The 223,767-nt window shown below is 43.5% G+C and overlaps 1 long non-coding RNA gene across 1 annotated transcript; it reads left to right on the forward strand.

The window, feature by feature from the left end:
- Nucleotides 1-72,199: 72,199 nt before the first annotated feature.
- LOC120917860 lies at nucleotides 72,200-204,476 on the forward strand. The gene is made up of 3 exons (XR_005744244.1): nucleotides 72,200-72,394; nucleotides 178,677-178,731; nucleotides 204,405-204,476. It is a non-coding gene; the product is annotated as an uncharacterized LOC120917860 (long non-coding RNA).
- The last annotated feature ends 19,291 nt before the right edge of the window (nucleotides 204,477-223,767 follow it).

Below are 223,767 nucleotides of genomic sequence, written 5' to 3' on the forward strand. Positions count from 1 at the left end.
GTAAATAAACAGAACTGAGTAGGGTTGCCACCTCATCCCTTTAAAACAGAACACATATTAATTACACAGGTTCTGAGGCTAATTTAAAGCGGTAGTTCACCCTCTCGTACTTCATTTTACCATCGAGACAGGCATTGTAGCGCGAGCTACAGCATGCCTGTCCCGATTTTTTTAACCCCGTACTCACCTCGTAGTCGTCCATCGTAGATTCCGGCTCCCGCGGGGAATGGGCGTGCCTATGGAGAGGGAGGATGATTGACGGCCGGCCCTGGCACGTCACTCTCCCCGAAGACAGCCGGAGTAGGTCTCGGCTCTTCACGGCGCGTGCGCACAGGCTATGCGCACGCGTCGTGAAGACCAAGCCTATTTCGGCTATTTCCGGAGAAGCGTGACGCGCCAGAGCCGGCCGTCAATCATCCTCCGTCTCCAGAGGCACGCCCATTCCCCGGTATCTTCGATGGACGACTACAAGGTGAGTATGGGGGGAAAAAATTCGGGACAGGCATACTGTAGCTCGCGCTACAATGCCTGATTTAAAGGTAAAAGAAAAAAAAATATTTTTTTTCCCGTCGATAGGGTGAACCCCCGCTTTAATGCAGGTAAGGCACCAAATGAGTCTAATTACCACCTTAATTAGCCACAGAACCTGTGTAATTCATATGTGTTCTGTTTTAAAGGGATGAGGTGGCAACCCTAGAACTGAGGTACATTTGACCAGCACTGAGGTAAATAACCAGAACTGAGGTACATTTGCCCAGCACTGGGGTTAATAACTAGAACTGAGGTACATTTGCTCAGCACTGGGGTAAATAACCAGAACTGAGGTACATTTGACCAGCACTTGGGTAAATAAACAGAACTGAGGTACATTTGCCCAGCACTGGGGTTAATAACTAGAACTGAGGTACATTTGCCCAGCACTGGGGTAAATAACCAGAACTGAGGTACATTTGCCCAGCACAGGGGTAAATAACCAGAACTGAGGTACATTTGCCCAGCACTCGGGTAAATAAACAGAACTGAGGTACATTTGCCCAGCACTGAGGTAAATAACCAGAACTGAGGTACATTTGCCCAGCACTTGGGTAAATAACCAGAACTGAGGTAAAAGTGTCTATCAATGAGGTAAATGACCAGACTGGAGGGAAAAGTGACCAGCAATGCAATAAATTACCAGAACTGAGGACAAATGGTCAATCCATCAGATAAATAATTAGAACTGAGGTAAAATTGTAAATAAATCAGGTAAAATATTAAAGAAATTATGTAAAATTGTCTTTAAATTGGGTAAATATTCAGAATTAAGGCTAAATTTGTAGACCAATGGAGAAAATCACAAGAATGGAGGAAAAAAAGGAACCAGCAATTGGTTAAATCGCCAGAAAATTGTCAGTCGATTGGGTAATTAACCAGAATGAGGAAAAAATTGCCAGCAATGGGTTAAATAACCATAATTGTGGTAGGATTGTCCAGCAGTGGCGCAAATAACCAGAACTGTTAAATTACATAATTGGATAAATACATTACCAGGATTGAGGGAGAAGTGGCCAGCAATGGGGTAAATAACCAGAACTGAGATAAAGTCACTCAGAACCTGGGGAAATAACATGAACTGAAGTGAAATTGTCCAGCAGCAGGGTAAATAACTAGAATGGAGGGAAAACGTAAACAGCAATGCAATAAATAGCCAAAACTGAGGAAAAATGGTCAATCAATTCAGATAAGTAATCATAACTGAGGAAGTATTGTCAATAAATCAGGTAAATAATCAGAATTGAGGTAGAATTGTATTTAAATGAGGTAAATAACCAGAATTGAGGTTAGATTTTTTCACCAATGAAGAAAATAACAAGAATGGAGAAAAAGGTAACCAGCAACTACTTAAATAGCTCGAAAATTGTCAATCCATTGGATAAATAAACAGAATTAAGGGGAAAATGACCAGCAATAGGTCAAATAACCAGAATTGAAGTAGGATTGTCCAGCAGTGGATCAAATAACCATAACTGAGGTAAAATTGTCCAGCACAAGGTTAAATAATCAGAACTGAGGTAAAATTGAGAAAAAAAATTATCAGAAAGGGTGAAAAATTTCCAGAATTGAGGTAAAATTGACCGACAGTGGGATAAATAGTCAGAATTTAGGTACATTTCTCCAGAACTGGGGTATATAACCAGTATTGAGAAAAAAGCAGCCAGCACTGAGGTAACATTGCTCAGCACTGGGGCAAATAACATGAACTGAAGTTACATTGTCCAGAAACAGGGTAAATAACTAGAATGGAGGAAAAAGTGACCAGCAATGCATTAAATAGTTGAGAATAAAAATTGTCAATCAATATGAATAAGTAACCATAATTGAGAAAAAATTTACAATAAATTGTGTAAATAATCAGAACTGAGGTAAAATTGTCTATAAATGGGGTAATAAACCAGATATGAGGTAAAACTGGTCACCAATGGAGTAAATAACAAGAACGGAGGAAAATTTAACCAGTAATTGGTTAAAAAAAATAGTCAGCACTGAGGTTAAATTGTCAATCGATTAGTTAAATAACCAGAATGAAGGAACAAAATTACCAGCAATGGGTTACGTAACCAGAATTGAGGTAGGATTGTCCAACAGTGGACTAAATAACCAGTATTGAGGTAAAATTGTCAACCAGTCGGATAATGAGAAGAGGTGTAAACGTGTTCAGAAATGGAGTAGATTTCCTGAACTGAGGGAAAACTGACCAGTAGTGGAGTAGATAGTCAGAATGTAGGTACATTTCTCCAGCACTGGAGAATTACCAGAATTGAGGAAAAAGTGGCCAGTAAATAACCAGAACTGAGGTGAAATTTTTTAGCACTTAGGTAAATAATATGAATTGAAGTAAAATTGTCCAGCAGCAGATTAAATTACTAGAATGGAGGAAAACTGACCAGCAATACATTAAACAGCCAGAACTGAGGAAAAATTCTCAACAAATTGAATAAATATAATTGAGGTAAATTTGTCATAATATCAGGAAAATAATCAGAACTGAGGTAAAGTTGTCTATAAAAGGGGGACAAATCCTAATGGACATGACTAGCAATGTTGAAGAGGTATGTTGAAACTAGCAATGTTGAAGAAGGTAAGAAGGCTAAAGAGTCAGAACTGGGGTCAAATTGTCAATAAATGAGGCAAATAGCCAGATTTGAAGTAAAATTATCAAGCAATGGCGTATATAACATGAACTGAGGCGAAACTGGCCAGAAATAGGGTAAATAATCAGAATGGAGAAAAAAGTGACCAGCAATGGGTGAAATAGCCAGAATTGAGGAAAAAATGTCCTTCAGTTGAGTAAATAACCAGCATTCACTTAAAATTGTCTATCAATGGGATATATAGTGAGAATTAAGGTAAATTTGTCCAACACACACTGGGATAAATAACATGAACTGGAGTATTATCCAGCAATGGGGTAGATACCCCAAATTGTGGAAAAAGTAAAGTAAAGTATGAAGTAAAATTGTAAATAAACTTGATAAATAGTCGGCATTGGAGTCAATTATCCAGCAATCTGGATAAATGGTGAAAAAATTGGTTATACAAAAACCTTCAACCAGCGTACTCTGGATATACAAAGGAAATAAATATGTGAAAAATACAGAAAAATTAAAAAACAAAATAACAGCCTGTAGTAAGACTCAATAGTCTAAAATATAAAAAGGAAAAAAAGAGAAAACAATGAATTTCCATACTGTGCTCCTATTATAAACAAACAAAACATGTGCAAACCAACATATGTCAAAATATTAAATGCTAATAATAATAAATGTTGTATATAAAATGTCCATACACGGCACCAGATTTCTCCAATCAAGTGAGAGTGAAGTTATAACTAGTCTTAAAGGTTCATGTGTAGAAAAAACAAATGTGCCTTCTTTCACCAGCCCCTAGGCAAACATCTACTCACCAGACATATATGACACCCGTCACAGGTAGTCATAATAAGCAGTGTGACAAAGATGTATCCTCCAGTGAAACAGCCCAGAAAAATTTATGCAGGCCGGGCGAGGGTATGGTCAATCACATATATCAAAAGGAAAAAAAAAGGCTCTTCATAGTGCAGTAGGTAACTATTTTATTCTACTGCAATAAAATTATCACTTACAGTGTAGTAGATCTTTAAAAGTCCATAAAAAAACAAGCAGGCACTCCGATCGCGTTCTACTTGCTTTCTAAAGAGATGGCAGAAGTGACGTGTCATGCACTAACTGAACCACTGCGTTTCGTCAGCAGCGTCTGACATTATCAGAGGTCATGTGATCGGACCTGTCACTTCCTCCTAGTAAAATACAATCGTCAAAACTTGGATATCCAATCCACTTCAATCCTCGCTAGCGGCTCATTAGCCAATGAAAAAAAATGATCATGCCAAAATACAATACATTTTTACCTACTGTAATGTTAATTTATAAATTAAAATTAATTATATAAAAATATATAATTAATATTTATACCCAATCTAACCCTTATAGTTAAAAAAAAAAAAAAACTAAACCCAATGGATGCTACACCCTCTAGTGCAGTGGTCATCAACACTGTCCCCATGGCCCACTAACAGGCCAGATTTTATGTATTACCTTGGGGAGATGCAGACTAGAATACTGCAATCACTGAGCAGCAAATGATATTACCTGTAATGTATTTCAGTTATTTTGCAAACCTGGCCTGTTAGTAGGCCCTGAGGACAGGGTTGATAATCACTGCTCTACTGGAATCATGGTAAACTAACACAGTGGATGCCACTATGTAACTAAAGGCACCATTAAGTTGCGCCATCTTGTGGATAGAAATAAAAATACATCCAAAGGCTAGATTAAAAATCTTATCGGACGTAACTTATTGGCCAAAAAAAATTGGAATTGAAGCATGATTGAAACACCATAACAATCAATAATTAGAAATCAAAGAAATGTTATCAATATCCACATTGATACCTACAGGATAAAGAGTATTTAATTAAAAAATCCATTCCGTCTCGTTTTTAGATACTTTCTATCTCATGTTATCCTGTCAATGTGGCTCAACACTATCAATTCCATAAAAACAGACCAAACTAGGGTCTCTATTGTGGTGGGTTCTAAAGTGATTTCATAGATGATATTTAGGAAACCCTTTCTTTATATTATTCAGATGTTCATATATTCCTTTATTTATTATCCCTAATTTCCTGGTCGTATGTCCCACATATCGGAGCCCGCAAGGACAGGAAACCAGGTATGTTACATGAGTGGAGTCACAGGAAATACATTTATCAATTTTAAATTGTTTACTAGTACTATGGGATTTGAAAGTTTCTATTTTCCTATTTTAACATTTTGTTCAATAGGCCAAGGGTTTTTACCATTGTAAAAGGTGCAAAGCTTGTAGGACAACAACATTTTAAAATAGGAAAATAGAAACTTTCAAATCCCATAGTACTAGTAAACAATTTAAAATTGATAAATTTCCTGTGACCCCACTCATGTAACATACCTGCTCTCCTGTCCCTAGCGGGCTCCAATATGTGGGACACACGACCAGGAAGTTGGATACAAATAAATGAACATCTGAATAATATAAAGAAAGGGTTTCCTAAACATAGTCTATCTAATCATTTTAGAACTCACCACAATAGAGACCCTAGTTTGGTCTGTTTTTCTGGAATTGATAGGGTTGAGTCACATTGATTGGGGGGGGGGGGGGTAACATGAGACAGAAAGTTTCTTAAAACGAGACGGAATGGACTTTTAAATTAAATACTCTTTATCCTGTAGGTATCAATGTGGATATTGATTTAAAGTGTTATATTTCTAATTATTGATTGTTATGATGTTCCAATCATGCTTCAATTCCACAGTTTTGTGGGCAATAAGGTACGTCCGATAAGATTTTTAATCTAGCCTTTGGATGTATTAATATTTATATCCACAAGATGGCGCATAGTTACATAGTGGTATCCACTGTGTTAGTTTACCATGATTCGAGTGTAGTATCCATTGGGTTTAGTTTAGTTTTTTTAACCTCTAAGGGGTAGATTGGGTATAATATTAATTATATATTTTTATATCATTTTAATTTATAATTTAACATTAAAGTAGGTGATAAGGTATTATATTTTGGCATGATTGTTTTTATATTGGTTAATGAGCCAACTTAATGGCGCCTGTAGTTACATGGCAATTGTACTTAACTAGGAGGAAGTGACCGGTCCGATCACATGACCCCTGATGTTGTCAGACGCTGCTGGTGAAACGCATTGGGTCGATTAGTGCGTGACACGTCACTTCCACCATCTCTTTGGAACGCGATTGGCGTGCCTGCTTGTTTTTATGGGCTTTTAATGATCTACTACACTGTAAGTGATACTTTTTTTGAAGTAAAATAAAATATTTTACCTACTGCATGAGGAGCTTTTTCCCCCCTTGATATTTATGATTGACCATATCCTCGCCTGTCGTACGTACATCTTTCTAATCCATTTCACTGGAGGATACATCTTTGTCACAATGCTTATTATGACTACCTGTGATGGGTGTCGTATATGTCTGGTGAGTAGGATGTTTGCCTAGGGGCTGGTGAAAGAAGGCACTTTTGTTTTTTTCATACACATGAACTTTTAAGAAAATATTACTTCACTCTCACTTGAGTGGAGACATCTGGTGGTGATGTATGGACATTTTATATACAACATTTATTATTATTAGCATTTATTATTTTTACATATGTTGGTTTGCACATGGTTTGTTTATGATAGGAGCGTGGTATGGAAATTCATTTTTTTCTCTTTTTTATTTTTATATTTTAGACTATTGAGTCTTACTACGGGCTGCTATTTTGTTAAATTTTGTATGTATTTCTCACATATTTATTTCCTTTGTATAGCCAGAGTACGCTGGTTGAAGGTTTTTTTCTTTTTATAATCTGGATAAATGACAAGAACCAATGAAAAATTGTCCAATTATTGTGTAAATAACCAAAACTGAGTTAAATGTTTCCATCAATGAGGTATACAATAAGAACTGAGATAAATTCAGCCAACATTTGGGTAAATACTCAGAGTTGAAGTAAAATTATTCAGCATTGGGGTAAATAACATGAACTGAGTTAAAATCATCAAGTAATAGGGTAAATAACTAAAATGGGGGGGAAAAGTGACAAACGGTGGGTTAAATAGACAAATTGACTTCAAACCATCAATCTTTAAATAATTTTTATTAAATTTATACAAATATAAAACATTACATACTTTTGCAAAAACAAATTTACAAGTCATTCAAAAAATACACATAAAACCGTCAATCAATCATGTAAATATTCAGAACTAATATAAAACTTTCCAGCAACTGGGGAAAAAACAAGAACTGAGGTCAAATTGACCAGCAAAGGAGTAAATAACCAGAATGAAGATAAAATTGACCAGCAATGTAAATAAACAGAACTGAGGTAACATCACTCACAAATAATTAGATTCAAGGTAAAATTGTCAAGCAATTGGGTAAATAACCTGAACTGATGTCAAATTGTCCAGCATTGAGGTAAATAAGCAGAATTCAGGTAAAATGGTAAAATTATCCAGTAACAGGGTTAACATTCCTAAGACTGAATTAAAATTGTCAAAAAGTTGCAAAAAAATTGAGTTAAATTGTCCAGCACCGGGGTCAATTCCTGCAAAATAGGGTAAATAACTAGTTAACATAATCCAAATATGGTATAAAATTACCTAAAACTGAGGTGAAATTGTCTAGCACTAGGGGAAATTACCCACAGCTGAGGTAAAGTTTTTAAAATAATGGGGTAAATTGCCCAGAAATATATATTAAAATCACTGGGGTAAATGGCCCATGAAAACATTGTCCAGCAATGGTGCAAATTGCTGGACAATTCCAGAGGGAAATTCAGGCAACTTGTATAAAAATAGGGTAAACTTGTCCATCAGAACTGGGGTTAAAAACGATTAACTGGGGTAAATTATCCACATCTGAAGTAAAATAGCACAGCACTGCCCTAAACTGGGGTAAAAGTTTGGCCATACTTTATTTTGGCTGCCTACCCTTCCAGGTCACTACAGGGATGTCATTGAGGGGTGCTGTTCAGTTGGAAGATGGAAGTTACGTATGTGTACATTGTATGGGAGTTAGAAAAGTCTGACGGTGATTTTTATGACCTTTTTTTTAAATTCAGAACCTGGCACTGACTTCTCTTTAAAGTGGACCTGTCATCTTATTTTTATTTTCATGTCAAATGCAGCATGTCAAGTAATGTGTCAGTGCACTACTTCCAGGTATTTATTACCTCTCACCAAGATCACAGGACTCCCTCTGCTAATGCCTTCACTTGGTTTTCTCTCCAGAACACCATCTTTGTTGAGGCATCTTCCAAGAATCACTATTTACTTCCTGGTTCTGAGATGGTGGCTCAGAGATGACCTAGTCATGTAAATCCTGGTTGTTGTTTACAATTGTCTGACACAGTCAACCCTTGCTGCAGCCTCTCACCTTGTTATAAAACTACAATGTGCAGTCTGATCACTGGGGGAGATCTCAGCCTAGACATAGTCACTGACTGAGACTTAAGAATGGTTACTTATTGATAAAAGGTGGAACTGTAATCAGATGTAGCACCTTTAAGATTATTTACCCTGCCTTGGCTGACTGGCACCGGCCACTTGACAGTACAGTTTATACAAATTGCAACAGGCTTCCAGAATGTTCAGAGAAAAAAAACAGCAATGTAAGGGTAGAACAAGAACCCATGGCAGCTCATGGCCTAGATAGGGGCCCAGGTTCCAGTTGGGGTTTCCCAGTGGGCTGATGTCTTGCTGTTCCACCCTGCCATGCACAGGAACCCCTGAAAAGTCTATGGGCTAGATAGAGGGCTTGGGTTCACCAGAGGGTTGATGTCCTGGTGTTCCATAGTGAAAGGCACATGAACCTTAGGCAGCCTATTAGCTAGATCGAGGGTCCAGGTTCTGGTTAGGGTGGCCCCGAGGGATGATGTCCTGGTGTTCCACCCTAACAGAAACAGGAACCTGTGGGCTATATAGAGGGCCCTGGTCCTGGTCAGTGTGTCCCAGGGGGGGGGGGGGCAATGTCCCTGTGTTCCACCCTGCCAGGCACAAGAACCCTGAGCAGCTCATGGGCTTGATAGAGCATCCAGGTTCCAGTTAACGTGTCCAAGGTGGTTGATGATCTGGTGTCCCACCTTGCCAAGCATAAGAACCCTGGGCAACTCTTGAGCTATACAGTATACAGTAGATGGTCAAGGTTCTGGCTAAAGTGTCCAAGAGAGATGATGTCCTTGTGTTTTACCCTGCCAAGCACAGGACCCCTGTGCAGCCTATGGGCTAGTTAAGAAGGCTCGGGTTCTGGTTAGTGTGTCTCAGAGGGGGTGATGTCCTGATATTCCATCCTGCCAGGCAAAGGAACCCCTGGGCAGCCGATGGGCTAGATTTAGCTCCCAGGCTCAGGTTAGGGTATTTCAGAGGGGTGATGTCCTTGTGTTCCACCCTGCCAGGCACAGGGACCCCTGGGTAACCTGTGGGCTAGATAAGAAGGCCTTGGTTCTGGTTAGTGTGTCTCAGAGGGGGTGATGTCCCGGTAGTCCACCCTGCAGGCACAGGGCAGCCCATGAGGTAAACAGAGGGCTCCTAATTTGTACCTCTCCTGTACTGTATGCCTGTTGATAAATAAAGAATTAGAAAAAAAAGGGCCTGGGTTTCAGTGAGTGCCGGTTCACACTACAGCAACTTGGGATCCGTCTTGTCAGACCTCAAGTTGCCCCAAGTCGCTGGACATAATAAATTCCATTGAAGTGAATGAGGCCCATCTTAATGTTCACTACTGAAGTTGCTCGGACTTCAGAAAAGGTTTTTGTACTACTTCAAGGTGACTTCTAGGCAACTTGTACCCATAGATTTCAATGGAAGTTGCCTCAAAGTCGGATTCTCCTTCTTAACTGAAGCAACTTTACAGGAAAGGAAAATAGTTTACCCAGGCAAACCCCTCCCTCCCACAGAGCTGATTATTATGTGATTGGCCACAGCCAAAGTCGCCTATCCTGGAGGCAACTTTAAGTCGCATTCTAAGTTGCTCAAAGTCGCGCTGAAGTCGCTTCCAAATCGCCTTGCAAAGTCGCGCTGTAAGTCGGGTTGCCACTGTGTGAACCGGCACTTAGTGTGTCCCAGAGGGGTGATGTCCCAGTGTCCCACCCTCTCGGACCCGGGAACCCTAGGTAGCCGATGGACAAAATAAAGCGCCCAGGTTTCAGTTAGGGGGTCCTAGAGGGGTGATGTCCTAATGTTCCGCACACAGCGACCCTAGGCAACCTAATTACCCTGGAACACCTGAGGGCCAGCAGAATCATCCAATCTGACCAGGAAAGGGTCACTGCTGCACTATATTATGTCCTGCAGCACAACAGAACTTCACTGGAAAAGGATACTGTTGCTGTTTATTGTCGTAGCAGGATTTTTTTTTTTTCGTGCAGACTTGTAAAGTTACTGACAGGTCCACTTTAAGGGGGGGAACTCATCTTCTAATAACCAAAAAGCAGACAAAACATAATTACTGGAATAAAAGAATTGTTGATCATAACAATTAGACACTTGCTCTCAGCATTAATTTGGCCCTCAAATAATAACAGCTGGAATCTGGTTGCCGCCAGCAACATAAACACTTTTTACACATCTCTATTGTCCCCCTCTAAAACGTTCAGCATCGGCTTCTCATTATTACTCGCTTTTGGTTGGGTAATTCGTCTATTGTTAAATTGCTAGGAAGTAACTACCGAACCCCCAACCCCCTTATGGCATTCTTAAACCACTTTATTTAGGCTCCCATAAGCGTGCTCTAGCCGCATCCATATGCCCCATTAGATCAAAATGACATTTTATTACGGAAACAAAACAGCTATCGCAGAAAATATAAAAAGAGCACAAAAAAATAAATAAAAAACTTTTGTCCCGCAGCTTGTAAAATTGCAACGTTTATAGAGCCAATCCATAATGACAAATATTGTGTTTTGCTGCAGTGAACAATTGTTTTTAGCAGCGCTTTATATGTTTCTTAATATTCATCGTGATGGCTGATCAAAGGAAGACGATGCTTTAAACTAAAACAAACATCTTGTTTAGCATGCTGAGCATGAAACCGTCTATGGGAAGTGAATTGTCTTGAAGCAAGCGTATAATTGACAGAAGTTCTCGTTTTTCAAAACCGCCATGTATCTGCATCCTGTCAGAAGCAGAGGGCTTGTCACTTTAACTGCCTTGTTGTATCTTTCGGGGGACCGCGGGGCAGAAAATGTGCTCCTTTTGGGCATGATTAAGCTGGAAAGGCCACATCTTCAATAATTTAATTCCTCTCAGTCATCTAGATTTAGACAAATTGATATTGGCCTAGGACGGTTGCAATATAAATAAACAGTTCTTGTAGTGTGACAGGCAAAGCCTGCACATAACAAGACACAGTCAACTGTGTAGCTGTTTATTAAGTTCTTCTTTCAATCTGTTCGTCCAAAAGATTTATTTCTGATTGAGTTTATAGTAAATTATTTGGAACGTTTTTTTCCCCCCATAACTTGTACCCTGTAAGAGTATTTTTTGAGTTGTATATTTTAAAGCTGAATTCCAATCACAAAGACTTTCATTTAAGGCCGAGTTCAAATATGTGTGGCTGCCGTTCCCAGCATGGGGTCCTATGCATCCCTTTTTTTTAAAGGTAAAATTTTATTGATTTTTAGTACAAAACACACAACAGACAACAAACACATAACTGGAGCGAACATCGATCATTCCATTACAGAGATCTGGTAGCTGGTAAACATCAAGTAGATACATAGAAACCCAATAATCACATGTGAATTTGCCCAATCACGACTGTTTAAGGGGTAGGAGCTTTATTCAGATTTCAATGAGCAGGTGGTATGGTACTCTCAGAGCTAACCCAGGAGCCCTAACCTTTAAGAATTTTTTCGGGCACCCTCTGGCTTCATATGTCAGCTTATATAGCGCTATAGCATGATTAATGGTAGTAAGCCAAAAGGCTATGGTAGGCAAGGATTGAGACTTCCAGTGGAAGGTTATCGATTTCTATGCACAAAAGTTTGCACACTCTTAGATATACCGTCATCATCATTATAGCCCAGTAAACACCTCAAGGGATTACATATATTGGGTATCTGTTTTAGGGAGCTAATAAAGGCCGTGACCGTCAGTTCAGGGATGTCAGCTCTCCAGCTATTGGCCGTACTGCCGAGCCTATGAGTTGTAGAGTGTAAAAGGGACTCATAGTATGTGGAGACTAGTTTGGCGTGAGAGGAGTCAGTCAGTAAGCGTTCCAGCAGGGAAAGTTTAACAACTATATTGCGGAGGCTGAACTGTATTGCGGCAGTGTGGCGGATCTGCAAATAAAAGAAGTAGGCCGTGCGGGGTAGCTTGTAGTCTCTATGAAACTCAAATGGACGAAACATGTTGTCCGAGAATAAATGCATAATCGTTTTCACCCCCCGTTTATACCAGTATCCCCCATCAGATCTGCGAAAGAATTCTGACGGATTCGGATGAGTGTTTGGTGAGTATGTGAGTATGTATTACTGTCAGTGGAGGACTGTAGTTTAGTGAGTCTAAAAATCCGCAGTGTCATTGCCAGGATAGTTGTACCCTCCCGCCCTCTAAGGGACATGCAGTGAATCAGGTTTTGCAGGGACTTATAGTAGATAAGTATAGCTGCCTCCAATGCAGTGGCCGCATTGTTGGCTTCAGAATAGAACCACCAATGTGCATGAGCCAACTGCGAGGCAATATAGTAAGTATGGAGGCAAGGTAAGGCCAGCCCGCCCTCTAGAACCGGCAATTGCAAGGTATTTTTGGCAATCCTAACTGCTCCCGCCCTCCTGAGAAAAGAAGTAAGAATGGAGTCTATTTCCTTAAATTTGACTTTTGTGACATTTACTGGAGAATTTTCCAGGATGTACAAAAATTGTGGTAAGAAAATCATTTTAAGAATGTTTATCATACCTAATAACGTAAGCGGGAGAGTCTCCCACGTTTTCAATGTGGTTTTCATTCTTTGGATAAGAGAGTCCAGATTAATTTTAATGTAGGAGGATAATGGGTGTTGCACCATGACTCCCTCCGGTGCATCCCTGTTAGTATTTCAGGTGCAAATCAGGTCAGAATTTTTGCCTGAATTTGCACCTGAACCAGACCCAAAGACACACAGAACCCTTTTGGAATGCAGACCGTGGCCGCCCCAGAACTGTGAACCGGTTCCATTGCGAGCCGGGCACACTCGACTGTTATACGAATTGGATGCGGAGGAAACCGCATCCAATTCACACATATGTGAACCCAGCTAAAAGTTGAACTATGGGTAGAAGTTTTATTACATATGTATAAAGGTGCATTTTAGAAATTCAACCACTTGAAGACCAGGCCTTTTTCACAAAAGATATACATGTCCAAATTACCAGGCGGCCGTTCGAAAACCAGAAAGCGGGCCGCAATTGGCCTGCGGGCCGGACTTTGGACATGTCTGACCTATAAGATTTAAACATTCACCAGGGAACACTATCATCTCTGTCCTCAATTGAGAACAGGCTACAGGAGAGCAGATGAGTGTCCGACCCCTCTCTACTGCTCCTTCACACATAAATGCAGAACAATAAACAACAAGTACAACCTTTAGCAAAGAGAACTATATTGCGATTCAACCTGCTCTTTCAGAGAGTTATTGGTGAATTATAGCTCTATGAGCTTCAGTAAAACAAATCCCTAAAGTGGGGAGGGAGGTAAATGTAGTCCTGTGTTGCTGTGTGGCAATTCGGTTAATCTTCAGCCAACTCTTTGATGTGCAGTTACATGCAAGGAGACTTTGGATGGTATAGCAAAGTAACTGAACTCAATTGGTTGTGAATAAACAGCAAACAATCTTCTTGTGTAAATTAAACTGTAACTGGATTCACAGTGATTACTGACTTAAAGATGTTACTTTCTGTGGAACTACAAGCAACAGCAGAACAATGGAGAGCAAAGATGTCTGTATATAGTGTCTATGGTGTTTTAGATCCTTGAAACTAAAGATGATAAGGGTGCAGGAGACAATGATGTCTGTATATAGGGCCAAATCCACAGCCAGCGGCGCAAAATAAGTTTTTTCTAACTTATGTCATTTAAGTTACGGCGCCCTAAGTTGGTGTCGTAATTGCCGTATCCACAGCGCATTTGCGCCCAAAAGTGCGCCTGCCGTAACGTAAATTCGGAGGCGTAAGGCGGGGTTATGGCAAGTGGGAAGGAAGTGGGCGTGCTTCATTGTAATGAGCCGTGACCCCATGCAAATGAAGGTCCGGCCGTACTGCGCATGCGCGCACGAATCTGCTGCTCACTGCGCATGTGCAGAACTTTGCTTGGCGCAATCAGTGAGATAGGTAAAAGGCCAAGTGTACTTAGTTTGAGGATCGCACTGTGCTTAACTAGCTCCAGTCAAACACACTTCATTTGCAAAAGTATTTCCCTGTGTTCCCTTCCATGAGCAATTTGCTTCTGCTCTTAGTTTGTCAGTGTTTGTTGGTAAGTTGTGTTTGATAGAGAAGTGTTGGAGGAGTAGTAGATAGTAGTTGTTGTTTGTTTGTGATAAGTGTAATTTTTGTTTGATTGTTTCTGCTAATTTTTTTGTTTGTTTTTTTTCTGCTTGGATTTTGTGTTTGGTTTTTGTGTGTTTGTATTTGACTTTGTAGTTGCTGTCTGTGTGTATTTTTGTGTATTTGTTTTGTGTGTATTTTTGTGTGTTTGTATTTGACTTTGTAGTAGCTGTCTGCTTGTGTGTGTATTTTTGTGTGTTTGTCCTGTTTGGCTTCTTGTTGCTGGGTGGTGTCTGTGATGGCCCCCAAACGCAGGAAGCTGAATTTTTCACATGTTGAAAAGCAAATCCTAGCCAGGTATGTCATACAATATGGAAGATATCTACATGGGCCTGATAGCCGGAACACCTCCCCGGCCCAAAGGAAGAGGATCTATGCCAAAATAACAGATCACATAAATGCGGCGGGGGGAGGGGAGACGAGGACCCCCGCTGGCATTAAGAAAAAGATCAATGATCTGAGGAGCGTGGTCCGCAATAAGGTGGCCAAGCTCACTGCGCATAGGAGGGGCACTGGAGGAGGGGGACCATGCCCCATCCGGCTGACTGAGGAGGAATGAGCAGTGGCCCGGTGTTTCGAGCCAGAGCAGGTGGTGGGCCTGCCTGGTTATCAGTCTGATGTTCCTGTGAGGCCAGGTAAGGTTTTTGTTTTTTTTTATTTGGTGATTAGCATGTGTGGGTGGGGGAAGGGAACATGTGCCAAGTGTGTGGATCCTCAAACCTGTGATTGTTTGGTGTCTTCCACAGATGACCAGGAGATTGCTGGGCCATCAGGCCAGGCTGCTGCACCACCCCAAAGACAGGAGGCTGCTGAGGAGTCCCCAGGGGAGGGGAGTGGCCAAACCTCCCCTCATGAGGAGGCTGAGGGGGAGGAGGATGAGGGGGAGGAGGATGAGGGGGAGGAGGAAGAAGATCTCCAGATTGGCCGGGAAATCATTATTGCCACAGATCTGATGACCTTTGATGATACCCTTGAGGCTACCCCAGAGGCTCCCCTTGAGGCTACCCCAGAGGCTCCTCTTGAGGCTACCCCAGAGGCTCCCCTTGAGGCTACCCCAGAGGATCCCCCAGAGGCTGGCACCAGTCAGGCCACCATCAGGGGTAGCCCCTCCCACTCCTCCCACAACATGCCGCAACCCACAAGGGTCACTCTATCCCCTCCTACCTGGCCACAAGCCTCAGGGGCAGGCAGGATGGCGACCCAGGACACCAGGGTGGGGTCTGAGCATATGCCGGCCAGTCTGCTGAGGGACAATGCCAAGCAGACCCGCAGTCTGCGTGACATCAAAAAAACTATGGCCAAGATGGAGCACAGCCTGGATGTAATGAGGGAGTCACTCAGTGATGTGGCCACCAATTCATTGGGTGTCATCACCTGTTTGTGGTCCCTGCATACCGCCACAACAGGCGTGGGCCAGGAGGTGACTGCCCTCACCCGGGCTGTGCAGGACAACACCCGGGCTGTGCAGGAGAACACACGGGCTGGCCAGGCCAATACGGCTGCCATCACTGCCTGCCTGACCAGGATAGCAGTGGCCTTGGAGGGCAGGCCAGCCGGAGGTCAGACACCAGGGGAGGCTCCTCCCTCCCCTGCTCCCCCCCCCAATGAAGATACTCCCTCCCCTGCTCCCCCCCCCCAATGAAGATACTCCCTCCCTTGCTCCCCCCCCGTGAAGATCCTCCAGGTGGCCGTGCCCGTGGCCGTGCCCGTGCCCCTGCCCGTGGGCAGCCTAGACGGAGCACTCGCCGCCGGACTTAAATACCAGGGGTACTTATTTTTTTTTTTTTTTTGCTTTAAAAATTTTGGTTATTATACTGTACTTATGATTTGGTTTATGTGTGTGAATGATGTGTGAATGTGGGGGGGTGGCATTCCTGACAAAATAAGGGTGTCACCCTCAGTTTTGGTGGAGAAGGGATCCCCAGGACCAGGGAAAAGTCATCCTAGGTTCCTGAATGGTGTATGAATGCACAGTGACATAATTGGAGCCGTGGTGGGGCGTTACTGCTCCCAAGTACCAAAGGGGGGGGGGTACTTGGATCTAATCCAATTCGATGTGCATGTGATGTGTTTGTGCTAGGGACCACAGTGGTGTGCATTCATGCATTCTCATTGTGACATAAATCATGTGCGTTTCCAGAGACAAAAACATTCTCAATGTGTCATTAAACATGTGCGTTTACTGTGCAAAGCAACATTCTCATTGTCACATAATTCATGTGCGTTTGCAGTGAAAACAAATAATAACATTGTCACATAATTCATGTGCGTTTGCATTGAAAAGAAATAATAACATTGTGACATGATTTCTGGCCATTTACTGAGAAAAGATGCCTTCTGCCAGGCGTCTCCTGGCTACTGTGCCCTCAGTAGACCGGGTAGAGTGGGCTAGGGGGGGATTGCCTGGGTGGGGGGTCAGGTCAGCACGTAAGTTAATCTCCAGTCCCCTTCTCGTTGCAAAGTTATGAAGAATGCAACAAGCCCCTATTATTTGGCACACAAAGTCTGGGGAATACAGCAGTGTACCCCCAGTCTTGTCCAGGCATCTGAAGCGGGACTTCAGCAGGCCAAAAGTACGCTCCACTACTGCCCGGGTGCGAATATGAGCCTCGTTGTAGCGTTGCTCTCCTGGGGTTTGGGGGTTCCTGAATGGGGTCATCATGTGAGGGCCCAGGGCATATCCAGAGTCACCTGGAAGGGAAAAGACAGGAGGATATTAGTCATGCATGTGCCCCATGTGATGTCTGCATCATGGGGGGGGACAGTCATACCTGACACACATGTCACTCACCAACCAGCCAGCTGTCTCCATACACGTTCTGCTCCAATTCACGTGCTATGTTGGTCTGCCTAAAGATGTAGCTGTCATGGCACGAACCTGGAAATTTGGCACACACATGCCAGATGAGGCCATGGGCATCCACGATTACCTGGACATTGATGGAATGCCAGTTTTTGCGATTCCTGAACAGGTGCTCTGTATCATGGGGGGGCTGTAGTGCCACATGGGTACAGTCAATGGCCCCGATGGTCCGTGGGAATCGTGCAATCTGATAGAAATCAGCCATGCTCTTCATTCGCTGGTCCTCCTGGGTGGGCTTTTCAAATTGACTGCCCATGCGTCTCAGTATTGCAGGGACAACCTGGTGCACACACCTGCTCATCGAGGACTGTACCATCCCAGCCAGACCTCCACATGTTCTCTGAAAAGACCCAGTGGCCAGAAAATGCAGGGTGGCCATAACTTTAATGTGAGCTGGCAGGGCATGGGATCGTTGGGTTGGGGTGTTCAGATCATCCTGCAGGATCCTGGTTAAGTCCAGGATGGCTTCCTGGTTTAATCTGAAGTGGCCAATGACCTCAGACGCAGTCATGCCAAAGAGATCTTGGCGTGGGCGGTATATCCTCTCCTGTGCCCTCCTCCTCCTCCTCTGTGCCCTCCTCCTTCTCTGCGCCTGTAAAGTGGCGAGTGCCGTTATAATCATTGATGGCCCAGGCATTTTGGCAGTCACAATGAAGTCAAGCAAAGAAGTGTTGGCAGCTCTTCCTAAATGGTGTTGCTTCAGCAGACCTTTACAGGGCTGGTGTAAAATTAGGGCTGCTTTTATAAAGTCTAATTTTGCTCCAGAAAACTAACAGGTGCGCACAGGGCGTTATCTACGGCGCACAGGGCGTAATCTACGGCGCACACACTTAATTTTGAGGATCGCCCTATCTCCCTCATTTGCATCTTTGCCTATCAAATAAAGCGGCGTGACTAGCGTAATTTGCGTCAGAGGATGCGCCAGAGTAATTATTTTAAGTAGGACGGAAAAACCGGATTTTTCGTTTTGAGGATCGGGCGCAAAGATACGCGCGGAGTAAAATTAGAAATCTCGAGTTAAGTCGGCGGATCTGCTTTGTGGATTTGCCCCATAGTGTCTATAAGACTGGCCTATTGCCCAGTCACCACACTGGAACAGGAGATAATGATGCTTATGATGATGATGAGAATGATGGTTATGATGATAGTGGTAGTGATGATCTCTCAGGAACGTGGCTCAAGGGATGACATCCGGCCTCCACCGCACCGCACCACGGCTCACCCAAATCTGAAATTTCTCCAGAATGGATGGGATAAGAGCAACCTCCAGATTGGCGCCGGACAGCTAAAGGGAGCTGTCTGCATGTGTTCCTCCAGATATCCGCTGGATAATTCTGCCAGAGCAGGCTGTGACTCAACTGCAGCTCACACGCTCACACTCACATTTTCGCTGCATACAGATCCACGCAGTTCCCAAGAGAGCACGCTAGGCCTCAATCCATCCCTCTTATAGTCTCTCCCAGCGGTCTGCTCTTCTCCATCAGCCAGCTGGTAGTTGTAGTCCCATATCAATCAGCCAGGGGGTGAATCCCATCCGTTTGCACTACATGTCCAAGATGCTTTGTTCTGTCTTGTCTCTGATTAAAAAGGTAACAAGTCAGCATCACACTCAACACTAGAGGGAAACAGCTCCCCCTAAACAAAGCCACACAGTGTCTCCTGATTGCAGGAATAGGTAAATATCCAGCTCCTGGCTATATATCCCCCACTTAAAATCTTTGGTCCCCAAAGAGGCAGGAATATTGCAACTATTGCTAGAAAGAAAAGAGTAAGTCATCTCTAATTTGTTGAATTCCAATTCAACAAATATTGACATACATCTGGATTCTACTGAAACCACTTGTACACATTTCCAGTTAACTTACAATCAGTTTTTTGACAGGCCAGGGCAATAGCTGTGTTCCACCCAGTGGTTTCAGGGGTCACAGCAAGGCCACCTTATACCCAATTAATGGTAGCAGAATTGAGCGTGGGGTCTGGCCTTTGAATAGTAGGAATCAACTTATCACAGTTCTCTCCCAGCATATCATAAGTGAGTCTTCTAGGAGGGTGTATATTTCTCCTCAGTCTGACAGGAAAATTAGCTTCTGATAGGAGTAGAATTCCTCTCAGGACTTTTCATAGGAGTAGAGTTCCTCTCAGGACTTTTCATAGGAGTAAGGTCACGAGTCACCAACAATAAGTCTTGGCATGGAGTAGAGGGACCCAATTTAAGACGGGTAAGGTCTGCCTCATCAACAGCATTGACATTTAGGACTTTTCAAATCCAGCATACTAAACCACTTAGCTCTTGCAAGACACTGGAGAGCATCTTCAATACGAGAAGTTGTACATTGATCAGGAACAGTCCGACGATTTAGTGTTCGGTAGTCTATGCACATGCGCAGGGTTCCATTCTCCTTCCGTACCACCACAATGGGTGAAGCGTAGGGACTTCTGGATTCTTGGATTACTCCTGACTTCTTCAACTCAGCCAATTGCTCACTTAGATCTTCCAGGTCACTGAGGGGTATCCTCTGAGCTCTCTCCCAGAAGAGTTTGTCTTCCTGTATCCGGATTCCATGTTGGGAACTTTTAGTGAGCTGCTAAGGCCTGAGCCCGCCACTCCCACCCCTCCACAGCCCAGTGCTCCAGTGAGTGTGGGGGTGGGGGGGGGGCAGAGCAGAGAGCAGGTGATACAGTCACAGCTCTCTGCCCATGAAGCTCTGAGAACCGAGCGATCAGTGGTGTTTGATTGCTCGGTTCTAAGCCTTAGAGCCGCGGGGGACAAATGCAGCATCCACCTAGGTTAGTATGATTCAAAAATAAAAAAAATTCCCACACTTCTCTTTTAAATACCATAATAAATATTAAATCCACTCAGGTAATCTTACCTTTTAAAATATCATTCCACAGTTGCTCAGATTGGTACCCTAGGATCTATTCTGTAAATATAAACATTTTTGTGTTGCATTCGGTTTGGCTTTTAGATGTTTTTCTCCTATTAAATGTATATTAGGCAACATCTCAAAAATATGTTTCATATCAAGGAAGTTTGAGAAGAGTTATTTTTTTATTAACACATTGTGAAAACTTTGTGTATTGCTCCAGGCGGGGGTCATTAAATTGTGCTGAGGGCTAGAGGAAAGACTTTTCTTTCATGGTCTGTCAGCCACGAGCTTCCCTAGATCTAGGACTGACAGCTGAACAAAACAGTTCTGATCTGTGGAGCCGAGCTATGTTCTAGGTAACTGGTGTTCATAAACTGATATCAAGCTGTTGTGCTGCTTGAAGCCCAATTCTACCTTTGTAGAAAATCTAATCTAAATCGGTTCATCAGAATAATCCATATAGAATATAGAATATAGATGCAGGTGAGTTAAACGACCAACTGACATAATTCCCAGAAGCTCCAGAAGGAAGAATGCAACATCTGAGCAGGCAAGGACATGGATTAGTCATTTTGAATAGTAGATTATGTTTTTGACAAAATTATCTTTCTATAGGACACTTTCACGTTGATGCAGTGCAGTTTTCCTGCATCGCAGTGTACCTGATGTTTTTGTGTGGTTTACCTGCACTTTGCCATATGCTTCTATTAGATCAGGTGGTTTTGGTGCGTTTTCTCAAAGCATACCAAAATTCCTGCATGCAAGGCTTTTGGTTTGCTTTCAGAAAATGCAACAGAACCGCCCAATCTAATTGAACTCTATGGTAAAGCCCAGGTAACACACACAAAAAGAACTTGTAGCACCCTGATGTTTAGTAGCCAGACGATAGTTGCCTTGGCCAATCGTTAGGAGATCAATTGATTCCGCTCTAAATCTAGACTTGTTGCACCCTTTCTCTTCTGTCACTAGGTGGCGCTATGCTAGTGACATTAGATAAGACAGGGGCTATGCATACTCAGACATGAATGGATAGGGTGTCTCAGCCAATGGGCAGGGATGTTCTTTTGTCCCTTGGCCTGCTGGGAGAGCGTATTTATTTGGGTGGAGTCAGGTGATCAGGGTTCTGTGCCACCTGGACGGCTGTCAGGGTGGGCGTGTGTTGTACTGCCCTCGGCTGCTAGGCCTGCAGGCTTGCAGTCCAACCAGAAGTTGTGGTTTAGCCGGACAGGGAACCAGCTGTGGTTGGAGGTAGAAGAGGGAAGCTGTCGCCACTAAGGGACCAACCACCTTGTTACCGGAGACCACTGTGAGTAAGCTGAACAGTCTTCTCGCCAGTGGGAAAACTTTAGTGAGTGCCAAGCCAGGGACCCAACGGGACAGCAGAGGTGACACATGAGGAGCCTCAGTGAGTGCCAAGCTATGGCCTGGGAGTTTCTCACTTCTGCCTAATCTTGTCCCATTAGGGGGGGGCACCAAACTGATTCTTTGCCCCGGGTAAAATAATGTCTAGCTTCTCCACTGGTACTGCCTGTAAGAGTACCAGCCGTTCTACTCTAATAAAGTAGAAGGGATAGTGAAGGGGAAGAGGAGGTTTGGGTGGCCGGGGGGGGGGGGCTGGAGTTGTCCGGTCACCATGGGAGAGACCTGTCAAATTAGGCCAGTCTAGATGAAGTCCAGTGCCAAATTTTTGTCCCAGTCCAGCCCTGGATGAGACTCAGCCTGTCCTTCAGAAAGGATGTGTAGGGGCATAATAATTTTAGCCAATGCACACTCTCCCTTCCAAGCAGTATCTAGCTTAGTTCGGATTTTCATATCCCCACATATCCAGTAAATGTCTCCCAATGATCGGGTCTGATTGGCTATAATTGTTTTTCTATATTCGAAGCAGAACCCTGAAGGAAAAGACTTAAGGTCTCTGCCCCTCATTGTGTTACTCACATAGCAGGTATAATTTCCTGGATATATGGCGATTCCATCCCCTGGATTAGAATTCTTTGATAATGATGGGGTACTCTCGTTTCCACATTTCACATTTACTATGATTTACAACTGTGTGTGTGAACAGGCTCAAAAAGCATTTTTCCTGGTCCACTGGTATGTGTATGGCCGCGGTTCACTTGAAAGGCAAGAACGCTGTGACGTCATCGCGTACGATAAGCATGCGCTTGTCACATTCAATGCCGTCGCCGCCATCTTGCTGCACCCTACCTATGCCTAGGAAGCTACGAGTCATTTCGAGCATGCGCGGGTTTCCACGGCGACAGGTACGTATACACACTCTCGGGTTTCTCGGCAGGAAAACTGCAGAGAATCTCACAACGAGAAAAATAGAGAACATTTTCTCTATTTTTCTCGTCTAGATTCTGGGCAGTTTTCTTGTCGAGAAACCAGAAAGCCTTGTACACACGCTCGGTTCTTGCCGAGTAAACCGAGCGTGTGTACGAGGCCTGTTGTCATTAAAGTTCATGTGCGTGTAAAGCAAGGTGTCACAATACTTTTGGTACTATAGTGTATCTGGTACAGTCGATCCTGATAGTAACACACTTTCCCCACGGGGTGGTGTTCTGTAGTCCACAGAAATACCTCAGGAAGGGCTTGTTTGAGAGTTCAGTACAGAATTGTCAGCTTGCCGTAGGAAGTTAGGAAATCCATAGCGTCTTAGGCCCCGTACACACCATAGAATCCATCCGCTGAAAAATCTCAGCGGATCGGTTTCAGCGGATAGATTCTATGGTGTGTACAATCCAGCGGATCTGTTTCCGCGGATTTTTATCCCCTGGGATGGATTTCAAGCGGATATAAATTTGAAGACATGCTTTCAAATCTATCCGCTTGAATCCATCCCAACGGATTGATCCGCTGGTCTGTACAGACTCACCGGATCAATCCGTCCGAAGGGATCCCCCGCATGCGTCGTAATGATTCGACGCATGCGTGGAATTCCTTATATGACAGCGTCGCGCTCGTCATCATCGCGGCGACGGCGACGGCGCGACACGTCATCGTGAGGGGATTTCGGCGCGGATTTCGATCCTATGGTGAGTACACTCCATCGGATCCAAATCCGCTGAAATCCGTATCCGCGGATAAATCCTCTCGTGTGTACTAGGCCTTAGCAGGATCAACAAGCACATAATGGTCTGTTCTGACCGGGTGAAAATACAACCGTAGCAACTCCCCTGGACAAGACATGAATGAGACTTTCTTTACTTCCTCCTTCCTGGTTTGCTATTCTAGACCACAGGGGCAGGAAGTGATGTACATATTATTATACATATGATTGTGATACTAGCAGCTAACAGTAGATGGCAGTAGAAGCCTACGCAGGAATAAAAGATAAATCTTCCAATAGGGACACTTGTTCCAGTGACAAGAATCCAATCATTCCTCATTACTCTGGAGAGATTTCCTCTTACTTCCTGTTGTGTGTATAGAAGAGGAAGTGAAATGGAAATCTCTCCAGTGGGACACCTTTCCCTACTCTATCCAAAATGGGGGGGAAAAAAACTTGGCTTTAGATATACACATCACATATGGTAATATAATAAGAAAATAAAACTTTGTAGGAGTTTATAAACTTTCAGAAACAATTTAAAATTAAATGAGCTAAAAAACACAATAGCTTCCCTGAACTGACACCATCAGTCCATGTAACTATGTACTTATGTATCTATGCACACTTTATTGTGAATCCCCACACCAGAGGTCACTAGTAATTTTTTATGTTCCCTTTGAGGCATAAATGTACTTCTCTGCAAAAAAAAGAAGAAAAAAGTCAGTATAATGTTGCAATGATTATGCAAATAATTAATCAGAATGCATTGACAAATGTGTCATTTAAAAAAAAAAAAAGTAAAAAAAGAGCATTAATGAGATTTTCCTAATTACAAATCCCCTGTAGCTGTATAGGCCGCTTCTTACTGAAATGCGTAAATATGCCTGCAAGGCAGACTCTAAATCTGTCTACGCTGCTTTTATTGCCTGTTGTCAAAACAGGGCCGCAGATTGCGAGGTGTCCTTACCTAGACCCAGCATCTCTTTGCTAGCAATGGAAATTGTGCACTAGCAGCTATCATACCTCCGCAGTTGATTTTATGCTTGATAAATTTTATTATACCAGATTAAATCACATTTATGATGTGACATGACTACCGTGGACTTAACATTTAGTTTATTGAGTTTCCTGAGCAACCTGGCTCCCCTTCAATGTTTCTACACCAAACCGGCATTCGTTTGTAAACTCTAGAACAAAGGAAATGGGGGGTATCGCCCCGAACAACCTGTCAACTTATATGTATCTTTCTATCAGAGAAAAAGTAAAGGTAACATTTTTTCCCCCTAAATAGCTTCCTTTACCTTAGTGCAGTCCTCCTTCACTTACCTCATCCTTCCATTTTGCTTTTAAATGTCCTTATTTCTTTTGAGAAATCCTCACTGTTCTTCTGTCTAACTCCACACAGTAATGTGAGGCTTTCTCCCTGGTGTGGAGAAAGCCTCTGGAGGGGGCAAGCAGGAGTGTCAGGACACTCTCTACTTTGCAGATAGAGAAAGGAGCTGGGTGTTTGTGGGCGTCCTGATACTCCTGCTCGCCCCCTCTCAGAAGAAATAAGGACATTTAAAAGCAAAATTGAAGGATGAGGTAAGTGAAGGAGGACTGCACTAAGGTAAAGAAAGCTATTTTTTTTTTTTTTTACCTTTACAACCCCTTTAAAGCTGATATATAAAAGCATAGCAACAACCACACCTTTGTGCCTAGGTTTGGAAGGAGCGAGGAAAGGGGTAGAACCTCTGCCAGGTTTTATTGCTCAAGGTGTGTAGAAAATGAGAGTGGAAAAATATAGCTAATAGTCCAGATAAAGTTAAAGTGATTGTAAAGGGAAAAAAGTTATAAAAAAATTCAAATAACAAACATGTTATCCTTACCTGCTCTGTGCAGTGGTTTTGCACAGAGCAGCCCTTATCCTCCTCTTCTTGGGTCTGCCGCTGGCGCTCTGGGCCCCTCCCCGTTCAAATGCCCCCATAGCAAGATAGCATGCTTACTCCGAGCCAGGCCCGGACTGGGACAAAAAATGCACCTCTGGATCCCGTTACATTACACAGCACCCTGCACCTCTGGACCCTTTTACATTACACAGCACCCTGCACCTCTGGACCCCTTTACATTACATAGCACCGCACCTCTGGACCCCTTTACATTACATAGCACCGCACCTCTGGACCCCTTTACATTACACAGCCCCCCACACTTTGTTACACAGACACCCCCTAACAGTTCTGAACCCCCTGCATGTTACACTGGTGGGAGATGTGACACACAGGCTGCCAGGGGCCGTCGCGGGCCACCGGCGGCCCACCGAGCATGTGCCCGGTATGCCCTATGGCCAGTCCGGGCCTGCTCTGAGCTGACTTTCTGCATCCATAAGACACAGAAAGCACGGCTATTTGCAAATAGGTTTTCTTCTAAGATTGTCCTGTATTTGGCTCCATCCATCTTTCCATCAACTCTGATCAGCTTCCCTGTCCCTGCTGAAGAAAAGCATCCCCACAACATTATGCTGCTACCACCAAGTTTCACGGTGGGCATGGTGTGTTCAGGGTGATGTGCAGTGTTAGTTTTCTGCCACACATAGCGTTTTGCTTTTAGGCCAAAAAGGTACATTTTGGTCTCATCTCCAACAATGACTTTCTTCTTGTCACTCTTCCACAAAGGCCAGATTTGTGGAGTGCATGACTAATAGTTGTCCTGTGGACAGATTCTCCCACCTGAGCTGTGGATCTCTGCAGCTCCTGCAGAGTTACCATGGGGCTCTTGCATAGTTGCCAACATTCTCCCAATTTTTTTTATAGGGACACTTTTTTTGTCTATAGGTGGTCTCTTAATATAATTATGAGGGCGGGACATTCAGTTGCAGACTTGATGTAGCCCGGGGGGTGATAGGCGAGGTCTAAATGAAATATTGGGTGTGGCTTAACTTAGGTGTGGTTAGAGTCTGAGATGAAAGAGGGATGGGGGAGAAGGAAGAGAGGGATGGAGAGAGAAAGAAAGAAAGAAAGAAAGAGAAAGATAGGGAAGGAAGAAGGAGAGAGACGGAAGGAAAGAAAGAAGGTAGCTTAAGCAGATAAAGAAACTCCAAACACCTGGTGTTAGCGCTTCAATCGTCACGGCACCATGGTTGTTATGGTGTTAGGATGATTGAAGGGCAATATTTCTTATATTGCATTTTAATATAAAAAAATAAAAAAAGTTAAACTCACCATAATGCCGAATCAGTGGGTTCCCTGTGGGAGTGTCAGTTGCCTGCTACCAGATGCAGCTTGGCTCACTTGTCACCACAGATGCAGCTTGTCACTTGTCACCACAGATACAGCGTGTCACTTGTCACCACAGATGCAGCTTGTCACCACAGATGTAGCTCGTCACCACAGATACAGCTTGTCACTTGTCACTACAGATACAGCTTGTCACCACAGATACAGCTTGTCACCACAGATATAGCCCACTTGTCACCACAGATACAGCTTGTCGCGTGTCATCACAGATACAGTGTGTCACTTGTCACCACAGATGCAGCTTGTCACTACAGATACAGCTTGTCACCACAGATACAGCTTGCCACTTGTCACCACAGATCTGCAGCACACTTGTCACCACAGATGCAGATTGTCACCACGGATGCAACGCACTTCTCACCACAGCTACAGCTTGTCACCAAGATACAGCACACTTTGTCACCACAGATGCAGCTAGTCTATGCTGCTCTATATCCGTGATTCGGTCTCTGCACCATTTACAGAAGACCTGCTCTTGTGGAGGCCGAAAGAAAGATAAAGGCAGAGCCTTTTGTTTCTTCCTCATGAGAGCTGGTTTTCTGTAAAATGGCGGTGGAGGAAATTCACTAGTGCCAATTTCCTTGTGAAATTTTCCAGGACACCGTAAGACCGAGACAAGGGTCTAAATACTGGGAATGTCCCAGGAAATTTGGGACTGTTGGAAACTATGCTCTTGGCTGCTTCTCTGATTAATGCTCTCCTTGCCCAGCCTTTCAGTTTAGGTGGACGGCCATGTCTTGGTAGGTTTGCAGTTGTGCCATACTCTTTCCGTTTTAGGATGATGGATTGAACAGTGCTCCGTGAGATGTTCAAAGCTTGGGAGATTTCTTTTTATATCCTAACCCTGCTTTATCCTTCTCCACAACTTTATCCCTGGCCTGTCTGGTGTGTTTCTTGGCCTTCATAATGCTGTTTGTTCACCAAGGTTCTCTAACAAACCTCTGGGAGCTTCATAGAACAGCTGTATTTATACTGGGATTAAATTACACACAGGTGGAATCTATTTACTAATTAGGTGACTTCTGAAGACAGTTGGTTCCACTAGATTTTAGTTAGGGGTATCAGAGTAAAGAGGGCTGAATACAAATCATACAAATCGCATACTAGCTCATTATGAAATAATTACATCAGAAGGATGCCCAGAATTGGCGCCAGCACTCCGAGCACACGGTGGATATATTCCACCAGAGTTACTTCCGGGTTCGCGGCTCCGGCTCTGTGATTGGCCAGAGCCACGATGACGTCACTCGCCGCCTTTCAGGCTACAAGTTCTAAAGAACCGGCACCAGCGGCCTGTTTCTTCAGTGGTAAGCCTTGTTATAGGCTTACCTGTAGGTAGAAGTGGTGTAACAGAGTTTACAACCACTTGGAAACATTATGGCCCGGATTCACATACATTGGCGCATATTTATGCCGGCGTAGCATATCTTTTTTGGCTACGCCGGCGTAGCGCAGAGCGGCAATCACAGTATTCACAAAGCACTCGCCCACACTCGCTGTTAAAGATACGCTGGGTTTCCTCGGCGTAAGCCAGCGTAGGAGGTAGTGGGCGTGAGCCATGCTAATGAGGCGTGACCCCATGATAATGATGTGCCGAGTGACAGACAAGTGCTTAAAATGAACGGCGCATGCACCGTCCCGTGGACGCAACCCAGTGCGCATGCTCAGAATCACGTCGAAACTACTCCCTAAGATACGTCGAATCACTGCCTACGACAAGAACGTAACCTAAGCCCAGCCCTATTCCTGTACTACTACGTAAAATACGACGGCTGTTCCCTGGTCCATACCTTTGCATGAGCTGCGCCTCATAGATGAGGAATTACTTTACGCAGGATGTAAGCCTTACGCAAACCGTGTATATTATGCCCCGGGCGCAACTACGTTCGTGAATCGACGTATCTCCCTCATTTACATATTTGCAATGAGGCGGCCAGCGTAAATATGCGCCCATGATACACCGGCGTAGGAAAGTTACGTTGGTTGGATGAAGCCTATTTCCAGGCGTATCTAGTTCTGTGGGCACGGCGCATAGATACGACAGCGCACATTTACACTTACGCGGCGTATCTCAAGATACGTCGGCGTAAGTGCTTTGTGAATCCGGGCCATTATGTCCATTGCTAAACTGTGAAAATGACTAAACTGACCTTTTACCCGGTTCTACCCGGTGCCCCGGTTCACACTTATGCCAATTCTATGCGTATCAGATGTGATCCGAAAAGCATAGATTCATATGTCATGTAAAAAAAAATGCATTATTTCCAATGAAGGCTGTTGTAAAGCATTACACAAACTGTTGGTGCTATATATAATCCTGTATAATAATAATAATAACATGCAACCTGATTTTCTGATTCATTTAGAGACAGTTAAAACAGTTCCTGGATAGAAGGATCTTTGATGTAAATTGGTGTGGACAGCACATAATAACATGAGTTGGTGTTTTGCAGGCATAATAGTGAAGGCACCAACAATACAAGCCAGAAACAGACCTGGGGGATTCAGCATTCAGGTTTCTGCAAATCACAGAATCAAAATGAATGACTCCTGAGGCACATCTACCAGGTAATAAAAAAAAAAAAAGAAAATCTGATTGTATCGAAAAGAACACCAGAGGGCAGCATTTTACAAAAATTGACAGGCCGAGCATGACTTCATTGAAAAAATAGATGTTTTTCTTTATGTTGAAACTTGGCATTTAGGCAAATATGCATCTGGTTTTCTGCGCTTGTGAAAAAATAAAATAAAAAAATAAAGAAAAGTTCCCTACTTTTGATGTACCCAAAGCAAATGAAGCCACACCACAATTGTTTCATTTATTGTAAAATGTTCTCACATGCAGTAATGGCATTTTTTAAGCAGTGGTTCTTTATTAATAATTTACTGTTTGGGGAGATTTATTAATTTTTCCACACAGCAGAGCAGCGGTGCAAAGTAGGCGCAATAACAAAATGTATACGAAATCCACTGCGCAATTGTTGACATCTGCTTGCGCAATTCCTTTATTTAGGCTCAGTAGAAATTAACTTTGTTAAAGTGGAAGGCAGGTCAAAACCTAACTAAGCCTAAATCTACCCCCATTCTAAGCCTATTCTAGCTATCCTGTAAAAGAAAAGATGGCTATACTCGCCTATTCTGAAATCGCTCTGGTCCGGTCACATGATTTCTCTCGGATGCCAGCTTAAGTGTAGAGTAGAGATTATCGACAATGGCTGCAGAACCTGGCTTGTGACATCACCCATAGGCTTACTGCATCCATGTCCACTGTCCCTCCTCAACGCTGAGGCTGGTACTGGGACCCAATCATGTGACTGGAGTTGAGCGGCCTCAAAATAGTTAAGTATAGGCATCCTTTCTTTTACAGGGTAGATAGAATAGGTTTAGAATGGGGGTGGGAGTAGATTTAAGCTTAGTTAGGGTTTAACTTGCCTTCCACTTTAAAGTGGACATAAAATATGAACAAAGCATATCCCTCTATAGTGTGTATTTGTCTCAATTAAGAGCACCAAGTGTAATTTCTGTCTGATACTTCATTCCTCTTCTATCAGCATGAGTCACTTCTGACAAGTTTTCCTGACACCAAAAGATGAAGGGTTACAAGGGAAAGAGCTCCAGCTAATTGACAGCCTCAGCTCTGTTCCTGTGTGCTGTGTGAAGGCGGTGTGTCCCTTCCCTCCAATCAGCTGTCAGAGCTCTCCGTACTGAACTCTTAGGCTCTCCGCCCCCTGTTTTCTGGAAGCTCAGACGAGCTGTATAAATTCTGGACTTTGAACAGCTGTATAGAAGAGAGGGCGGCAGATCAACAGGTAGAACTTATGCAGGAGGATTTGTTTCATCAGTCACTTCACTGGGTATATGTGAGGGTTTTCAAACACTTTTAAGTCTTTTGAGCCCAGAGCTCAGTGAAGCCACGACAACAAAGCCAAATTTAGAATTCAGAATTTAATTTGGTACATTATACAGGCTTGGTAAACTTGGTTTAGGTTTACTAGTGCACAAAAATGTAAAAAAATAAAATATATCTAGAAATGTTGATATACTGTGTGTGTGTGTATATATATATATATATATATATATATATATATATATATATATATATATATATATATATATATATATATATGTATATATAAAACATTTTTAAACAAATTTATTTTTAATACTATAATTGTAAAACACATTTGCAGTATTGATCAGAGATAAACTGCCCTCTATAGGCTGATTCTTCCTCTTCACCTCTTCTCAAGTTTTGGTTGGTCCTTTAAGTGAAGTTCCATAAAAAAGTATAACTTTCGCTTATCCGTATCCCTCCCCCCCCTTCGAGGGCCACATTGATTTGGTAACTTTTAGAGGGGAGGGGAGAACGGGTACTGAGTTCAGCCTCCTCTTCCTTCCTCTGATGCCAGACCAATTAGAAAGCACAGCGCGATTCGCACATGCGCAGTAGGGAACCAGCTATGAAGCCGGAATGGTGGAGGCTGGGTGCCAACATGGGGTGCCTGGACAGGTGCCCTAACATTAACATTTGTAGCTGCTAACTTAAAATTTTTTGTGGGGGGGGGGGGGTTTGGACCTCCTCTTTAAGGATGCAGAAAACATCACTAATGCAATGGAATAACTGCTTCTCTGCATCATTGTACTGTGAGTGCAGAATGCTTCAGTGACACATTCCAGGACGCAGGCCCCTGACATCCTGCACTCCGGTGTTGTGGGTTAAATGATGCTGGGCTCCATTAAAATTAAGAGCCTAGTGGCATTTATTAGTGGAAAGCAAATACTGCAGGGATCATCTTTGGAGAGGAGGTGAGCATAGCAGCCAGAGATATTTTTATATACAGTGATACCTCAGTTTGCGAGTAATGCGGTATACGAGCAACTTGCAAGAAGAACTATATTTGAAAAAAAAATCTGACTTAATATGTGAGTGCTGTCTTGCAAGACGAGCAGGATGCAAGCTGCTGGTGTATATATTACTGTATGTGGCCAGAGGTCCGGGTGGCGCTGATGGCTCCCAGCGCTTCCTGGAGAACTCAGAGACGCTCAGAGACACTCCCAGCTGGATAGGGTGGGTATAACATGCCCCGGAGCACCCAAAAGTGTCAACAGTGTCTCTGAGTTTCTCCAAATTCTCCAGGAAGCCACCAGCGCCACCAGCGCCCCCGCACTTCTGGCTACATACAGTAATGCATACACCAGCGCCCCTGCACCTCTGGCCACATACAGTACTGCATACACCAGCGCCCCTGCACCTCTGGCTACATACAGTACTGCATACACCAGCGCCCCTGCACCTCTGGCCACATACAGTAATGCATACACCAGCAGTGGTTGTGGAACGAATCATCTGAGTTCCCATTATTTCTTATGAGGAAACTCGCTTTGATATACGAGTGCTTTGGATTACAAGCATGCTTCTGGAACTAATTATGCTCGTAATCCAAGGTATTACTGTATTTATGATAATTCTTGCTGGCCATCTCAGAGAAATCTCTTGCATATTACGTGACTATGTTTTGCACTTAATAATGCAGAAAGTTGCAGTTTTAATAAACCTCTTCCATCAAGCCGATGGGAAGCAGCAGGATGTGTGTGAGAGCAAAATCTCTCTGGTACCGATTGCTAATAGCAGCCACGTTGGCGTGACTGGGGGGGCCTTGTTGGATTCCTGCAGAGACTGCTTCAGAGACTCAACCTATTATCACAAGCTCGCAATTCTTTTCCCGACTCTATCAAACACCCTTGAAACTTTAGTTTAAAATTCTGTAACATCTGCCTCCTGCACGTTGAACCGGTATATTCTCCCACAAGATGTGTGGATGTTTGCAGGGCTCTGAGCCATTGTTTTGTGGTTTAGAACCTCGTATTACCTTAAAGACACACTTTATCTGCACATTCTGTCCTCAGCAGTATCTCAGTACTGAGCACTCACGTATTCCTCTCTCTGTTAAATGTATTGTTTCAAGGTTCTAGTCCTAACTGTTTTGTAGGGAAAATATAATGGCTCTTCTTGATTAACATAGCTGCTCTGGAATTGGGCAGTGACGTCATCAAGTATTTGCCTGACTTTCTGAGATGAGAAAGAGTGGCACCTTTATAGATATAGGTACACAGGCAGCTTTGCCATGGTGGGTAAGGCCACAGGTAAAATCTCCACATCAGAGTCTTACACTGCCAACTACAAACATCTGCATATATGCACAGGACTGCATCACTGTACCATTATTGCACTAAAAATACATGCCATAGGCACAAAAAAAGTGCATTGTCAGGCGACAGTGCTATTCAGGGAGGGAAAATTGGCAAGAGGGACACAGACAGCAATAAAAAGCATATAAATTATAGATACAAACAAAAGTGGATACTACACATACTGTTTGAATTACTCACCACTTAAGTACTGACTTCCCTTATAAAGACGTAATATATTTCATAAATTATTGGGACTTTTTTTTTTTTTTACCACAGCACTAAAGCTACAAATCATCTCATAAAAATTGTAGAAGTTTTATAATAACATAAATTTGTTAAAATATATATTGACAAACATCCATATTCAATTAAATGATTATCTTGGTACATTTAATGTGTATTATATAATCACTGACTACATCAACAAGCATACTGGATTGCTTTTAAAGCTGAACTCCAGGAGTTGCTTGCATTGCATATTTACATCGGCCCAGCTTGGCACAATGTAAGAATGCATTACTTACAGTGCCTTGCAAAAGTATTCACCCCCTTGGCTTGTTTTACCTATTTCGTTACATTACAGCCTTTAGTTAAATGTTTTTTGAATTATATGTGATGGATCAGAACACAATAAGTTGGTGAAGTAAAATTAGAAAAATATGTACATAAAACTATTTTTCAGAAATAAAAAACTGATAATTGGCATGTGCGTATGTATTTACCCCCCTTTGTTATGAAGCCCATAAAAAGCTCAGGTGTAACCAATTACTTTCAGAAGTTACATAATTAGTGGAATGATGTCCACCTGTGTGCAATCTAAGGCCCCATACACACGACCGAACATGTCCGCTGAAACTGGTCCGACGGACCAGTTTCAGCAGACATCCTCGATCGTGTGTACGGCCGACCGGACAATTGTCCGGCGGATCGGACAGTTTCCAGCGGACAAATGTTTCTTAGCATGCTAAGAAACATGTCCGCTGGAAGCCTGTCCGTCGGACATGTTCGGTCGTCTGTACAGACTCACCGGACATGTCCGATCGGCCGAAAGCCCTCGCATGCGTCGAAGTGATTCGACGCATGCGTGAAAGCATTGACCTTCCAGGGCCGCGCACGTCGCAGCGTCATCGTCACTGCGACGGCGCAGCCACGTCACCGGGTATCGTGTCCACGTGGATTTCGGTCTGATGGTGTGTACAACCATCAGACAGAAATCCAGCAGCGGACATGTCCGCTAAAAACGGTCCGGCGGACCGTTTTCAGCGGACAGATCCGCTGGTGTGTACGAGGCCTAAGTGTCACATGACCTGTCATTACATATACACACCTTTTTAAAAAGCCCCAGAGGCTGCAACACCTAAGCAAGAAGCACCACTAACCAAACACTGCCATCAAGACTAAGGAACTCTTCAAACAAGTAAGGGACAATGTTGTTGAGAAGTACAAGTCAGGGTTAGGCTATAAAAAAAATATCCAAATCTTTGATGATCCCTAGGAGCACCATCAAATGTATCATAACCAAATGGAAAGAACATTGCACAACAGCAAACCTGCCAAGAGACGGGCGCACACCAAAACTCACGGACCGGGCAAGGACGGCATTAATCAGAGAGGCGGCACAGAGACCTAAGGTAACCCTGGAGGAGCTGCAGAGTTCCACAGCAGAGACTGGAGTATCTGTACATAGATCGACAATAAGCCATATGCTCCATAGAGTGGCCAGAAGAAAGCCATTTCTTTCAGCAAAAAACAAAATGTCACGTTTTGAGTTTGCGAAAAAGGCATGTGGGCGCCCCCCAAAATGTATGAAGGAAGGTGCTCTGGTCTGTTGAGACTAACGTTTCACTTTTTGGCCATCAAAGAAAATGCTATGTCTGGTGCAAACACAACACATCGCATCACCCAAAGAACACCATCCCCACAGTGAAACATGGTGGTGGCAGCATCATGCTGTGGGGATGTTTTTCAGCAGTCGGGACTTGGAAACTGGTCAGAGTTGAGGGAAAGATGGATGGTGCTAAATACAGGGATATTCTTGAGCAAAACCTGTACCACTCTATGCTTGATTTGAGGCTAGGATGGAGGTTCACCTTTCAGCAGGACAATGACTCCAAACACTCTGCTAAAGCATGTGTTGAAATGGCCTAGTCAAAGCCCAGACCTCAATAGAATAGAAAATCTGTGGTCAGACTTAAAGATTGCTGTTCACAAGCGCAAACCATCCAACTTGAAATAGCTGGAGCAGTTTTGCAAGGAGGAATGGGCAAAAATCCCACTGGTAAGATGTGGCAAGCTCATAGAGACTTATCCAAAGCGACTTGGAGTTGTGATAGCCGCAAAAGGTGGCTCTACAAAGTTTTAACTTTAGGGGGGTGAATAGTTATGCACATTCTAACTTTTTTCTGTTATTTTGTCCTATTTGTTATATTGTCCTATTTGTTTGTTTGCTTCACAATTAAAAAAAATCTACAAAGTTGCGGGCATGTTCTGTAAATTAAATGATGCACATCCTCAAACAATCCATGTTAATTCCAGGTTGTGAGGCAACAAAACACGAAAAATGCCAAGGGGGGTGAATACTTTTGCACGACACTGAAAAGGCCCTCAGAGGGTAAAGTATATAGCCTCTTCTTTAACAGGCTGGGTTTATTTATAAGTAGCACTATGGTGACAGGGTCACTTTGAAACCCAACTTCATATTTTTTTTGCAGATTGCTACAAGCATTGTAGCGCAGCTGTAATGCCCTTGTGTGAACAGGCCTTTGGGCCCACTGCTGTAAAATGGGGCACTTAATGTGACTCTTTGATGTCTTGCTTAAAGCTACCTGATTTCTAGGCAAATAACCCCAGTAGCGCACAGAATCCCTAAATGTGACCATACACTACGCAAAGGATTCTCAATAGGGTTCCATGGAACCCTAGTGTTGCTCCAGAGGTTGCTAGGGGTTCCTTGAGCAATGAGCAAAAATCAGATAGGTTCCCGCTGACACCAATAATCTCTTTAGCTATCTGTAAGGTGGTAACTCTTCCCAATGACCACAAGTATAGGTATTCTCCCTACTGACCACCACACTAATGTATCATGAGTTGTAGATATAGTAATTTTTAGCAGGGGTTCCCTGAGATCTGAAAGTTATTTCAAGGGTTCCTCAGTGTTGAAAAGGATGAGAAAGTCTGTACTATGCAATCTTCTTTGGATCATCCATCAGCTATGTAGTACAAGAGAGAAGCCGATAAACACCACATGAAACAGCCACATAGGGACTTCAATCTTCAATCCTATGATCTGAAGCAGAATATATTATCCATTAGCCCACATACAGTAGTTCACTGGGGTCCATGGTGCAATGAATTACATATCTGACTAAGTCTCAGGAGATTGTAGGTTCAACTCCTAGCTGACTCATTGACTGTGCCGTGATTGTAAAGTGGTTCGTATTCTGCGTTGTGGCTGCAGCAGCCCTGGTTTGAATCCGTGTCATTGCATTATATAATAAAAAGGGTATGTCTGATATGAAGCTAATTAAAAATGAGGTCCACCCTAAAAAAAAAAAAAAAATCACCAAAATAAAAAAAAAAAATGTTTTACTTACCAGAAATTGCGATTGCTATGCAGATCTTCCTAATCTGCCTCTTCCTAGTCCGCGGCTGGTCTTCATCCTTGCGTTGTCTTCTGGGGAATGTTGTGCGCTGACTTCTGCGAACTGTGTGTATCCCAGAGAGCAGCCGCCCATTCATACAGCCCCGCGAAACTCGCGCATGCGCAGTAGGAAACGAGCAGTGAAGCCGCAAGGCTCCACTACCTGTTTCCCTTAGTGAGCATGGCGGCACTTTCAATTTGTATGCAATCAGACAGGCCCTTGCACTACATGGTTATAAGGTAAATCTAAGGGAAATTGAATAAGAAAATTGTAGAATGCATAGCCAGTTTAAAGCGGAGCTCCACCCTAAAGTGCAACTTCCGCTCATCGGGACTCTTCCCCCTCCGGTGTCACATTTGACACCTTTCAGGGGGAGGGGGGTGCAGATACCTGTCTAAAGACAGGTATTTGCACCCACTTCCGGCCACACAGTCTGCGGGTAGACTACGGGCAGGACGTCAGATCCCGTCCCCCCTGTGTTCTGGGAAATCGTCCTCTGCTGCTGACAGCGCTGGACTCCAGGACAGGTAAGTGTGCTAATATTAAAAGTCAGCAGCTGCAGTATTTGTAGCTGCTGGGTTTTAATATTTTTTTTTTCGGCGGACATCCGCTTTAAGGTTTGTCCTCATATTACATAGTCTTGGTAAATCAGATTGCATAGTGTATGGTCAGCTTTAGTTTTTTTCCCACCTAGTATTGCAAAATTAAAATAAACTCTACCTGTGCCTGACTGTTTTGATGACACAAGTCTGTTTTACTTGTATTAGGCCTCGTACACACGATAGGTTAACCAGAGGACAACGCTCTGAAGGACCGTTGTCTTAGGTTAACCGATGAAGCTAACTGATGGTCCGTCACGCCTACACACCATAGGTTAAATAACCGATTGTGTCAGAATGCGGTGGCGTAAAACACAACGACGTGCTGAAAAAAACGAAGTTCAATGCTTCCAAGCATGCGTCGACTTGATTCTGAGCATGCGCGGGTTTTTAACCGATGGTTTTGCATACTAACGATCGGTTTTGACCTATCGGTTAGCAATCCATCGGTTAAATTTTAAAGCAAGTTTGCTTTTTTTTAACCGAAGGTTAAATAACCTATGGGGCCCACACACGATCGGTTTTGACCGATGAAAACGGTCCGTCAGACCGTTGTCCTCTGGTTAACCTATCGTGTGTACGAGGCCTTACTCTATCTGGGCCAACACATCCCTGGAAAAACACACAGTGTTGGGGTAGACGCAGATTACTTTACTGTTTATTACATTTGCATTAATTTATGAAGAAGAATTTATCAAAATCATGCACCTCAGCACTGCCACAGAATCCTGTTTGTGGACATTGCTGTAACAAAAGCAGAGGATTGGTATTGTTTGTCATGGGTCATCTCAACCCTGAGGGATGTGCTTTTGATGGAAACCAAACTATCGCAGGGCCCTGAGGCACACAGAATCAATGCAAACAAATTTTCCTGCAAGGTTTTTTTTTTTTTTTTTTAATACATTGGCAGAGTTCTTTTGTTGTTAAAGTCTTTGTGAACGGATTGTGCCTGAAGCCAGCCGATACCTTCTGTGTGTTTGTACTGTGGCCATCATTGCCTGCATTGTTTACTGTCTACTGAGAGGATGACTACCTGGGATAGAAAATGTTTGTGAGGCATTACCATAGCGGGGATGGAACAATCAGATGTAATTAGCTTTTCATGTGAAAGGAATATATAGTCTTTTCCAAAGTGTTTTTTTTTTTTTAGAAGTGGATATGTTTTAATATGTAATGATCCAGAAAAGTTTCATACTGCATGGGGCCGTGGGGCCCTGGGTGCGTGTTCTATTCCTATTCCCAATATCTCCAACTTTAGATCACCTCTGCATTCTAAGACCAGAAGTCTTTACCTCTCTTACACCAATCCTATAACCATATTCCTGTCCTGGAAATTTTATAGATAGGCAACTTCTATCCCTTGAGGTAGGCAACCTTTAAGAGGTGGAGATCTACCTGAACAACATGTAAGAAGTCAAAGCTCACCCGGCCCAGTGTCGCCTCCTCACACCTGATTTAAACCTCTAATTGCTGTACTACCGTATCACAATTGCGTGCATTGCATGGCAATCATAGGTTTAAATCAGGTGGTGATAAGGCAACATATTCCCTCCTCGCCACATGTCGAACACACTCAAATCGCTTTTCAGAGGAGCAGCAGTGCCTGCTGCACTTGTGAATGAGCCCTTAGTTGCATTTGTCAGAAGCTCCCTTAGAGCTCATTCACACGTAAAGTTGGGGGGGGGGGTAAAACCATGTGGCTGAGTTGTGGTTTTACCGCCCCCGCTCCCTACCCCCTTTAGCTGCTGAGGCAGCAGCCAAAGGTGTACATATGCTGCAACAATGGTGATAAAAATACGTCTTAACTATTAACTTTTATCACCCCCCAAACTGCAAATGTAAATGAACCCTTACTGTTCTATAAGGCTGCTTTCACACTGACGCGCTGAAGTTTACCTGCACTGCCTGCACAGTTTACCTGCACCTCCAGAGAGATATCTGCAGCAGGAAAGAAGAGATCTTCAAGTCAATGAAGCAATACACTGGGCATAATAGTATGAGGCTGCTTCCTTACTAATGTGCTGTGGTTTACCCACACAGTGGGTGCAGTGCAGTTTACCTGCAGCTTTCCTGCAGGTTAGCCATAGACTTCTATTATATCCTACAGGTGTGGTGCACTTTCTGAAAGCACACCAAAACTCAGTCCTTTTTTGCTAAACTTGACCAAGCGGTTGGTTCGTTCATCTGGCAGGCATCGGTCCCAAAGGTAGGTAGGCCTATACTACAGCTTCCCTTGTCAGAAGGCGGTTTGCCCCTCCCCAACTTCAGGAAGTATTATTGGGCGGCAGTTTTAGTGTCCGTAAGGTGGTGGTTCACGCAAGATCATAATAATCCGGCGATCAACCTTGAGGCAGCTATTCTAGGGTCGTATGCCGAATTGAGCAATCTAGTATATCGGGGTGCTAGGGCTAATGCTCTGGCTACTACGGTCATGAAGACCACGGTGACGGTGTGGAGACAGGTTTCGAGGCTTCTGGCTGAGCCCGGAACGTTCTCCCCCCACGTCCCCTTGTGGGGAAATCCATCTCTGCCCCATCTGAGAACTGTGCTGGACCCACAATTGTGGGCGCGTTATGAGATTAAAACGCTACGTGACATCATCCCGGAGGGACGGTTGCTTACTTTTGGTGTGTTGAAGAGTAAATTTGGGCTACCCCCATGGATGTTCTTTCGATTCCTCCAGCTCCGGCATGCGCTCCGAGCTCAGTTCCCGGATCCCATTCGGGTGGAACCCCACTCGGTGGAGCGGCTCCTCACCTTGTGTTTGATAGATAGGACACTCTCCCCTATCTACCTTAGGTTAACGTGTGCGACCGGGTCTGGTGCGTCGCGAGCATTCTCGGCCTGACAGCGTGATCTACCGGCCCTTACATCGGAGGATTGGTCGGAGGGATTGCAGCAGTGCATCCCCCTCATGATCTCGGCGAAGGAGCGTTTTGTTCAGTTGAAATTCATTCATAGGGTCTACTACACTCCACAGAGGTTAGCGGCGATCTACCGCACCGCTGAGGATAAATGTCCTAGATGCAGACTGGCAGTTGGGAATTTCATACACATGGTTTGGCTTTGCCTGCAGATTCAGGAGTTTTGGCAGAAAGTCGTGACTGATATAACCTCAATTAGTGGCGTGGCTGTTGGGTTGAACCCTTTGGTCCTATTGCTGGGCATCACGGACAATTTGCCCACCTCCACTCACAAAAAGTTGTTTGTCTTTTATTCTGCATTCTATGCTAGGAAAGCAATCCTGCTTCAGTGGAAAGCTACTGAGCCATCTGGGTTGTCCGCCTGGCGAAAGCTGGTGAACGATACTTTGCCCTTGAATAAACTGACGTACATGGGACGAAACTGCCCTAAAAAGTTAGAAAAAATCTGGGCGGCTTGGGTGGCGGCTAGACAGCTGACGATATAGTGTGGTCTGATTATTTTTTTCTTTTCTTTCCAAATTTTTTTATTTATTTTTTTCCTTTGATGTCCAGTGTATTATGGGATATGTTTAGCATTACATTATGCAGAATAAGATGTGTGAACTCCCTCCCTTCCCTCTCCCCCTCCTATACCCTTCAGATGAGATACTTGGAAGTTTTTTTTTCTGTATATGATTCTCCATATCAATGTGATCATTGTTGAATGCCATGATGCTCTGATCTGTATCACTTGTAATGTGTAAGCCTGTACTCGTTTGATTATTTCAATAAATAAATATTCCTTCTGTTAAAAAAAAATAATGTGAATGGTCCCAAAAAAAAATAATGTGAATGGTCCCAAAAATGTATCAAAAGTGTCTGATATGTCCGCCACAATGTCACGGTCACAATAAAAATCGCAGATCGCTACCATTTCTAGTAAAAAAATGAAAATAAATAAAAATGCCATAATTCTATTCCCTATTTTGTAGACGCTAGAACTTTTGCGCAAACCGCAATTTTTTTTACCAAAAATATGTAGAACAATACGTATCGGTCTAAACTAAGGGGAAAAAAAATATGATATTTATTAAATCAAAAAGCAAAAGATATTGTTTTTTTTTCAAAATTGTCGCTCTTTTGTTTATAGCGCAAAAAATTAAAACGGCAGAAGTGATCAAATACCACCAAAAGAAAGCTCTATTTGTGGAGAAAAAAGGGCGTCAATTTTGTTTAGGAGCCACGTCGCACGGCCGCGCAATTGTCATTCAAAGTGCGACAGCGCTGAAAACTAAAAATTGGTCTGGGCAGGAAGAGGGGGGAAAATGCCCTGTATGGAAGTGGTTAAGGGGTAAAAAAAAGTACACTTTTTCCTGAAAATGCCTTCCCGATCAAGGAAGTCTGAAAACTCAAATGTAAGTAAAGGGCTTGCCTCAGCCAGCTGATTATCAGAAATTCCTTTATCATCTTAAACTTGTAGTTTCAGATTCTCAGGGCCACATGTAAATCCCCTCCTGACTGGCTCGCCAACTGTTCTGGAAATTTGATATATAGGCAAAGCTTAACGAAATGGAATACAGTTTTCTACAGTATTTACAATTTCTTTCACAATCTCCTCCTATTTGATAAATAAGTTACATTTTGCTCAGTAACCATATCTGCTGTCACCTTTTAACCTGGAACCTCCCTACTTTTAGGCAGAGCTAGTCCCGGCCTAAGAGGCAAACTCCACTGGGGAGAATTTACTATTTCTTTCACATTTCTTCCTGTGTGATAAAAAGTGCCAGGTCATTGTCTTCTAGGAACATAGGAAATTTAAATCAAAAGTCAGCCTTTTCACCTGCCATCCACCTACTCCCACTTCCCAAAGCACACCCCTCAGGTTTTTTTAACCTTATACACCTTATTTGTTTAAATCTTCCAGCCAGCTTGGTGAAGTTAAAGGAGGTTCCTCTTAATCTGGCAGGAGCAGCACAGGGCTAGCATTCTTCTTGTAGACCACAGGAGGAAGTGCAAAATTGGAAGCTTATTATGGATCATGAGGGTGAAAAGAGGAGGCAAAATTACATAAATTAAGTTTAGGTAAATTGTGAAGGTCTGCCTGAAGTTCCTTTTTGATGAGAACTGGTCAAAATAAGCAATTGTAATGATCGGAATCTCCATTCTTATATTAATGCAACACTACCTCTCATGATTAGTGTCTTGTTATATAGTTGTATTCTTGTCCTTTCAGAGAATGAGTGTCAGATCAATGCAGGTTGTTTTAGCTCCTGTCTTAGGTCAGTGCTGTAACAGATATTCATAAAACTGTCAAGTAACATAGGTGCTGTCAGGGTTACATAAAAGAAAACTAAAGGTTTTGATAGTGGGCAGTTTAACTCTCCTCCAACAAGTCCAACTCCGAGCTGAGACTTGAGAATGGAGAGCCCCTTGTGGGAACCTTACAGCCTGACACTGAGCAGACATGTCTGTTCTGAGAGAGAGAGAATCTTGGTAAGTTACAGAACAAACAGCCATCCCAGGAAGGTAAGCAGGGCTTTTTTTCTCAGCAGGAATACAGGGGGAACGCAGTTCCGCCACCTCCAGCACTGAATGTATGTAATGGCAATGGGTGCTGGGGGGTGCTGCTTGATACTGGCTACTAGGGGATTTATTGTCATTGGAGGGGATCTTTTTTTTGCAGGGGAGTCTATTGTTGCTGGGGAGGTTCTTATGTTGCTGGCCGGTCAGTTTTTGCTAGGAGTGATCTACTCTTGAGGGAGGGATCCATTGTTTCTGGCTGATGGAAGGTCTGTTCATGCTGGCTGCAGGGGGGTTTGTCATTGCTGCCAGTGGTCTTTTTTCGCTGGGGGGGTATATTATTGGAAGCGGTCCATTGTTGCTTGGGGGATCTGTTGTTGATGAGGGAGGCTACTGCTGCTGGCTGCAGGGGATCTGTTTTACTGCTTTTCTTGTTATCAATACAAATTACTTAGCACCACAAGTGCTACTTGGTTCTGTATTCTCTAAAAGGGACAGTACTGGGAGGTGGGTATGGGTTGAAACCAAGGGACGGTGCTCGAAGGTGGTTAGGCGGTGGAGACAAGAGGTGACTCTGAAAGGGGGAGTTCCTATTGTCGGATAAAAAAAACCTAGAGGTAAGCATTGTTATAAATAAAGCTGTGCTCTTCATAACTGGTTCTTAAAGGCTAAATCTTTTCTGGTTATGAATTAACGGTTGGCAGGTACTTAAACTGGTTTCTATGTAAATTTTTAGGCTTATCCAATTTCCTCTTGAAACTCTTTAAAATGTAAAGATGTTAGATCCTGCAAGATTAGAGTTTCACTCGGTCACTCTCCAGAAATTAACCCCTCGGGGTTCACAGTATTTTTAACATTTAACTGCTACTTAAAGTGAAACTTGTACAAGGAAATTGTATGATGCGTGGCCAGCCTTAAGCCTTGTACACACTATTGGATTTCCGGCAGGGAATTGTGTGATGACAGACTGTTGGCCTAAAATCAGACAATTGTTGTCCAACTTTCCACCAACAAATGTTGGATGGCAGGCTAGTAAATTTTCGGTGGTCAACGGTCTGTTGTCAGATTTTTGTATCGTCTGTACACAAGTCCGTCACACAAAAGTCCAATGTTTGTTGGGCGACAATTGTGTACTGTTTGTATGCAAGACAAGTTCCTGGCACACGCCCTTCGGACAAGTCTGATGCTCTGTTGGCCAACAATCGGATCGTGTGTACTAGGCCTAAGTCAGATGATTTTTTTTATTTTTTTGCAAATAAAATGAATGTCTAAAGTGTCAAATGTCAAAAGTGTGGCGTGCATTTGTATTCAGCCCCCCTGAGTCAATACTTTCTTTTGCTGCAATTACAGCGGCAAGCCTTTTTGGGGATGTCTCTACCAGCTTTGCAGATCTAGAGAGTGACATTGTGCCCATTTTTCTTTGCTCAAGCTCTGTCAGATTGGATGGAGAGCGTCTGTGAACAGATTCTCAATTGGATTTAGGTCTGGGTTTTGACTGGGCCTCTAACACATGAAAATTATTTTATCTAAACCATTCCATTGTAGCTCTGGCTGTATGTTTAGGGTCATTGTCTTGCTGCAAGGTGAACCTCTGCCCCAGTGTCAAGTCTTTTGCAGACCCTGGTCTGATGGACTGATGGTCTGATGGTCTGATGTGCCTACACACCATCAGTTCAAAATCCGATCGAGTCCAACGCGGTAACGTAAAACACAACGACGTGGTAAAAAAAATGAAGTTCAATGCTTCCAAGCATGCGTCGACTTGATTCTGAGCATGCGCGGGTTTTGAACCAATGCTTTTACGTACTAACCATCGGTTTTGACCGATCGGTCATCAGTCCATCAGTCCGATTTTAAAGCAAGTTTTAAAACTTTGGTCTGAAGGACAAAAGTCTGATGGGCCATACACACGGTAGGTCAGTCCGTTTTCATCAGTTTGGACTGATCGTGTGTACAGGGCCTCACAGTTTATCTTCTAAGATTGCCCTGTATTTGGCTCCATCCATTTTCCCATCAACTCTGACCAGCTTCCCTATCCCTGCTGAAGAAAAGCATCCCCACTATATGATGATGAGACCACCATGTTTCATGGTGGGGTTGGTGTGTTCAGGGAGATGTGCAGTGTTACTTTTACGCCACACATAGCGTTTTGCTTTTAGGCCAAAATGTACTATTTTAAGAAACAAATAAGGTGATTTTGTAAATGATGGCAGCAACAAGTCTAAAAAAAGTTGGGACGGTGAAACAAAAAGCTGGCAAAGTAAGTGGTACTAATATGGAAGAGCTGGAAGAACATTTTGCAACTAATTAGTTTAATTGGCAACAGGTTAGTAACATGATTGTGTGTAAAAAGAGCATCTTAGAGAGTCGGAGTGTCTCAAAAGTAAGGAAAGGCAGAGGTTTACCGATCTGTGAAAAGATGCATCTAAAAATAGTCAGACAATTTCAGAATAAGGTTTCTCAAGGTAACATTAAAAATATGTTAAATATGTCATCATCTACAATACATAAAATCATCAAAAGATTCTGAGAATCTTAAGAAATCTCTGTGCAAGGGACAAGGCCGAAACATAATATTGGATGTCATGATCTTCAGGGCCCACAGACAGCATGAAAAGCAGGCATGCTTCTGTGATGAACATAACTGCATGGGCTCAGCAATAATTAAAAAAATGTCTGTCTGTAAACACAGTGCTATTTAAAAATGCAAGTTAAAGCTCTATCATGCAAAGAAGAAGCCATATCTGAACATTATCCAGGTATACTACTGTCTTCTCTGGGCCAAAGCTCATTTGAAATGGTCTGTTGCCTTTTTTTTGTGAACTATTTGAATACAAAATATTGAAAAAGAAATGGTCTGTTGCAAAGTGGAATACTGTTTTGTCAGCCAAATTGAAATTTGACAGTTCTTTTTGGCAACCATGGGCAGGCTAAATAGGAGAGAGACCTTACAGCTTATTATCAGTGCTCAGTTCAAAAGCCAGGATCTCTGATGGTATGGGGGTGCATTAATGTGTATGAGATGAGCAGCTTGCACATCTGGAAAGGCACCATCAATGCTGGAAGATATATGCAGATTTTGAAGCCGCATATGCTCCCATCTAGGTGACATCTTTTTCAGGGGAAGGCCTTGCATATTTTAGCAGGACAATGCTAAAACCGCATACTGCATCTCTGACAACAGCATGGCTAGTAGAAGAGTCCAGGTGCTTAACTGGCCTGCTTTCAGTCCAGACCTTTCAGCGATTAAAAATATTTAGTGCATCTTGAAACTAAAAATACGACAAAGAAGACCCAGGACTGTTGAACATTTAGAATCCTACATCAGGCAAGACTGCGACAACATTCCTCTCCCAAAACTTCAGCAGCTGGTCTCCTCAGTTCCCGGACATTTGTTGTTAAAAGAAGAGGGGATCCTACACTGTGCTACACTGTGGTAAAAATGGTCTTGTCCCAGCTTTTTTGAGCCGTGTTATGGCCATCAATTTCCATCAATTTCAAAATGTCCTGATTTTTTTTAACATTTGATATGTTTTCTATTTTCTATTGTTAATAAAATATGGGTTTATGAGATTTACAAATCGTTGTATTCTGTTTTTATGTAGATTTTACAAACTGTCCCAGCTTTTTTAGAATTGGGTTTGTAGTTGGTAAGATAGTCTAGAATTTGTATTGTGTCAAATTCTGAGGATCCATGGGTTGATGCATGTAAAAGATCAATGTAAGTCATATAAAAATAAACAAATAAGTAAATATCATACGATGCCTATAGGTAATGTACAACCAATGGAACTTTTGGAAATTGTCAAATGTTTTGTAGTTTAATAGGATGGTTTATAAACCACAGAGCAAAGAAAAGTGATGTTTCCAGATGTCATTGTTCTAATGTTAATTAGAAAATGAAAGATATCATCTAACTGGGGGCGATGGAAACACCCTTTTTAGTTTCTCTATTACTTCAATTTGTTTAAATTTGGCCAAAAGACAAGAGGCAGGTTAGAGCATACTACAGCTGTTAAACAGCAAGTCACTGAACTTCTAATATTTTCCAGAAAACATTTGCCAACGTCTAGAATTCCAGTTTATTTACCTTACAGCTAAACTTCAGTCAGCCTTAAAATATTTTTTATAATATGTAAGCTAAATCACAGCATACCCCACACAAGCTTTTTCCTGTTACGCGTGTCACTCTGAAAAGGCCTAATCATAGAGACTAGGGCCCGGATTCACAGACAGCGGCACACATTTATGCCTCCGTAGTCTATCTCCTTTACGCTACGCCGACGCAGCGCAGAGAGGCAAGCATGGAATTCACAAAGCACTTCCTCCCAAAACTGCGCTGGGTCTCCTAGGCGTAAGCCGGTGTAAGTGGAAGTGGGCGTGAGCCATGCTAATGAGGCGTGGCCCCATGCAAATGATGGGCCGAGCGCCAGACAGATACATATCACCAAATGCGCATGCGCCGGGACGTGGGCGCATCATTCTGCGCATGCTCAGAATCATGTCGTAACAACTGCCTAAGATACGCCAGATCACTGCCTACGGCGTGAACGTAACCTATGCCCAGCCATATATTTTACGTCCGTAAACTACATAAAATATGCCGGCTTGTGTTCCCTGGTGCAGCCCTTTGCATGGATGCTGCTGAGTTACACCTCCTTTATGGGGCATAACTTTACGCCGTACGTACAACTTACGTGCACCAGTCGTAGCCTGCGTCGGGCGCAAGTACGATCGTGAATCGGCATATCTCCCTCATATACATATTTGAATAGAAAATCAATGGGAGCGCCACATGCGTCCAGCGTAAATATGCGCCCACTCTACACCGGCGTAGGCAAGTTACGTCGGTGGGATGAAGCTTGTTTTTAGGTGTATCTTAGTATGTGGGTCTGGCACACAGATACGACGCCGCATATTTGCACTTACGCGGCGTATCTGAAAATACGTCGACGCAAGTGCTTTGTGAATCCGGGCCTAGATCTACATAATTCTTGTGTCTGAGGGCTTTTGAAATTTCGTAAAAAAAATTCTAGACAACTCAGTAATGGTAAGGCAGTTCTAAAGCCCCAATTTTATTTTTTCCTAAATAATAAACCTGTTATAAGAGGTGTGTCTAAAAAATTTGGTGAATGGTATCAGAAAATAAACAAAACAGAACATACAAAAATAATCGCCATCGTTCACAACACACTTTTGGCAACGTTCATAAAGCTCCTGGACACTGTCAGCAAAGTCCTCTTAAGGAATCGATCCCAGAACTGCTGTCGCATATTGATGCCATCGTTGTCGAAGAAGGCAACTCTTTATGGGTCAAGGGGAAGACAGTGAACGTCATTCCATCGATAGCCGCTTGAATTCCAGGTCGAACTGGTAGCACCAGATCTCATCCCATGTGACAATGGTTGGCAGAAAGGATGGCTCCTGGTCACACATGGTGATGAAATCCCCAGAGGTTTCCATCCGTTTTCCTATCTGTTCGTCTGTCAGCTTGTGTGGAACAAACCGGAAAAAGATCTTTTGCTTACCCAAATCTTCACATACAATGGTTCGCACCATGTCCTTGCTAATGCCCAATTCCTCCTCGATCAATGCTAGAGTCAGTTGCCGATCTTGTGCCAGCATTTGTCACACTCGCTCAATTGCATCTGGGGTTCTGTTTGTCAACAGTCAACCTGAATGTGGCTCATCTTCCGTCGTTTTCTAAAAGCCTTTGAACCAGTCGTAAAACACATTTTCTGCTCACGGCTTCCGTCCTCTACACTTGCACCTACATTTCATGTGTCTCCATCGCCGTTTTCCCCAACTTGTAGTAGAACTTGATGTTCACTTGTTGCTCTATTGCACTGTAACCCTACCTCTCACACTGACTACATTTGATTTATCCTGGTGGTCACGTGTACTCCACGCTAGTTGGTGCTTCTCGACGTGTCTCTGGATAGCCATGTGCATGCTTGTGCTCCTGGCCGGTGTTGTCGTTGAGATATCGGACCATTCATCAAACTTTTTAGACACACCTCGTACTTACATGCTCTGTAGAATACCATCTCCTACTACTCTTCTGGGCTCCCCTGCCAGTGTTCTCCACTCCTCTATTTCTGCGAATGCCCCCATAGCAAGCTGTCTGCTATGGGGGCACTCATGCAGGATTGCACCTGAGCTGTGGCTCAGCCCTGCTCTCTCCTCACAGTATTTGACAGAAGCAGGAGCCAATGGCTCCTGCTGCAGCTTTTTGTGTCCTGTGAGAACAGGGAGATAGGAGAGCAATGCTGCGGATCAGCTAAGCATCAGATCAAGAAAGGACTTGCATAATTTTTATTTATTTTTTATAATTGGAGGGGTTGGGGGGGGCAATACAATTACTGGGACATTTTTTACCTTAATGCAGTGAATGCATTAAGGTAAAAAATGTCTTGCCTTTAGAACCACTTTAATGATGCAGCCATGAAACTACAAAAAACATTGAAGATATTAGGTTTCATATCTACAGCAGGACAACCCTTTTCAAATTATAGCCCAACTAAAGCAAAAAAGGTTCTTTAACCACTAAAGGACCAGCCGCCCCAGTTGTACTGCGGCAGGTTGGCTCTCCTCCGAGGCGAATTGGCGTCATTGTACGTTGGCCGCTTTAAGACCTCTGCGGCGCGATGCTGGAGCCGATACGCGAGCCGATACGATGCAATGTCCGCCGGTCGCTCGCGATCGCTCCTGAGAGAGACAAAACGGGTTTCTCTGGTACCCTGGGCAAGGATGCAGAGTGGCATTGCTCTCCCCTGCAGCTAATTAGTTCCATAGAATAAGTGTACTGCCCTGTGGTCATTCTCTGCCCCCTGCTCCAGCTGCCCATGATTGGCATGGAGTGTGCACTGCACATGCGCAACCAATTCCTTGCTTTATGGTTGCCTGTACAGAGGAGGGGCAGCAGCCCCCTTCATACGGGACTCCGCTCTCCGGCCTAAGACCCTGAGCACATGAGCCCTAGACATATATACAGTCACTCAGCATGCCTTGAGGCACCTGCCAATGGCCAGGGCTGTAACTATGCCTATGCTCCCATTTGTCAGGTTTCTCCCACTGTCCTATAGGTCTTGTCCAGTTTGAAATAGGCAGACAACATGAGCTGTATCTGAGCACAATGAGCAGACCCTATCAATAGATCACTGCTCCCTGCTAGGCAGAGAACACCTAAATGTATCTAACAGCCTCCCTGGTAGACAGGGAAACCCAAAACGATACTTTCCCTCTAGCACCTACCTGAGAGAGTGCTACATATCAAAACCAATTTCTACTTCTATCGGTCCATCGCTATGACGCACACATCAGGTTTTTAAAGAAAGGAGAGCACTTCTAGTCAATGCTGACATCACTATTTATCCCAGGAGGAAACAACAGCAATCTAACCAGTCTAGACTCATACACACGTGATAGAAATCGTCCAGATCCTGCAGCTGTCATCTGATTTCTGTATTTGCCTTTAGGCAGAACTTTTACTTTTAAAAGTATTAAAATGGCCGTCAGGCTTACTTTTTTTATTTTTTATATCAGTTCACAAAATGGCTGCTATTGTATACAGATAAAAGAGCTACTTTAAAATAAAATAAAAATCTGGCTTGTCTATATGCTTTTAAGATGCAAACAAGAGACCAATCCCTACATGTCTGAATAGGCTTCAAACGCTTCTCAGACGAACCCTAGTCTTCACAGGCCCTTGCAGCATCCCGAGGATTATATAAACCCACCACAAAACAAAAATATAATTTAGCTTCAGCAGAGATCAAAAAGTTGCTCTGGGTTTGTGGAGGGGGGGAGACAGCTCCACAAATGACTCTGTTGTTTGCATATTTTTGCTTGAACCCCTAACCTCTCCTAAGGACAGATAGATGTCTGAGTACAAAGCCTTGGGGCATAGCGCTGGGATCTGTATTAATCCTCTGAATGCTTTCTTGCAATTCTCAGCGTGTGTGAAGAATGTGTGAGTAGCCCAAGGGAAAACTGGCATCTAAGTCAGAGCAAGAATATATATTTTTTTGTTCCAAATAACCCTTTATAAATGTGTTTTGCTCTAAGGATCTCTGGTGCATTTCCCTTATTTGTGTCTTGACACTTAAAATAAATAAATATATATGGTTACAGGCTTTGATTTTGTCTTAGGCAATTAAGAAATAATTTGGCGGCATCTTTAATCAATAATACAGTCAGACCGTTTCATATGCTATGAGGCAGTATGCATTCCTGGACTTTACCACACGATTTTCTTTTCATCTTTTGAATACTACGTTATTTTTTTTTTCTTCTGTTCTGAAAGTTGCCGCCTCTAACTTCCCCAGTGGCACTGTCAAGGTTGAGTCAGGTGTTGACCTAATTTTTATATCTTGTCTTGTGTGATCATTTTCACAGTTAACTTTTTTATTTAATTATTTAATGCAGAACTCCAGCCTTCCCTTCAGTCTTGCTCCACTCCTGTACTCTAATCAACAATCTTGCGGTCCATGTATATTAAGAAATGTTTATCTCAGAAACACCGGCACTCTAATATCGGAATGCTAGATACATAAAGATAAATAAAAAATAGGTGCTCTGTCCCTCTCCATGGGCCGCTGATAGAAATCATGGGGGCCCCCGTACAGCCTACCTGACGGGGCCCCCTTCAGCTCCACCCCTGGTCCCGCCCCTAGTCCCTCCTTCAGCCCAACCCCTGGCCCCTCCCCAGATGCCATATTGTGCTGCAGACAGTGCCACCCATGCCGCCAATGCCATATTGTGCTACAGACAGTGCCACCCATGCCGCCAATGGCATAAAGCGAGCGGACAGACGATGTTCGGTCACGGTGGCTGGAGGATTTATTTTTGACATTATTTAGTTCTCTGTTCAGGTTGGCCGGGCTCCCCTGCTGGCCGGGCCTGGTACAACAGGGCCAGTTGTACTGGCCTATCAGCGGCCCTGCCCTCTCCTGTACTGAAAGGGCTTATGCCGCGTACACACAACCGGTTTTTCATGACGTGAAAAATGAGCATTACAAATTTCCGCCTCATTTTTCACGTGGTAAAAAATGGTCGTGTGTAGGCTTTAACGACGTGCAAAAACCGCGCATGCTCAGAAGCAAGTTATGAGACGGGAGCGCTCGTTCTGGTAAAACTATCGTTCGTAATGGAGATAGCACATTCGTCACGCTGTAAAAGACTGAAAAGCACGAATCGTCTCTCACCAAACTTTTACTAACACGAAATCAGCAAAAGCAGCCCCAAGGGTGGCGCCATCCGAATGGAACTTCCCCTTTATAGTGCCGTCATACGTGTTGTACGTCACCGCGCTTTGCTCGAGCATTTTGTTTTTCACGATCGTGTGTAGGCAACGCAGGCTTGACAAGAATCGGGTTGAAAAAAATATAGTTTTTTCTAGACCATTAAAAATGGTCGTGTGTACGCGGCATTACTCTGATTTCACTGCACACTTTGAACTTCTCACATTATGAATTAGAAGCTGCAGCAAGTCAGACAAAGCCCCCCCGTGTGACCTGGCTGGCGGACTTTTAGCATCATTAACCACAAACCGGGCACTTTTACCCTCTTCCTGCCCAGGCCAATTTTCAGCTTTCGGTGCTGTCGCACTTTGAATGACAATTATATGACCATGCAACACTGTACCCAAATTAAATTTATATAATTTTTTGAACAGATATAGCTTTCTTTTGGTGTTTTTTTTAATTTGTTTTGCTAAACAAATGAAAAAAAAAAGACCCCAAATTTTGAAAAAAAACCCCACCTTTCCTAGTTTTTGTTATAAGATTTTGCAAATAATTAGTTTTTTCTATTTCACTGATATGCACTAATAAGGTTGCACTAATGGGCAATGATGAGGATGCAGTGATGAGGCTGCGCTGATGGGCACTAGTGAGGCTGCACTGATGGGCACTAGTGAGGCTGCACTGGTGAGGCTGCACTGATGTGCACTGATTAGACTGTACTTATAGGTACTGATGAGATGGCACTGATAAGCTGCACTGATGAGAAGGCACTGATGAGGCTGCACTGATGGACACTAATGGGCACTGATAGGCAGCAACGATGGGCACTGATAAGCTGCAATGATGGGCACTGATGGGGCTGCACTGATAGTGTCCTGATTATCAGTGTAAATGTGCGCTGTCAGCCTTGTCGGTTATCAGCTCTCCTTTCCTCAGCGCGTTAGGAAATGAAGACCGATAAGGGACAAGTTTGTTTACATATGATCAGCTGTTATTGGACACAGCTGATCACATGGTAAAGGGCTGCTAAGAACGGCAATTAACTCAGATGTGTGATCAGTTGTGTCCAAAGGGCAGGCAGGTTCAGAATTAGAGAGCTGCGTTGTAGTCTTCTTTCAGAGCGGTGTCCGTCATTAAAGTGGTTAAAGTGTACATGAACCTTAAGGCTTAATGCACACTGGACATTTAGCCCCAATGCATGGGACTGTGGTGTTTAGGTGCAGGTGGAAGGCACAGGAACAGTATCCTGCCCCGCTGCCAGCTGCCTGTAAAATTTGATGGCAGGGTGAAATCTACTGTGGCTGGACAGGGTTGAATGGTGCACAGAGTTCTACTAACATTAGGGAAGTATGAACCCCAAGACAAATGAATGGAAAGCAGCTTGTTGCATTCCATTTGTCCATGGGCGCATGCCCTAAACGCTAGTGCACCGCCCACCTTGTTATGTCTAGTACACACAATCGGAATTTCCAACTAAATTCCGTTTAAGCTGTCTTGCATACACACCAGATTCCGACCGTCAAGAACGTGGTAACGTACAACACTACGACAATGAAGTTCAATGCTTCTGAGCATGCGTTGACTTGATTCTGAGCATGAGTGTTTTTTTCTCCATCGGAGTTCGATACAGACGAACGTAATTTCCGAAAAAACATGTTCTCTTTCTAAGTCCGTCGGAATTTCCGAAGGAAAAACTCTGATGGGGCACACACACGGTCAGAATATACAATGAAAATATTCCGTCTGACTTTTTTAATCGGAAATTCCGATCATGTGTACGCGGCATAAGGGTGCTTGTGATTGGCAACAAAGGGTACAAGTCCCTGCCCCACTTCTCCCATGATAGGACAACAACCCACCTGTTGATAGCCCCTATCTCCACCATCTTGTGCCCATCTCTTTGCCAGAGGCCTTCCCACGACACCCCCGGCCATTAGCCTTTATATTAAAAAAGGAATGTCCACATACTGTACATGATATAGTTTCAATCACTTTACTGCTATTCTTCAGAAGATGGCATTGACACATTAAACCACATAAACATACTTTGCCAATATGGTTGACATACTGTAGTAGTCATTATATGGAAGCAGCACTTTACACATCACTCTCAAACCATCTTCCCTTTAACATAGTCTCTCTCCCCACAGGTTCATCAGTACTTACTCAGAGTGCTCTAACTTGCCATTGGCTCTATGCATCCAGCTCATGACTCCCCGCATGTCGTTTAAGAGACAGGCATGCTGCAGAGGCTCCTCTAGCTCATTACACTTCTCCCAGGGCCTCCGGGGGAATAGCATTCACGAAAGGCCTTTCGCTACCTGCTTTTAACCTCCACCAGCCACAAAGACAGGAAGACTGCAGCCGGCTCTTCTGGATGCAGAATTATTTCATCCTGACCTCCAGCAATGTCCAGGGTCCTTGCGAAGCTGACTACATCTGCATGCTGGTGGGGTATCCAACTCCCATGCCCCAAATATACTAGGCTCCTCCCAACCTGGCATACACATGGGCACTAACTCCACTCATGAGATCACTAAAGGAGGGCTCTAGCTAAAAGAATCCTAACACCCGATAACACAATTTCTTGTTACCACACACCATTTTGGGACAGAGCAAGCTATTGGCAAAATAGTTACCTGCACCTGCTTACTGTTGGAAAAGCAAAAGTTATATAAACTGAACTACGGTATATATATGCATTATACCCATCTATACCAGTAGGTGGCACTGCAGTATTATAGTGTGCATTCTCTGTGGTAATGTAATCACAGGATGTACTTTCTGTATCTAAGCATGCTTGTATCCTCATTGTTCCAGTTTCATGCTGTAAGACATTAATTGCTAATCCTCCATGTAATGTAAATAATTTCCTCTGCACACAACAAGCTTCCAAGCACATGATTTAACAATCTGCTAATAGGTTATGGGTCCCAGGCACCCAGGCATTGGAAAGGATATCCCAGGCACCCAGCAGCACCCAGAGGCACTGGAAAGAATATTCAGTGAGTACAGCAAGACAGTGAATACTGTATACAAGCTACTGAAAGATGGCAAGTGGTTTAGATGTGAAGTTTGAAATTTCAAAGCCAATGCAAATGAACAATGCCAATTATCAGCTGTGGGAGTTTAAACTGGTAGTGTTTTTCACCAAGGATGACTTGTGGCAAGTTCTGAATACAAACAGACCCACAAACAGAAAGACGGAGGAATGGGATAGAAAGGACAGACAGGCAAAAGCAGTTATAAGCTTACTTATGGAAGATGACCAGCTTATCCACATAAGAACAGAGAAAAAAACGCCAAAGGTATATAGACTTCATTACAGAAACTGCATGAGCGTTCAAGTCAAAACAGCAAACGTTTTTGCTACGAAAGCTGTATAAGATGAGACTAGTAGAAGGCCAGCAAATGTGTGGCCACGTGAAAGCTATGCTAGAAATCAAAGAGTAGCTATGTGCCATCAGAGAGGACATCGAAGATAACCATATTGTTGCCCTGCTCCTCTGCAGCCTTCCAGGGACATATACTGCTCTTATTAAAGCTTTAGAAACCAGACCCAAGCAGGAGCCGACACTGGAATATGTCAAAGGTAAATTAATCAATAAATATGACAGAAGGAAAGAAAATACCCACCATGATGACAAAGCTCTTAAGTTATACAAAGGCATAAAACACAGCAAAGAAAGCAGAGCCTGTTTTCCCTGTAAGAAGACTGGTGACTTAAAAAAGGACTGCTCTGGAAAGCCGAGCAGCGAAAGCTAGAGCTATTCACAACAGAAAGAGTCAAAGCAATTGTAAAGGAAACTGTAGACACCTCATGGAGTGGTACTTGTAGGGTTGAAAATGTGTTTATTGGCAATTTTACAAGTATTACAAAGCACAACATTAAAAATTCAAGGAGTGGCACTTTTAACCACTTCCCATCCTGGCCAATTTTGGCAGTTCGCTTCTACGGGGAAAAAACATCCTTTTTATTCTAGAAAATTACTCAGAACCCCCAAACATTATATCTGTTTTTTTTAGCAGAGACCCTAGGCAATAAAATGGTGGTTGTTGCAACTTTTATGTCACACGATATTTGCACAGTGATTTTTCAATGCAGTTTAAACATATTTATCCAAGATTTACACAATTTTCATCCACCATTCAAACATTTTTAAATTGGATTTATTTGGAAAAATGTGTGAAAGTTGTGTAAATCTTGGGTGAAATCAATCATAAATAGGTCTCTAAATTACAATTAATTATTTTTTCCCCCCATATGCTTATTGGTGCCTTATCTGTCTGCAGATCAGCTTGGACTCATAGCTAACCATAGATGTGCTTTGAACTGATAGATACCATGGATGTGCATTAGCACACCTATTACATTAAGATGCATTATTGACACATTTAGCATGCTTCTTTGATGCTTTTACATCACGTTAAATAACACTTTCCAGGCGTCTCTCTGTGTTTATTTTCTATTGTATGATTTTCTTTTGTACCATCATCTCACGCACTGCAAATGCCATAGAGGCATTTGTTGAAGTTTTGAAACTTAGAGGCATTTGTGGTTTGTTTGATTACATTGACATGAATTGAGGCGTTTGGGGAGAGGTAAAACCAACCGAATGCTTCAATGTCAGATCAATTCTGTTGCAATGCAAATGTGACCATGTGAGCAACACTGTCCACTGCCATACACATAACTGATTCAGACAGGCGTCCATGAGGCTTCAAAAACGCAGATGAAATGCCAGTGTTGTGTCGCCTACTCACAACTTGCTTTCACCCCTTGAACCCTGCACCAGTGCACAGCAACCGCATGCATTGTAGATCAGCCCCATTCACCTGAAAGCAACAGAGGGTATAATTCCTGCAGCATTTGTACATGCGCACACCCCCAACTATTGCCTCTGCAGATAACGTGGTAGCGGTTTGGGGGGCTATAAAATCGCAGCTCAACCGTGGGGTTGCACACCCCCCAACTGCTAGAGTGAACAAGCCCTGATGTATTCAATGAATTGAACACGTGCTGTTTATTGTAGTTTTCTGATACACAGAGATGAATGGAATTTGCTGCCAAGGCCACTGGATGGCACCTTAGCGTCATCTAACTATATACAGTTACAAGTTCACACCAAGCGTGTGGTTGACAAGGGGAGTGTAATGTTCAACATGAAGACTTATCACTTGGATATAATTGTTCACAGACTGGGGACAGAACGGATTTGAAAACAAATACTCAGACTTACCCATGTCATTTAAAGTAGATGTAAACCTCAATCATTAACATCTCATATAAGCTTTAACATGGTGATGTCATTTCTTACTTTTTTTAAGTGTAGAGCCTGGGTACTTTCGTACAGGTGCTATATTTAAATTTAGTGGGGGAGTGAGACAGTTTTGTTGCGCTCATTCTTTGATTTGTCAAATTTGGCTGTCGCCAAATCTGGATTGTCCTGTGGGTCAGTCTGTGCTCCAGAGATGCAGTCTCATCTCTGGGCGGCAGGTGGCGCCAGAGGGGGTCCAGGCGGAGCCGCTTCTTCCCAGCAGCCAATTGGAGGAGTTTTTCCCTCGCGGGGCATGCTGGGGAGGGGTACTTCTGTGGCGGAGGCCGATGTTCGGGGTTCTTCGCGGGTTCCTGGCTCCAGGTGCGGCACCCACCTTTAGGGTGTGCGCACATCACGGGCCCCACCACTATGGCCTACCAGGCCGGGGTCGCGTGCTACGCGGAGTTCCTGACTCTGGGCTCTCATAGCCCGGAGCAACCCATGCTACAAAGGGGCCCCAGTGGCTTACTGGGTCCCCACTTCTATTGAGAAGATCCCAAGCTGGGTGCTGTTCGGTGGGGGATCGGTCTGATGAGAACCCGGAACTTGCCCTGAGAAATCCCATGCAGCCGTTGATAAAGTGCATGTAGCCAGGAAGTGTCAGAAAGAGGCCACAGGAAATTAACAGCACTGAGATGCAAGAAAGAGTGAATGAAAGGTGAAAACAATGATTTTGAAGAAACATAGTAACTGTTTAAAATACACAGCACACAGAGCAAACTAAGGCTGGGTTCACACTTTTGCAAATTGGATGTGAGTTACCCCACATCCAATTCGCATGACAGGAGAGTGTGACTGGCTCTCAGTGGAGCCGGTTCACACATCTCCGGGGCGGCCAAGGAGCGCACTGCAGAAGGGCCCTGTGCGTCTTTGGCTCAGTTTCAGGTCTGAATTCAGGCAAAAATTCAGAGCTGATTTTCCCCTAAAATAGAGAACAGGGACACACCAGACCCCCTGCTGCAAGCCGCTCTGCAAATAGTATACTTTAACAGCTAAAAAATTAACAGCTGATTATGAATATGTATCTTTTCTTGATTGCTTTGACTTTCCTTTTAGAGAAATGAGAAGTGTCGTGTTACACGAGGGGGTTTATTTACTAAAGGCAAATCCACTTTGCACTATAAGTGCACTTGGAAGTGCAGTCACTGTAGAACTGAGGGGGACATGCAAGGAAAATAAAAAACAGCATTTTTGCTTGCACTATTGGATGATAAAATCAGCAGAGCTTCCCCTCAGATCTACAGCGAATGCATGTACAAGTGCACTTTCAAGTGCTCTCTCGGTTTTGTTGTCCCTGTCACTTATGGTTCGGGAGCAGTGCCATGTCAAGCTGACCAAGATTTCCCATAGATGTTAATGTTAAAAACCAGGAGCAGTGCCGGTGGCTGTGGACACTGCAAGGACCAATGCTGTATCCTGGCCCAGGCCTAGGGCAGCACTTTGCAGGGGGGCAGCACGGAAAGAGTCCCCGCCGCCTTGCGCTACACTGTTAGTGTAACGCAAGCTGCTTCTAAATTTGATTGTCCTATCATCCTGGACCACAAATCTTCCTCACTGTGCTTTACGTTTTCTGCTACACCATTGGCATGGTTATATCTTCTTAATTTTGGATAGAGTAAGGGAGGGTTATAGCCCCTGTCAGTTTATTTTTTACCATCCCTGTCCCATTGCAGAAATTTCCCTTCACTTCCTACCCCATAGCCAAACAGGAAGTGAGGAAAGCTATGCAAATTAGGGAATCCATTGCCCCCCCCCCCAGCCCCTAAGAACTAGTGTCCCCACTCGAAAATTAAACAGAAAAGGGTCTGGCCTTGACAGGAAGGGGTGGGTCATATTTAAATTAAGGGGTACACGAGTTTAGTCTGGCCTAGGGCAGCACAAAACCTAAATACAGTGTCCGTGTACGAACACCTTGCCGATCCCTTCTGATGACTCCCCCTGACTTCAGCTTTTATAGACTGGGGACTTTACAGTTTGCCTTAACAGTTTCCTTAATGAAACCCTGTTCACACCCCAGGCCTTATAGCAACCAGACGATTATAATTATGCCACTGATCAAAATGATAGTTTAATGGCCAAAAAGTAGGTAGTTTGACTTTTTCACTTTTACTGACATTCCCCTTTAAATGCCAACTGTAGTGGAACATATCTGATGTAAAGTGGGGGTGACTCTGAGGATCCTGATATAAGTAAGAGGGCTCAGGGAACTCTGATGTATGGTGGGGTGATTTTGAGCTTCCTGATGTAAGAAAGGGGGCTCTGGGGCCCTGATGTAAGGGGGTAACTCTGGGGACCCTGCTGTAAGGGGTGCTGTGTGGACCCTGATGTTAGGGGGAGGAACCCTGGGTACCCTCATATAAGAAGGGTGACACCAGTAAATTTGCAGCTACTAATGCACATTGAGAGAAGCTTGCAGTGTGCAGTGAAATCATAATAAGCTATTTCTGTCCAGGAGAGGAGCCGGTACAACTGTGCAAGGCTGACAGGAAGGCTGAAGTGCAGCTTTAGCAATTAACTTGTATAGTAGCTCAGAATATCCTGCTTTATTTATCCCTTTTCTCTTGGTACACACACCAGAAATGCCCTGGAGAATTATTGATGGCTGTAGCAGTGCTCCGTCCCTACCGATTTATTAGAAAACAATTCACTTGTTTTGACTGCATTGTGTTCTTTTCTTGGGACACTTGAAATTATTCTGCTGTGACCACTGTTGGAATCTAACAATTTGCTGAGATGGAATTTGTAACTTTCAATGTATAAAGTCCCTGCAAGGTCTCCAGACAGAGCCAAGTGCACCAATTTTTGTTAAAAAATTAAAGTCTCCCACAGACGTATTGTTAAAATCATCGAGTGCTGGTCCTCTTCTGGACTGAATGATACCCAATGCCATTTAACCCACCTTCTGTTGTGGGTGTCATGGACCTCACCATGGCGCCTTGCACTCATTGTACAATGACACAGACATTGGAGCTGATATTATGCCAGAGGTACGAGGGTTCTTCAAAATGCTATTAAATATAAAAAAGTGTGTAAACTTTTTGAAAAACCCTCATACTCTCTGCAATCTTGAGGACCACCCAGCACTGGAGCACCAGGTAGCGACCTACCCACAGCCCACAATCAAGGAACAGCCCTGAGCACTGCCTGCTAGATATCCATCACATCAGTGAATTCCCATGGTATGTCAAATATAACATGTACCACCTGCCTAGATCTTCCGACGGTCAGGCAAAGTAAACCTGAAAGAAGGAGATGATAACAAAAAAAAAATTTGAATAATCACCCAAAAAGTAAGGCTTTTTCAAATTCAATTGTTTTATTGTGGATGGGGAAAGGGAGCTAAGAGTCGAAAGCGTGCAGGATCCTGGAGTTCAGCTTTAAAGCAGAACTAAGCTTTCTCAGTCAACATTAGCTATTTTAATTCTCATGCTGCTAGCATTAATAAATAGATAAGAAGGTATATTTTATTGTTGCATCTTTTCAGTTGCTTTCTGTTTTCTGGCCTAGGCCAAAATTATGCCATACATCTCAGGAGTCTTCATGGGCAATTTTATCTTTTCATCTGGTGGATGGAAGGCGTAGCTTTCTCAGCCCCTCCCCTCCTCTGCTAAGGGCAGATGGATTCCATGAAGTAAATGCTACAAGAACCATCTGCCCTTAGGCAAGATGGCCGTGGCTAGAAATGCTAGGAGGGTGTTTTTCTTTTACAATGGATTTATTGAAGTTTTCTAAAAGTTTTAAAGTGTGCAGCTCAATGTTACAATTGAATAGCATTTAACAGGACAGGAGAACAGATGACAACTCTTCAAAACAATCAATGAAGTATGCGTCAATCAAATACGTGTGCCTGATGTATGTGCACAAAGTAAAGGTCACTGTACGCAAGACCTGCTCCTCGTCGTTGAAGGTAATATGATTCCTAAGAGAGTGTAAAAGCGAATAGAGAAGGTAAAGGAAAGAAGAAAAGGGGAAGGGGGGAGGAGAAGAGATCCTGCAAGGTCCAAGCCAAAGCCCAGGGTAAGAGGGCGTCAGAGGCCCAGTCAGGTTGTAGGATATCCTCAGGTCCCAGACCCTCAGGAATTTGACATGGGTGTCATCCAGAATTGAGTCCCCAGTGAGTTGTCGTTTGACTTTCTTAAAGGTGATGAATGGCTGGTGCCATGCTTTAACCAACCTCTGACAAGCGGTAAGAAAAAAATAACCCACCAGTTGCCTCTGACCCCTGGAAAGTGTTGGCAATGGGATGGGCCTGCACAGTAGAGCCTCCCACAGATTGCGTACTAAGGAGATTTTCAAAATGGTCCTAGTCATCGTGTAGACCTCCATCCAAAAGCTAATCCTCCTAGGACAGGTACACCACATGTGGAGCAAGGTGCCACATTCTGGATAGCCCTGGAAGCACATAGGATAAATAAAGCATGGAGACATGGATGGATGGATGGAGAGATTGCATTGATTATTACAGATTAATTAAATAGCGTTTTCAGTTTGTGGTGCTCAGATACAGTTAAAACGGCAATAAAGTCCAACCACAAAGAAAACAAATTGGGCCACTGAGCAGTTTAAGTCAGAATGTGCTATTATGCAGTGCATACTAGCACATTATGAGAGACTTACAGTGGAACCTCGGATTGCGAGTAACGTGGTTAACGAGTGTTTCGCAAAATACGTATTTTTAAAAATCGTAACTTGGTTTGCGAGTGTTGTCTCACAACATGAACACAATTCAGGCCAAAGCGGTGTGCAGTACTGCGTTTGGCCTGAGGTGGGGGGGGGCGCCGGAGTCAAGGGGAGCCAAAGTCTTTTCGAGGTTCACTGATGTCAGCCGAGGCGTCCTCGCGCCCTTCTGGCCATTTCCGAGGCTCTCCGGTGCCCCCCACTTCTGGCCGCATGTGGTATTGCATGCCAGTGAACTCAATGCAGAACAAATTATTTTCATTTTCATTTTCATTGACTTCAATGGGGAAACTCACTTTGATATGCGAGTACTTTGGTTTATGAGCATTCTCCTGGAACGGATTATGCTCGTAATCTGAGGTTCCACTGTACCTTGAAACTAATCGCTCCATTGGCGTACTGTCAACGATGTCGGAACTTCCGTCTTCACCTAGTCTTCCAATAGGCCTTTGCTGACAGTGTCCAGAAGCTTTATGAACATTGCCAAAAGTGTGCTGTGAAGGATGGCAAATATTTTGAAGGCCATTAAAGGTAATTTGTTTGTATCTTCTGTTTTGATCAGTGTGCATGCTCACACCAACAGGTCACATTGAGGAGTGTTAGAAGTTTATGGTGTTCTACATTTTTTCATTCAAGGCAGTCATATAGGGTCCTTCACAACCAGGGACGTCTTAATAGCATCATGGGCCCCTGGGCAAAGTAATGCTCTGGGGTCCCTACAATGATGACAGTGCAGGTAAACAGACATTAAGAAGGTAGGAGACAGACTTCCTCCCCTTTGCATCCATCACTCTCAGTGCCATCATGGGGCCCCCAATTTCAGGGGATCATGGGCTCAAGGACCAGCTGCTTTGGGGAAAGTGCAGGGGCCCCCCATGCAGCTGGGGCCCTTGGGCAGTGCCCAGGTGTGCCCTCTCATTAAGACAGCCCTGTTCACAACCACGGGCCATACAAACAGAAATGCATCTTGTGTAAATATATTCTAAAGAATGATTCCAAGGTTACCTAGCAAGGAAAGGTGTCTGCTCAGTTCTGTCTGTGTATGCTGATATATTTCTATGCGATAATCCAGGTATGTTTCTTTGGTTATTCTGAAGTAGAAGGATTGTAAGGCCATGCACAAGATGTAGGTAAAGAGTGATAATGTTATAGGTCATCTGTCTCGCAGCACAGAGGTCCCCAGGCCTATTCTCCTTCTCCATTCATTTATTTGACCTGACAATTTTTTTTGCCTGAGATTGAGGTGGCTTGTGAGGATTTGGCTGAGTATTGACACCAAACTTTGCAGTTCAAATGTAGTGTTTTAGCTGCCAACATGTTTCAGTCTCAAAATTTACCAGACAATTCTAATTTCTTATATGTAAATCTGCCAAAAAAAGAAGTGTAGGGGCCCATTCACAAATATGGGCTGAAGTAAATTGCCTTGCCACAGTGCCAGTTAACACATTAACTGCCATGAATTGCAGTGCCATTAAAGTGACACTGAACAATATCCTTATTTTTCAAAAATAATCCATACACGCCCACTACTTATTGGCTTTGTAATCTATTTTTTTAGAACGGAAAAGTTTACAGTGCCTTGAAAAAGTATTCATATTTTGTCATGTTACAATCAAAAATGTAAATGTATTTTATTGGGATTTTATGTGATAGACCAACACAAAGTGGCACATGATTGTGAAGTGGAAGGAAAATGATAAATGTTTTTTTATTTTTTTTTTACAAATAAATACAGTATGTGAAAAGTGTGGGAAACATTTGTATAGCGCCCCCCTGAGTCAGTACTTTGTAGCACCACTTTTCACTGCAATTACAGCTGAAAGTCTTTTTGGGGATGTCTCTACCAGCTTTCCACATCTAGAGAGGGACATTTTTGCCCATTCTTCTTTGGCTCTGTCAGGTTGTATGAAGTGAGTGAGTGAGAAACTTATATAGCGCAACACATGCGAACTGAATCGCCTCTGGGCGCTTAGTATCCATTCCCTGAGTAAACTTTTTGCCCTCAGAAGAGATGGGTTTTGAGCTTTCTTCTGAAGGCCAAGTGGTTCACCTCCAATCGGATGCTGGTTGGAAGAGCGTTCCATAGTCTAGGTCCTTGGACTGCAAATCTTCGTTCTCCTTCGGACTTGTATCTGGCTTTGGGTATCTGGAGTAGATTTTGGTTGGTGGATCGCAGAACGCGATTGGGATTGTGAGCTTTTAATTTTTCGCATTGATATTGGGGGGATATTGAAGAGCGTCTGAACAGCAATTTTCAAGTCTGGTGAATTTGAAAGTTGTAATTTTTTGTCACAACTTTTAGGAAAATTAAACAATTTAAAGCGGAGGTTCACCCAAAAATCCACTTTTTGACATTAGCTCCAGCATACTGCTAACATCTGCAGTATGCTGTTTTTTTTTGTTGTACTTATCATTATATGAGCCCTTGTTATCCGGCTCCGAGCGGGGAATCCTGCGGGGAATGGGCGTTTCTAAGCGAAGAGGAGTTGATTGACGGCTGCTAAGGCACGTCACGCCTTCCGAAAATACACAAAGTCACACTCGGGCGTTAACGGCGCCTGCGCCTGCCGTGTAGAGCTGACTGCGCAGGCGCCGTAAACACCCGAGTGTGACTTTGGGTATTTTCGGAAGGCGTGACGCGCTTTTGCAGCCCGTCAATCAACTCCTCTTTGCTTAGGAACGCCTATACCCGGAAGTAATCCCCCGCTCGGAGCCGGTTAACAAGAGCTCGTATAATGATAAGTACAAAAAAAAACAAAAAAAACAGCATACTGCAGATGTTAGCAGTATGCTGGAGGGATGTAGCTAATGTAAAAAAGTTTATTTTTGGGTGAACCCCCGCTTTAAAGAAAAAAGTTTTAAAATGTTCTTTTTTTTACATACTGTCACCAATGCAGTACAGCGTTATTATATAACTGGTGTGGCAGTGATCGGAGACACTGACTGGTGAGAGTATGTAAAAAAATAAAAATATAATAATAATATAACTAATTTCTTTCTAATTTTTTTTCTTTTTTATTCCTTTTTTTTTTTTTTATGTTTTTTTTTATCACACTATGACTAGAGCAATATAGTGTTACCATAGTGATCAGGATTTTTAGTGTCAGCCTTGTGACGTCCCTGGAATGGGAGTGGGAGAAGCAGCACAAGGAGTCCAATTCATGTTCTGACAATAGGAGGAAACAGCAGAGTGACAGAGAGATGAGCTTATTAATGTGCAGCTTCTCCTTTCACTGTCCCGTCACAGACTGGAGGGTGGATCAAGGAAAACCTGGGTTCAGAAGAACTGGGTGAATGCTGACAACTAGGCTGGGGGCATCTAGTGGTAGAAAAAAAAAAGTATAGCAGAGAAAATCTCTATATTGACTGTGAAGAGTTTTGCAAAAGCTGTTTTATCTATTAGTTTTTTTCTTGTTATCTGGAGTTCTGCTTTATACATGCATGTATTACTGCAACACTCCAGTGTAAATGGGCCCTTTTGAAACATGCAAACAAGTGCTTAAGGCATGCTAAAATGCCAAATGATACTTGTTGACCAAGGGGTCCACTTTGGCATGGATTTAAATGAATGTAAAATAATTAATCTGTGTGCTGTAATTTTTGTAAAGTTTGGTGCCACTGGATGGCAGTATACATTAGGTTTCTTTTAAACCAACTAGCTCAGTAGCAGGTAATATGGTATCTTACTACATTTATAATACAATCTCTTCCATGTATCCAGGAGAGTTTGACAGAGTTCTTGCAGGCTATTTAAATCAAAGGGAATTTATCTGGACCTATCAAGACAGGATATTCACTATTAGATCGTGATTAATGAGCAGGAACAAAAATGCAGATTATGTCTCTGTACCTTGATACCCCAGGAGAACGTGAAACTTCTTTTGCTGGTCTTGTGAGAACTTTCCCTTTTAAAGTAGATGTAAACACAGTCACTAAAATAAAATGTAACATGTTTATATCATTTCAAAAGTAATTTTAAATGTGCATTTTTCATTAAAATCATCACTTGTAGTCCTGCCATTGAGAACCCTGGGCCATATTCTCAAATAATTTACGCAGGCGTATCAGCAGATACGCCAACGTAAGTCCGATCCTATGTTTAAGTGTATTCTCAAACTGAGATACACTTAAACATGCCTAAGATACGACGGCCTGCGCCGTTGTATCTTAGGCTGCAATATTTACGCTGACCGCTAGGTGGCGGTCAGCGTAGAATATGCAAATGACTAGTCACGCCGATTCTCTAACGTACGCTTGCCCGCCGTAGTGTTTTAACGTCGTTTCCGTAAGCGATACGCGGCGTAAAGATAAAGATGCCCCCTAGGTGGCGTACTCAATGTTAAGTATGGCCGTCGATCCCGCGTCGAAATTTGAAAATTTAACGTCGTTTGCGTAAGTCGGCCGTGAATGGCGCTGGACGCCATTTACGTTACAGTCAAAACAAATGACGTCCGTGAGACGTCATTTAGCGCAATGCACGTCGGGTAATTTACCCGACGGAGCATGCGCATTACGATCGGCGCGGAAGCGCGCCAAATTTTAATGATCCACGCCCCCTACCAGGATCATTTGAATTAGGAGGGCTTGCGCGGGTGGACTTTACGCGACGCCGCCGCAAGTTTACAGGTAAGTGGTTTGGGAATCAGGCACTTGCCACATAAACTTGCGGCGGCGTAACGTAAAGGACATACGTTCCGCCGCCTCAGATCTATAAGAATATGCCCCCTTGTTCAGGTACTATATAGGGTGTAGCCGGGTGCCCACCGGCTGTGTGACGCTCCCGATCCCCTCCAATGCTATGTAAACAGTGATAGAGCGGGTGGCTTTCTGTGCCCACTCTCCTCCTTAAGTCCAGTGTTAATTTTGACTTCAGTCCAATTTAGTTTTAGTTATAGTCGTTTGACTAAAATGCCATTTTAGTTTTAGTCGTATTTTAATCTTTTGACTAAAATTACATTTTAGTTTTAGTCATATTTTAGTCATCTGAATTGTTTTAGTTTTAGTCTACTAAAATCTCCAGTATATTTTAGTCGACCAATATCTAATGGGTTTAGTTAAATTGTGATACATTATTTAACCACTTCAGATCCGTAGGACGTCCTGGGACATCCTGGACTTTGAGTGGTGATATCTGAATGATGCCTGCAGCTGCAGGCATCATTCAGATATCTCTGTCTTCAGCCGGCGATTCTGTGCACCAGAAGAACGATCAAAGCGGCGGTTCCGCCGCTCGATCGTTCTTCTAGGCAGCGGGAGGGGACGTCCCCCCCCTCCCGCCGCCATCCGGTGCTTCTCCGGGCTCTCCCGTGCCATCAGGGGCCCGGAGAGCGAATCGGCCGGCGCGCGTTGCTGAACCATAGAGATGACTGGTGACCAGACGGTCACAGTCATCTCTATGACCGTCGGAGGGCCCGGTACCCGGAAGTAAACAAAGCCGCAATCGCGGCTGTCGGCATGTAATCGGTGAAATGTTTTTCACCGATTTCATGCTTGTAAGCCTGTAGGAGAGATGTGGGGTCTTATTGACCCCACATCTCTCCATAAAGAGGACCTGTCACAGTGATTCCTATTACAAGGGATGTGTACATTCCTTGTAATAGGAATAAAAGTGATCAAAAAAAAAAAAATGTCAAAAAAAGTGTAAAAATAAAAAAATGAAGTAAAAAAAAAAAATAATAAAAAAAAAATTTTAAAACGCCCCTGTCCCGGTCGCTCGCGTGCAGAAGCAAACACGCATGCAAGTCCCGCCCACATATGTAAACACCGTTCAAACCCCACATGTGAAGTATCGTTGCGTGCGTTAGAGCGTGTGCAACAATTCTATCACTAGAGCTACTCTGTAACTCAAAAATAGTAACCTGTAAAAAATTTTAAAGCGTCGCCTATGGAGATTTTTAAGTACCGAAGTTTGGCGCCATTCCATGAGTGTGCGCAATTTTAAAGCGTGACATGTTAGGTATCTATTTACTCGGCGTAACATCGTCTTTCACATTATACAAAAAAATTGGGCTAACTTTACTGTTTTGTTATTTTTTAATTCATGAAACTGTTTTTTTCCCTAAAAAAAGGCGTTTGAAAAATTATTGCGCAAATACCGTGCGAGAAAAAAAGTTGCAATGACCGCCATTTTATTCCCTAGGGTGTCTGCTAAAAAAAATATATAATGTTTGGGGGTTCTGATTAATTTTCTAGCAAAAAAATTGTGATTTTTACATAAAGGAGAACAGTGCCAAAATAGGCCCGGTAATGAAGTGGTTAAACATTTCTCTAGAATTTCCAAACTCATTGGGGTAGATCCACAGAGCGAGTACGCCGGTCTATCTACTGATACGCCGGCGTACTTTGAATCCTCAAAACAAGATACGACGGCATCTGGGTTAGATCCGACAGGTGTACGTCTTCGTACGCCTTCGGATCTAAGATGCAATTCTTCGGCGTCCGCTGGGTGACGTTCACGTCGTTTTCCGCGTCGAGTATGCAAATTAGCTATTTCCGACGATCCACGAACGTACGAGCGGCCGTCGCATTTTTTTATGGCGTCTCTAGTCGGCTTTTTCCGGCGTATAGTTAAAGCTGGTATTTTGTCGCGTATAGTTAGACCTGCCATGTTAAGTATGGCTGTCGGTCCCGCGTTTATTTTGATTATTTTTTTTTTTCCGTAAGTCGTCCGTGAATCGGGATGGACGTAATTCACGTCTATGTTAAAAAAAAATGACGTCCTTGCGACATTATTTAGCGCAATGTACGGCGGGAAATTTAGTGATGGCGCATGCGCAGTTCATTTGGCGTGGGGACGTGCTTCATTTAAATGAAACACGCCCCTAATCGCCGATTTGAATTACGCGCTGTTACGCCGCCAGAGATAGACTACGCTGCCGTAACTTACGGCGCAAAATCTTTAAGGATTCGAACTAAAGCCAGGTAAGGTACGGCGGCGTAGCGTATCTCTAATACGCTGCGCGGGTGCAGATCTCTGTGGATCTGCCCCATTATATCTAATAACATGTTATTATTTCTGGTATTAACGCGGGGGACCCCCCCAATTTTTTTTTTAAAAACCCAGCAGCTACAAATACTACAGCTGCTGACTTTTAAAAAAAATAAACACTTACCTGTCAAGCGCGCGCAAAGTCGGCAGACGAGGACGAGCAATCTCTTGGTCCTCGGATGCTGCCGCCGCCACGCTCGTTGAGGGAATCAGGAAGTGAAGCCTCGCGGCTTCACTGCCCGGTTCCCTACTGCGCATGCGCGAGTGCGCGGCGCACCGTCACTGGTCCCCGCTCTCTCCTGGGAACACTGTGTTTCCCAGAAGACAGCGGGGGGGGGGGGGTGGGTTTGACGCGAAGGGTCAATACATGGGGGTTCCAAAAAGCGGAAGTTACACTTTTGGGTGGAACTCCACTTTAAGGTTTGAACATGCACTTCAAACACAGATTTTGCCGTTGTGATAAATAACGTCTTTATAAATAAATCCAAGTTTCATAAACAAACAAAAATATTGTATTTTGACAAACAGAAGTGCAACTTTAAAATAAAAAAATAAAAAAAAAACTGTAAACTCTACTGGCTGTAATGCCATTGCACATATTACCTGAATATATTACCAACATTAAACATTAAGATAAAATATAAGAAATTACTTTTTCTTAATTCTTTCTCTTTGAGCAGCTTTTGTCCCTTACTTATCCTCATGCGGTAGTGCAATACATGTTTAAACTTTAATATGCTATTATTATAGGCTTTGGATGGAATTGTGTTGCGGATTTAGAAATGGCCAGCTGAGTATTATTAATTTTTATATAAATTTTCAAATTTAGTTTTAGTCATAGTCTTATGTCTAGTCTTTTGACTAAAATGCCATTTTAGTTTTAGTTGTATTTTAGTCATCTGAATTTTTTTTAGTTTTAGTCGTATTTTAGTCTACTAAAATAGTGTTTTTTAGTCAATAAAAATATTATAGCTACTAACACTGCTTTAGTCCTCTGCTGCTGTGTAGTAGTAGATTAGAGGAGTGGCGTAGCTATTGGCTGTCTGTGACCAGAGATGGACTGGCCATTGGGACTACAGGGAGTTTCCCGGTGGGCCGATGGCTCAGTGGGCCGGCTTCAGTGACAGCTGGAAACCTGTCCGCTAGGCCGGGAATCCGGTCCGGTCGGCCGTACAGACGACCGAACATGTCCGCGGAAACTGGTCCGCGGACCAGTTTCAGCAAACATGTTCGGTCGTGTGTACGAGGCCTTAGACTGTTGTCACCAATACAAGTGTCCCTGTTGGAAGATTTCCTCTATTCCTTTTTCAGTGACAACTTAGAATTTTGGATTTTTTTTCTAGCTTTCAGTCCTGGTGTAAGTCATTGCCTGGACAAACAGAGAAAGTGACAAACACAGACAGAAATAAAAATCAGAAAAATCTTCGAAATTATTTTTCCCTCCTTCTAAACCAATAAAAAAGAGGGGGGGGGGGTTGTTTTACGGCGTAGTGTGAATGGGCCGGCATAAGCGCGCCTAATTCAAATGAGGATGAGGGGGGCGTGTTTTATGTAAATTACTTGTGACCCGACGTGATTGACGTTTTTCACGAATGGCGCATGCGCCGTCCGTGAACATATCCCAGTGTGCATTGCTCCAAAGTACGCCACAAGGACGTATTGGTTTCGACGTGAATGTAAATTACGTCCAGCCCCATTCACGGACGACTTACGCAAACAACGTAAAATTTTCACATTTCGACGCGGGAACGGCGGCCATACTTAACATTGGCTAGGCCAGCTATTTGTTCGACTAACTTTACGCCGGAAAAAGCCGTACGTAAACGACGTAAAAAAATGCGCCGGGCGCACGTACGTTTCTGAATCGGCGTATCTAGTCATTTACATATTCTAAGCCGAACTCAACGGAAGCGCCATCTAGCGGCCAGCGTAAATATGCACCCTAAGATTCGACGGCGTATCTTAGCTTAATTTAAGCGTATCTGGTTTCCAGAATACGCTTAAATTTAGGACGGCGTAGATTCAGAGTTACGACGGCGTATCTACTGATACTTGGCGTAAAGCTATCTGAATCTAGCTATATGTGTACAACGGAAATGTCAATAAGACCCTTTTCACACTGAGGAGTTTATCAGTCTCTTTCGGGCTAAAAATAGCGCCTGTAAAGCACTGGCAGGATGTTAAAAAAACTCCTGCAAGCAGCATCTTTGGAGCGGTTAAGAAGTATACACCCCTCCTGCCCTTTGAAAAGAATGGGCAGTGCCACCGAACCAGCACTTTGCTGGGGGGTTGTAACCCATTTTCGCCCTCTAGCGGGGGTTAAAAGCGCCCCGCTAGTGGCCAAAAACCTCTGCAAAAACGACGGTAAAGCGCTGCTAAAAATAGCGGCGCTTTACTGCCGACGCCCCAGTGGGAAAATCAGCCTTAGCCTAGGTTTACATTGGAGCGATTTGTCATGCGATTTGTCATGCGATTTGAGAGATCAAATCGCATGACAAGTGGCAGCCTATTGACAGCAGTGGCACTGTTCCAATCGGTGCGACACCGATTTTGCGGCGCCGCACCGTTTTGCAAAAGTAGATTCTGCACTACTTTTGCCGATTTTCAGGTGCGATTTCAATAGACATCTGTGTATGAAGCCACACAGATGTCTATCAAGTAGCACCTGAAATCGCGCTGACCTTGCTACTTTGAAATCGTGCTACTTTAAGGCCCCTTTCACACTGGGGCGTTATTCGAGCGTTATTCGAGCGAAGCCTCATCAGCAATCCCAATGTGCTGTTATAGCACCGCTAAGACCCTAACGTTTAAGGGCATTTTTGCAGTGTCTCAGTGTGAAAGGGTAAGGCGTTTTTACAGCGCTTTCAGCAATTCATTTCAATGGAGAGGGGCGTTTTTGGAGCGTTTTTTTCAGCGCCCAAAAGCTGCTCCAAAGATGCTGCTTGCAGGACTTTTCTCAACGCCCTGCCAGTGCAACGCCTCAGTGTGAAAGGGTAAGGCGTTTTTACAGCGCTTTCAATTTATTTAAATGGGGAGGGGCGTTTTTGGAGCGTTTTTTTAGCGCCCAAAAGCTGCTCCAAAGATGCTGCTTGCAGGACTCAGTGTAAAAGGGTCCATTGGGATGCATGGAAAGCATTTTATGAGCGTTTTAATATCGCTATTTTTAACGCTAAACCGCTGTAAAAACGCTTCAGTGTGAAAGGGGTCTAAGTGAAGTTGCGCGATTTCAAAGTAGCTAAGTGATATCTCAGTGAACCAGGGCTAAAAATAGATTTAAATGGAAGAAAAATGCAGAAAAAAAATTACAAAAGGATGAGGATACAAGTAGTGTATAATTATGCAAAAAACTCATGCGCAAGCACATCTGAAACCCATGCTGAAACCCATGCCATTCTAGGCTCAGAAATGTTACTACACATATTTATTTTCTAGTGAATTGTTTTGTTTTTTGTTTATTTTTATTTTTTAATGGAATCTCCCACCTTAATGTGAGACTGCGAGAGCACCTGATAGTCACAATCCTACACACCTGTGTTCCATTGCTCAGATCCAGGAGGACTGCAATCTGCATTTTCTCTGACAAAGCTCCTCAAAAGGTAAGATATGCTTTATACTGATTTACAAAAATATAAAATACAATTCTTGGTGGCAGCTTCCCATTTTTAGACCAGAGAAGAATATACAGTATGCTCTGATTCCAGCCTTAATATACCCACAAATCTGCATGTAGCTTTTCTCGCTGAACCAATAACTGGAATACCAAGACATTCTCAAACTCTCATATTCTACATCTACATAGCAGTGAAAATATGAAAACTATTGAAAATATCAATCGCTAGATCCTAGGAATTGCCAATAAAGAATATAGTACGAGCTAAACACAAACCTTTATCTATTATAAAATGGCAAGTATTGTGTATGACTTTTTTAGAGTTTAAGAAAATCTGGCACCCTTGGATTTAAAATCTCCATAGCTGCATATAGCCTCCTGCAGCCATTCATGTCTATGGGTGGATGTTTAAAACACCAGGAGCTTCCCGGGCACCGAGAATGCGCCCATCTGCGTCCTCACCCTGTATTATTATAATATAGATATTGTAAAGTGAACCCTGTAACTTTTTCTTTTAGCATATGGAAAGAGCAAATATAAATGTGATTCACAAAATGTAGAGTTGTTTTTTATTTATTTTTTAATACTTTGTTTGCAAGTTACTGCCCGTTGAAGCTATGATTCTTCCTTGTTCTGTAAGCGCCCTTTCACACTGAGGAGTTTTTCAAGTGCTTTCATGTTACAAAAGCACCTGAAAAGCTCAAGAAAAATGCTTCCCTTTAAAATCAATAAATGTTTACACACTGGGGTGGTGCACTTTCGTTGCTGTGAAAAAAATCCCACTTGTAGCATGTTTGGGGAGGTAAAAAAAAAACCACTCCTCTCTATTGAAATGAATGGGAACCACCTCAAAAATGCCCCCCGACTTAGCATATTTGGTGCAGATTTTGAGTCATTTTGATGTCCTTCTAAAAACCGTATCAGAAGTGCTTCATTAACTCATAGGCTTTTTACTGGCAGTTTTGAAGCGAACCAGTGTGAATATGGTATATAGTAACCTATCGTATAGTAATGGTGACTCTCAACACTGTGTCATGCATTTCTTTATAGCATCAAACCTTTTTAAGTATCACTTAAAGCAAGGATCCTCAAACTACGGCCCTCCAGCTGTTGCGGAACTACACATCCCATGAGGCATTGTAACACACTGACATTCACAGACATGACTAGGTATGATGGGAATTGTAGTTCCAGAACAACTGGAGGGCCATAGTTTGAGGACCCATGACTTAAAGCGTTGGTTACCCCAACACTTCATATTCCTGATATGTGCCTGCTGTACCATGTACTTGTATGAGAGAGTCTCCTGTTCTCTTTGTATTACTTCCTGTATTTAAAATCCCTGGTGTTCCTGCCAGTCCCTCTGCTTTTAAAAACTGACCACACCAAGCAGTAGAACACAACGTGGTCAGTTTTCTGGCTATGTTGGGAACTCAGTGTACTCTCCTCCAATGATCAGACTTGTCCTGACATGCCCCCACTGCACATCCATTCACTGGGAAGATCAGTGTGCTGTAGGAGACCTTCAGCAGAACTCACAACATAAAAGGAGATTTTTCCAGCAAACTTATATTGGGTTGTCAAATATATCTAGCTGTAGCGCCTGTGTACTTTATGGTACTGGTGCTAGTTAAATTTAAGGGTAGATCAGAGTGTAGTTAAACTCTGATCCAAAATTGTTAGTTGTAAAACAGGGTCTCTGTCTCAGCTTGGCTGTGCTGTAGGCTTATTCTGTTGTACTGGGGTGTTCTTCCAGCCCCGGTGCTGCAGGTAGCAGCAGTGGAGTCAAGGTTTGGGTGCTCTTTCTCAGCAGCCAATCAGGAGGGGTTGTCCTCACTGTACATGCTGGGGAGGGGTATTTATGAGGCAAAGGCAATTGGTTCTGGGTCTTCTTCATCCAGTGTGGCACCCACCTTTAGGGTGGCCACACCACGGCGCCCGGCGTTTTGGCCTATCTGGCCGGGGCATGCGTGCTGCTCGGTGTTCCTGGTTTCCAGAGCCATGCTGGCCCGGAGCATCTTAACAGCGACGGGGACCCAGTGAGTGACTGGGTTCCCACCTTTGAAGATCCCAAGCTGTACTGCTGTTTGGTGGGGAGTCAGTCTGAGGAGCGCCATTGAGAGGCTGGCGTTCCAAAGGGGCCTCAACAAACCACCGGGGATCGAGGTAGTCGGACACTGAGGGATTGATCACCTGTCAGTCGGTACCTGGGCGACAAGTTGAAGGAGATCCAGACGTAACTCATCCAAGGAGGGATACCTCAGAGGATACAATCCAGAAGGAGGCTCGTGGCAGAAGTACCTTTCTGAGGCTCACCGAGGAGGGTCTGTGGCAGAGACTTTATCCTGAAATTGTCCGAGCGATACTCCGGCTGCCAGGTCAGTGAGAGAGGCCTGTTCTGTCCGGGTACGGGAAGCCCACTCCGGCAGGAGTGGCGCAGAGGAGTGTTACGTTTGGGAACAGGACTGTTTCCTTATCATAAAGCCTGAATCTACAAATTTCTCTCTTCTTCAACTTTACTTTTCTCACCACAAGTTATTGTTTTTACCCGGCTGGGTAATAAAGAGCACAGCAAAGTGCACCTGTCATGGACATTCCTTTACTTCCACTATATGCAATACGCATCATTCACCCCTAGGAATTCGGAGGGGCCAAGAGGTAATACGCCGCCCAAAAATCCAGCAGCTCCTCCGGGGGTAGTGCTACATAGCGTTTTCATTTTTTTTTACAATGCTGATGATATAAAATGTATGCTGTGATAATAGATCTCCTTTAAAGCGGTTCTTCAACTTAGAAACTAAAAAATGAAAGTCAGCAACTACAAATAATGTAGCTGCTAACTTCTAATAATAGGACACTTACCTGTCCAAGGATCCAGCAAGCTGGCTCTTCGCCATTCTTCGGCTCTTGGCGCTGGCATGTTTACTTTGGGAAGGCAGCTGTGACTGTTTGCAGCTTCAGAGCTGGCATCCCACTGCCCATGTGAGAGCCATACTGCACTTTGTGAATGGTCCTGCAGTGTTCTGGGACCTGTAACCCTGCGGGTGAAAGGGGAGGGTGAAATTCCACTCTGATCGCTGCGGCCATCTGACCTGAAGTGGGAGTGGGTACCTGTCAAAATTAGGTACCCGCTTCCCCAATAAAAAATAAAGTGCCAAAATTTAAAGAGAGGGAGGCAAACAAGTGAAGCTTCCCCTTTCGTGAAAACATATATCGGATGCTCGGGTTGCTTTGAAGCCAAACATTTATTTTTACACTTGAAGTTAGACTCAAAGTCATCTTTAGATGATCAGATTGTGTCTCCCAGGTCTGGCAGTCCTTTGTTGTCAATGGGGAAACTCAGGATTCCCATACACTGTGGTTCTTTCTAGGCAACAGGCTTCCCATTTGCATCAGATTTGGTAATTCACTGTGATGGCCAAATTTGTCAGATGAAAGATACTTGGAAGGTGCTGACTGGGAGCCAACTGAACCTGACTACCTACAAGCACCAGTGTGACCCTCTTAATTTACATCAGCTATTCCACCTTATAGACATTTAAATTGCCCGAAAGCATATACATATAATTAACAAAGGTAACCAATTAGTGCAATAGCTGACCATTCATGTCGTTTCACAATATCACAACATTTCCCTCTACCTCTCGCTGAAATAGGTGCGAATTGCGCAGACAGAGAGGTGCTGATGTGATTTTATTGTACATTATCATGACTTCCTTCAAGCAATTTTTAGATCTTGATGTCTTTTGCCGCCTCCCTTTTTCGCCATCAATTAATCAACTTCTTTCTCAGCTTGTGAACATTTTACAAAGGAGAGATGAATCAGTTTCTCCAAAAGCAAACCCAAGACATTGAGTTGCGTGACAGCGCCGTCTCTTTGTCTTTTTTAAAAAGCCCCTCTACTCTATTCAATCTGCTTGTGAAAATTTAATGAAACAAAGTAAAAACAAAAAAAAAACATTGGAAATTATGTATTGCACCTTTTGTTGGCTAATTTACTTCCGTTTTTTCACTGGCTAATAAACTGTTTTAATCAACTAGTTTCCTGAAGTGCCTTAAGATAAAATCATTGCAGTGCCCCCTACTGGTGAGTGGCAGCTCGGTGCCGCCGTAGTGGCATTGATTGACTGAGACAAACCAATAGCTGACATAAAGCCAAGGGTGATGCTGAAGACTGCCAGTTCAAGTTACATCACATCATTAAATAAACAGAAGTAAATATCAATAGGAAAATAGCGCTCACCTCTCCCGCTTTATTTTTTCGACACATGACGGTTTGTTGCTGTTGGATTTGGCTGGGATAATGTGATAGCCGCATGGGAAAGAAAAAAAATATATGAATACACACACGCACACACACACATATGCATATATATATATATATATATATATATATATACTGTGTGTGTGTATATTTTATTTATTTATATATAATACTTTTTTTTTTTTTTTTATAAATTCGATCACTATTTATATTTTAAATATAAATAGTTTAATTGGAGTTTGCTTTCTTAATACTAAGCTGACATTAAAGCGGAGGTCCGGCGTTAAAAAAAAAAAAAAAAAATTAAAAGTCAGCAGCTACAAACACTGTAGCTGCTGACTTTTAATAAGGACACTTGTCTGTCCAGGGTGCCCGAGATGTCGGCAGCCGAAGCTGAGTAACCGCTCGGGTCTCAGCTGCCCCACACACAAGGTCCCAAAAGACACCGCTCCCCATTTTCCAGGAGGCAGCGCGAGGAGGAGAAGAAAGAAGACCATCGCGGAAGAGGAAGTGGCAGATTAGGATGATCTGCCTAGTAACAGCCATTTCCATTTTTTTGTAGCCTTTTTGGCAATGTTTTTTTTTTCTTTTTAGGGGGGACCTCCGCTTTAAGATTGAATTTTGGAATATCCTTTGTCCATTGCTACTTTGTGTGATACATTATTTAGGTTAATGGATCTGGACTCCAATTTTTTTTTTTTTTTTATGCAAGATCCACTAGCACAATTTTGAATGGGTAAAAAAAATTTAGGAGTCGGTTCACACCAAAATGCAGTGCAAGAATGCGCACAAAAGCACATGTTTTCCTAACCTGCATGGGAATGCGCTGCCAGCTATAGACATGTGCTGGTACCAATAATTCTGAATGGCACCCTCGCTCATCTTGCAAACACGAATGCGTTTGCGGCCACCAAAACACATCATATTGCTATACCGTGTGGTTTGGTGTGGCTAGCGCTGCGCTCTGCACAGGATATACAGCACAATGATGATGTCACTACTACTTTTACAAGATAAACTCGCTTTGATATACAAGTGCTTTGGATTACAAGCATTCTTCTGGAAAAAATTATGCTCGTAATACAAGGTATTACACGAGTCCCCAAAGGTACTGATATTGGATGAGAAGACCTTGCTCACAATTGGTCTTCCAATTCTTTCCAAGGGAGTTCAGTAGGGTTGAGGTCAGGGCTCTGTACAGGACACTAGAGTTCCTCCACACTAAACTGGTCACGCCATGTCTTTATGGAGCTGGCTTTGTACACAGGGACACAGTCATGGTGGAACAGAAAAGGGTCTTCACTAAACTTATCAGTACCCTTTACCGTAAACGAATGAACTTCAGGAGGGGAGTTCATATATGTTTGGCCATATAGTGTAACATTCTGGCCCGCAAGGAGTTCATATAATTGGAATGCACTAGCTTCTCAACCACCACCTGCTTACAATGGACAGTTTTAAGTAGAACTCTTCTTTATTTTATTAATTTATACAGAAGATGCATTTATGTACAATTCTCAGAACAGTTTATTTCATATATAAGACTTGTTTTTCCTAACGGATGTTCTAATAACAGTGTTGCTCTATTGCTGCATCCTTGTGAAGATTATATTAATAATGTCATTCTCCACAAGTCAATCACTGTGTATCTGCTTAGCACTGCAGTTTGTGATCTCTAATGAGTCACGATAATCGTGTGTGTGATTTCTTTTTCTCCTTCTTTCCTGCATCTGTGAAAAGAAAATACAGCGAGACTCTACTGCATGTTGATTATGGATGTGCAGATTTAATTATTATGCAGATATAATATATATTATGTATTTTATAGTGTCTACTTATGCAGCGCTTTACATACTGTACAATCGCACAGGGGCGTTTTATTAACTCAGTGGGCCTGTGTGCAAGAAGTTGTGCCACATTGCAAAAAAAATAAATTAAAATGTGGTGTGCTTGGTGTATCATAGTGAAGAGTGGGCATGGTTTTCCTTGTGACAGGGGTGTTGATAGGATTGTAAAAGACCTGGGGCACTGATGGACATGCCAAGCAGAAGGCGTGGCCAAATTGTGTTAACAGTAGGAGGGGCTTAAAGGGGTGGTTCCACCTAAAACTCATTTCTAGCAATATATTCGTAAGACCCGTTAAGCCAGCCTACCCGCAGTGTCTTTTTTTTTTTCCCCGTACATACCGAGATCTCGGGGGTCTCGTCCCTAGGCGGCTTCTTTTTGATTGACGTTCCTCGGACGGGCGCATACGTGACGTCACGACTTTCCGAAAGAAGCCGAACGTCGCCGCGCAGGTGCCGTATAGAGCCGACTCTATACGGCGCCTGCGCGGCGACGTTCGGCTTCTTTCGGAAAGTCGTGACGTCACGTATGCGCCCGTCCGAGGAACGTCAATCAAATAGGAACGCCCACCGCCTAGGGACGAGACCCCCGAGATCTCGGTATGTACGGGGAAAAAAAAAAAGAAGCCAGCCTACCCGCAGTGTAACGGGTCTTACGAATATATTGCTAGAAATGAGTTTTAGGTGGAACCACCCCTTTAAGGAGTGTGGTTAAAGCATACAGGAGATCAGTCTTTCACCCAGTACCATCCCCCAAGGTCAGTGTCCCCAGTGTAATCCTTTCTTCCCCCGGTCCATCTGTCCCCAGTATACCCCTCCTTAGATCAATCTTTCCCCCAGTATGCCTCCTCCCAGATCAATCTGTCCCCCAGTATAACCCCCCCCCCAGGTCAGTCAAACTGTCCTAGGGGGATTGAACCAGGTTTAGGTGGTTATACCAGTGTAGCGCTTCCCCCGGAGGAGCCGCTGGTTAGATTTGGGATCGGCGTACTTAAATTACCTCTATAATGTGTCTAGGGATGATGACGGCAATGAGAGCAGTAATAGAATGTCCAGGCTGTTGGTTGACGTTTTCAATGCTTTATTTTTCCGGTCAACTCGACCAACATGTCAACTTGAGGAAGACAGGACAGGTTGGTGAAAGAAGAATGAACTTCGCAGAATCAGGCTATGGAAATGTAAAAACAGTCCTGCTTTTACAGCAACTCTTTCCTCGTCGCCACTTCTGCCGAAGTGGGTAAAGTACCCCTGGACAGGTCCCTCTCATGAACCTGGCAGCCAGAGCGCCACTTAGAACTTCTGGGAAGGAACAAGTCTCTGCCACAGACTTGGCTCTAATAAAATTTTGGGGTTAAAGATGAGACCTCTGCCACAGGCCTAGTACTTGAAAGTTTGAACGGTAGAGCGAATCCTCCCAATGTATCTTTTTGGGGTCACAGACTGACAGTCTGAATACAACCTGTCAGTGTCCGGTCACCCAGATCCCCGATGGTTCGTTCAAGCCCTATTGGATCACCTGCCTCCGGGTTCTCCTCAGACCGATCCCCCACCGAACAGCACCCAACTTGGGATCTTCTTAATAAAGATGGGGGATCCAGTAAGTCACTGGGCCCCCCTTTGTAGCATCAGTTGCTTCGGACCTTAGGAGCCCAGCGTCAGGAACTCCGCGTAGTACGTGCACCCTGGCCTGGTAGGCCATAACGCCGGGGCCTGTGATGTGCGCACACCCTAAAGGTGGGTGCCGCAACTGGAACCCGCGAAGAACCCAAACCAACGGCCTCTGCCACAGAAATACCCCTCCCCAGCATGCACAGCGAGGTCCAACTCCTCTCATTGGCTGCTGGGAAGAAGTGGCTCCGCCTGTACCCTTCTGGCGCCATCTGCCGTCCAGAGATGAAACTGTCTCCCTGGACGCACAGACTGACCCACAGGACAATCCAGGATTGGCGACAGCCAAATTTAACAAATCATTGAATGAGAGCAAGTAACTCTCTCATTCCATACTAAATTTAGTATAGCACCTGTACTGAAAAGTACACAGGCGCTACACCAGGATGATACCTGCAGCTACAAACGTCATCCCGGTATCAGAATTTTCTGAGGTGGGTTGTATCTTGTAGAAGTGATTTGAGTGGCTGTACAGCCACTCGATCACTTTTACAGGTGGTGGAAGGTTCACGAAAGATGTTCATAACTTAAGATGGCAATGAAGTTGATTTAAAATTAAAATAAAGGGACAGTGTTAAAAAAAAAAAAAAAAAGTTTTAAATAAAATACATTTAAAAGAAAATTTTAAATTTGGTCCCAGGGTGGGTTTTGATGCTCAGCTGAAGTGTACCAGGTAATGCTTGCTTTTTTATCTGCATGTGAGTATCTATTTGTCTTGGTGGATTTAATAAAATTGCTTATGGTAATGCATAAGGTGTTTGCGCCCTCCTGTGTGTTTTTTGCAAGGATTCATTAGACTTCATATTTAGAATCCAATACTTAAACGTACCCCATGTGAGGGCTGTATTTTGCCTGCACTGGATGCACAGGTGTTCCATGCATCCATGTGCAGGCAGTCCTATATGTCAATTAGGACAAAGTGGCTGCCTGGACACAGGCCATGCTAGCAATTTGACATCTGTGTGGGAACGTGATGGTTCATGGGGCCGTGCATGTCCCTGACACACACTATCTGCTGTGCCTGTGCAACATCTGGGTCCCAATTAACATAAATAAAACTGCCTGTACGCGGATACAAGGAAAACCTGTGAAACCCGTGCATGCAAAACATGGCCCTCCCAGTGGTGTACACTCAAGCATGTAGTTCCCTTAGGAGTGCGGCCCAAGGGAAGCAAATGGGGCTACGGCCCCAACCACAGAAGCATAGAGGAGAAGGAGGACTGAGGACTTTTCCCAGACAATTCACTGAAGTTCTGGGGGAAGCAGTGTGAGGCAAAGGAGCACAAGGACCTGCTACAGTGCTCTGTGCCCACACCCAGGGAGTACCGAGCATGGCGTGTGCTGAAGGACTAAACCGCTGGCAGTATAAAGTCTGTGCTGGGGACCGGAGTTGCCCGCTCTCTTCTGGGTTACTTGAGGCATCTGGCTAGAGGGACCGCTGCTGCTGTGTCGCTGGGCCTTGTGGCCATAACCTGTATGCTACTAGAGAGACTGGCCAATTAGGAGCTGACTACACAGCTGCCTAGTAGTCTGATTCTCTGCCTGTAGGTTGGACTGGGATTGTACTGTATGTGTACCAACAGTAAAACTGGGCCACAACGCTAGCTGGCTGAAGAGTAAGGATTAGGGACTGCCCCTTTTACAGCTGCTCCACAGATACCTTTTACCTATTGCTTATACTAAGAGGTACCTCTCAGGGAACATATCCTAGCCATTGTCCTAGAGTGTACTCTAAACTAGTTATAGTAATATTTACATTGCAGTTCATACTTATATGCACAGTTTATTGCGGATTTTGCTGATTTATGAGTTAATTCCAGTTTAGTGGTACAGAACTATGTTTTAATTTACTTTGGCATAGTGATTATACTGTCTAGCAGACTGTCTGATTCTACCCCCTGTATGCTCATTAATGCTCATACTATCATTTACTCTAACCCCAACCAAGTTTACCACTAAACGCTCTTGTCTATTTCCTTGTGATAATTCACAACCAAGTTAAAGGTATCTATAACTTGTGTTCTTATAAATGCTTGCAGTAACTTTTTTTCAACCAGGTGTGCCAGAGGGGTGAGTTTTTTTTCTACAAAAAGGTGCAGAACAGAGAATCCAAATTACCAAGTGGCTGCTTGGGGTGAGGGTTTAGTGCTACAGATCCAAAATATGTGTTTTGGGAATCAGGGCTCTCAAGGGCCCTGAAGCTGAGAATTGTTTGGGCTCTGGAGCTGTCTCCTAGGCTGATAAATCTGCTCTGGTGTGGGTCGTTCCCGCTCAGTGGCTTGCTATGTGGCTGATGGATCACACCTTGAATGTTCCACCAGGATTTGAGCGGCTTAGGACCAATCCACAGTCTTCCACATACCACTTAACTTTGCACCAGTCAACCTTAGGCCCAAGCCCCCTGATATCACCTAGATTGTCCATTGCCTCTTCACACAACGAAGTCTAACACTGGGTGTCACACTGCACCTGCTAAAGAAAAACAGATATTTGCCCAAGCACATAAGCCAGAATTTATACAGATTAAAATGGAATATTTATAGTTGAACAAAAGACAATGCACCGATGAAATGAATAAAACATTGCCTGGGTGTAACCATATATTTCACACACCCGAGGTGTGGGATGTTTCATAAAGCCCTTAAGCTTTCCTCACAGCGTTTCATTATCCAAAAAAAAAAAAAAACTCGGGTGGGGATCGATTTTATGCGAGCAGCTTCTTCCACCCTTAAATTATGCATAATTGCACCTGTAATTCCAGCTTCCACTGCGTAATTGCTACGAACGCACGCAGCCTGTGTTATTGTTGATATTGTCAGTTCCTGTATTTATCTGTTTGATTTGCATCATGCAGTCTATAGTTGGCACTGTCTGTACATTTTTCTATCCGCTGTCAGTTAAAACATCTTGTGAAAAGTGAAGGTGATACTTCTCAGCCAATGCGGTAGATGTTCTTTTGCTACAACTACTTACAATGATGTTCTACTATGTTTGAGTTTTCCCAACATAGCTACTGTGCATACTGTGTGCAGCGCTGCCAAGGAGTACCCTGAGCCCAGGCTGGTGTGATAATATTGACAAAAAACACAAACTCCTGCGCACAAGCCACCCCCCTTACAGTCTGGAGTGTGGTTTGAGGGGTATTTCAATTATCGTTTGACAAGCCTTTTATCATTCCTTGTTTGTGAGTAGTTTTCATTATTTTATTATTCCATTAAAATTTGCCAAACGGTAGTACACGAGGCTGGTGCACCTTTCTTTCTCCCTTTTTGGTGTGATAATATGTCCATGATGCTGGGCTTCATTCAATCTGAAAAATTATAAGCGAAAGGAGGACGAAGCAGTGCCTGTGGGACAGCTCCAGAGTTTAGGAGAGTATTACACCAGGAACTGCTTTTTTTTTCTCACTGGTCAATAGCTGTCATTTGTGCCTGGGCACACCCTAATCCCCTAGTGTGCATTAGCATTATCACTCTGTGTGGCAGCTGGGAGATGAATGTACCAGGGCCATATATATGCAGACACACACGCACGCATGTGTTTTTGAGCTTTGGGGTGCACACCATAATACAATAGGCTGCGCAGACATCTATACCTGCTCCTAAAAGTGTGCAAAAGCTCTCAACTCTTCCTTATTTGGAACCAATTCCCCCTCTTCCTCTCTCCTGTTTTATTGAGTCTCCTGGTTCTGTTCAACTACCTAAAGTGTTATACTACACCAGGCTTTGACAACCCCTAGCATTAATGCCTGGGTCAGAACTCAATGCTGTTTGCGCTGACACCAGCTGCCATTGGCAGTACATGGGCACTCACTAGGCTGTCAGTTATCGAACCTGGCCAACCCACCTCCCTGTTGTCAGTGACAACCCACTGGCAGCTGAAGACAATAGCATACTGAAGAAGAAGCCCTACAGCAATACCCTGTATTTCTAAATCCCACTTATTATGCATACCCTGTAGAAAATCTCTTTACGTACCTATTTTTAGTCCGATTATGTGATCCTCAGCTCCAACTCCATGAGCTGCTGCTGCTCCAAGGGGGAGAAGAGAGCACTGACAATAGCTGGGCCAGGTAAGCCTTTAGGTGACGTCACGGCTTCCAGAATTTCCAATCGTTATTGAGTGTTCCCTCATGTAGAGCTACCCCCGCAAGGGCTGCTAGTTTTGTGTTCCAGGTTCTCTTCTCGCTAGTGCAATTGCAGCCAGGCAACAGCAACTTGCACAACTTCTAGCACAAAGAACAGTCCAGTTCTCTTTGGTGCGGTTGCCATGGGATACTCCATGACACTAACAGGAACAAAGAGGGCACTCTCCCTTGTAGCAGCTTCTTCTTCCCTTTAATAGTAGGACATGAAGTGGACAGCACTGGGGCACCTGTAGCAATGTCCAAGGTCAGGCAAGCCTTATACTCTGCGCAGCAGTGGTTTACAAGTGCAACAGTCACTGAGATACTTTTCCCTTGGGTCTGTACTCTAGTGTTCCTCAAAGCTTGGAATGTCTGCTCCAGTCTCCAACAAACAGGCTCCTCAGTGAAACTCCAAGACAAATCCTCAGTGGCACCCCTCTTTAGTTCTTAAAGGTCTTGTGGCTGCATAGGAGCCCCCAGCTGAGCACAATTGGGACCTTAATGAAAAGGCTGGACCCTCAGCAAGACGGCCAGAAAAAGAAAAGCAGCCCTTCTAGCTGGAAACCTCCCGGGAAATAAACCCCTCTCTATGTGGTTCCAAACTATTTAGGCATCCAGCATCTGAGCAACCCTTACCCAGGAATTGGTTTGAGCTGCATAAATATTCAGGCTGCCTATTTTGACCCTTCCATCCACTATATTTTGCAAATCCCCCAGAAAACAGGGGGGAGAAATCAGTCCTACAGCCTGTAGAACCCAAAGAATCCCAAAGCAATCATGCATGGCTTAGCAGCAGGGGAAGGCTGGCAGGGGGGGCAGGGTGGAAATCTCCCCCCGGGCTGGTGACACTATGCACAGCCACCGTCGGCCACTACCAAATGCTGTTTTTGCAGAGCAGGAATATGCCTGCTGGAGCTCTGTTAACACAGGTCACGGCCGCTGCTCACCTCCCACTCTGCATCCGTGCCTGTGTCAGCTCCGAGGTAGATGGCTGCAGAGCTGAGCTATGTCTCGTCTCACACATAGCTCAGCCTCAGCACACACCAGCACTGACATCACCTTCTCTCTCTGCACAGAGACGAGGACTCTGATGTAAGGGGAGGCTCTGTGCGGACTCTGTAAGGGGAGGCTCTGTGCGGACTCTGATGTAAGGGGAGGCTCTGTGCGGACTCTGATGTAAGGGGAGGCTCTGTGCGGACTCTGATGTTAGGGGGGCCTCTGTGCGGTCTCTGATGTAAGGGGGGCCTCTGTGCGCACCCTGATGTAAGGGTGGCCTCTTTGCGTACTCTTGTAATCATGAAAAATCTTAGACCGTTTTCCTCGTTTTCCTCGATCCATCACTTTTCCACGCTCTATGAGCCACTTGACTGAACTTGCCCCCCAGGCCTAAGGCTGCCAGCCCTCCCCTGCTTAGCAGATTACAGGAGGGCCAAAGAACTAAACGTGACTTACCAGACCTAACAGTCTTACTAGGAGGGGGCTACACTTACATGGGAGCCAGAGATGCTGATCACGTGACCGGGCCAGGTTTAAGAAAAAGTAAGTGTACAGAGTATGTAGGAGAAAGAGAGATTTAAGTTTTACTACTACTTTTATTTATTGTATAATAATCAATGAGTTCACATTGGCATTAGCAGTACAATTATGAGTTAAAAAAACTGAAAACAAACCATGACTACAACTTAATATTGTTCACTGGCACACCATTTGTCTACATGACACTTAAGGGTTATACATCACCAACCTTTTTGTCCAACCTATAAATTATTGTAATTGTTATTTTGAAAAATCAGTAATAAAGGAGAAGTAGTGGTGAAACCAATCATATTAGTTCTCCATGGTCTGCAGGACTAGGGTGTGTCCTTTGCAAACATACAGTATGTTGTGCTAAATTGTGTGCCACTTTCTTATGACATAAAGTTGGTAGGTCTGTGTTTGCTGTGTAACTTCCTTTCTTTTGCTTTGTACTTGTATCACCAATCAGGGCCTGTGTTGGGGGGGCTTTAGAATTGTGTTGTTGGCGTTGGTTACATTGCCACGGACTTGCACGGGAATGCAAAACCCAACTGAAATGAACAAAAGCCCCATTGACACAGACCTTTCATCCCATTAGTTCAGAGATTTACGCCACTAACTGCCTTTCGATGTCCCAAGTCTAAAGTCCAGCTTCATTCAACCCACTTCCCTTAAACCCAGGTCAGCCTGGACCCGCCCCAGCCTGTCACTAGACAGTGAAAGGAAAAGGAGCACAGTGGTGAGTTCAACTCTGTCACTCTGCTGTCACTCTGCTCTCTCCTCCTCCTATCGTCATGCTTCTTTTTAGCACATGAACTCATAGGTTGCTTGTGCTGCTACTTCCTCTCACATTCCAGTCCAGGGACTGCATGAGGTTGATACCAGGTTACATTAAGGTACCTACACTGCTTGCTTACGTTTAATGATGTATATTAATGAATGAAGAGCTGCAATACTTTGTCTTTTATACCTGTCCAGAGTATATGCCTTTTTAATAAGTCAGGATGTCTTTTGGAGTTTAACTGGTTTGCTGCCATGGATAGGTGTTGATAGGACTTGGAGGACACGGGGGCGAGGTTGTTGGTATTTTTATCTAGGATCTTTTCGATCTTAACCTCCTACTGTATTTTCCCAACACGAAATTATCTTTGTGGATTATGTTAAGAGCAATCCATGAGAATTTTCAATGACCACATACTGCCTAGAGCACATTGCGTCTGAGCCTACGGGCAACAGTTGCTAAGAGACGGCTCCTGTCTCTATCGTGTATATAATTCTTGCCTGTCAAAAAAACATTAACAGGGGAAAAAAATGGATTTGTGAACCTAACCTTAAACTGTGTTGATTCCTAATTTTTTTTCCAATAAAAAAAAAATAGTGCCATAATTAACAATGTAAAAGTTATACATACAGTATAAACCTGTCCATTTTACCTGTTCTCATACTCCTAGTGGAAATGTAAATAAAGCCACCTCATACATCTTTCCAGCCTTCATGATCCAAAGGCTGGCCAATGCAACACCCAGTCTGAACATCTTGTGGTTGGCATGCCCTCACTTTAATATTTAAAATCTTTATTAAAAATTTTATTCAATTTAAGAAAAAGTTACAGAACAAAAAACATAAAAAAGGCCAATGCAGTATTCTTCCAATAGACTAACATCTCCAACACAACATAAATACACTGGCAGACATTTATAAAAAGTGAACCTCTGAGGACCCTATCATAAAAGAAAGATGTGTTGCGATTCTTCTCTATAGAGGAGTCCAGAGACCGTGCAAGAGGTGAGGACACCACACATCCGGAAGCAAAAACTCCAACTGGTCTTCCCCCACCAAGAGAAATCTGGAAGTTCCAATCTTCCTGGAAGGGTGGTGATGTCGTAGGCAGGGGCAGTTTTTTTTTCTACTTCGCTCAACCACAGAGGTTTTGCAGCTGTAGAGGAAGTCAGGAAGAACCCTGTTCCTCTATGGTTTACTGGGGAAGCGATCCAATTGGATGCTGTTGCCCCATATAACTGGCAGCCATCCTGGGTCAGGCAGAGCCTATTTAGGGCTCTCGCCTCCCAGATTTTGACCCACATTATTAGGTTCAGGGAAACGTACCCCATCTGTTAGGGACAGTACTAGTGATAGGAAAAGATTCCTGATAAGAAGGGAAAGCGTAGGGTTCCATCTCTTCTGGACATCTTTCTGATTGGGCACGAGATGGCCAGGCCGCATTCTGCCCCTCTCTACAGATGCTGTCACTTTGGCTGAAACCCGCTCTGTTTGCATTGCTGTAACCATGAGTGCAGTCTTCCCACTGGGGCATTGGTTCAATACACGTTTATTACTGCACCTAACTGTGTGAATTATTGTTGCCGCAGAGCAGAGCTCCACCCAAAAGGATAAGCTCTGCTTGTCTGTACCCCCCCCCCCCCCCCACGCCACATTTGGCAAGTGAGACGGAAGTTTGGTCATCCTCACCCCCCCCCAACCACCCCCATTCAGAAACCGCTGGGGAATTCACGTATGCGCAGTAGAAATCCAGCTGTGAAGCTCCAAGGCTTCACTGATGGTTTCCCTTAGCCAAGATGGCAGCGCCAGCACCCGAGAGCCGATCCGGGGAGTACTCCTCTGGAAGCCTGGACAGGTAAGTGCTCTAATAGTAAAAGTCCAGCAGCTACAGTATTTGGCAGAACTCCTCTTTTAAGACAACAAGGGGACCTATCCCTCCAAAAGATGTGAGCTAAGCTTTAACCCCTCATGACTATTTATATCACTCTAACAGTCACTCTCCTATCTATGGCGTCATGGATCTAACATTTTCCTTTATACTGTATTTTTATCTCTGTAAGTGTTTTTTTTTTTTTAAAGCTGCATAATTAACATGTAGCTGGGTCAGCCCTGGAGTCTTGACATTGCACCTCCTTATTTTATAACATCCCCTCTCCAACACTTGTATCATGTTTTCCTTTCTATGCTGTTTTTTTTTTAACTTGCAGTAGATGAGGGTCCTTTTCCATCTGCTTGCCTGGTTTTTTTTTTCTTCCTTACTCGCTCTCCACTATTTTTTCCCCCCCTCTTCCATCCTAAGCAGATCATCTTCAGGCAAGAACGCTCCAGGCAAACTCATCTAAAAAAGGAAAAAGGAGGATAAGCAGATCCAGATCATTACAATTGACATATCAAGGCTTCTCGCCGATTAATGTTTTATACTCCGCTCCTTGCATATCATTAATAGAAAATCTAGCTAAAAACTTTTTAGGATGTATTTGTTGCTCTTTACGTTTTGATCTTAATGTTGGCAAACTAATACATTAATATATAGCGGCTAGCCTGGCGGGAAAGTATTTGCATATGTAACGCTTTCATTTCATTTCAGGTAGCTCTGCTGTCTCTGAGGCTGTTGATGTCAACTCAAGTTTTTTTTTTATTTTGAAATAGGGGAAAAGGAATGCATGCGTAATTTGCTGCTAATGGGAAAAATCTCTAAACAGAAACACTAATCAGTTAGAGCTGTTTATATATTGAATTTTTTTGGTACTTTAATATGATGGGTAAAATTCACCTCGATGGGTGAATGTCATATAGAGTACAGTTACACTTAAAGGAACACCCCAATTTTAATGTGACTTTCTGTAATTTCCACCGATCATATATAGGGATGGGCCAAGCCTGAGAGGTTTTTATACTCGCAACATTTCAGTAATAATTGGGAGATTTTGGTGAAATTTCAGCATTTTGGAGCATAGCGTACATTAACCTCCCTGGCGGTTTTCCCGAGTGTGGCTCAGGGGTTAAATTTCAGTACCATTATCTGTAACCCCGAGCCACACTCTGGATTGCATTGCAGGATCCTGGTGCAGGTTACTTACCTTGTCCCCAGAATCCTGCGATGTCCCCCCCCCTACTGTGTCTGCGGGCTGTGTCCTCCGCACTGATGGCCTCTGTGTGCTGGGCTCTGTTCCCTGACAGCGTCGTGACGCAGGGGGCGGAGCCTGGCAGCAAATTCAAAAAGTACTAAATTCATAACACATACAGTACACTGTAATCTTACAAATCACATTACTGTATGAAATCGTTTCACCTCCCTTTTTGTCCCTAGTGTTTTTTCCAGTGCCCTGCATGCACTTTTATATTATATATATATATACTGTTCTTCCTGACCGGAAACTTGAGATTGTCCATGGCATCCAAAAAGTGTCCCTTTACGTCCAAAGTGGTTTTAGAACAGCTAGAAAACAGCGATAGTAAATTAGAACACTTGCAGAATAGAGTGATAGTGAATCGTGGGGAAATACATTTTATTATTATCAATTATTTATAGTTATTTATTTTATTATAATTTATGATTTTGCATTTCAAAATGTATCATACTCGGGATATCTACTAGACTCTTGTTTGGACAAATTTAAGTGAGTTATTACTCAGGCCTCGTACACACGACCGGACATGTCCGCTAAAACTGGTCCGCGGACCAGTTTCAGAGGACAGATCCGATCGTGTGTACAGGCTAGCGGACAGATATCCAGCGGACAAACGTTTCTTAGCATGCTAAGAAACTTGTCCGCTGGAGAGCTGTCCGTCGGACATGTCCGCTGGTTAGTACGTCTAACCAGCGGACCGAAATCCCGCGCATGCGTGGAAGCATTGAACTCGCGCAATAGAGAACGTTGGTGTCGCCTACATCACCGCGTTCTCTGTCCGCGGGGATTTCGGTTTGATGGTGTGTACAGCCATCAGACCGAAATCTCACAATCAAGTCGACGCATGCTTGGAAGCATTGAACTTTGTTTTTTTCAGCACATCGTTGTGTTTTACGTCACTGCGTTCTGACACGATCGTTTTTTTAACTGATGGTGTGTACGCACGACGGACCATCAGTCCGCTTCATAGGTTAACCTAAGACAACGGTCCTTCAGACCGTTGTCCTCTGGCTATCCTATTGTGTGTACGAGGCCTTAGAGCAGTGTTTCTCAACTCCAGTCCTCGGGGCGCACCAACAGGTCATGTTTTCAGGATTTCCCTCAGATCAAACTGCTGTGGTAATTACTAAGGCAGTGAAACTGATAAAATCACCTGTGCACAATAATGGAAAGCCTGAAAACAAGACCTGTTGGTGCGCCCCGAGGACTGGAGTTGAGAAACACTGCCTTAGAGTCACAAAAATCTGACATAACACCTGTAGCCACCCTGGCGGTACGATTTTTTTTTTGACAGAAGGGGAAGGGTTGAAACTCATGGGATAACTTTATTTATTTTGTACTTTTATTATGATGGATAAAATTCACCTTGATGGATGAATGCCACGTAGAGTACAGTTACACTTTAGCTACTTGACTACCAGGCCAATTCTGACATTCCTCTCGTATATGTAAAAATCATCTTTTGTGTAAAGGCATAGTAACTTCATAGTGCCAGCAGGAGATCGACGAGTGTAGCACATGCTCAAGCATGGGTTATCCTTAATTTTTCCTTGAACTTTTTACAATAATTTAGTGCCTTTCGTAGCATTACTTCTACACCCTTCAGCGCGTTTACAGTGATCATATGATTGTGTGATGTGTATTTGTAGAGGCCTTTAGGCAAGGGTGCATTCATACAGCTTGGCCTTAGGCTCCAAAACATGCCCTACCACTGAGGCTGTCCACCCACTAGTTCCTAATCTTTTTAATGTTGCGACACACCTTTCTCATAATTCATGTGTTTGTGGCACACCTTAATGCTTTATAAAACTGAAGTAAAAAAAAAATGTGTTGCTAAAATGGATCTTTGATTAGTAGAATTTATTAAGCTACAGTTCATACCTATTCTCATAGCTCTTACTTGCATCTCTTATGCACCCAAATCCTCTGCCCCCCCCCCCCCCTACAATTGTCCCTCTAAGATATATATTGTAGCTTTGTATAAAAAAAATTATACTAAAGTCTTGTTTTTTTTGTTAAAAATAACAAACATGTCTATACTTACCTGCTCTGTGAAGTGGTTTTGCACAAAGCAGCCCCAATCCACCTCTTCGGCTCTCCTGGCCCCTCCTCCTGTTGAGAGCCCCCACAGCAAGTAGCATTCCATTCAGACACTGCCCCTTCTCTCTCCTCATTGACTCGCTGACTTTGATTGACAGCAACGGGAACCAATGGCGCTGCTCTGCTTTCTTAGCCAATGAGGCAGCAGAGTCCCAGGCAGCCGTGACACATCTGCAACTTCCCTGGATCTAGATGGGCTCAGGTAAGTATTAGGGGGGCTGAGGGGGGGGGGGCTGTTGCACACAGAAGGCTTTTTATCTTGATGCATAGAAAAAAAACATGGAGTCCAAGCCAACACTAGAGGGAGACAGTTCCACATTACCAGCACTGCATACTGTCCCTGAATTGCAGGCACAATAGTCGGCTCCTGGCTACATATATATTTTAGTTTTTTGTTTTTGTTATCCTGTACTTCTCCTTTTAAAGTAGAACAATAGCCAGGCTATGGACAATTTAAATAGTGGCATATTTCTAACAAATGGTAGGCTTTAAAACAAGCTCCCACTGATCTTTTGTAGATCCAGATGTAGAGAAATTCATTCTGTAAGTTCACAAGAGATGCAATGAAGTTGTTCAGGTATCAGCCCTCTTCCTGTGCACCTGCTTTGTTTACATTGGAGATTAGAAGGCTGACAGGCTGCCAAATCGCTACAGGTATGGGAATAATTATGACCACAGCAATAGTAATAATGCTTTATTTGGACATCAAACACAATATTGTCATTTATTAGCAAAAGTAAAACTCAAGTTTAAAACCTCATAATAAATAGTCGTATCAGTTTTAATGTATAAACATTCTCATTACATAAGAAAATATAATATATAAGTACATTGAAGAAGCCATACTTATTAAATATTACGTGTGGGTTAAAAACGCAGAGGTGATCAAATACCACTAAAATAAAGCTCTGTGGGAAACAAAAGATAAAAATGTCATTTAGGTACAGTGTTGTATGACCGCACAATTGTCGTTCAAAGAGTGACAGCTCTGAAAGCTGAAAAATGGTCTGGGCAGGAGGGGGGTTTAAGTGCCCGGTAAGCAAGTGGTTAACAAAATGTCCCTTCTCGCATAAAACAACGCAAACGTAAGACATAACTTAGTGTACCTATCTCCTAAAATAGCCTCCATATTGCTTAATAATAAAAAAAAAGAGGGTCCATGTAACAATACGCCAAATTAGTTTCAGTTTCAAATTAGTTTTTAGTTTTATGGATCGCAACTGCGTAGACTTCTCCGGTTCGAACCCAGGTTTCACTCTTAACTCAGTTAAGAGTTTGGGTTCTATCATCACAGCCTCGGTAAAGTAAATAGTGCTTATTCCAGCATAAGCAACATTAAAGTAAATCTTGGTATTAATGGTATAAGGATAAGTATAGCTGCAGTACTGGGACTGCACACTAGGGGTTAGTAATGAACATTAACATGAGAGCTGGTATCTGTAGCAGTGAACATTAACATGAGAGCTGGTATCTGTAGCAGTGAACATTAACATGAGAGCTGGTATCTGTAGCAGTGAACATTAACATGAGAGCTGGTACAGGCTTCAGGGAAACTCCATAGCAATTGATAGCAATAGTAGTGAACATAACTTGGAAGCAAGCGACAAGTATGGAGATCAGCGTTTAGCAATTGGTTTCTATAGCAGAGTACTTGCGGTTGCAGATAGCTGGGCATGGATGAGCGTCCTGGGAGCCTAGAGCTGGTTGCTGTGAGCTGTAGCGAACAAGGAGTCCTGGTGGTCCAGTTCAGGAAGCTGGAGCTTAGATCAGGTGAGTCTGGAAGCCCAGCTGACAGTGGCGTTCTGTCAGCAATAGAGGAACCCCTTCCTGTCAGTGCTGCGAGTTTAAATAGGCCGCAGGAAGTGAGAGGGTATTCGGAAAGAAGGAAGAAACTAAGAGAGTTGACTGGGAAAGAAGCAACTATAGTTGTACCCAGTGGAAGCCACTGGTGTGACGTTACAGTCCAGGGGTACGACTGTTTCACATACTGTACGTCACTCAGCCTGTCAAACACCGACTCCCAATATGAGCTTAGATTAGAGCAAGGTCACACCATATGCAAAAATTAACTGAATTCAGTCGAGCACCTAGTGCTCACAGGATCCCTCTGTGGGTAAATAGTGGGTAATCTTTGAGGAGTAAAATACGCCCTGTGAAGACATTTTACCTGTAGGTACCTGCCCCTGGCTGAGATCATGGAGAGGACATAGGAAGAAACACTGTCATCCCACTCATCCTCACTAAAGCCCTGTACACACGATCAGTTTAGATGAAAACAGACCGATGGACTGTTTTCATCGGACCAACCGATCGTGTGTGGGCCCCTTTGGTTTGTTTTCCATTGGTGAAAAAAATAGAACATGTTTTACTTTTTTTCTATGGATAAAAAACGAATAGAAAAAACGATCGTCTGTGTGAAAGTCCAAAAATCCACGCATGCTCAGAATCAAGTCGACGCATGCTCGGAAGCATTGAACTTCATTTTTCTCAGCACGTTGTAGTGTTTTACATCACCGCGTTTTGTCACGGTCTGATTTTTGACTGATGTTGTGTAGGCAAGACTAATGAAAGTCAGCTTCATCGGATATCCGACTAAAAAATCCATCGGATTAGATTCCATCAGATAACCGATCGTGTGTATGAGGCTTAAGGGTAGGAATGTATTAAAGATCCTATCGATTTGATATTTTAGTGGTGGACAGGGAGCAGAATCTTTACGCGTTTCATAGCTGTTGAGTATGGCAGCGTCACCCCAGGCCAGCCACACCGGATACAAGGACACACCCAGCACTCACACTGTAAAATAGGGCAGCTTGGGACATCTCAAAGAGCCCAATTCCATGGAACCTTATGACGCACTGTGTTCAACAATAACATATAGGTGTTTGGGAGTTGCCTTTTATGTACTCCAAATTCCAGTTCCCAACCTTTAGTAAGCTGCCCATAGGTTATTATATGGTTTCAGATAACAAACACTGCAACCTTCATAGCAGGGAAAACCAATTTAAAGTGGTGATTAAGCCACTAACTGATCGTCCTTTATACTTTAAAGAAGTGCACTAACTGTTGGCGCTATATGAATCTTGTATAGTAATAATAATACCATATGTGATACATTGAATTTTAAATTGTTGCACTTCTGTATGCCCAATCGCATGTTGAATAATCACATGATCATATAAAAATAATCTATATGTTTAAAAATATAAATATTTTTGTAAAAATCAATTATTGATTGCCACCGAAGATTAGTTCACAATTTGAAACTGTAATTAATGTCGATGCTTTAAAAAAAAAAAAAAAAAGTGGCATTTTTTGATCTATGCGATGTTGAATTACACCCCCAAATGTACACCGTTCATCTTCAGATAAAAAGTCAGCGCTGAGGAAGGTTTCTTGAAGCTTGCGATAAGCCAGCCGCCCCCCGCAGCTATGGAGAAATTCACTGTCAGGTTCAGGTAGCTCAAATCTGTGACTCTTTCCACCTATAAATTATACTCAAAATTCTTGTAGATCAGAAATGATAATAACATCTCGCTCAGATATGTCTGGGGAGGAAAGAAGTAAAAAACAAGCGACAGGAGTTGTGGCTGGCGGGATGGCCAATTTTTCCAGAATCTTATGTTTATTTTTTTTCCTTGTTTCTTGACATGAATGGGCTTTTGTTCTACTCACTAAATTTACCCTTTAGTTAAAGTAGAACTCTGGGTTTTGCTTTTTTTTAAAGCAGAACTACACCTTTTGGAATCAACATTAAAGTGATTGTAAAGTCTCGTTTTTGTTTCCTATAAAAATAACAAATGTGTTCTACTTACCGGTACCAGTGGATTTGCACAAAGCAGACCAAACCCTCCTGTTCTCTGGTCCCTCTTCAGTGCTCCTGGCCCCTCTCTTATGTTCAGTGCCCCCACAGCAAGCAGCTTGCTATGGGGGCACCCGAACCGAATCACAGCTCCCTGTGTCCATTCAGACACGAAATCCCGACCTGGCCCCACCCCATCTCTCCCCTGATTGGCTAACGGACTTCGATTGACAGTAGCAGCAGCCAATGGCAGAGAGACAATCTTGAATGGCTAAGACACTCGTGGACATCGCTGGACAGAGAGGGGGCTCAGGTAACTATTAGGGGGGGGGGGGGCTGCTGCACACAGAAGGCTTTTTATCTTAATGCATAGAATGCATTAAGGTAAAAAAAGAACTTCTGCTTTTACAACCACTTTAACTGTTTTAAAGCTGCATTCACACCTGAGTGTGAACACGCAGCGTTTTTTACCACAATTTTTTACAGGTCTAGGGTCACCAATTTAAAACGCCCAAACGCCCAAATTCGAGCGACAAAAAAGGGTCCAGAACTTGTTTGGGCTTCAGGCGTTCGGCGTCAGGCGTTTTGTAGTGGAGATGTGAACCATCTCCATAGAGAATAATGTATTTTTTTCCCCTCAAGCGTTTTGGGGCGTCGCGCTTCAGGCGACAAAACGCTCAGGTGTGAATGCAGCTTTAATCCGTATGCTGGTAGATTTAGGAAATAGTTTGGAAGATTTATAATATTTACTTGTTTCAAACCTTTTTTTTTTCCCCTGGTTTCTGGCCTAGGCCAAAATGATGTCATACAGTTTTTATGCCTTTTTTTCCTACAAAATGGGGGACAGTTTTATGGCATTTTTATTATAATTTTTTTTTATTAGTAATGGCGGCGATCAGTGATTATTATCGTGACGGTTACATTATGGCAGACACATCGGACACTTTTGATGCTATTTTGGGACCATTATCATTTATACAGCGATCGGTGCTATAAAAATGCACGGATTACTGTGTAAATGACACTGGCAGGGAAGGAGTTAAACACTAGGGGGCCATAACGGGATTAAGTGTGTCCTAGTAGGGGATTCTAACTGTGTGGGGGATGGGCTACAAGTGAAACGACAGTGATCACAGCTCCCCATGACTGGGAGCAGTAGATCACTGTCCTGTCACTAGGCAGAACATGGAAATGCCTTGTTTACATAGGCATCTCCCCATTGTGCCGCTCCGTGACATGATCGCGGGACACCGGTGGGCATTGAGTCCGCGGGTACCGCGGTCACCGAGCTCACGGCAGGCGCGCCCGCATGGAGGGATTTTTAAAGCAACTTACAGGTAGGTTGCTTTGCCCAGCCGAGACATTCTACCAACGTATATGTTCATTAGATGGTCGGCAAGTGGTTAAGCAAATAAACGTCAGCAGCTACAAATACTATATCTATTGAATTTTAAAAACAAAGCATATACCAGTCCAGGAGTCCAGTGCTGTCTTTACCGGTCTTCACATTACCGGTGCCGTCATCTTTGATGTGGAAAGTCGGCGGTTACTTCCTGCTGTTTCACAACCAGCTCCCCACTGTGTATACATAAGACGCACTGCACTTTCAGACTGGTCCTGCAGCCTCCTGGGTCATGTGAAGTGTCCCATCAAGTTGCGGGTGGGGAGCGAACATCCTCAATTCTTGCCTAGGTGAGAAATACGGAAGTGGAAGCCGGTAGCTGTCAGAAAAAAGTGCCCACTCCCAGAAACAAAAACTTCCAAAAATGGTAGGAGGAGGAAGAGAATAAGCAAAACATTTACTTTGAAGTGACGTTCCACTTTAATGATGGCTTTTTAAAAATAAATCTGAGCTTTTTTTGAAAAGTGACACTGTTGCTGTATATTATAACATGTCAGGCATACAAAATAGTCAACTGTATAAACAGTTCACACACATACAAACAGATACACACACACACTACATACTGTATATGTATTCCAACTGTGTGCTTAACCTCTTAGCGGGTGTTTCATATAAATATTTCTAATTATTGTTTATGATAAAAAATCTGTCACACAGGTTTAAAAATTTGTTATAAACTGTAATTTTGAATGTAAGATTGTTTTAGCTACCCCCCCCCCCCCTTCGTGTCATTTCAGCGAACCCGGTTACTGACATACAGGCATCTGCGGCTGTTTGCCAGAGTTTCTATTGACACATTTTCCAATGTTTTTGCATTTTCAGTCGCAATCAAAAATGATGATGGAGACCCGTCAGAAGGTTGTGTACACACTAACCGGCATTGCAATGTCAATTAAAGCGCAATCTGCCGTCGTCAAATACTAATTACTCAGCGGAAAATTTGTGTATGATTGAAGATTCGAAATGTTTAGACAGAAGTTCACATCAAATCTGATTACCCATATTTTCGCTGTGAATACATTTATTTATGAATAAATATGTTCGATCAATTAACAACATAACATCTGGGGCATTAAAGTGAAAATTAGCATCATTAGGTTTTCCAGTTCTTAATTACTGTACTACTTAACTTTTCAGATCTATTAAAAACGTGAATGCGGCGAATGTATTGTAATTCTATGATGTTTACTCATTCTGCTTTGGAAACATAATTTTATTATTAGGCTACTGAGAATTCTGATTCTGAATTGATGAGGTTGAAGAACAGCTAGTATCAATATCCAGGCTGTCATTGGATGATGTACAGTGGATGATGTCTTTCTCAACTTTAAAGTCCAAAAAAAACAAACAAACATATAATTCTTACCTGCTCTGTACAGTGTTTTTGCACAAAGCAGCCCCGATCCTCCTTCTCTCGGGTCCCCTGCCGGCGTTCCTCCCCCTTCCTCCTGCAGAGTGCCCCCACAGCTTGCAATCTGCGTGTCCATTCACACACTCAGTACTCTTTACTGGGAAATAAGGGGGGGGCGGTCTCTTCTCTGCCCTTGAAAGCATCTGATCACACCAAGATTGGTGTGATCGGATGCTTTCTCAAGCCCAAATTGTCAGTGACCATAGGCATGCGCACAGGATGTGCTTGGGCACACCCTAATCGCCCCATGTGGTGCATATTTCCCCTGTTTAGACCCTCAATATTAAACCAAAATACAAGAAAATTCGCCTTTTTATTTTTCTTATTAAAAAAAAAATCATAATAAAATAAATACATTTGTAAAAAATAATAAAAATAAAAACGACTGAAACCGTCCAGTGCCCTACTGACACCAATCTCTGCCCTTTTTAACACCATCCACTGCTCTACTGACACCGTCAGTATATATACACATGCACACACATGCATACAGTGTGTGTTTGAGCTTTGGGGTGTACACCCTAACGAAATAGACAGTGCACACCTATGGAAGTGACCAAATACTCCTCAGTCTGGTTTCTAATACCAGAGATGATTAGGCACGTTTTCCCCGTTCAGCTGTTATGCCAGCTTCAGTTCTGTGCTCTGCGGTGGGATGGGAGAGCCTAGGAAGGCACCCCTCCCGCCACTTGTAAAAGCAATCCAGAGACTGATTAGCCTCTAGGATTTCTTTATATTACAGCAGCCTTTTTTTACCAGGATGCCCAGGCACCCTTGGGTGCCTTGAGGTCTCTTCAGGGGTGCTTTGGCAAAATGCCTAACAATTGCCCAAAAACTGTACACAAGCCAGAAAGTGGATGAAGCCTTATAGCTACACAAAGCCACAGGTTTTGATTGTACACCATTATGACCTTCTAGCCGCTGGCATCCTCACAGCCAATTGCATCATCCATTGATGAGGATGATGTCGGCCAACTCTGTCAGCATTGGGATCACATTAGCTGCCGGTATCTCCACTCAAGGTCCAAGACCTCATATGATGTCCTACGGGTGGGAAGTGGTTAAATATGCATGGAATAAACATAGGACTATACTCAAGAAGGTTAAATAAATAAGTTACAATTAAAAACCCAAGTGTTAAAAAAATATGGCAGACTCTATGGACCTCCTGGCCTTTATCTGTCATCAGTCTTCAATGTTTGTAATGGTTCACATTGGAAACACAAGGGGGAAATCCCTGGTGTAAACAAACAAAAAATAAATTAAAGCTGACATATTAGCTATGTGTGACTCCTGTCAAGGTGAGTCACGTGTTGACAAATTCAGTATCTTGGGAACTCCATTAGTGCGTTATCCACTTCAGAATTTTCCCAGCTTATTATGCAGCCCAACTGTGACTTTATAAAAGCCCAGAGGGGTCCATTTATTAAGCAGGTGGGCTGGTATACATTGAAGACACTACATCCCATCTTTTTTTTTTTTTTTTTTTTACTTGCTCCCCAAAATTATTCTTGGCATGGGGGTTGAGGTCACATATTTTATGTACTTTTAACTCATGATTTTGAGGAGAAAGTGAAAATATTTAAGAAGTATACCAGCCTACATGCTTATTAAATCCTGACACAAGTGGTTGGTGGACAAGGTTGTACTCTGTTGGCTTTACACGTTTCGATACACAAACTGTGGCCATCTACCCTGCTCTGACATGTTCATATTGAGAAGAGCACTCAATTAGGGGTTTTTCCCCCCTGACTACCATAATGGTGGGATCACTTGATTGGGAATCATGGAAATTTCATGGAAAGTTTTCTGGCCCCTAGATTAGTCATTTAAATTTGGGGGTTGGGATTGTTTTAAACAAGGATTAAAGAGGAGCTATAGTTTTTACTTTTTTTGTACATATATTTCATAATTTTACTGTATATATAAACAAACAAAAAAAACTGATTAACCTGATTAACATTGAACCCTAAGGAAAATTTGCCCCGGTTCACAACCAATTTGGTTCGCAATCAGAGTCATTTCACGAGTTAAGCTCGTGGACAGAGGTATCACTGTAATTATTAGGAGAAAACACCTTGTCTATCATAATATGGGACATATAAAACCTCTATGTCTGTACTTGCCATTAATACTGATGAAGGTGCTTTATCTGATTGTATTCCTAATAACTTGGACATTTTAGATCCTGACATATCATAGGGGTAGATTTACTAAACTGGAGAGTGCAAACTCTGGTGCAGCTTTGCATAGAAACCAAAAGATGACCCAAAAGGTCAAAAAATAAATACACAAAAAAAATTGCCAAATTAGGTATTTTTTGTCCTTTTGGATCATCTAAGTCCACTATTTAATATATTCAATTTATTTATTATATCCAATACATTTAATATGTCTATTATTTCACACAACACCAGAGTTCTAGACTCTTCCACATCAATCATTCCATATCTATTTTACTTTGTTGATCTTTTATGTAATATTCTATGGGACCTTTGCAGCCATATACAGCATTTTTAGCATTAATTATCTTATTACTTTTTGACAGTAATTCGATTCACATCCATTTAAGAAGCTACATGACATATCCAGCTTTTCTGCGTTATATTTATAACAAGTTTATTTTAGTTCGCTCCATGTGCCTTATAGCCCATTCACACTGGGGCGGCACGACTTTGGGGGCGACTCGGCAAGGCGACCTGAAGACGACTTCAGAGGCGACTTGCTAAATGGCTTCTGAATATAAGTCAATGCAAGTCGCCTTGTGTCGCCCCCAAAGTCGTACAAGAACCTTTTTCTAAGTCGGAGCCACTTGCGTTGCTCCTATTAGAACAGTTCTATTGAACAAAGCAGGACGCGACTTGTCAGGCGGCTGTCACCCCTGACCAGTCGCCCCTGTGTGAATGGGCTCTTAGAATTTTATTTACATGTTTTCAAAACCTCTTTTCTTTGTAAATAGTAGCAGCTGACTTCTGGCAACGCTACACCTATGAATGTTTAAAGACAATTGGTCCATTCACCTGGTTGTCATGAAGTTTATCAGCTGCCTCCTATAAATTCCCGGAGGTTTCCTCAATCAAACAGGCTGATGAGGGAAGCGTGGCTTGCTTCCAAAATGCGTTCCCATTGCCTCTCACAGCGGACAGACTGACGGGTCCTCTCTACACTCCTGCTGGAGATGCACACTTTGGATGGACATCTGAACACCGGACAGACCATCACAGCCACACAGGGCAGCACGAAGCCCCTTCCCTCTGAACAGATTCCAGGCTGATCTCGCTCCCACTATACGGCTTGCCTTCTCCCTTACGGATAGAGACCATAGCTCCAGGTTCATACTTGGACTTCCCATCCACTGCATACTTTCATTCCCCACCACACCCGCTTGTGAGTGCCATTGCTGTTTATATCGATTTTTATCTTTTAATAAATTGTGCTACATGATGCCTGCTTGGTACTTTTTTCCCTTCCCTATTACCTTTTTGTATCTCTTGACCTTCCCTCTTAGATTGTAAGCTCTAACGAGCAGGGCTCTCTGATTCCAACTGTATTAAAGTGTACTGTAGTTGTATTGTCTACTCTCAAGTTGTAAAGCGCTGCGTAAACAGTTGGCGCTATATAAATCCTGTATAATAATAATAATATATCCAATCAAATCCCTCCTTTAATTATTCTCTCCTTTACTACCTCTTCATGGATGGGGTCTATTTTTTCTAAATCGCATAACGAAGTCTCACTCTTGGACCCACAGATGTTACTAGTGTAAGGGAATGAAAAGCAGACAATATGCCTAATGATTGTTATGTCATGAATATGCTAATTTTAAAACACATCTAATCAGCCCCTAGCTATACCACTTAGATGCTAATGAGATACATAGTCTGCCACAAGCTACATTGCCTAGAAGAGGAAAGTATACATAGGGCTGTGTCTAATAACCTTGTGCAAGGATTAGTGACGTGCTGTCGGTGGGATCCTAAAAGATTGGGGTACATGTGAATTCACTACTGCAGTAATCTTAAAGGGTTTCTAAACCCTTGTGTTTTTTCACCTTAATGCATCCTATGCATTAGGGTGAAAAAACACCTGGAAGTCACTGGCCCCCCAGTTTTACTTACTTGAGCCCCAAATTTCCCTTGGTGGGGACATGCTGTCCCTCTCTCTCCACGGGGTCCCGGTTCTTGATTGTATAGATAGCAGCGCAGCCATTGGCTCCCGCTGCTGTCAATCAAATCCAATGACGTGGGGGGCGGGGCAGAGTCCGGCATTCGTGTCTATGGACGCAAATGCTGGACTCTAGTCCTGGACGTACTACTCTAAGCTCTCTTAAAGTGCAAAGAAAAGTCTCTAGAATCCAAAAGGCAGGCACTCACTGTGCTTTGAATACTGTGTTGCCACTTGCAGTATCAGTCAGCATCTATACTCTTTGCCTATGTCCTGGATCCTCAGATGAGCTTTTTGCATGCTTTCAGGAGCTGGGACCCTAAAAAGGTTCTTTTAATGTTGCAGGTGGTCTCCAAGTGATGCCTCCAGGCTGGATCGTGCTGCCCCAGGAACAAGATGTTTCAGGCCCCAGCTTACTTATACCCCTATCAGCCACACATAAAGCAAGGACCCTCTTCTGCAGCATTTGGCAGTGGAGAGGCTTTCCTTCTCATTGAGCCATTGCTGATCACCCTGCTGCATGCAACACTAATAACACAAAAACCTCCATGCAACACTAAACCAGTGGCAGTGGCTTTTGTACACCATGAAATTCATTGTATAGTTACATAGTTAGTCAGGCTGAAAAAAGATACAAGTCCATCTAGTTCAACCATAAAAAAAATCATACAATCCCATATACCCGAACCTTATATCCACAGTTGATCCAGAGGAAGGCGAAAAACCACAGCAAAGCATGATCCAATTTGCTACATAAGGGGAAAAAATTCCTTCCTGATCCCAGAGAGGCAATTAGATTTTTCCTGGATCAACTTTACCTATGTAGCGGGGTCATCCTGCCAGTCCAGTGGCAGATTTTTTCCCCCGCTGGAACTTTACCTACGCCTGTAAATATGTTGGATACCTTTACACAAGTTATGCATCGCGGGACTACAAGTAGCAGGAGATATGGACTCCACTGACTCGTAGGAGAAATAGACTACATTTCCCGCAATGCTTTGCCCTTCAGGAGGATGTGACGTTTAGCTCGGACCGTTGAGGGAGGTTACTTAAGGAAGGGGAGTGGCGCCTTTTCGGGCGCTCGGGACCAGCCTTCTCTCCTGTGCGGAGCTGCGAACGGAGACGGGTGCACGTTTAGGCCAGAAGCCTGGGCCTAGATTTGCTGAGAGACCAGCCATCCAGATGGAAGCAAGATCCCAGCACCACACCAGCGTTCCCGGAGTTGAAGAGGCTGACAACTGTAGCAGTGGGACGCTCTAGTACGGGATTCCATGTGTCTCGGAGCAGCATCTCATCAGCTCACTCTAATTCCTGAGGAAAGATCGGGCAGCTCGGCCCGCCGGGTGAGAGAGCACCTGCTCAGCTTCTAATTCCCTGACTACCATAGGCCTCCTGTTGTGTGATTCTTCTCTTAACTGTTCCCTGTAGATGAATCAAGCAGAGGTTGCTCCTTTACCTGTTAAGCACTTGGGTAAGGTGTGCAGAGTCTGGGCTATCTCTTCCTATTTATACCATGTACTTTGGGTCTGATGAACATTTCCCCAGCCTGCACACCCACTAGTCAGCAGCATTCAATTTATCGAAACTTGTTAGCCTTAGCGTGGGCCACTAAGCATTTATCCTGTTAAAGCCATGGCTTTAGTTCTGCTTTAAAGAGTACCTCCACGTTTGTTGGGAAAAACAACATTCCCCTCTAGGTGTTCAATGTACATTACAAGGATATTAACAAGTTTTGTTGCAGAATCCTACCTTTTGTTATGCTGAAGAAATCCCTGTGTGTTTGTCTGCGTCCATGTGTGAATCTAATAAGAGGGTTTTTCTTAATTATCAATCAGCTGCTTCACTTGCAGGGCTATAATGAGGAAATTGGCAGGGTCTGCATTCCTTTTAATGCGATTTCCTATTGGGAGTATCTCACCAAAAATGATATCTTTGTTGCAAGGGATGCCTGAAATCTGACTTGTCTCTTAGTACAGACTTCTGGGAAAATCAGTGAGCCAATCGCACAAGCAGGAAATTGTTTCTGGGGGGGGCGTTCTGTACAAATTCTGTGTACAAAATACCTCCAGGTTGCCATATTCCATTGCATTTTGCATAAAATTACAGCGATGCAGATAGCAAAAGAAAGGTCATTTTTTATAACATTCAATTACAATATTATATAAAATTGTATATGCTATATTGTTTTTTATTTGCTATATTTTTTTCCACTAAAGTGGAGTTACCCTTTTATTGTTTACCAGTATTGATAAGAACTGACACAGGTCCCCATGACCTGAAAGAGGAGGAAATGTTCTTTTCCCTTTTTAAATGTTGTAGAAATGTGAAATTAAAAATCTGGCTGCTTTTGGCATAAGTTCACATGTAACCTCCTTTGCACCCTATTTGTTACATGGCCTTGAGCATTTTGATACCTGTCACCACTTGCATCCTTATGTGTACTTCAGAGTTTTGGAAGAAGGCTGTGATAAGGGTCGAAGTTCTTTCATTAATACAGTGGTGTGGAATAAATTTTGACGACCAATAAAAAGTCTTTTAGCTGCTTAACCCCATTCCCGCCCACGTTATAGCCAAAAAGACGGGCTACAGCAGCGCGCTCTGTGATCGCCGAGTCTTTTGGACTTGGGTGTTCACAGAACGGGGTAAAGGGCAATCACAGTGGCCCTTTACCACCTGATCATCTGTCAGCCAATGACAGCTGATCACATGATTTAAACAGAAGCCAGTTGGCTTTTTTTCCGCCTCATGCTGACAGCGTAAAGAAAAAAGCCAATAACTGGCTTCTGTTAAAGGGACATCGGTCCCAACATTGCCGACCAATGCTGCTGGTTAGTGCCACCTATTAGTGTAGCCTCATCAATGCCTCCTGATCAGTGTCCACTAGTGCCGCCTCATCAGTGCCCCCTCAGTGCCACCCATTAGTGCAGCCTCATCAATGCCTCCTGAACAGTGTCCACTAGTGCCGCCTCATCAGTGCCCCTCATTGCCACCCATTAGTGCTGCCTCATCAATGCCTCCTAAACAGTGTCCACTAGTGCCGTCTCATCAGGGCCACCTATCAGTACAGCCTCATCAATGCCTCCTGAACAGTGTCCACTAGTGCCGCCTCATCAGTGCAGCCTCATCAATGCCCATGAGTGCGGCCTCATCAGCGCCCATCAGTGCAGCCTCATCAGTGCACATCAGTGAAGGAGAAAAATTACCTGTTTGCAAAATTTTATAACAGAATATGAATTTCCTTCTTTTTTTTTTTAAACATTTTCAGTCTTTTTTTATTTGTTTAGCAAAAAATGTAAAACCCAGTGGTGATTAAATACCACCAAAATAAAGCTCTATTTGTGTGGAAAAAAAATAATAAAAATGTCATTAGTACAGTGTTACATGACTGCGTAATTGTCATTCAAAGTGTGACAGCGCTGAAAGCAAAATAATGGCCTGGGCAGGAAGGGGGTAAGAGTGCCCAGTAGGAAAGTGGTTAATAAGGACACCCATGTAAATTCTAATTGGTTACTACTACCTCTTACAATTTAAAATCATCCACTACCTCTTTAGTGGTCACCCATTTTTGCAGACCGGTCTTCATGCCAATGCAGTGTAATATTTCCCATGGAATTAGTGGTGCCGCCACGTCACTAGGTCTTGGTAAACTCCAAGACTGCATACCAGATTAAAACACAAAACCACTGCTGTCTGTCTGCAGGTGATGGTTTTATTTCGATGTCTTTATACAGCTTGTAAATGAATATATAAGGATACTTTTTAATACCTCAGCCGCTGTATTTGTTCTCACGTTGGCCTCCAATTCATCTCCCCCTTCTTTTGTACTTTGCATGGGTCACTCCAGGCTATTCTTTGCCGTGCTTTATAAAATAAATAAAATTTATGTACCGGGATGTTTAGCATTTTTTTTCACCCTCCACCAAGGTTTTCTGTTAGGAAGGTCATCCCTTACAAAGTAGAATAGGAGTGCCCCCCTTCAAAAAAAAATTAAAAAAATAAAAATAAAGCAGTTGCTGCTACATCCTCATTTACTGTCCTCGCTGATACAGCGCTGATTTATTTTATTTTTTTTCCCATCCTGAAATTCCTTTTGTTCTCTCTTGCACTAGGGGCAGCAACTTCTGTCACTTAAGGAAAAAGAAAAGCAGCTTTGGTGCTGATTGCTGCTGTCCCGGGGCAGTCTTCGGTTTCCTAGTGCATGTATAGCTCCTTTGCCTTGGCACAGACCCATCGTGTAGCAATGTATAATTCATAACAGATCCAGCAATGTATATTTTCTCCATCTGAATGATCAGTGTGGAGCGCGAGCCTTTGATTAGAGCAACGGAGCGCTTGATAAATTATTTCATCTGCTCGAGTCGCCACAGAAGTAGACAGTTGCTGCCGCAATTTGTGTAGTGAAGATAAAACACGCAAACTGGTTTAATCCATTCTGCCTGTGTACATTCCATTAAACGGCTGCATCTCCCTTGCAGGACTGTCCACAACTTTATCTAATTAGAGAATGAGGTATTGCACTTGAGAAAATGGTTTTGAACTTTCCAATTTTTTCTTGTTTTATTTTTTTAAAGCAAAAAAACCTGCAATATTACCACTTATAATGTAAATTGCCTGATCGGTTAAAAAGCCGCTTAGTTTTTTTTTGTAAAGGATTTTTGCTTCTTTTATTTTTTATTGTGTTGTGTTAGAAAAAGGCCACGCTATTGCCTGGGGCCTTCCCTTTTTGTGTCTGCTACCAAAGGATGCACAAATATTAGAAGTTGTGATGCTGCAATGGGGCTCCGATGGATCTCGTATTCATAGCCCAGAGACAGTTGGCCCACCCTTTTATGCAGGGGCACTTATGAAAAATGCATGCTTCAGGGCTACCTTTTTATAGCTTATCTTATAGGTTCCATGTTGGGAGAAAATTACATATTTTCTTTATTGCCTTACATATCAGACGATGGAAAAATCTCAGTACCAGCGCAGCTAGGCCAGGATTGTTGGTAAAGGCATTTTAAATCCACATTATTATTTTTTTTTTCATTTTCTTTTGCTTAGTGAAAACTGCATGAGTTTGGTGAAGATTCATTGGAGGTCTGGATCCTACTAGCTTTGAGTGGTATATAACAGAGCTCTAAAATAGGGCTCTATGGTTTCTAAAAGGTCAAGTGGAGGATATTCAAAAGACGGACTGGGTGGTAGATGTTAGTTTTTATTTAGAATAAAATAGAGTGAGGAACATAGGAAGTCCAATATATTTGTCCACACACAGGAGACCGGAAATAGACAAACCCAAGAATTTAGAAGGAAACAGGCAAACCCAAGAATATTTTCAAATATACAGGTGTAGCACCCTCTAGTGTGTGCTACTAGAAGTCTAGTTTAGGTAAAAGCATTTGGCTGGCTCTAGAATTAAAACCTGAGTCACTGAATCTGGGTCAGGGTTACTAGAGGCCATGGCTGGATGACTCATCCTGACAGCTCTCTGGTGCCTCCCCCTGGTATCTGGAATATTGGAGAGTGTTCTAGAACCAGAGGGCGGAGGGGAGGAGTAGCTGGATCCCACCGCAAGAGGCAACTGGAGGGATTCATGCAGGAAAAGTGACATCCGTCACTGTGAAATCATCAATCAGTGTCCAAGTTGAATGTCACAAAAATCGGTGTGAAGAAATAATAAATAACTTCAAATGATCTATATAAGCAGAAGTGGTGTCCTGTTAGGAAACATCACCAGGGAGTGCCTTCACCTTAGGGCTGGGGGGAGAAATAAATACTCTTACCCTCCAGTGTGGACCCAACTCACCCTACAGTGGTGGATCGCTTGCGCTTATGTCCAAATCAAGGACACGAGGGAACCGGATCGGCACCTCCTCCAGGATTGATAACTCCAAAGCAGGGACCCGATATGGCGAAGTGAAGTATCCAGACCAAAAAAACTTTCACAGATGTCAAATACATGAAAAAGATAGGGAAATCCTCCACATGGTGTAAATCCAAAAAACTGAATTTATGAAAATCTTAAAAAGCTCCACAACTTAAAATATTGTAAAAAATACAAACAAACAATCCAAAGGCGTGGTATGACCCGACACGTTTCGTCTGAAAAAGACATCAACTGGGGTACATCGTTACATAGGTCAGGTTGAAAAAAGACACAAGTTTATCCAGTTCAACCATAAAAAATGTAATAATAATAATTAGGTAAATTATGTCACCAGCATCCCCGTACCTTTTGATATGCGCAGCTGCAGGCTGGTGAATTCCACCACCACAGCTCATTGGTATGGCGGCCTATTGAGCCTCATCCTGTCTGCATACTCCTGCTCCAGCATGGACTGCACATCTTTGCTTCATTATGGTGATGACAGCAAAACTTGCTTTTGGAGCGTGTAGTCCCCACCAGGGGCACTTGTGGCAGAGTGAAAACGTAGAAGCACAATTTGGAGACCGTCCCCATTCTTTAATAAAAATGTTAGTGTTTTAGTTTATATCTACATTAACCAGAACTTTACATTTACAACTTTACATTTTCCATACCTGGATGTGGACTGTGTTTAGTTTGGCACATGGTCTTTGTACTGATTAGAGAACCTTGTAGGACCCCTTCATGCCAGTATCGGGTCACTTGCTACTCTGACTGCCATCCTATGAGTGCACTTAGACAGTGATCTGGCAGGAACATGCTGTATGCCCCCTGCGAACAAGAGATTAATTTTTCTAAACATTGGTAGGCAAAAATGTGTTTAACCAAAAAATTCTCTCATTTTTTCCCTAGCAAGTATGAATCAAATGGTTTCTTCTGTTTTCACACATTGCCCCTGGTGGCAATTCTATCTATGCTAAAAAAGAAAAGAAAAAACTAAAAAAAAGCATTAAAATGAATGAGTTTCTCAGCTGAGTAGAAGTCTGCAGTTTCCCAGCTGGGCTCTTACGAGGCAATCTAATTGTTGTACATTCATTTTAGGAACTTTCCAGAGCCTGTAAATACATGGTCTAAATGGCAGATTAACACTAAGCTCTAGGCGAAAGTTCGTCTTTTTTGTTGGCATTCCCATTGCACATACCTGGCCTTTTTGTAATATTTTATCATCTTTGCCTCTAGTATTGTGCCTGGTGTCTCAGCAGACAATGGTTATTGATGAGGATTACTACCAAGATTCACTCTTCCAGAGATCTACCTAATGGGACCTTGTAATATTTTTTGATGGGCAGATTGTAAAGTGGATCTGTTGGCATTGAAGTGAGCTGGTCCTTTGGACATATAGTCAGCTAGTGGATGGGCCAGTCAATGTTTCCATAATATATAGAGGCTGTGTAGGACATGGGTTTTGCAATAGCTATTGCTATTAGAAATGTGTTTAAGTTAAATAAAAGTCCACTAAATAAATAAAAAAACAAATAAAAAACATTTATCCATTTACATGAAGGTCAGGTTAAAATAACTCAGCCAGCACAGAGTTCCCCCAAACATCAAAGTCTACAGGATTCCCCCTTACAGTGCAAGTATGTATGTATGTAAAGGGGAACGCTGCAGATCATGATCTAAGGCAGTGGTTCTCAACCTGGGGGTCGCATGACGATTTGCCAGGGGACACAGAATCCTGGGCTGTTCCTGAAGCCCGCACCGCTCTCCCAGCCTTTTCACGGCTACCTAGCAGGGCTGTCTCTGGAGCCTGCGGCTGCCTACTCGGCCTCTTCACAAGCCGCCTATTCAGTTCACGGCATAGCTGGGGGTCAGCTGACTGGTGAGGAATGTGAAGTGGGAGGGGCTGGAGGAGACCCTATCTCCTGATTTCGGCACAGGTGTCACTGCTGCGAGACACCACAGAGCTGGAGACACAGTGAGTAACACTATCTGTGATTAGAGTTGCTATTAAAAGTCCCCACTATAGTTCTCAGACCAGCAGATGACCTTGATCAAGAGCACCTAAGTTGGCTGATCAGAACTCCCCCCAGCATTGTCACTCATCCCAACTCCCCGCCAGCACTGTCACTCATCCCATTCCCCCCACCAAGGGTAAGAGAAGAAATACAATGAGAGAATACATGGAAGGTAGAGGAAAAGAGGGGGAGGAACAAAAAAAAGGGAAGAGAAAGAATAAGAGAACAAGAAAGACGACTAGAGAGTGGTGGGGGGAAAAAAAGGAAATTAGGATAGAGAAAGATAAAAGGGAAAGAAAGGAGAACAAAGAAAGAGTGGTACATCCTAAAATGTACCATAAGGGGTTTTAATACTGTTCATGTGGAAGGGACTCAGGGAGCACTAAATATCCGTGGTTTAGGGGCTCAAATTGCTTGTCTTACTTTTAGTGCTGACAACCCACGCTACGCAAATTTTACTGTTGGGGTCCCCACAACCTGGGAAATTTTATCAAGGCGTCACAGCACTAGAAAGGTTGAGAACCACTGATCTAAGGGGAAACTCTGATGTGGGGGGAGGGGGGTCTGGTTACCAGAGACCACCTTATCTCAGAGTTCGCTGCATTACCCTTTACATCAGATTTCACACTTGCATCAGGGTCTACAGAGTTCCCACTTGCACTGTAAGGGGGAATCCTGATGACTCTGCTGTAATGTGGAACACTGGGAACTCTGATGTGGGGGGTACTCTGGTGACCAGAGACCACCTTCCGTAGAGTGAATACACAAAGGTGGGGGGGGAGGTTACTGTTATTAGAAGGAACCTTTATATCAGTGCCCCCTTACATTTTTAGATTCACTTTAGTGACACCCCTCAGACTGGCCTGGCGGTGCTATCACTGACCTCCTCTTAGGTGCACCATGCAGGACTCAGTCAGACGGTCCATCTTGGCGACTGTGGATATATTTTATAGTCTCATTTCCACAGTCCACAAATTTCTTCCTCATTTCGTGATCCCCATCCCGGCCACGCTTTCCCTCTTGATTCCTCTTCAGGCTCCCCCTGAGAGACTGCAGACATGATACAAGAGATGGTTAGAGATTGTGGACATGATACAAGGAGATAGTCAGAGTTTGCAGACAGAATACACAAAATGATGTAGGGCTGCAGACATAACTCAGGATGTGTGGTTAGAGGCTGCAGACATGACACAGGAGGTAGAGGCTGCGGTTATGATACAGTAAGGGGTTAGAGGCTGCGAACAGTATACAGGAGGAGGTGGTTAGAGGTTGAAGGCCATCATATAGATATAGCAGTCATGGATGGATGGATTAATGTATGTTGCAGGAGTCCGGTCTCTAGGAGCTTAGTGTGGCTCTGCTCACAGTGGCGTGGTGGGAGTCTCTCTCAATCAGCCACAGTGGGTTTTCAGCCTAAAATGAAAACGGACACGGTTTTTGTTTTATCCAGCTGTATTTACTCAGTGCAACCTATAACATCCATGTGAAAGATATAACCCAACATGTCAGAAAAGAATAATATCAAAAACAGAATCACTTAGTTGGAGAAGGGATCATCCTCTTGTGTCAGGATTTTGTTGAACCACCTTTTGCTTCAATTACAGCTTTTAGTCTGTTGGGATTTGTCTCTACTAACTTTGCACATCTAGACTTTGCAATATTGCCCACTCTTCTTTGCAGAACTGCTCAAGTTCAGTTAAATTTGATGGTGACCGTTTGTAGACTGCATTCTTCAAGTCAATCCACAGATTATCAATGGGGTTTAAGTATGGGCTCTGACTAGGCCATGCAAGGACATTCACCTTTTTTCTCCTTCAACCACTGTGTCCTCATTGTTGTTGGGTGCTTTGGGTCATTGTCATGTTGGAAGGTAAACCTTCTTCCCATTGACAACTTTCTGGCAGAGAGCAGCAGATTTTCCTCAAGAATTTCACAGTGTTAATTTTTCCTTCTATTCTGACAAGTGCTCCAGTCCCTGCTTCAGAGAAACGCCCACATAACAGGATATTACCATCTCCATGCTTTGGTGTTATTTGGATGGTGAGCTGTATTGGATTTCCGACAGACATATCGTTTGGTGTTGAGGCCTAATAATAACATTTTTAGTCTCATCTGACCTTTACACCTTTTTCCATGTGACCTCAGAATCTTCAAGGTGTGTTTTGGCAAAGCTCAGTGGTGACTGTATGTGGCCATTTTACTTTTACTTCACAATTATGTGCCACTTTGTGTTGGTCTATCACATGAAATCCCAATAAAATAATTTTTTACATTTTGTGGTTGTAACATGACAAAATGTGGAAAATTTCAAGGGGTCTGAATACTTTTTCAAGGTATATGTGACATTGAGGCCAGTGGACAGAACTACTGAGCACTTCTTTGAACATGAGAGGTCAACACTTCTGGAAGAATAAGTTTGTGCACTCACAGAAGATTTCTCTGCAACAGAAAGGAGTTTGGCAGTAGTGGCAACAGTGGAAAAGGTGAACATTTACCTTCTTTACAGGTAGTAGCTTTATTTAGACATTTATTAAAAGGATATTTATAGGCACTATGGGCCAGATTCAGGTAGAATCGCCGCATCTCTGTGGCGGCGTAACGTATCTCATTTACGTTACGCCGCCGCAAGTTTTACGGGCAAGTGCTTGATTCACAAAGCACTTGCCTGTAAAAGTTGCGGCGGCGTAGCGTAAATCCTCCGGCGCAAGCCCACCTAATTCAAATGATCCGGGTAGGGGGCGTGGATCATTTAAATTAGGCGCGTTTCCGCGCTGATCGTACTGCGCATGCGCCGTCCCTAAAAATTTCCCGACGTGCATTGCGCTAAATGACGTCGCAAGGACGTCATTGGTTTTGACGTTAACGTAAATGGCGTCCAGTGCCATTCACAGACGACTTACGCAAACAACGTTAAATTTTCAAATTTTGACGCGGGAACGACGGCCATACTTAACAATGGCTACGCCACCTAGGGGGCAGCTTTATCTTTACGCCGCGTATCTCTTACGGAAACAAAGTAAATTTACTGCGACTGGCAAGCGTACATTCGTGAATCGGCGTAACGACTCATTTGCATATTCTACGCCGACCGCAATGGAATCGCCACCTAGAGGCCGGCCTAGAATTGCAGCCTAAGATTCGACGGTGTAAGTCACTTACACCTGTCAGATCTTAGGGAGATCTATGCGTAACCTGATCCTATGAATCAGGAGCATAGATACGACCGGCCGGACTCAGAGATACGACGGCGTATCAGGAGATACGCCGTTGTATCTTCTTTATGAATCCGGCCCTATATATCCACAAAAGCATGCTATGAGCAAGTCCAGTTTTTGTTATTTTTTAAGGTACAGTAGCCTAAGAGGCATTGCTTTGACACAGTTGGCCAGTTTGAACATGTATTGAAAGATATACAAATGCAGAATCCCTGGTTTTATGCAAAATGTACCTAGAAATATTTAAGGGTTCATAGTAGTGTGTAAAACGTTAATTCAGAATCTTCAATGACATCGGTCTGCTAAAATGGGCACTTGTAGATTCCATCGGAAGCCCATGGGACATGGTGACAGCACATGAGCCCAGTTAGTAAGAGAGAAGAGAGCGTTGTCACAATCTAGCAGAAAGTGCCTTCATGGCAGGATCACCAAGGATTATTTTTAATGAAGGATGGAGATCTAAAAATTTTGGAAATTACTTTTGAGAATTTGATTGGGATAGAAATACTCGTATTCTGAGTTTCTCAATCCAGCCATTCGTTCCATCTTGTAAAAATCATATTTGAATCACTGATTTTCAATTCAATGGCCTGCACTTCTTGGTTGCCTTGGACCCAGGCCTGGCTTTCAACTGACTTCCACCACTATCCTGGATAAACCCACCTTTGTAGTACACAATGGCATAATTTGCTTTACTGTCAGAATTTGGCCCGATTCTTCTGTAAATCGGCCAAATGTTTCCGACAGATATATCCTTTATTTCTACATTTCCATTTCTCTGCGGCCAAAGTTATGGATTAACATGTCAATGTGAATAAAGCCTAAGACATTGGGACAAGAGAAAAGCATATCTATTTCATGCCAAGGATTAGATGTTTTTTGATATCGTCGGAATGTGTCAGACAAGTCAATAGGCTGTATAAAGGTGTCAAAAAATACAAACTAGAAAATCAGGTGCTAATTGTATTCAGGTACACAGAAAGCTCAAGTTGAGAGCTGTTGACAGAAGAAATAGTGCTAATTCTGTTTACACCACACGTACCTGCTTGTTCAACATATTGCAGTGCGATTATCTCTGTTCTAGGTAGAGGTTAAAGTGAAACTCCAATTTTGTTGTTTGTGAAAAAACAGTCAACACCAGTTCAGAGCTATACATTGCAAGAATTTTACCAAATTTCATTGCAGAGCCTTAATGTGGTTCTAATGGTATTTTTTTTTCCCTAACATAAAAGAAGATACTATGCTCACCTGCTCTTTACAATCGTATTGCACAGAGCAGCTCCTTACCTGCTCATCTGAGGTCCTACGCTCGTGCTCTTCAAATCTCTGAGTGCCTCCTCAGCAAGCCATGTGCTAAGGGAGTACCCATGCGGGTCTGTTACTTTCAACTTATACAGTGCCTTGATAAAGTATTCATACCCCTTAGAATTTTCCACATTTTGTCATGTTACTCATCCACCTTACCAATCACTCTGTGTCCACTACTTCTCTTTGTCAATCCCTCCACTGGCTTCCGCTAACCCAACAAATTACATTCAAAATACTAACAACTACTTACAAAGCCATCCACAATTTAGCCCCTAGCTACATCACTAGCCTATTCTCTAAATACCAACCTACTTGTTCTCTTTGTTCCTCTCAAAACCCCCTGCTCTCTAGCTCCCTCGTCAGCTCCTCCCATGCTAGCCTCCAGGACTTTTCCAGAGCCTCTCCAATCCTATGGAATGCCTTACCCCAATCTGTCCGCTTATCTCCTACTCTATTGGCTTTTAGACGATCCCTGAAAACCCTTCTCCTCAGAGAAGCATACTCTACCCACACCTAACAAGTGTATTTTCATTTTCTCCATCAGCTCACCCCCCACAGTTATTACTGAAGCGCTACCTCCGCAGGAGCCGCTGGATAGATTTGGGATCTACTCTCATTAATTGATTCACCCCCTTTAAATGGCTCGAACCCTCCCTTGGCACACCAGATGAATGCAATAGTATTGTGTCCCCTACTTAGCTAGGGCCACAATAACACATATAAAACATGCAATGGCGATATAATAATACCGTTACCTTCTTCAACTTGCGGCTCCCAAAAGTAAAACGCACCTCACACAGTTAATATAGTAAAAACCAGAAGGGTAGCTTTACTTGCATATAATAAAAAGGGTAAAGGGGAGTTGAACAACAGGTTAAACATACATGAGTATTGGTATAAGAATGACTCTGCAAGCGTCACTGCAGTAGTCAGTAAAACAAACCTGGAAACTAATACACATGAGTCTATAATTGACTGTAAGTAATCTATGCTTGAGAGCTCCCCCTAGTGGGCAGCTCCATAAAACACGTGTGCAGAAAAACCCTGGCCAGGCCTGGCTCAACTAGCTTCAGAATGTACTTTAAAGATGGAGTCTATGTTGCAAACGTTGGTGCACTTTATTTGTAATCCAAAGAAAGGGAATTAAACTCAGTCTAAGGGACAATCAACAAGTACAGTGAATCGATCCTCCAGACAGCACTCAGTCAACAGGCACAGCGTGACCTTCAGATGCTCTTTAAGCCGATCAATAACAGTATGCCCTTCTGAGATGTGAGGTACCGTAAGTCATAAGGCTAAAGAGGGTATGGAAACTTGGGCAAGTGCCCTCTCACCCGAAAAGAGGCCTAGTCCGCCTGAGCTCCTCACAAAAGAGGAGCTGCTCTGCAGCCACGCTACAACACTGGGTCTCCGATGTCCTGCTTTCCACGGCTCCGGTCAGCAGTTGGTCAGCCTGTCCGATCTCCTGGAACACAAGCTGGACACACTTGAGCTTGCTTCCCTCCGGATGGTTGGTCTTCCGGTGGATCAGGCTTCAGGCCTAACAGCTCGGCTGTAGTGCTTTCCACAGCTCCGCAGAGGAAGAAGTGCAGGTCCCAAGAGAGAGAATTCAGCTCCTCCTCACCTTTAAGTAACCTCCCCCATAAGGCTGTGCGGGGGGTGTCATGTGCTCCAAGAAGGCAGGGCATTGTGGGAAGTGTAGTCTATTCCTACTAAGTGTCAATGGAGTCCATCTCTCCTGGTACTTCTAGTCCCACAATGCGTTGCTTTTAAAGAAATATAAACACGTATGTACAAATGTAACTAGAACTCCAGCGGGGATTCAAGTCTTCATCACTATCAATAGTCCATGATAGTATGACCCCGCTACATTACCTTTTGTTCCACTTGACTCTCCCTTCTAGATTGTAAGCTCTAACGAGCCCGGCCCTCTGATCCCTCCTGTATTGATTTGTATTGTAAGTGTACTGTCTGCCCTCGTGTTGTAAAGCACTCCGCAAACTGCTGGCGCTATATAAATCCTGTATAATGTTACAACCAAAAAACGTAAATGTATTTTCTCTTATCGTCCATGGACGGACACAGCTCCTTAAATCTTGACAAGTGGGTTATGTTCCCTGTTTACAGGAGAGGACTAGGCAGAAACATGTTAAATAGTTAAATACATGTTACATTAACAGAGTTGAACAGCCCCGCCCAGGGGGCGGTCCCTCCAGACATAACCCTCCTCACTGCAGCTTGCAGCCTCAGTTTCGTTCTGCCTAGCAAAGGAGAAGGACGTATGGCTCCCTTTGGGCCCAGCGCCCTGAGGAGAAATTTTATTTTATTTTACTTTACTTTTTCTTGAAGAATCTTCTTTCAACTGTTGGCTGAGAGACAGGCTGGATAATATAGATCCTTGTAGTCTACTCAGTCCGACCAGCAAGCGTGGGCACACCTTTGCAAAGAGGCTTGGTCTGCCACGCCATACCTCATGACTCCTGAGGTGGCCGGTGAGCTTTGCTCCGAGGTCCACATATGACTGAGCTGTGGTGTTGTCTCAATCACAGTGGACCGGGCCGACAGCTACCTCCATTGCGGTTGTAGGTCTGTCAGGAATGCATCAGCGAGTCCTCGCTCGGACGGGTAAGTACAGTCCCTCCTGCTTCGGTGGGTTGGTACAGCTGGGCATTCCTGGGGTTCGGGGGTCCCTTCCCCTTACTTCCCTGCTCCTTTCCCTTGCTGCATTGCTAACATTGCCGCTGTCAGGGGGGAGGGGGCCTTCCTGAGGGGACTGTTATCTGGCCTGTGTTTTTTCTTTTTTGTATTGGGCTTTCCTGTGAGGTAAAAAGCCCTGTGATGAGCACAGATGTTTATGATTATACTTCAGCAGACGCTGACTGATTGGTGACACCTGTAATGGTTTTGCTTTTTATGCTGTATCTGTGACTTGTCCTTAAATAAAACAGCCCTAGGAGGCTTTTCCTGTTTAAACACAGGTCCCTGCAAAAGTTACCTCACGGTTCTTTTCCTCACAGGCAGCGCTGTGCAGTCTCCTCCTGAGGGAGTCCCCTGGTTACCCCTGGTCAGCGCAGCAAGTGGGTGAGAGGCCCTGAATAGGGCTCTAGGAGCTTTTGTCTATTTGTATGGACAGGTGTGCATATTATAATACACACTATGTAAATATTGGAGTCAGTATCTGGGTCCTTCCCCACATGCTGGTGGTGGCAGCAGGTGTTAGCACCTGGGATTCCCACAGAGTTTTTATTGTTAGTCCTGGACACAGTTTGTGCCAGGGTGGGGGTGGACTGCGGGCGGGCGGTAAAAGAGTGCCCCCTTCCCCCGTTATCCCCTGGGGAATGCTCTGTTATGGAGCCATGGACTAGGTACCTAGTTAAAAAAAAAAAAAAAAAAAAAAAGAAGGCAGAATAAGGCATTTATGGGTGCGCTTTTTACTGCTGCAAGGGACTCTCCTAAGCTGCATAGTGCAGCTGGGTTTCCGCTGAGGGCTCGGTCTTTTTTGGATCACACAAATCAGACCGCTGTGTAGGTTTTTTCCTTCTGTGCCCTTCTTTGATAATTTCTGAGATGCGGAATGAGAAAAGCCACTGAGGGCTTTTGTAGTCCCTCACCGCCGGGCGGGAACCCCTACTTGTATGGATCTGACTGATAGAAGATCCGAAGTACTGACCCGTTCCATGTTTACCATGCTGGGGTCTGGCTTGCGGCCTATTGTGGCCACTACACTGGGGTCTCAGTGGTCGCTGGCGCTATTTTTTTTGGGAGATTTTTCAATTACATTGAAAACTCCCATTGGCGCCCATTTTGTCGTGGCCACGCTATGGCGCAGCTTACATTGTGCTGGCCTTTTTCCTGTAGCCGCGTTCTGAACGCTCGGCGGCCATCTTGGAGTAGTCCTGACCCCTAGTGCTGTATACAACTCACAGAGTGAGCATTTTGCACCAGACAGTGGAGGAGCACCGACTCTCTCCTGAGGTTATTAGCCTAGCGGACCAGCTGGTCCAGGGCCTCATATAGGTCTGTGATGCTTCATTGAATGCTGCGCCCTTGTTATCCAGGGCGTCTGTTTCAGAATGGTTTTATGCACACGGTGGTGTAGTGCTTAACTCCATTACTTGGCAGCAAAAGAGTCATTGGTTCGAATCTGCACACTGACGCCAATCTGCACACTGACGCCAATCTGCCTGGAGCTTGCATTGTCGCTCCCTGTGTCTGTGTGGGTTTCCTCCGGGTACTCCGGTTTCCTCCAAAGACATGTGTGCATACACCTACATAATATACATACACACTATGTGTGTGTATTATTTAGGGGCAACCCTCCCAGGCCGTCAAAGGCCCAGCTGGGGGACTAATCTGTCCCTGGGTGCATAAGCCGATCACGCCGGCACCCAAATCCTGCCAATGTATATAGCCTTCCCTCCCTGTCTCTAGGTGGGAGGGGCGGCTTGCAGGTTCACAATTCAGTGAAACCTCCCTGCTCTCCGACTAGTGGGTCTGCGAGGTGGTCTCTTCGGAGTACTAGATAGGGTTTCCTCCTATCCACAGAACAAAGTTCTGTCCTTGTGTCTTCCCCTCCCGGCACGTCGGTCTGCCTTGGGCAGTGTGGGATTTGCTAAGCTGCAAGGTAGTTTTACCTTTCCTGCAGGACAAGAGTTTTGGGGTTTTCTATGGGCCTCAGGCCCTAAATACCTTTGTGAACGTCGGGTAGTTCCGCATGGAATCCATTTGTTCGGTGGTAGCTGCGCTTCATCCGGGGGATGTCCTGACGTCCTCGGACATCAGGGACGCATACATGCATATCCCGTTTTGCACATGTCACAGTGTTTTTTTCTGTGCTTCGTGATGAGAGAAGGGTCTCTGTCAGCCTGTGGCCCTCCCTTTTGATCTGGCGTCAGCACCATGGGTTTTCAGCTAGGAGCTCGCACTTATTTGAATTTTGTTGGGACAGCGAGGCTTTGCCTCATTGGCTACTTTGACGACTTTCTTCTGAGAGCAGCTTCTGTCTCCGACCTAGTGGATGGGTTATTCCCATTCAGACCCTCCGAAGATTCGGGTGGATGTTAAACGTTTAGGCCAGAAAGTGTAGCTCAGTGGCAGCAAGCCTGCCCTACATGTGTGCGACCCAGGGTTCAAATTATGGGCATGCTAGGTTTCCGACTCAGCGTTGGAGTATCTAGTGTTGATCCAGACTCCTCCAGTGGCAAAGGTCCTTCTTCCCCTGGAGAAATTGCAGACTCTTCAGTCTGCGGAGAAGGTATTGGCATCACGCAATCGGTCTTCTCTCCGGGCGCCTGCTGGTTCAGGGTCTGTGGGTAGCCTCCTTCAAGGTGGTACTGTATGCCCAGTTCCACACCCTGGTTTTCCAGTGGAACTACTGTCCAGGTGGTAAAAATCTCTTGTCTCTGAAATCATTAGATTCCTGTGCGCCACCTAGTCAGAGTCTCTCTGAGTTGGTGACAGAGATTCCCGACTCTTCGGTCCGGGAAGTTGTTCCTTCCTTCCAGTGGTCGGTGTTTACGACGAATGCCAGCCCACGGGTTGTGAACCTGGAGGTTCACAAAACTGGGGGGTCCAGTCGGCCCTGAGTCGCTGGACTTGCGTGGACCTATGACCACACCTCCTTGAATGTGTCTGGTCTCGGTAGCTACCCAGGGTCGGGCCTGGCTAGTGCCTGGTGGAAGACCGCCTGGGAATACCAGGTGCTGTCTACTGTTCATTGTCCTACTATTTTAGGCGATCAGGCTATGCTTCTCCTTGTGGTCGACCAATCTGGTTTCAGCCGGACAACGCCACGGCCGTGGCTTCAGTCTACCATCAGGTATGCCGGCAGGCAGACTACTGGAGTCGCCAGATGCTGGACCAGGGCGACTGGTCTTTGTGCTTGGGGTGTTTCGGCTCCCTTGCAGGAGGTGAGCCTCGCATGGCATGGATCTCCTGGCAGCTTGTCTCCGCCGCAAGGGTGTCAGTTAGTGGCCAGGTCTAGTGATCTTGTACAGACGCGTCAGTCGCGCTGGTGGCCCTGTGTTGTCTGTATCGGTCATTTTTTGCCATTCCTCCATGGTAGTTGCTTCCTCGGCCGCTCCACAGAGTGGATGCTGAGGAGATCCCGATGATTCTAATCGCTCCAGATTAATCTCGGCGTCCTTGGTACGCTGATATCGGGCGCCTGGTAGCGGAGGCACCCTGGCGATTGCCAGGGCAGGAGGTTCCTGTCTCAAGGTCCCATACTTCCTCCTGTTGTACAGTCACTGACTTGCTTAACATGGTTATTGGAAGCCAGACTTTAGGTGACCAGGGTCTGTCTGACTCGGTCATCTCAACAGGGCACCGTAGTCTTCTTCCGGAGGATCTACCGTCGCACCTCTCTTGGTGCGAAGGGATGGAGTGACGTCCACGGGCGTACTTTCAATGTCCAGGGTCCTGCTGTTTTTAAAGCTTGGATTGGATCTAAAAATTGCTTAAAGCACCGTTTGGGGGCAGATTTCAGCCTTGGCTGTGTTCTTTTAGTGGCCTTTTTGCGGCCCGTTCCCTGGTGGGTCCCCTTTTTTTGTGTGCAAGGGGTTTGTCATATACTTTCCCCTCTTGGCCCATCTCTTCCCCCATGAGTTTTGACTCTGGTGCTCTCGGTTCTTCAGGAACCTTCCTTTTGGAAACATCAGAGAGATTTTCTCTTGACACTATCTCAGAAGGTGGCCCCTTTAGTGGCCTTTACCTCTGTTAGAGGGGTTTCTGAGTTGGCGGTCTTGTCTTGCAAGCCGCCATGCTTGATCCCCCATAAGGATTAGGTGATGGTGCGCCCGCGACCTTCCCTTCTTCCGAAGGAGGTTTCGGCCTTTCATACTTTAGGCGTGGTACGCGCTTTGCGGGTATACCAGCCTACTACGGCTCCATTTCGGAGCTTCTGACTCTCTTTTGTGTCGGTGTCTGGTCCACAAAAGGGCCTGGCGGTCTCGTCGACCACCATTTCTCGGTGGATCGGGCAGGCCGTCATACAGGCCTATGCTCCTAAGGGCGGGCCCCCCTTTCCGGTCACGGCACTTTCGACCAGGGCAATTGGTGCTTCCTGGGTTTTTTTTTTTTTTTTCCCCGACATCATGCGTCGGTCTCACAGGTGTGCGAGGCGGCGATTTGCTCGTCCGTTCACGCTTTTTCCAGAATTTACATGGTTGCTGTGAGTGCATCTTATGATGTTTTTTTCAGCCGCTAGTTTTTGCCGGCGGCTGTTTAAAGTTGCACCTCCTCCGTTGAGGAGCTCTGCTTGTTTTGGGGTGAAGTTAAAATAGTTTTTACTGATATATTTCCCACCCCTCGTTTTTTGACACTGCTTGGGGACGTCCCACTTGTCAAGATTTAAGGAGCTGTGTCCGTCCATGGACGATAAGAGAAAATAGGATTTTTTGTACTCACCGTAAAATCCTTTTCTCTGAAGTCCATGGACGGACACAGCTCCCACCCCTCCTTTTTAGGTTTGTACTGCTTGTTACGAACTGAGGCTGCAAGCTGCAGTGAGGAGGGTTATGTCTGGAGGGACCGCCCCCTGGGCGGGGCTGTTCAACTCTGTTAATGTAACATGTATTTAACTATTTAACATGTTTCTGCCTAGTCCTCTCCTGTAAACAGGGAACATAACCCACTTGTCAAGATTTAAGGAGCTGTGTCCGTCCATGGACTTCAGAGAAAAGGATTTTACGGTGAGTACAAAAAATCCTATTTTATTGGGATTTTATCTGATAGGTTAACACAAAGTGGCACATAATTGTGAAGTGGAAGGTAAATGATAAATAGTTTTTTTTTTTTTTTTTACAAATAAATATGTGAAAAGTGTGGGGGGTCAATATTTTGTAGAACCACCTTTCGCTGCAATTACAGCTGCAAGTCTTTTTGGGGATGTCTTTTCCAGATTTGCACATCTAGAGAGGGACATTTATATCTGCCACTCCTTCGAGGTGAATGGAGGGCCCGATCGGGTCAAACTGACCATGTGAAAGAGGCCTAAGGCTGCTTTCACACTGATGCACAGTTGTTTACCTGCACCGCGGTTCACCTGTGGCTTTCCTACAGGTTAGCTGCACTTTACCATAGACTTCTATGTAGGTGTGGTGCACTTTCAGAAACCACACCAAACTTGCAGGTAATAGAAGTCTATGGCTCAGTGCAAGTAACCCGCAGTTGCACTGCTCAGTTGAAAGCAGCCCAGTAACCACTGCAGAACACATATGCCCATATATACACTGTGATTTTAGTAATCAACGTACCTTTAATAACAATATTCTATTCTATTCCATGCCAGAGCAGGAGGTCATGGGCCACATCAGAGGGTTTTGCGGGCCATATGTGGCCCCCGGGCCACTGGTTGGGCACCCCTGATCTAAACCATTATATTGTAGCTCTGGCTGTATGTTTAGGGTCATTGTCCTTCTGGAAAGTGAACCAAGTCTTTTGCAGACTCTAACAGGTTTTCTTCTGTTGTTGTCCTCACCCAAGCCTATTCTTCACATCCGGTTTTCCACTGTGCATGTGCAAAGTGCACTTTGTGAAGGGTCCCACGGTCTTCCAGGACCTGTGATGTGTCCCAGAAGGCTGCACAGAAAGGAGGAGGGGGGCGAATTTCGTTGTGGCGATCTGACCAGAAGTGGGAGCGGGTACCTGTCAAAACCAGGAGGCACAGGAGGAGTGGAGGATAAATAAGCGAAACTTACTCTTTTGGGTTATTACTAAAACCAGTAATCGAATGCAGAGGCAATTATTTAGTATGATAAAGAGTAGATTGTCACAAACTATGGTGAACGTGAGTGAAAAACAACTGCAGTTAGCAAAATATTTCAATTCACTTCTCTATGTTGTGTGAGATTTCAGTATTGGACCCCAGGCATCACTCCAATCAGAACACAGGAGTTTGGGTGTTCTCTACATCATCTCTCTCACACAAAGGAATGTGTTGAGCTACTAAGGGAGGACGTATTGCCTAGGCCCTGACTAGGGTTGATTGTGCTATGTGATGATAGTTTCTGTATGCTGTTTCACAATGTTTACCTGTATACCCGAGTATTGTATTGCACTTTGACTGAAGCGATGTTCGCTAGGATAATACACCTGTGTAGTGTTTGTTTATTTTTCTTATAAACAATAAAAAAAAAAGTTAACCTTTAAAAAAAAAAAGGGAGGACGTATTACAACATGCGTCCAATCCTGACCGTTAAAAGACTATAATGCACATAAAGATTCCAATGCACTTCTATATGCAAGTGATCATCAGTACCGGACCCCAGGCATCACTTCAATCAAAGAACAGGAGTTTGGGGGTTATCTACATCATATCACTTTAGCATAAAGAAATGCATTAGGCCACTAAGGATGCAGGTATGAAATACCATCATTCCTTAGCATAGAAAATTTAAGGTGAACATGTTCAGTAACTTATGGCGTTGTCCCATAAACAAGTAATAACTTATGTCAAGCACGTAGTAAATATGAATAATGTGGGCAACTGATAGTTGCATAAGAGAGGCAAATATAGCTCAGCTAAATATAAGTATATGTTCCTTTTTAAGATACTTCACAGCAAGCAACTGAGAACACAGCAGACAATCCCAAGTAGTATGTTAGTTTTTAGTAAGCCAGAGTTAATTCCAGCAATTGATTAGAAGTTATATATGTAGTAAGTAATACTAGGCACTATAAGTGAAACAATTGCTACTTATCCGTTTTGCAGGGCTTGAGTCTTGCTGTATGTTAGCAGCCGCCGAATTCCGTAGTGTAGGGTGGCAGGAAGGAAGATATCTTTAAAGCGGTAGTTCACCCTCTCGTAGTTGATTTTACCATCGAGACAGGCATTGTAGCGCGAGCTACAGTATGCCTGTCCCGATTTTTTTAACCCCGTACTCACCTCGTAGTCGTCCATCGTAGATTCCGGCTCCCGCGGGGAATGGGCGTGCCTATGGAGAGGGAGGATGATTGACGGCCGGCCCTGGCACGTCACTCTCCCCGAAGACAGCCGGAGTAGGTCTCGGCTCTTCACGGCGCGTGCGCACAGGCTATGCGCACGCGTCGTGAAGACCAAGCCTATTTCGGCTATTTCCGGAGAAGCGTGACGCGCCAGAGCCGGCCGTCAATCATCCTCCGTCTCCAGAGGCACGCCCATTCCCCGGTATCTTCGATGGACGACTACAAGGTGAGTATGGGGGGAAAAAATTCGGGACAGGCATACTGTAGCTCGCGCTACAATGCCTGATTTAAAGGTAAAAGAAAAAAAAATATTTTTTTTCCCGTCGATAGGGTGAACCCCCGCTTTAAGGTGTCCCTAGTAGTGGCAGCATGAATGCAGTGAAGGCATTAGCCAAAACGGCCATAGAGTCCAGTAAGGCAGTTATGTAGCATCGGGATCGATGGTGCCAGTAGTTGTAGCGTGGCCAGCAATAATAGAACGGCGTGTGTAATACACGCCGTTCTGTTTATACCTGAGAGGCATGTGTGCCGAATACAGCGCTGATTGTGCTCAGCCAAGCTGGAACGCACGCGGCGCCGGGCGATGATGTCATTGCACAGTCGCCGTATGCGTTCCAGAGTGGAACGCAATACAGCAACAGCGCCGTTTACATACATACATTTATATAGTCTTATAGATACAACTGGCCGTTTTGAGGGCTTTATGGAATGCTGATATGACCCGCAATGAACTTGAGTTTACACAGCTGCTCTATAGTGTATACTCGCCTCTATCCAAAGCATCAAGTGTGATTTATGTCTCCTCTCTCCTTCCTCTATCTGCATAAGTCACTTCTGAAAGGTTAACTTGACACCACAGAATCTTAGGAGATGGGCTGGACCCTCAGCACACAGAAGGTGACTGACAGCCTCGGCTGTCTGTTTCTCTGGGACTGTGTAGAGGGGTGTGTGTCCTTTCTCTCCTCTCATGTCTCGGATTACACTCAGCTCCCTGCTCTATGCTGTGCAGTGCACCACTCAGGGCCCCACCCCCTGCCTGCTGGAGCTTAGAAATAGCCTTTGATCTGTGTGAATTAAAGGGCTGTAGAGGTGAGAAGGCCACAGATAAACAGGTACAACTTACGTAAGAGTATTTGTTTCACCCATGTGTATCACCTGAGGGTTGTCGCTTCAGTGGGCACATGTAAGGCCTTACAAATACTTTTAAAGTGGTTGTAAACTCTGTACCCTATAACAAGGCTTACCTCTAGGTACTGAAAATATCTCCTAAACCTGTACGGTTTAGGAGCGATTCGCCGTATGGAGCATGCGCACTATAGAAAGGGCACGATCATGCCGTTTCTATAGGACCGTGCCGTGACTCCGGCCAGTAACAGAGCTGGAGTCCACGGCCCTGAAAGGAAAAGGGGTTGAAGATGGACGCGGTCACACAGTGGGGACAGCGGTGACATCGCAGGCTTCTTCTGCAGATGAGTGCCACATAATGGGCTAGTATGCGATGCATACTAGCCCATTATGCTTTTACTTTGCAGTCGCTGAGAGCTTGAGCCAGCCACTCACAGCCCAGCGCTCGGGTGAGTGAGGAGGGGGCAGAGCAGAGATTGACAGTCAGCGGCTCTCTGCTCAGGGAGCTGTGAGAACACAGCGATCGGGGGTGTTAGGTTGCTCAGTTCTCTTAGTGGTGCCGTGGGACAGATGGTCCGATGCTGCATCCAGCTAGGTAAGTATAATCTTGGGGAAAAAAAACATAACCCCATACTTCTCTTTTAAGACTAGGGGCGGGGGGGAATGTCACAGTTACATAATATCCGTTCAGATCACAGCTGTCATTTCTCTAGTGCAGGATGGAAAATGTACACCAACAGCTAAAACAAGAGAACGCAGTAATATCCTTCTGTGTAATTTCATCCAGGAAATAACACATAGCGAGTGGGTGATACAGAGGAGTCGGTGTTGCTGCTGTCACACATCTGGAACGGTGCGATATGATGGGATCATTGTTTCTAGCCTTTACAATCCCTGTATTTAACCTTCAATGGCATCAAGAAAACAAATCAACATGTAAATTATGCAAGTGTAATTATGGTTATATTTGCAACAGTTGTGACAAAGGCAATGTCAAGAGTACAAGTGGAACAATACAGTACAGAACACAAAAACAATTAATTATTTTGCTCTTGCTGCTGTACTTAGTATAATGTATGTAGCGCCCTGCTCCTGTTGAACAGGCACTGCTTTAAATTTAGTGGGGGTCTGACGAGTGATTAAGGGCAATTTAGCCTCTGTTCCAGCCATGGCTGTGCTGAGATTATCCACCATTGCTCGCCTGGGGGTGTCATTACCACCCCAGGCCAAGGGTGGCAGCAGCAAGGTCAAGGTGTATTGAGTGTCTCCTTCGGCAGTTAATCCGTGGGAGTGGTTGCCCCGCTGTGCATGCTGGGAGGGGTACTTAAGGGGCAGACGCCATTGGTGTGGGGTCTGTCGTCCATCCGCGCCTTGTGGCCCGCCTGGCCTGAGGTGCACGTTCTGAATCCTAGTTCTGCGACCACGTTAGCCCGGGGCTGCGGCTTCGCCTGTGGGCCCAGTTGTCTGGCTGGGGCCTGTACTGCAAAGGTGATCCTGTGCTGTCCGTCCTGCGGGAGGAGGCCACTTGATAAAGGAAGCCAGGGGAGGACCTATCCTGGAGAGGGCAATGCAAGAGGCTGGTACCTTGGGAGAAGGCCTGGAAACTTCATCGAAGGATGCACCGTACACCAAGAGGCTTGACAGACTGTTGGATTGGACAGAGGTGGCTTCAGAAAAGATATGCACAGAGCATTCCTTACAGGGCTAGATAGGTTAGTCTTAGATTGTGGATGCAAGTAGATTTAGATATTTTAGTTTTAGGGTGAACTTTTACTTTAACCCTGGCAGTGTGGGAGGAAGTTCAGATTTGCAATGTCAGATTGCTGATATAAATGAAATCAGAATCTCCATAAAGCTGGTCAGCAGAAGGAAGCATGAAGTGCTCTTGAATTTCCTGCTAGAGGGCTGTGCTGACTTTAGCCTTGATAAAACACAGTGGACCAACACCAGCAGATGACATGGCTCCCCAAATCATCAGTGACTGTGATTTTACATTTCATTTGGAAATCAAGGTTCCAGATTCTGGAGGAAGAGTGGAGAGGCCCAGAATCCAAGTTGTATGAGGTCCAGTGTGAAGTTTCCACTGTCGGTGATGATTTGGGAAGTCATGTCATCTGCTCTGGTTGGTCCACTATGTTTTATCAAGTCCAAAGTCAGCGCAGCCTTCTAGCTGGAAATTCTAGAAAACTTCATGCTTCCTTCTGCTGACTGGCTTTATGGAGATGCTGATTTCATTTTCCAGCTGGAATGGGCACCTGCCCACACTGCCAAAAGTACCAATATCTGGTTTCATGAGCATGGTATCACTTTGCTTGATTGGCCAGCAAACACATATGACCAAAACCCCATAGAGAATCAATCTGTGGAGTATTGTCAAGAGGAAGATGAGAGACACCAGGCCCAACAATGCAGAAGTGCTGAAGGCCACTATCAAAGAAACCTGGGCTTCCATAACACCTCAGCGGTTCCACAGGCTGATCTCCTCCATGCCATGACGCATTGATGCAAAAGGAGCCCTATCCAAGTATTAATTACATACTAGATGGTACATGGATATACTTTTTAGTAAGCCAACATTTCTGAATTAAAAATCCTTTTTTTTATTGGTCTTATGTATTATTCTAATTTTCTGATATACTAAATTTTGGGGTTTCATTAACTGTAAGCCATAATCATTAAAATTAAAAGGAAGAAATGCTTGAAATATATCACTCTGTGTGTAATGCATCTATATAAAATATGAGTTTCACTTTTTGAATTGAATTACTTTTTGATGACATTCTAATGTTATGAGATGCACCTGTATGTTTGTGCTTGGGTTTAGATACACTTGAACATCTACTGCTGCCCTTTATCCATGTGTGGTTCCTGGGAAAAAGAGGGTGCTGATTGTTCCAAATTAATGGCGCTCATCCTGGCCCGTCTGAGCCGCTCATTATTAACATTGTGGAACATATGCTTCCAATTCTTGTTGGCTGAGCTTGATAGTAATTACCTTCTGCTGTTGGGTTTCAGCAAAATATAGTCTGGTGGTGGTGGGCTTGCTGGGATAGTAAGTGTTCCTGACAGGTTGTCTGCCACTTGCGTCCAGCGTGCACATGGCAAATGAGAGTACCCATGCTTGCAAGCGCTTTAAGAGGAGAAACACTTGATATGCGCTGTTATGCTCTTTGCATTCATGTACACTAACAAATATTTTACTCCTGAACCTGGCACAGCACAGGGTTTATCTATATATTGTTATGAACAGAGACAGCACTTTCTACTGATTGTGTGTAAGTTGTAATACCTGATGTTAAGATGTCTTGGGCCCATTCACACTTTGCGACATAAGGTGCTTTGGGGTGGAGGGCGCAGTGCCCCCCCCTGCCCCAATGCATGAACCCCCCCATGTTGAGGGCATGTGGCCTGGTATGGTGTAGGAGGGGGGGTGCTCTCTCGTCCCCCTTTCTGGGCTGCGTGCTCGGATAAGGGTCTGATATGGATCCTGGGGGAACCCCCACGCCCTCTCTCGTCACCCTTTCTGGCCTGCCGGGCTGCGTGCTCGGATAAGAGTCTGGTATGGATCCTAGGGGAACCCCCACGCCATTTTTTTGGTGTAGGGGATTCCCCTTAAGATCCATACCAGACCGAAGGGTTTGGTATCATCCTGGGGGGGAACCTCATGCAATTTATTTTTTAATTTTCACAGGGTTCCCCTTCAAGATTCTCTGCACACGAGTCACCCCGCAAGTCGGATCATCTTGATTCGACTTCTGGTGCGACCTCTATTCATATCAATGGGCTCCCATAGGGAACCATTGATTTTGAATAGAGAAAGAAAAACTCGGCTGAAAGCTAGCGTGGCGAAACGTGCATTGATATCAATGCAAAATGCGGAAAAAATCGCGTTAAAAACGCGTCTTTTTTTCCTGGCGTCTCTACTACCTTTACAGCCCGTTTTTGTAAACGTCAGTGGGCATGAGGCCTAAAGCAATAATAAAAAAACAAATGGAAAATACCGAGCCATTTGGCTGTCTGGTCAGCACTGCTGTTCAGGCGTTGACCTCTATCCTCCTGACCCTCCAACTGTGTCCCTGTTTGGTACCCACTCTAGACTGTACCTCTGGTGACACTCTCTCTTACATCTTCCTGGCTGCTACAGCCCACTGGCTTGGGCCCTCTGTCTACTCTGTCACACCGTCCTGTGCCAACAGGCACGCCTGGACTCCATGGGAGGGTGGAGCCCAGAACCCTGGTCCTGGCTCTGCTATAAGCCCAGGACCCACCTGCACAATCAACAAGCCTGACTCCTGGCTGTTCCCAAAACACGGTCCCAGGATTGTAGATTCCATCCCTCTGAGATCGCTATGAAATCTTCAGGCTCCAGGTCCACAACGATTTTACCAACCACAGAGGAAACTGATAAAACAAACAGTTTCCTTCAAATTAAATAATCCTCCTGGAGTCTCAGTCTTAACCTGCCTATTTGAGAATCCTGGGCGACAACCACTAGGACAGGGAATTGTACTGTCACATATATATATATATATATATATATTCCCCATTCCCCAATCGTAAAGGTATTGGGGCTTACACATATATATATATATATATATATATATATATATAATTTTATTCTGTACACTGGACGTTCTGCCACTTTTATTTTTTTTTGGATGAATTAAATTAGCTACAAACTTCACAGACACAACAGAAGTCAGAGAAACTAAAATAAATATTATTACATTTAGCTGGAGGCTCTGCGAAAAAAAAAAAAAAAAGCCCAAATACCTTTGTGATTGGGGAATGGCGTACTATTCCGTATATACACGGCTCTAAAAGCATTTTTGGAACAGGCAAGCTTACACCGCAAGAGCTGTTCCCGTCCTGATAATACCGCATTGTGTAACAGGTAAAAAAAAATACATTAAAACCTACAGACCTAACAATGACATGACAGACTATAGAGGGATATTTGATATTCCTATTATAGGAGAGTGTAACTGCAGAGCAGTAGAAGCTGCGGCTAATTACGCCTTTTACAATGGAGCATTGTGCTTTAGCCCTAATAGGTTCTGAATTATTATGATTAGTGTGTTTTTTTTTTTAATTCTAGAGCCACCAAGCATTACATTATCAGTGTATGTATTTATCGCTCCTACTACACACATGCAAAATATTCCAATGGCGTTACGTCGCTTTTTTTCCCCTCTAGTTCCCGAAATAAGAGCGCCCACCGCAGTGCCTTTTTCTGTTGACCAAAAATCCTCACACCGGCTCCGCGCACGTTAGTTTTCATTGGCTTGTCATGTTCGCTAATTAGGAATCGGCTGCACGGTTCACCTTGTTAATTAAAGGGGCTTGCACACACAAAAAGGCCTTAGGGCACAGCGATGGAACAAGCCTTGCTGTAGTGCCCTGAGATAACTGCAGCCTGTGATGTAAGGGTCTCTCTCATCTACCTTCCATTTTTTTTATTTGAAATGAATAAATCATTGAGATATTTTTTTTTTTTTTCCTGGCGGAGTGAGAATGCAAGATTTCACATCTTTTGTAAGATGCAAATTATATGTGATCAATAGAAATGGGATGATTCTCCCGCATTGTGCTTAGCAGACTCCTTAATTTACTGCTTGTCACTTAGCTATATAAAAGAAAACACTGAAGCATGGCTTGATATTTTTCATCCCCCCAATCTGGCACTTTTTTTTATATATTTTTTTTATTTCATAGCCTTGATCTTTCCCAGAAAAGCAGTATTTGTATCAGTGTTTAAACTTGTGTTTTAAACAGCAGAGCTAAAGACTTTTTAAATTTTTAACTAGGCTTGTAGGATAGATGCAGGCTGAGCTTAAGAACACAGAGAGAAGGTTTAGATAATTTTATTTATTTATAAAAGGCCATGAAAGATTATTGCAGCACAGAAATCCTCTCTTTTTTCTGTCCCACTTTTGTTCAAGTACCATTAAGCCTTAAAAACAACACAGTTTACATGTAGTAGCTGTTGATGGCATTCATATGCATGCTAAGTGTTTCCATATCTGCAGAATGACATATTTATCATTCCGTATTAAAGGGCCAGTCCAAACCAAAAAGTGATATTTTTGTCATAGGTGGAGCCTGGTGGGCTGAGTGAGACCCTACTTTTTTTTATATATCTTGGATAAGCCAACAACAAAAGCTCTCTGTGCCATAGTTCCCTGCTCTGTTCCTGCACACCTGAGAGTTTTGGGTGTTCCTACACACCTTTCTGTGTCCTGACTCCTCCTGTTACTTTCGCCATAGTTTAACCACTTACAGACTGTAAGATTTTCCCCCTTAATGACCAGGCCATTTTTTGCGATACGGCACTGCGTCGCTTTAACTGACAATTGCGCGGTTGTGCGACACTGTACCAAAACAAAATTGTCATTTTTTGGTGGTATTTGATCACCTCTGTGGTTTTTATTTTGTGCGCTATAAACAAAAAAAAGAACTACAATTTAAAAAAAAAAAAAAAAATATATATATATATATATATATATATATATATATATATATGTGTGTGTATATATATATATAAATGTATAAATATCCACCAAAAAATAAAAAAAATAAAAATTTCTTCATTAGTTTAAGCCAATATGTATTATTCAACATATTTTTGGTAAAAAAAATCGCAATAAGTGTATATTGATTGGTTTGTGTAAAAGTTATAACGTCTACAAAATAAGGAATTTTTGGGAGATTTGGGAATTTTTATGGCATTTTTATTATTATTTTTTTTACTAGTATTGGCGGCGATCTGCAATTCTTAGCGAGACTGCGACATTGTAGCAACAGATCAGACACTTTTTTGGCACCATTGACATTTATACAGTAATCAGTGCTATAAAAATGCACTGATTACTGTGTCACTGGCAATAAAGGGGTTGACACGCAGCTGGTGGGCAAGTGGTTAAAGTGGAATTTCAGCTTACACCTAACTAGCCCTAAAACGAACCCTCCTAACACCTATGCTTACTAACCCACGTAGGGAGTGGGTATAGAAAAGAATCGCCCCCCTTTAAAATATTCACATTTTGTTGCTCTGCTTCCTGGAATGAAGACAGACACAGTTTTTGTTTTATCCAACTGTATTTACTTAGTGCAACTTATTACATCCAAGTGAAAGATAGAACAACAATATGTCAGAAAAAAAAATCAAAAGCAGAATCACTGAGTTGGAAAAAGCATCATCCCCTTGTGTCAGTATTTTGTTGGACCACCTTTTGCTTTAATTCCAGCCTTTAGTCTGTTGGGATATGTCTCTACTAACTTTGCACATCTAGACTTTGCAATATTTGCCCACTCTTGTTTGCAGAACTGCTCAGGTTTAGTGAAATTTGATGGTGACCGTTAAGTCTGGGCTCTGACTTGGCCATGCAAGGACATTGACCGCCTTCTCCTTCAGTAACGTCACTCAAAAGTTACACACACACACAGTCTCACACTATTATTATTATTATACATTTATATAGCCCTGACATAAACCGATGTGTTGTGCTTCCCCTAGAGCAGCTTACACTGAATTTGGAGTTCTTCTTTAATCTGAGTTTTGTTGAATCCACTAATACAAGATTTCACAGAGAACATCACATGTGAAATCACTGTGCCATCCCTATGGATCTTTTTTTATATTTCTAAAGAGTTTCGAAACTTCAAGGCAAGTTTGGTTGTAAGAAACTGCTTAGTTCTGCTGTTTTGCTAGCTGTAAGCCATGCCTGAGGCTTGAAGCATATCTAAACACAAGAACAAAAATGTCATATATATTGCAGCATACCAGTCATTAGGACAGTAAAAGGTCTCTGTACGTCACTTTAAGACAGATCTATGCAACCTTTCAGAGGTTTAGATCTACCTGGACAACTGAGAGGAAATTAAAGATCCCAGAATGCCCTTAAAAAAACAAAACTATCAAGCCCTTAATAAAAATGCAGCATAGTGTCCTGTGCACCCCCACCCACAGTATTGTCCTCTGCTCCCCATCACATCTCCACCACAGTAGTGTCCTCAGCCCCTTTACGCCCCCCCCTCTATAAGTAGTGTTTCCCCCCGCATACCAGTGTCCTGCTGCCATTCACATACTCCCCCCCCCCCCCCCACTGTAGTGTCCTCTGCTCCCCCCTCTCATAGCAGTGTCTTTTGCCCCCTTCACATCACCCCCACCATTGTAGTGTCCTCTGCCCCCAATATCAGTGTCCTCTTCCCCCTATGTAACGTCACCCCCAAAGCAATGTCCTGTGCCCCCCTTTACATAACCGCACCATAGTGTCCTCTGTCCCCTTTACAAACCCCTACAGTAGTTTCCTCAGCCCCCCATAACTGTGCTCCTCCAGGCAGTGTTCTGTGCCCCCTTCACATCAACCCCCCCATAGTGTCCTCTTCCCCCTTTAACCCCCCCATGTAGTGTCTCTCCCCATAGCAGGCAGCGTCCTGTGCCCTCCCTTCCCCATAGTGTCCTCTGCCCCCTCATACCAGTGTCTTCTGCCCCCCTCACATCTCCCACCCACTGTAGTATCCTCTAGCATTCCCCCTATAACAGTGTCCTGTCCTCCCCAATGCACCCTATTAGCTCCTCAACTGTAATGTCCTCTCCCCCCCCCCTCACCGCTCATAGTGTGCTCTGTTGCCTTCACATCACCCCCCCCCCCCCCCAATTCCACTTACATTTACTGATGGTATGCAGATTGAAACGCAAGTCTGAGTGTAAGTACAAATGGTAAACTGGTAATGAACAAGAGCCATCTGAGGATTCTTATAATGCTAGCCATAGTAGCACGACTAGTTTACTTTATCTCCACACATATATGACACATGGTGGCCAAAGAAGAAACAAAATATAACTAAAAGAGAAAAGCATACTGTTACACATCACATAAATATACAGAGTATAGATCTATTGCCCCAATATGAGGCAAGAAGTGACTACGGCAACTTAAAGTGGATGTAAACCCTCACATATACCCAGTGAAGTTAACAGCCTCAGATGATACACATAGGTGAAACAAATCTCCCTACATACGTTTTACATGTATATCTGTTGTCTTCATCTTTATATATTCTTTAGAAAGTTCAGATCCTGTTAGATTTTCTCTTCCTAGTCAGCACTGCAGTGAAGCCTGGGCATACAGCCAAGACAGCTGATTAGAGGAAAGGCACACACCCCCTATTTTCATAGGTAGAGACTTTCAGAACTGTTTGTTGAATCGTTCAGCTCTCTAATAATCTATTTATAGCATCCTCCCCAATACAAAACTGTGTCTGCTTTTATCTCAGTTGATGGAGAAACCTTTCAGAGGTTCTCAGGCTGATAACAGAAGAACGAAGGAGGAGACAGCTATGGGACACAGGGCTTTGAAGAGAGATAAGAAAACACTATAGATATATGTGCCCAGCTCAGATTTCATGAATCGGGTTTACATCCACTTTAAGATATATACAGTATCTCACAAAAGTAAGTACACCCCTCACATTTTCGTAAATATTTTATTATACCTTTTCATGTGACAACACTGAAGAAATGGCACTTGGAACCTGTCCTGTTAAACCACTGTATGGTCTTGGCCACCTTGCTGCAGCTCAGTTTCAGGGTCTTGGCAATCTTCTTATAGCCTAGGCCATCTTTATGTAGAGCAACAATTCTTTTTTTAAGATCCTCAGAGAGTTTTTTGCTATGAGGTGTCACTTCCAGTGACCAGTATGAGAGAGTGAGAGCGATAACACCAAATTTAACACACCTGCTCCCCATTCACACCTGAAACCTTGTAACACTAACGAGTCACATGACATCGGGGAGTGAAAATGGCTAATTGGGCCCAATTTGGACATTTTCACTTAGGGGTGTACTCACTTTTGTTACCAGCGGTTTAGACATTAATGGTTTTGTGAGATACTGTAACACCTTTCCAAGGGTAAAGATGTTACATCAATTGTAAACCTTCAGTGTATCGTATTTAAGTCCGACCAGTTAAACCTGCATGTAGTGCAGCACAAAAAGAGTAGCAAACTGTAGCAAAGAAGAGGGGGGGGGAGAAAGACATAGAGAGAGTAATAAAGAAATTGGATCCACTCAACCCGACCAGCACAGCTTCCGAGATGTCCCGTCGAGGATGGGTGACTGTAGATATCTGATCTGGGGGTTACAGGCTTTTTCAAACTTTGGCTGCTTGTCTCGTAAGATGCTAGGCAATTTTTCATGAAGCATAATCCAGTATATTTTATTTTTGGTAGCTACATAATTGATAGTTGGAGTGTTCCAGGCCCAGCTATAGTTATTTTTGCCGCTAGGAGGATACAAATAAGGGCCCAAAAGCGTTTTGGGGGTTTCATCTGGAAGGTCATTAAAAGTGGCATCTTGGCATTAATGAGAATGTTCGCACCAGTCAAGGTAAAAATTTGAATCCAAAAACATTGGACCTTTTTGGCAGGACCACCAAACATGATTCTTCCTTTCTGCATCCTCTTTAACATAGAGGGCGAGGCCTCAGGATAGATATCAACAAGAAAGTACTTTGTACTTTTCATTAACAAGCTTGGTATTCAAGATCCCCTTGTGCAACAAGGCTGACCATTGGGCCCAGTCTACCTCCTCTATCACTTCCCTCCAGGTCCACTTTCCAAGCTATCTGGTATGAAAATTTGCCCTTGGGACTAGAGAAAGAAGAATATATTTCGGAGATGCTCTCCTTCATTCCAGGATATCCTAAACATCTGTTTTCAAACAGGGTTCTCGTATTTATGTCTTCCATCTCATATTTGAGAGTATGTAAAAAGTATGTTATTTGGTGAAGATGGAATTGGTGAAGATGGAACATTTATGATGAAGGTACCTGCATAGTTCTAAGAAAATGTAGCACTACCTCTGCAAGGGTTGCAGATGACTGGGTTTCCCACTCCTGCCCAGCCAGGCAATAAGCATCTTCCACTTTCATCCAGACACAAGGAACAGTCTTGGAGCTTGGTTTTTATGTTTTATCAGGGGTAATAAGTTGGAAAGGAAATAGGAATTATGGGATGCCCAACTTGATAGCAACAACATCGGGGACAACGTCCTCCCTATGTACACACTCCAGAGCTGTCCTCTTCCTGACCACTGACAGTTCCTAAAAGAAAATTAGAAAGAAGCACAAAATGTAGGCTGCATTCCAGAGTATCTCCAACTCCCCTGTAGACACCGATCCCATCTCTAGCAACTGCAGAAAATACCAGCCCACCCGGCTGATTCTTCAACAACCCACCCGGCCGCTGCTCCGATGATCTCCCAGGGCAAGGGAAAGAATGCTTATGCACAATGCTGTCTTCCAGAAAGGCTTTCTACATGTGTTAGTCATTCCCCCTGTAAGTCCCTGACCATGCTGATGTACTCACACTGTCCTCCTTGCTCCCGCTGCTTCTTAGGTAAGATTCCTTTTAAACCGTTATGCTTTCAGGATCCTCCTAAGGCAGCCCGAAGTAGAAGCACTCCATCTTCCACCCAACTGACCTGCTAGCATGACTCATCCATATTTAAGGGCTGGCTCAGCCACCATGCCAGGCCTGATGATTGGCTAATTTTCCCTAAGTATGCAAATCAACCCTCCTGGCTTCCGCCCTCCAGCTTCTAGAAATTTCTTCAAAATTACAGAAGTGGGAGGCACCAGAGACCTGCCTGTATGAGTCATCCAACCTGACCTGCCATAACCCATGACCCAATTAAGCCTCACAAGTTAACTATGAGGCTTACACTCACACTAGTAGCACACTAGGGGATGCCATACTCTCCTCCCTAAAAATATACACAAATGGCTCCTGCCAGATGTGTAGAGCCTGCTTTACCTAAACTCACTCTAAAAACATACAAGGTGGTGCTACAATTTTTTTTCAAAGGTTTGATTCCTCTGTGATCTACAGCCAGAGGAATTTTTAAGGGGATGCGTGAATATGTGCAAAAACGCATGTACAATACGGCCAATCCTTGAGGTTTTTTGCAGAAACATTCGTCCAGGAATCTATATTTAACCACTTACCACCTGCCCTGACATCCCTTCAAACAGTTTGGAATACCCATGGGGGCAGAGCAGCAGGAAGGGTTAGTGATTATGTGATCAGTGGTCACATGATTGGGAGCTGGTGATGCCGGCTACCGATTTTTAGTTCAGATCAGCTCAGTCTTTGTGCTGGGAGCACACAGTAAGCGTGATCTCAGCATATAAACATCGACATACATATGTGTTGGGTGTCCATAAAGGGGTTAAGGATTGTAAACCAATCTTTCTGTTTATTGATTGAAAGCTTTTTCTCTCTTCAGCAACAATTGCACTAGCTGCCCGCTCCGTCCCTCCTTGGTCAGATATATCATGGTACCGGCCCGGGGCTGTATTGCGGCTTCCAGTTAGTTGTCTCAGGTTCTCAGACTGTGTTAGTCTAGTTAGAGCCGTGTTCACGGTCTTCAGAAATAAGAGGCATTTGTTTATTTTTGCTGAATTCCCAGCATTACTCTTGGCTCCGCAGCGTTGCGTTGTCAGGTTATGTGTTATTACCATAGTGAAACAAATGTTCAGGGGAGAAGAGAATGGGGAGTTAAGATTTTCTAAATTCCAGCTATCATCTGTCAACAAAAAAATGCTCTATTTCCAATATGTTTAGATTTGGTAGTCTCGGTGTGTACATGTGTTTTACATTTTATAAAAAAACCTTCTGATAACCTCAATAGACGGGTTAGAGGTGCCAGTGAAGGACATATAGCCAGACAGCAGTGTGGCAAAAAGCATGCTTAAAAAATAGTCATTGTGTCTTATTTTTAAATCGGAAGTTTAATGTTCTTATGTTTTGCTTCCCTGGTTCCTCCCTTTCCCCTCGTCAATGCTGAGAGTTCAGGTAGGAGGAGATTTCCACTATATCCTGTATACACACCCAAATGTGTGATGTCAATATCATGTGACCTGGCTATGTGTTCTCTCCAGCATAAAATCACAGACATTGTGAGTGATCAGCAGTGTGTGCTTGAGCTTTGGGGTGCACACCCTAATGCTATAGGCTGGGCACACCTAGGTTTCAGTGGCCCATCCATTGTCTGCACTTCTTCTGCTCCCTGAACCCTCACTGGTTGATACAGGGGAGATCATGTGGCTGGAACACAGTGACCTAAAAATGAACAAGTACAGTTGTGCTCATAAGTTTACATACCCATGGCCATTTTTTAGAGAATATGAATGATAACTCAAAAACGTTTCTCATGGTTAGTGTTTGGTTGAAGCCATTTATTATCAATCAGCTGTGTTTACTCTTTTTAAATCATAATGACAACAGAAACTACCCAAATGACCCTGATCAAAAGTTTACATACCCTGGTGATTTTGGCCTGATAACATGCACACAAGTTGACACAAAGGGGTTTGAATGGCTATTAAAGGTAACCATCCTCACCTGTGATCTGTTTGCTTGTAATTAGTGTGTGTGTGTATAAAAGGTCAATGAGTTTTTGGACTCCTGACAGACCCTTGCATCTTTTATCCAGTGCTGCACTGATGTCTCTGGATTCTGAGTCATGAGGAAAGCAAAAGAATTGACAAAGGATCTGCGGGAATAGGTAGTTGAACTCTATAAAACAGGAAAAGGATATAAAAAGATATCCAAGGAATTGAGAATGCCAATCAGCAGTGTTCAAACGCTAATCAAGAAGTGGAAAATGAGGGGTTCTGTTGAAACCAAACCACGATCAGGTAGACCAACTAAAATTTCAGCCACAATGAAATTCATCCATCATAAGCTTGTTATGGGGCCACTTGGCAGGGGGGAGGGGCCAGGAGAGGCAGCGGGAGACCCCAGAAGAGGAGGATCGGGGCTGCTCTGTGAAAAACCTGACACCGAGCAGGTAAGCATAACATGTTTGTTATTTAAAAAAATAAAAATCTAAGGTTTACAGGGATTTTAAGTTGTTGGCAATCATGGCTAACTATAGACTAAAATGCAAAGGTCATTTTAAAATGGCTTGTGTAGCAATTCTGTATGTTTTATCAATTTTTAATGAAACTGAACTTTTTCCTTTTCTTACAAAAACAGCAGCAACATCATCACATCCAGATTGATGAGTTATACTAGGTTATATATTGCAGGTTAGCATGTTTCCTTTTACAAAGCTTTCAAAAATGATTGCTACACATTTCTGGGTGAGAGATGTCGTCCACGGATAGTTATTATGACAATGCAATCGAAGAAGATGGCTTTTGACAAGAAGGGTTCAGAGCAGTAGTTTGTTAGAGATGAAAGTCATTTCTACAGGCTGAGAATGGTTGCAAGCTTATCGGAGGCACTTGGGTGACTTGAGTGTGTTGGGATAGAAAGTATTTGTATTGTACTATATTGTACTGTATTTGTATTGTACTGTTTGGAATCCGGCCCAACAGTTCCTTATTTCGAGTTTTTTATTCTTGCTACATTATTTTATAAAAGTAAAATTGCTGAGAGTTCAGGTAGGAGGAGATTTCCACTACATCCTGTAAACACGCCCACATGTGTGATGCCAATATCATGTGACCTGGCTATGTGTTCTCTCCAGCATAAAAGACACAACTGAGCATGTGCAGGTCGGCTACCCTGCCTGTATTAGCTGGACTTCCCCAGATAGACAGTGCAGGAGGGGGAGGATCTATGCATACAGGATAAAATACCCTTTTTACACAATGCAGAGGATTAAACCCTTAAGTTCCACAGTGAGTATAACAAGCATGCTATGCTGCATATACAGACTGATTTTACTGTTGTGGGTTTAGTAACACTTTGAAGTAATTTTTTTTAGATTCAAATGTTAACCCCTTCGCGCCAAGCGTACACATATATGCAGCCTTGGCTTTAGGGGGTTATACCGGGATGATGCCCACAGCTACAGGCATCATCCCGTTACTGTTTTGTAGAGCGAGCGGTCGGCTTTCTATGGATAACAACCGATGCGGCTAAAAGCTGCTCGGTTATCCCGGAGGAGCGGGAGGGGACATCCCCCCTCCCGCCGAATTCCACCGCTCTTACCTGGCCTCCCGTCCGCCCGGGAGACCCGATTCGCAATCCACCTCTTTCGGCATCTAGACACAGACTGGCACGAAGCCCGAAACTGCTTTGTTACAGTCTCCTGTATGTAAACACTGAAGCGACGTCACAACGTCACTTCCATTTTACTCGGCTGCCAATGGCGCCGGTTTTTAAAAAATTTACAATATTCATAATCGCCGTTTTCGGCGATCAGAACACTTTTAAGTGCAAAGGATGGATTTGGTGTTGTTTTAAAATTCTTGAACGTGTCTTTTTCCCCAAAAAGTTGCATTTAAAAGATCGCTGTACAAATATCGTGTGACATTAAAATATTGCAACAATTATAATTTTATTATCTAGATTCTCTGTTAAAAAAATATATATAATGTTTGGGAATTTTAAGTAATTTTCTAGCAAAAAAATACGGATTTTAACTTGTAAACAACAAATGTCAGAAATTGGCTTAGTCATGATAGGGTTGACAAACATGTTATACTTACCTGCTCTGTGCAGTGGTTTTGCACAGAACATGCCAGATCCTCCCCTTCTCAGTGTCCCTGGTTTGAGCTGCTAGCCCCTCCCTCCTGTTGAGTGCCCCCATAACAAGCAGCTTGCTATGGGGGCACCCGAGCCCAGCTGCAGCTCCCTGTATCCATTCAGACACGGACTCCTCTCTTTCCTGATTGGCTAACTGAGCATGCTTGACAGTAGTGGCAGCCAATGGTGCTGCTGCTGTGTCTCAGCCAATCGGGAGGGAGAGTCCCGGATTGCCCGAGGGACTCGTAGACATCACTGGATAGAGATGGGGCTCAGGTAAGTATTAGGGGGCTGCTGCACACAAAAGGCTTTTTATCCTAAAAGAGAAGTATGTTTTTTCCCCCCTGAATTATACTTACCTAGGTGGATGCAGCATCTGTCCTCCGGCGCCTCTATACTTAGAACAGAGTGATCACACACCCCAAATCGCTTGGGTCTGACAGGTCCGTGAGCAGAGAGCTGCTGTCAGTCACAGCTTTCTGCTCTGCTCCCTCTTCGCTGCCTTTACAACCCCCTTTAAACTTTGGTATGGCAATTTTTACATAGTTCTATTGGTCCAACGTAACAATGGTACAGTATGTGCCATACCTGTGGAATCCCGCTGGAAGCTGGAAATCACTGTAGTGGAAACTGCTACTACACCACAATTTTTACATTTTGGCTAGAGGAAAGGAGGGTTATAACCCATCCGTTTTTTTTTTGTCATCTGTGCTCCATAGGGGAAATTTTCCTTCACTTCCTGTCTCATAGCCAAAACAGAAAGTTCCCCTGATAATTTCCCGATAACACAGAGTCTATGGAATCAAGCTGCACGTGCTCAATTTGGTATGTATTGCTAGAAAGTTTTTTTTTTTCCTTGGTAGAGTGCATGGGATCAGTGAAGGGCCAATCAGCACTGTCCAGACAGAGGATCAGGAGTCCTGCAGTCTCATAGGACAGTCAGAAAACTCCTCCTACAAGCTTTAACGAGTGCTTGGCTAGACACTGATAGAAGTCACAAGACTGCTCTAACTGCTGATGGAAAAAGGTATTTAGCAGTTTATATTTACCAAAAATATTGCATTTCCATGTTCTGTGTACTGTGGGAAACCAGATATAGTGAATGGTCCTGGGTTTAGTATAGGGTGACCAGACATCCCCGGTTTTTGGGGGCAGTCCCTGGATTGAGGACACTGTCCCCGGACCAAGTCTGTCCCCGGATTGGATTTGAACAGGGGCTGAGACAATTTCAAAGACAGTCAGCCCCCCTGAGCTCCGCCGATGGAAAGGATACCACCGGGTCTCCTCCACGGCCAAAGCAGATGCATGCTTCGCCGGAGGGGCCAACCGGTCCGTCCCTGGGCTCCTGTTGTGGCGCAAAGCTCGCGTGGAGGGGCCGGGTGAAAACCGCTTTGACAGCCGGGACTGCTGAGTGCGCTGCACCCCCTCTACATTGTCTTCTGACCCCTCCGCCTGATCCAAAAGAAGGGCACCCACCTGGGCTTGAAGCCAGTCAGGTCCCTTCATCGCTGTCACGGACCGCAGCCGCGCTAGGATCCGGTCAACATCGGCCATCTTAGCTGTTTTCTGTGAGAGAAGTGAAAAACTTCCTCCCACTCGCACAAAGTAATCCCCTTCGTTCTCGCCCCCACTATATATACGGCTCCTCCCTTCTGTTCAGGTAAAACTTCCTGCCTTCTCCCTTCTAGCCTTCCCCTAAATTAATCCTTTGACTCTTTTTCTATACTTGCCTGGAGTTCAGGTTTAATATACAACTAGTAATCCTGATTTCACTGGCCCTCTGCTTGGCAAATAAAAGCTGCTTAACAATTACAAAAAGGATAGGGTTGTTATAAGGTGTATGATTCAGATTTATAGCCAGGGCTGAATGAGAAGCAAAAAAAAAAAATGTAGAATTTGCAGCTGCCTAAAGAGCAGTTCTCCGGTCGTACATCCATGTGTTAATCAAGCAAGCTTCACTCACAACATCTGATGCCAAATTATCTCTTTCTGTCTCTGCATTATCATCAGAGACCTTATCTGATGAATTGTGCCTTCCTGTTTATGACATTTGTTAGCCTGTAGGGACTGATCAAGAGTGATCTCAGTTCATCCTTATAATTTTTCATTCTCTACATGGTTTCGAGCTTAACACACACTGCACCCAGCGTCTATATGGAGCCGGTCAGGGCCCTTGTTTGTGTTGATGATGGTTAACCCTTTTTATCATATAGTACAAAATCACCCAAACTAGAACGTCACAACCTTGTGTGCTGGCCAGGGAAAAACTAGATTTCCAACCACCATACCGCTTGTGTAAAAAATATATAATTTATTTGGTACGACAATATAAAAAAGACATAAAACTTTAACCCCTAAAGACAATTAATAATCCCATATAGTTCATCAAGGAGCTCTTTAACATTTAGAAATATAAGCTTGTTGAAAAATGTTACACTACCTACATGCTTTATGACAGCCTCTCTATAACTGACAAGTCAGATTATATCGCTGGTTGGAGAGAGGGTTGTTGTGAAGATAGTGGATAAGGATAGGCTTTAGCCTCGTACACACGATCGGATGTCTGATGGAATCTAATCCGATGGATTTTTTCATCGGATATCCGATGAAGCTGACTTTCATCAGTCTTGCCTACACACCATCAGTCAAAAATCCAATCGTGTCCAAACGCTGTGACGTACAACACTACGACGAGCCGAAAAAAATGAAGTTCAAAGTTTCCAAGCATGCGTCGACTTGATTCTGAGCATGCATGGATTTTTGACAGATGGAGTTCCATACAGACGATCAGATTTTTCTATCGTTTAAAACATGTTCTATTTTTTTCCACCGATGTAAATCAAACCGTTGGGGCCCACACACGATCGGTTTGTCTGATGAAAACAGTCCATCGGTCTGTTTTCATCGGAAAAAACAATCGTGTGTACACGGCTTTAGGGTCTGCAGCTGTGGATTCTTTTGGAGAAAAACACATTTCCCAATAAAGCATAGGAAATAATCCATTAGCTGGATTCAGAAAGCCCGCCTTAACTTTGCGGCGGTATAGTGTATCGTGTTTACACTACGCCGCCGTAAGTTAGCGAGGCAAGTACATGATTCACAAAGTACTTGCCTGCTAAGTTACGGCAGCGTAGCGTAAATGCGGCGGGCGCAAGCGCGCCTAATTCAAAATAGGCTGAGGGGCGTGTTTTATGTTAATTTGGGTAAATGTGATACGCCAGCCTAAGTCTATCTGAATCCACCTACATGTTTGTAATGGTCTCAAATTAGCAAAGGAACCACCAACATTCAAATAGGCTTATCCATAAGTGTATTTAGATATCGAAATATAGCCAGAGAACCTAGGAGTCTTTACAGGTTTCATGAACACAGTCTGCCTCCTGCAAAGGCAAGTCTTTGTTCCCCTTCCTAAACAGAGGTTATGTTTGGCTTGTGATGGTGTCCACTGTCTAAACAAACCTCGTACACGTGATTGGACTTCCATCGGACAAATCCGTGGATTTTTGTTTGAAGGGCGTTGTCTGTGAGCTTGTTCTGCATACAGACGGCAGAAATTTTCTAGCCAACATTCACGAAACAACGTGTTTTTTAAACCCTTTAGCGCCACCCTTTGGGCAACTTCTGCTATTGTTGTCTTATGGTTAGCATTGGTTCGGAGCATGCGTGTTTGTACTTTGGATTTTAGTCCGACGAACTTGTGTACACACAATCGTATATTCTGGCAGAACACATTTGTTGTCAGACAACTTGTGAGCATGACCATTCAACATTTGTCAAACGAAGCATGCAGACGGTCGGATTATCCACCAAAATACACGTCCATTGGACAATTGTTGTCGGAATATCCGATCGGGTGCACAGGCCTTTAGAGAGGTTTTTTCCTCACTTTGAAGAGATTTCGTCTCTTTTCCTTTGGGCTGTAGGAGGGGGAATTGAGGGAAATCCCCACAACAAGACAGATGATCCGATTTTTTTTCTATATTTTTTTCCGTGGATTTTTGTTTGAAGGACGTTGGCCGTGAACTTGGTAAGCATACACACGGCAGGACTTTTTCTGCAAACTTTCCCAAAATCACATGTTTTTCCTGCTCTTTTCTGCCCCCCTTTGGTCAACTTCTGCTATTGTTGGTTGACTTTAACATTGGTTCTGAGCATGCGTGTTTGTACTTTGGACTAAAGTCCGATGGACTTCTGTACACACGATAGGATTTTGCACCGTAGGACTTTTGTTGCTGAAAAGTTTGTCCGTTTGAAGAGCGAACATTTGTCCGATGAAAACCGAAAACGTTTGTCCGATGGAGCGCATACACAGTCGGATTTTTTTGAAAACCTGCTCATTTTGAAGTTTGTTGTCAAAAAGTCTGACCGTGTATATGGGCCTTAAGAGGTCACTCCTACACTGACCACCAATGTAAGGGGTCACTCCTACACTGGCCACCAATGTAAGAAATCACTTCTTCACTGACCACCAATGTATCAAATTCTATCCAGTCTATAGTAGCGTGACCACATTTCCAAACTACAATTCAGGGACACCCTCCCTTCCCAAAAATCAGTTTGAACTGTAACGAATCACAGCACAGTGATTGGATACAAGAAACTGGATTTATGATTTCTCCAATCACAAACAGGGGGCGCGGATTGTGCTCCTCCAGGCATTTCCGGTCAGGACAAGTACTGTCAGTGAGTAAAGCAGTGATGTGGCAGCCTTTTTTGGGGGCATCAGATTGACCCAAGGGGTGGCTGTGTCAGTTTCATTCCGGGACACTGTATTGTCCTGGAATGAAGGTGCCAGGGACAGACCTGCGAAATGCGGGACTGTCCTGGGCAGGGCCATTTGAAGGAATTAGGGGGCCCCAAGCAAAATGGACATGGAGGCCCCCCCCAGTGTGCCCATCAATTGTCGCTTCTGTGCCCCATCAGATGCTGCCAGTGTGCCAATCAATTCTCGCTACTGTGCCCCATCAAATGCTGCCAGTGTACCCAACAATTGTCGCTACTGTGCCCCATCAAATGCTGCTAGTGTGCCCATCAATTCTCGCTACTGTGCCCCATCAAATGCTGCCAGTGTGCCCATCAATTGCCGCTACTGTTTTTCATTTTCTTTGCTCACCTTTTTATCTGGACTCTCTGTCACTCAGTCTGGTCTGGTGGGGCAAACTTCAGCGCCGGTCTTCTCTTCCTGGTTCCCTGGTCCAGGCAGGCAGTCGGCCGGGTGAAAGGAGGAGGAGCCTGGAGGAGGCCGCGTCGGAGATTTGCGGCCTTGGGCTGCAGCGGAGGTCCTCGGGAAGGGAACAGCTGGCTGAGCCGAGCCGTGGATCTAAGGCACTGGTCTGGCATGGCAGAATGCCGCCGCTCGCCACGCTGACTCCGGCGAAAGGTCACTGACTGGACTGGAGGTCGGAGGGAGGACTCAGAGTCAGCGGTGAGTGCTGCTCTCTCTGCTGCTGCTGCTGCACACTGAGTGAGCACTTCCTGTCATTCCGGCCGGGAACAGGACACTGAATCTCCTGTACCGCGCGGTACTCGGCCGGACTGACAGGAGGAAAGAAGAGGAGCTCGAGCACTCTACAGCCTGGAAAGGGGAAGTTGGGGGGCCCCAGGCCAGCTCGGGGGCCCCAAGCAATTGTTTGCTTTGCCTGTCCTGTAGTGACGGGCCTGGTCCCGGGCAATCCGGGACACGTGGTCACCCTAGCCTATAGATGTGTATCTGTTGTTAGCTTTTAGACATGTTTAATGGTTTCTATTGTATTCTAATAGGAAGAGTGACCTTTTTGCTTGGTACTCCCAATTCCTCTTACAATGGGGTTCTGAGGTTCTGAATGAAAATTGTATTTGTCCTTGCTGTGCTGCCAAGATGCTGGCGAAAAACATGGAAGCACACAAAATTACAGGAGGTCTTTAATATAACCCATCCAAAATATACTTCAACCTCCTTCACAGGAAGAATCAAGCAAAGTGTCTTCTACTCCTCTGCTTTAAAGCATTTTGTTTACTACTAAATTACAGCTGAGATTTAAAATAGTTCAAGTCCTGCAGTAAGTATGGACGTATACTCAAGAACAGAAAATCAACTCTGGAAGTTCAAAGTTTTTTTTTTTTCTTTTTTGTCTTTGCTCTGTTCATGATAAATGCTTGGGTACCCCTGCTAATGCATTGATCAGAAAATGCCTTGCAGGCAGCTCTGTTTATGGAGAGATTAGTGCAATTTATTCAGGGAGCCACAGGGAAGATTGGCCTTGTCTAGAGGCTACAGGGTTGAGCAGTTCTGTGGTTAATGAGGCCCTTTGCCTTGATCTATGCATGTGCATATTTTTAATTTTCCTACAGGTCTGTTTCAACTTCTCTGTGCTAAACATGAGTGAGAATCATCAAAAGCTGAACTAAAATTGCCCATACGTATTTGGAGATGGCGTTTCATTAAAGCACATCTCCACTAAGCACCATCTGTAGCCAAGATGGACAGGTAACCTAACCGTCAATTCTTTGTATATATATATGGGGGGAAACCTGAAACTACCCCTTTCATGATGAATAACAAAGCAAATGGCCCCAATAATTTAAAGCAGACTCATTTTATGTGCCTGCACATGCCTTTATATGTCTGCTCCAAAACCCAGGTGCCCAATCTATTATCTATCAATTCAGAGAGTTTTCCCCCTAAACTTCCAATTGTCTCATCACTATGATGTTTGACCTTACTGGTCAATGGGAAGGTGGAGCAGTGGATGGGCTATCCCTCTACGTTGACATGCACTGATCAGCCATAACACTATGACCACTGACAGGTAAAGTGAATGACATTTATCTGAATGGCATCTAAAAGTGGGTGGGATATATTTTGCACTAATTGAACATGTTGTCCCTGAAGCTGATGTGTTGAAAACAGAAAAAAAGGGTAAATGTGAGGATTTGAGCGACTGTGACGAGGGCCAAATTGTAATAGCTAGACAACAACTGGTTCAGAGCAACTACAAAAGTGCAGCTCTTGTGAGATGTTCTTGGTTAATGCTGGTTCTGATCAAAAGGTGTCAGAACACAGGTGTCAGTGCATTGCAGTTTGTTGCGCATGGAGTTGGATAGCTACAAACCAGTTAGAGTGCCCATACTGACCTGTGTCCACAGCCAAAAGCACATACAAATGGGCACATGAGCATCAGAACTGGACCACAGAACAATGGAAGAAGGTGGCCTGATCTGATTAATATAAGAATGGTTTGAGGAACACAACAATGAATTTGAAGTGGTGACTTGGCCTCAAAATGCTCCAGATTTTGATCCAGTCTAGTATCTGTGGGATGTACTAGAAAAATAAGTTGGATGCATGGATGCCCTACCTTGTGACTTACAGGACTTAAAAAGATCTGCTATTGATGGGTTGGTGTCAGATACCACAGCATACTTTCAGAGGTCTAATAGAGTCAAAGCTGTTCGCTTTGAAAGAGAATTTGCACTTTGCAAGGAAACTTACCATTAGCTTAGTTCAAGGCTCAACAAACCCCGGGTGCCAGGTTGCCATGGCGTCCAGATGTTTTGCCCTGGTGCCTGGGGTTCCATCCGAATCCTTGCCCCCCAAGGATGTATCGCAGGGTCCGCTTGCCCATCTGCAGGCCCGGGACCAGCATTTATTATTTAATATTATTTTAGTGCACACGAACACAATATAATACCTAATTTTTGGTAAAATATAAAACGCTGAGTAAATAGATACCAAACATGTCAAGATTCAAAATTGCACACCTTTTTCAATAGGTGACATTCCAAAGCCCTTTACAGGTTATCAAGCTAGAGTCAATTGTGAATTATGGCTCCAGAATTATTGCTCTCCCTCCAACATTCATGCCAATACCCCACGTGTGTGGTGCAGTCACTGAAAACATATGTATGCTGTACCTACGTTTACGTTTGCTTGTATGTGCGGGGAATTGGGGGAGTTTTTAAATAAATAATTTGTATTTATTTTATTATAATTTTTTTTTACACTTTTTAAAACTTTTTTCATTTGACTTGCTGTAACAAATATAACAAACAAGACCCCTTGTAATAACTTTGGGCAGGGGACAGGTACTTTTTATGGAGACATCGGGGGTCATACATCTGTCTCCCCTTCCCTTCAAAGCAACAAATGAAGCACAGATGGTGCTTGGTTAGATATTCCCCTTGCTGTAACAGCCAGGAAATGGCAGGTCTGAAACAGGAAGTGACAAAATCCTCATCACTACTGGGATCATTCATTACAGATGAGATGGGGGAATGGATGTTCCTCCATCTCCTCTGTTGGGAACTATCCAGACTGCTTACTGCAGAGAGCCCGGGAACTGTTGTGTGCATTGCGGGGGGGGGGCCTTTAGAGCACTGTAAAAGTGATCGATTGGCTGTAAATGGTACCAAGATCATGGCTGCAAGATGTTTATATAGGCATGTCAGATAGGAAGTGGTTAAATAACAAGATAATAATGAGAGCCTAATTTAGATATCAATTCTTCAAAACATACATGAAATCTAATACAATCATTAAAGCCAGGTCCTTGACAGTGCCATCCAATTATAAACACGTATTGACCACCAGCCATTCACAACCAGCTTGGTGGGTACACACCAGTCATATTACACTATTTGTTAACCTTGAATAAACCTTTAGTAATGAAGTTGTTCATGAACACCACATATATATTTGTGACCATTAAGGCTAATCCACCCGTCCAAACATTACCAGTGATCTTACTTTTTTGGCACCATTAAGGACCTGCCGATGCTGTGACAACATTTCAAGCTTTCCTACAAGACCCCTCATTGTCTACCCATACCTAAATTTCCCAAAACCTATGAACTCCTAATCCTAGCCATATCGTCATTGTTACCAAAAGAAAAGGTGGGCCAAATTACTCGCCTTGCTTTCTGTTCTTCCCCGAGATCTCCATAAGTTATAACCATCTTCTCCCTGCTCCCTACGTTGTATCCTTATTTCTATCCTCACCCATTAACCCCTTTTCTGCTTTCCAGCCCAGGGCAGGCCTGAAGAAGGTCTTATTTGTTTGCTAATTCTCTATTGATTCTTGAGAAGGCCTCACACAAATGATAAGCCCTCTAGAGAGCATACTTCTTCCATTGTTTTGACAGCTGTTAATAATACCTGTGCTTCATGGCAGTTCTCAGGGATCTTCCAAGTGCAGGAGTTGTTGTAACTCCACTCCAGGACATCATGGAGCAGCACAGGCTGATCTGCTCCAGAATGCAACACCTCACCACTGCCCTTTCTGTTTCCTCATATTGTTTACTAGTGGTGTGAACCCCTGAAATCCATTTCAGATCAGTAGACTGGAGCCCTTGTTTGGGTTTTTGGATTTGCTGCAATGGTAGTTCTCATATCAAAGTGAGGCTTAGGATGCCATATCTCATTCTACTCTGCTGTGGGACAAAGACACTAATGTGTATCAAAAGGCAAAACCTTTTTTGTTTTAACTTTTAGATATAATGTGGAAGGGTAGGACCTTGTCAGTTTTTGTTGCTGTATGTGTCCTTGCTAGGAATATTAACTCTCTTTTTCTTGCTGACCACTGTCAGATAGTTTCCCTAATTTAAACCTACAGCCAAATCTAACTGTAGCACCGTAGCAGGTGACCTAGAAGCAAATATTATCCTTTTTGTTAATTATCTTTTCTGAAAAGTAAAGCAGTAAATAAATCTGTCAGTCCATGCAAATAACCTTAAGGTACAAAAGCATCAAAGGACAGCTGCAGGCAAGAAAGAAAAAAACCTATATTCAGGAGGTTCTAACAGACATGCCTACCTATATAATTGTTTGCTGTCTGTCAGCCAACTCTTTTCATCCCTGAATTTTCTCCATTGACAATTGTTTCTTTAAGGAGCTCCAACTTTGTTTCCGGAAACATGCCCGGCTTGGGCATAAACTCTGAGGCTCCTTTCCCACATGCTGCCCTTGCATGACGCTAAATTCTTCTGCTGAAAGAAAAGGGTGCACATATATTATGTCTATTGCTCCTGCTCTGTAATATAAGCAGCCACCAGAAGTACTCCAGTTATAAGCTATTATGCAGGGGATGATAAAATGTTAAAGCTGCACAAACTGTTGGTGCTAAGTAAACTTTATATAATATTAATAATAGCAATATTAAAGGGATTCTAAAGGTTGGAATGATAAAAAAATTAAAAAAGTGTTCTACTGAACTGCTCTGTGCAATGGTTTTGACCAGAACAGCCCCGATCCTCTTCTTTTGTGTCCCATGCCAGCAGTTCTGGCTCCCCCCCACTAAGTGCCCCCAAAAGCAAGGCTCTTGTTATGGGGGGACTCAAGCAGCGATCCTGTGAATGAACATTGTCCATTCACACACAGAGCGCTCATCCCTGCTCCCCGCTCTTTCCTGATTGTCTCACTGGTTGTGATTGACATAGAATGCATTAAAGAGGAGCTCCAGGCTCTGTCAGAAAAAAATGAAAAGTCAGCAGCTACAAATACTGTAGCTGCTGACTTTTAATATTAGGACACTTACCCGTCCACGAAACCAGCACTGTCTTCACCCGAGCTGATTTTTCAATTGGCTCTTGGGTTCTTCCACCACCATTTTGGGTAAGTTAACCGACAGTGAAGTCTTTTGACTTCACAGTGGGTTCCCTACTGCGCATGCACGAGGGAGGAGGAGGGGGCCGAACTTTCAGATGACTTTGCCAAGGCACCTGAAAGTGGGAGCGGGTACCTGTCTAAACCAGGTACCCCCCCTAAAAGGTGCCAAATGTGGCAGGGGAGGAGGCAAATAAGGGGAGCTTCCCCTTTTGTGTGGAACTCCGTTTTAAGGTAGAAAACCTTCTCTCTTTAGAAGCCCTGTTTCTCATTAGTACAGAGCTTTACTTGTAATCTGTGAACCCTACCATTTAAAACATGTTCTCCTTCTGCCAGCAGAGGAGGCACTAGATTGAGGTCTTGATCTAGATAACAATTCATATGCACTGTAGTGATGACACCACAGTAATATGGCAGGAATTATGTCCCTTCTGGTGCCATTACAGGTCAAAGCGTGCATTGGTGGCGGACATCGGCATTTCTCCACCTACCCATAAAATTTGATTAACGACATAGTATCTCCATGTGTTTTGCTTATTGGGTGTTTGCAGAACAAATCTCCTTCCAATGTCATGTAAGTACATTATATGTTTGCAACTTGGGCCTCTGCAGCAATTCCATCTTCTAGGCTGGCCCTTTGATATAAGAAGTGGACCAGTAGGATCATATGGCCTTTCAGAAGCCCAATTTATGGTATTTGGGTGGGGGAGTTCTCTACTCTAGTCTACACCTTTGTTCTGGTGTCTCGATTTGTCTGCTGTAATCTTAAAAAATCGTAAAAAATAATTACAGCTTACTATACTACAGTTTTGTTTATTATAGACCTTCTCAAAGAAGTGCACACTAATAAGTGTTCAATATCTCCAGGAGCACCAAAATATATATCGGTGGATTTGAAAGTGTAGTTAACAGTAGTTTAAGGAGATGGACGATTGGGTAGCAGGTGCGGTGTTCAAACGTTTGGCCACCTTGGTCTTCCTGCTTCTAGACCATAAGTAGACATCAAAGGGGGTTCAGCTTTTGGAGGAGGATGTGGCAAGCCTTCTGGATTGAGCTGTAATTGCCAGATGTGAAAGCTACTCCATATCTGCAAAAATATGTGGTTGAGCATGTGTTGCTTGGGTGCTATGGCTAAATGTGGAACCCAGAAGCTTACAATTTTGTAATAGGGATCTAAGTTTTCATAAGTTGTACACAACATTTCAGCCTGCACTTTACTTATAGCCCTTTGGTCTTGACATTGAAGGTCTCCCACTGCCAACCAGATCTTCGATGTTATTCCAGGATTAGGATTGGGGAGCACTGGACTCCAAGCTTGATGGAGGTTTCAGATGAATCAGATGATTGCTAAAGTATGGCAACTCTCTAGTTGGACTCCCACATGTCCCTGTTAGGATTAGTTTATGTGACATTTACATAACTGCATTTGATTGTAGAAGAGAATGATGCCATGGTGTACTAAAGTATTTTAGAAAATAACTCTACCTACTTGGCTGCCATTAATATGGAGGAAGGTATAGAAGAGTATGTTGTCACTGACAACAAAGTAGTGAGATGCTGAGTGCCTGCTGAGCCAGTCACACCTTGCTGTTCCTCCAGCCTCGTCTTCTGGCATTGCCAAGGTAATGAACAGTATGAAGACACAAAGGACCAGGATAGGCTTTAAATGTTTCACCAACAAAATATACCAAAACCTTTATTACTGAGCAAACTAAATACATAATATATTTTCCCAGTCCTCCTCATATGCAGCATTATGCCTTCGACTAAATGTAAGGCTAAACTGTCTTTCATTCTAACCAATCCCTTATTTTATCATTTCAAATTTTGCAACATTAATCTCTGAGCCGTAATTCCCTCTCTGAGGTATTCCTGGTGTCATGATTTGCCCATCTATTTGCAATTGCCTGGGAGCGTCATAATTTCAATACAGCTCTAAATGGCCCTTTTCTTTCCCTGACTACAAATAGGGATCAATGGAATTCTAAATGACTGCTCACGGCCTCGCTTCCGATCGTGACCTTTTGCAAATGATCGGCGCTCGACACCGTTTACATCTACCTGGAAAGGATAAGTAGACCTGCTTGTCGATGTGGCATTTAGTCTGGAGACACGCCAACCACACTGATGCTTAGAGTCTAACTTGACTTGGCAAAAGCAAGAGCAGACCTTTGCATTGTCATGTCGATATGGCTGTCGACACATCTCGCCTGCTGTTTGCTATATTTTTTTTTAATCTTTTAGTTTTTGTTTTTTTTTCTTGTTCACTTTCCACTTCTCAAGTCTGCCTAAACACAGCTTCTATATCTAATTGAACACAGAAAAGTCTTCAAAGACATATTTCTGTGGGTGGAAAATAGAGTAAATGCAACAGTCGGGAAAAGCTTTCTTTAAATCTGTTAACTAACCTTAAAACATTGCTCCGAATCTGGATAAAATAACGTCCCGGACATATGGTTTGATTTTATCGAATCCATTAAAGTAGCAGGGAATAATAGGCACCATTTTATTATTATAAAATAATGGGCGGGTATAATAAGAAGCACATTCAGATCGCAGGTTTTTTTTTATCTTTCTTATTTTCAGGCCAAGCCTTAATCCCAGAATACTTGTAGCATAAGCAGAGGAGGACAAACAGAGCTGGCTGTACTTTCTAATACCTTGAAAATATTTTCTTATCTGATACGATGCTCCTTTTTGTCTCGACTCCTTAGTGGCTAGGGTTTTAAAGTGTACCTAAAGCCAATTTTTTTTTCATTCACAGGATTCAGATACATATATTGGGTAATATTGTAGTCTTCATGAGGAATTGGACACTGGCAGCAAAAAAAAAAACAGTGACCAGTCTGGTAGAACCCCATCAAGTGCCAGCATGTCTCACTTTTGTGCTAGTTTCCTAGGGAGCTGGATTGTGTTCTCTGTACTGAGAAAAGTTAATTTGTTTTTACTAGCCATAATCTTTTTTTTTTTTATTATTATTATTATTTTATGCTTCAATCAAGACTTCATCTATGTGCTCTTTAAGTTGGTCTCTTTACACAGCCATCAGGATCGGCGTACCCTCAGCAGCAGCTTTGGAGGCCATACCAAGATCCCACCAAAAATTGTCATTCTGCCTGAAATATGACCTTTGGATACTGGGCTCTGCTTGTGGTGTTTTGAGGACATTTGTGTTCTGAGAGTTGGCTTTTGGTATGACCCAGTCTTTTAAGACTCATTTATGAGCAGGGGGCTGTGAATCAGAAGGTACTACATTTATTAAACCATTGGGGCCATTATTTCACAGTTTTCCATTGGTTTCTACAGAAAGGCTTATTACCCTGAGAATAAAGTCCTCTTGCTTCAGAATCATTATCTGATACGCCTGCAGCTTTAGCAGCCTCTGAGCCTTCTGCTGTGGAGACTCAATCTGCTGAAAAGTCCCACAAATCCTTCCCAGATAATTTCATCCCTGATGAGCTGCAGGCAGCCTCTATAACGCCCAGCCCTAAAAATCCTAATGGTTCTTGTTGACATGTTGTGAACTACCTTAAAAATGGAAGATAAGCTAGTACCTTCTGCTAGTGCTGTTACTAGTCATGGATCCCCAAGAGGCCACAAGGCCTAAAAACCTTCCCCTACACACTTACTTGAAATCTCTATGGAGACTGGAAAACTCCTTAAAAATGGTCAACACTGCCCAAACACTTTACAGACCAGTAGACATTTGGAGAATCATTTATTGAGAAATAGGGTGTTCTCACTGTTAAGCTAGGGGTGTCCCACCTTAAATAAAACACTGACCATTCCTGTTAAGAATACACCAGTGTTTAGGGATCCCTTTGAGAGACATTTGGAAGCTCTTTCTAAATCATTGTTTTCTCCAGCAGGGCATGCATTGCAACCTGCCGTGGCCATGATGCCAGACTGCCAAACCTTGGGGTAATGGGATAAATTCATGTTAAAACATCTAAATTCTATTCATACTGGGCCTTCATTTGTAGAGCATTCAGTGCTCATGCAAACAGCCCTACATTATTGTGTGGACAGGTTAGTTAATATTGCCTGTCTTATTTCCAGAATAAGTTTACTATCAGTGAATATGGGGACAACTCTTTGGTTTAAATGTTTGTCTTTGCAACAACATTAAAATTGCTTGCCATGCTTAACGTATGTAGTGTACCATATATCGGTGCCCCACTCTCTGCCTTTGCCAGCACACACCTACTAACTGACCAAAAGTGCCGGCAATACGATGGTATCAAGAAAATCATACAACAAGCTCACCACCAGACTCTTGGCCCCTGACTGGGTTTAGTGTTCCCACTTGTCTCAGGGTGCCACAAAGGGGGGTTCAGCAACAAATTCCTCAGTCGCCAGAGAGTTCACAATTGCTCCCAGCATGTGAACCACTCCACTCTGCCTCACTGACCTGGGTGCTGATTCAATCCTGCTGCCTTTCAAGACTCCCCTGCTTGTAGATTAAACCTTTCAGGACCTTGTAATCAGAGTTTGGAGGTTCTTCCCACTCAAAGCTCTGTGAACCTCCAAAGTTCTGGGTCCCTAATATGGACATAGCAATTTAGGGATTAGAAAAAAACAGTTCTCTCCTCTTCAGTTGAACTACCCCGGAACTCTTCGCCCTGCATGGGTGAGAACTCAATAATGTATTCAAATTGTCCCCCTTTTAAATGACCACACATAAATACTGGTCTTGCTGTCTAGGAGATATTCACGGTGTCCTCATAATTGGGTACATTACATTAATACAGAATTTTCTATATACAGTCTTTAATGTTACGTTTTCATTTATTTGAATAGATTTTTTCCTAGCTTTTGTATTTGAGAAAGCTTGGATACCTTGCATCAGACTTCCCCTCATATACTGGTGACTGGGTATGTTGGATACCACTAAATAAATAATAAAAAATAAATAAAAAAAAGCTTAATTGTAATTTTCTTTCAAGATCAAATGAGTATTATTTGAATACATTGTTGAGGGGCCCTTAAACAGTGTAGGGCTCATAGGCCAGTGCCTACACTGTCTTTTTGTTAATTTTTCACTTGTAGGTGATCAGCACTTCCGGTTTGTATCGCTAACTTTGGTTTGTTCCCCATATCCCAAGTTTTCACAAAGGTACTGGCCTGCAAGCTAGCCTTGTTGCACTCCCAGGACATTCTCATTGTGGGAGGTCTAAGATAGCCTCTTGTTAAGGGAAAATTCTGCACAGGTTGTGACTGATAATGCAAGGCAGCCATTCAAGACCTTAAAAAGGTTCAGTTGGATCTTTTGATGTAGTTACTTTTGCTCAGTTCCACTCCAGACCTTTTCAACTCAACAGTCTTTTGTTATGAGACAAGTCATTGGACTAGATAGACTGACTCAGTTGACACCAAGGACTAGGTTATCTCTGGTAGCTCACATATTTGGCTATGGAGTTGGAGAAATCCTTCCTTCCTGCTGTCTTTCAAGATCATAACAATGGATGCTAGCCTGTGTGGCTCGGATGGAGTCGTAGACACCTTGTTTGTGCAGTGGACATAGATGCTGAAAATAGTTTGTCTCCCAATCAACATTCTAGAACTTCAGGTTATTTGACAGTCCTTACAACGTTGGATCTTCTGACTGGAGGGTCCCCCAATCTGGAATTACTCGGACAAAACCATGGCATAGGCGTACATCAAACATCAGGGAGGAACCAGCAGTCCTACAATGGCAAGAGAGGTATAAAGGATACTGTCTTGGGCAGAACTTCAGATTCTAGCCTTGTCAGTCATTCAAATCACAGTAGTAGACAGTTGTCAGGCAGACTACCTCATTTGGCAGCCTGTGGACCCTGGAACATAGTCCCTGCACTCTAAAGTGTTACAGGACCTGTTCCGCTGGTGGGGGATGCTGAATGTGGACTTTCTGACTCCCAGGTTCAACAACAAACTGGAAAGGTTTATTTTCAGGTGCAGATATCCTCTGAGATTGGATGCTCAGGTGGCTCAGTGGGATCAGTACAACCTGATATATGCATTTCCTCCTCTGAAGCCTTCTTCATCTTCTTTGCAGAATGTATATGAAGGTTATTCTGGTGGTACTCATAGCTCTAACCTGGCCTAGGCAGATGTGATTCTTCAACCTCATCAACCTCATCAAACTGACAGACACCCCCGTAGACTCATCCATATTGAGTGGATACCAAAGACTGGTTTACCATTCTGCTTCATATGTTGGCTTTAACGGCATGGCTATTGAAGCCTTGGTTTTCAGAGACTGAGGCCTCTCTGAATTGGTGATTCTTACACTGTTAAAAGAAAAGTATACTACCTCTTGCAAAGTTTACCATCGTACATGGAAGGCTTAATTTGAGAAATTAACAAGGCTTTAATTCTAAATATTCTGAGTGTAGAATCTTGCCTTTTTTTTTTGCAATCGGCCAGGATCAAAGTTTGGCCCCTACGATCTTGTTTCAAAGACTACCAGCCTCCTATTCTTCAGTTAAGGCTTTCTCATACATAGCTCCTCTTGTACAAGCACCTGTGACTCTGTGGAATCTGAACTTGTATTTTTCTGCACGCCAAAAACCTCATATTGAACCAATCAGGGATTTCCCCTTTCTAATCTTGCTCACAAGGTTGCCTTCATATCCCCATCACCTCTGCAAGGCATGTGTCTGAGCTGGCAGCTTTACTTGCAAAGAACTCCTCCTTACTTTACACAAAGATAAGATTTTGTTGAGACCCAGAAGCCTCTTCTATCCTAATTTGGTCCTAGTTTTTCATCTCAATCAGGACATTGTTCTCCCATTTCTCTGTCCAGCTCCAGTCTATTAAAAATAAATTTCACTTAACTGTTTGGATGTGGTTCGTGCTGTACAGGTTAACCTTGCAGCTACTGCTTCCAGTAGAAAGGCTGACTCTTTTTTTGTCATACCCAATGGTTTCCTTCTGGAAAGTGTTTCTCATTCCACCATTTCTCTGTGGCTCAGGCAGATCATAGTTCAAACTTATAAGGATAGCTGGCCATAATCGCATAAAAAAATCTGACATGCTGGCTGTACCCAGGTTGATAAATCAACTTGGGTACAATCGGCCTGCCCATACATGGTTTGAATCTCGGCTGGTCCTTGCTGAATTGGCCGAGATTTTAACTATCAATGACCCTTAGTTGGACTGCTTTTGGATGTCCTAATTGTATCTGAATCCTCTGTCCCTAAATGAACAAGAATGAAAATAGAATTTTTGTAATTCGCATAATAAATCCTACCCCTCTGTAAAACCTAAAAAAACACATGCGCTATATAAATGAAATAAAATAATAAAACAATTATAACCCTAGGGCTGCTGCTCCTGTCACAAGCTGTCTAGGCTACTCAATGTTTAGATATAATATATATAAACCTATAAAGCGTACAGCGCTGCCAACCCCACATCGCTAATAATATATACAACTCAATTATAAGCTCTATAGCAATTACTTTCCATGCAATAAAGTCCAATCATTTATTCAAGTGCTCAGTGTTGTGTGTTATTCTCCATCTGTCCACAACAATAGTAACTTCTCGTAATAAAATAAATTATGAAAACTGTGTCCGTGTTCAGAAATCCATTTCACGTGACCCCTCAGCTTCTCCCACACTCACCAGAGGTAATTTAACAAGAGAGTCTGATATGTGCCTGATAATCTCCAAAGATGGACAGCTTCAATGGTCCAACTATACTCCAGCGCAACTGCACTCACAGATCGAGTAGTTCATACATTAGGCAGAAGAGAGCATGATGTGCACAAAGGGAAGGAGAGAGAACTTTGCATGGTGAAATATTGTTTATTAAACATCAGAAGTAAAAGCCTATGTACTTCCAATATGTCAGAATACATTTCAAAAGCAAACCAGGAAGTGATGCCCAACATGCATTTCAAACAGTGGAAATATGTCACCGGAAGCCTCACCCAATGTGTTTCGTCATCAGTAATGGCCATCTTCAGGAGTCTTCCCACATCTCTTTGTTTTTGTTTTGTGAGCTACTCCTAGAACTGCTTTTCTGTAAACGGAGACATGCTGGGAGTGAGAGGGGTTATACCAGGCTGGTCACTGTTTTTTTGTTGTAAGAGTCCAATTCCCTTTGAAGATGACAGTATAACCCAATTGTATTTGAGCCCAGTGTCCCTTCAAAAATTTTTTTTATGGTAGCAGAACAAAATTGTACAAATTCTTTTTTTATTTTTTTTATTTGCCCATTTGGAATTTGTCAATGCAGGAACAATTAAAACGCTTTGTCAGAGGAGCAATGAGTATAAATCACATTTGTTTATGTAAGAGATTTAAAGGGGTGTTCTTCTAAGTTAAACATCCCTTTTGTTAAAGGAAAAAATAAAACGTATATTAATATTCCTACTATACATTGCAACATTTTTTTTTAAATATTACTTTAGATGACTAGTGGCTGCTTCTGTTCTGTGGATCAATAGGCAGCCATTTGAGCAACTTCCTCCATTGTGTCTACATTAAGTGGTTGCAATGTTCTTCCATAATCACATGACCAGCCCCAGTGTTTTAGTAAAACAATAAATTCTGGGAAAGGCAGAATGCCCTCGGTGGTGACATGATTTAAGGAAGAAAGATTTGAATAAGAAAACTATAGATGGGTGCAGTCTGAATAAAGAGGCAATTTGTAATACAATTAAAATACAAAATTACTTGTATAACTGGCATACATGCTCTGAACAAAATTGGAATAACATCCTCTTTCCAAGATTTCCTTGGAGCATTTACAAAGCCATTGACCGAAATGTCAGCGCTGAAATGGCAATCACATGGCTTTGTTGATAAACAAAGTGTTAGGGCTGTTGCCTGGTTAATGTTGGGTTAATCTTATGAATAAAGTTAGCATTGGGTTTTTGATAACTGTTTGCTTTATAATTTTTGAATGCAAGAACAGGTCCAGGATCATTGAAAGGAGCTTATATAACTGGAGAGTGATGATCAAGATTAGCTTCATATTGGCACTTGGCAGAGTCCAAACCTATTTATGAACATAAACTATGGGGGTCATTTACTAAAGGCAAATCCACTTGAGTGCAAAGTGCACTTAAAATTGCACTGAAAGTGCACTTGGAAGTGCAGTCACTGTAGATCCGAGGGGGAAATGCAAGGAAAATAAAAAACAGCATTTTAGCTTGCACATGATTGGATGATAAAATCAGCAGAGCTTCCCTTTATTTCAGATCTACCCCTCAGATTTACAGCGACTGCACTTCCAAGTGACCTTTCAGAAGTTTGCACTTGTAGTGCAAAGTGGATTTTCCTTTTGTAAATAACCCCATATATCTCAGAAATGTTTTATAGATAAAGACAGACCATAGGCTAAGTTGATCTCGTTTTACTTACTTCGACTCCACCTCTCTGTACACGCCTCCCTATAAAAGAAAAAAAAATGAAAAAGAATTGAGAAAGATATCATAGAATTATTTGTGAAAATTGTCAGCAATGCTGATAATTTAAACATTGCTTTATTTCTCAGTTCTTATGCCCCGCAGAGTTAACTGCTTTGCAGAACGCAGTAACATCGTGTCAGCGCCGTAATAAACAAAGCAAAGCCATGGCCCCTTCTAAATTATACTTTAGTAAACATGCAAGTGAAACTGTATAAAAAGAGTTCAGACTTACTTTATTATTTCTATTGAACATACAGTTGTGCTCATAAGTTTACATACCCAGGCAGAATTCGATTTTTTGGCCATTTTTCAGAGAATATGAATGATAACACAAAAACTTTTCTTCCACTCATGGTTAGTGTTTGGTTGAAGCCATTTATTATCAACCAACTGTGTTTACTCTTTTTAAATTATGACAACAGAAACTACCCAAATTACCCTGATCAAAAGTTTACATACCCTGGTGATTGCTGCACTGACATTTCTGAATTCTGAGTCATGGGGAATGCAAAAGAATTGTCAAAGAATCTGTAGGGAGAAAGGTAGTTGAACTGTATAAAACAGGAAAGAGATATAAAAAGATATCCAAGGAATTGTGAATGCCAATCAGCAGTGTTTAAGCTCTAATCAAGAAGTGGAAAATGAGGGGTTCTGTTAAAACCAAACCACGATCAGGTAGACCAACTTAAATTTCAGCCTCCAACATGGAAACTTCATTGGCCTTCATGCCTAAGGGTAAAACAAATGTAGCACTACCCCTTCAGGAGCAACTAGATATTTCACCCAGATCTTCTCCAATTCCACTTCTACAGCCAGGCACACAGTATTTTCTTCCATAGCCAGGTGCACTCTTACGCTCGTTTCTTCAATAATCAGTCTAGGGCAGTGCTCTCCAACCCTTTTGGCACCAAGGACCGGCTGCGTGGAAGAAAATTGTGGCAAGGCCCAGCGGGGGATCGGTGGAATGCAACTTGCCACGTTACCTGCCAGTGCCACCAGATGAGGAATGCCACTTGCCACATCACCTGCCAGTGCCATCAGATGAGCAATGTCAGCTGCCAGTGCTATCAGAAAAGGAATGCCACTTGCCACGTCATCTGACAGTGCCACCAGAGGAAGCCATGACTAAGCACTAACCGTGTGCGAAACGTGTCGGCTGTCCCCTTATGTGACTGTATCTTTGGATGTACATGTCTTACTTTTATCAATAAAGACAACTTTCTCAAGTTTATCCGGAGTGCGGCTGTCCATCGATTTCCATGTTTTCCATGTCTGCCTAGTGCATTGCCAGCACCTTGGACTCCTGGGAGGTTCCTCCAATTGTCTGCTAAAGATCCAACTGGAGCGGTGACTCCCTTTCCTCGCCACCAGATGAAGAATGCCACTTGCCATGTCACCTGCCAGTACCATCAGATGAGCAATGTCACATGCCACGTCCCCTGCCAGTGCCACCAGATGAGGAATGCTTCTTGCCACATCACCTGCCAGTGCCATCTGATGTGGATTATCGCTGCATTGGTGGCACTGGTCCATTTAATACAAAGTCAGGCCTCTATGCAGTGGTCGTTCTTAAATGAGAGCAGGAGAGCGGAGATGCTGGGCAGGCGGTGAGAGATGATGTCATCTCTCTGCTCCCCGCCGCATCTCCGACATTCCGCACGCTGTGAGGGCGGAAGAGCGGTGATGCTAGGCAGGCAGAGAGAGATGATGTCATCTCCCTACCGCACTTCCGAAATTGAGGCTGACAGGGTGGAAGAGCAGAGATGCGGGGGGTAGAGAGAGATGATGTCATCTCTGCTTGCCCATTCGCCTATTTCTTCCACCCGGAGCTCATATGCCGGCTTCCCGGCTCTCTCATGCCGGCCACCCGCACCCGTGGCCCGGCTGCAGAAAGGCCATGGCCCGGGGGTGGATGACACCTGATCTAGGGGATTTGGTTATTTTTGGTATTCTATTGAGAGGAATGTAGCAAGTGGCAGGATGATCTTCTAGTCCCATGCTGGTCACATGTTCAAAATTAAAATAAAAAATCAGCCTTTGGGATACAGAGGGAAAAATAAATAATATCAATAAACTGTTATAAATTTGTCATACAAATATACAGTTTATTGGAAATCAAATCTTTATTTTTTTGGGTAATAACATGGTGTGGGCAGATTTATGCCAGTCACAGGATGTGTCACACCCCTCCAGCCTGAGTCTTAGAATAACAGGGAGGTGAAGCCTCCATCAATTAAGATGTAATATCCTACCCCCATTGTGTTTAGCTGGTTATTGGGCATATGGAGGAGGAGGAAGGGAGTGGGCTGTCATTTACACTGTGTATATGCCCGCATGTGTGACTCTATAGTCACATGGGCTACTCAGATGCAAAGTGGATACAATGTTCATCTTTAAACACAAATCTATCTCCAATACAATTTTCAGTCCACCAAACAAATATTAGCAATGGGACACATGGTCTTCTTTCAACTATAAAAGAACTATGGGAAAACGACTTTGTTTTGCTATGCGCTGGGGTAAAATTTTTGTTTAGCCCTGACAAATCTGCAAGGTGTAAAAAGTTTAATACATACAGTGTAAACATATTCTTAGTATCAGAAAGCATACCGCATGGAATCCTGTAGCCAAAAGATTAAACCTTTACCTCCAAACAATTAAATTGCACATATCACGTATATTACATTATTTACATATTTATCCCGAAGCCATGTAGCTCTCATTGCCTGCCCATTAAAGTTGTTTGATGTTTGTTGCTAGTTATTCCTTCTTTTAGTGCACTTTGTTTTTCCTTTTGCAAGAAATGTTTTGGGCTCTTTAAGCCACTGCAAAAAAAAAAGGAGGAAAAAAAAAATAGGGAGGAAATTCTATTTTTTACTCTTTTTTTCACTTCATTTTCACATCCTCACATTTCCTTATTTCACATGGCTTTAAAGAAAAACGCCTCTGGCGTTATTTTTCCTTTCTCAAGAGCAAAGTGAATGTGACTTTTCTAAAGGGGTCACAGGATGCCTTCAGGGCCGGTGGGTGTAGCTGGACTGCTGCCTGCTTTCAGCTTAACTGAAGGGCTTGTCATGCTTTTCATCTCGCAAGAAATTAGCCCCGGGCCCTGGCCAGCAGCAGGAAAAGGCTGCATTATGGATCCCACGCTGGCTATTTCCCACTGACATCAAACCCTGAGTTTTTTAAATTAATCCCTCACAAAGACAAGCCTTCATTTCGTTGCCAGCTCAAAATTAGCCTGAAATAATGACCTTTCAGAGACGTCTAGCATTGTCGATAAACCCCGGCCTAAACCTGAAGGTAATCATCACACTCCATAGGCTGGACAGACGTGAAAGGGCCCCTGCGCGTTTTGCAGAGGTGACTAAGAGTCAGGACCAGTGGCCTGACCTGCCTTGCCGCTTACGAAAATTAAACCAGTAGCCAAAAGGGACTTTGTGGCCTTCTCTCAAGAGCTCGGCAAAACAGGCAACAAGCAGATTAGTATATTCTTTTTTTTTTTTCTTAACAAAACTGAATTCCTCTACCTCTGCAGCTACGCTAACTGGGTGTGGATCGATTTTATGGCCCCTAATCTGCGGTAAGTAGGAAAACAAGGCCAGCTAAACATCACCATTAGTTCTCAGAGTTAACATATGCGTGCAAATAAAATTACATGAAAATTGTGTTTAAAGGAAACATACTTTTTATTTTTTTATTTTTTAGGCTGCAACATACTTTTTCTTTTTCTTCTTTTTTTTAAGTGGCTACTAAAATGTATTCTGTTTTTTTGCCATAAAAAAATCCACCTTATACAATTTTTACTGTTTTCTTTGTGCTGAGTGAAATAAATACGTTCCAATTGCTGACATTTACTTAAAGGGCTAGTTTGCCTTTACCAAAAAACTGTCTATGCAGGTAAGAGGCGCCTGTAGATATAAAGAAACTGTGCCGCTTTGACCAAACTTGGATAATACCCATAGTATAAGTGTAGGTAATCAATGTGCCTTCCAAAGCCTGGCCAAAAAACTCCCAGAGATGGTATAATCCTGTCCCACCTTTTTGCTAGGGGTCTGCTAAGACACTCCCAGCTATTACTGCTAACGCCATCTCAGCACATGTGTAATCCAGGCATCATGGGCCCCTGGGAAAAGTAATGCTCTGGGGCCCCTACAATGATGACAGTGCAGGTAAACAGACATCAAGTGGGTAGGAGGCAGACTGCCTCCCCTGTGTATCTATCACTCTCAGTACCATCATGGGGCCCCCAATTTCGGGGCAGCGTGGGCTCAAGTACCAGCTGCTTTGGGGAAAGTGCAGGGCCCCCCATGCAGCTGGGGCCCCTGGGCAGTGCCCAGGTGTGCCCTCTCATTAAGACAGCCCTGGTGTAATCCACTATCTTCTACGATGCAGCATCAGTGAACTCGGAGTTACTGCAACAGGGAAGAGAGGGTGGCAAATGGTTCGAACTAGCTGGAAGTGTTTAGCAACATCCTAGCAATAAGACAGGGATGGGATGATTGCATCTGTAGGAGTTTTTCAGCCAGGCTTTGGGAGGTACATAAATGGCCTACACATATATTAGGAGCATTATTTAACTTTGGTCAAAGCTGCACAGTTTGGTTTTATCTACAGGTGCCTCTTAACACCTCCCTGCCCGCATTATATCCAAAAGACGGCTACAGTGTGGGTCTCCAGTTCTCCCCCTGGTGTGCATATCGAGTGGTCTCTGTGACCGCTGTGACCTTTGGACACAGCTGATTACAGATCGCAGTAAAGGGTCAATCACAGGTGCCCTTTACCATGTGATCAGCTGTGTCCAATCACAACTTGCCGGTTATCAGCATTCTTCAAACTCTGTCACCGTGTGAGGAAAGAAGAGACGATAACTGGCAAGGCAAGGCTGATAGGGCACAGTGAGTACATTGTTTACACTGATTTTCAGTGCAGCCCCATCAGAGCATTTCAGTGGCCATCAGTGCTGCCTAATCAGTGCCCTGATTATCAGTGCAGCCCCATCAGTGTAGATCAGTGCCCATAAATGCAGCCTCATCAGTGGCCATCAGAAAGGTTTCGTTTTTTGTTTTTTTTTTAAATGTCAGTCTTTGTTGGTTTATGTAGCAAAAAATACAAAACCTAACGGTGATTAAATACCACCAAAAGAAAGCTCCATCTATCTAAAAATAATTATAAACATTTCATTTGAGTACAGTGTTGCATGATTCAGTATTTGTTATTCAAAGTGAGACCGCGCTGAAATCTGAAAATTGGCCTGGCCAGGAAGGGGGTGAAAGTGCCTAGTATTGAAGCGGCTAAACTGCATTGGCAGTTAGGTAAAGGTGAACTAACTCTTTAAGAAAATGCTGGTTGGTTGTCTTTCATGCTGATCTCTTAAAGATCAACTCTAGGTAGGTAGTATAACCTTCCCTATATGTCCGTCTCTATCTCCTGATGTCAGAACACAACCAAAAAAATTATCTTGCTGTGCTCCCATTTTGTGATACAGCAGTATACAGACCCGGTGACATCATCGCTTGATCTGCTTTCTGACTCTCATTTGTGGCTGCTGGGGGAGAAGCCAGAATTTGTTTCGGTTGACCTGTCGGTGGCTAAATAGGTGGTAATAAAGTTGCTTAGACTCCCCTGTCATTGATGAAGTTGGGAGTTGGTAACCTTTTTAACACAGAGATAGCAATGAAAGCCTATGTATTTCTTTTGTGACTAAGTAGTACTGTGATCTGGCCTGTAAATTGTGGAGAATCCCTTAAAGTAGAACTAAAGGTAAAGGGAGAAGAGGGGGTTGTAATCCCTGTTCGTTTTTTATTGACATCTGCGCTCCTTTGAGGAGATTTCCCTTAGCTTATTGTCCCATAGCCAAAACAGACAGCCAAAGTACAGAGTACAAAGTACAGCCAAAGGCAGAACACTGCAGCCAGACTGGTAACAGGTAAAAAACCGTGGGAACCAATCTCCCTGGTCTTGAGGACCCTCCACTGGCTAGCCATAAAGGATCAGGTGACATTCAAGACCCTCTGCCTCACCCACAAATGCACGCAAGGAAACGCTTTGCAATACTTATGCAAGAAAATAATCCACTACTCCCTAAATCGGACCCTACGATCAACTTATCAGGACCTCCTCCACATCCCCAAGTCCCGCTACAAATCTAAAGGAGAACGAAGATTCGCAGTCCAGGGACCACGGCTATGGAACGCTCTACCTACAGACATTCGGTTGGAAGTGAACCATCAGGCCTTCAGAGAAAAACTCAAGATCCATCTATTCTGAATCGTGGCTGGACGACGACATTGGATACAGCGCCTTGAGGCGATTTCGTTTGCATTTGTAGCGCTATACAAGTTACTCACTCAAAGTGGGGGAATTCCTAGTTGTGGCAAGAACTAGTGTCCACTAGATTTCCCCTCTTACTTTTGTTGATAATGGTCACCATTACAAAGAGAGAGGGTGAACCTCCCTAATAAGGCACATACGGTATTAAAAGCCTGACAGGGGTTCTAATCCCTCTCCGCACTATCCAAATCTAGAAAGAAAAATGTCTTTAGTTATACTTCAAACCTGGATATAGGCTTTAAAACATTTTCCAAAATAAAACAATTTCTAGTTTTTTTTTGTGCAGGCTAGAGAAATGGAATGAAATGGGGACAAAGGGACTTCTTCCCTTCTGAGCTCCACAGAGATGAATAATCTGCAGGCTTCATTCTGAAAACTCCTATTGTTTAAACAGTGGGGGGTGAGAAGATGCCCATTTGTACTTCATTAAGATAATGATGATCAGTATCCAGCCCTAGCCATATCGCATGTGACCTAATAGTTCAGCCATGTTAGTTTATCCCGTGGAAAGCAAAAGTCTTCTTACTAATGGACCAAAACCTTCTGAAATCCATCCAAGTTTAATTAAGCATGTCTGTTTCATTATTATGCTGAGAATAGGCTGGAATTGGAAAAAGTAAAGAGTGAGCATGGGGAACCGTTTAGCCATCCAGATGTGGAGGCACCACTGATCCAAGCATGCTCTTAGATATACATTGCCTTGTAAAAGTATTCACCCCCCTTGGCTTTTTTACTATTTTGTTACATTACAGCCTTTAGTTCAATGTTTTTAATCTGAATTATATGTGATGGATCAGAACACAATAGTCTAAATTGGTGAAGTAAAATTAGAAAAATATATACGTAAAACTATTTTTCAGAAATAAAAAAATGATAATTGGCAATAATAATTTGTTATGAAGCCCATAAAAAGCTCTGGTGCAACCAATTACCTTCAGAAGTCACATAATTAGTGAAATGATATCCACCTGTGTACAATCTAAGTGTCACATGATCTGTCATTACATATACACACCTTTTTGAAAGGCTGCAACACCTAAGCAAGAGGCACCACTAACCAAACACTGCCATGAAGACCAAGGAACTCTCCAAACAAGTAAGGGACAATGTTGTTGAGAAGTACAAGTCAGGGTTAGGTTATAAAAAAAATATCCAAATCTTTGATCCCTAGGAGCACCATCAAATCTATCATAACCAAATGGAAAGAACATAGCGAATCCACCAAGAGATGCCCGCACACCAAAACCCACGGACTGGGCAAAGAGGGCATTAATCAGAGAGGACCACAGAGTCCTAATGAAACCCTGGAGGAGCTGCAGAGTTCCACAGCAGAGACTGGAGTATCTGTACATAGGACGACAATAAGCCGTACGCTCCATGGAGCTTTATGGAAGAGTCGCCAGAAGAAAGCCATTACTTTCAGCAAAAAACAAAATGGCACGTTTTGCGTTTGCGAAAAGGCATGTGCCAGTGCCTCCATATCAGTGATGCCCATCAGTTCCACCTATCAGTGCCACCTATCAGTACCCATCAGTGCAGACTTTCAGTGCCTATCAGTGTCGCCTATCACTGCCCATCAGTACCCCATATCAGTGCCTATCATTAGTGCCCATCAGTGCCGCCTTATCGGTGTCCATCAGTGCAGCCTCATCAGTGCCCATCAGTGAAGGAGAAAACGTATTTACAAAATTTTATAACAAACAAAGCAAAACTTTTTTTTCTTTCAAAATTTACATTTTTTTAAATTTGTTTAGCAAAAAATAAAAACCCCAGAGGTGATAAAATAGCACCAAAAGAAAGCTCTATTTATGGGAACAAAATGATAAAAATTTTGTTTGGGTACAATGTAGCATGACTGCACAAACTGAAAGCTGAAAATTGGTTCGGGCAGGAGGGGGGGAAAGTGCCCTGTTTTGAAGTGGTTAGAGTAGAATGCCAGGCCTAAAATCTAATCCAGTGCTTCTCAAGGTGCCCCAACAGGTCATGCTTTCAGGCTTTCTATTATTTTGCACAGGTGATTTGAACAGTTTCACTGCCTTAGTAATTAGAACAGCTGATTCGTCTGAGGAAAATCCTGAAAACATAACTTGTTGGGGTGCCTTGAAGACTGGAGTTGAGAAACATTGATCTGATCTATCTTAAAACTGCTCTCACCCCCTTCCTAACACCTCTGCTAACTACCCTGTAGAAGAAAGATGTGTATACCTACTTATTCTCAGGGCACTCTGGTCTGGTCATGTGTGTAAGTAGGTGCAGTCAGCTATTCTGCCACTAGGTGGCTCTGTTCCACAATAGTGTCTGGTTACAAAGAATAGTGTCAGCAGGTGCTAGGGCCCCCATGTAGTGATTTAATGGTTGAACCAGTGCCCACATAGCAAGGTTGGGAAGAGCCCTAGTGCAGCTGGAGCATGGGAGACAGAGACCGGACCATCAGGCAGATGTAGTCAGCTAGTGGAGGTCCTGGACTGGGCTGAAGGACAGGGAGAGGTAGACCTGCACCCAGAAGAGCTGGCTGTAGACATCCTGACTCTTGTCAGGCCAGACCAAGTGTTCATCGGAGTGAGGCTATTGCCCTAGAGGGGAGAAGTGTATCCAAGCCAGAAGTGACTGCAGTGATCCTGTCTCAGGAAGGCTAATTGTGAGAAACCGTGAGCTGGATTTAGACATCCTTAGGTAGACCAGGACCCTCTGAGTGAGTACAAATGACCCCGGAAGGAGAGAGACTGAGTAGGGAAGATGGCTTACTAGGATGTACTGAGTGCTGCTTTCACATTAGACTGCTCCAGTTCGTCCACTATATGTAATTGACAAAATGCTGTCAAATGACCCTGGATAGCGTGTCTATGTGATGTTACTGAAATGCAATCTTAACCACTTCAGTCCCAGAAGGTTTTACCCCCTTAATGTCCAGCCCATTTTTTGCGATAAGGCACTGCCCTAATTTAACTGACAATTGTGTGGTCATGCAACGCTGTACCCAAATAAAATTGGCGTCCGTTTTTTCCCCACAAATAGAGCTTTCTTTTGGTAGTATTTGATCACTGCTGTTTTTTTTTTTTTTTGCACTATAAACAAAAAAATGCTGACATTTTCGAAACAAACAAAACAATATTTTTTACTTTCTGCTATAAAACATATCCAATAAAAAAATGTAAAAAAAATGATTTCTGCTTCGCAGGAACACAAGATCAATGTGTTCTTCCCTGTTAGAACGGGGCTCTGCTTTGTTTACATTGCGGACATTGCGTCTGCCAGACCCACTGTTTGGCTCCCCTTCTGGCCAATCAGCACACGTGCCCCCGTTGTCTATTGCACAGAATGATGTCCAGGTACGTGTTTTCGTGGAATAGAACCGACCTGCCGCAGTATATGTACTGTGGCTGGTGGACAAGTGGTTAAAGTAACATCAGTTAAATAATGCAGTCCTAACTTTTTTTGTGTGGACATTCCTTCCTTGGGATAGAAAGGTCAATGGCCAGGAATGTTGTGAAAAGGCCCCTGGCATGCAGATGGGAACAAGATGGCGGAGGGTTAAAACCTCAAGCAGGTGGGTTGTTGTTCTGGTATGAGATGTGGGGCAGGGACTTGTGCTCTTGGTGCCATTACTAGCCATTCACAAGCTCCCTTTCATGTGATCTCCCGTGTCAGCCAGCGCCGGCTACATGGGAGAAGAGAGAGCGCTCTAACAACGCCTGGAATGCCTGAGCAGTGATGTCACCCATAGGCTTACTATGGGCCATCTGTAATCGACACTCCCTCCTCTCCTATGCTCCCCTGAAGCCACTGCTAGCTGAGAGAGAAGAGACGATCATGTGACCAGATCAGAGTGCCTTGAGAACAGTTAAAGCGGGAGTTCACCCATTTATAAATATTTTTTTTTTCTCCCCTTAGATTCCTGCTCGTTCGGTCTAGGGGAATCGGCTATTTGTATTAAAATATGAGCAGTACTTACCCGTTTTCGAGATGCATCTTCTTCCGTCGCTTCCGGGTATGGGTCTTCGGGAGAGGGCGTTCCTTCTTGATTGACAGTCTTCCGAGAGGCTTCCGACGGTCGCATCCATCGCGTCACTCGTAGCCGAAAGAAGCCGAACGTCGGTGCGGCTCTATACTGCGCCTGCGCACCGACGTTCGGCTTCTTTCGGAAAATCGTGACGCGATGGATGCGACCGTCGGAAGCCTCTCGGAAGACTGTCAATCAAGGAGGAACGCCCATTCCCGCAGCCCATACCCGGAAGCGACGGAGAGGATGCATCTCGTAAACGGGTAAGTACTGCACATATTTTAAAACAAATAGCCGATTCCCCTAGAGAAAACGAGCAGGAATCTAAGGGGAAAAAGTGCCCTCTAAGGGTGAACCCCCGCTTTAAGTATAGAGATCTTTCTTCTACAGGGTAGTTAGTATAGGTGTTAGAAGGAGGCAGCAACAGTTTTAAGATTAGATAGTTTTAGGCCAGAATTGTATTTTAAGCTCTCATTAAAATAATCCCAAATGATCCTACCATGATGGTCCTTGTTCATGAATTTCCTGTTATAGGTTGACAATTGTTTCCAAATTGTGCTGCTGCATTGTCACCCTGTGACATGTTCCCCTGATGGATACTGCAAGTAGCCATGCCAACACTTGTGCAGGAAAGGTCCACCAATATCACTATTTGGGAGCCAGGCCTGAGCAATAATGTGACGCTCATGCTGGAGTGAGCGCAAGTAGACAAGTCGCCAAAGGGACTGCCAGAGATCAGCAGCACTAAGATAATAAAGCAAAAAAAGAAAGGAAAAAAGTATAGCAATAAGGAAAAACAAGCATGTCTTTTGTTGTTGATATACTGTGCTTTAGCTAGCTACATTGTAAATGGTGTCCAGATGTACTTTAAATTACGTAAGAATTTGTGGAATGGATACCACAGTGGCGCTACTCATCTGCGACAAGCAGCTCCCGGGTCCATACTTACCATAAAGCATATGTGGTTGATGCCTGGGGCAGCACAGTAAGAGGGTGCATCACCAAAATCCAGGGGCTGCTTTGGAAGTCAGAAGACTCTGTAGAACATGTAACATATATGTCCTCCTTCCCTGCAGGCTACAGAACGGTAGGTTGATGGAGGGATGTATATGAAGCATACCGCAGTCTGGTATTAATTTTCACAATGATAAATAACATAGAGAGAAAAAGGAGACTCTTTGCAAGGAGCGTATTAGTGGCCTGTCTAGGACAGCATGTATGTAAGCTATAGCCCTGGATAGAAAGCAATCTTCTGCCATAGTAGAATGGAAAAGCACTAGAAGCTTCCAGATGTTGCTAGAAAGTCAGCATAAATAGCGGTCAGTACAGATACACCTTTACTGAAAACACCCTAGAAAAGGTAGAGGCCACCCTGGGTTTGTATTTAAATGACTGTCCCACGGTGCAGCTGTGAACTGAGCATACTGGCGCTCAGCTTGTGGTCACTGTCATTTGATGGTGACCAATTGAGAAAGCCTTGTTTTTTGTTATGAAAACTACCTCACCTGCACAACATCCACCACTGACCTGTCAAAGGGGTTTGCGGGTCCCGCGGCCGCTGTCACTGAGCTTTGGACCGGGTCGTGGGCACGTGCCCGTGACCCACGGCTGGGCACTTAAAGAGGACGTACAGGTACGTGCTTGTGCCCAGCCGTGCCATTCTGCCGTCGTATATCGGCGTTAGGCGGTCCTTAAGTGGTAATAAAAACTATTTATTTTGCCTGTTCGCATGTTCTGGTTCGAACTGAACCGGGGGGGTGTTCGGCCCATCCCTGGTTAACATAGAGTCCTGAAATCTTTAAACAATATATCATGACATGAAGGGTGGGCACAAGGTTGGTCAGCTGGGCAGCAGACAAGACAGAGAAAAGCTTCTGATCACCAGTCACCCCTCCAGGAAGAGGTGCTGAGGCTGATCACGTGACAGAGGATTCAGGTACGTGTTTCTGGGTTTTACACCCTTCCAAAAAACAAAACTGTTGGTCAGATGCAGGTGGAGTGAGAACAATTTTTGCTCTGGGGTCGTGTTTTAAATGCCCAACGTTGCAACCCTGAGGACATTGCAGGAGACGCCTAGACTTTTGCCTCCAACCCTATGCACATTTTTGAGAGAGGCAGTAAGCCAATTACAGAATCGGGAGGGTGAGAATTCAGGAAATTTTCAAAAATGCTTGTAGCAATTATATTTGTTGACACTTTTTTTAATGAAACTAATGCATCCTTTTTTTTATATCTCCTAGCATTCTTCACTCCTCAGTATAAATACCTGTAAACACTTTACTACTTTGGTATTTTGGCATTTGCTGCAAATATGCAGTTGTTCAACCCAACCATTTGTGATCAGAGATGTTAATGTTTAATGCTTCTTTGTAGTTGGTTTTTTTTTTTTTTTTTTTAAACACAGCATTGCCTAGGGAGACCCGGAGAGACTCCCAGACATACATTCTGCGTCTGACAAATGAATAGAAAGTCCTCACCAAGAGTGGAAAAAAACCTAGAGACATAAAAAAGACTACTTGACATTGAGCATAATTCTTTCATTTAGTATTTCGTAGACAGCTCGTTTACTGGCTACACCTACTGGCCACCATTGGCTAGTCCTTCTGTTCATTTCTCTAAAGCTGCGCGGTCTGAGATTATAGATCCGAAAACTGATGCCCTCTCCTGCAGCTAAATTAACTAGAATCACGTGGAAAACAAACCGAGCCTTGTATGAAAAGGGGGAGCCATTAACATTAGCCCGCAGCTATGGACTGCACCCAATATGACTGGAGACGTGCTCAGTGCAGATGTTGGGAGGCTGGCTCTGAGGCAAAACTCAGCTATGTTGTATAGCTACAATTAAAATCAACTCCTCTGCCAAAAAAATAAAAGGAAGGAGGGTAAAGGGAGAACATCAAAGACAGATTGAAATGTGTAGTTAGTAATAAGAGTGGTCTCCTCTTGAACTGAAGCCCTGCAGCGTTCCATGGCCCCCTTGTTAATGAGAAATCTTGACCTCTGGTTTGTAAGTTAAACTTGTAATCCCAGCTAATGAACTAAATCAATCCCAACTTCACCGCTCGCTTCCCATTTTTCTTTGCACACTGCGTGTCTGAGAGTTTGTGTTCAAATGTATAAATCTTGGAAAGAAGGGGGAAAAACGGTGAAAGAAATATAGATTTATTCCAAAGAAAGACGACATTCTCTGTTTTTCAAATTGACATTTCATTAACTCCCTTTCTCCGCTGATGGGGCAAGGGAGAAAATGAGTGCGTCAAAAGATATTATATATATATATTCTATATACACACACATACACTATGTGAATGTACATCTTAAAGTGGACCCTTCAGTAACGTTCATCTTTATCTTCGATTTTACAGTGTAATTTTTCAGAAAAGGTCCAGCATTTATCATTAAAAAGCTGTCCTTGAGCTCCAGTTCAGTAACTTTACCTAGGTTCAGATGATGTCATCAGTTTGCTGCAGGCACGAGGAAGCATTTTCTTAGCTTCTTCTCCCCCAGTAACTGCGCAAAGTCTGAAAACATTCCTGACATATCACAATATACAGCAACGGTATAATGTATTTAGAAAAGCTCCACCTTTTATAATAAATAAAAAGCCATCCTTGAGCTTCAGTCCAGTAACTTTGCCTAGGCTAAAATGATGTCATCATTCTGCTACAGGCAGAAGGAAGCACTTTCTCAGTCTCCTCCCCTCCAGTGATCAGACTGCAACATTGTAACTTTGTCACAAGGTAAGAGACTGCAATGAGGGCTGATGTATATCAGACATTTGTGAAGCTCTAACGACCCAGGCTCTCTGATTCCTACTGTAATAAACTGTATTGTCTGCCCTTATGTTGTAATCCGCTGCGTAAACTGTCAGTGCTTTATAAATCCTCTATAATAATAATAATAATAACTTAGCCAAGAAATGCACAGGCACCAGGTTTTATATGAATGTATCATCCCTGAGCTGCCATCTCAGTCCAGGAAGTTGATGGTGACTCAGGATGATGCCTCAACAAAAATGTCTTGTGTCCTTCTGTAGAGAAAAGGCTATGATGGCATTGTCAGGGGGGTGTACTGTGATCTCTCTGAGAGGTAATAAATAACTGGAAGGGTTACACTGACACAGAAGTGCCCGTTCACACTACCGCGACTTGGGATCCGACTTGTGTCGCACGACATGAGAAATTACATTAAAGTGAACGAGAGCCGTCTTAATGCACACTACTGAAGTCTCTCCGACTTCAGAAAAGGTTCCTGTACTACTTCAAGGCGACTTGTACCCATTGATTTCAATGGAAGTCGCCTCAAATGTCGGATCTGTGTCTTAACTGAAGCAACTTTACAGGAAGAGAAAATAGTTTTCTCAGGCAAACCCCTCCCCCCCACAGAGCTGATTATTGTTTGATTGGCCACTGGTAATGTTGTCACCGCACTGATGGGCACTAATAATATTGTCACCGCACTGATGGGCACTAATAATGTCACCGCACTGATGGGCACTAATAATGTTGTCACCGCACTGATGGGCACTAATAATTGTCACCGCACTGATGGGCACTAATAATTTTGTCACCGCACTGATATAAGGCACTGGTGCCACTGCACTAATGGGCACTGATAATGCACTGGTGGGCACTGACATTTGGGTCTGGTTGTGGTTCCGGGGCCGATGCGGGGGGCTGTGCCGGGGCCGATGCAGTGTGCTGTGCCGGGGCCGATGCGGGGTGCTGTGCCAGGGCAGATGCGGGGTGCTGTGCCGGGGATGATGCGGTGGACTGGGGCTGATGCGGGGTGCCGGGGCCGATGCGGGGTGCTGTGCCGGGGATGATGCGGTGGGCTGGGGCCGATGTGGGGTGCCGGGGCCGATGCGGGGTGCTGTGCCGGGGACGATGCGGTGGGCAATGTTATGGTGGCAATGTGCTGTGCTGGGGGAAGAAGAAAGCAGGAGGAACACAGCACAGGGATGGTGGGAACCCCTCATAATGGGCACAGCTGGTGTACAGACCCGGGAATTCAGCACAGGGATGGTGGGAACCCCTCATAATGGGCACAGCAGGTGTACAGACCCGGGAACTCAGTGCAGGGATGGTGGGAATCCCTCATGAAGGGTTCCCACCATCCCTGTTCTGTGCTGACTTCCTGTGGCTGTACTCCTGCTGTGCCCATTATGAGCGTACGAATCCGAAGTGAGTTTCGGGCACAAAATATGAAATAACGGCTAATGCGAAACGGAACTAAACAAAATGAATTTATTGACAGTGCACATGTCTGGTATATGTATACACACCACATATATAACAAGATATATATATCATCTTGTTATGTAGATATATCTGCACAGGAACAAATTATTTCGTATATTTACTGGTTCCTGGAAGGAGGAGGGGAGGAGAGGTTTGCATAGATAAGGGGCGGTAACTTCCTCTGACACTCTCGTTGCTATTGAAACCATTACATTGCTTGTGCAGCACTGAGCATGTGCGAGGTGTGCAAGGCTGAAATCCAGGAAGTCATACAGTCTGGCTTCATGATGCCCACACTTAAGATGGCCCCAGTCAATTTCTGTTTTATAAAGTGTCTAAATGCTGTAACAACCTAACAAAACGGACCTTAGTTTACAGACTAACTTTACTAGAATACATTAAGCTTGTGTATTACAGGGGTTTTCATATTTAAAAAGTTTTTATATTTAAAATTGTGGCCGGAACTCCGCTTTAAAGCAGAATAAATCCATCCATAAAACAGTCTCATTTATGGCACGTGCCAGAAATGTAACACTCCCATTGGCTGTCCTTTCAACCAAACTGTCAAACCATCCACTGGCTGGTGTCATAAGTGATCACATGTGCAGCATCATGGCAGTTATAGATTAAACAGAGGCAAAGATGGCAGCTTCATTGGCTGAAAACGATAGGGAGGTTTACTTACACATTAATATGTCTGTATTCTGTGGCCAATATAGACCATCCTTGTAGCATACTGTGGTTTTTCCAGTTATTTCTATTAGTTTTGAAAGATTTGGGTAAATCTGCAAATTTCGATTTTTTTTATTTTTAGATTCCTGAATAGATTTGTATGGTCTGCAGAGTCACACTGTTCTTAAATCACAGTTGCCTGCATTTATCAGTTGTTCAACCCTCTGCAGCTTGGCCAGACATGAATGCAAGACGCAAACATTTTGGAATCTGCAATCCATTTGGACCAATCTTTTTTTGCGCATTGGGTGTGCTTTGTATTATCAGTATTCGAAAATTACTTATAGAAATAAGTGCCCAAAATATCAGCCATAGTGTAATATAATAGATGGCAAATGAATTCCTGACAGTAGATGGCCTCAAGTGCCAATATCAGCTTCATCCACCAAAACAGGGGGTGTAAAGTGATAAACAGATAATTTTAGCATACGTTAAATATTATTTTTAACTTCTGAGTCGCCATGGGGGTCTTCAAAACTGATAAGGGTGCCTTTAGCAATAAAGCTGTTAGTTACAGGTCTCTAATTAACAGTCGCAAATAAAATAGTTTTCTTGTAGATGTCAATCTACATAGCACTTTACTATCATAAATGACAAGGACGCATTATCACAGATAAATAGGAATATTCTCACCTGATTGTAGATGACAGAATGTGCGATTTTCTTAATTTACTGATAGTGAGAAAATACACCTGACAGACATTTGATCACGGCAAGTTAAACTGTGAAAACCCCATTGTCAAATCGCTGCATCTTTTTTCTCTTTTAGGCATGCTGACTCTTCACCTGCATCTGACATTTTGACAGTTTCCTTCTATACAATGGTAAGGCAAATAATTGGAATTCTCTGTAATAAATTTTGAATGGCGACTCAACACACTAAACCAGTGGATACCCGGTGCACCTTCGATAGAACACACCACAGCACACAGTAACCCGCTACCATGCATTGTGGTGAGCTTTGCCTCCAAAAACATGTAGGGCTGCTATTTGGTCAGTTATGGTACAAAAAGATGGCAACCATCCCAACCTATAACTGGCCTTTGCAGCAAGGAACACGTGGAAGGGCAACACATGGCAACAAAAAAATAGAAAAACAAAGAAAAATTCCCAGCTCATTTACCAACCAGCTTGCAAAAAAACGAATTCTCCTATCTAACAGTTCACGTTAAAACCAGGGGTTTAGTTTGCTCACATTTTCAAATATATGCTTAAGCTGCAGAGCCACCTCACGACACCCTAGTGTACTTCAGTACATACTCTATGCATATTGAGAGTCTCCAACGTTGGAGCACACACATTATATATATATATATATATATATATATACACATGTAGAGGTACACCCGTAGGGGCTGCTAAGTGATGTGGCCCACCTGTCGCCCTACCCAGCCCGGCATCCACTCCTCAGTCACTCTCAGGCAGAAAACAGTCCTTGTGCTTGTTTTTGTTATTCTTATTAGGGAATTTAACTTGGATGGGGTAAGGGGATGCCCAGCAAATTGTATATCAGTCAATCGGGACAACTATGTACACAATACTACTTCTCCAATCTCCTCCTGCACAACTCTTGCTTCCAGACTATTGCTCTTTCTCTCTCCCTCCTGCACAACTCTTGATCCCCCCCAGGAGCAGCTAGCACATGTTTTGGCCTGACACTGGTTCAGCCAGGCCCAAATAACTTTCCCTTTGCAGGCAGGTATTTTTAGCACTGACCACTGTATTCGTGTCACTGGTTCCCACAGAGTGTCAAAAGTGTCCGATTGTCCGTCACAATATTGCAGTCCCGCTATAAGTCGCTGATTGTCGCCATTATTAGTATGAAAAATAAATAAATACAAATACCAGTATATATCCCATAGTTTGTAGACGCTATAACGTTTGCATAAACCAATCAGTATATGCTCATTGTTTTTTTTGTTGTTGTTTTTTTTTTTACCAAAAATATGTAGCAGAATACATTTTGGCCTAAATTTAGGAAGAAATTAAATTTTTTTAAATTTGTTTATTGGATATGTTTTATAGCAGAAAGTGCAAAATATAGTTTTTTTTTGTCTGTCTTTTTTTGTTAATAACACAAAAAATTCAAAACGCAGTGGTGATCAAATACCACCAAAAGAAAGCTCTATTTGTGGGGGAAAAATTATATACATTTCAAGACCATGCAACTGTCAGTTAAAGTAATGCAGTGGCGTATCACAAAAAAATGGCCTGGTCATGAAAGTGGGTACATCTTCCCATTGGTCAAGTGGTTAAAGTGTATCTAAAGTTTGGAAGAGTTAGAATCTCTGTCAGGATTTTCTTGCTGTTTGTGTCTATTCTGGGGGAGATTTTCCCTGTCTATGCATCCTCATGACCATTATCTCCTGGAACGATAACGATGGTGGAATCAAAAAATTTGAATTGTCACTGGAACAGGAATAATGGAGAAACCTTCATAGAGGGACAACTTGTTTTGGTGACTAATAAGAGAAGGTTTCGTCTTACTTCCTGTTGTGTCTACAGGTTGGGGAAGAAAAGGATATCTCACCAATGGGACACACGCCACAATCAACAAAAAGAAAAAAAAAATTGACAGGAGTACTGACCATTCCCAATTTAATCCAAAGCAAACACATTTTTGGCGCTAGATGTGCTTTAAAGCAATGGTTCTCAACCTCAGTCCTCAAGTACACCCAACGGTCCATGTTTTCAGGTTTTCTTTTACTTTGCACAGCTGCTTTAAATCAATATAAATGACATGGTATTGATGAGAGCTATTTTATCTTAAAGAAGTTGCCAAAACATGGCCCGTTGGGGGTACTTGAGGACTGAGGTTGAGAACCCAATAATGTCAATAAGGCATTTTTAGACTACTATTAGTGTGTAATGAGTGAATTTATTTTGTCCATTCTGCCAAGACAGTCAGTACAGGTGCATGTCTGATGAAGGCCTGGGGCAAACCATGAGTACAAGTTACAAGTCAGGTGCTGACTTCATCAGTATGAGAGCGAGAGAGAGAGACAGGTGGGATTGCAGATTGATATACAAACGCTGCTGGAATAAAATTCACATCTGTGATAGAAAACACAAATTCTAATTAGCTAAGAATTCTGATCACTCACAAAATATATCATAGTTTCATTTATTCTAACATTCAAACCAATAAGCTTAATTGAACATTTCTTCTGCTCTCACAATTGAATGTTTTAGGGCCCTTGCACATCTAAGTGCTTTAACAGATATCAACACATAGGATAGCCAATGTTTTGTTTGTTTTTTCACAAAAAAATTTAATTTTTTTTTCTTTCAAATTTTGTAACAAGCCCATCAAAATGTGGAGGTAACACATCAAATTACTTGACTCAGAATATGGGCCAATGGGGACAAATGCTACCAGTGAAGGCAGTCGCCTCAGTAAAGGTAGGCAAAAGGGGAGAATGCTCTGGAGCCTAAAGATAAGCACAGTGCTGATGGGGAGGAAAAGAGGAATAGAGGATGACCGCCTGGAAACCTTGTTGGACAGTAAAGAAGAGAGCAAAGAAGAAGGGTGGGAGGTTTACCTGGGGAAGGTAAGGGGCAGGGGCAGATTTCCGTATAGTCTAGCTCATTATGCGGAAGAAAACCATCTGGCCTTCAGGAAGAAGCCTAAGACCCATCTCTTCTGAAGACACAGGCAGACACTGGCTGCAAAAGAGCCTTGAGATGATTTAGTTTGCGTTTGTAGCGCTATACAAGTTACTCATTCATTCATTACACAGCACAAAAATGGGCCATTCAAACTGCCATATGAAAAGAAAACAACAGTCCTGGTTTAAGTGATTGCTATAGGTTATCCATAGGTTCCAAATCTTCAAGAATTTGGTGTGGGTATCTGAAGGTATAGAGGTGAGCGTCTTGTGAACCATGGTTCCCATAAGCCACTGCTTAACCTCAGTGAAGTGAAGAAATGGCTGGCGCCAGGCCTTGGCCAATGTGTGCCTGACTGCCAGGAATACAAACCCCACTAGCTCTCACTCTAGCGATCGCATTGATACCTCACATGTTTGGTTTGAATGCCATTTACATATGCGTGTGTAACCTACTTATGCGTTTGCTTCTGTGTGTGAGCTTAATTTTTTTTAATCTTTTTTTTTCCTTATACAAGGAATGTAAACATCCCTTGTAATAGGAATAGGGTGTGACAGGTCCTCTTTACGGAGAGATCTGGTGTCTATAAGTCTCCACATCTCTCCTCCTATGTTGGAAAGCCTGAGATATAAAAAAAAAAAAATGATTTCAGGCTCTCCAGCTAAAAAAAAGTTCAGTGTTTACATCATGACGTTGCTTCCAGCCTCCAAGGGTCATAGAGATGGTCGGAGACCATCTGGTCCACGGCCAGCTCTATGGTAAACCTCTGCCCTCTGTGGATTAATTCTCCAGCTCCCCCAATCACACAGGAGAGACCAGAGAAGCATCGGAGGGCCGTGGGAGGGGACTGTAAAAGGGATCATGTGCCTAAACAGCTGCTATGATGGCTTTTACATTGCAGGAAATCACCTGCTGAAAAAAGAGTTATCTTGGTGATGCCTGTAGCTGCACCCATCATCCAGATATCTCCACTCAGTCCACAACGTCATATGACATCAACCTAGAAGAAGTGGTTAAAGAGGAACTAAATTGTTTCTCAACACCACAACATTTTTTTACATTCAAAGCAAACTCACCCATCCATGTCTCAATAATTTAATTTGTTGAGAAACTTTTAAAAACATCTATCTATTTTTTCTAGCGGTGGTCATCTTGCTAATAAAATCAGGATGTATCTATTATTATTTACCATCAAATAAAGCCCAATTTATCATGAAAACAAGATATAATTAACCTGGATACATGAAGCTTCCAACTGTCCCTGATTTCGAGGGACTGTCCCTGATTTGGAACAATGTCCTTCTGTCCCTCTTTCTCCCTCATTTGTCACTCATGTTGGTCTGATCTATATAGTTGTATATAAAATGCACTTTGTATCTTTCAAAAAGTGTTTCCGAGTGCTAAAACTTTCATCCAATTTCTAAATTGCTGCATTTGTAAATGTCAAAAGCCAGTATAAAGAAATAATAGTGGGAAAAAAATAAAATAGGTTTAACTATTCATTTATTTATTTTGTGTCAAATCCTCCTTTTAGGGGGCGTGGCAGTGGGTGTGTCCTATGCCCACATACTTTTGCTAATAGGTGTCCCTCGTTTCCATCTCAAAAAGTTGGAAGGTAGGAGTATGGGCAAAGATATTCACAGTTTTACAAAACACATGCCAAAGTTATTAAAACTGTGTTCAAGCGTTAAGATGTGTTTTACCTTCGCCATGAAGGTATTAAAAGTTCAACCATTCCTAGACATCTGTAATTGGCTGATAGACTGCTGGTGTGTTTCGCTTTAATAAAACCTTGAACTTAACTCTGTCAGTTGTTAAAAAACTACCTGCCAATTTAGCTTGTGAAAAATAAAACATTTAAATTTCCCCAACAAGTAGGAAAAAAGAAAATACACACCACACGCGCGCACACACAAAAATTCAATCGCACAAACTCTAGTATGAGAAGAAAAAAAAAAAAAGATTTCTGATGTAAGGGAACTTTGAAAATATTCACGCTTTGTTAGCCAGAGCCCCAAACCCTTTGTTTCTATTCATTTACTTCTAAGTGAAACAACTCAGCATGCAAAACTAAAATTAGCTACATTAGAAAAAAAAAAAAAGGTGCTAGCTTACAAACAGGCAGAGCCATCGGAGGGGTTGGGTTATGGCTGCCTTGACTTTCCTCACATGGTAGCCTATTAAAAGTGGTAATGTATGCCTAAAGCTCTGCTCGGGGGGTAGAGAGAGAAGGCCAGCATAGGCATATTTCAAATGCATCAGACACAAGAATTAAATAGACCGTGTTCCCTAAAAGACTGAAGTACATATCTTTCTGACGTTCATTGCAGGCAAAAAAAACCATTGATCTCAGTATATCCCTTGGCAATTATAAAATATTAAATCCAAGTCACACTTTTCTCGTTGGCTTAATTTTTTCTCTATTCACAGCTTTCTATTTGATCAATTTTAACAAGTTGGGAGACGCGCTCGGTGTAATAATAAAAAAAAAGAGTGAAGTTTGTGCGCACTCCCTCCATGCCGTCGTCTTTGCCATACAGTGCGCCATGCGGTAGCGGTATAAAGGGCGCGCAGACATGTTTAGAAAAATAAAGAACAACAAACCGCATTGGAATCAGCCTGTCAATATATATTTATATTCAGCGGTAGATCTAATTGTCTGTCTGCCCTAACAATGAGACACGCTCGAAGTTCCCTTTTAAAAAAAAAAGTAAAAAAAAAAGTATTATTAATATAAGCTAAATAAAATATAAATGAAACCATATAAATTAATCCTTAAAACTGTTCTTCTGTCGCCCCACTCCCCCCACCCCACTAAAAACACTGTAGCTGCTGACTATTAATAAAAGGACACATACCTGTCCAGGAATCCAGCGCTGTCCTTAAAGTGGAGTTCCACCCAGGAAAAAAACATTTGCCCAAAAATAAAAAATAAATGTAAAAAAAAAAAATGTGAAAAAAAAACTTTATACTCACCCGAAATACCTGTTGCTATGCGGAAGTTCGTAATCTGCCTCTTCCGTAGCCGCGGTCTGTCTTCTTCTTCATCTTCTCCTAGTGAATGGGGCGCGCTGCTTTCTGGGAACTGTGTGTGTTCTCAGAGAGCAGCCGCCCATTCACAAGTCGGCACGAGACTCGCGCATGCGCAGTAGGAAATGGGCAGTGAAGCCGTAAGGCTTTACTGCCTGTTTACCCTAGTGTGAATGGTGGCGCGGGACCTGCATCGATCGTGGGATCGGCATCGGGGGGGCCATCAGCGCGGGCAAGTAGGACAGGTAAGTGTCCTTATTAAAAGTCAGCAGCTACACTGTTAGTAGCTGCTGACTTTTAAAAAAAAAAAAAATTGCGGGTGGAATCCCGCTTTAACTGGGCCAGTTCTTCACCAGTCTTCAGGTCCCCAGCGCCACTTTGCTAATTGTGGAAAGCAAGCTGTGACTCCTTGTGGCTTCACAGCCAGCTTCCCACTATGCATGCTCGGGCTGCACTGCTCTCTGTAAATGGGACCTGTGACGTGTCCCAATAGGCTGCGGGCAGAGGGAGGGAAGAGCTGAACTTCCGCTCTGATCACCTAGGCCAGTGGTTATCAACCCCAGTCCTCAAGTATCCCCAACGGGCCATGTTTTGGGATAAAATAGTTAAAGATAAAAGAGATAAAATAGCTCTTATCAATACCCTGTCATTGATATTGATTTAAAGTAGCTGTGCAAAGTAAAGGAAAACCTGAAAATGTGGCTTGTTGGGGGTACTTGAGTTCTGAGGTTGAGAACCACTGGCCTAGGCAACCCTGGTGGAGGTGGGAGCCGCTACCTGTCAAAACCAGGTACCTGCAACCCCCCCCCCAAAAAAATATCCAAATGTTAAAGGGGGGGGGGGGAGCAGAAGAGTGTAACGTACCCTTTTGGGTGAAGTTCTGCTTTATTGTAATTTTCTGTTAATCTGTAGCCATCTGTAAATGACTTTAATGGCCTAAATGTTTCATAAATAAAATATAGAGCAAAGAGAGTCCCAAGCAAATGAGGTCAAAGTAAGAATTTTTTGTTTATAAGAAAGCTGTTGACACACCATTATGTTCCAGGGATATTCGAGATTCCCTTCATCAGGGCTTCAAACTTTCAGGAGATAGAAATATTTGCAAAGTCTCGCTGTAAGTCGGGATGCCCCTGTGTAAACCGGCACTTAGTGAAGAAGAATTTTTTCTTTTCAAAATGTTCAGTCTTTTTTAGTTTATTTCGCAAAAACAAAAACAAAACCCAGAGGTGATAAAATACCACCTAAAGAAAGATGTAGTTGTGTTAAAAAAATGATAAAAATTTAGTTTGAGTACAATGCTGCATAACCGCGCAATTGTCATTCAAAGTGTGACAGCTGAAAACTGCCCTGAGCAGGAAGGGGGTAAAAGTGCCCAGTATTGATGTGGGTATTTTTTCCTAAAATAAAATATGAATAATATTTTACTTCACTTTAAGTGAGAAAAGTACATTCAGGGTAAGGCATGTCCTGTGTGAGCTCTCAACTAGATTGCCACCAATTTAACTCCAGGGCAGGGCTTGTCCTGTCTGTGCCTTCAACTTGATGTGTAGCAAAGTATCTTCAGGGAAAGGTATGTCTTGTGTGAGCCCTCAACTAAATTTATAGCAAAGTGCCTCCGGAGCAGGGCTTGTCCTGTCTGTGTCTTCAACTTGATGGGTAGCAAAATACCTCTAGGGCAGGATTTAGGCTGTATGAGCCCTCAACTAGATGGGTAGCAACAAAAATCTTCAGAGGCTTGTTCTGTATGACACCCCAACTTGGTGGGTATTTTGTGTAGTAGAATGGTTTATTACAATTATATTACTATTATTTCTAAAAATATGATATTCAAATCGTTTTCATTTCTCAGGAACACATATCTTACACTCTTCAAATATTTTCTTAAGGAAAAGTGATTTATTTCCTCGGTCTATTACAATTTACAGTATTTGGCATTGATCACAACCCAACATCACTTGACAACTTCATGAACATCTGAACCCTACAAATCTCAGACTATGACTGAATAGCAATGAGTCTGAATACATGTTTTTGACACGTGCTGTAAGACCTCATTCACACAGTTGTATGTAAGCTCATTTTTCATTGTGACTTGGCGAATTCCAAATCTGAAAATGTGATGGATGGATTTCTTAACTGGTTGTTCTTCTAGTGGAATTTCTACATATATTAAGGCAGCTACTTTCCGGGCCAGTCTCCTGTGTGTTTAGGAAAGGTCCGTCAAGTGGGAAAGGTTATTAATGAGCGCAATATAGATTTTATTACTGGACATTCTGTCCTCTGCCATGGCCTGACAGATGCCATTTTTCGGTGTATTTAATGGCAGTATTTAAAGTGCAGACGCCTCCTTGAGAAATTTCAGTGGGAAGTCTGGACAGTGAAATCATCAATGTTGTAAAAAGTATTTAAAGTGAACCTGGCCTGTCCTTAAATGTAACAACAGTGCATAAATGTTGTCTGTGGCTTTATTACTTTGCGAAATGGAATCTTGTGTCCCTGTGGAGCATCTAGGATCCTAGGCACAGCTATACATGGAGCTTATCTCTGCCCAGTACTATGCCCTGTCATTTAATTGTCAGATGCCAGAATATCAGTGGGCCGTAGCAACTATGGCTTGAAGGAACAGAGTGCATAGCTGCATGAACCTAAAGCGTAGCTCCAGGCTCCTTCATAAAAAATTCAAAGTCGGCAGCTACAAATATTGTAGCTGCTGACTTTTAATACCAAGACACTTACCTGTCCACAAATCTAGCGGTGTCCTCCCCCGAGCCGATTTTTTTATCGGCTCTCGGGGGCTGCGGCTCCGCCGCCATTTCTGGTAAGGGAAACTGGCAGTGAAGCTTTTTTACTTCACAGCCGGTTCCCTACAGCCCATGCGCAAAGCGCGATGCACTTTGTGAATGGCCTGGCGACGTGGGAAGGAGGAGGGGGGCCAAACTTCTAGATGACTTTGCCATGGTGAGATCAGCCAGAAGTGGGAGCAGGTACCTGTCAAAACCAGGTACCTGCTCCCCCCCGAAATTTGTTAAATGTGGCAACAGAGGGGGGAGGCAAACAATCGGGGCTTTCCCTTTTGGGTGGAGCTCTGCTTTAATGTTCTCTCAGCATGGGGCATTCTACTAAGGAAGACTAAAGTAACCCTGTGGCTATACCAAATATTTTAAACCAAGCCATACAATTCCTTAGATTAGAGCTCTTTAGGATGTATTGTCATTTTCATTTGAGCCCTGATGAAGGGGGACTGTCAGCCCCTGAAATTTGTTGGCTACCTTTATCTTCCTGTTGATACATTTTACAGAGGAATTCTAGGTATGGATATTTTATGCATATCCCATACCTGGCCGATGCCCCTGAAAGATGATAATGACTGTATGGACACAGCTACTCCAGTGATCTCCAATTGCTTCTGGTTCCTGTGCTGAGGGACTGGCATGCTGCATTCTGAACACAGGAGCTTGGCAGCTTGGCATGGGTGCCATTAAGAGATTGCTTTGCAATTCCTGAATGAATGCAAAGCGTTCTCTGATTGGACAATGTGGAGAGTTGAGGCGGTGATGTTTTGCTCTCCTCTTCATCCAGTCAGAGAAACTTAGCATTCATAGCATACAAAGCATTCTCTCTCATGCTAGGCAGCCAAGTTCCTGTGTTCAGAATGCAGCAGGCCAAGAGATCACTGGAGTAGCTGTGTCTATAAAGTGATTTCCAGCTTTTAGGGGCATCAGCTCCAAGTTGGACCAATGTACCTATATATAGAATATCCATATTTCAAAATTTTCTTTAACTTGCAATGCATGAATATGTACTCTTGTGCTCTTTTTCTTTTTGATTTTTCACTTTGGGGGCCTGCCGCCTCATGAGAGCACCAACCAATATCTTCTTATCTGACAGATAAAGAGATCTAAATCCAGCACTTTGAATCTACTCCACTAATCTACTATCTTGTTATGAAATCTGTGATCTAGGACTTCCCTGCACACTTCAGTAGAAGATCTTCCAGAAGCAGAGTGGTGTTTCCGGGCAGCAGAACAGGTGAGCATAGTCTGTCTTTTACAATCGAGCTCCAGGAGGCCCCTACTATCCCGGTCTTCCGCAGGTTACTGAAGACTTGGCTTTTTACGCAAGCCTTTCCTGCATAGCCTCTCTCTTCCACCCTTTCTGCCGCTCTGTGCTGCTTTTGGTTCCTGGGTCCTCTTTTCCCAGGAACTCTGCTATGTGCATCGGGACCCTTCGGGGAAAGACTGTGCTATATTAAAATACCTATTGCTTGGTTTAAAACATTTTGCATAGGGACAAGGTCACTTTTACCTCAAGACGGTGGCAGGAACCAGATAATCTAAATTTTGTTTAAAGTTGAGGTCCAATATACAGCCCCGGCCTAGGATCCAAGTGGTTCTATCTACAGGAACACAGGAATTGATTTGAAGTCTAGCACAGGTAATCACAATCAGCACAATGTGCTACACTTCAGTTGTTACCTATGGCACCTTTGAGGCCAAGTAAGGTTCACTTACCCATCTTGTTCTGCTATGTCTGATCAGGAATTTAAAGCATCCATCAGAGATGCTGCAGAGATTCCAAAAGTCTTAAAACATCAGCTGTATCAGCTTCATCGTTATCCTACACCTTGCTAAGGCTGGTAATACATTATACAATTTTCTTGTACAACTTTCATTTTGATTTACCAAAACCATATAATATGTGGCCAAACCTAAGCACATTCCATTTGTTTGTAATAAGGCAGGCCCTTGTACTACATAGTTGAAGGCGATTCTAAAGGAAATTGAATAAGAATTTTGTATAATGTGTTTAAAAATAACAAATATGTTATACTTACCTGCTCTTTGCAGTGGTTTTGCACAGAGCAGCCCCGATCCTCTTCTTCTCAGGCCCCTCATCCACACTCCTGGCTCCTGCCGAGTGCCCCCCACAGCCAGCAGCTTGGTATGGGGGCACCCAAAGTGAACCGCTGCTCTGTGTGTCCATTCAGACACAGAGCTGCGGCTTTGCCCCACCCTCTCTCTCCTACCCTTATTGGCTCACTGACTTTCATTGACAGCAGCAGGGGCCAATGGCACCCGCTGCTGTGTCTCAGCCATTCAGGAGGGAGAGTCCTGGACAGCTGAGGCTCTTGTGCAACATTGCTGGATAGAGATGGGGCTTGGATAAATATTGGGGGGGCTGAGGGGGGTTGCTGCACACTGTAGGTTTTTTTTATCTTAATGCATAGAATGATGAGAAGAAATAAGTGTTTTGATTGGTTAGTCAGAACCATTCATATTTGCTATGTTCTTACTTTCATAAATCACCAGCTGTGGCTTGTGCTGGCGTTTTCCATTTGCTCAAAAGTCTCCACTTCACTGGAAAGATTACAGTTTATGTGTCTTATGGAAGAACTGCTAATAGCTTTCACAGCTGTTCATGTACACGTCCTCAGAACTGCATGGAGATGCTTCACATATGTGTAACACGATGTAGAAAGAAGGGTACCACCTCTAGACCTCAGTAAACCACATGCTTTGACACCAAGAGGAAAATAATAATGAAAAACATATACTGTAAATCAAATAAAAACCTAAAAATAATGATTTGTAATTGTGATGATGGGAAAGAGAATTAAAATGCCCCATAAATTCTCTATAAAATGCAAAAGTAAATCCAAGATACTGTAACAATCACAGTGGTGCACAAAAATCTAGTAAAAATAAAATAAGTATTAAAGCAGAACTAAACCATAGCTTACAACTGATTTTGAGGGACTGTCCCCTCTGGCCCTCTTTCCCCCTCATTTGTCCCTCATGTTGGTCTGATCTATATAGTTGTATACAAAATGCACTATTTATCTTTCAAAAATGGGTTTCCCAGTGCTTACCCTTTCATCCAAATTCTAAATGACTACATTTGTAAATGTCAAAAGCCAGAATAAAGGAATAGAAGTAGTAAAAAAAGCACTTGTGGGTTTTCTTAATCATTTTATTTTTGTATACTTCTTCTTTAAGGGGGCGTGGCAGTGGGGTGTGTCCTATGCCTACATACGCTTGCTAATAGGTGTCCCTCGTTCCCATTTCAAAAAGTTGGGAGGTATGCTAAACTGAATGTGAGCACTACAAACTGAAAACACTTTTTTATACATTTTGTAATATTCAGAGCAAACGCCCCTATTCCATCCATGTTTCCATACTTCATTTTGTTGAGAAGTCACTTTGAAAACACCTCCTAACATTTCTAGCTGTTGTCGTCTTGAGTAAGGGCAGATGATTCATGTAACATTTACTCGGCCATCTGAGACTCTCCTTTCTGATTGGCTGAGGCACAGCAGTGGCACCATTGGCTCCCACTGCTGTCACTCAAAGTCAGCTAGCCAATCAGGAAAGAGAGGAGGTGGGGCCAAGGGTTGGGGCTCCGTGTCTGAGTGGACACAGGGAGCTGTGACTCGGTTCAGGTGCCCCCACTGCAAGCTGCTTGATATGGGGGCACTGAAAAGGAGGGAGGGGCCAAGATCACAGAAGAGGGACCCGAGAAGAGGAGGTTCGGGACTGTTCTCAATTTAGTTGTGGAATTGAGTACGTGTCCACATTACCGCAAAGGGTGGCAGCGCACGCTACTTGTGATTCATTCCGAATAACACCCCAACAATCTATGCCTAGGGAGGTAAGCTTCACTGCTGTGCAATGTGTGGCAGCAATGCTATAATGTGCATTGCAGTGTTGTGTGTTGGCTACAAAAGTGTGAATCTTGCTTAACCACTTCCCGCCCGGCCTATGGCCGATTTACGTCCGGGAAGTGGTTATGAAATCCTGACAGGACGTTCTAGAACGTCCTGCAGGATTTCATGCCGCGCGCGCCCGTGGGGGCGCGCATCGCGGCGATCGGTGATGCGGGGTGTCAGTCTGACACCCTGCATCTCCGATCTCGGTAAAGAGCCTCCGGCGGAGACTCTTTACCACGTGATCAGCCGTGTCCAACCACGGCTGATCACGATGTAAACAGGAAGAGCCGTCGATGGCTCTTCCTCACTCGCGTCTGACAGACGCGAGTAGAGGATAGCCGATCGGCGGCTCTCCTGACAGGGGGGGTTAGCGCTGATTGTTTATCAGCGCAGCCCCCCCTCGGATCGCCACACTGGACCACCAGGGATGCCCACCCTGGAGCACCAGGGTGGGCAAAAAAAAAAAAAATGACAGAAAAAAAAAAAGGCTAAAAAAAAATAAAAAAAAAAGCATAAAGAAAAAAGATGCCAGTCAGTGCCCACAAATGGGCACTGACTGGCAACCTGGCAAAAATCAGTGCTGCCACCCCAGTGTCCATCAGCGCCACCCCAGTGTCCATCAGCGCCACCCCAGTGTCCATCAGTGCCACCCCACAGTGCCCATCCATGCCCAGTGCCCACCTATCAGTGCCCATCTGTGCCACCCATAAGTATCCATCAGTGCCGCCCATGAGTGCCCATCTGTGCCGCCTATGAGTGCCCAGTGCCGCCCATGAGTGCCCATCAGTGCCGCCTATGTGTGCCCATCAGTGCCGCCTATGTGTGCCCATCAGTGCCGCCTATGTGTGCCCATCAGTGCCGCCTATGTGTGCCCATCAGTGCCGCCTATGTGTGCCCATCAGTGTCGCATACCAGCGCCGCCAATCAGTGCCACCTCATCTGTGCCCGTCAGTACTACCTCATCGATGTCCATCAGTGCCATCTTATCGGTGCCCATTAGTGCCGCCATATCAGTCCCAGTAATTGAAAGAGAAAACTTATTTACAATAAAATTAACAGAAAAAAATAAAAACGTAATTTTTTTTCCAAATTTTCAGCCTTTTTTTAGTTGTTGCGCAAAAAAAAAAATCGCAGAGGTGATCGAATACCACCAAAAGAAAGCTCTATTTGTGGGGAAAAAAGGACGCCAATTTTGTTTGGGTACAGTGTAGCATGACCGCGCAATTGCCATTCAAAGTGCGACAGTGCTGAAAGCTGAAAATTGGCTTGGGCGGGAAGCTGCGTAAGTACCTGGTATGGAAGTGGTTAAATGTTCTTAAAGTGGTTGTAAGCCCTTCCATATCCCAAGTGAAGTGACTGGCCTCAGGTGATACACAGCGATGAAACAAAGCCTCCTACATAAGTTTTACCTGCAGTCTTTTTTTCTCTACATCTGGCCAAAGTCCAGAATTTATAAAGCTTGTCTGAGAGTTCAGAAAAAAGGGAGCGGAGAGCTGAAATTACACACTGCAGTGCTCAGTGAGGAGAGCTGATTGGATGGAAGAGAACACACCCTCTTCACACAGCTCACAGGAACAGAGCCAAGGCCGTCAATCAGCTGGAGGTCCCTCCCCTGTCACCATTTTTCTCTTTGTATCAGGAGAATTCGTCAGAAGCGTCTAGGCTTTACAACCACTTTAACTACTTGCCGACCAGCCGCCGTTGCTATATGGTGGCAGAGAGAGAGATCTGCTGTTCCTAGTGATCAGGCACATAGAGATATCTCTCTACTCCCTGTCAGTCCCCCTAGTGGTGCAACGGATCGTCATTGACCCGTGATACGAACCGGTCAATTTCCGCGGATCGGCACACCACGCGATTCACGGATTGAGCCCATAGGAAAGGCTGCAGCTTCGGCCTAGCTCCGGAGCAGCGGCCATCTTGGTACACCCAGCAGGGACGGCGGCCTAAGTGAGCTTCCCAGAGTGGGGCTGACTGGGAAGATGTGGACATTACAGTGGGGGAGATGGGGGGAGATGTGGACATTACAGTGGGGGAGATGGGGGAAGATGTGGACATTACAGTGGGGGAGATAACCCGGACATTACAGTGGAGGAGATAACGTGGACATTACAGTGGGGGAGATGGAAGATGTGGACATTGCAGTGGGGCACATGTGGACATTGCAGTGGGGCACATGTGGACATTGCAGTGGGGCACATGTAGACATTGCAGTGGGGGAGATGATGCGGACATTACAGTTGGGGAGATGATGCGGACATTACAGTGGGGGAGATGATGCGGACATTACAGTGGGGGAGATGATGCGGACATTACAGTGGGGGAGGTGATGCGGACATTACAGTGGGGGAGATGATGCGGACATTACAGTGGGGGAGATGACGCGGACATTACAGTTGGTGAGATGACGCGGACATTACAGTTGGTGAGATGACGCGGACATTACAGTTGGTGAGATGACGCGAACATTACAGTTGGTGAGATGACGCGAACATTACAGTGGGGGAGATGACGCGGACATTACAGTGGGGGAGATGATGCGGACATTACAGTGGGGGAGATGACGCGGACATTACAGTTGGTGAGATGAGGCGAACATTACAGTGGGGAAGATGACGCGGACATTACAGTGGGGGAGATGACGCGGACATTACAGTGGGGGAGATGACGCGGACATTACAATGGGGGAGATGACGTGGACATTACAGTGGGGGGAGATGATGTGGACATTACAGTGGGGGAGATGACGTGGACATTACAGTGGGGGAGATGACGTGGACATTACAGTGGGGGAGATGACGTGGACATTACAGTGGGGGAGATGTCTGTGGACATTACAGTGGGGGAGATGACGTGGACATTACAGTGGGGGAGATGACGTGGACATTACAGTGGGGGAGATGACGTGGACATTACAGTGGGGGAGATGATGCAGACATTACAGTGGGGGAGATGTGAACATTACAGTGGTGGAGATGACGTGGACATTACAGTGGGGGAGATGACGTGGACATTACAGTGGGGGGAGATGTGGATATTACAGTGGGGACTATATATGGTGGTGATCTGAAAAATGATCCGATCCGTGGCTCTGATCCGAGGAACAATTCGAACTGTGAGTTTTTTGATCCGTTACACCCCTAGTCCCCTCCCCCTACAGCTATAAACACCTCCCTAGGGAACACTTAATCCCTTGATCGCTCCCTAGCGTTAACTCCTTCATTGACATTTATACAGTAATCAGTGGCTAGTTTTAATTCTGATCGCTGTATAAATGTCACTGGTCCCAAAAAAGTGTCAGATCTGTCCGCTGCAATGTCACAGTCCTGCTAAAAATCGTTCATCACCGACATTACTAGTAAAATAAATAAATGAATAATAAAAATGCATAAATCTATTCCTTATTTTGAGTCTATAACTTTTGTGCAAACCAATTAATATAGACTTATTGCAATTTTTTTTACCAAAAATATGTAGAATAGCAGGCACCGTTCTGAGCTACATTCCTGTCTGAATATTGTGTCCGGGTTTCAGGGGGACTGGAACACAGACACATGATTCAAAACCCAAACTGTCCGGGTGATTCCCGGACAGGTGGCAACCCTAGTGTCAGGACAAGTCTGATCATTGGAGGAGAGCATACTGAGTTCCCAGCATAGCTAGAGAACTGACCAGGTTATGCTCTCCTGCTTAGTGTGGTTAGTTTTTTTTATAGGAGAGCAGAGGGACTGGTAGGAACACCAGGGATTTCACACAAAGGAAGCAATACAAAGAGAACAGGATACTTTCTCATACAAGCACATGATACAGCAGGCACATATCAGGAATATGAAATGCTGGGGTAACGAACAAAATATAAATTCATGCATCATTAAAGTAATTGGGTCTATTCAAGGGTGCATTCAATAGAACATTTCACAGGCGGGGTGCTGGCAGTATAGAAATGACAGGTTTCTGTTAACAGACTATCCATCGGCCTAAATTTCCTTTGCTATAACTGCATATTAATTGTAAAGGTCATTCATTATACCTTAGTTACCATAGCACTGACCTATATCTAACCCTCCTGCTCCATCCACCTGGATGTCTGCCTTGTGTTAGTACTCAGAAATTTTTTTTTTTTTTTCCTTCTCCACTTACAAGTCCAGCACCGAGGAGTCCCAGCCCCTAGAGCCAGACTCATAAAGAAATCGCTTGCAGACAACATGGTCTGTTTCCAGTGTAATAATCGAAATTGAACTAAATTGCAATGGTTGCGTTAACTACTCGACTGCTGCTTCCTTCCTCGGTTTCGTCCTGACTCAGACGTAGAAAGATGACCCTGCGAGACTAATTGCCCAACAGTGGCCCCCTGCGCACATATAAAGCTATGTTACGTGTTGCTGTCACTGCCCTTCTGCGACCTTGATGTTAACTGTAGAGCAGGGAAAAGCTTAAATGATGAAAAGGGATGAGATGAAACTACAACACGATAAGTCTATAAGATGTTACCAAGTTATTGGAAAGATGGGTCTCTGGTTGCTGAAATGGGTGTGGAGGAATGTAAGCTTTTCATGGGCCTTTGTCTGTTTTAGAGAGACTGGGGGTTTGGACAACAGATGGAACAAAACTAAAGTGATACTAAAGCTTCGATCTTCTTTTTTTTTTAAATAACAAACATATCATACTTACCTCCACTGTGCAGTTCGTTTTGCACAGTGTGGCCCTAATTGTCCTCTTCTGGGGTCCCACAGCGGCTCTAGTGGCTCCTCCCCACAATAGATAACCCCCTCTGGGAAGCTCTCTCTTGAGGGGCTTACCTTGCGGGCGAGCTCCCGTGCCATACAATCGGCGTCCATAGCCGCCAATTGTATGACTCGGCCCTGCCCCCCCCCGGCGGCCACGTCATTGGATTTGATTGACAGCAGCGGGAGCCAATGGCTGTGCTGCTATCAATCTATCCAATGGAGAGCTGATCAGGTATGGGGAGAACGATGCGGGATCGCGCCCTCGGAAATTCGGGGCTCAGGTAAGTGAAACGGGGGCTCGGGGGGCCGGTGACTGCAAGGTGTTTTTTCATTAAAGTGGAGGTTCGTGACGCGATGTATGCGACCGTCGGAAGCCTGTCGGAAGCCTGTCAATCAAGAAGGAACGCCCAGACCCGAAGACCATACCCGGAAGCGGCGGAGAAGATCGCTCTCTAAAACGGTAAGTACTGCTTTGTTTTTTAAAAAACTACCCGATTCCCCATTGACAAAATGAGCATGAATCTAATCTTAAAATTTTTTTTTTCGGGAGAACCTCCACTTTAAGGTGAAAAAACACAAAGGTTTACATCCCCTTTAAAGTGTCTAAACCAAAAAGGCTTAAAGTAAATGTACAGTACATCCTAACTGAATACTATTTAGTTTGCTAAATTATTTTGCATCAAGCAATCAAGTTTTTTCATGCTTTCTTACATTACAGTGCTGCTGATCTCCTGCAACCTCCTTGCAGCCACTACCCGTCTGCATGCATCAAAGGAACTATCAGTCAAAGTCCCATCACAATCACACACTAATATTATTATACATTTATAGAGCACTGACATATTCCACAGTGCTGTACAAAGAACACTAAACCAGTCACATCAACCTCTGCAGTGGCAGCCTGTCCATACGGGGCGTAGGGGTGCCGCCCCCCTAATCTATGTGTCTGGCCCCTAATTTACATGCAGAGCACCGGACGAATGGATTCCAGTGTTTTTTTTGTGTCTAGTAGCATGTGGTTAGAGCCTGAGGCTATAATTGGCTTCAAAAAAGGATGGTCTCGGGGCGCAGAGCACTGCACCCGAGCCCTCCCAGTTGTGTGACAATAGCGAATTATTATTCGCTATTGTCTTCCTGATTCTCCTCCCGGCCAATCAGGAAGTGGGTCCTGAGACCCATTGGCCGAGAGGCGAGGCAATCCTATTGGCCGCCGAGGAGGAGGAGGAGGGGAAGGAGATGCAGGGAAAGCCAGCGAAGCCAAGGCGGAGGAAGAGACGCAGGGTGAAGCTGCCGCCTGGAAGAAGCGCTGCCCACAACCTAGATGGGATAAGTGCGGGACTGGTGACCGGCCGACCACGGCGGGGGGTGTATGTTTGTAACCCGACTGACTGGGGGAGTGCCTGCGGATGGATTATTTCCCCCCCCCCAAAAAAATATATATACCACCAGCCACCACTGCCCCCCCCCCCAGTCACACACTAATATTGTTATACATGTATATAGCTCTGACTAATACTGCAGTGCTGTACAGCAACACCAAGCCAGTCACATCAATCTCTGCGCCAGGGAAGCTTACACTCTAATGTTCAACCACAGTCACACACTATCAATATTATTATTAAACATTGCTATAGCATGCTGCTGTAATTGCATTGTCAGAATCATACAGTGCCTATGTTATGTGTGAATAAATATTTTTAAGGTGTGCTTTGTGCATAGACTTATTAATGTTTTACCCACATCTGTTCCTTTTTTGTTTAAATAAGAACTTTGCTCTATATAAAACATTTTTTTGGCAGGGCTGTTTAACCTATTAACTTGTTTTCCTCAATTTCTGGTTCAGGGAGGTCTACTGTGCTAGTAAATTGATCTCCTAAACCAGACACCCGGTATTAAAGGTTGCCTGTGCCCAGGCCTGGATTTCCCACAAGGCCACCGAGGCCATGCCTCAGGGCGGCAGGGCACAGAGGGGTGGCAGTAGCTGTGACAGGAGTTCTAGCACAGTGCTAGGACTCCTGTTTTGGAGGTGACATGGTCAATAAAGATAACCTGTCACCTCTGATTGCTATTACACAGGGAATTGTTTTCTCTTGTGTGATAGCAATAAAGTTAAGGGACAAAATAAATAATAATTAAATTAATAAAATAAAAAAGTAATTTAAAAATAAAGAATAATAAAAATAATATAAAAAAAGAAAAGTATACAAAAATAAAAAAAAGTAAACGACAAGCTACAAATAAATAAAAATCAAAAAGTGATAAAAAAGTAAAAAAAAAAAAAGAAACAAAAAATATTTGAACTAACCGTGCCACCCCTGCCATCCGGTTACCATTCTCAGTTTATTTGGGGGGGGGGGGGGCTGGTTCGGTTGGCAGGGAGGGGGTGCATTGCGGAACCTGGCCTTGGGGCGGCAGGGAGAGCAAATCCGGCCCTGCCTGTGCCCATCTTAAGTGTGGGTGTCATCCTGCGTCTAGGCTCTCCCCAATTATTGTATTCTCATTACTGATGCGGGACAATAAATAATTGTATTTTTTTTTTCTCTATACCATCTAGGCTTATTTTTCTTAATGTTCAGCATATTAACCAAAAGAAGATGGCCCTCATCAGCCAGTCAAATTAGGGACGTATTTTTCTTTACACCTATGCAGCATAATAACCACAGAAGAGGGGCCTCATCAACCAACCACTTGAGCCAAAAAAGCCCCATACGTCATTCCTATTGTAGCGCTTCACCTGTGGGAGCCACTAAGTAGATTTCCCGAATCCGTTTCCCAGTAGTTTGCTTGCAGCAAAACACAGTCCAATCATTCTTCAAGCTCATTAACCAGTCTATGGTTATACTTTTTCTGATGCTTTAATAAGAACTTGGATAGGTAGTGGGCAGTGGCGGCTGGTGGTATAGTCAGTCGTCGGTTACCAGCCCCGCACTTACCCCATCTATGGTGCAGGCAGTGGTTCATGAATGCTTCCCCTGCATCTCCTCCTTGGCATTGCGGCGGCCCCATCAGGGTTGCCAGGCTCAGTAAAACCAGGGACAGTATGTAAAAATCTAAGTTTTTTTTAGATCTGTCCCTGATATGTCCAAAACTGACATGCTTTTGATGTGAAATCCTGAGATTTTAGCTGCCCCGCCTCTGCACTGCCTCCTGGCGTGGTGACCATCTGTAAGCCCAGGGGCCCCATAATCTTCTTTTGCCCGGGGGCCCCATGAGTTGTCAGTCCGCCCCTGATACTGGGTGTAGCTGAACAAGGGAGCAGGGTGTCTGCGGGAAGTCAACATTGGGGTAAAGGTGAGTATTGTATGTCCAAACCTTTTTATTTTAATTATTATTATTATTATTGTTTTGGGGTGATAGAATAGGGAGGGAAGAACCCCTGACAGGTTTTTATTCAGCATCGGGGTAAAGGTGAGTATTTTATATCCAAACCTTTTAATTTTACTTACCACTATTATTATTATTTTTTTTTTTTTGGGGGGGGGGTGATGGAATAGGGAGGGAAAAATACCTGATGGGTTTTTATTGTTGTCTGTGTCTTTCCTATAGAGATCTAATCTTTTTCTTGGTGACCACTGTCACTCAGACAGAGTATGGGGAAATCTAACATTTTAGACTTGTCCCCAGAACAGGATGTGAGATTAATCTTCCAGTGGGGTCACCTAGACAACTTTAGGTATTTTCTCCTCAATTTGTAGAGATTTCCTCTCATTTCCTCTTGTATCTCTGGTGCAGGAGGTGAAGTAAAAACTCCTCTATGAGACATAAACAAAGGGGTTTGATCCTTCCTTAAAAAAAAAAAACTTTTTTTTATATCTGATATTCTTCTTTTCACCTAACAATAGATTTTTTCATTTCTTTAAGTACTAAAACATGATAATCAAAAGACAAACAATGTGTAAACAGTTATTTAAATAAAGGAGGACATGTGATTTGCCTTCTGTGCTCTTCTCAAATCAGTTTACTTCCAGGCATGTATTGGATTTGTCCATTCCGCAAATTCTTAGCCAAAAATATTCCCCGATCTACCTACAGTGTAAATAGACAGACTAAACAGGGTTCAGTACAGACGACACAAATCCCGCATCCAATGTCATTTCCATCATCTCTCCAGGCTATTCTTCTTTTATCAAGGTACTTCCCATACCTGACCTGTTTTTTACCCCATCATGCCTTTCAGCTTTCATTTTATTTTACATCAAGACATGTTTTTGACATACAGCCTACCTTCCTCTGTCTTTCCGGATTCCACAGAATTTACCAATTAACTTGCATCAGGATTTCAACACTTATTAGTATTATACTTAAGTTTTTTTTTATATGACAAAGTAGCCAATTAGGCCTAAGAGGAGGCAATTGCTGACCTGTTTTAAATGATGCATGGCCCAGGGCTGTCCTCACTTTCCTTCTGTCAATACTTGACAAGTCTTTGACCTGGAACAAGCATCTGAATATCAGGTTTTTAGCCCTGTGACACACAGGTTTGTTTCACTAAATAGCGATACAAGTATACCAGTGACAACCCTGAAGCCTGGCAGCTCAAATATTTTATCTGACAGTCAAGTTCTCTTTAAAGAAAATCTACACTAAGAGAGGTATGGAGGCTGCCATTGTGGCTTCTGAAACTGCTATACAGTGGAGAAAATAATTATTTGTTCCTCTGCAGATTTTGTAAGTTTGCCTACTTACAAAGAAATGAAGGGTCTATAACTGTTATCATAGGTGTATTTCAAATGATCGAGACAGATCGTCAAAGAAATAACCTGAAAAAAAACACATGATACAAATGTAATAAATTGAATTGCAGTTCAGTGAGAAAAATAAGTATTTGATCCCCTACCAACCACCAATAATAATTCTGGCTCCCACAGATTGGCTACAGTATGTGCTCATGTGATGCACAGATTAGTCCTGTCAATTTTAAGAAGGTGCCCCTAACGACAACTCCTTATGTGTATAAAAGACGCCTGTCTACAGAATCTATTTCTTCCATTCAAATCTCACCATCATGAGCAAGACCAAAGAGTTGTTAAAGGACATCAGGGACAAGATTGTAGACCTGCACAAGGCTGGAATGGGCTACAAGACCATCAGAAAGAAGCTTGGTAAGAAGGAGACAACTGTTGGAGCGATTATTTGCAAATGGAAGAAATACAAAATAACCATCAATCACCCTCAGTCTGGAGCTCCATGCAAGATTTTGCCTCATGGGGTAAGGATGATAATGAGAAAAGTGAAGAACTACAAGGGCGGAGATTGTGAATGATCTCAAGGCAGTTGGGACCACAGTCCCCAAACAAACCATTGGTAACACAATACGCCGCCATGGATTGACATCCTACAGCTTCCGCAAGGTCCCCCTCCTCAAGAAGGCACATGTACAGGCCCATCTGAATATTGCCAATGAACATCTAAGTGAGTCAGAGAAGGACTGGGAGAAAGTGCTGTGGTCCGATGAGACCAAAATGGAGCTCTTTGGCATCAACTTGACTCGCCGTGTTTGGAGGAAGAAAAATGCGCACTATGACCCTAAAAACACCATCCCCACAGTCAAGCATTATGCTTTGGGACTGTTTCTCTGCTAAAGGTACAGGCTGACTTTGCCGCATTGAGGGGCAGTGTATTGTAAAATCTTGGGTGAGAACCGTCTTTCCTCAGCCAGAACACTGAAGATGGGTCATGGATGGGTCCTTCAGCATGACAATGACCCAAAATATACAGTCAAGGCAACAAAGGAGTGACACAAGAAGAAGCACATTAAGGTCATGGAGTGGCCTAGCCAGTCTCCAGACCTTAATCCTATAGACAATTTATGGAGGGAGCTGAAACTTTAAATTGCCCAGCAACAACCAAGAAACATTAAGGATATAGAGAAGATCTGTAAAGAAGAGTGGACCAAAATCCCTTCTGAGATGTGTGAAAACCTGGTAACCAACTACAAGAAACGTCATTTCCAATTTCCCTATACTTTTTTTGTAGTGGTGAGGTTGGCACAGTTTTTACTCACCTTTTAGTTAAGTGGATAAGTGCAGGATCTCGTTTTATTAATAAGAAATGTATTACCTCTGTGCTTGCAAACAAAGGTTTGTCCACCAAGTACTAAGTCGTGTTTTGCTTTTGAATCAAATTCTTATTTTATTCACTGACCTGCAAATCAATTTATAACATTTGTTTTTTCTAGATTTTTGGTTGATATTCTGTCTCTATCATTTAAAATACACCTATGATAAAAATGATAGAAGCTTCATTTCTTTGTAAGTGGACAAACTTACAAAATCTGCAGGGGATTAAATAATTATTTTCCCCACTGTCTGGCAATCTGTGGTGGTACTGAATCTAAAGCAAATCTTACCAAGGGATAGGGTACAGCCACCCCAATTGTTTTATTATAGGGGATAAGGTACAACCACCCAAAGCTAGTTATGATTTGAAGTAAGATACAGCCACCCCAAGTGTGTTATCATTGGGGGGGTAGGATACAGCCACCTAAACCTAGTTATTATTGGGGGTAAGATACAGCCACAGTAAGTGTGTTATTTTCAGGGTTAATGTAAATGTATATATGTCTATCTGCAGTCTTCTCTTCTATACATCCATTCAAATTGCTAAATTTATAAAGCTTGTCTGAGAGTTTAGAAAAAAGGGTCAGAGAGCTGGGGTTACACTCTGCAGAGTTCAAAGAGGAGAGTTCTGAGATCTGATTGGAGGGAAGAGAGACACTACCCCTCATGCTTTGCTCATATTTAATGTGTGAGGTATACAACCACTTTAAGATTCAACCACTCAAAGTGTGTTTATATCTGGGGGTAAGATAGAGATAACCCAAATGTATTATTATTGGGAGTAAGATACAGCCTCTCCAAGTGTGCTATTATTGAAAGTAAGATTCAAAGATACAGTCAACCCAAGTGTGTAATTATTGGAGTTAAGATGTAGCCACCCTAGGTGTGCTATTATTGGGGGTGAGATACAGCCAACCAAAGTGTGTTATTATAAGGCCTTGTACTCACGAGCAGACATGTCCGATGAAACTGGTCCGCGGACCGTTTTCATCGGACATGTCTGCCCGAAGACTTCTGTTCGATGGCTGTACACACCATCGAACAGAAGTCCGCGCGTAAACAATACGCGGGGCGTGTCTGCGGTGTCGCCGCGTCGATGACGCGGTGTCGCCGCGACAATGACGCGGCGACGTGGGCGGGCCTGCCTTTTAAATGCTTCCACGCATGCGTCAAAGTCATTCGACGCATGCGAGGGATGGCGGGCGGCCGCACATGTACGGTAGGTCTGTACAGACGACCGTACATGTCCGGGCGGACATGGAAACCTGTCCGCCCAGACATGTACGGTCGTCTGTACAGACCTAGCGTACATGTGCGGCCGCCCGCCATCCCTCGCATGCGTCAAATGACTTTGACGCATGCGTGGAAGCATTTAAATGGCAGGCCCGCCCACGTCGCCGCGTCATTGTCGGAAACCTGTCCGATCCGCCCGAAAATGGTCCGCTCGGGCCTACACACGGCCAAACATGTCTGCTGAAACTGGTCCGCGGACCAGTTTCAGCAGACATGTTTGGTCGTGAGTACGGGGCCTTAGGGTTACGGTGCAACCACCCTAAGTATGTTATTATTGGGCGGTAAGGTCCAACCACCCAAGTGTGTTATTATCAGGGTTAGGATAAAGTCAAACCAAGTGTGTTTTCAGTGTAAGATACAGCCATCCAAAGTGTGATATTGTTGGGGGTAAAATAATGCCAACCCAAATGTATTGTTTTGGGGGTATTATACAGCCAGTCCAGATGTGTTGCTATTGGGGTATGATACAGCCAGCCCAGATGCGTTGCTATTGGGAAGTAAGATACAGTAAACCCAAGTGTGTTTATTATGGAGCGTAAGATACAGCTCCCTCAATTGTGGTATTGTGGGGGGTAAGGTGCAGCCCAAACCAAAACATGTTATTATTGGGACTAAGATAAAGCCACCCAAAGTTGTTATGGGGGGGTGGGGTTAGGATACAGTGACCCTAAATGCGTTGTTATTGGGAGTAAGATACAACCAACCCACGTACGCTATTGGGAGCAAGATACATCTGACTCAAGTTTTTTATTATCCAGGGTAAGATACAACCAACCCAAATGTGTTTTCAGGGATACAATACTGCCACCCCATGTGTTTTTTTTATCCAGAGTTAAGTTACAGCAAACCCAAGTTTGTTAATTATTGGAGGTAACATACAACCAACTCCAGTTTTTTTATTTTATTTATTTATTGGGGTAAGATACAGCCACCCTAATTGTGTTGTTATCGGGTGCAAAATACAGCCACCCCAGCTGTGTTATTATGGGGGGTTAGACACAATCACCCCAAGTGTAGAGCTGCTTCATAACGGTGCATTTGTCTTGTGTAATGCCATTATTTTTTTACCACAGGTAAAACCAGAGACATTCCACCAAAATCTGATGGGAAGCCCAGAATGATGGACATTATTTTACTACAAAGGTAAGGTCCCTTTTTTTACTTAAATTTATTGCAACTTTTTACATAAATGCAGATATCGTTCAATAAGGCCCCTTTCACATTGAGGCGTTTTTCATGCGGTACAGCGCTAAAAATAGCGCTGCTATACCGCATGAAAAATCATGCCCTGCAGGCTTCAATGTGAAAGCCCGAAGGCTTTCACACTGAAGCAGTGCGGTAGCAGAAACGCTCCAAAAGTCCTGCTAGCCGCATCTTTGAAGCGGTGTGTTTACCGCTCCTATACCGTGCCTTCCCATTGAAATCAATGGGAAACCGCGGTAAATTAACCCTTTTTCGGCCGCTAGCGGGGGTTAAAACCTCAGCGCTAGCGCCCGAATATCGCGGTAAATACGACGGTATAGCGGCGCTACAAATAGCGCGGCTATACCGTCACCGCGGCTCCACGCCTCAATGTGAAAGAGGTCTAAGAATCACACACATCAAAAGCACATGTCAATCCGTGCAGCAATGTATCAGTCGTGTTTTACTACATGCGCATTAATTGGTCCAGCCTTCACAATATCGGGTAGGTCACCCCTACTATATTATGATTCAGGGTAACAGTTATTCCAAGCTTGCTATTACTGGGGGACTTAAACACGGTGCATTATCTTTTGCTGCAATTCTGTTTTTAACAATCATTTAGAACTAAAAAAATAATAAATCTCATTCGCCTGAGACTTTTCTCTGTACAATTTCCAGGCCATGCAATCTATACATAATTCTGGAAGCCATCTTATCCTCTTCAGGCGCAAAAAAACAATATCATGTGGAATTAAGAATCTGATTAATGTTAAACAGAGGAGGTTTGCAAAAATCCCTTGCATCGCCTGAGCAATGTGTCGGAGGCTTCCCGGCAGCGCAGGGGTTAATCAGAAATTGAGTGGGTACGCTCCGGGGCAGCAGTGCTTCAGAACATAGCAGTGTTTCGTGAGAAGGAAAAGTCATTTCCCGAAAACACTGCAGACACATGGCCTGCGGCGGTCTAAAACCTTTGGAGACCAAAATGGCTCGCAGGAGTTAGAAGTAATAAGGTGTTTTTTTTCCCTTTCTTTCTCCTTGACTGAAATTCTGTAAGGTTCTATGGCTTTCTGCAGAAACAATGGCACCGTCTTTTTTTTATGCTTTTTATCTGGGTATTCAGATCTGTTACCAATGTGACATTCTAGAGATGGGCGACGGGGTAGCATGACCTTACATCTTTGTGCTTTATCCTATTTTGTTTTATTACACATCAGAGGAGCCGTTTGTGTTAGTATCGTGTCACGTTTTGCATGTAAAGAAAAAATTCCAAATAAAACGATATGACTTGGTAAAACAGATCTAAATTCAATCACAAAAATCTCATAGAAGCTTTTAACATGTCATTTTTGAAAATCATTTGCAATCTTCTGAACTCTGGGAAAATATGAAGGACACAAATTAATGCTACTTTGTATTTATTAATACATCATTAAGAGCTAATTCACACTGGAAACTGCATGTTGGTCATGTATTTCCACATATTAGTTTACATGCGCTTGACATGTTCATCTTGCAGTGTTTTTGTCTTGGGGAGCTACAGGTCATCCACGGAGTCAAACTTGTTTTTTGTTCCCAGTGTCTTATTTATGTGTGTTGCATTTGCATGCGTTTACATGTGTTTATTCATATTTGTGTTGCAAAATATGCAGCTTGTGTGTTTGTGTGTGTGTGTGTGTATGTATATGTGTATATATATACACACAGGGCTTTTTTTCAGTTGGAACTTGGTGGAACCCAGTTTCACCACCTCTGGCTCAGACCCCCTGCTCCCTGCTCACCACTGTTACTTAAAAACACAAAAGCCCGTCTTCTCTGCTTACAAGTGACAGCTCGTTCCCCCAATAGCTCCCACAGATTTGATCTCCTGAGCGGCTCCTACTGAGTCAAGGATGGGGACAAGTGAGATGCAGGTACCCGAGGTGCAGTGCAAATGCCAACATTACCACTGGATGATCTCCCCGCAAGTGAGATAGGTGGAGACAACTACAGTATACAGGGAGGTACTAGAGCTGGCTGGGTGCTTCGGCTTCATACAGCAACAAAAATAAGACATGTGGAAGATAGTGGAGCTTTTAAGGAGATGGGGAGAAGATGATGGCAGTAGAAAGGGGTTTCATGCAGAGGTCAGAGCTGAAGAGGGGTAAACGTGAGATGTGGATGGGGGATGCAGAGGTAAGTGGCTGTGGAAGAAGGCTGAATTCTGCACACCTCTGAACTCTGCAGTCTGTGTGTAACCCCCTCCCTGAACTCTGCACTCTGTACATAATGCACTCCTGGAATTTAATGACCCTGTTAAGACCCTCCCACTGTTAGTAAAATTTGACCAAACCCACTATTTGATGCAGTTTGGAGTGTGTGTGTAAGGGGCAGGGGGGTCATGATTGAGTTCCTGTACCTTTTTAATGAGAAAAAAGCCCTATATACATATAGCTATAGATATGTTTTTTTTTTTTTTTTTTAATGCAATGCAATGGTTTGAACTTTTCCAACATTGATATTGGGGTGAGAGTTGAGGAGCATCCAGTACAAAAGTTCAATCAAGACACTTCAGCAATTATATAGATATACTGTAGATTATCAAGAAAGGCCAACACATGATTAGGGTACCACAGATGTATGCCCCCATACATAATTCTACCATAAACCTCCTACACATGTAACTATGAGCAAATAGCGAATGACGCCGATCAGGATGGCCTGAGCTCAGAGCAAGTGGATTAAATGATGCTGGCCATCAGACAGAGGGCATCTAGTGGCAGAAAAATGTACTGTAGTGGAAATATTTAGATTAAAGCTGAATAATGCAGCAAAAGTTGCTTTTTTATTATAGCTTTTTAGGTCTCTTTGTTATTAACTTCTTTTTGGCTGGGGTTTTACAGTGATATGAGGGGGCCATGAAGGAGAAACTGTGATGTCAAGAAGGGTCTTTGACGTGAAGCAGGGGCTGTGATGTAAAGTTAGGACATTGATGTAAAGAAGGGACTGTGATGTAAAGGACAGACTGTGACGTTAAGGGGAGACTGGAGACATTGCTGTGAGAACTGATGAGAAGGGAATGGGTGGGCTGTGATGTGAATGTGGGGCTGTGATGTGAAGAGGGGACTGAGGACACTGATGTAAAGAGTGGACTGGGGACATTCATAGCTCCCAACTGTCCCTGATTTTGAGGGACTCTTCCTGATTTCAATCAAAGTCCATCTGTCCCTCTTTCCTCCTCATGTGTTTCTAATTTTGGTTTGATCTACATAGTTGTATATAAAATGCACTACTTCTCTACCAAAAAGTGTTTTACTGTGCTAAACCTTTCATCCAATTTCTAAATTGCTGCATTTGTAAATGCCAAAAGCCAAAATAAAGGAATAGTAGTGCTAAAAAAAAGCACTTGTGGGTTTAACCAATTCATTTTTTTGTACAATTCTCCTTTAACGGGGTGTGTCCTATGCCTACATACTTTTGCTAATAGGTGTCCCTCATTCGTATCTTCAGAAAGTTGGGAGGAATGGGGACATTGATGTAAGGGTAGACTGTAATGTGAAAGAGGGGACTCTGAGGACATTCATTTAAATAGGGGAGTATGATGTAAAGGGGGTAGGGGCTGTGATGTGAAGGATCTGAGTTATAGCACAAACATGAGATCTGGACCACTGCTGGAAGATAATTTTAATGACCAGACCTCCCTGAATTTTAATTCAATACTTACTCCTGTCTTAGACTGAATCTTTAAGCTGAAATCACCACCAAACCTAGACCAAGACCTGAAGCTTAAACTTGGACCTACCCACTTTTCTTTACTCTTAGGTCATTGCCCATTACCATTTATACTATTGTCATGATACTGGTGCCAAAATGTTCAATGCCAACTTACAACAGGGCAAGAGAATAATATTAAAAAAACGGCTTCAGCCTACCTCTGGGCTTTGCTCCCTAGACATGTTTTGTCCCGTCTACAAGGCTTAATCATAGAGGTTCTCAATGTTCCGTATCGTCACCTCTCTACATAGTGGCTGGGTTCTGGCGTTTCTAATTTCTGTCTTCCGATCTGTTTCAGCTAGCCTGGATGAGCTTGTTTGAAATTTGGCACCCGATCTGTGCTTTGGACTACAGGGGGAAGTTTTGCGTTGCCTTGAGCAGCGCTCCAATTTTTTTTTGTATGGATCTAAAAGAATAATACCGTAGTGCCGATGTACAATGCCTTTTAAAGAGTTGATGATGGAGAACAGTATTAATTGCTTGATAGCCAACCTATGCAACATTCACAACTGGAGAGTGAAGACTCTCCAGTCTGGCTCAGCAGCAACCCATGGTCATTGGCTATAACAAAAGAAGGCAATAATGTATTATGTAATGAAAGCAAACAAATTAACTGTTCCCAGAGTTCTGTTCTTTATTCCAGTCTTAAATATCAGAAATAGTGCGTGCCTGAATATCTGTGATATTTTTATTTTTTTGCTATGGTCATAGCTGTGTAAAACTCATAACAACTCCCACAGAATTAAAGCATTGGGCCTGAAACAAATTGATGTCAGTATAGAAGTGTTTGCAATTTAACTGTTTAACTTCTTGTATCGTTATTCTTTGAAGATTTACTTTAACCACTTCAGCCCCTGCTCAATGGCCGGGCCATTTTTTGCGATACGGCACTGAGTCGCTTTAACTGACAATTGCACGCTCGTGCAACGCTGTACCCAAAGAAAATTGATGTCCTTTTTTTACCCCACAAATAGAGTTTTCTTTTGGAGGTATTTAATCACCTCTGCGGTTTTTATTTTTTCCCCTATAAAAAAAAGTGCCACAATTGAAAAAAAAAACAACACAATATCTTTTACTTTTTGCTATAGTAAAAAAGTCACAATAAGCGTATATTGATTGGTTTGCGCAAAAGTTATAGCGTCTACAAATTATGGGAAATCTTTATTGCATTTAAATGGCGTTTTTAATATTATTATTATTTTTTTTACTAGTAATGGCAGTGATCTGCAATGTTTTGCGGTATTGCGACGTTGCGGTGGACAGGTTGGACACTTTTGACACATTTTTTCTGGACCATTGACATTTACAGATCGATCAAGGGGTTAACTGTGTTCCCTATTGTGTGTTCTAACTGTAGGGGGAAGGGGACTGACTAGAAGAGATGACAGATCGTGGTTTCTACTTTGTAGAAACACAAAATCTGTCTTCTCTCATCTGATAGCATGGGGATTTGTGTGTTTACACACACAAACCCCCGTGCTGCCGCTCATGCATGCGATCGCGCCTGCTCCCAGAGGTTATGGCAGGATATTCAAGTAACCAGCAAGAATATTTATCATGCTCCAGTCAATCTCTCAAAAAGGGGTGTCCAGAGGGGGTTTGGAAAGGAGAGCAGAGTTCCATTTGCCCAGAAGGATTCCAGAGCCAGAGGGGCCATTAACCTTAGGCAAGCCTATGGACTGTACAGCTGCTCTTGAAGTCTTAGAGGTGTCAGGGCTGAGGGCCTGGATAAACTTTGCTTGGAGCCGATTGTCAAACTTCACCACAGGGGATTAGGTCTGGAGAGGTGCTGTTTCACTCCCTGGACGGTGTCTGGAGGAAGCAGGTGGCAGCTGTCCTGGGGACTTGGGAGTAAAGGCCTTAAACTGATCCCTGTGAATGTGTAGTGTTCTGGAGGTTGCACTGTGTATCAACAGTTGAGCAGAAGCTCAAGGTGCCAGATGCCAAAGACTTTCCTCATGGTCCCCATCTGTGAGACATTAGACTATCCTGCGCCTACAATTACAATTAAGAAGAAGATTGTCCTCTTATTGCTGAATTCTACTAGTTTTGGAGTATCCCATGCCCTACTCCTCTCCTGTTAAAGTTACTTCAAGCAATAAATACTTCAAAGACAACCTAGACTGTTTATTTTTACTGGGATGAGTGCTCTGGTGCTTGGGTGGACAGGCAGCCTCTACACTAGGAAAGAACCAGCTAGTACCAGTGACCAATAAGGGTTAGCGCTTCACTTGTAAAAATATTTTTTTTTTTTGTAAAGGAAAACTGTTCCGTCCAAATGCTGAATAAAGGCATGACAAACACCTTATGAGTGTTTCAAGCACATTGGCAGAACGTTGAGGTCTCTGGAAGTTGCCAATACCTGGCAAATGTCTGCATGTGTTGGATTTCCTGGAAACTTGGTGTGCTGGTTGGTTCAGTGCACCATCCTGTGGTAGTTCAGTGTTGTGTCCTCTAATGTAAGGTGACCAGATTTTTAAAATGAAATGCGGGGACATATTTTTTTTATACTAGTAATGGTGACAATTAGCGACTCTCTGCCCGTCGACGCCGACCACCTCACAGCCTGTTAAGTCTTACTCTCCGGGCCCCGGCTACTACTGGGTGGGGGGCAGAGGAAGATCACTCTGCCAGGGAAGGCAAGAAGATAGGCAGATGGCCGGGACTTGAGCCAAGGCAGAAGAACATGTGAGTGGAGCTGAATGGGCATGCACCCGAAACTGAAGAAATATTCCCTCCGCTCCAACCAGCACATGATCATCAGAAAGGGGCACAGATAATGGAAAAAATACACCCCCTAAGCTAGTAGGAGCGGCAGAGCGGGGAGTGTGTAATTCAGAACTATTTTTTTTTTAATTCTGCACTGACTGTCTTTGAAATTGCCCCAGCCCGGAAACCGGGGATGTCTGGTCACCCTACTAATGGTTAAGGGGTCGGCAAGAGAAACTACAAAGCACAAAGGGGGAACCAGAAAGTCCAGTGTCCAAGTGTTGATTTCTTAAGATACTTCAGGCATTGTTATTTCTTTCTTTTAATGGCATGTGCCATGGGAGAAGTTTAAAATTGCCTGCCATATACAGGACTTTACTTAGCAGTATAGCCATCTACATTGACCACATAACTAAATTGCTAGGCTTTTTCAATGAAACCTTTTCTGTTATTAAAAAAAAAAAAAACTGCCCAATTTAATAGTTGCATTAGGGTGTTTGTACAGTGTACATAGCCACTTTTTGAAGCTTAGTGGAAAGCCCAAACATCAGCATTGCTAACCCTATCTGGCATTGTAAGGGGCACAACTACAGAAGGATACCTTGAGCGCATTCCAGGTGAAGCAACTTGGATAAGACAAAACAAAAAAAAATACTCCTGAATTTCCCTTCTTTTCAATGTCATTGTTTGTAAAGTTTTCATTTTATTATTACTTTGCACAAAATGCAAATACAACGTAGAATGCTCACTATTTGCACCTCCAGCGAATCCAAATTTCGTTTTCTTGCCACTTGAATCTTTACAATCGACACTTCTAAGTGTGTTGCGTCCCTGCTGTGCCCCTAAGTGGCTACATCACTAGCATCTAGAGAGAAGATAGTCACCGCTCCAATTAGGTATGTGGATGAATCCGTATCCTCTCAGAGAAACCCAGGTGCCGGCAATGCACGAAGCAATTGTAGAAAGAAATGTTTGGACAGCCGCACTCTGGCACCTAGTCCAATATTATCATGACTGGGTGAACCTAGGGGAAGTTTGGTAAACCAGGGCAGGACTTAAAGCACAACCAGTAGATTTTAAAATATGAGCAAAGTTTGCCATCTCACCCAGCCAGCCAGAGGCTGTTGAGGTCCATTGCTTACACATTCTCGAGTCTTCCAGAGTTGTACTATAGCAAGGGAGGTCTTTCAGAAAAAAATAAATAAAAAAAACGACCTACAAGTGTTTCTGTAAGGGTGGAAAAAAAAATCACATTGATCTAGCTAATCTTACTTTGCATAAATTTTACACACCATTGCCAGTGGTGTAATGTTGATGAAGTGCTATGTAAATTCACACTATTCAGAGCTCAGCAAGACAGCATCCTATTACCGCAGTCTGTATAAGCAGGTTATCTTATCACTTAAGCATCGGATCTGATCCCGGCTTTTTTATAATCATTTTCATTGTCTGTAAGGAAAGTACTGATTATTTCTACGCTTATATTTTATTGTTCTGTTCATGCCCTCCGATGCCAGTGGAATCACACAATGTGATTACTCGAACAGAACTAGTGTAGATTGTAAGCTCTAACGAGCAGGGCCCTCTGGTTCCTCCTGTTTAAAATGTTATTGTAACTGTACTGTCTACCTTAATGTTGTAAAGCGCTGCACGAACTGTTGGAACTATATAAATCCTGTATAATAATAATAATAATAATAATGAGTAGGTTGGACATGTGGCAGAACTATTTCATGGTGATAAAAGATTGGGGATCTCAAGAATGCAAAAAGGCAACATTGTGTCATGATCCTGAAAATAATGTTTTTGTCGTGGTTTTACCATTTTTCTGACTTAATTTCCATGGCTGGCTCTGATGCCAAAGTTTTCTTTTATCTTGTTGGGTGCATTTTTCCTAGGACCACACCTGCTGAACTCAAAGTGATTATAAAGTCTTGTTTTTTTTTTTTTTCAATAAAAAAAAAACATGTTGTACTTAGCTGCCCTGTGTAGTGGATTTGCACAGAACAGCCCTGACCTTCCTCTTCCCGGGTCCCTCTTCTGTGATTTTGGCCCCTCCCTCCTGTCTAGTGCCCCCACAACAAGCAGCTTCCTATGAGGGCACCCAAGCCGAGTCATAGCTCCTTTTCCCACACATTCAGGCCTTTTCCCCCTCTCTCTCCTGATTGGCTGACTGACTTTAACAGCAGCAGGAGCCAATGGTGCCACTTCTGTGTCTCAGTCAATCAGGAGGGAGAGTCTCAGACGGCCGAGACACTCGTGGATGTCGCTGGACAGAGATGGGGCTCTGGTAAATATTAGGTGGTGCCTGGGCAGCTGCTACACACAGAAGGTTTTCTTTTATGTATAGAATGATAAAAAAACATGTCATTGCCAAAAAATAATAAAGAGTTAAGACAATTTTTTTCAGGAGAGTCAGGACGCCTACTAACACACAGCTCCTTTCTCTGCAATGTAGAGAGCTTCCTGACTCTCCTGTAGTCCAAGGGAGGGGGCGAGCACGACACTCTACACCAGGGAGAAAGCCTCGCATTACTGTGTGGAGTTAGACAGAAGAACAGGAAGTGAGGCTTTCTCAGAAGAAATGAGGACATTTAAAAGCAAAATCAAAGGATGAGGTAAGTGAAGAAGGACTCTACTAAGGTAAAGGAAGCTATTTAGGGAAAAAAAATTGTACCTTTACAACCCCTTTAAGTTTTGGATAGAGTGAAGAGGGATTAGAATTCCTGTGAGGTTTTTTTTATTGCTGTGTGCCCCTCTGTTAGGGAGATTCATCCTCTCTATTTGTGAAAGTGAAAGAAAATCTCAAGTTTTGGGTTGTCAACAGAACAGGAGAAATCTTCCAATAGGGACACTGGGGGCTAGATTCAGATAGATTAGTGGATCTTTAGATCCGCGTAATCTATCTGATTTACGATCCGCCGGCGCAAATTTGAGAGGCTAGTGCAGTTTTCAGAAAGCACTTACCTCGAAACTTGCGCCGACAGATCGTAAATCCCCCAGCGGAATTCAAATTCCGCGGCTAGGGGGAGTGTAGTATTTAAATCAGGCGCGTCCCCGCTCCGATTTAAATGCGCATGTGCCGTCCGCAAATTTTCCCGGCGTGCATTGCTCCCAATGACGTCGCTAGGACGTCATTGGTTTCGGCGTGAACGTAAATTACATACATCCGTATTCGCGACCGACTTACGCAAACAACGTAAAAATTCAAAACTCGGCACGGGAACGACGGCCATACTTAACATTGGATATGCCGCATATAGCAGGGGTAACTATCCGCCGGAAAAAGCCGAACGCAAACGACGTAAATAAAAAGCGACGAGCGGGCGTATGTTTCTGAATCGGCGGATCTCCTCATTTGCATATTCGTTGCATATACAAATGGAAGCGCCACCTAGCGGCCGGCGGGAGATTGCAGCCTAAGATCCGACGGTGTAAGTCACTTACACCTGTCGGATCTAAGGGAGATCTATGCGTAACTGATTCTTATGAATCAGTCGCATAGATCCGACCGTCGGATCTCAGAGATACAACGGCGTATCAGGAGATACGCCGTCGTATCTCTATTTGAATCTCCCCCTATATCTATATCATTTAAAAGCAAAATGGAAGGATGAGGTAAGTGAAGGAGGACTGCACTAAGGTAAATTTAGAGGAAAACAATTGTACCTTTACAACCCCTTTAAAGAAACATTTTTTTGCCTTTAGTTATACTTTAAACTTTTAACAGATCCCTAAACATAATTGGTTCAGTGTTATCGTGTCTGTGCTGTATGTATTCCTTCATAATCAACTTAAAGATGGAGGCAGACTTTAAGCAACTTACAGAATGTAGACAGGTAAGAATTCCATAAGAAGTTCCTTTTAGGTGATCATGGAAACATGTTCCAGAGATCTGCAGCATGAAGAAAATACAACAAACTATCAGAAACTGTTTGATAGTGGAACATCCAAAATAACGAAGGCAGAAAATGAAGAAAATTCAGCTTTGGAGAAGCCTGCGGGCTGCAGGTTTCAGCACATATATTGCTTGTGTTCTGTCATATCCTAATACCCTGGATTCTCCAGAGCCAGATGCAGCGCTCTCTGTGTTCTTTTATTATCGCCCTTGGTGCAAATAGACCTCAGGCTTTATTCCATTTCTATTGATCACGCTACAGTCTAAATTGTAGAGGATCTTTTATTTTCTTGTGTTATCTATATATATCTATATATTTATTTCTCGAGGCTGCTGCCAGAACGGAATCCTATTGAGGTTACAGTGCTTACAAAGAAGGTGCGATCAGCTATTTCAAATGAAGTTGTGCCAGAATTTTGTGGTGCATATGGACAAAGACTTAGCCAGTGTATGAGCTGGTCTACTTGTAATAAGCTTTGTTACTGAGACTTAAAGAAAAAATTTCAGGTATACAGTATTTGTAGCTGCTGACTTTTAATTTTTTTCCCAGACTGGAAATGTTTTAAAAAACGTTTATAATTTTCCTTCCACTTCACAATTAAGTGCCACTTTGTGTTCGTCTATCACATAAACTTCCAATAAAATACATTCACATTTTTGGTTGTAACATGACAAATTGAAATGTGGAAAATTTCAAGGGGTATGAATGCTTTTTCAAGGCACTGTAAATTGTACATCATAACAAGTTTTAGAGAAAGTGCTTTACATTCTTAACAAGCAATAAAAAAGGTATAAATCCCAATTATGCTTTAAATTTAAATGAGCTAAATGTAATCACTGTACATAAAAAAAAAAAAAAAATGTGTGTATAATTATTTACAAAGCAGCCACAGCCTGAGTAGAAAAGCCTGTTTTCTGCCAGCATGGTGAAGAGAAGGACTATTGCTCTTTGTATTGAAACAGAGGTCTCATTGCAACGGTTTGACACACCCCCTGACGAGTCAGAGACAGAGCTCTCCAATCAGCAGACTTCATGCTTGCTTTTGAATGGAGAGCTCTAGCTGTGACTCAACAGGGAGCATGTCAGACCTCTACAGAGAGACTACTTCTTACATATAGAGAGCAAGGGTTCTGATTTGCAGTATAATGGCAGTTTACAGGCTTTCCTACTCAGTTTGTTGCTGCTTCACAAAGAACACCAAATGTAAGGCTTTGCAAACATTTTTCTTTAATTCATCTGAGATATATTTAGCTAATTTCAACTGAATGTTCAGTTTGGCTTATGCCGCGTACACACGATTGGTAAATCCGATGAGAACGGTCTGATGGACCGTTTTCATCGGTTAACCAATGACTGATGGTCAGTCGTGCCTACACACAATCGGTTAAAAAAACGATCGTGTCAGAACCCGGTGACGTAAAACACGACAACGTGCTGAAAAAAACGAAGGTTAATGCTTCCAAGAATGTGTCGACTTGATTCTGAGCATGCGTGGATTTTTAACCGATGGTCGTGCCTACTAACGATCGTTTTTTTTTATCGGTTAGGAATCCATCGGTTAAATTTAAAACAAGTTGACTTTTTTTTAACCTATGGATAAATAACCGATGGGGCCCACACACGATCGGTTTGGTCCGATAAAAACAGTCCATCAGACCGTTCTCATCGGTTTGACCGATCGTGTGTGCGGCATAAGACTTATGAGGGGCTGTTTTTGGCAACATGTCCTGTATAGTTAAAATAAGCTTCTGTAAGCCTCAGGGCCATTTAAAGCCAACTGCACTCCTAAAAACAACCATCATTTTGCATTCCACATTGACTCCCAACATATTTTGACCAAATGGAAAAATGTACTCAAAATAACTTTATTTTGGTCGAAATGTTAAAGTGGTTGTGAAGGCTGATGTTTTTTTTTGCATTCTATTTATGAAGGTAAAAAACCTTCAGTGTGCATCTCCCCCTCGGCCCCCCCAATACTTGCCTAAACTCGCTCTCGATACAGGTAAAATGGCTCCTATATGTAGCGCCCACCCCAAATCTAGGGGCGCTATTTCACATTTAGGGGAAGTCTGGGCCAATACTTGAGCCCAGGCCTATTTTATTAACACAAATTTGCCTCTGTTCTGGATGTGGTACTGCTTGGTAGTTTCCCTTGTTGCCTGCAAGTGGTGTTGTCATCTCGGCTTTATGTTGAAACACGAGTGTACCATGGTGTATTGGGTGTCCTTTCTTGGCAGCAGTACAGTGGGAGTGGTGACTCCGCTGTGCATTCTGGGGAGGGGTACTTAAGGGGCGGACGCCATTTTACAGGGTCCTTCGCCTCATGGCCCTCCTGGCGCGAGGTGTGCATGTGTGTGAGCCCGACTTTGGGGCCACATTGGCCGGAGTTGCTTTGCTGTTTAGTAGGCCCAGCTATTCTGGCTGGGGCCTGCAATCCTAAGAGGGGATCCCAAGCTGTCTGTCCATAAGGGAGGAGGCTGTCTTAATGAAGGAAACCGGGGGAGGACCTGCCCTGGAGGATCCACCGCACCGGGTGAGCAATTCCCACTCAATAGTTGAGAGTGGAGACTGATTGAATATTTTCGAACATTCTGTACCGAGTGCCTGAACCTTCCCCTTGCTCTTCTCCTCCTTTCTACTTTCTCTACTTCAAGTTACCCTGCAGTAAAAATAAAACCCAACTTTTGAAGGTTTTACATCTGTCTGGACATTGCATTTCTTATGGACTTTCCCACCCTGACAACGAAGCTATAAAGGTAACGAGCAAACCCAAAATCTAATTAGCAGCTCCTACGGGGGTAGTGCTACATATATATGGATCTCATCTGTGTATGTAGCTGTTTGCTTGGAGTTCAGCTTTTTGGGTGCCCCAATCCGTAATCTCTTCCATCTGTATTTGGGTTTCTCTCTGGGCTCACTGCTGGCAGGGGAAGGGTTATGTGTCCTGTACAATCACACGTATAGTAAGTTGGGTCCTTGCTTCCCTTATTCTTCCTACCTGGTGATGATAAACAGATTCATACAGATGCAAACAGATGACCTTAACTGCCATTATGTTAAGTAGTCAGACAATGGAAACTGTCTCCAGATGGCATTCTCTAGGAAAGGTTAAGGATCATTTGCTTGCCCTCCGGCCCAGAAGATTCTGCACAAATGCCATTATCGTACTGTCGGCTGGTTATGAAGAAATGGTACCGCAATCAGGGAAAAACTATACTTGTCCCCTTGAGCATGAATACCAGGCACCAAATCCAAGGCTGTCAGACAGAGGGAACATGTGTCCTGGCATTGCAGGCCCCTCTAATCATCTTCTGTGTATGGAACCGACATTATAAATATCCACTTCAATTGTATTACTTACTGCTAAATGTGTTCTTGCAGGTATTCAGTGTAAAGGCTGGGAAACAGAGTGCATACTTGGCCTGCTGCAAGTAAAGACTCTTAAAAGCTCCCAGGCATTGGTCAATAGCTGTACCTGAAGGGATGCAGTTTGACACCTGCTATGTCCTTTAGCTATGACGCACATTGACACGTGAAGGATGGTCGGTCTGTAATCATTTTTCTGGTAGGGGTGCATTCATGTTCAAAGGTGTGTCTGCAGTCACCTGCAATTCATTCAGACTACAGTAGATGTGAATAGACTGTCTTACATTCACCAACATGTATAGGAGCAGCAGGCATCATGATAGACCTTTAAAGGCCAACTTCCCTTCCCCCACTTGGTGCACCCTTATCTGAAACATTTAAAAATCTAAGTGCGTGCATTTTTTTTCTAATTGTCTTTGGTCTGGTCACGTGATGTCACTGGTGGTCACGGTACCTGTATGAGAAACTTAAGTTGATGAGGGTGGCCTTTTGCACAATTTCTGTGGGAGCACCCATGAAGGTTGAGACAAGAACTGCTAGGCAATGGAAGGGTGCACTTGCTTAGGAAGCCAGAATCTCAGACTTGAACTTAAAGTGCTGGTGTCAGGCAAGCAAAAGCGCAGCAAAGAGGACACGCCAACTTCACCCAGACCAGTAGTGATCAGAGCCAGGTCACAAGACAAGCAGAAAGACACCAAATCATGAGCAGGATCAGGATCAGGGTCAGAGATGAACGGAGGTTGGCAATGTCCAGGCAATGAGGTTCAGAACCTTAGTCAAGAGTCCAGACTGACGTCTGTTACACAGGTAGGTAATCAAAGGCACATCAGATGGACGCTGAGTCAATAACAGATTTAAGCAGATTCTGGTTCAAGGATAAGGCTCCGTTCACACTGGGGCGGGGGGTTACGTTGGTGGTAAAGCGGCGCTAATTTTAGCGATGCTTTACCGTTTTGTGGCGTTTTTTGTCCGCTAGCGGGGAAGAGGTTTCACCCCCCACTAGCGACCGAGAAAAGGTTAAAAACCACCGCAAATCGCCTCTGTATTTCAATAGGCAGGAGCGGTGGAGGAGCAGTATGCACACCGCTCCTTCCCTGCTCCAAAGATGCTGGCGCACGCTCCAGTGTGAAAGCCCTCAGGGCTTTCACACTGGAGAGACAGCAGCGGCTGTTTCAGGTTGGTTTTCAGGCGCTATTTTTAGCGTTATAGCGCCTGCAAAGCGACCCAGTGTGAAAGGGGTCTTACAGATATACAAGCTGAAAGACCATCCAGCAATGATCCAATGCAGGTTTAAATAGATGACAGTATCTGTGGTGAACATGCTCATGTGTCCATGTGCATACTGTTGTGCGCCCGTTCCTATGTGTGTGTGCATTTCTGCATGTTTAGTTAGGCTCTCATGCCTGAAAGCATGTGCATGTTTATGCGCATGAGCCCTAGAGCTGACACCATCCTTCTGATGGCTGACATGATGTTTCTGACACTGGTTCTCTTTTTTTTTTTTCTTCTCTGCAATGGAGGGGTCCTAAATGCTGTGCAATGCTGTAATACTTAAAGTAACAATAAAGGTTAATTTTTTTAAATTAAAGTAACAAACATGGTATACTTACCTGTTCTGTGCATTGGTTTTACACAGTGCCCCCAGGGAAAGCTGCTTTTCATAGGGGCACCCATGCAGGCTTGCTTCTGAGCCGCCTTGTCTGCGTCAGTTGACACAGACCGGGCAACTCAGCCCCGCCCCCCGCTTCCTTCTCCCTGCCTTTGATTGACTGCAGCCTAAACCAATGGCTCTCGTTGCTATCAATCTGCCCAATGAGGAGGGGAACCACTTTAAGGTTCTTGGTTTTTCAGGAAAAGTTGGCTTCAAAACTATCTATTTTGTGTGGCTAATGGAAGCATATTTCAGTTGTGTTCCAAGGCTGGTGGGCAGAATCGTGTACTATCTTCTAATGTTCCTTCAGGTCTCTTCTTTAAGATAAAAGGCCTGGAGTACAGCTATGATATTCACTCTTAGGCCTTGTACACACGACCAAACATGTCCGCTGAAACTGGTCCGTCGGACCAGTTTCCGCGGACATGTCTGACCGTGTGTAGGGCCTACCGGACAGTTTCCCGGCCTAGCGGACAGGTTTCCACCAGGACAAAAGTTTCTTAGCATGCTAAGAAACTTGTCCGCTGGAAGCCTGTCCGTCAGACATATCCGATGGTTAGTACGACTCATCGGACATGTCCGCTGGCCCGAAATCCCGCGCATGCGTCAAATTGATTCGACGCATGCGTGGAAGCATTGACCTTCCGTGTCAGAGAACGTCGGTGTCGTCTACATCACCGCGTTCTTTGTCCGCGGGGATTTTGGTCTGATGGTGTGTACACACATCAGACCAAAAACTCCCAGCTGACATGTCCGATGAAAACGGTCCGCGGACCGTTTTCATCGGACATGTCTGCTCGTCTGTACAAGGCCTTATAGGTTGATTACTGTAGGGTTGTTTCAGCCCCAAGCCAGCCAAAGCGTGTTGAGTTTCCTATTAGGCACATTATCATTTTCTTTCTTTTTTTTTTTTACAACCTGTAAATTGATAATATGTGCAATATTGTAAAAAGTTACAAAGAAAGATTGATGCTGTTTTGACTTCAGAAGGCACAAAAATGGCTGCTTAAAGCTTTATCATCTATTTTGTTTATTGTTCAAAAATAATGGATATCCTGTTTATATTTATGGAGGAAAAATTTGAATCCTGATTTAAACCCAAAGACCAGCATGGGCAAAAAAAAGTTGTGTGCAATATAAAAAGGTAGCTTCTGCACTGTCCTTGACAGACTCCACTGCTCCAATACTCCAGTACTGCTTGTCTTCCAATTGAAATGATGTCCAGCATCATTCAATCAACTTCCTGTTTGTCCAGTTGTCAGTTCACATGGGATTAGGAAGCATTTAGCATCTGCCCACTGCTGGGGGAAGAAGAAGGTGAGAAAGACCTGTGAAGTCACTGGCCTGAAACACCTTGAAAAATACACTATATTGTCAAAAGTATTGGGACTGCCTTTACATACACATGAACTTTAATGGCACTCTAGTCTTAGTCCGTAGGGTTCAATATTAAATTGGCCCACCCTTTGCAGCTATAATAGCTTTAACTCTTCTGGGAAGGCTGTCCACAATGTTTAGGAGTGTGTCTATGGGAATGTTTGACCATTCTTCCAGAAGTGCATTTGTGAGGTCAGGCACTGATGTTGGACGACAAGGCCTCGCTCGCAGTCTCTGTCCTAATTCATCCCAAAGGTGTTCTATCGAGTTGATGTCAGGACTCTGTGCAGGCCAGTCAAGTTCCTGCACCCCAAACTCACTCATTCATTTCTTTATGGACCTTGCTTAGTGCACTGGTGCGCAGTCCTGTTAGAACATGAAGGGGCCATCCCCAAACTATTCCCACAAAGTGGAGAGCACAAAATAATCCAACATGTCTTGGTATGCTGACGCCTTAAGAGTTCCCTTCACTGGAACTAAGGGGCCAAGTCCAACCCCTGAAAAACAATCCCACACCATAATTCCTCCCTCCACCAAATGGTTTGAATGAGCAAGGTCTATAAAGACATAGATGAGCGAGTTTGGGGTGGAGAAACTTGACTGGCCTGCATAGTGTCTTAATCTCAACCCGATAGAACACCTTTGGGATGAATTAGAGCAGAGACTGCAAGCCAGGCCTTCTCGTTTAACATCAGTGCCTGACCTCACAAATGCGCTGGGGGGAAACGTAGAGGGGGTCACCAGGAGAAATAGTAATAAGAAATACATATTTTTTTTACAATTATCAACAGAAAAGGAGGTGAAGTTTCGGCTATATAAACACTTTCATATTTATAATAGCACTTAGAGTGCTTTTGCCACTTAATTTTTTTTCCAAAGATCAGGTTACCTTAATTGACCAAGGAGGCTTATTAAACGTCTTTACAAAAACTGTAGTGTACCTCCTACACCCACCTCTCTTGAAGCCTTTTAACATGATGCTGAAAGATATTTCTGCTGTTAATCTATGCTGAAAGCAGTCCATATATATATAAAAAAAATGATTATCTTTGCTTCCCAATTCCCTGCCAGCCATGAAACTGGTGAGCTGCCAGGTGACTGGGCACCCTTCACTGCATCCTAAATGATGAGGGAGACAGAAAAGCTTTTTTGCACCCGCACTTGTGGACAAGAGATAGAAAGAAAAGACTCACCACCAACTGTTCACAATCGACTTCCATTTGAGGATGCCCCACAGATGCTCAATAGGGTTTAGGTCTGGAGACATGCTTGGCCAGTCCATCACCTTTACCCTCTTTAGCAGGCATAGGTCATCTTGGAGGTGTGTTCGGGGTTGTTATCTGCCCTGCGGCCCAATCTCCGAAGGGAGGGGATCATGCTTTGAATGAATGAATGAATGAATGAATGACTTGTATAGCGCAATGCATGCGAACTGAATCGCCTCTGGGCGCTTTTTCCAGCCAGTATCTGCTTGGTTGGTGCGGTCATTTTACCCCGTAGGATCATGACACGCTAGGGACACACAGTCATACACACATATATACATATATACTGGGCCAATTTGGACGAGATCCAATTTACCTACCAGCATGTCTTTGGAGTGTGGGAGGAAACCGGAGTACCCGGAGGAAACCCACGCAGACACAGGGAGAACATGCAAACTCCTTTGCTTTAGTATGTCACAGTACATATTGGCATTCATGGTTCCCTTAATGAACGGTATCTCCCCAGTGTCGGCAGCACTCATGCAGTCCCAGATCATGACACTCCCACCACCATGCTTGACTGTAGACAAGACACACTTTACATGCTGGACACCATCTGAACCAAATAAGCTTATCTTGGTCTAAACCCTATTGAGCATCTGTGGGGCATCCTCAAACGGAAGGTGGAAGCGCGCAAAGGTCTCTAACATCTACCAGCTCTGTAAAATTGTCATGGAGGAGGGGAAGAGGACTCCAGTGTCAACCTGTGAAACTCCATGCCCAAGAGGGTTAAGTCAGTGCTGGAAAATAATGTTGGCCACACACATAGGTATGCACAGCCTATTGCATTAGGGTGTGTACCCCAAAGCTAAAACACATATGCATGTGCATATGTATACAATATATACTACCAGTGTCAGTAGGGCAGAGTTTGGTGTCAGTGGGCCAGCTGATGGTGTCAGTAGCTTTTATTTTTACTATTTTAATTTACATTTTTTTTAACAATTTTTCTTTTTTTATTATTTACAATTTTCTTTTTAAATTTTTTTTTCTCCAATTTTTTTTGGAGCCCGATTACGGGGCTTTGGTACAATTTCATGGGTCTAAACAGGGAGCATCTGCAGCACACCTGGCACACCCTGTGCGCATGCCTATGGCCACACACAATATTGACACTTTGGGCCAGATTCACAAAAGGGATACGATGGCGTATCTGCTGATACGCCGTCGTATCCCTGTTTCTATCTATGCGACTGATTCATAGAATCAGTTACGCATAGATATCCCTAAGATC

This window comes from Rana temporaria, chromosome 11 (assembly GCF_905171775.1).
Source record: "Rana temporaria chromosome 11, aRanTem1.1, whole genome shotgun sequence".
In the NCBI taxonomy this organism is placed as follows: Eukaryota; Metazoa; Chordata; class Amphibia; order Anura; family Ranidae; genus Rana; species Rana temporaria.